The sequence below is a fragment of the Podarcis muralis genome, chromosome 9 (genome assembly GCF_964188315.1).
Source record: "Podarcis muralis chromosome 9, rPodMur119.hap1.1, whole genome shotgun sequence".
NCBI lineage: Eukaryota > Metazoa > Chordata > Lepidosauria > Squamata > Lacertidae > Podarcis > Podarcis muralis.
Window position 1 is genome coordinate 44,144,431 of NC_135663.1, and position 235,215 is coordinate 44,379,645.

The 235,215-nt window shown below is 42.5% G+C and overlaps 2 protein-coding genes and 1 long non-coding RNA gene across 24 annotated transcripts; all 3 read left to right on the plus strand.

Moving 5' to 3' along the window:
* Positions 1 to 11,983: 11,983 nt before the first annotated feature.
* On the plus strand, positions 11,984 to 21,974 carry LOC114604312 (methylsterol monooxygenase 1). 2 transcript variants are annotated; one of them, XM_077934143.1, is made up of 6 exons: positions 11,984 to 12,105; positions 15,355 to 15,653; positions 17,817 to 17,965; positions 18,353 to 18,479; positions 19,555 to 19,709; positions 21,010 to 21,974. In XM_077934143.1, the coding sequence occupies exons 2-6, from the start codon at positions 15,399 to 15,401 to the stop codon at positions 21,215 to 21,217; spliced, it is 894 nt and encodes a 297-aa protein (XP_077790269.1). In that variant the 5' UTR covers positions 11,984 to 12,105; positions 15,355 to 15,398; the 3' UTR covers positions 21,218 to 21,974. The 2 variants fall into 2 exon arrangements, with proteins under 2 accessions (XP_077790269.1, XP_077790270.1); XM_077934144.1 differs by lacking the exon at positions 11,984 to 12,105 and adding an exon at positions 14,798 to 14,936.
* A 7,098-nt stretch (positions 21,975 to 29,072) lies between these two features.
* CPE (carboxypeptidase E) lies at positions 29,073 to 98,561 on the plus strand. The gene is made up of 9 exons (XM_028744324.2): positions 29,073 to 29,609; positions 82,486 to 82,682; positions 85,152 to 85,319; positions 86,772 to 86,889; positions 90,649 to 90,831; positions 93,872 to 94,011; positions 96,524 to 96,623; positions 97,264 to 97,382; positions 97,805 to 98,561. Exons 1-9 carry the CDS (start codon positions 29,285 to 29,287, stop codon positions 97,901 to 97,903), a joined length of 1,449 nt encoding a protein of 482 aa, XP_028600157.2. The 5' UTR covers positions 29,073 to 29,284; the 3' UTR covers positions 97,904 to 98,561.
* Positions 98,562 to 106,213: 7,652 nt separating this feature from the next.
* Positions 106,214 to 216,803, plus strand: LOC114603819 (uncharacterized). Of its 21 annotated transcripts, XR_013394210.1 has the most exons (5): positions 106,214 to 106,570; positions 108,288 to 108,412; positions 148,349 to 148,404; positions 168,855 to 170,941; positions 171,061 to 172,203. It is a non-coding gene; the product is annotated as an uncharacterized LOC114603819 (long non-coding RNA). The 21 variants fall into 21 exon arrangements; XR_013394205.1 differs by lacking the exons at positions 108,288 to 108,412; positions 168,855 to 170,941; positions 171,061 to 172,203 and adding exons at positions 186,953 to 187,089; positions 216,591 to 216,803; XR_013394218.1 differs by lacking the exon at positions 108,288 to 108,412.
* Positions 216,804 to 235,215: the final 18,412 nt, after the last annotated feature.

Genomic DNA, 235,215 nt, shown 5'->3' on the forward strand with positions numbered 1-235,215 from the left:
CCTTCGGCCATTGCGGGGGGGGGGGGGGGGAGTGTTATGTGTTTGACTGATTCTGCTGAATATTTACTACAGCCCCTGCACACACTTTATCTGAGCCACATTAAACACTGTGGGAATTACTTTCGAATAAATGTGCACTGTTCATTTATCTTTCTGCTGTTTCAGTTATTTTTATTGCATTTGATTGTTTTGCATAATTAACTAATTAATTAATCACCCTTTACCCTAAGATCCCAGGGTGGGTTACAACAATTAAAACACAATGTTAAAAACACTGCCTTTTGTTGACCCGCTTTATATGTTTATTTAAAACAGAAAAGCAGTGTTTACAAGTTTTAAAAAATTAGTCCACACCGATGCTATATTTGTCATTCATTGAGCCCTTGCACAATGGGAAATTAGCCACAAAAAATGCAAAGAAAAGCAGGTGAAAGTTTGTGGGGATCTAAGATGTTCCCGCCATGCTCTCTGCTCCAAGCCACTATTGCTCTTAACCACCTTCAAATAACCTCCCATCACCACTGATTGACTGAATTTACATACCTCCTTTCTGCCAAGGCACCCAAAGCAGTTTACAATTAAAATACTAAAACGAGAACATTATATAAAATGAAGACTGACAGAGTCCACTACTGCCAACTGGGAGCTGATGTGCTCACTGGCCTGGCCTCCCTTGCCGCTGCTCTCCTTCAGGTCCTGCAGCAGCCCCATGCAAAAAGGTAAAGGGACCCCTGACCATTAGGTCCAGTTGTGACCAACCCTGGGGTTGCGGTGATCATCTCGCTTTATTGGCCAAGGGAGCCGGCATACAGCTTCTGGGTCATGTGGCCAGCATGACTAAGCCGCTTCTGGCGAACCAGAGCAGCGCACGGAAACGCCGTTTACCTTCCCGCCGGAGTGGTACCTATTTATCTACTTGCACTTTGATGTGCTTTCAAACTGCTAAGTTGGCAGGAGCAGGGACTGAGCAACGGGAGCTCACCCTGTCATGGGGATTCGAACCGCCGACCTTCTGATCGGCAAGTCCTAGGCCTAGCCCTGTGGTTTAACCAACAGCACCACCCGTGTCCCGCCCCATAGCAAAGGTCACTATTAATATGCCTAGCTCCTATATGCATCCCTGTTTCCCGCAAACTATGTACAGCCAGGGAAATGAGGTTCTAGTGCAAACTTCAAACTGACGATGTTCCTGGGTGCTTAAAAGACAAAGGAAACAAATTTTGCATGCATTTTTAAAAAGGTATAGAGATGCATTTAAGCCGTTGATAGCATTCACCCCACCATTGGGCAGAGTGAGGCAATTGGCTCAAGTGACAGATGTAGCCCATCAGCCATTCCTTCTGGCCCCCTGGACATTCCACTCTGTTGGAAATCAGAGCTATGGGTGGGCTACAAGCCTGTCAAGCACCCGCTAAGTGAGCACTAAAGGGCACTACCCTGTAAGTGCAAAAGTAAGATTCAGCTGCCAATCCAATTTCCTTTAGGTGGAAGTGGGTTGGATAGAGCGCCATCATGTTCTTTGCCTCAGGCAGCAAAATATATTGGAACTGGCAAAACAGCTAGATGAGGACAGAGCATGCTAAGAGGCCATGCACTGTTGACTGCCTGGGAAAGTGAGAAGACTGGAATGGAGTGGACTTTTGAGGAAGAGGGTATGGTTGTCTGACAAGAACAGTGAACAAGAACACACCACACAGCAATGTTTTGTTGCCTTGCAGCATAATAAGGTATGACTCTTCAGATGAATTACCTCCCACGGAGTAACAATAAGAGACAGTGAATGAACATTGAGCAAGGTTCTGGTGAAAAGAATTCTGCCCCTCCCCTGCCATGGCCTTAGGCAGTCTTCTTAATCCTTTGCCCAGAAGGAAAAAACAGCCGCACCCTCCTTCTCAGCAGGCCACAGTGGTTGGAGATTTCAGGGGAGGAGGGAGTCGTGACAATGAACAGGGGCCACAACTGCTGCTCGTATTTTGTTAGCTAAAAAGTGGAAAACCCAAGAATTACCAACAATAGAAGAAAGGCAGATGAAGATGATGGATTTTTCGGAGCTAGCCGACCTAACCGGAAGAGTCTGCGACCAGAAGGAGGAGGAGTATCAGGAAGAGTGGAATAAATTTAATGATTATTTAGTTAAATTTGTTAAGTTAAACTAACTGAAAATAGCTTGCAGATACTTAATGGGCTTAGGATTTTATTTATGTTAAGTGATGAATTAATATATTTAATTCCATAAGGTGAAGATCTAAGGATGCAATGTTTAAGTTAAATTTCATAAAAATTGGGATTTGGAAAACCGTTAAAAGGACATGCAATGAAGCGAGGAAGTCACTTAACAAAGTTAATAACAGTAATTTTCAATAAGGCTATGATTTATGTTTGTTTGTCTTGTGTGTTTGTTTGTTTGTTTATAATATTGTGAAAACTAATAAAAAAAATTGGGGGGGGAATTAAAACACACACACAGGAAAAACCAGAGAAAAATAAGGTTTGGAATGACTACAGGAAAATAAAACACAGACATGTGTCAATGTCAAAATTTAAACTTGGAAAATTACAACTTATGGTTAAACCAAATTACAACAAGCAGTTTCTCTCTACAGCAAAGGTACTAGCAGGAAAGTATGTTTTAGGGAGCTTAAATCTAAAGGTTCAAGAAGGTCTGGTGTACCTCATGTTCCAGAAGATGATTTGCTCTTGTGGCAGGTAGAAGTCTGGTAACTGCTTCAAGCAGCTGATCCGTTGTGGAGGCTGTGAATGCTGCGGGGCTGTACATCTCCTACCTGCTCCGTAGAATCCTGCTGTTTGTGAAATAAGTAGTGGCACCACTTCGCATAAGTGATGGCTTCATTCCATCTGAGTCATGGATGCCAGTTAAAGCTGAGTCTGTAAAACCTGAAAATCATTAGTTCCAATCTGAAATCAGGATGGGTGTGTGATCCTCTGCCTTGTTACAGTCCAGATATATTAAACCACTAAACACTACTGCATGTTGGAATAAATACTAGTGGTCATGGAAAACCAACACCGTGTGGCTGAAAGCAGGCATTTAGCTTCATCTCCTTTAAAAAAACCACTTCTAACTACAACACAAGCAATACTGCCTGCTTGTAGACTGGAGTGTGTGGTTTCTAACAGCTTGGTTGTGCTTTGCACACCTCAAATAGCCCTGTGTAAGTCAGGCTCTGTCATTTGAGAAGTCTGAAGGTTGTCATGAGGAACTAGTCCAGGGGTCTGCTACCTTTAAGACAAAAAGAGCCACTTGGACCCGTTTCAGAAGAAAAAAAAACTTGGAGCCGCAAAACTCGTCATTATAAAAATAACTTTTTTGTCACTTTTTTATTATTTCTTTGTTTGACCCCTCAGAATTACTCCTCCTCATAGAAATAAACGTTAAATTAAGAAGTTACCTTTTTGTGTGTGTGTGTTCTTCACTCCCCTTCAAAACAGTGACCAGCGTACATGCCCCCTTTCAATGCAGTGACCAGCGTACATGCCCCTTACAATGTAGCGGGCGGGCGGGCGGGCAGGTGACGTCGGGATGGTGCGTGACTAACGCACGCACTGCCCCCATGCGACGTCACAGCCAGTACAGCGCCCGCCACAGTGGGGAGTGTCGGGGCGCACAATGCGCCTCCTCCCCTCGCTAGTATCCTTCCCAGAGCTGCGGCAAAGGTGTAAAAGAGCCACATGCGGCTCCAGAGCCGCGGGTTGCTGACCCCTGAACTAGTCCATCGTCAGTGCTGGATTTACATATAAGCTAAATAAGCTATAGTTTAGGGCCCCACTCTGTTGGGAGCCCCCCCAAAAAATTAAAGGAAAAAAACCTGGATGTACATTTCCAAAATATAAGATAAACAAACAAACAAAATAAAACCTACATACAGCAACAGTGTTTTGTGTTGTGCAGGCTCCTATGATGTAAATAATGGGCTATGCCTGCTAGCCTGCTCCCTAAAATATCACTGGTTTACTTATTTCTATATCAATTACTTTGATAAAATACATATTTTGTTATGTGCAAATGGCGTTAGATACCTATTAGGTCCATAAATTACCATATAGCATAGATTCAACACAAAAAACAGTGACAATTTGTTGTTGTCAAAGGACAGCTGGACATATAAAGGGCCCCATTACCTTCAGGACCTTTGGGCCTTATCAAGCCTAAATCCGGCCCTGTCCATCATCCTGTTCTCACGCTGGCCAACCAGATGTCTGTGGGAAACCCGCAAGCAGGAAGCAAGCACAAGATTGCTCTCCCCTCCTGAGGTTTCCAGAAACTGGTTTTCAGAAGTATTACTGCCTCTGAAAGAAAGGCAAAGCAAGCATGAGGGGATTGTGGTCTCCATTTCATAACACAAGCACTGGAAAGACCCACAAATAGAAAAGAATATACTTTTAATGTCCGCAAGTAAACAAATAAAAAAGAGGCAATGAACAATATGCAAAGGACCTCTTTGTTCCTCTTTAATATGTTTTTAGAGTATTTTTCATACTTTCTGTGGTCTGTGGTCTGATACATGAGGGTCCCTCATTGCACATTGTGTGGCATTAAATGCTTTGCTTTAGCCACCTCAGGGTTTCTGTTTTTAATGAAAGCCAAGCACAGGAGCAGCCTAATCTAGATTAGGACCACAGTCCACAAGAAGGGGAAGTTTAGCTCTTCCTTCTCCCACTGCAATCCCTATACTGTATTAACCTTTTCGGTTGCAAACCTGTACCTGCTTACCAGGGAATAAGCACCATTAAACTCTGTGAAACTCATATGTATAGGATTGTGCTGTTTTTCAAGATTGTTGCTGCTTCACTGATATCTTACAATTATTTATTAAAATTGTGAACTGCTCTTCATATTTTATAGAAATAGAGTGATTGCCTGCCTTGCATGTAGAACGCTCCATATTCAATAGTTGTCATTGTGTAGGCAGTAATGAGATTGATGGACTAGTTTTTCCAGTCCATTAATATTTCTGGGTGGGAAATTCAGGTTGCTTTGTTACAGTTGCTTTGAAGCTCTTGCGCAACAAACCACCTTTCCCCGCAACATTGGATGTATGTATGTATGTGTGTGTGTGTGTATATATATTGTTGTTATTTAGTCATTTAGTCATGTCCGACTGTTCGTGACCCCATGGACCAGAGCACACCAGGCACCCCTGTCTTCCACTGCCTCCCACAGCTTGGTCAAACTCATGCTGGTAGCTTCGAGAACACTGTCCAACTATCTCGTCCTCTGTCGTCCCCTTCTCCTTGATCTTTCCCAACATCAGGGTCTTTTCCAGGGTGTCTTCTCTTCTCATGAGGTGGCCAAAGTATTGGAGCCTCAGCTTCAGGATCTGTCCTTCCAGTGAGCACTCAAGGCTGATTTCCTTAAGAATGGATAGGTTTGATCTTCTTGCAGTCCATAGGACTCTCAAGAGTCTCCTCCAGCACCATAATACATATATATGTATGTATACATACATACATATATACATACATACATACACACAGATACATGTATATGTATATGTATGCAATAAGGACGGGAAATTGCGGCAGAAAGGGCAGGATAATGCTTGAAGCAATGTCATCTCATTTGTTTTAACTGTTCGGAATATTGCATTTTAAAAATTGTTGTAACTTGCCCTGAAACTTCATGATGAAGGATGGGCAACAATTCAAATAAGTAATAACAAAGAACGTCCCTGCAAACTTCCTATGAACAAACCAGAATGCTCAGTAACCAGGTAGTCTGGAAGTGACCTTGGAGAGTAGGGCAGTTTCCTATGAGTGTAAATATAGGCTGAATCGACACATGTATAAAAAAACGCTGTGAACATGCTTGCTTTTCTGTTTTTTAAACAAAGGTTTAAACTACTGTATACAGTGGTACCTCAGGTTACAGATGCTTCAGGTTACAGATGCTTCAGGTTACAGGTTAACCTAGAAATAGTACCTCGGGTTAAGAACTTTGCTTCAGGATGAGAACAGAAATCGTGCTCCAGCGGCAGCAGCAGGAGGCCCCATTAGCTAAAGTGGTGCTTCAGGTTAAGAACAGTTTCAGGTTAAGAACAGACCTCCAGAACGAATTAAGTAGAGTACTTAACCAGAGGTACCACTGTGTATGTAATTTGGCATTAGCTTACCAGCGCCATCTAGTGTCACGTTTGTATAATGCACTTAAAACACACCTAAAACGTTTTATCGGCAGCTGTATAGCTGACTACTCAACAAACATGTGAAACGAAAAGTGACTTTTGAGCATGGGAAAACAGAAGAACCTTGTGGGATGTTAAAGCCCAGTCGCACCCTGATTGTGGCACGCATGGCCAACCTGAATAAAATATTGGGGGGGGGGTCCTGCATAATCGATCATATATTTTGTTGTAGGGGGTGGCGGCAAAGTGACCTCGGCCTCTAGGATATGGTTCCTAGGGTGGCACGCATTCTGGCAAGCAGGCATACATGCACTTCATCCTATGGAGAGGTTTGGGGCATGTGCAGAGTGTCTTGAGAGGCACACCCTCCCGCACCTCTTGGCGCGCGCGAGGAAGATTCTGGTGCCAAACCTGCAGGGCGCTTGGCCCTGGCCAATCGCGACGACTATGGGGGAAGCTAGCAAGGTTATGCTTAAAATTCTACAAGGAAGGCTCAAGCAGTATGTGGACCGAGAACTCCCAGAAGTGCAAGCTGGATTTAGAAGAGGCAGAGGAACCAGAGACCAAATTGCAAACATGCGCTGGATTATGGAGAAAGCTAGAGAGTTCCAGAAAGACATCTACTTCTGCTTCATTGACTATGCAAAAGCCTTTGACTGTGTCGACCACAGCAAACTATGGCAAGTTCTTAAAGAAATGGGAGTGCCTGATCACCTCATCTGTCTCCTGAGAAATCTCTATGTGGGACAAGAAGCTACAGTTAGAACTGGATATGGAACAACTGATTGGTTCAAAATTGGGAAAGGAGTATGGCAAGGCTGTATATTGTCTCCCTGCTTATTTAACTTATATGCAGAATTCATCATGCGAAAGGCTGGGCTAGATGAATCCGAAGCCGGAATAAAGATTGCCGGAAGAAATATCAACAGCCTCAGATATGCAGATGACACAACCCTGATGGCAGAAAGTGAGGAGGAATTAAAAAACCTTTTATTGAGGGTGAAAGAGGAGAGTGCAAAATATGGTCTGAAGCTCAACATCAAAAAAACGAAGATCATGGCCACTGGTCCCATCACCTCCTGGCAAATAGAAGGGGAAGAAATGGAGGCAGTAAGAGATTTCACTTTCTTGGGCTCCCTGATCACTGCAGATGGTGACAGCAGACACGAAATTAAAAGACGCCTGCTTCTTGGGAAAAAAGCAATGACAAACCTAGACAGCATCTTAAAAAGGAGAGAAATCACCTTGCCAACAAAGGTCTGTATAGTAAAAGCTATGGTTTTCCCAGTAGTGCTGTATGGAAGTGAGAGCTGGACCATAAAGAAGGCTGATCGCCGAAGAATTGATGCTTTTGAATTATGGTGCTGGAGGAGACTCTTGAGAGTCCCATGGACTGCAAGAAGATCAAACGTATCCATTCTTAAGGAAATCAGCCCTGAGTGCTCACTGGAAGGACAGATCGTGAAGCTGAGGCTCCAATACTTTGGTCACCTCATGAGAAGAGAAGACTCCCTGGAAAAGACCCTGATGTTGGGAAAGATGGAGGGCACAAGGAGAAGGGGGCGACAGAGGACGAGATGGCTGGATGGTGTTCTTGAAGCTACCAGCATGAATTTGATCAAACTGCGGGAGGCAGTGGAGGACAGAAGTGCCTGGCGCGCGTGCACACACACACACAATGTTAAAAGTGTAACACAGTTTCTCTTATTCAAAGAAATACTTCTCCACAGCAGCTGCTTGATGCAGTAACAGTAGAAGCTAAAATTTCTCTGAATGCATGAATCGGTCAAATAATACCCATGCTGGTGCTGCCAGGTTCCATAGTGGCACACAGTGGCCAACAATATTTACCGTACAGTCTGGCTGGTAAGGAAATAGGTTCACACAAAAAGTTATTTATTTGCTTAGTGATTTGTAGCCTGTTTTTCTGTCAAAACAATTCACAAAGTGGAACAAAGTGACAGAATTGTGACATCCTCCTGCCACTTCAAGATATTTACTTTTTTAGCGACAACCATACCCATTGAAATATTAACCTCTCTCTCCCATCTTCCAGTAGCCTGTGGGTGCCTTGAGACAGGAGGGAGAGTTATACATTGCCCTAGAATGAATGAGGAGCTCATTCATTCTAGGGCAATGTATAACCAGCAACAAAACTACTCCCATCTAGACTCCCACCCTCATAGGGTTGTAATCTATACTGGTTCAGTGTCTCACACTGAGTGGTACTGAACAACTTTGAAACGAACAAAAGCATTACAACTCAGATTCTCACTTCAGACAGCAAAAACTACCCAACAAGGCTGGCTCAAGACATTTTGGTGCCTGGGGCAAACCAGAAAAAGGTACCTCCCTCCCCACAAAGGAAGAAGTGGGGAGTAAAGATCTACATCCGAATCTGCTACCCTATGGGTCCTGCCACCTGAGGCAGTCACCTCACCTTGCCTCATGGGTGGGCCAGTCCTGCTACCCAATATTACATCACTTCTTTCTCCTACTTGGATAATACATTCCACAGCACAAACTTAAAGAGGTTGGTGCCCTCATGCAAACTCCAAAAGGTTTGCACTGTAGTGTGGCAGCAAGCCAGATAGCCATAGATGTTTTTACTATCCTCAATGAAGTGCTGGCTGGTTGGCATCTAGGAACAGAGTGGGCAAGCAGATGGAATGGCCCAGGAGCTCTCACTAGCAGCAGCAGCAGTAAAAAAAATAATCAGAGCAGGTCAGCATCCTATTAGTTGTTGAAAACAGAGATCCCTGCAAATATCAAAGCTGCATGAATCAACACATGGGGCAACAGGCATGATAAACAGGAAGCCAGTTTTTGTTTTAGGTGAATCTTGTAGTAATTCTCATTGATATAGCAATAGAAGTATAATGATGAGCTACCGTGTGAATGAAAACATTTCCATTCGCCTTTGGTGTCTATTACTGATTCTTAGAGGGAGATAAACTGTGTCTGGACTGTACCACTTACAAGCTCATGTTTGAATGTTTCTCCTTATCCACATGCAGGCCCACCCTTCAGAGAAAACTAGATGTCAGAGAAAAGGCTAGTCCCTTAAGAGCACTCCAAATGAGTGTGTTCTTTCCTTTTAAAATCAAGAAGCATTCTGTCACTGTCAAACTGGTTTCTCAAGTGAAATACCTCTGAGCTGTTTACCACATCACTGAACTGCATTATGAGGATGGGATGGTGTTAACTCTTCAGTGACAACACGCTTGGGACACGTTTCTGGCAGGGAGGCTTAAAAGTAGCCGTGGTCTGTCTAGTTTATGTCAATGAGTGCAAAATGTGGCTGCCAGAGTTTTGAGGATGCCAGAGGATGACACGCAAATTCGTGAAGCGTTCCATATTTTTAAGCTCATAAAGCATTTAAGAACCATATTGTCAGGAAAGCAGTGTTTAATGTCTGGACAAGATACAAAGATTTATTAGAAAATAAGACCCCAAGGTGGTTGTCACCAATGGAAGCTAAGGCTCAGAAAAGACTCAATATGGAGGCCAAGTGGCCAAAATATTGGGAGATATTAGAAAATGATGGAGACACATGGAGATTGCAGAGTTTTGAGAAACTAAAGGATAAAGTGCGAGATTGGTTGCATTATCGTCAAATTAGGGAGGTTTTTAATATGGACAAAAAAACAGGCTTCCAGGTGGAAAAATCGAAACTAGAAACAGAACTGTTAGAACCTAAAACTAAGGTACTTTCAAGAATGTATAACTTGCTGTTAAAATGGAACACTCAGGATGAAACGGTCAAATCAGCTATGATAAAGTGGGCCCAAGACATTGGTTATAATATAATGTTTGCTGACTGGGAACGGTTATGGACCACTGGTGTGAAATTCACGGCATGTAATGCCCTGAAAGAAAATATTATGAAAATGATATACAGGTGGTACATGACCCCAGTCAAGCTTGCAAAAATATACCACTTGCCAGATAATAAGTGTTGGAAATGTAAAGAAACTGAGGGAACATTCTTTCACCTTTGGTGGACGTGCCCAAAGGTTAAGGCTTTCTGGGAAATGATCTATAATGAATTGAAAAAGGTATTTAAATATACCTTCCCTAAGAAACCAGAGGCCTTCCTTTTGGGCATTGTTGGCCAAATGGTGCCAAAGAAGGATAGAACTTTTTTTATGTATGCAGTAACAGCAGCAAGAATACTCATCGCAAAACATTGGAAGACACAAGATTTGCCCACTCTGGAAGAATGGCAGATGCAACTGATAGACTATATGGAATTGGCAGAAATGACTGGCAGAATCCGAGACCTGGGAGAAGAGCTAGTGGAAGAGGACTGGAAGAAATTTAAAGACTACTTGCAAAAGCATTGTAAATTGTAGAATGTTAGAATGATGCAGGATATAAAGATAATATGGCATTAGTGACATAGCTGAAAGGAGTATGCAAAAACTGGTTTTTAAGAACAAAGGTGAAGTTAGAATAATGTTATGTCAAACTCAAATAACTGATAATAAAGGGAAAAATTGGAGACATAATAGTTGAAATGTATAATACAAAATAAGATTTGAAAGAGGGTGAAGTATTGCTGAATAAGATTTTGTAAAAGGGAACACAGAAAAGGGAGATGTGAGGAAGTCTGGAAGGAGGGTTATGAAAAGAATATCTAAGAAATTGGTTTTTTATGTTTTTTTTCATGTCTTTTTTCTTCTATTTTGTATGGGTTTTTTTTTTATTGTACTCTTTTTCTTTTTTGGCTTTTTTGATTGATTGTGATGGTGTTTTTTCTTTTTGGTTGTGAATGTGAAGTTTGTTTTATTGTCTAAAACTTTAATAAATATCTTTAAAAAAAAACAAAACAAAATGTGGCTGCCAGAGTTTTGACTTATACAACCAATATGAATCATAGTACAGTGGTACCTCTGGTTAAGTACTTACGGTAATTTGTTCTGGAAGTCCGTTCTTAACCTGAAGCACCACTTTAGCTAATGGGGCCTCCCGCTGCTGCCGCGCCATCGCGCAATTTCTGTTCTCACCCTGTAGCAAAGTTCTTAACCCGAGGTAATATTTCTGGGTTAGCGGAATCTGTAACCTGAAGCGTATGTAACCCGAGGTACCACTGTACATCAACCTTTAGACAACTGCATTGGTCATCTATTCATTTCCCAGCCTAAGTCAAGGCTGCACCTTTATAGCCTTAAATGGCTGTGCACCTTTACACACTTAAATAGCTTGCAACTCAAATATCTAAAACACTGCACCTTCTCTGACAGCTTGTGACTCAAATACATGAAATACTGAACCTATCTGTGTTCCAAGATCAGCAGAGGGAATCTTTTTATGTTATCTGTTAGAGACTAATTAAGTGGTGGTGCAAACTTCCCCAGCATGGATTCCTTGTTTGTGGAGTGCTTTCTCCCTACAACTATATAAGGGACAAACACTTCGTGAGAAGACTTTTTTTACCGACTTTTGTGGGTTTTAATGAGTGTTTCACCCGTCTGTTTTTAGTTCTCAGCCCGACAGTGTGTTGTTTATAAATTGATTTTTAAGATTGCAATATGTAACATCACACCCAATCCTGGCAATAATGAAGGGAGGCAGGGGAGCTAAGCTGCATCGGAAAGCTGCCGTCTTATGCCCAGCTTTCCTTGGAAGTAAACCCCGTGAGCAGAGGCTGCGATCCTTCGATATTAGGAGAAGCAGGTGAGCGTGCAGCCGCCGTGCGGTTCGCATAGCTACCTTCCGCCCCGCGTCCCCTCCATCCACCCATCTCGCTCCTCTCCCTTCTCTTCGTCAATGAACTGGCGCCTCGTCCCATTGGCCAGCCCACGAGATCTGACGATCTCACTCCATCCTTCCACCCAATGGGAGCCCGCCGAGACCTGCTCGGCCAATGGAGGAGGCGTATTTGAGGACCCGGCGCGGAGGCAGTCTGGCCCTTGTCGCGGAGCGTCGGTGGGCAGAGCTGCTGCATCCCTCGGCGCAGGTAAGAGGATGGAGAGCCGAGGCGCTTTGGGGGGCGGGTTGTTTTAGGGGGTACTCCTTTCATTGGTTGCATTTGAAGACCCCCCACCCGAAAAAGGCGACAAACGCAACCCCTTTACATTTTGTTTATGGGCTCCAAAATATTCATTTCTTGGCCGCTCAGTCCTGTTATTTTGTGACTTTCCGTTTTATTTCTCTCCCCCCTCACCGACTTCTCTCTCAGAGACAAAAGCTGAAGTTAAGGGTTCGGGAGATGCATTTTTATTTTTTATTAGTTGTTTTTATTAGTTGTTGTTATTAGTTGTGAGTTATAGGAGAAGGCCTTTCTTTCTCCTGGTGCCTGTTTTCGATTTTCGCTGTTTTGGTTCGCCTAGTGCTGCTGTTGTAAATAAAAATTTGCCCTTTTCCCTTATGGGGTATCCAAGAGCCCATATAGAGTCCTTACATAGGTTCCCTATTGGTAGGAGAAAATAACAGAGGCCAACCAGAGAATATTGAGAAGCAAAGCAGCTAGTAAGCCTGATCTTTATTGATCTGTTGCAACAGGGTGCTCCCCTCACACGCAGGAAAGGAGGAGGACCCAGAAAAATGGCATGCAAGGCCTTATAAAGACTTTTAAAATCCCCATTCTCTAGATCAAGACCACCCCCAGAAACATCTACATACATCACAGAAGGGGTGTAACCTAAGACCACCCCTCAGATACATCCCACCTACATCACAGAAATTTTAATCTTGTTTTTCTCCTGTTGTTGTTTATCTCCTGTCTAGCAGGTTACTTGATTGGATTTCCTGGGTAGAGGTACCAGTCTTTTGTAATGATAAATACTTAGTTACCGGCCAGGTCACAGGCTCACACCCTAAGGTTTCATCATTTTGCATGCTTAAGTCTTGCTTCACAGAGCTAGGGTGTATCTGCTTTCAGTCATAGTCTTGCGTTGCACAGGAACCAGTGGGTTGCATGCTCTGGCCTCTGTCACTAGCAGGGGTACACAGGGCAACTAGGAAGACCAAGAGGAAGACCAGCCTGGCCCCCTCAGTCTGGCAGTAAAGGAATAACTGCTCCAGTGCTTGCTTTTCATGCCTCCCCATTACTTTTCCCTATTGAGTTGCGCTGTTGGAAAGCAAACTTGCAGGCAGAGCTGTCTTATCTCTTTTAACTTGTAATAACAAAAAGGTAAAGGGCCCCTGGACAGTTAAGTCCAGTCAAAGGTGACTATGGGATTGTGGCACTCATCTTGCTTCAGGCTGAGGGAATCGGCATTTGTCCATAGACAGCTTTTCTGGGTCATATGGCCAGCATAACAAGACTGCTTCTGGTGCAATGGAACACTGTGACAGAAACCAGAACTCACAGAAATGCAGTTTACCTTCTTGCCACAGCAGTACCTATTTATTTATTTACTTGCACTGGCCTGCTTTTGAGCTGCTATGTTGGCAGAAGCTGGGACAGAGCAATGGGAGCTCACCCCATTGCAGGTATTCAAACCGCCGACCTTCCAATCGGCAAGCCCAAGAGCCTCAGTGGTTTAGACCACAGCACCACCTGCTCCCTTTAACTTGTAATATGGGTAGAAGAATAGATTACTGATACTGTTAGGAGGTTGAAATGTGCATAATTATAGCAGATAGTTTGGGTAAGTTATTTGATACATTGCAATTCACTTTGAGTTTACTTTTTATGTTAAAAAAAAGTGTGCAATAAATAAATAATAGACCTCAATCATTTCAGACTTGCCAGTCTGGTCTGTATATCTGATACCTGGCTGGACAAAGAGGGAGGTATAAACTTCCTCCAAATAGATTCACCTGAATATCAAGTGCAGCACAAAGTAAGGCTTAAGGTACAGAAAGGCAGAGTAGCCATGATAAGGATTTCACTCCCCTGGTCAGGTACCTTAGCCTGCAGTCACTCAGTTTGATTGCTGAGGTGGGATTGGGATTCTGTTGTTGTTGCACTCTTAATGTTAGTTGATTTTCACACATATTGGGGATGGCTAGCCTCTGGCTCTCTAAATGTTGCTGGACTACAACTCCTGTCATCTTTGACCATTGGCCACTCTGGAGGGTCAGGATTGTTCCATCTGGCAAGCCTAAATTCTTGCCCTGACTGAATAATTAGAAGAGCACAGCATTTAATTCCTCTTTATCAAGAGTTACTTTACTGCATCAGGTTAAGCAAACTTACACATATACATTTGAAAGCATGTATGTGAATGCTTGAGGGATGTGGGTGGCGCTGTGGGTTAAACCACAGAGCCTAGGACTTGCCAATCAGACGGGGTGAGCTCCCGTTGCTCGGTCCCTGCTCCTGCTAACCTAACAGTTTGAAAGCATGTCAAAGTGCAAGTAGATAAATAGGTACCGCTCCAGCAGGAAGGTAAACGGCATTTCCATGCGCTGCTCTGGTTTGCCAGAAGCGGCTTAGTCATGCTGGCCACATGACCCAGAAGCATGTAATTTGATCTTATACCTCCGATATTGAATGCTTATAAAAACTTTGTTCAATCTGATGCATTAGCAATGCCATATAGGTAAGAATTGGTTTGGGCTGAAATTGGTACATAAACATTGGCACCTGTCCTTTGTTCATATCAGGAAGGGAAAGATGATACACTGGTACCTTGTGTTACGTACTTAATCCGTTCCAGAGGTCCGTTTGTAACCCGAAACCGCTCGTAGCATGAGGCATACTTTCCCTAAGGGCACCTCCTGCTGCTGCTACTTCGCCAGAGTGCGACTTCCGCTTGCGTCCTGGGGCAAGGGTCGCACAAGGGAGATCTACTTCCGGGTTAGTGGAGCGCGTAACCCGCAGCATTCGTAAGGGGGACGGTACGTAACATGAGGTACCACTGTAATTGTTTTTGTAGTTAATCCTTGGGTGCTCTCTCGAGGTAAATCCTAGTAGTTTCATGCAGGGCTTTCAATTTACTTTTTATTATGTAAGAGATAACTAGCATGATCGATCAATTTATGGCCAAGGCATCCTAATTAAGCAGCAGCACATTTCCTTCTTGTCAGGCGGTAGAGCAGATTCTGTCAATGTATACAGCGCAAGCAGGTATGAATTAATCTCTTCTCCTACCGGACAAGGACAAAGGGCATGCAGCGACATCTGTTGTCTAGTATGGAAATGGATAGATCTTGTCCCCTACTATTTTTATGCAAGTCAACAGCTGCACACTGTGTTGCTGGCCGATGTCATTTTGGTTATGGTGTCTTTACCATGATGTCTGTTTACTGTTCCTAGAATCCTGCAGAGAAGCTACGGGTGTGATGTTCCAGAACTGAACGATGGCAACTAACGACAGTGTTGGCATACTGAATTCTGCCTACCTGGCTGTAGAATATATAGACTCTTTCTTGCCTGAGAATCCGCTACAACAGCCATTTAAAAATGCTTGGACATATATGCTGAATAACTACACCAAATACCAGATTGCAACCTGGGGATCACTTCTCGTGCATGAACTTTCCTACTTTTTAATATGTTTGCCTGGATTTATCTTTCAGTTTATACCTTACATGCAAAAGTATAAAATACAACAGGTAAGATGGAGTGTTGTCTAGTATGAAAAATTCCAGCTCTGGTGTCATACATGGCTCCAACAAGTGGCATAACTTTGGAGCCCCCCAGATCATGAGTTCACTTCCCATATTCTGCCAGCTTGCGACTGGTGACATTTTTGTGAGCAGCCTCTTTCAGAGGATAGAAAAAAACCAATCTTATGCTTTACTCTGCTTTTATAACAAACATGGAACAATTTACACTTATTTATGTGCTTGTATAATTATTATGTATATTTTGGTTAATTTCTTATATTTAGTCTATATTTATATTTATATATTTAGTTTATATTTAGTTTAGCTATCTGTGAGTACGTATTGCTGACTTCCAACCTGAATTCTGGGTGGTACTGTTGAAAAGCACGAGGCAAAGGGCCTTTGACAGTCTGGCCTCTAACTTGCAGGCTTTCAAGTAAATAGGGTGTTTGTGTATGTTTTGATATGTTATTGTAGAAAGTGGAACATCTGAACAAGTTTAACCACATATTATTTAAGTAACAGTATTATTTGCTAGATGTTTACTGTTATCCTGCACGCTACCCCAAAGGACAAGAGGTAATGTTAAAAATGTATTTAAGCTGGAACGCTACACAGACTTACCTGTGAGTAAGCCACAGTGACAATTGCTCAGATGTGATTGTCGCTGTGGCTTACTCACAGGTTAGTTGGTGTAGGATTCTATCTTAAGCAATGCATAGGATTGCATTGTTCAGCTAGTAAATGAAGAAAGGAGATAACATTGTACAGTTGATAGTTTCCCCCACTGAAGCTTGTAGAGTGGCTAGAACACAGGTGGGAACCAGTGGTCCCCCAAATTGTCCTGTCATCTCTGACCATTGGCAATGCTGGCAGGGGCTGATGGGAGTTGGAGCAGTCTGCAAAGCTTCAGGCTATCCATCACTAAGCTAGAACATGGCCCCTGTATATAGCATCAGTCCTGGGCACTCTTGTTTTTAATAGTAACCGTGTGTGAAATTCGCTTGAGTGATATACACCCTGATACCTGAATGGTATATATGTAATAACATAAAGCTTGGAGTATTGCAATACACTGGTACCTCGGGTAAGAACTTAATTCGTTCTGGAGGTCTGTTCTTAACCTGAAACTGTTCTTAACCTGAAGCATCACTTTAGCTAGGGCCTCCTGCTGCTGCCATGCTGCTGGAGCACGATTTTTGTTCCCATCCTGAAGCAAAGTTCTTAACCCAAGGTACTATTTCTGGGTTAGCGGAGTCTGTGACCTGATGCGTCTATAACCCGAGGTACCAATGTATTTAATAATAAGTCAGTGAAATTTGTATCGTATATAATTCTGGTGCCTTCTCAATCCAGTTTCTACTAAAAAGGTAGATAGATCATATTATCCTTCTTCCTAATGAGATCCGGAGCCCAGAAGTCTGTTATAAAACCATGATTACTTTACTGTGCTGATTTCCTGCAGCCTTCTTGAAACAAAGTACAGGCTCCAGGGGTGGGGAAACCTGTGGCCCTCCAGATATATGAGCTCTGCTCATTCCTGACCATGGGCTATGCCGGCTGGGGCTGACAGAATCTGGAGTTCAACAATGTTTGGAAGGTCACAGGTTACTCATCCCTGACCATGGGCTATGCCGGCTGGGGCTGACAGAATCTGGAGTTCAACAATGTTTGGAAGGTCACAGGTTACTCATCCCTGCTCTGATGCCATAGGTGCTGTGATCTATGCATACCATAACTGCTTCCTTTTGACTTGAAAATAGCATTTGTAATGTTGATTCATTAACAATAAATTCAGACCAAATGGCAGTACTGTTCCCGGGCTGAAAGACAAAAATCTAACACTACTTTAATATTTATCTCGCCTTACCCCAAGTACACCTGGAGTAGGATGATAATTGACAGGGAATCAACATTGAAATGTATATCTGATATTAATGGAAACACTGATAATCGCAGGCAGCAGTGTTGCTGCATTTTGGGGCAATATCAGTTGAAACAGTGTCAGATAAGACAAAGCTGATATTCCGTTACCTTTAATTTAGGTATTCTTCTATTATAGTATGAAGTACTATTAATTTAGTACTTATTCCCATGTATCATATCTTCAGTAATATCATTGGAATATTCTACTTCTATTTATAAAATACTTTTATTTTTTGTTTACAGGATAAGCCAGAAACCTGGGAAAGACAATGGAAGTGTTTCAAGGCACTTATGTTCAATCACTTTTTTATTCAGTTTCCTCTGATACTTGGTACCTATTACTTCACAGAATATTTTAATATTCCTTATGACTGGGAAAGCATGCCAAGATGGTAAGTAGATGGATTTCACTTAAACAGCTCTGTGCAGTTAAGTACTTCAATAAATGCAGTGTTTCTCAAATCCTGTTACGATCAAGCACTGCACTTCAGCATATGGAAGATTTCTAAAAGTTCTGCACAGAAAAATAATAATAAGTTTCTAGTAGTCAGTCATTTTCAAGCTGAACTTTCCCTATAAAGCGTTCCTATCATTACAAATTACAACTGATTTGCAAGAAAGAAAGATGTTAATGGATTAAGTAAATTTTATGTGAAATTAGTTTTAGAAAACTGCTACAATGATTTGTAAAAAGCAAAAATTGTCTTGGGAGACAGGGTGTCCTAATCTATGGTACTTGTCTTAACAAATGCTTCTCTTTCCCTGCCCCCCCCCCCCAGGTATGTGCTACTTTCTCAATGTTTTGGATGTGCTGTGATTGAGGATGCCTGGCATTATTTTCTGCATAGGCTGCTGCATCACAAGAGAATATATAAGTACATCCACAAAGTGCATCATGAGTTTGTGGTATGTATTGCCTTAAATTCTTGGTGAAGGTTACCTAGTTAATGCTGTAATGCTGTGAGCATATAAAAGCACTAGGCATACATTAGCTATTCTTTTTGTAAAAAGGGGAGAAGAGAAAACAGCACGCTTAGCAAACTGTTTTCATCAAGAGTTTAATATTGCTGTAGTTGGACAGACTTCGAAACTGATCGCTCAAAATAGTTTGCCATTTTAAATGCTGTGCTCTGAATATGTCTAACTTCTTACCCACCAATGACTGGCTATAAAATACAAAAATCCTTTCAGCTGGTTTCCCCTACAAATGATCTCTGTCTGTTATTCTGATAATGATTATGTAGGTTAGGAACATAACCCACTTTGACCTAGTATATTTGTAGTGAAGTCTGACCAGCACAATTCTCTAGTCTCCTGACTTACTGAGGTCCTATTAAACAGAGAGACCAGTGACTGAACTTTAGTCCTTCTGCATCACTGTGCTATACTACTGAGCTAAAGCCCACCTGTAACCTACATTGGGTGGTTTCCCTAACAACCACCCTCCAATTGCTTTTTTGAATAGCTAGCTTCTATTACTGAAATAACGCTCAGTAGGGAGCATAGACTAAAGACTCAGAAAAACCTTCAGGGGGATCTGAAGGTGAGGAAAGCATCACTGTAAAGTTTTCATATAAGCTATGATTTGCTTCCATTCTGAATATTTTACAAGGGGTTCTTATTCTGTTGTCTTAAGTAATCATGGTTCTATGCTACCAGCTGCAATTATAATGTTTCAGGGGCAGTCCAGAATTTGTAGTCATAAAGAGTTGGAGTGGAGCTAAACACAGTTCACTCATTCCTCTGTTACCTGTATGTAACAACTATACCTCAGGATGAGAACAGAAATCGTGCAGCAGCGGCAGCAGGCCCCATTAGCTAAAGTGGTACCTCAGGTTAAGAACGGTTTCAGGTTAAGTACGGACCTCCGGAACGAATTAAGTTCGTAACCCACTGTATACATTTCAGAATAGCCGTAAAGTATATTTATGTCTTGGCATACAAAAGAGCATTCTTTTTCCCCCTCTTCCTCCTTTCATAGGCTCCGTTTGGAATGCAAGCTGAATATGCACACCCTCTGGAAACCCTTATTCTTGGAACTGGGTTTTTCATTGGGATAATGGTGTTTTGCAATCATGTGATTCTTCTGTGGGCATGGGTGATCTGTCGCTTGCTGGAAACCATTGACGTCCACAGGTAATCTACTTTCGCTGTTCAGTCTGGTCATATTCATCAGAAATATAGAGGGTTGTATTCAACAAAGTGTTACTTGGGGTAGACATAGTAAAATTATTAGACCTAAATTAGTCATCTAGGTGTACTCTTAAGTCACACTTCATTGAATACCACCCAAGTCACCAGGTAAAATCTAGACAAGTGACCTTTTCTTAAAAAAAAAAAACTATTAACTATTCAGGATTTTCTCTAAATTTCCTAGAAGTGCATGAATTTAAGACTGAAATCCTGTGTATACCTACCTTAGAGTAAGTTTCAGTGACTTTAGTAGAGCTTGCATAAACATTCAGAGGATTCTACTGCACGTGATTCTTTAGATGACAAGCTTACAAACTAATTTGATACTCTTTGAGCAAGTAGGGTCACCTTAAGTTCCACATAAAAGCTGCTCTATTAAGTATGATTAAGATGTAACTAGAAATGATAAGATACAACTGGAAAATTTGCTACCTAAATGAGCCTTAGGCTCACATGCTCCCTCTTCCCCTCTATTTTCACAAGTCAAAGATAGATACAGAGTGGCTGGGGCAACCCAGCCAGATGGACAGGCTATGAATGTATGTATGTATGTATGTATGTATGTATGTATGTATTTATTTATTTATTTATTTATTTATGATAGAAAGCTTTTTAATGTTAAGCTAACTAGAATTCATTGTGATGTCTGAACAAGTGAAATTATTATAGTTAGAGAGAACATTTAACCATAATTTTTGGTTGATGGGAGCTGTTGCCCAACAACATTTGGAGAGCCATAGGTTGGCCACCCCGATTCATTGAATACTTTCCCAGCAAAATCTACTTATGAATCCAGACTGTGTGTGTGTGTGAGAGAGAGAGAGAGAGAGAGCCCACATTTTTCAACTATTTCATTCCTCTGCTTGGTATAGTGTTGTGGACGCTTTGTGCTAAGATATTTACATGACCTCCTTGCAGGGACTATATATAAAGCATGTATCATCAGTACAGAAGTAAGAAACACATTTTAAATACCACATGGCGGATGTTACTTCTACAGCTTCAGAAGTATGTTGTCCAGTTGCATAGTCCAGGAACTTCAGGGGTTTTACAACCAAGTTAACATGGAAACTGGTAAATGTCTATGGTTGTAGTCCTATACCCACTTACAAGAGAGTAAGCCCCATTAAACTCAGTGGGACTTGCTTCTGATTTTAGCAATGCTTCACTTGAATGGAAATGTGAGCAGTGTCTTCCGTACCTGTATTGTAAATTCTCCTCTCTCTTAATTCTCTCTCCTTAGCGGCTACGACATTCCTCTGAATCCATTGCATTTGGTGCCTTTCTATGCTGGGGCTCGATTCCATGACTTCCACCATATGAACTTCATTGGCAACTATGCTTCAACCTTCACGTGGTGGGATAAACTGTTTGGTACAGACTCGCAGTACAATTCTTACAGAGAGAAATTGGAGAAACAAGAGTGCATGGTGGAAAAGAAGACCAAATAAATTTCCCAGCAGAAATATAAGGAGGAGAACTTGACAAATGCACATAACTACCATAAACTTTTGGTTAAGCCTGGAAGATTTAACACCCGCTGGAAATTCAAAGCTATATGATGCTTTTAACTGGAGCCCAAGAACAAGCCTGCTGGGCCCTAGCTGTGTGCTAGAGGAAACGGCCATATCTTCCTAAAATGAATGCATTTTCTATTTTATACGCAAGTGAAGCATATATATTTAGGTAAAGGTTAAAGATGAAGGCCACAAATTTGAATGTTTGTAAAGAACAATGTATCCATTTAGAATTCAAAGTTTGTAAAAGAATAAAGTTTCCATTAGAGTTGGATAGAACTGTTTGTAAAGTATTTGGATATATGAAGTTAAGTTTCTTCTGCAGCATACCCATAAAAACTGGTTTAATGAGCTGCTGAGTAGAACTTCCTTGGGAGGAAAGAGGAGTATTTGCACATGTTAATAGTTGTTTCCTTTAAAAAACCTTTCTTAGTCTGGTGTTAGAAAAAATTTAGATTTGAGAGAGGAAGCTTTTTTTCTCCCCTTCTTAATCTGCTGGGATGAGCCTTTCTATTCTCTTTTACTAAATTAACTGTGTCAATGTAGTTAATGTTCATAAATAAATATTTGCAAACTACTGAATGATTGCTATATTTTGCACTTGTCGTTGGCAAAAAAAATATGTAAAGGTAGTCTGACATTTTCATGTTTACCATGCAACAAATAAATAGATATATATATTGGAATTTGAGCTATGTTTTCCTGTTCCTTTATAACATTCAGAAAACGAGGGTGTTGACCATAACTAGTGTCTGAGAATATACATCAGGGATGAGAAACCTTAGTCCTGGGGATCAAATGTGCCTCTGCAGACCTCTTTATTTGGCCCTCTTGGCCCTCTCCACTCCCCTGGCCAATACCCTTCACAGACCCTGCTCTGTACCCTCTTGAAGGGCCTTTGTCTGCCTGGATTGTGTTCTTGAACTGTCATAATGTTGTTTGCTTGTCTGAATGGAGGCTGGAGTGGGAGGGTATAAGCTTCTGACTTTGGTGCGGGTGGTATCCTGCTGTACAGAGGTAAGACACCCGTTTCTCCGCCCACCCATGAGCATGTTATTGCTTGAAGGTGGTCAATGAGCGAATGCAGCTCTTGTTTGACCACATCTCAGGTTTGTATGCAGGAGAGTGTTAAAAAACTACACAGGCATTTATTCAAACATCTTTGCTTTCCACTCTGCTGTTTCTAGAATTTTATTCTTCGGGGAAGAAAAAGTTTGCATGACAGTATTTCAGAAACAATCCTATATTCTCCGCTGCTCTTCTACTTTTTTGTATTAATAAAAGTAATAGATTTGTTTCCAGTTATTGTTCTCCATTATATTCATTATTTGTAATCAAAATCAATTTGCCTTACCGTACAACCTCCAGGTTTGGAAGTGACTCCTAACACTTAGTTTATTGCCCAAATTCCTTTAAACCTATGCAGTCTTTCTCGTGAACATTTGTGTTTACTAAACTAATATGTTTACTGTATCTACCCTGTCTTATTTGTCTCAGTTTTCAAACAAGTCTTAATACTAGATGTGTATTTGAACAAAGAACAAATTCACATTTGCATGTTCTGTGTTTTTTCTTCTCTGTGCTTGGTTTGGGGATTTCCTTGGTCTGTTATACTTCACTCTGACCAGAAGATGGTGCATAATACTTTTTGGCATCATTATGTATGTTCTAGTTTTTCTCTCTCCAGATTTTCAGTATTTCCCCCTCTGCAGTATTGTTCAATCAATCAAGCACCTTAGTGACATCTTTCACATACACACAAAGTGCCTAATTCTTCTACTGCAGAGAGAACTACTTCCCTTCAAAACAAATTATTTGATGATTTGTGCTCGCAATGTGCTCTGGCCACTCACACACAAATCTGTTTTCAGTCATGTTTGTGCTTGCAAACGTTTTGGAAGCAGTCACACCGTTTCATTTCCAATCAGTGCAAAGCCCATAACTTTCTGCTGAAATCCTGTAACTTTTTACGGCACAAATGTTCTTGCTTATCTTTCTGCCCAATGCACAAATGTAAGTGGTACATAGGCAAGGCAAAGATTAAATGCCCTGAGGGTGAGTTGCAAGGTTAAGTGCAAGCAGAGACATTGATCCAAGAAGCTTCCCAGCCATTAACTCTTCCTTTTGAAGAGTGGTGCAGGCACAAATCTCAGTGTGGTGAATAACAGGCATTTCTGCTCTGGGCAAGCAAATGGGCACTGCTATACAGTGGGCTGGGTCTGTGAGGTTCATTTATGTCAATGCTGGCATCTCCATGTCCTTGAGGACAGAGGTGCTGGCTCACGTCTCCAACTTCCTCTCAGGTGCCTCTGCTGGAGGGAGGCTCCTTCCTGTCAGGAGGGGCTGAGAGTGATGACAGCAGCCTTTTAGGAGACGCCTGACTAGAGGCGTCTGACGTCACAAGGTGGGACATCTCTCTGACAGCCTGCTTGTACCTTCTCCAGGATCCAGCTCCTGACTTTTTTAATCACAAGCCAGCTCCACCAGCTCTGACCTTTCTTGAGGCCTTGACCTTCCTCCATCCTGCTCAGGCACTTCCCTGGGTCACCCAGCTCTGACTGCCTGATCCATTCCCCCACCTCTTTGGGGGCTGAAGTTGAAAATACTGAAGTGTTGGATAATGGCAGATGAAGTTGATGGAATTGGCGGAAATGACTGGCAGAATCCGAGACCAGGGAGAAGAGTCGGTGGAAGAAGACTGTAAAAAGTTTAAAGACTATTTATAGAAATATTGTAAAATTAATGAATGTTAGAAGAATGTTGGAATGAAGTTATATGGCTTTACTAGAAATGTTATAAGGAATTAAGTATAAATAGATTAATAGAATATTAAAGGAAAAAATAAGGCTAGAATGTGTTAAGATAATTATAGGATAGAAAACAGGAAGATGGAAAGGAATTGCTGAAACAATTAACAGAAGTGGAATACAAAAAGGGAGGTGTGAGGAGGTCGTTGAAATAAGTGAATGAAAGATAAGATATTGAAAATGTTTGAGGTGTTTTAAACTGTTTTTGTTTGTTTTTGTTCTGTTTTGTTAGTTTAATGTGTTAGTGTTATGTGGTGTTTTTGTATTGTATTGTATTGTTCTTTTTCTTTTTGTAGTGTTTAAATGGTTGGAAAAGTAATAAATATTATTTTAAAAAAAGGGGGGGAGTGTGGCACTTACTGTAACTTCATGGTGAGTCCCGGCGCCTATTTTTCTAGAAAAAAGCACGTATTATTAATTCATTATATTATTATTGACCTGTGGTACTGCTGGGGCTTCAAGTCACACGTGAATTTGAACTAATAAGCCGGTTCTTTGGCGACAGGTTTCCAGCCTGAATGTACTTGGGTGGGCCAGTAAGAGCTAAAAAGAAATCAATAAAGACTCCGTCTCCCGCCTTCTCTCCAAAAAGAGAAATGTGCTCACACACATGCCAAAGAGATCCTAGGAGAGTTTGGCTCAGATAACTAGGAATTCAGTTCCATTCCTTTCCTTTTCAGTTCAGTGTGCGTGTGTGTTTTTATAGAAACCGCATTGTTGTTGCATAGGATGCCATGGGAATATGATTAGCTTGTATATTCTGGCACACAATATGCTATTCTAGTGATTCCCCAACCCCTCTCCCTTCTTAGGCTCTGGGGTGCATGACGAATATTTTTGGGGGCGTGGATGCTCTGTAATTGTATGTGTTTCTTTCATGAACCTTCGGCCGTTGCGGGGGGGGGGGGAGTGTTTGTTATATGTTTGACTGATTCTGCTGAATATTTACTATACCCCCTGCACACACTTTATCTGAGCCACATTAAACACTGTGGGAATTACTTTCGAATAAATGTGCACTGTTCATTTATCTTTCTGCTGTTTCAGTTATTTTTATTGCATTTGATTGTTTTGCACAATTAACTATTAATTAATCACCCTTTACCCTAAGATCCCAGGGTGGGTTACAACAATTAAAACACAATGTTAAAAACACCGCCTTTTGTTGATCTGCTTTATATGTTTATTTCAAACCAAAAAGCAGTGTTTACAAGTTTTAAAAAATTAGTCCACACCAATGCTATATTTGTCATTCATTGAGCCCTTGCACAACGGGAAATTAGCCACAAAAAAAATGCAAAGAAAAGCAGGTGAAAGTTTGTGGAGATCCAAGATGTTCCCGCCATGCTCTCTGCTCCAAGCCACTATTGCTCTTAACCACCTTCAGATAACCTCACATCACCACTGATTCACTGAATTTAGATACCTCCTTTCTGCCAAGGCACCCAAAGTAGTTTACAATTAAAATACTAAAACGAGAACATTATATAAAATGAAGACTGACAGAGTCCACTACTGCCAACTGGGAGCTGATGTGCTCACTGGCCTGGCCTCCCTTGCAGCTGCTCTCCTTCAGGTCCTGCAGCAGCCCCATGCAAAAAGGTAAAGATAAAGGGACCCCTGACCATTAGGTCCAGTTGTGACCGACTCTGGGGTTGCGGCGCTCATCTCGCTTTATTGGCCAAGGGAGCCGGCATACAGCTTCTGGGTCATGTGGCCAGCATGACTAAGCCGCTTCTGGCGAACCAGAGCAGCGCACGGAAATGCCGTTTACCTTCCCGCCAGAGCGGTACCTATTTATCTACTTGCACTTTGATGTGCTTTCGAACTGCTAAGTTGGCAGGAGCAGGGACTGAGCAACGGGAGCTCACCCTGTCGTGGGGATTCGAACCGCTGACCTTCTGATCGGCAAGTCCTAGGCCCTGTGGTTTAACCAACAGCGCCACCCGTGTCCCGCCCCATGCAAAGGTCACCATTAATATGCCTAGCTCCTATATACATCCCTGTTTCCCGCAAACTATGTACAGCCAGGGAAATGAGGTTCTAGTGCAAACTTCAAACTGACGATGTTCCTGGGTGCTTAAAAGACAAAGGAAACAAATTTTGCATGCATTTTTAAAAAGGTATAGAGATGCATTTAAGCTGTTGATAGCATTCACCCCACCATTGGGCAGAGTGAGGCAATTGGCTCAAGTGACAGTGGTAGCCCACCAGCCATTCCTTCTGGCCCCCTGGACATTCCACTCTGTTGGAAATCAGAGCTATGGGGGGGCTACAAGCCTGTCAAGCACCCGCTAAGTGAGCACTAAAGGGCACTACCCTGTAAGTGCAAAAGTTAGATTCAGCTGCCAATCCAATTTCCTTTAGGTGGAAGTGGGTTGGATAGAGTGCCATCATGTTTTTTGCCTCAGGCGGCAAAATATATTGGAACTGGCAAAACAGCTACAGTAGATGAGGACAGAGCATGCTAAGAGGCCATGCACTGTTGACTGCCTGGGAAAGTGAGAAGACTGGAATGGAGTGGACTTTTGAGGAAGAGGGTATGGTTGTCTGACAAGAACAGTGAACAAGAACACACCCCACAGCAATGTTTTGTTGCCTTGCAGCATAATAAGGTATGACTCTTCAGATGAATTACCTCCCACATAGTAACAATAAAAGATAGTGAATGAACAATGAGCAAGGTTCTGGTGAAAAGAATTCTGCCCCTCCCCTGCCATGGCCTTAGGCAGTCTTCTTAATCCTTTGCCCAGAAGGAAAAAGCAGCCACACCCTCCATCTCAGCAGGCCACAATGGCTGGAGAATTCAGGGGAGGAGGGAGTCGTGACAATGAACAGGGGTCTGCCACAGAGAATGGAAAGAAGGCACAGAAGAATCCGATGCTGAGGGCTGTATGATAACAGTAGGCAGGTTGGCCACTTCTGATTTAATGATCATAATCTTTAAAAACACACACACACAGGAAAAACAAGAGAAAAATAATGTTTGGAATGACAACAGGAAAATAAAACACAGACATGTGTCAATGTCAAAATTTAAACTTGGAAAATTACAACTTATGGTTAAACCAAATTACAATGAGCAGTTTCTCTCTACAGCAGAGGTACTAGCAGGAAAGTATGTTTTAGGGAGCTTAAATCTAAAGGTTCAAGAAGGTCTGGTGTACCTCATGTTCCAGAAGATGATTTGCTCTTGTGGCAGGTAGAAGTCTGGCAACTCCTTCAAGTAGCTGAACTGTTGTGGAGGCTGTGAATGCCGCGGGGCTGCGCATCTCCTACCTGCCCTGTAGAATCCTGCTGTTTGTGAAATGAGTAGTGGCACCACTTCGCATAAGTGATGGCTTCATTCCATCTGAGTCATGGATGCCAGTAAAAGCTGAGTCTGTAAAACATGAAAATCATTAGTTCCAATCTGAAATCAGGATGGGTGTGTGATCCTCTGCCTCGTTACAGTCCAGATATATTAAACCACTAAACGCTACTGCATGTTGGAATAAATACTAGTGGTCATGGAAAACCAGTACCATGTGGCTGAAAGCAGGCATTTAGCTACATCTCCTTAAAAAAAAAAACACTTCTAACTACAACACAAGCAATACTTCCTGCTTGTAGACTGGAGTGTGTGGTTTCTAACAGCTTGGTTATGCCTTGCACGCCGCAAATAGCCCTGTGTAAGTCAGGCTCTGACATTTGAGAAGTCTGAAGGTTGTCATGATGAACAACTAGTCCATCATCAGTGCTATAGTTTAGGGCTCCATTCTCTTGGAGCCCCCCAAAAAATGTAAAGGAAAAAAAACCCTGGATGTACATTTCCAAAATATAAGATAAAAAACAAATAAAATAAAACCTACATACAGCAACAGTGTTTTGTGTTGTGTAGGCTCCTATGATGTAAGTAATGGACTCCACCTACTAGCCTGCTCCCTAAAATATCACTGGTTTACTCATTTCTATATCAATTACTTTGATAAAATACATATTTTGTTATGTGCAAATGGCATTAGATACCTATTAGGTCCACAAATTAACATATAGCATATATTCAACACAAAAAAGAGTGACAATTTGTTGTTGTCAAAGGACAGCTGGACATATAAAGGGCCCCATTACCTTCAGTAGCTTAGGGCCTTATCAAGCCTAAATCTAGCCCTGTCCATCATCCTGTTCTCACGCTGGCCAACCAGATGTCTGTGGGAAACCCGCAAGCAGGAAGCAAGCACAAGATTGCTCTCCCCTCCTGAGGTTTCCAGAAACTGGTTTTCAGAAGTATTACTGCCTCTGAAAGAAAGGCAAAGCAAGCATGAGGGGATTGTGGTCTCCATTTCATAACACAAGCACTGGAAAGACCCACAAATAGAAAAGAATATACTTTTAATGTCCGCAAGTAAACAAATAAAAAAGAGGCAATGAACAATATGCAAAGGACCTCTTTGTTCCTCTTTAATATGTTTTTTAGAGTATTTTTCATACTTTCTGTGGCCTGTGTTCTGATACACGAGGGTCCCTTATTGCACATTGTGTGGCATTAAATGCTTTGCTTTAGCCACCTCAGCGCCACCCGCGTCCCACAGCTTGTTTAGCTTATACGTAAATCCAGCACTGGCAGGTCCCCTCAAATATTTGATTGTAGGGGGTGGAGGCGGCAAAGTGACCTCGGCCTCTAAGAGTTGGCTCCTAGGGTGGCACACGTTTTGGCAGGCAGGCATACATGCACTTCATCCTATGGAGAGGTTTGGGGCATGTGCAGAGTGTCCTGAGAGGCACACCTCCCGCACCTCTTGACGCGCGCGAGCAAGATTCTGGCGCCAAACCTGCAGGGCGCTTGGCCCTGGCCAATCGCGGCGCCTGTGCGCGAGGCGGCCCGGGCGCCCCCAGGGCGCTGCCAGGTGGACGGGGTGGCGCGCGCGCGCGTGGCGGCACGTCACACCTTCGCATCCCCCGCGCGCGGCAGTGGTACATCCTTGCGTCTCCCCCCGGCGGCTGCGGCGCGAGTAGTGCAGTCTGCGGCGCGAGCGCTCTTCCTGGACGGAGCAGGTTTCTCTGCCTGCGGGAGGTGGAGGCGAGCGCAGAGGGAGCGCAGCCCGCGTCGACGCAGCACGTCAAGGCAGCAGCTGAGCGAAGAAGCAGAAGCAGAAGCAGCAGAAGCCCGCATTGCCAGCCGCGCGCGCTCGCCCGTCCTCCTTCTCCGTCAGGCATGGCTCGGCGAGGTGGGCTCTGGGCGCTGCTGCTGGCGGCGCTCTGCGGCGCGCTGGGCGCCTTCGCCTTGAGGCAGCAGGGCTCCCAGGCGGAGCAGCCCGAAGCGGCGGCGGGCGGCGGCTCGGCGAACCGGCGTCGGCGCCTCAGCCAGGAGGACGGCATCTCCTTCGAGTACCACCGCTACCCGGAGATGCGCGAGGCGATGGTCTCGGTGTGGCTGCAGTGCTCGTCCATCAGCAGGATCTACACCGTGGGCCGCAGCTCCGAGGGCCGGGAGCTGCTGGTCATCGAGCTCTCCGACAACCCGGGCGAGCACGAGCCTGGTAAGGGAAGTCCCTGACGCAGCCCCCCCCCCAGGTAGTGCTGGGTTGGGGGTGTCCTGGGTGTCTCCTCTTTCCTCCACCCCACCGCCCCCGTTTTTTTCCTTTCTTTCTCAGGTGGAATAAACAACCTCTCTCCCTTGCAAATCCCTGCCTTGTTTCTCAGCACTGAGGTCACCGCGACCCCCTTGATGGCGGTGGGTCTATTTCGGGGATCATGAGCTCATGCAGGAAGGAGAGTTAGGAGACCTTTGAATTCCTGGCCATGGTGACCCCCTTTTATGGCAGAGAGGGTACAATGTGCTGTGTTCCCAGTATGGTACAATGTGCTGTGTTCCCAGTATGGTACAATGTGCTGTGTTCCCAGTACGGTTACGTGCGTACGCAGACCTGGAAACGCATGCAACGGATGCTATGGTGATAATGATAATCTTTCCTGGTAACCAGGCTTTGAGGATCTCTGCCTACACCTTCGCAGCCATGATTTTGACTCGGCTTAGTGGACTGGCTGAGCTGCTTGTGTGATGGCAGAGGCCACGTGCGACGCATTTCACCATGGAATGGCTTTGGATGGGCAGCTGAAATCTTCCTGGTTTAAGGGAATTAGTTGGGAAAAGGATTCATCTGTGCCAGCCTTATTGAAGGGGGAAGAGAAGCAGGTAGAGAGCCATTTGGTGGGATGGTTTCTTATAGACTTGAATCTCCAGATGCCATTGAAGCTGGCCCTCCCATAATCTTACACCACTGGCCATGCTAGTTGGGATTGATGGGAATTGGAGTCTTAACTACACCTAGAGAGCCACAGGTTTCCCATCCCTGTTATAGATCAAGGTACCAGCCACATGTCAGGTTGCATAGGTAGGCCTCTGTCTTCAATCTTTAAAGAGCCAGTAGCCATTAATGGAAAGAAAGCCGTATATGTATCATGACTTGGTGGAGACTAGCTCCATCTTTTTCTGTCTCTCTCTTCACACATGCTTGTGCATGCACGCACACACACACACACAAAATGTTAAAAGAGTAACACAGTTTCTCTTATTCAGAGAAATGCTTCTCCACAGCAGCTGCTTGATGCAGTAACAGTAGTAGCTAAAATTTCTCTGAATGCATGAATCGGTCAAATAATACCCATGCTGGTGCTGCCAGGTTCCATGGTGGCACACAGTGGCCAACAATATTTACCGTACAGTCTGGCTGGTAAGGAAATAGGTTCACACAAAAAGTTATTTATTTGCTTAGTGATTTGTTGCCTGTTTTTCTGTCAAAACAATTCACAAAGTGAAACAGAGTGACAGAATTGTGACATCCTCCTGCCACTTCAAGATATTTACTTTTTTAGCGACAACCATACGCACTGAAATAGTAACCTCTCTCTCCCATCTTCCAGTAGCCTGTGGGTGCCTTGAGACAGGAGGGAAACCTGCCTGCAGCCCGATGTGGCACTACATGCTTTTGTTTACTAGCTCAGTTCTTTATTATTTAAACACTTTCATTTAATTAAACAATTTCTATACACTTTTCATTAAAACACAAAAACAAATATCAAAGTGGTTTACAACCTAAGAAAACATTACGGATGAAGATCAAGTATAAAACACACGTTTTTTAAATCAGCATAATTAACAGGAAAGTATGATATTCTTTTAAACATCAGAACATTACAGATAAAATCAAATACAAAAACACAATAAACTCTCCAAAACAGCACCACTAGTAGCTAAACAAAATAACTGAGATAAGGAGCTGCACCCATCCACGGTGATGCCTCCCAAATGCATCCTTCGCAGTCTTCCAAATCAAAGCCTCACATTTGTGCATTCCAACCAAGCATACAGATAATTAATCCCCAGTCAAAAAGTTATTAAAAAGTGAACGTTTGGTCTACAAAAATACATGGCAGAATTAAGCATAATTTACAACCAGCTCATTCATTCTAAGGCAATGTAGTGTCATATAACTAGCAACAAAACTACTCCCATCTAGACTCCCACCCTCATAGGGTTGTATTCTATACCGGTTCAGTGTCTCACACTGAGTGGTACTGAACAACTTTGAAACGAACAAAAGCATTATAACTCAGATTCTCACTTTGGACAGCAAAAACTTCCCAACAAGGCTGGCTCAAGACATTTTGGTGCCTGGGGCAAACCACAAAATGGCACCTCCGTCCCCACGAAGGAAGAAGTGGGGAGTTAAGATCTACTGTACATCCAAATCTGCTACCCCTATGGGCCCTGCCACCTGAGGCAGTCACTTCACTTTGCCTCATGGGTGGGCCAGTCCTCCTACCCAATATTACATCACTTCTTTCTCCTACGTGGATAATACATTCCACAGCACAAACTTAAAGAGGTTGGTGCCCTCATGCAAACTCCAAAACGTTTGCACTGTAGTGTGGCAGCAAGCCAGATAGCCATGTTTTTACTATCCTCCTCCTAGAATCAGGAATGAAGTGCTGGCTGGTTGGCATCTAGGAACAGAGTGGGCAAGCAGATGGAATGGCCCAGGAGCTCTCACTAGCAGCAGCAGTAAAAAAAATCAAAAATCAAAATCAGAGCAGGTCAGCATCCTAATAGTTGTTGAAAACAGAGATCGCTGCAAATATCAAAGCTGCATGAATCAACACATGGGGCAACAGGCAATATAGCAATAGAAGTATAATGATGAGATACCATATGAATGAAAACATTTCCATTTGCCATAGCCTTTGCTGTCTATTACTGTCTGCCACGGTAGAATGTGGACTTTCTGACCACTTGATTGTTATTTATTGTATTTAATGTTTTCAGCGGCATTACATATTCTGCATTGTATTTTCTTATTTGCTTTGAGGTGCCAGCATAACAGGTGGGATATAATTATTTAATCAGTAAATAATGAACATACAATTTTCATAAGTCAGACCTGCCAAACGAATATCTAGACCTTTGACAGCATCAAAAGATTCTGATGATAGATGCATACACCAGGCAACAGTGATGATGAATTCTAGAATATCTCTCTTACTGCAAGATAGAGCAAATGATAGAATGACACTCAGGATTATACATTGACTGATGAGCACCAGCTGTATAAGAATAAATCGAGTTAATTAGGAAATCATTGTATAATAATGGATAACTTGCTCTGTTTTAAAAGCCCCAGGACACTGGGAAACCAGTGTGGACTTCTTCCTTGCTTGTACCCTTGAATTATGCCAAGGTTCTGGATTAGGTTCTATTCACTTCAAGGGGACTTCAGAGTTTATAGATGACCTTATTTGTTGGCCACACACAATGTCCTGGTTTGCAGCTTTCTTTTGAAAAGCTTGCTGAGCTCTTGGGGATGGGAAGCTTGAGGTTAATTGTTCTGCTCCTTTTATGATTTTTCATGACAGCAGTTCTGTGAGAGCCAGTGCTTAGAGTCTGTATGGAGCATGACATATGACAAGGCAGGGTTCGTCTTCTTGACTTCAGATCCTATTATCCCTCAGACTAGCATTTCAAAGGGAAGCTGCCCATTGGCTACTGTGTCGCTTTTAGGAGAGGACAGTTTTTATGATGTCCATAGATGGAAATGCTGGGTCATGTTAACAATATTTGTGAATGGTGAAAATTGTGTTAGGCTGCAGTCTTGTATCTATTTATTTGGAAATAAATCCTATCGAACTCCATGGGGCTTATTTTTGAGTAGACATGTACGGGATTGCACTGTTAATGCATATGTTAATGTGTGAAACTTATTATGTAGTAAGTCTGGGATGGGAGTTGGAATATCATTCTTGTTGAAGCAGTGCTCCTGCTGTCTTTGTCGTCAGCAAGTTGCCTGCTGACATACTGTAATTGTATTGTACTGAAGTACATGGACATATGGAGGCTGAAAAATCTTGGTTGTGATGGGTCTGGCATTAAAAAAGAAGAAGCACAACAGAATGTTTTATATTTAGCATTCCTGTTAAAGCAACCAAACATGTCCCATAATCTAAAAGATAAAAAGAGGTTCAGCACTTTCTAAAATTATTAAACAAGTGCTTTTAACTATAAACTAAGATTTAGGCTTGCAATATATCAGGAAATAGGAATAAAAAACAAAATAAAATGGATTATACAGCCTCCATGGTATCATCAATGGTACTGATGGACACTTCTCAAAGAACTAATACTATGGCACTAGTCTGCATAAATTAGAGCAAGACTCAGAAGCTTCTCTGCTGCTTTTTTGTGGTAAAGCTACAGAATGTACCAATTGTCCTTCATTGCCTGGAAAACCCAAGTCTTCAAAAGTTTTCTTTTGGTTCTTCCTAGGAAAACCTTGGCTCACCTTAAGATTCAGCCACATGTTCTGTCAAGCCAAAATAGTTCTTAGCTGCTAGCAGGGCTTAATCTTTGTTTGGTTGTGAGTGCCTTTGAAAATTCCCAAAGCTGTACCCCTTCTAAGCTGAGCAACAGAATGATTTGACTTTTTAATTTGCCAAAGCTTTATTTTTATTAGAAACTCAGTGTCTTTATACCAAGAGATCAGTGAATTAACCTTGGGTTTTGTGAATAGAGGCTTGATTGTGAGAACTCCCGAATCTATTGGGAGAACAGTGTAGGAGTGATGAATACTGCAAGTGTCAAGAGCTAAGGAAGACATTGAAGGGAAGGAAAAGATCAGGAAGAAAACCTGCTTGGGACCATATGTTTGTGAAACATGCACACCATGTAAGGATGAAGGGGGGGGGCTGTTTCAAGTATGTGTGTATGTGCACACACATATTTAAAGGGAAATATTCCACAAAACAGCTTATAACATGTTTAAAAATACAAATCCAGGCTTATAAAGCTGTTTAGAAACATACAGCAAAACAATAAAATCAAAGCTCAGCAACAGCAGCAATAACTTATCCACACTCCACTAAACAGCCTCCATTTAGGACCCTTCCCTGCCCATTTTATCCCCCCCCCCTTTGAATTTTTGTTAGTATTTCAAATATACATTCCAAAGTGTCACTGGTATCTAGTCTAGATGTTATACAAAACAGAAAAGGCAGTGGTCTGTGACTCATATTTCTGTTATTCCCATCCCTACTGAAATTATATGAACTTGTGGGTCTTGTCCCTGAGGAGTTCTATAGGGGTTGGATCCATGAAAGTTGGAGCCCCCCCCCAAAAAAGTGAAAAAGGTATCATAACAAGGCAGTACTTCATTACAGGCTGAATGCAGTTTATGCAGAAGACTTAGCTGCATTGAAATAATTTCTGTGCATTAAAGTGTTTCAGCTTGTCAATTAACCATCATACAATCATGTTAAAAACCTGTGTTGTTGTGGGTTCCTCGTTGTACTCAACATTTCCAGGTTACTTGTTCTACATGATTTTGCACTTTAGGGGCATCGCACCATATTTTGAAGCTTAGGAAGTGGCTGAGAATTATGTTGCATGTTAAGAGCCTAGCAATCCCTTTGCTAGCTCAAACCATGGCAGTTTCAAAAGATTTCTGCCAGCACAAGAATTGGGTCAGCCTAGGTCTCCATCAAAAACCATGGAAATGGCATTTGAACCTGAGGGGAGATTGCCACTTTGAAGGTCAGATTTGAACTTGGGACTGTCACTTACCAGAGAAGATAGCTTGTAGATGCAACTACAGTGGTACCTCGGGTTACCGACGCTTCAGGTTACAGACTCCGCTAACCCAGAAATAGTACCTTGGGTTAAGAACTTTGCTTCAGGATGAGAACAGAAATCGTGCTCTGGCAGCGTGGCGGCAGCAGGAGACCCCATTAGCGAAAGCGCACCTCAGGTTAAGAACAGTTTCAGGTTAAGAACGGACTTCCATAACGAATTAAGTTCGTAACCCGAGGTACCACTGTATGGATGTCTTTAGATTCTTGCACCCGGCTCAGCTATTTCAAGAGATGCTGAAGTCAGATTAGAAGGTCAGTTTCCACAAAACTTATTCTAGTTGCATTTTTAAAAGTGGTTTTAAAAAGTAGTTACATCCCACCTGGGACACAGGTGGCGCTGTGGGATAAACCACAGAGCCTAGGACTTGACGATCAGAAGGTCGGCGGTTTGAATCCCCGTGACGGGGTGCGCTCCCGTTGCTCGGTCCCTGCTCCTGCCAACCTAGCAGTTCAAAAGCATGTCAAAGTGCAAGTAGATAAATAGGTACTACTCCGGCGGGAAGGTAAACGGCGTTTCCGTGTGCTGCTCTGGTTTGCCAGAAGCGGCTTAGTCATGCTGGCCACATGACCCGGAAGCTGTACGCCGGCTCCCTTGGCCAATAAAGCGAGATGAGCACCGCAACCCCAGAGTCGGTCACAACTGGACCTAATGGTCAGGGGTCCTTTACCTTACATCCCACCTTGTTTCTAGAATAACAATAGGCACACTTAGAACATACATTTAAAGCATTGTGATACTACTTTAAATATTCATGGCTTCCCCCAAAGGATTCTGAGTGTTTGCTAAGGGTGCTGAGAATTGTTAGGAAACCATCTATTCCCTTACAGTTTCCTGTGAAGTGGGATTGGTCATTATACCACTCTGGGAATTGCATTTCTGGAAGGGGAACAGGGGTCTTCCACCAGCCCTCAGCACACTTACCAAACTAAAGCTCCCGTAATTCTTTGGGGGAACCAGAGACTATTTAAATGGTATCATAGTGCTTTCACTGTTTGATGAAAACGTGGCCAATAGGTTAAGTACTCTCTGGAAGGCCGGTAATTTTGTTAGACTGATAAGTTAACAAATCTGGTCAGCTGTTGCAGTCATATATAATGCACATGTCTTCTGTCTGAGTGCATACCTCAGGGAGCTTAGATTTCATAAACAAGCTATATATATATATATATATATATATATATATATATATATATACACAGTATGGGTTTATGTTGTTCTTAATCATCTTGCAAAACTTAGAAAGCACAAATTAATACAGTTGTTGAGAGCCAGTGTGGTGTAGTGGTTAAGAGCGGTAGTCTCATAATCTGGGGAACCGGGTTCGCGTCTCTGCTCCTCCACATGCAGCTGCCGGGTGACCTTGGGCCAGTCACACTTCTTTGAAGTCTCTCAGCCCCACTCACCTCACAGAGTGTTTGTTGTGGGGGAGGAAGGGAAAGGAGAATGTTAGCCGCTTTGAGACTCCTGAAGGGGAGTGAAAGGCGGGATATCAAATCCAAACTCTTCTTGTTGCTCTTCTGTTTGATTTATTGAATGACACTGAATAAGAATGCTGCTTGTTAAATATTGTGACCTATGCTGATTCTTGGAGGAGGTCTGGAAAAGGAAGAGGCTTAGCCTGCCTGCTAAAACTTATGTTGTATAGATCTATGCCTCACTTTGTGAATATGAGTATATTTTGTTTCATGTATATCAAGCTGAACTTTGAGACGATCATTTAGGCCATAAAGTGAGCCTCCAATTGTTCATTGGCAACAGAGGCTTGCTATCACCACCAAGCAGCTGACTGCGCTACAAAGTTCCCTAGTAGGGATTCCATTGTGCAGCGAACCCCCCACCAAAAGCAGGTCTTGAAGTTGGCATGAATCAGCTGATTGGCGGTGACTTCAAGCAACACTTGAATCAGCTTGGCTCATCCTTTCGTGCAAGGGAAAAATGAATCACCTGACATCATGGTGAAGTCAGGTGGTTGACAGGTGGGTGCCTACCCCCACTCCACCTGCAAGAGTGGCCCACTGTGGGTGAAGGAACCCAAGAACTCGGGAACCCATGATCTGGCTGCTGGATAGAAAAGGTTCGAATTATAGCGTGACCAAGAAATTGAACCCTGGATGAGGTTGTGCAAAAGAAAGGGCAGGACCATACATATAGGGCCATAGAGTAAATTTCAGTGATTGCAGTCACTAGCCGTGAAGAAAGCAGATGGAGAGAAACATGTTGAGGTATTGATTAGATTGCACAAGCAACTAATCTGATTTCCAGAAAGCATCCCAATCCCAGGAAAACAAGAAGTTACCTTATACAGACCATTGGTCTATCTAGCTCAGAGCTGTCAATAGTATACTAATTGTCAGCAGCTCTCAAGGGTTGCAGGCAGGAGTCTCTCTCAGCTACACCAAGAGATGCTGGGGATTGAACCTTGGACTTTATGCATGTAAAGCAGGTGCTCTGCTACTGAACCATGGCTCTTCCCTAAATATTTCTACCAGTGTTTTGTGTGCCAGCATAAAGTTACTTTAGGGTTGGCAAATTTGGACATATTGTCACACGGCTCTAGAATATTGCTGTTGAAACACCATGTCCTCCTGAGGACTAATGGACTGGTGTCATTCATAGATAGATAGATAGATAGATAGATAGATAGATAGATAGATAGATAGATAGTTTTAACATTTTCCATAACATCCATATTTTATATCTTTTTTTTACAACTTCATTTAACCTTCAGGCCTCCTCCCTTCCCTCCATGGATTTCTAAAATCATGGGGTCAAGTATGCTTCCCCACTTTAATTCTGACCACCCTTTTAATATACTCCAGGGTGGTCTTTTAACTCGCCACTGCTTGTTAGTTAATAGAGGTTTACTCAGCAGATATTAAAATATACAGTGTGTTCGCACTCTTTGTAGCTTGTAGAAAACTTCCTGTAGCTCACCACAGCCGAGATGGACCTAATGGACTGGTGTCTTGAATTAGTTGTAAGAAAAGTTTTTCTTTCTAAAAAAAAAAAAAACCTCAACAACATAAAACCCTTTATTTAAATACCCTACAAAGTATGCATTAGAGACAAGAATAGTTCTCCAGGAACAGATCTGGCTTATTGTGTCATTCTTTTAAAAGTATCTTGGCAAATCTTGAAAACCAATTACGCACTTAAAAAAAATACAGAGTGGCTTTTTTCCTAGACTCTTCTCCTAGAGCTGCTAAATGTTAAAAATGGGAGAATGCCAGCTTTTGCTTGGTCAAAAGTCTTTGATGGTTTATTGAATGCTAGCAAAGGATAATAGATTTTTTGTGTGTGAAAAATGTAACTGGACTACAGAGTTCCTATTTACTGTGCCCTTTCTCAGAGATAAGTAAAACAAAAACGTAGACCTCAGGAACAAGTTGCCCCACAACACCTTGTCTGAAGACCTTCCTTACATGATCACAGGCTGTATCTTGATTGGAATTTGCTAAATGTAGTTTTGATGCTGCAGCTCATTTTGACCAATGATATAAAGGGGTCATATAAGCTGTAGTTTGCATTGCCTCACAAAAAGTAATAAGTAATAAGCTGTCTTACTCCTCCGTATTGATGTTGCTTCTTTGTAATAAATGGTTTGTGTCTTCCTTTTGCTAATCGGATCAAAGCATGACTGATGACTTAAGTTATCTCATCTGGATTCTTCACAGCATTGCATTTCACACCAGCAACATGAATCACAGCAATTGAGGCAGATGATGTGGAAGAAAAGAGGAGAGTGACTTATCTATAGCATACTGCATTGCCTAGATAATGTAAGGCTCCTCATGGCAGAGGACCCAGAAATTGTAGGGATATGCATGTAGGGATATGTAGGGAGTTTCCATGTCCTAGTAGTTCAAAAGTCAAATGCTGCCTTAGTCTGGAGGGTTGTTACTTTTGGCAGTCTTCCCTGGGATGCCTGGATTAAGTTATGATTCTGAAAACCTACAACATAAAGTGGCTTGGGACTATGTTGTCTGAAACAATTGCATTTTCGTTGTGGCCTTTCCTTGGCATCATTCTCACATTCTGAAGTAATATGCTGAATTATATTAAGTTGTCATGCACAAGGCATGAGAGGCTCAAAGCAATTTATTTATTTTAAAATTATTTTTATTTGCCATTCTCTGGAGGTTTGTGGTACCGCTACATTTTCCATGTTGTTCATAATTGTTATCTCCGATTACTTTTTATTCTGACTTCCTCTGGTGGTAACCGACAAGAGCCCTGTTGGATCAGTCCAGCATTCTGTTTCATACTGTGGCCAACCAGAGGCCTTTGGGAAGCCCATATAAAACAGACCATGAAAGCAATAGCTCTTGTCTGGTGTTCCCAGCAAATAGTAATTTGTAGGCATACTGCCTAGGAATCAGAGGCAGGCAGTGACTTTAACTAGAGTTGTAGAATCTGATTACATTTTGGTCAGTCCTGGCCCTTGTACCATGGATGGTTTCCATGCTCAGTTGCTTTTCTTGGTGAGAAAATAGAGATGATGACTGTATACACATTCTCCTTCTTTTGACGGATTCTGCTGTAATCTACAGCCTTCTCTGTCTCCGAAGCCCAAGCGTGGGGGAATGGAACATAGCAGCAGTCAAACAGCATCATTCCTGATACAGCTGTTGCAGCTCAGATATTTCTTGGTACTTATAAATAGTGGCATTCAGTTGTATGTCATTTTTATTCACCTAGCTACAGAAATTCCATGTGCATACAACAATGTTTTGTTCTGCTGTAGTTATCTGGCTTGCACGTCAGTGAAAATTAAGCATGCCTGAATCTTGTGTGTGTTTTAAAAACTAGAATCTAGTTACTAGGTGTTGGCTTATTTAGCATTCTTCAGTGTTTGAAATGAGTTGATCTCACTTGGTGCAGAGCACAAGGGGTCGGCTTTCTATTAAATGTAGCGCTTAAGCATAGGGCTAAAATCCTGCCATTTGGCATAAATATAGGACAAATACGGTTTCAGTCAAAACTAGAACGCAAGTAAAATGCTTTGCAGCGTCTTCAGCAAAGGGGAACAAAAAAGATTCTGTAGGCTGAAAGCCACATGCTTTGCAATTGGTTGATCAACATGTCCACCAGTAGTTTTTCATCATCATATTCTACTTCTAACATGTTGGCACTGTCTGACTTCCCCATCATAATTCTGAGCACCTTACCTGACTTGCCTTTGTATTGCTCTACCTTTAGCTGAACCAATCACTGGAATGTGGCCCTCAAGCTGAAAAAGGTCCTCCCCCCTGGTATATGTGATGGAGGGCATTTGCATATCAACATATCTTCATTGTAAGGGAAGCTGCAGGCAAGGTATTTGAAATAAAGGATCTGTATGTGCTGTGGAGCTTTAATGCCAAAAGAGGCACTTAAAGTAAGGAACACTTGGCAACTCTCTTAGGAAGTAAGCTGGTGCAGGAGAACAAAGAACGAGTCCTTTGGGGATATCTTAAAATGTCTGAAAATTACATGTGAGTAAAATTTAAACATGACTCAAGAAGATATATTCCAAAGGTCTGTATGGGATGTTACAACAGCTATGGGGCTTGAATATTCATGTGCTATTATTGTGCTCTCCAATGTGGGGTTTGGGGCTGCACTTTGACCGTTTCTGCTACAATCAAAGCACTTAAGCAAACTCCCTTTCCCCCAAATCTCTTGTAATATCTAAATAATCTTTTACTCACTTAAACTCCCCAGCGATTCAAAGGGCCTTGTTGAGTTCAACTTACAGCAACATTTTTCTTTCTCGCTGGTGAAGCCATAAAAATGTGCACGCTGAGTACTTTTTAATGAAGGGTGTTTTTTTTAAGGGAATGGGCGTATTTCCTGCATTTGGCAATAAATGTCAGTTTAATTTACAAAAAGTTGTAAAATGTTTTGGAAGTGCACTGGAATCTCTACCTTTAAAGGGATGCCTTTTCAAAACAAAAAAGATGTTAGCAAATAATTGGCTCAAAGAAAAAGAAAGGCTGCCATTTTAAGAAAGTGCTTTAACATTAGATGCTTTAAAGATGCTTGTGGGTTCATCCAAAGGTTTTATCTTTTGCAGTTATTTTTTAAATTGATGGAAAACAGAGATACTTGGATCTGTGAAAATGCCAAGGATAAAGCATGTATACAGATGTTCACGCAAACATTTTCATTAAAGAAGACAAGCTATAGTGAACATATTTGTTGTTTATAGTGGCTTCAGAAATTGGTGCTTCAAATACGACCATGTTGCTATTTTACAGACTAACAGGTTAACAGAAGAGGTAAGCATGATTATATGCATCAATTTGAGTTGACTTCTGTGGCCTATTTATTTGCTATTGTAATTGTAGGAATGTTGATGCTACAGTGTAACATCTTGTTTTGGTGTGTTGCAATATGCTGGATTGTTCCTCCAATAGATAGTAAACTTAATAGAGGCTAATAAAAGAATCACTTTAAATTAAAGGAACTCTGTGCCAAAGAGAGATAAGTACCTTACTTGGAAAATTCCTCCTTGTGTGCTAAATACTACCCATGCAGAGCTACACTAGAACTATACAGAAAGTCATCATTTGTTCTCGTGAAGCAATTGGCTCTTAGGCTAATCTTGTTGCATGGGTTTTAACACTGAAGAGATTCTCTAGAGAAGTTTCTGACCTTGCCAGAAGGATTGGATTCAAAGACTTTATATACTCTTTTCATATTTCCTAGGATTTCCCCAAGCAGCATGTTGTAAAAACATTATTGAACCTCTTCAAACATTGCGAGCATCAGTGCTAGAAGGAAAAAGGGGTGGGAGTAAGAGAAGATGGAGACCAACATGAAGGGTTGTGTGTGTGTGTTTAGGTGAAGGTGAAAGAAGAGGACTGGAAATTTTCCTATTGAAATTTTGCACACTTTTTCAGGAATCCTGGAGCCTTTCTCCTTCAAACTGTTTGACAGTGAAATGAGAGCCTTGGAAGGTGGTAGATGACAAAGACTGGGTGGCCGCCTCTCAGGGGTGATGTAGTGGTGGATTTTGTCCTTTGGCACAGGTCTGAGTAGATTGGGTTTCCCACTCTATGGTCTCACATCAGTTACATTAAGTATTCACATATACTATATTTTTAACTGTATTTTTATTACTTTTTTGATTTATTATATTGTATTTTATTTTATTGCATTATAATTTGAATTGTATGGGATTGTGGTACAATAAAATACAATATGTAAGAAATAAAAGAAGCAATAAAACCATTAAAAATCATACAGGATATAGCACAGTACATTACAGTTTCCACAACAGGCAAAAAAATAAAATAAAAATTAAGTGGTCCACCAAGATCCTTGGCAATTTTCAAATGGTTCGCAGGAGAGAAAAAGTTTTAGAACCAATGAGTGTTTGCTACTCATGACTGCTGTGCAGATTATGTTCATTTCCCTGAGGCTTTCAAGGCTGCAGCTTAAAAAGATGTAAAAGAAGGTTTCATAATAATAGTTAAACTTGGTGGATTGTGTCCAGTGTTTACTCATTGACTTTTCACTTTCACAACTCCATTCCAGTTGGATTTAATAAAATCTGAGGCTCCGCTAATTTGGGAGAATGTGGTTGTACTTGTATACTTATGATATGTTGTGGGACTTTTGTCCAGCTAAGAAAGGTGAGTTATTTCCAGATGGATCTAGGGGCCAAATGAGACATGACATTACAGATTTGTGACTGGATCCTCTCATGATGTGAGCCTTTGTTTCTATAACTCCTAGTACAGTGGTACCTCAGGTTACATATGCTTCAGGTTACATACGCTTCAGGTTACAGACTCCGCTAACCCAGAAATAGTGCTTCAGGTTAAGAACTTTGCTTCAGGATGAGAACAGTAATCGTGCAGCAGTGGCACGGCAGCAGCAGGCCCCATTGGCTAAAGTGGTGCTTCAGGTTAAGAACAGTTTCAGGTTAAGAACGGACCTTTGGAACAAATTAAGTACTTAACCCGAGCTACCACTGTAATCTGAATGTGCACCCTTCCAAGTTTAATTTTTGTTTTAGCTTTTCTGTACCTCTGATGTGTTGCCGGAGAGCAATATTCTGCCACTATTTTATGTGTTCCCTCGCACCTTGACTCTAAAACAGGAGTGGGGACTCTGTAGCCCTCCAGATGTAGTTTGACTCTCAACTTCCATCTGCTGCAACCAGTATGACCAATAGTCAGGGTTGGGAGTTGTAGTCCGGCAGCGTATGAAGGGCCAGAGATTCACCACTCCTGCTGTAAAGGTTTCATTTTGCCTGAGAAAATGAGCAAGTGAGGATCAAGAGCTCAGGGCAGATCAGGTTGTAAGCATCTCACCAAAACTCTCTCTTGGAAATAGACACAGGAGTAGCCCTCGATCACTATTCAGCTGGCATGGGATCTTATATAAGCATGTAACCTTCCTCAGGCTCTCTATTCATCTGTATATATTGTGGATACTTTGTTTATCGTTAACGGCATTAGTTGCAAGATTTTCATACCTGAGAGTGGATGTTTTTGAAGCCAAGTCACTGAGCATTAGGAGCCTGATTTCTTTGTATGGTGTACTGTGTTGCTGGCTGCATTTCCCTCTGCAAACAGACCCTTTCTGTCTCTTTCTGATAGATAGAGCAAATACTTTTTTCCCTGTGGAAAATTTCTGGCACTTGCAGAATCCTTCTCTTCTTTCCCTGCCCTCCCAAGTTTGAGAATCCCCATTTAAGCCACGCAGAATGTTCCTGCCCTGATTTATGATTTTGCAACAGCTGATATCAGTTCAGCCTCATGTCACAAGGCGTGCCATATGGAAACTGATAACTGCATAAATCTGCATAGGAAAATCTCTTGAAATGTAGTTTCCTAACACAGGAGAAAATATACCTGGTTGCATTAGTAGTGTTGGAAAAGAGGTACTTGGACTCACGCAGGCCCATATGACTTGAAAATCGTGGAACTGTCTGAAATAGAAGTTGCTATGGTTACAGAGAGGATTAGCCGGCTGAGGCTGCTTCCATTGGTCTGCGACTAGCACAAGCTGCTTGTTTGAGTAGCATTAAAATGTTGTCTCCTGCTGCTTTTATGCCAAGACCATCTGGTGTAGGCAGTATTTAAAGGTGCAGCCCTGCTCTGAAAAACGCTGGGCAGCATGTTTGGTTTTTTTATTTGTTGTAAGTGGAGTTTATGAGGTTCACAGGTTTTCAAAGGGGACAATGACACCTTAAAAGATTCTCAGTACGTGTATAATAGCAAAACATGCTATAGGCACAGCAAGCTGCCATAGTGCCTATTATGTTGACTGCACACATATGTACTCCTGTTTATTTCTTGGAGGTGCCACCTGTTTAATCAACTAGTATTTAAAATGTCTTTACACGTAGGAAATCTCTGTATATGAATTATTCTGGTACGTGAAATTTGCTGACAGTTGAGGAGACAATTTTCACTGTTGGAGGCAGTATATCTCTGAATGCCAGATCTTGCTTGCGAGCTTCTCATGGGCAAATGGCTGGCCTCTGTGAACAGAACGCCAGAGCAGATGGGCTCTTCTTATAGTTTCAGGATTTTGCTTTAACTGATTCCTTTAGTGTGTGAGATGTTACCTCTTCATGTTTATTTATAAAGATCATACAATTCTTGAACTCTGATTTACATCAGGTGCTTTTGGATTTCCACAGATCCCCCCGCCCCGTTTGCTTTAGTGATTTATGCTATAGCAATTCATTATTCCCAAGAATGTAAAAATAGATTGGTTCCAGTAAATATCCCATTCTAAACAAAAGCAGATCCCATCAGATTGCACAGAAAAATGTGCTCTTGGGGCCAAACATTGTGTTATATATCTTGCACTAGGTGATTTTCAGGAGGTTAGCATGAGTGTAAGACAACAGAGAATTCAGCCCTCTGCATTGAAACTCAGCCAATTTAAATTCAAATCTTGATGAGAGCAGTACTAGGAAACAGTTATGTAGGGCAGCAGGAATGTGCTTCTTATTTTAATTTTGCTAATACTATACATTGCACATGCACACACGATTTTGTCCTAGGTGGTTCGAGTGCATTGCAGAATGTAAAGTGTTTTCCTGCAGAGGATGCTGCAGCATTGGACAATATTAGATAATGAGCTGGGGGGAGACATGTGTTTCTTGTGGGCACTTTTTCTCTTCTTCTTCATACCTACTTCATTTATATGTTTTCGTGGTTGCCAGGCCCATTTAGTTTTGTTAAACATTTTGTTTTTGCTTGGGCAGTTGTGCAACTGCAGAGGAAAGGGGGTAGCCCCTCCCACAAGGGCAACCCACTCTTTAACTGAATAATCCTGCCCAGTGTGAGTGGTGACCCATCCTAGGACCTGCTGTAAAGGTTTCATTTTGCCTGAGAAAATGAGCAAGTGAGGATCAAGAGCACAGGGCAGATCAGGTTGTAAGCATCTCACCAAAACTGTGTGACAGGGCAGTTGCGTAATGAAGAGGGGTTTTTATCTGCTTCACTAATCCACAGATTTCTAAGCCTTCCTATTAGAGCTTTGGCTTCAGTGCAGTTTTATTTTTAATTATTTAGAAACACAAGAGTTGCATTCAACACTGTATGAGCAGCATTCCACTCATGCAATGGAACTTCCTCTTCCTTACCCTTAACACCCCTAAGATCTGCTCCAGAGGCTGCAGAGGAGTGGAGGGGGGAGTTCTGTTGTGCAAGCAGAAGTCTATTGTGTGAGCAGAACAGCAGTGTTGGTGGTGGACACAACCCATGATTTTTAGTCTGCCCGTTGTCTTCATTGTGAAGATAATCATGAAGAAAATAAACTTGTTTGTATGTATACACTCTTTAGCAAGGAGCAGACCCTCTTGAACAAGTTGGCCCTGGACCCAATGGATTGCGACAACTATTGCCCATTTGAAATAACTGCAGACATTCCTGGGTAAAATTGAAAATCTGGATTCATTTCAGCCTTGGGACTCAGCTACATTAGTAAAGAAAAAGTGTTGTACAGTTATAACACTGTGACAACAGATGGCGCTGTGGAGCCCCGACTTTAGCCAGCGTGATTTCCCATTATGAAGTTTACAATGTGTTTTCCTGAAACACTTTTTTTGATGTGTCTAGATCCAGCCTTGGTCACCTTGATGGATGACCTTTATAGAGAGAAGCTCAGATAGAGTGCAGCTCTCCTCCTGCTGCTCAGTGTCTTAGTCACTTTTGGTCCCATTGGTCATGGTATCCTTCTGAACTGATTTTGCGGGATGGGTATTGGTGGCAATGTTTCTCAGTGGCTGTGTTCCTACCTGCTATCTCCAAATAACAGCATTGTGAGAGTGTTCTTCAGCTGCTTGACATTTGTGCCGCAGAGCATGAAGGGGCACTTTATTGTCCCTAGTGCTATACAACATCTATATGAACCTGTTGGGAGAAGTCATTGGAAGTTTTGAAGTGAGAAGACATCAGTTCACTGATGATACCAAATTCCATTTGCACATTACATCTGAGTCAGTGTATGTAAGCCCTGGACTGATACCTGGATACAGTGTATGTAATTCCTGTTTCTGTATGGGGTTGCAGGTCCTCTGAGCAGGTGTGCAGCTTAAAGATACCCCTTGATTCATCTTTGTTAGTAGAGGCCCAAATGACCTTTGTGGCTAAGAATACATTTTGCCAGCTTCTTCACCCACACCAGCTGCTCACTTCCATCTCTAGACTGGGATAGAGAGACCACAGTGGTCCATGCATTGGCAACTGCCCTGGGCTCATTTTGGAGGATGGGTGGGATAGAAATATAATTTTAAAAAATAAAATAATTTTCAAGACTTAATTACTGCAATGCCCTTCATATGAGACTGCTCTTGTATCTGGGCCAAAAGTTGTGGCTATTGGCAACAGGCTACTTCTTGGCCAAGAGAGCTGCTCTGATTACCAATTTGCTACTCAGCCAGGTTCAAGGTTATTGTGTTAATTCACAAACCTCAACACAACCTGGGCCCAAAGAACCGTAAGGACCTCATATTTAACCTCAGATCTTTTGGTAGGGCACTTTTTGCAGTCCCCAGTCTTCATGATGGACTAAGCCTTTAGTGTGAAGCTCTTTTCAAATATAATGAGTCACCCCTGGTTTCTTTTAGATAGCTTTCAGAAGCTGAATTGTTCAAATTGGTCTTTGTAATTTGAAGTTTTGCACCCACCAATGTATTGACATGCTGTTGATTTTTTTTAGATATTACAGTAGCCTTGTATTTTTTTGTCTGTTCTGTTCTGTACTCTTTTATGTTATGTACCACCTTGTTATATTTCTAATGAGAAGGCCGTCTATAAATATTTTAAGAAATAAAAATAAATATAAAGTATGCTGTTGTGCATCTGGCACTTTCTGTAGAAGTATATAAAGTGGGTGGGTGGGGTCTATGCAGGAATAAATGTAAGAACAGTACAGAGTTCATAGTGCTGTTTCTGTTTCAGGTGGCATCTTCACCTGCAGGCTATGAATTTGCTGTGGATGAAGGAAGAATGCCAGAGTGCTGTGTAAAAAAAAACCACCTTGATATTTGATTAAACCACATAATTGCATCAACTTGTCAACAAGTAAATTGGGCCAAGTGAACTGGAAAAGTAGGGACAGGAACTGCGGTTTGCCTGGAACTGTAGACAGAATTCACAGAGAATATCACTTCTGTGATTTAACAAGGCCATCTTTCTTTACTTTGTATGGGGTGGCTGTCTTTTAAGTTATGAAGATACAAGTGAAAATGTTTATATGCAAGTGCCTATTTAACCAGTATAACCCCCTTTCTCTCTCACACACATGCCTATCCCCCCTCCCATTTTGATCTGTCTGTATTGCCCAAGGGCTCTTAGTCTTGATGAGACTTGCCTTCCTGATGCTTTCAAGCAGCATGCTGGGACATGGTCCATCAACCACATATAGATGCTCCTTAAGCCCTTAAAATAAGCTCCTAGATAAGACTAAGGCTTCAGTTCTATATCCACTGCCTGTGAGTAAGTCCCATTGAGCTCAGTGGGATTTACTGCTGAGCAGACAATGTGGGCTTGTACTGTAAGTAGGATTTGAAGCCAGGCTTGATTGATTGAATGATTAAGCAGCACACTGCGTACTTGAGCAGGCTCAGTAAATCTAGCTGCACTACTTATGTCATGTCCTTATTTATAGACATAGATATATACAGACATAGATAAATAGACTCTATTTATTAATGAAGGCCCCAGTGGGGGATGAAGCCATGGCTCAGTGCTAGAGCCCATTGCTTTCATGTAGATTCAACCTGCAGTCCTACACACACATAGGAATACGTCCCATCAATCTCAAGTAAACATACATAGGGATGTACTGTAACTTTCTAGCATCTCCAAGTAGAGTTGTGGAAGACTCCAGTGTGACTTGCAGCATATCTCCAGCATTTCAGTATAAGTAATACCAAAGATCCAATGTCATACGTTCAAATAAATGTTCCAACAAATAACTTTGAGTCAAATATTGATTTCAATTTGCATCATTTTCTGTACAGGTAAAATCAATACAACTGAAGAAAGGAAGTATTGTCTTTGTTTTTAAATGATGCACAAATATGTCTATAAGAGGCGTCATCTTAGCAGAGACAATATTCCTGAGTGCAGCAGAAGAACAAAGGTATCTTTCAAGATGATGCTTACCCATCTGCAGCTTTTACAAGTCCTTGTATTAAAAAATAATATTTGAAAACAAAAATCAAGGACATCTCTATCATTGATTTGAAGAGGATTCCTATGGCCAAGAGATTCTGTAGTGGAGCAATAGCCATAGCAGAAGCCTTGCCAGCTGGCAGAAGGTTTGGTGGTGATGGAGAGTTTTGATTCCAACAGGAAGGAAATTATTCACCAGCTTCAGGGCTGACATTGTACTGTGCCCTTTTGGGATCATGTCCAGGCAATGAAGCTCCTTAGGATCCTATATATCCATGCCCTCCCCTGACATACCACTCCTCCCACCAATGTTTGGTGCAACATGTATGCCCACACAGCTTTCTGTGGGTATTCAGTGGTGCATGTTCTGGCATCATGAGTGCTTCCCACTGATAGGCTTCTCTCTCTGGCAGAGTGGCATTTATGCTGCAGTCAGAGGAAGCATATCAGTTCTGCAAACCACAAGAGAGTGTGTGGCTGTTTTGCTCAGATTCTCCTTGTATGCTTTCTCAAGGCATCTGGTTGGCCACTGTGAAAACAGATGCTGGACCAGATGGATCACTGGCATCCTCCTGGTTCTTATGCACCAACAGCCTCTCAGCTGCCCTTTGGTCAGCTTTAGGATTGCTCTGCCCAAAGTTTTTTTTGCAAAATAATTTCATACAGGTGTGGAGAACCTTTAACCCCTCCCAAGATGTTGCTGAAATACAATTCCTATAATCCCAGGCTATTCACCCTGCTTGCTACAGCTGATGGGAGCTGTAGTTCAACAACCTCTGGAGGCCCCACACCTCATTTAATGTAACCAACTAGTCAGTTAACTGTTGCAACTTTTATCTATAGCTATGTCTTTGGTAGGGACGCGGGTGGCGCTGTGGGTTAAACCACACACAGAGCCTAGGACTTGCCGATCAGAGGGTCGGCGGTTTGAATCCCTGTGGCAGGGTGAGCTCCCGCTGCTCAGTCCCAGCTCCTGCCAACCTAGCAGTTCGAAAGCATGTCAAAGTGCAAGTAGATCAATAGGTACCACTCCGGTGGGAAGGTAAACAGCATTTCCGTGTGCTGCTCTGGTTCGCCAGAAGCAGCTTAGTTATGCTGGCCACATGACCTGTATGCTGTATGCTGGCTAACTCGGCCAGTAAAGCGAGATGAGCACTGCAATCCCAGAGTAGGTCACGACTGGACCTAATGGTCAGGGGTCCCTTTACCTTTTTATGTCTTTGGTGCCAAGATCCAAAGAACTAAGCAATTTGTTTAGAGAGCTCAAGGGCAAGATGTGTTTTCTCTTTCCATAGCATTAGCCCTTCTCTGCCCTGCAGAAGTAAGGAGAATGACTTTTCTATGTGTGTGGTAAGACTACAGAACTGTCTACTGACAGAAACCCTCTTTTTCTACTGTGTATAGATGCTGAGTGAAGTCTGTTCTCTGATTCTTGTGTTTTGAGTTCTTGGCTGTTGTGATTATTTAATCTTCCGTCCTGATACTTTTATCTGCTGCTTTGGATTTTTATTACGACTGATTGTTAAGCTACCTCGAATGCCATTTATAGCAGAAAGGCAGCATGCTGCATTTTCAAAATCAATTGGTCACATCGCTTTTAACTGTTAGTATTGAATGATAATAAAGACATGACTTTCCTACTACTTTGCCAACTTCCCCTTCTTGGAGAAAGTCGCTTTAGGAGCTGTCTCTCTTTCCTGGATTCCTGCCAGTCTGGACAAATCCTAAGGGTAGTCCTGGGCTGCAGTCTTTTATGCAGGCCACTTAAACCCCATTAGTGTGTAGCGAAGTATTTGCATAGCAAAGCAAATTGTCATTTATTTTGATGGCTTCCTAAGTCTTGATTTTCAGTGCTGACAAGCATTTTTAATGTGCCACAGCACAACATCTTTGTGTAGAAATACCTGCCAGCATTTAATAAAACAGGGGATCTGAGGAAGGAACACAGTGACTGCACAAACTGTTTCCCTGTGCACCCAAGCAATTAACATGTCATCTTTCCTGTGGCAACGCCCCAAGAAAGGAGGCAGCGGTGTCTGGGCTCATTGCAGTTAAACTAGCTGAGTCTCAGTTCCAAGTGCACTGATTTGTCTTGGGACATCCTGCTAGAACTACTAAATCAGCAGCACTGCTGTGGTGTGGTAAAATACCAGTAGCAGGGTGAACCCAAAGGAGTGAAACTCGTTTAGGGAGCAATAAGGGTGTGGGTGCCATCCTTTGACATGTTGCAGAGAATGGGTCACTCACTCCTGAGTGAGAGACAGAACCACAGCAACCCATTCTGTTCATGATGTCAGAAAGATCCTGGTCAGGGATAGTTAGCCACTATGACTCATGCACTGGTAACCTGACATTTAGACTACTGCAATGTGCTTGATGTGAGGCTTCCTTTATGGATGGTCTGGAGGCTGTAGCTGGTGAAGAATCCTACAGCCTGGGCAGTGAGTGATGCCCTTTACTGGGTGCATATCACACCAGCAACCTTCTCTTGCTGAACAACCACCAGGAGTTTAAGTCTCACCATTGTTCCTTTGGAGCAATTCTATTTACTTGCCCTATACCTGATGCCACATACAACATCAGGTGTGGGGCAGGAGGACATTGTTTAGGGAAAACTTCTTCATGGGTGGGCCAAACTAGGACTCTTTTGGGCCTAATTTAGCCTGAAGGTAAAGGTAAAGGTACCCCTGCCCGTACGGGCCAGTCGTGTCCGACTCTAGGGTTGTGCGCCCATCTCACTTAAGAGGCCAGGGGCCAGCACTGTCCAGAGACACTTCCGGGTCACATGGCCAGCGTGACGAAGCTGCTCTGGCGAGCCGGCACCAGCGCAGCACACGGAAACGCCGTTTACCTTCCCGCTATAAAGCGGTACCTATTTATCTACTTGCACTTAGGGGTGCTTTCGAACTGCTAGGTGGGCAGGAGCTGGGACCGAAAGACGGGAGCTCACCCTGCCGCGGGGATTCGAACCACCAACCATGCGATCGGCAAGCCCTAGGCGCTGAGGTTTTACCCACAGCGCCACCCGCATCCTGAAGGTAGGAGGTTGGATTACACTTTTCATTGGGAAAGGAGCATGACAGAGTGGATACGGAAATTTCAAGCAGTTTGTTTCGTTTTGTAGGAACTGCAAAATAAGAAGAAGCAAAAAGCAAAAAACACCTGCATCTTCTCTTGACCTGAATATGAGGCATTCATAATGTGCAAGATAAAATGCACAAACTCTAAGGTGCAAATTGTGGAAGAAGGGACAGCCTAGTTACTATTGATTTAGCATTTTTAAATGTCAGTAAAATGACACTGATTTAAATGACACTGATTTGTGTGTGCCTGTTTGTGAATCTCAGAGGGAATGTGAAATGAGAGGGAACCGAATCACTTTGATCTTTTGTAAATGAGGAGCTGTGTGATGTTGTATATAGTGATCCTAGTCCAGGGGTCTGCAACCTTTAAGACAAAAAGAGCCACTTGGACCCGTTTCCGAAGGAAAAAAAACTGGGAGCCGCAAAACTCATCATTATAAAAATAACTTTTTTGTCACTTTTTTATTATTTCTTTGTTTGACCCCTCAGAATTACTCTTCCTCATAGAAATAAACGTTAAATTAACAAGTTACCTTTTTTGTGTGTGTGTTCTTCACTCCCCTTCAAAACAGTGACCAGCGTACATGCCCCCTTTCAATGCAGTGACCAGCGTACATGCCCCTTACAATGTAGCGGGCGGGCGGGCGGGCGGGAAAGTGACGTCGGGACGGTGCGTGACTAACGCACGCACCGCCCCCATGCGACGTCACAGCCAGTACAGTGCCCACTACAGTGGGGAATGTCGGGGCGCACAATGCGCCTCCTCCCCTCGCTAGTATCCGCCCCGGAGCCGCGGCAAAGGTGTAAAAGAGCCACATGTGGCTCCGGAGCCGTGGGTTGCAGACCCCTGTCCTAGTCCCTTTTTATCCTTCCTCATCTTTCAGTAGGGAATTTCTCCATCAGATCTAAAGTTAGACAGTCACAGAATCCTGAGATTCTTCCCCCCAGCCCTGCCTCTCAGTTCAGAACCAGGATTTTGGGGCTAAAGCAAAATTGGCAGGGGAGGAGGGAGAGAAAGGAAGTGAAGAAGGAAATCTAACAACTCTCCTGGGACTGCTCCACCCCAAAATGCATGCGAATGATCACATTTCATTTCTTCTCCCCTGCAAAAATCCCTGCATATGGAAAGCTAATGCATTAGGTAGACGCATAGGTATAGCCAGGATTTTTGTTAGGGGGGCAGGCCTTTTGGGGGGGCAGAACCTCTGTTACCTATGTATTTTTGTTGATTTGGGAGGGATGCTGCCCCTCCCTGCACCCCTTGACTACGCCCATGGGCAGAAGGCTTGGGTAGAACTCTTCTTCCTGAATTGTTAGCTTTCCACAGGCAAAAAGTTTAGACTGGATGCAGTCCCATTATCCTCTAACCTGCATTCTAAGGTAGCACAGTCCCATGAGGTCTGAGCCATATTTTTAACTTTCTCATGATGAAATGCTTAATTTCCACAGTAATCTTTAACCTGTTAAATTTGCTAATGAATTTCCAAATGGACTAAAATAAGAATTTTGCTCAAGATTGGAAGGAAAGCTAAACGATCATTTAGATGAGGGCAGAGGGCTGTCCTGGAATGATTAAAATTATTGATCGTGGGTGTGTGTGAATTGGATTGACATAGAGTGGTACTTACTAGAAATATTATGGGAGTCTTTATTCAAAGTAATGTAAGAATCTCTTCTCACATGAAGAGGACTTTCTGAGCAGATGGGTGGTTTTTAATTAGAGAAGAAAATGGAATGTTTTGTGCTAACCAAACTGAAGTTTGCCAAATAAATGGCTTGCCGACCTTGAGATACATCAAAACCTGATAAGGAGAAGGCATATCTGAGACTCTGCCAGTCAGAGTAGACAGTGATAGATCAATGTATATGGTAGCTTTGTATGTTCATACTGTGGGTGTGCTCAATACAATGTAGAAGATAGCGATATTTGGAAGAATTCTGAGAAGCACTTCAAAGTAGTGAAGTGAGGTGCTTACCTGAGTGACAGTAGAAGGATGACATTTATTGTATGATGCCTTGGGAAATGAGCTCATGCAAAAATATGCTCAGCAGATTGGCTGCATAAAACATGAAGAGCTTCTGATTCAGAGATATTGAAAGCGGCTATATAAATAAAAATCAGCATGTTTTCTACAACTTTAAGGCGTTTTTTTGAAACTGACAGAGTGGTTTAAATGTGAGAAGGCTTCTTTTTTATCTTGCTGAAAAGCGACATGCATTAAAGGCTTAGTAAAGTTTAAGGTTTCTGGAGTGAGTTTTTGATTCAAGATTGATTCTTTAGACTACGCTGCTAATCAAAATGCCACTGTGAATCATGATAACCTTCAGAAGCGCTATTATTCTGGGTCTGCACTTCTCAGCAGTTCATTTCGAATAAGCACAGAAAAAGCCAGACGCAACATTTCTCCCTCACGCCCTTCATTTCTCTATGTAATCTACAATATAAAGTTCTCAAATCACAAAGAGCAGGCACAAATGGCAATATCTGTAATACAATAGCAATAAAATAATAATAATGCATCCATTTCCTTATGCTGATTTAACTGATTTTAGCCTCAGAATTTTAAATTGCCTATAGCGGTATTCTTTTGAAAGCAATTATTCTAAAAATAAATTATTATTTCTTTTTTAAAAAATCTCATTGTACTAGTAACCCCTTCCCCTTCTTCAAGCAGAGCTTAGAATGTAAGGTAGGTCATATAAAGCACCTTCCCATTTATTTACCATCTCTGTTCAATATGAAGCAGTTAAGTAATTGGCCAATCCTGGCTTTTCACATGCCATTACATCCTTGATGTATCCTAAAAAAATCTTAATGATGACAGATCTGTAGTAATTTGTCTAATAATAATTACTTTACATTATGCTCAAATTTGTACACCTTATGCCCCCCAGCTTATGAAAGTCACCTGCTCTGAGTAAAGCTCATCTCCAACAATTATCTGTCATTGTCTTACCCATTTTGCTTAAATGTGAAGGGGTTAAGTATCAGTGATACAGAATGTTGAAGTGACATTCATTTAAAGCAGTAGCAATTGAGATTTACAAAAATACCTTCCCATATGTTTAACCACTGTGCTTAGTTTTTAAATCATGTTTTCTTCTTCCTTTGTTTACCTTATTAATCAAGCCCCAGCTGTTAAAAACCTGCTTTATTTTTAAAAAGAGAGGGTTGAATCCTGTGCAAGTTATTTTTGCTGTGGTCCTATTGAAATCAGTGGGACTTCGTTTAGTCGTGACTGATTTTTCCACTTTAATTTCCATGGGACCTAAGTCCATGTAACAGTCTGGTTCCAACCCATTTCTTTTTAATGATTTATGTTGTATCTTGAAACAACCTTAGTTTACAGCATTAATTAATGTTCTGCTCACACATATTATTGTGTAGTCTGTAACTCTGGTTTTCCACGCTACCTTGGGTGAGCAAACCATGTGAAGTCTGGTATTTACCACACCAGTCTCCCTTCCCCAGTGTTAGCCTATTTTGCTTTTAACCTGGGAGTAAGCCCTAGCAAATTAAATATGACTTACTTCTGAGAAGACACGGTTAGGCTTGTTCTGTTATTATCTGCCCTATTTTCTTCTTCTTTGTCATTCCTCTCTACAAACCGCCCTGAACCTGGCCATATTACATGGATGCTTGTAACATCATAAGTGTGATATCGAAAATGCTGATTTGCAACAACTTTTGTACTCCATGCAGTCTTTATAGAGTTCAATGGAACAGACTCTGTGAAAACCATTAGTTGTTAAACTGCATGAGAGCAAACTGCACAGGAAAAACATATAATGTATAATTCCAAATAAAACTAGAGGTGCCAAATGCTGAAGACAGTAATAGCAGATGTGAAAATTCATGTTAACTTTAACTTGTGCTTGCCTTTAATTTTAATTTTAAATTTTGAGTTCTAGGACTTTTGTTTTAGGATTTTTCCATCCCTTATGCCTTGACTTCCTGAGGCTCTGCCTTCTCTCCATGACAATAGTAGGCATGAACTCACAGGTACAATTCTCCAGGCACTATATAACTTGCAGCTCATTAGCTGCTCTTATCCAGAGAGTTTCAAATTTTTCTTTGAATGAACCTTTTTATCGATTGATTTGTATTTTTGGATTTTAGGGCACTGAGTGGTAGGAAAGCTGCTTCTGCCAATAATACTAATAGGATAATACAAATTAATAATAGCATTGTTATCTTGTTACCAACTTCACAGGGTTGTTGTGAAAATAAAATGTGTGTGTGTGTGTTTCTTGGGAGAAAAGTAGGATATAAATGTAATAAATTAGGGTTGCCCTATTTTGAAGAGCAAAAAAGAGAATGCATTTGCTGACTTCTACTTTTAACTATGGATCGCTATGCGGCGCTCATCTCGCTTTACTGGCCGAGCGAGCCAGTGTACAGCTTCCGTTTACCTTCCTGCCAGAGCGGTACCTATTTATCTACTTGCACTTTGATGTGCTTTCGAACTGCTAGGTTGGCAGGAGCAGGGACCAAGCAACAGGAGCTCACCCCGTCACGGGGATTCGAACTGCCAACCTTCTGATTGGCAAGCCCTAGGGTCTGTGGTTTAACCCACAGCACCACCCGTGTCCCAGATCTGAGTATAACGTACTAGAAAAAAATTCTTTGGTTACTGTAAACAAAAATAAAAATAAAAAATCCCAGACATTTTGCCAAATTTTAAAAATAGGCCTGGACATTTTAATTCAAAAAAGAGGGTGTGTCCTGGAAAAAAAGATGGCATATGGCAACCCTAAATAAATAGATAAAAATAGAATGCCTACTGTGAACCCCCTTTGTCTTGCAGAATATTATGGAGAATAGTCTAGGAGGCATTCTCAGTTCATATTTTTTATTATTTCATTAGATTTATTCCCGCCCCTTCTCCATGAGATCACAGAACAAATTAAACAATTCAACAATATGGGATCTGCTGGGCCACTGTGTATGGAGAGTGAGATCGTGCAGCGTACATTGCAGAAAAAGAAGCTTCATTGCCATTAGTGGTCTTACTTATGAATGAAGACACATTTCTTGTGAAGCAGGAAAATGTTACTATGGTTTGAAGAAGACTAGAGCTGTAAACTTAGGAACTGGGAGATATTGGGGCCAGGCAGATCACAGAGGCTGGGAATCTAGAGAAATCAATAAAACTGAAGTGATGCATCAATTTAATTACACCTAAAAAAAGAGAATGAACTGTTGCATATGAAAACAAAAAAATATTCCTTCCAGTAGCACCTTAAAGACCAACTAAGTTAGTTCTTGGTATGAGCTTTCGTGTGCATGCACACTTCTTCAGATACACATGTATATGATGTTGCATATGAAACAGGTATTAACTAAAGGTTTTGTAAGGCTCATATGCAAAATGAATTCTATCCTACACACAGCTTTTGTGTCTGATCTTTGTTAGGACTAGCGGAAAGAAGAACAAAAATGATCCAAATATTTCCACAGTAAAACAAACAAGCAACAAACAAACAAACAAACAAACAAACAAAAAGAAATAATAAATTGAATACTTCAGCAGGAGGATACGCACTTAGTTGATTTTCAAAGGAGAACTGTGACTAATTGCTGGAAAATAACAAAATAGTCACCTCTCTTGAGAAACAGAATACCAGATCTGTTTCTAAAGCTTTCTTGTATACTGAGACACAAAGTGTGGAAATCTTAAAGGCTTGCTGTGCATCTTAAATACGTCTTACTGCAAAATGAATGGCCACACAACTTTAGCTCTGTGAAAATCTCTTGGATTAAAATAAAAAAGAGAGGAGGGATTCTGAAAGGAGTGTTAATGTGTTGCTATGAGTACAATTGTAATTTAATTGATTGGAAGTGTTTACGAAGTACTTTCTATCATAATAGGTGTTTTCTGAAAGGAGGATCAGGGGACTCCAAATGTTTTCTGTCTGGGGAAAAGAGCTGCCTTCTGAAGAATATGTTGTCTAGCGTTTCCTTCAAAGGAAAAAAGAATGTGTGGATGCCCTTTAAACAGTCTTTCAGCTGTGTGGGTGCCATTTGCGTGCTGAGGTCCCCAAGACACCCTTCCCAATAACTCACACATCACACATTATTTTTGTTTAAGGTTTTTGGCATAATTTTGGCCACAACTTTATTATCATACAAAATGTGAGTGGTTGCTTAGGCATTGGTTATGACTAGCTGTCCCCCCCGCCTTGGGGGACAGCGCTGACTCCCGTGAGTCAGCGTGTGGAGGAACAAGACCAGGGACAGCTGGGACTGCGACACAGACCCTCAGCTATTTCCTGCTTGCTCCTTGGGAACTTACACGGCCCGCACCCTGCTCCAAGGGTTTGGACGAAGGGATGGTAAGCCCCAGAATTCCTTTAACGGAATTCCCAGCAGCAGCAGCATTGGAGGGGTAGGCACAGCCAATCCATACCCCTCCACCAACCAATTTAACCAATGCCTAACCGCCAACCTTACAAGTTGTGACGATTTGCTACGTAGTAGGCAAAACCCAATTGGCACACACTAATCAGCCAAAAGGAAAAATTCCTACTAGGCCCCCGCACCAATGCGGACGACCCCATGACAGGCAATAGCAAGGTCAGAGCGAAGCCCAATCAAGGGAGGGCGGGCGGGAGATCCGGTGTCCACAGCGAAAGAGAAAGGAACAAGCTGTGGCCCTAGCTTAAATAATCTCTGATCCCACCCCTAAAATTGGCAACATCAATTTTACCCCAGCAACTCCATCCACCAATCTAGTTCGAGCCCTTGAGCCTAACTTGCCTGACAACCCAGAGGGTGTCTTGCTCGGCCCCATCCGCAACCCGTGCTCTCCTTTAGTGAGAACACGCTTTGCGTGCTGAGGTCCCCAAGACACCCTTCCCAATAACTCACACATCACACATTATTTTTGTTTAAGGTTTTTGGCATAATTTTGGCCACAACTTTATTATCATACAAAATGTGAGTGGTTGCTTAGGCATTGGTTATGACTAGCTGTCCCCCCCGCCTTGGGGGACAGCGCTGACTCCCGTGAGTCAGCGTGTGGAGGAACAAGACCAGGGACAGCTGGGACTGCGACACAGACCCTCAGCTATTTCCTGCTTGCTCCTTGGGAACTTACACGGCCCGCACCCTGCTCCAAGGGTTTGGACGAAGGGATGGTAAGCCCCAGAATTCCTTTAACGGAATTCCCAGCAGCAGCAGCATTGGAGGGGTAGGCACAGCCAATCCATACCCCTCCACCAACCAATTTAACCAATGCCTAACCGCCACAGAGCCTTAGCTCACCGCCAAACCACTCACAAATGCAACCCTTCCTTCAATCCCCAAGCAACCATAGCCAACCAGGTGTCGTTCCCTATAGGGGAAAGATTCACCCTACAGCTGGCAGCAGCCTTGAAGGTAATCACAGGGTGCAAAATCACGGAACCACCTGAAGCAAGGACCTATTATACTTTATTATTATTATTTTATTTTATTTATTCTGTATTTTATTTTATTTTCCACTTCCTTATTAACATGCTTTCCGGCCTCTTTGGTGGTAGTTTGTCTAGGCATTGGTTCCCGACTAGCTGCACCTGACCTCAGCAGGGCAGCACTGACGACTGGCCCCCACCATATCGTCAGTACCAGCAACATTGTGGGGGAGCAATGAATCCCAAAGCAACCGCATCCAGCCAGGTGTCGTACCCCATAGGGGAAAGATGCACCCCCCATCTGCCCCAAAGAGGGGAACAGTCTTGAAGAAAATAGCAGGGTGTAATATCACAGAACCACCTAAAGCAAGGACCTATTTTATTTTATTTGTTATTTTATTTTATTTTATTTGATTTACTTTATTTACTTTATTTTATTTTCCACCGCCATATTAACATGCTTTCTGGCCTGCTCGGTGGTAGTTTGTCTAGGCATTGGTTCCCGACTAGCTGCACCTGACCTCAGCAGGGCAGCACTGACGACTGGGCCCCACCATATCGTCAGTACAAGTAAACAGCGTGGGGGAGCAATGAACCAGGATCAGACTCAAGCTCACCCCAAATGCTCCTAGGGACTCTTGCGTGGCCCTACCCCTCGAAAGGGTTGACAAAAGCATGGCAAATCCTTGGTTTCCTTTAATGGAATATCTTTGCTCATTGGAGGGGACAGGTGCTCCAACCCCCCCTCCAGACCACCTTGAACCAATGCCTTAAATTATTTTGAGTCCAGGGAGAGCTGCCATCAACTCAAACCAAGCACTCCTGCATGCAGGAATGCAAACTTATGCTGGAGGAAGACGGCAGATCATTCTCGCCTAGCTGTACCACTAGCACTGCGGGAGGACCTGCATAGGTCACACTCGACCGCACCAAAGGAAGGATCTCCTCCCAAAGCATTCCCCATCTAGACATCCAGTATAGGTTCACATGGGCAGGAAGACTGAGATGGCGCCCCAGTCCAGACTCGTCAGCGCGCTTGCCAGCCCAGTGTACAATGCTGTGGCCCAAATGTGCACCGCTGCTCCTATGAGAAAAGGAAATAACAGACAAGCATCAGCACAGACATCATTGTGACACTTCCTGATATAACCCTTGTCAGCGTCAGACTTCCAATGAACCGTATTCACAATCCTGTCTACTGACAGGCCCCCAGTGTGCAGCCGTTGCAGCAGCCCTATTCGGAAGGAATGAGGCGTGTTCAGTGGTAGGCAAGCTGCAGGCCGTAATAACTGGTGCACGACGTAAGCACATTAATGCCTGGCTAACAGGAACCCATTTTCATGCACTAGGAGCAGGCCAGCCCCCAGGGGAATGAAGAGCCAAATATTTCTGGTATCCATAACCAGGCAAAGGCCCTCCTCAGCTGTGAGGGGAAGCCTGATGGTGGCACTCCTGCCCACTAGGTCTGTTTTAGAGTTCCCAACTCTAATGACAAGCTCCAAGCAGATAAGGAAAAGAGTCGAGAACTGCCAGCTTAAGGCTAAGAAATCCATCCAGGCCTTCCCATAAGAGCTAAAGCAGAAGGGGAAATGGAAGCTGCTGCTCTCTGTAATTACTAATTTTTGACAAAATGCCACAGGTGGTCTGGAAAAGTCTGGCAATAGCTGAGTGTCTGGAGCCCAGGATCTGAAGCGCTCCATCTGAAACTGGGATAGAGTGTCAGTGACATCATTAGAGGATCCCGTAATCAGGAGAGCAGAAAGCTCAATATTAAACCTTAAGCGGTGCAGCTCAAAAGCGTGAGCGGAGGGGCGGAGACTCTGCTGGAGCGTGAAGACTGTTTAGCCAAGACGCTCACAACTACCTGGTTATCAGACCAAAAGCAGATCCGATGGTCACTGAACTCCTCGGGCCACATGTGAACTGTTACTACAAGGGGAAAACTCAAAGTTAGGTCACATGATTGCCTCACCATACCGGGCTTGAGGCCATGGCTTTGCACACCAGCAGCCCCTGAAATAAAAAACCAAAGGGCAAAGATCCAGCAGCATCAGCATGAACCTGAAAAATCCCTGTGCAAGTATCCTGCCATGGCCAACTACTATTGCATACATTTAGGAATTGCAACCATTGCATGAGATCCCATTGCATGAGAAAGGTAAGGGGACCTCAACATTTAGGAATTGCAACCATTGCATGAGATCCCATTGCATGAGAAAGGTAAGGGGACCTCAACATTTATGAATTGCAACCATTGCATGAGAAAGGTAAGGGGACCTCAGGCCGCAGGCAGCCTGGCCTAGTGGGAAGGGAAGGGGCGGCCTGGGGTAACCACTCTGCATGCAAGATTAATTAAGTGACCCAGCAAGATCGGATCTGATGAAGCATCACTTGCTACAGAGGAAGTATTACAAAATAACTTCCTTCAAGGCAGACAGCTTCTCCATAGGCAAGTGGTATATTTTAGCAACGATATCCAACTGGATCCCTAAATAAAATGGGAATATGGACAAAAGGTCTTGAGGTATTGCTTGCCAGCTTCCAGCCCCCGCTTGGGCAGGGGGCATCTTGTGCTGCCATCATAATACGTAAATTTACAGGGCCGACGCTGGCCAGAACCCCTAAAAATGTCCCGACAAAACTGTCGCCGAGCCAGCTTCCTTTTAAGACACACACTGTGCAATGCAAAAACACACTCCGTGCAGTGCTCACACAATCCATGCAATGCAACTATACTCCGTGCGATGCAACTACACACTCCGTTCAATGCAACTACACACTCAGTGCAATGCAAAAATGCACTCCGTGCAATGCAAAAACGCACTCCATGCAATGCAACTACACACTCTGTGCAATGCAACTACACACTCCATGCAATGCAACTACACACTCTGTGCAATGCAAAAATGCACTCCGTGCAATGCAAAAACGCACTCCATACAATGCAACTACCCTCCATGCAATGCAACTACACACTCCGTTCAATGCAACTACACACTTCATGCAATGCAACTCCACACTCCGTTCAATGCAGCTGCACACTCCGTGCAATGCAAAAAATGCACTCCGTGCAATGCAACTACCCTTCATGCAATGCAACTACACACTCCGTGCAATGCAACTACACACTCCGTGCACTGCACTCTCTGTGCAATGCAAAAAAAAGAAGAAGAAAGAAAACAACAACAACAACACACACTCTGTGCAATGCCACTACACCCTCCGTGCAATGCACACACTCTCTGTGCAATACACTCACGCTCCGTGCAATGCACACACACCCTCTGTGCAATGCACACACACCCTCTGTGCAATGCACACAACCTCTGTGCAATGCAAATGCAAATCTCTCACGCAATGCAATGCAAATGCAGCCCGTGCATCGCTGTGCCCTGCAACGCACAGAGCAAACTGCAGTGCGGGCACACAAAGATGCTTTCTCCCGCTTGCATATTGCAAACGTGGCACCTGTTACATCCCTCGCAGAGAGGGAACCACCAAAAGGCCCTCGACACTGGACCTAAGTGTCCAGGTAGAGCAATGGGGGAGCATGCAGCTGTCCCATATAGGGACTAATCCTGCAACCTAGGCATTACCGGCACTATGCGCTGACCAGCTGAGCTATCCAGGATGATCCCTAAAGACCCAGGACAGCCTCACCCTGACCCCTGTAGAGGTCCAAGGTGATGTCTGAATCATGATCCCTGCTCCTCTTTGCCCTCCTCCTGGATTGCAGCCTTCAAAGATGCTTCCTTCTGGAAGAAGGCACCTGGGGTGTCCGCAAGTCATCCCCTGCAGGAGAGGCAAGCTCTTGAGGCATTTGCAAAAGCCCAGTCATAGTCCGCAAAACTAAACAATGTAAGGAACCGGTGAAACCAATGCTTCATGGACCACATGGGGACACTATTCGGCCGGAAACGCTTCCAGGCCATCGAATTCTAGGGCAAAGCCCTAGGATCACCTGCTAGGCCAGGCGTAAATGTTTCCAGTGAAATAGCAGAGTTGAGACAGCCCACAGCTTGTCCAGGTACCCCTGCTTGCCCTTTTAGAGGGAAGCATCCCTTCAAGAAACCCAAAGTTCTTTTATCACAAATAGGCCGAACTACCCAGCAACAGAATAGCCCAAAAGGAGCAGTTTGTTTTGTTTTGTTATAACAATGGCTAAGAGGGGGATATGAACCCTGTCTCCCGGGTCCTAGTCCTACACTTTTGCCACTAAACCACAATGGCTCGTTTCTAAAATGGCAGTCGCCACTATCAGGGCAAAACAAACTTAAAGAAAATAAACTTGTTCAGAAACAGCATAGTTCAAGAGCATATACAGAGTGCTCATAGTCATTGGAGGCACAGAGAGCCTCTGCCGCCCTCTGTCTGCCTCAGATATACATTAGCAGCAACTGAGCCTGCAAGCAGGTACATTCTTATAGAGAGGTCAGAGACTTAACAATTAACTGCTACCTGTAGCAGACTTAGGCTTGGAAGTTATGTGCAGGCCGAATAGGCCTCCATGCCTCTGCTCTTGAGAATCTTAGTCTCATAGCAATATTAAAGGAACTCAAAATAGTGCTCCCGCCCAAGGCTAGATTAAAATTTGGCCATCAGTGCTGCACGCACTCAAATAAAGCCAACCTTCGGGGGGGTGCTATAAACGAAAGTGATTCCAGCTAAGCTGGAACAGCCCTGACTAGCCCCACAATTTACAACAGGAGAAATGGGGGAAACCTTTTTGCGAAAGAAAGGCAAGCCACAGATACAGGGAGAATCTTCCCACAGGGCAGGGTAAGGGGTGGGGTGGGAAATCGAACAGGAAAAAGGGGAATTAAATTATTTAAGGGACTAAAGAGGATTAAAAGAAGGGGGAAATTAAAAAAAAAAAAGTAACCAGACAATGAGAAGTTTGCATCACTGTCCTCCAGACAGTCCAAGTGCTCCATGTGATCCGGTGTCCACAGCGAAAGAGAAAGGAACAAGCTGTGGCCCTAGCTTAAATAATCTCTGATCCCACCCCTAAAATTGGCAACATCAATTTTACCCCAGCAACTCCATCCACCAATCTAGTTCGAGCCCTTGAGCCTAACTTGCCTGACAACCCAGAGGGTGTCTTGCTCGGCCCCATCCGCAACCCGTGCTCTCCTTTAGTGAGAACACGCTTTGTCCATGAACAGCTCCTGAGCCGCTGGGAGAACTTTAAAATGAACCCCCTCCCCAGGAGTTTGTAGGGCTTCACCAGTGTTGGCATTCTCTTCCTTAGTGCAGTGCTGATTTTGTAGGAAATACACCTTCATTCATTCAGTATCCCACCTTTATCCCTGACAAGGACTCCTGATCACTTGGTTGGGGAATTTATTTATTCTTTTATATTTATTTAATTAATTTTGATGCCATACATGACCCCCAAAAGGGCTCCCTCTCAGCTTAGGGTTCACTATATATATATATCCCTACCCTCAGATTTACAATGTAAAAAGACATGACACAAAAGGAGAATGGATTGGGACTGAGGAGGAAATAAGCAATCTTGGGCACCAGTTCTTAGTTGCAAATTCTTCTAACGACCAGCTGTGGAGGAAAATTTCAATGAGAGGAGGAGATAAATGTTGCTGGCCTCTCAGTTATGATGACTGAGTTTCCCTGCATCCCATCGGCTGCTACCAGGTGACATTTATTTGTTCTCCTAGCCATGCGGCAGGTACTGATGGTGCAGTGAGCATGACATCCAGGGTCCCTTCCAACCCATTATTCTGTGGTTCTAAATTTGAATTGATTTATTAAACTTGTATATCACTTTGTATGAAAGAAATCCCAAAGAGATTTGCAACATGTATTAGGCAACAAAACGCATCAAAACAATGACCAATATCTGTGCAGTAACAATGATAAGAAAAACATCCTGATGCCTGGGGAGGCTTATGACCAAATGGAGCTGGGCTTCTGTATCCATGTCTAACCACTACACCATACAACCTGCTGTCTTCTAGAAGGCATAGCCAAACAAAACACAAAAAACGTGTTGTGCAGATGGGAGACTTAGCTGAAGGTGATGATGTTTACCCACAATGACTGGAGTGTTGTCAGCCTTTAAAATTAATACTTTTATTTCATTACAGAGGAAAATTGCTAAAAGAGAGAACACAGTGGCAGCTAAAAGTTCACATCACCTTCATTTCCCCCAAGGAGCTAGAATTCAGAAGCTGCATTTGTACTTGATGCTCCAGGGAATAACACTTACCTGACAACCATATGTCAGGCGTGCTCTGATGGTGTTTCCTGCTTGGCAGGGGGTTGGACTCGATGGCCCTTGTGGTCTATTCCAACTCTATGATTCTATGATTCGACAAGCTGGTTTTATATGGTGCATTACTGAGTTTGCGGCTTATTGTTAGCCATTCTGCACTATGCCTAATACATCGGAATGTCCTGTAAATGTACCTCTTAGGCTAGAAGGAAACCAGCTTCTTTTTTTTGGGGGGGGGGGAGCAAATCTGAGAAATGTATTAATATAAACCAAGTTTATACATTCTGAAAGTTACGTTCCTTGGCCCCATGAACAAATGTGTGGAATCTTAACCTATATGAATGTGCAGCAAGGAGATGCAAATGATAGGAATAAGCTGAGGATTCTTTTGAGAGCCTCTTGGTGCTATAAAGTGCCATGTGTCCTCTAACACATTTCCCCACCTGGAATGTCTACATGCACAAATCTAGTTTACTAATAGAGGAAATGAGAGAATGTTCACCCTTGTACTGTAATAAGGCCCACTAATTTCAATGTGTAAATGTAAAATACGTTTCAAGGGTAACTTGTCCTGTTCATTATCATTTTGAAATATTAATGTAACTAGAGATGGGGAGCTTAGTTTTTCAATAAATTATTCATGTAGAAAACAGCATCTACGTTGTGTTAATTTTAGTACATTAGCAAACCAGCCTGAATTAGCATCGGTTTTCCCTTGGGCTATTACTTCACATTGCTCTTGTGGTATAATAGAAGGTAGGGTGAAATTTCTAGAATGAATGTAGCCCATACATTTTTTGCTACCAATGTCAAAGAATTGGAAATTGCCATTTTTGTTGGCTTCTTTTTTTACATTGTTCTGCTTTGCACTTTACACATTTGCACTGAAATGAATGGTGTGGAGGTAATAATCATCACGCTAAATTCGTAACTTGCATAAATAATGCTAAGTAGTGGACAGGAAACGTATAATGTGGTACTTGGGGGAAACCAAACTGCAGCAGAACAGAAACCATGCTGATTGTGACAAAGACATGTCGGAATATTGAATTCATTCTATGTTGATTGAATTGTTTATTGTCTTGTTGAATGTGAGCCATTTTGGACACAGTTCCCTGCAGAAAGGTGGCATATATATATAAACTAAACACATAAGAACATGGTTTGACTTTGCATTATGAACATAGGTACCATGAAAGGTACTGTGTATTGTGTGCAGCCGAGATCCCAATAAAACAAAGCAATCATGTTTCCTAGTTTAGCTTGAATGCAAATTATACTGCAATATTTTCAATTAATGGGTGCCCATTGCACGGAGCCTCAGCCAACTGGAAGTTTGCTGTAGCAGGTGCCAGTGTCAAATTAGTATCAAAAACATGTTTAAACCCACAAATTCAACATACTTAATGTTTAGCATATAGGCTTATGGTATAAATTATAAATACCACAATTGTGGTCCTCATTCTGTTACTTTTGATTGAAAGGCTTTATTTCTCACATTTCCTCTCCGGTGCCCTGGGGGTACAGTTGTGTGGCAATCCTAAAATAACCTCACTTGGGATAACACCTTTTGCTGTTTTCCTTACAGAGCATTGCTCTTTCAGTTTGGAACTGTAATTGCAAGTAACAAAGACGTACATGCTTTATATATATCTCACTCACCACCCCAGCTGGATAGCTCAATTGGTTAGAGCGTGGTGCTGGTAATGCCAAGGTTGTGAGTTCGACCCCCCAATAGGGACAGCTGCATATTCCTACATTGCAGGGGGTTGGACTTCATGATCCTCAGGGTCCCTTTCCACTCTATGATTCTATAAATCTATGTGAGCACCTGCACACTCTCTTTGCCCCAAAGAAGCAGCAACTGAATCATCATATGATATTTTTTCCCCCGCCCACCGTATTGGACCTATGTCTGTTATTCACAGAAAAAAATATTGCTATTGATTTTTGCAAATATGTAATGAACCTTTTGTCAATTACAATGTGGGCTGAGGGGGTTTAGTAGGTCTTGTACTTTCTGTGAGCATGACTAAATATCTCCCTGGGGTGCTTTAGGTTTTTGGTGATGACTTCTACCTTGCAGAGGAAAATGGGGGTGAGGTAGAAAGATCTTTTGCCAAAACTGCTCTGAGGAACTTGTGTATTTGCCAACTAGATATGTGAAGGCCCGGGGGCAGGAGGAAACCTGGGGAAAAAGTGTTTCCCCCCTGAAAATTTTGGATTATGATTTTTTTTTTGGGGGGGGGGAGAATGATGAGTGAAAGGTTTAAGACAAGGTGTTCATATATTTACTTCACCAAGATAATTTCTAAAACCTTTATGTTAGACTATGTACAGTATTAAAGGTAAAGGTAAAGGTACCCCTGCCCGTACGGGCCAGTCTTGCCAGACTCTAGGGTTGTGCGCCCATCTCACTCAAGAGGCCGGGGGCCAGCGCTGTCCGGAGACACTTCCGGGTCACGTCGCCAGCGTGACAAAGCTGCATCTGGCGAGCCAGCGCAGCACACGGAAACGCCGTTTACCTTCCCGCCTGTAAGCGGTCCCTATTTATCTACTTGCACCCGGGGGTGCTTTCGAGCTGCTAAGTTGGCAGGCACTGGGACCGAGCAACGGGAGCGCACCCCGCCGCGGGGATTCAAACCGCCGACCTTTCGATTGGCAAGCCCTAGGCGCTGAGGCTTTTACCCACAGCGCCACCTGCGTCCCTTCATGTACAGTATTAGATCATTACAATTACAGACCAAGTTATACTAAATCCACTTTATGTTTCTAAAGTAACAAAGTGGCTTTTGATCTGTAAAGGGTAGTAAAATAAATTGCCCATTTTTCACATTTCTCCATACTCATATATTGTTTTGGCAAGTGCAAATTAAACAGATTCAGCTTTAAATGCGTACTGGATCAAATTTATCCTCCATCTCTTGTCTGCACCCTCCCTAAGGCTCACATCAGAAAAATGAAATGCTGCCCCACCCAGTATGAGCCACTATGGAAAAAAAGAGAAGCTAGGCCAGTTTATAGGTGTAATTCAGAGGCACAATTCTCTTTCTCTTCCAGCCCATCAATTATTTCCTCCCTGCTCATTCACGTGCTGCTCCCATGTGGTAATGTACCTGCATGTGCCAGTTGTTCCAATATCTGAATAAAGAGCTTTGCAGGGGAAAGGCAGGTGTAGTGTGCCAGCTTTGTACTGCCTATGTAGGACACAGACTATGTACGAAAATGAAAATCTCAATTTACACAAGCCTTGCAAACCTCTCATATTCATACCGTGCTCCCAGTAATCTCTTTCTTTTACTTAGTCACAAAGCACAACAAAGGAGCAGCAATATACACTCCTTTTAAGTTAATAAGAAAAAAGAAATGTGAAATTTATGATTTCTGCCTTTGAAGCCAACCTAGGATTTGAACCAAACTTCTGCAGATAACATATTTCCTTAGATATGGGACATTAATCCCTAAAAGAGGCATTTTTGGAAACCTCTCCTCCTTGTTCTTTAATTGAATATGTACTTTCTGTGAAACCAACTCCCCCACCCCATATAATCTGACAGTCAGTGAGAAAGAAATCATACCCTTTTAAACATTATTTTTGGCAGCTGTTATAGAACAGACCATAAAATATAATCTTGAATTGTCATTCATTTAGCCTGTATGCCTGAACTGGGAAAGGTGTAAGGCCACATGAAGAATAGCATTCCGTTTTTGTTTGAAAACTAAAAATGTGTCACTCATTAAAACTGTAGCTTGATTTTAGTGTGGCCTCTATAGTCATCGCTTACAAAAATGCATCACCGAAAAGAGAACGGATGAGGACTTGCATATGCTGATGCAGATGTGCAGATGTAAATTGAGAAGTAATGACTCTAATTTCAACAGAAATATAAAACAGCTTACCAAAATGGGGAACAATGTGACCTGTGAGAGCCAGTGTGGTGTAGTGGTTAAGAGTGGTAGACTCGTAATATGGTGAACCGGGTTCACGTCTCCGCTCCTCCACATGCAGCTGCTAGTCACGCTTCTCTGAAGTCTCTCAGCCCCACTCACCTCACAGAGTGTTTGGTGTGGGGGAGGAAGGGAAAGGAGAATGTTAGCCACTTTGAGACTACTTAGAGTAGTGATAAAGCGGGATATCAAATCCAAACTCTTCTTCTTCTTCTTCTTCTTGTAACTTGCTCAGGTTGCTGTCCAGGTGCTGGCTTTTGACTGACAAATTCAGGGTCTCTCTTGCTCTCCCCCTTTGTGGTTCTTTAAACTGGACTTGGACCAGACAGGTAGAGGACTGTCCTCTGTAAAGTAGTCCACATATCCACATATCATGATTTTGAGATGTGTGTGTTTGGGAGGGGGTTGACTGCGTGTTTAGTAAAAATGTTTCTGGATCAGAAAGCATTGGAGCCTTGGCGAAGCTGATTTCTGTTGCTTCAATACCCTCTCCCCTCTGAACTAGTTTTCCTTTGGAATTTTTGAATCCTCGTCAGAATTCAGTGAATCCATTTAATTATTTGAGCATTTGTTGCCAGGGCATATTACAGCTGTAATTTGTAGTGTTCACAGGGCATAACCAATTGAACTATGGGGAGGGGGGGCGGTATTCATTTCATGTATTTCTGTGCAACATAGGATTTTTAGTTAGGAATGTAAATACGGCTTGATAAGAAAGGTGATATGAAGGGACTTAGTGAGACGATGGGATAGTTGTAAAATAGATTAAATATGACAAGAGCACAGATATCATGACACTGTATAGGTCCAAGGAAATTCCCCTCCAAAGTTTGGGAGAGAAAGGGATAGGCCCCAGAATGAACAAAAGGGAACTGAGCTTTTGGGACTATACTATTCAACCCCCCCCCCCCCCAAATGGGAATTTTTTATAACAAAACTAGTTCCACTTTATAAGTAAATAAAACAAATGAATGGCGGTTAATTGTTAGAGGCAAAAGCTCACAAGGTGAGTAGAAATAGGGCAGGTAGATCTCAGAGTTTGAAAGCCTTGGTACCATGACAGAAAAGGCCCACCCTTAGATGGTGAAGGGAACACAGACCAGAACTCAGTGTTTGGGTGGTTTTATATGATGCCAAAATGCTTCTGTACATTTCTGATAATGATGAACAGATGTGAAGGAAGAGAGAGAAAGTGCTTAATGCAGGAAGCAGACAATTAAAAAAGCAGGGGGATTTCAGAGGGAATAAGAAGAGGCAGGTGAGAAGTTCAGTAAACCTGAAGATGGATGTGACATGACATGTGAATGCATAAACAGCAGCTGACTTTTAGGCTCCAGGTTCCCTGAGCAACAAGTATGGGAGAAGGTAAACTAGGAATTCCTGTGCAATGTGGCTTCCTGACCGTGGGGGATGGAGATGCAGGGGTAAGGAAGGGGATTGGTTGAGACCCAAGTTCTTGAGTCTATGGGATTGATGAGGCACAGCTGTAAGACCAAAAATCCTTTGGGATCAGAAAGCTGGGGAGAGGAGGGGTGCCACTTTAATATTTCACTTAGTCATAGAGAAATGTCATTTGTGGCCTTTTATGATCTCTTTCAATTACCTTTGCCATGAACTTTGTTAGTTTGTTACTGAATTCAGCTGTTTGGTAAATAATGACTTGGGGTTGCTATTAATAATAATAATAATAATAATTTGGTTGTGGGTGGTTGTGTTGGACAACCTTCTAATCTTATAATTTGTCGTCTGCTGGTTATGTCTTCTGAATTGCTTGAGAAAACAGTAATAAAGTGTATGGAAACATACGTTACTAGTGAAAAAATGTATAATACCAATCAGATATTCACATATATAATCTTCCAACCCTTCAAACTGTTTCCTCCGGAATCTTTTTTGGGCAGCAACCATGTTACTTACAAAAAAGTTCAACATACACTGTTCTGCTCCTGTACATACACTTCTGTGGTCTTTGCCTTCTGGTCCTGTTTTCCACCCACACAGTCTCCGGAGATGAGTCACGCAGATTAGCTCTCTGCTTCTGTTCTGTGCTAAAGTGTAATCTACAAAATTCTGTTCAGAAGGGGCTGAACTTGGATGGATTTTTCTTCTCTAGCCATATAATGCGTCTTATTGATCTTGTTATATCTTCTAAATGTCTCTTTAAAATCAGGTGGGGTGGGGAACCTTTGACTGGAGGGCCTTCTTAGCACTTGCAAATACAGCTGCCTTTGCTGATGTCCCTCTTTCAGGTAAGGGCAAGAGAGTTTTTGTAGCCAAAGAAGGAGACGAAGAAGATGAGATGAGAGTGCACACTGAATGTGCACCGAGTGCAGCAGCTTCCACCTTCCCTTCTCCTTGCTCTGCTGTGCTTCTCCACCCAGAGAAAGCAGTTTTGCCAATTCCTACCCATGCCAGTCCCATCCCCCCCTCAATCCAGAATTCCCCTGTGGTGTAAGGACAACAGAATCTCTTTCCTGGGGGTTGGGGTATGGCTTCCAGCAAAGAATGGTATAAGCAGTAAGTCAAGAAAGACGGGGTGAAGGGAAAGGGGGGAGCTTTGTGTTAGTGCCAGTGGTGCAAGCACAGAAGTGGCATTTTGAAGGTCTTGGCCCCAAGAAGCTGGGAAAGCTGAGAGGTACTCAAGCAAGATCAATTTCACATAGCAATTGGAGCTTTATCAGCCAAATCTTTGGCTACAGGCCACTAGTTCTTAAGTCAACACACATCCTCCACGATTATGCTCCAGCCATGATGATGTTTGCTTTTGCTCTGACTACTTTTTTTGCACACTTAGCAACTCTGCATACTGGGTGGGGAATGTCATTTCATTTTTGCTCTTGTTAGTTAGGAATTACCAATTGTAAGAAAGATATCATGCTAGCTGACATGTACATTCCTGGCATTTCCTTCTTCTTCTTTTTAAAGGCAGGAGGTCCAGGACTTCTCGTTATCTTAAACATGCTTTCTCTGACATGGGTTAAAGTTAGCAAGCAATGGGTGAGGAAATACACTGAGTTGCACTTTCCCGCTTTTCTTCAGTAGATGTTTCCATCCTGAGTCCTAGCATCAGCATACTAAAAGGGTTTTGGGTCTGGACACGAAGCCTCCACAGCAGAGAGATTTTTGCAGTGTTTTGCTTCTGGTCTTCATGTTGGCTTCCCATGTTCTATCTGCTTCCTAGCTATCCATTCTTAACAGCTGCTATTTTGGGAGCTGTTCATTGGAAGCCAGTGTTTCACATTTCCTGAGGCTTTCTAGCACCCATCTTTCAAGCATCATAGCAGCCTACATAAAGGCTGTGAATGTTAACTGAAACCATCATGATGCAGCCGCAACTGAAGTGAAGAGGAAAAGGCAAGAACGTGACAACAGCCTGATGTTTAGAAGAGGGAGGGAGTGGCTTTTTGGGTGTTGGCTTAACTTTTTAATGTGTTCTCCTGCAGTTGGTTTCATTCCATCTACATATGGAAGACTGAATTACCATTTGCAAATGTCCTTTAGCATTTTAAAAGAGAAGCAGGGGGAGTGGCAGTGGGTTTGTTGTGAGGGGAAAGATGACAAAGCTGAAAATGCACTTACTAAAATGTTCGAAAGCTAGAAACTTGCTTAAGAGCAAGGGTTCCTTCCTCCACAATACACGTTTCCTGTTCCAGACTTGAACATGCCACATTGAGGTATAGCTAATCAGAAGTCCCCTGTAGAACAGAGACACCCAACTTTTGGGGACCAGTGGGAACATTTAGAATATTGAGAAAGGGTTATGGGTGCCAATAACAAAATGGCTGCCAACGGATGTGGCACACCACAAAATGGCTGCCTCATCTAAAAGAGCAGAAGAAGAGACAGGACCACAGAATGGTGCAGGTATATACACTCCCCATCAGCAGGAAAAAGGTACCAACATCAGCCACTAATGCACCCACCCTTCATAGCTTTGTTCAGAACAGAAGGAGGGGAGGGTGTCCACTTCTGGCATCCAGGGACAGGTCAGCATAAGTATGTGTCCAGTGTAGGAGAGACCAAACCAGCGCAGAGAGAAATTGAACAGGAAGAGCAAACAGCCTCATGTGGATTTTTGAGGGGATTTTTTCTCAGGCCTTATGCGGGCACATTAGCACATGCCTGAATCAGATACAAATGTGGTGTGCTCAAACATGTACAGTGCTACCTCAGGTTACAGACACTTAAGGATACAGACACTTCAGGTTACAGACTCTGCTAACCTAGAAATAGTATCTCAGGTTAAAAACTTTGCTTCAGGATGAGAACAGAAATCGCGTGGCGCGGTGGCAACGGGAGGCCCCATTAGCTAAAGTGGTACCTCAGGTTAAGAACAGTTTCAGGTTAAGAACGGACCTCCAGAATGGATTAAGTTCTTAACCTGAGGTACCACTGTATTTTGAAACTGTGCATTTAGCATGCAGAGTAAAATATGCAAAAGAGCATAATACATAGCAGCTCTAAGAACAGGATGTTCCAGAGAGAGACTACAACTCCTGTCATGTCCCAGCTGGCACATCCAATGGTCAGGGGTGATGGAAGTTGTAGTTTACAACATTTGACTATCCCAGGTAATACCAGCAATGGCATGCTACTTTGGGGTCACTGCTGTGCTGCCTGTTTTTTTGTTTTGTTTTAAAAATCTAGCTAAACTACACTCTTAAAAGATTTCCTCAACTTTCTTGCAGGCAGTGTTAAATAGTGCACCTTTTAATCTTCTCTCTCTTTGCCACTGTGATCATCAAATTGCATTTCATCCCCCTAACCTATTTATCTTCACCTGTTTATTTTGGCAAGACTGCATAAGGGGATAAAGTGATGCAACAGTGTTAATCTGCTGTGTTCTTCCTGTGTTTGTTTTTCCTTGAATCAATCAAACAAAAAGTCACATTTTACGTTATGGAAGCTTTCTGTGAGCACTGTGTTTAACCATAAAGGGCAATGGCTAAAGCTAATGAGCAATAGGTATTAGTCATTTTTATATAATGTTATTAAAAGAAAACATCACACCCTATTGAAAAAGGGAGGGCAGCTCATATTTAGCCTGCTTATACGAAGTTGTCTTCTGACTATAGTTCTGATACCAATCATATGCTTCTGGTGGTGTTCATTGCTGTCGGAACTACAGGCACTACAGTATTCATTCAAGATAGTTTTAAATGTCCTGTGGGTTTTCATGTAAGTATGCATGCATGCATACGTGGTGTGTGTTTATGCTACCCTTTAGTGCTTGGAGAATGCAGCTTCCATAGTCTGTACTTTAAAGCAGACAAACTTCAGCAATTCACCCAGTTATATGCATTTCCAAATATGACAAACCTGAACCATTTTAAGGGAAAATATTTGGATAGAGAAAGGAGAAATGAAACCAAGTTATGAAAGTAAAGCCACTATCATATTTTGCCTCTACATTGAGCTTATGTTTGTTCACCTAGTTCCTGATTGTTTCTGGGCACCTGCAGTCTTACTAGTGCCAAAGTGACATGTGGGCTTCCTCAGACATCCTTTTATTGTTCATTCATGATGATTTGTGCTCATGGTGATATTGGGCTGGTTATATGCAATCCTGCTTTCAATACTTTGCACCTGCAAATGTTTTGGGGCAGACATTTTCAGTAAGTGTGTTCCCTGTAACTTTCTCAGATTTTCTAACTTTTTTGGACCTGCTTTCGTTGCACTAAGGCACAAGGGCGCCCCTCCAGGTGGCAATAATGTGCTAACAGTAGAACGATGTCTGGATGTTCCATTATAAATCCACCACTAATATGCTATTTTTGTGTCAATAACATGTTGCAGAATACATCTGCAACAAACAAGCAAACAGACCCAAATCTGGACAGGCCCTGTATTCTTCTATATACTTAACAAGGAGGATTTTGTATAGTAACAGACTTCCATCAACTCAGTTGAGCATCACTATAAAGTGTTGAATGCATTTCTTATTGGGAGCATCTGCACTGTCATCCGCTATGTGCTGCTGGGTTTTCAATTTCCCATTTATTCATATAGTAAACAAAAAATGAAATGGAACTGTCAAACCGAATCCTGTTGACTTGATGGACAGTTGGCAGAAATGAAATGACACATCTTCTGCAGCCTGCAAAAGATATATTAAAAAATGTCAAATATACCTCACAATGCCTCACAATGAAGTATATTACACAGATCACAAATGTTGTTATTTAGTTTAGTCATGTCCGACTCTTCGTGACCCCATGGACCAGAGCACGCCAGGCACTCCTGTCTTCCACTGCCTCCCGCAGTTTAGTCAGACTCATGTTTGTAGCTTCGAGAACACTGTCCAACCATCTGGTCCTCTGTCGTCCCCTTCTCCTTGTGCCCTCCATCTTTCCCAACATCAGGGACTTTTCCAGGGAGTCTTCTCTTCTCATGAGGTGGCCAAAGTATTGGAGCCTCAGCTTCACGATCCGTCCTTCCAGTGAGAGATTACAAATAGTTTATAATTATTATCAAAACATACATATATGATATGCTAGCTGGTCAGAGAAATATATTTGCTCATAATGCACACAATAAACAGAGGAATCTAGTCAGCCTATTGCTGTATATGAATAACGCAACCATAACCAACCTGGTATCCTCCTGATGTTTTGAAATACAACTCCCATCAGCCCAGTTAGCATAGGCAATGGTCAGGGCTGATGAAAGTTGTAGTTCAGCAACATCAAAAGGGCACTAGATTGGGAAGGCTGAAATATCTAAGCCAGGCATAGGAGGCCACCTTGAACAACGATGAAAGTCACTTCCCCAGGATGACAGGGGCAAGAACAAAGATGCTGCTTTCTCTCCTGGAAGAGCACTTCTACTTTCAAATTGGTTTGTTTGCTGCATCTTTGGAGATAAGAAGTTCCATCTTCAGCTCTCATTGAGCCAAGTCTTGTGATACAAAAGGAGAAGAGCTAAAGAAGAGCAGTGAATATATGACCTCCCCCTATACCATGTGATAGTGGATGAGAAGGCTAGGCTTGTTGCAGAGGAGTTATGCCATTCTTTACACCCCCTTAAAAAAGAAATAAACCAATGCCTACGTCGGAGAAGTGAAATACATAGTTTCAAAGAATTAGATGGTCCTCAAAGGAAAGTTCCAAAAGTAACTCAGCCATATTGGGGTGGAGGGGTTATGTCACTGAATTGCATAAGAGACCCAATCAGTATATGTGACAATGGTGTGAATCCATTCCATGCTGTTGTATTCTTTCTGTATCTGGGAAAAGTATGAAATTATGTGCTTTAAATGCGTGGGAAATGCAATATCCTCACAATGGAAGGAAAGATATGTGCACTGTGTTCAAAATCCTCTGAAGCTTGGGATAAGCCATCTGGTATGAAATTTGTCCCACTTACTGGCCAAGAAATTGCAAGAGGGAAAACGATAACTGTTTATGGCCCATTATTTGGGAGAAAGCATTAACACTCACTTTGATCGCCGCTCCAACAGACTGAGTGAGTTCTGGCATGAATAGCTTTCCACAGAAACGCTTAAATCCTTCAGAGCCCCTGTAGCATCATTAACAAGACTGCTCCAGTAACAGCCAGCAAGTAAAGGAAAGTGAACAAAGGAGCCAAATAATTCTTAGGTCGAGGAAGATCTAATGGGGCAGGGAAGACCACTGTGAAAACTCACAGTGTTCCAAAAAAGTGCAATGGCAACATTCAGCCTAGAACGTCAGTGACCTTGACATTGAAGCCTAGCACTCTCTGTCTCCCTAGTTTGGCCATTAAATTTGTTGGTATCAGGTCTGGAAGCCTTCAAGCTGATCATGTTCATCAGATGGTTTTCTCCTTTCCCCCAACCCCAATGTAAACTTCACAGCTTTTAAGGAGCAGTTTGGTAGAGGAGTACAGAAAACGACTCTATTTGAATTCAAGACTGCTCCATGGTGGCAGTAACTTGTGCATCAGACAATAGTGTGAGTTAGACAGCTTTTAGGTCAAATAAATATATCTTATACGGGTTGCTTGTTGGTTCCCAGATGAAGAACTCAACACTTTGTAGCACTTATCTGACAAAGGACATGAACAAGGTGTTTAAGTATTAGGGAAGCAAGGCCTATGGTCTATTGTCTCAAATGGAAGAGGTATAGGACTGTGACTTTTTTGCTGTGTAGATTCTTGCAGCCCACCTTCATTCTTTTGTTCCTGGTGTTTTTGTCCTTGGAACATTTCCTTCCAGGATAGTACAAAGGTTTTGAGAGCCAGTGTGGTGTAGTGGTTAAGAGTGGTAGACTTATAATCTGGTGAACTGGGTTCGCGTCTCTGCTCCTCCACATGCAGCTGCTGGGTGACCTTGGGCTAGTCACACTTCTTTGAAGTCTCTCAGCCCCACTCACCTCACAGAGTGTTTGTTGTGGAGGAGGAAGGAAAGGAGAATGTTAGCCACTTTGAGACTCCTCAGGGGTAGTGTTAAAGCAGGATATCAAATCCAAACTCTTCTTCTCTTCTTTGAGGAATGAATTCCAAACAGCTCTCAAACCCACCTTCTGCCATTAAAGTAAATACTGATGTAATGCTCCAGTTAACATTAGTGGAAATAGCTCTGGGATTGTCCTGAATGCTTCTGGAAATTGTTGCATGGGATGCTAATATATAACCAGGTACATAGCTGATTAAACCTAATTTAACCCAGCAGATGTTGCTGAGACCACATTAGGCTTAAAGAGAAGCTGTTCTGTCTCACTTGATCGTAAACTAAGCTGTGTACAAGCTGCATGACTTCTCCTCCTACACATTTAGTATTAAAACTGCACAAATCACAGATTTCCTGTATGGCAGATAGTACTTTAAAAACCTGTTTCCCAGATGCCTTGAAAACAGACTGAGCTTTACTTTCCCCATAATTGTCATTTTCCTGTGAGCAGAATGTTCAATTTCTTTCTTGCAAAATTGTCTTTTAAAGTGATTTCTGGATAATTTCACTGTAATTGAAGGCAAAAACACGACAGAATTCTGACTTCAAATACATATAGGTTAATTAATTTCCTGTTTCTTATGGTGTTTATATTTGAAAAAAATGTATGGCTGCAAAAATTGTGTATATATTTTAATATTTAAAGCTGACAGGCAAATGGATAGAATCAGAAACACCAAGCTTAGTAACACACAAGTCACACTGGATTTTCCCTAATGTTTAGTAGAGAATAGAAATAACATTAGAAAGTACAATTTTATTCTAAGTTTCAGACAAAATGCTGCTCACAAAATGCTGCTCACAAAGAAGTCTAAGCCTTAAATTTTACTCTGTAGTCTGTGAGGTTCTATTTACATAAAATTGTTAGAAAAACTGTTCAGGATTTGTTTCTGATATTCAGACAACAAATAACCTTGTATCTTCCTCCATGCCCAGTATTTTTTGGACTTTCTATGAGTCCATTTATAATTTTCAACAATTAAAAGATCCAGGAATCTGGCAAATCTTATAGAAGATTCTCATGCTTCTTCCTTCACAAACATGCTTTCTATATAGCCATAATATAAGGCCCAAGTTTTGAAAAACAGATTCTAACCTTTGGCCGTATCAAAAACAAATGTAGATCAAAGAGCATTTTTCCAAGTAATTTGTCACTCTATTCTAGCCTTCTCCAACCAGATGATGTTGGACTCCCAATTCCAGTCAGACCCAAACAGCATGGCCCAATGATCAGGGAAGATGGGAATTGTGGACCAAAACATCTGGAGGGCACCAGGTTGGGGAAGGATGCTCTTCTTTACTATGAGGTTGCTAGTGTCATGGGGAACCCACAAATCAGAGGTATGTTGCTACCAGCCTTCTGTTGCCTCTAAGGTGAGGTGAGCTCAATTCCCATGGCTATGAGATAGCACTAGGCCCACTTCAGGACACTTCAGATACGAAGTACTTGCTATTATTACAGACACATATAGCTGACAGACGCCGAAGAATTGATGCTTTTGAATTATGGTGCTGGAGAAGACTCTTGAGAGTCCCATGGACTGCAAGAAGATCAAACGCATCCATTCTTAAGGAAATCAGCCCTGAGTGCTCACTGGAAGGACAGATCGTGAAGCTGAGGCTCCAGTACTTTGGCCACCTCATGAGAAGAGAAGACTCCCTGGAGAAGACACTGATGCTGGGAAAGATGGTGGGCACAAGGAGAAGGGGGCGACAGAGGACGAGATGGTTGGACAGTGTTTTTGAGGTTACCAGCATGAGTTTGACCAAACTGCGGGAGGTAGTGGAGGACAGAGGTGCCTGGCGTGCTCTGGTCCATGGGGTCACGAAGAGTCGGACACGACCAAACGACTAAACAACAACAACAATAGCTGACAGATTAATAGCACTTTCCCACATTAATTTATGGAGATTATGATCTTGTATCACCAAAATTATATTTTAGGGCACTTGTCAGATGAGATTTCTTCATTGCAGGAGGTTGGACTTGGCTTCCTTCCATGATTCCATTATTCTTTTTTCCCTTGTTCCAAATGTCAGCTAACTTACTATTTAACTTACTATTTATGGTACACAGAAAACTGCATTTCTTAATAGAATGAATGAAGGGGAAAGGCATTTGAAATGGGCAAAACAAAACATTACATTCTATTGTGGTTTGGGGGATTAGAGACAGATTGAAAAGCATTTTTATTTTATTTTTTAAATACACACTGATCATCACAACATAAAGCTCCTTTTTTGGAAAAAAGTGAAGCCTTGTTTACTAAAACTGTGACCACATAAATGCAACACAAACATTTTTCATATACTTAGCTATCTTTATTAGTTAATTCTTTAGCTATTTTAAAATGGGAGGCTGTACGCAGGGACCAGCCCTTAGAAATCTTGGTGTTAAGCAGTATATATATTGTTGAGATAAATATTAAGATGCTTCCAGTGAAGACTTTCTGATTAATCATTTCACTAAGAGCTGATTAATCAGCTCACTAAGAGCTACACCATCTCTGTAATGCACGTTTGATTGTCACCAGGAAGCAATGCAATCTCTATAGTGCCAGGGAAGGCCCAACTCACCTCACATTTCCACAGTGAAGCAAGAGCTTCAGCAGGAACACTTGCTCTATCCAATGGGAAATCCCCCAGAGCCATCAGAAAGACCTCAGAATCCATCAGCTTCTGATGGCGGACCATCCACCTTGGTCCCCCAATCCTGCAGACAGGAGTAGTTGATGCTAGATTAAACTTCACCAGAAAGTGGACCATAACAATGGGATAATATCTACCCTACTTCCAGACCACTCCCCTCCTCACAAGGAGCAAAGATCAAATCAAGGGTATGTCCTGCTCTGTGTGTCGGGCGAGTGACCACCTGAGACAGTCCCAATGGTCACCATGGAGACTACGAAATCCCAAGCTGGTCTCAAGGCATCCTCAGTATGGATGTTGAAGTCATCCAGAGAGGCTGTTGGGCAGCAGGGTGGATGGTACACCAACAGCATCCCTCGTCTGCTTCTTTGTTCCCAGCACCAGATGCAACCCCTCCCCCCAAGTCCTGTTCCAAGGAGGAGAGGGAACTTCATTGGCCTACCACAGTTCCCCCACCTTGTCCCTCCAGTTTGGCTTGGTACTTTACCAAATACCCAGGCAGGCAGAGCTGTGTTATGCCCGGCCCATCTTGCTCCCCCACTTAGGTTTTAATAATAAGTGCCTGGTCATACCATGTTTGTTTAAATATAACTCATATTACGGTTTTCTCATATGCCTAATGTATTTTGACTCTTGGTCTGAATTAACGTTTAGAATGATACTTTCTAGTGCAATCTTGAAGCGTATTTTAATATTGAAAATGGCTATCATCCAACTCTTTTGCCCTTTAGACAAAACAGCTTATATGAATCAGAGACTATATTATTATTTTGTTGCCAGACATTAAAAGAAAAGTCAGATTGTATTTCTCAGCACCAGCATTGCAGCAGCTGTAGATGTTGAAGAGACCCAGTATAGGGTTTTAGCTCTGCTTGCTGCTCCGGCAAAGTAATGTAATAAAATTGTTAATATTGGCAATTTGTTTATGTATATGTATAGTGTGTATAAATTATTGTACACTTATATATTCAAAGACTCTGGATTGGTTCTGCTGGATTGGTGGCACAGAGCCCCAACCCTGGTGCCACCTCATCCTTCTCCCTCCCAGTAAATGCCAGATATGTCTCTGGGAAGCTAGCATTGCACATCCCACCCCACCAGGTGAATCATTTTGAAGTATAGGATCCTGAACGCCTTGGTACTCAGACGTTTTGGCTCCTGAACGCCACAAACCCGGAAGTGAGTGTTCCGGTTTGTGAAAGTTCTTTGGAACCCAAACATCCGACGGGGCTTCTGTGGCTTCCGATTGGCTGCAGGAGCTTCCTGCAGCCAATCAGAAGCCACACTTTGGTTTCTGAATGTTTTGGAAGTCGAACGGACTTCCAGAATGGATTCTGTTTGTCTTACAAGGTACGACTTCCATGCCAGTTTCAGTTTTACAGAGTTCACTGGAAATTCTGTTACTGTAGACAAAGGCAAGCGCTTTTCCAAATAACTGCATTTTTAAAAATAAAAAGTCTGAATTGGAATCTTAGAAAATCAAATATGACAACAACAATAATGCAGAATGCAATTACACATGCTTGCATTATTATTTCAATTGGACATCACTCCTTTTTACACTGTACAGGACTTTAGCCCATCAGTGTGATCTGATACATGTTGGCTTGGATCCTAAGTTGTCATGATCTGGTGCGCATTAACATGAGTCCTGACTTTCCTTACATGAATACAAGAAGGGGAGCCTTAGATGTAGGTGGGAGGTGATAGAAATCACCCCCTGAACTGAGAAGCAAACTAGGATCTGGGTGATTTTATTATATGATTGCATGATCGCTCTCCGCATGTGATCTGATGCGTACATCATTCATTTTGATTATTGTTATGTGTATATGCCCAACACCACATTTTTCTTTGTGTTTTAGGGGAGCCAGAATTCAAATACGTTGGCAACATGCATGGAAATGAAGCCGTGGGAAGGGAGCTCCTCATCTTCTTAGCTCAGTACCTCTGCAACGAATATCAGAAAGGCAATGAGACTATCATCAACTTGATTCACAGCACACGGATCCACATCATGCCGTCACTGAATCCAGATGGCTTTGAGAAGGCAGCGTCACAGGTATGCAAGCAGTAGCCACATAAGCAAATATTTGCATTAATAGAATTTGTCAAATGCATTTACCAGTGGTATTATTGCTCAGTGCAGCAGGTTTGAAATGAGGAGTTTACAGTGGTGGGTAAAATCATCATTTATATTATGTCCTTGTGGATGATATACAGGATGGAGTGATGGCCACCAACATGGCCTCGCTCCAGTATACCTGAAGGAGTGTCTCCACCCCCATCGTTCAGCCAAGACACTGAGGCTCTAACGGCCTTCTGGTGGTTCCCTCACTGCAAGAAGCCAGGTTACAGGGAACCAAGTAGAGGGCCTTCTCGGTTGTGGTACACACCCTGTGGAATGTCAAGGAAATATACAACTATCTGACTTTTAGAAGACATCTGAAGGTAGCCCTGTTTAGGGAAGATTTTTATATTTTGTTGGAAGCCGCCCAGAGTGGCTGGGGAAACCCAGCCAGATGGGCAGGGTATAAATAAATTATTATTATTATTATTATTATTATTATTATTATTATTATTATTAAGGATTAGACAAATTCATGTAGGATGAGGCTGTCCATTGCTACTAGCCACATAGGCTATGTTCTAGCTTCACTGCCTGAGGCAATATGGTGTGGTTAAGGTTCCCAATCATGAGTACAGACCCAGAACAGCATGTACAGTTGTACATATGCAAAGTCATTTTTGTACGTTCCTCCCAGTGTGCAGAAATTGGGGTCACGGCCAGTGGATTGTCTTCTGATCTAATCCACACATTTATTGAGTGTGTGGATTGGGACGTAAGAAGAGGGCTTGTTTCACACCCTGACAATGACCACCCCAAGGGCCTTCTAGCTTTAGCAGTGTAACCATAACATATACACTTGGATTATTCTGTGTGTGTCATGAGTGAAAGGCCACTTACATGGCACTGTTCCTTAGTGGCTACAATGCCACAAACATTTGTTTATAAAAAATCATACCAATCTCTAAGTGGCTTACTTCTTCTTCTTTGGCAATTACTTGCAGCTGAGTAAGATAGTCTTCCATAAACATGGTTTTAACAGTGAGTCCGTAAGTGACTGTGGAGGCCAATTCTGGATCCACATGTCCTTCCACAGTGGGGACATAGGTTTCCGGGCGGGAGTTGATTATGGTGAGTGTTTGCCAAACGTGCCTTCCTCTTAGCACGTTTCTCCCTTTCGTCCTGAGTTTGAGTGTCTTCAAAGTCCATGATAGCTTTGTAAAGGCTGTTCTCCAATTGGAGCGCTCGCAGGCCAGTGTTTAATAAAATCTGTAAGTGGCGTAGCTTACATAATGTGTGTAAATAGGCATTCATCGTTGTCATCCATGCCTGGTGTTATCTCACTTCCTCTCACTGGCATCCTGCATGTAATAGTATCCATGGAGCATTTTGCAGATTTCACCTAGCTTCTTTCAGTTTCAGATACATTGTACATGCAGTTAGAGCTATCCCAAAGTTACTTGCTGATAAGTGAGTCATGGTTGCCTTGAAACACCAATAAATTATAGATTAGGGATGTTCAGTGTGGGAGCACCCTCTGGTGGCTCCATGTTACATTTTCTCATGAACACCTTGCATTTAAACACAAATTGGCCCAAAGGAAAGCTTTTCTTTTTCATATTTGTCCTGCATGTCTTATTCCAAGAACCAACATTGCTACTAATACTTAGATCAAGACATAGTAGATGTGTGCATTTATCTCACATTGACCCATTATTTCTAAATTTCAAGGACTCCTAATTTTATACACCTTTGAGGAAGTAGATATTAGAATGTCTACTCATTTTTTTAACCCATGTAATTTTAAATATCTACTATGTATTTTGGAAATGTGTTTGTTCACTGTACGTTTGGACACCTTAAGATATCATAACCAAATTTTGTATAATGGTTCCTGAGATTAAGTTGCAGGTTTCTCTCTCTCTCTCTGTGGATACCGTTAGACACCCTTTTGACTGGAGATGACTGGTGGAACTTTTCAAAACTCCACTGATTATAATCACTCTTTTCAAAACTGCAGTGATTATATATATATATATATATATATATATATATATATATATATATAAAATTTCTAAGCAGTGTCAGGTATGAGGCTGCTAGTTAGCTATATTTTTTGTTTAGTTTCGGTTAATTCACTGCGGCTAAGCACTACAGAACTTACATATCAACTCAAACACAATTCTGTCAACAGAGACAGTGAGTGTCAGTCATCAAGTGAAGAATATGCATATGTTAAATCAGCCACGAGAATCGGTATGCTTCTGAGGACTACATGCAGACACTGGCAAATGTTTCCAGAATGCTATGCTTTTGAATTTTTCTGAGAATCTTTCAAGTCACCACCAGACAACACAGTGATGAGCTAAATGGGCCATTTCTCATGGAAACTATGTTATACTATTAAATGATAGCATCGGTGCTATTTTCTAATAATCCCTCTTGGTTACTTCTTCTTTTTAGCCTGGTGAACTCAAAGACTGGTTTGTTGGCCGAAGTAATGCCCAGGGAATAGACCTAAACCGAAATTTCCCTGACCTGGATAGAATAGTTTATGTCCATGAGAAAGAAGGAGGTCCAAATAATCACTTACTGAAAAGCCTGAAGAAAGCTGTGGATCAGAACCCAAAGGTAAATAATTGTAGTTTACCATCAACGTTATAGACTGTCATCTGTTCCTCTTCAGAGAGTTCTATATGCCCTTTCAATCAGGGGACTCATCTACATTAATCAAAATATAGTGATTTGAATGCGTTATAAACATGCAACACCAGATGGAGCCAGATAGAACAAAAACCTTTCTATAATGATTTAATTTCTGACTTATTTATAGCGGTTTCTTTCCTGTGTGTAGATCCACCCAGGCATTAAAAAAAGAATCAATCCACGGGTGTTTGAAAATTTAATAAATAAAGCAGAATTGGGACGGAAAGTTGAATTGATTCAAATATTTCAGCACATGATAAACCTTTCTAGATTTCCATAGCATGTTTCTTTCAGATGACTAGTTTTACTCTACAGAGCAAAGACCTTTCCCCCCCTTTTGGTACTCCTCTCCTTTTGTCTATGTGGTTGCAGATGGATATAGACAAATGGCCAGAACCTATGTATAATATGGTTGAGAACAAGGTGAAAACCAAAGGTTGTGCAAAATCCAGAGGAGTATTTTTTTAGGTTTCAACTTGAGGTCTTCTCTGGACCAGGAATGCTGAAAAGGCAAGCAGACAGGATCAGAACTAGGAATTCAAGATAAGATGGACAAGGGCTTCAGGACAGGACATGTTAGTGTTTTTAAGAGCATGATGCTAGAACATCTTTTTAAAGGGCATCCTTTTTTCTTGCTAGTGTAGAGCAGAAGGGCATACTTGACCTCAAATGTATTCTCAACACTTCTTTGTTCATTTGTTTTAGTATTTACGGGCCATTTTGCCATTGGAAGGCCCTCAAAGTGCCTTATGGTACAAACAAATACAGCAAAAGTCCAATGATCGCAATAATAAAACATTAAAAACAGAGAATACAAAGGACAGTAAAGTTAGGTAACAAAGAATATCAAAGAGGCCATAACCAAGCATAAAATTCCTTAAGGCTAAAGGTCTGACAGAATAAAAGTCTAGGCCACCTGATGACATGCTTCTAGAGTGGCATATTTTCTCCCCTACAAATTCAAACTGCTGCTGCTTAGACATTCCCCGGAGATCCAGATCTCTCCTGAATATTCAGTTGGACCCAAGGCCAGAAATGGGTGAAGGCAGCAGGGGAGCTCTGTGGGCTTCTTCACATACACATATTGTGTGACTCTGAGGCAAAAATCCAACAGAGAGTTAAGATGGCTGAAGCCCATTAATGTGTCGTGTTTAGGCAACTTGTGTAATGCACATATTAGTAAACTTGTGTGTTTTAATCTTACATCAGCACCTTTTATTGGTACATCCTGAAGATATAATGTAATTCTAATTTTCAGAAGTCATGGAATTTCACAGGACTCTAAATAAAGCTTATGTGATAGCGCTTGTTATACAGTATTAACCTATTTACTGGCTTTGAAGTGCTGGTGAATAATACATGTTTCTTCTTCAATAGCTTGCACCTGAAACAAAAAGTGTAATTCACTGGATTATGGATATCCCCTTTGTGCTGTCTGCCAACCTCCATGGTGGGGACCTTGTAGCAAACTACCCTTATGATGAGACCCGAACTGGTATGTACAATACACTTGAATGTGCAATCTATTCATTTCAAAGGCATGTGAAATGTGCCATCATTTTGGAGCTATAGAAAGTTCAGTTCCCATAATTCTGCGGCAGTATGTAATGTCTTCAGAAAGTTACAGTATTTCTGCATGCCACTGGCAGCTGATAGAATTACTGATCGCTGCTACAGTGTAAGAGAGTAAGGTTTAGAACAGGGGTAGGCAACCTAAGACTTGGGGGCCGGAACCAGCCCAATCACCTTCTAAATCTGGCCCATGAATGGTCTGGGAATCAGCGTGTTTTTACATGTGTGCTTTTATTTAATATGCATCTCTGGGTTATTTGTGGGGCATAGGAATTTGTTCATTCCCCCCCCTCCAAAACATGGTCCAGCCCCCCTACAAGGTCTGAGGGACAATGGACTGGCCCTCTGCTGAAAAAGTTTGCTGACCCCTGGTTTAGAATTACTGTAGACACCAGAAGTCAGCAGTGTAGGAAAGGTGGCATTCAGCACCCTGCAAGGGTATGGTTGCTTACTAAAAATGAGCCAGTTTAAACTATGGTTTATAAAACTGGCTTGTTTCAACATTAACCACAGGTGAGAGTTTAGACATAATGCTAAACTATGGTTAATTTCTATCTTGGCCACTCTGGGGCACAAGCGAGAGGCTCATGCAAAAAATCATAGTTTATCATTATGGCCAAATCAGGTCTTCTAATAGTCACTCTTTAAACTTTCTGTTACCACAGGCATTGTTTCAGAAAACCTAGCTTTGTTTCTGGATCTATAATTAATAGGGAGCTGCAGCCAATGCTTGTTCTCCGGTGCATATATCTACAGATATATCACATTCACACCCTACATCTTAAGTATCTTTTAAAATATCTCATCTGTAATCTTTATAAAATGTAAATGTGTAAATGTGTCCCTAAATGTTAGTGGCTAAATGACATATGTGAGATGAATGCACTCTGCTTTTGCCCTGTAACTTGAAATGATATCCACAGTATGAAGACTACCCTGTGACCAACTGATCCATGCCATTTTGCATCAATTAAAAATCCTAAAATTAAAATAAAAGTTGTGGAAATAACAATCATCTTATTTCTCTTTGGTGATCATCAGGTAGTTGATCTCACCGTATTTTATTTTTCTTAAGAAATATTTGCAGATTAAAATGCATTATTCTTGCTCAGATAATTTTAACTGCAACGCGGCTGCCTGATTTTTATGTGTAATGTGTCTAGATTTAAATCAATACAAATAAGGACAGTTTTAGCTACCTTTGTTTTTGTATTCATGATTGTTTTATTGTTCTGAGCTCCTTTATTGAACTTGGATTTATTGTTTTAAATGGCTCTGATAATCTTTTAAAAATGGAAAATAGTCTAAAAATGATTTTAAATAAATAAATTAAGTGCATCCAGCCTTTTTCCTATGAGACTTCCCCCACCCCCAATAGTAAATACTTTGGGCAAAAGCAACAGACACAGAACAACATAGAAAAAAATAAGTCTATCTGTTCCTCTACATGTTTTTGGTTTTTTTTTTTTTTAGATATTCATTAAAGTTTCCAGAGTATTACAAAAAGAAAAAAAGAAAAAGAGAAAATACAAAATAAAAACAGTTAAAAACAATTCAATCTTTCCGTATCTTATCTTTCATTTGCTTGTTTCCCAAACCTCCTCACACCTCCCTTTTTTGTATTCCAGTTCAATTTATTGGTTCAGCAAATCCTTTCCCTCTTTGTTTTTATCCTGATCTTTAATCTTAATATATTATAGCTTTAGAATATCACCTGTTAACAATCAATTTTTACATATTCCTAACATTACTGCTAAAAACATGTTTTTGGAGGACTTCCGGGTTGACGCGATCGGCTAATGGCGGATTCCCTCTGAGCTCCGGAGGGAATCGGCTCTGCTGAAGACGGGTCTTGCCGTGCCGGCGACACGGGGACCCTCAGAAACCACAGGCGCAGATGCCTGTGGACTTGGTGACTCAGTGGGCACCTTAAGCGCCCTCCCTGACCCACGAAGAGCCTTTTTAAAGGCTACGGAGAGGGTACGGAGAGTGGCGTGGTGCTGGGAGTAGACCGCTACTTCAGTGGAGCGAAGCCGCGAGCCATGGCCAGAGAGCGTTAACTTTCTTCCCGAAATTTGGACTGGAAACAAAAACCTGTGAGTACAGGGAATTCGGACTTTAAAAATTCCTACCTTTAATTTGGTACGACCGGGGGGATGTGCTAAAGGGAAGTCCGCACCCCCCTATCTACAAACGATCTAAAGCAAGGATCGGAGAACTAAGGTTGAGAGAACAGTGTGTTTTTGATGTTTGATAAAAGCTATTCCAAGAATTTGATAGAAGAAGTTTTTTGTGCTGGAGAGAAGAGAGGAGCGTTAGAAAAATTTGTGTAACCCCCCCCCCCCCGAACCCGGGAGCGTCCTGCGTGTGAGTCCTACGAAAAAGAATAAGGAGTTTGACAGCTGTCAAAGGAGCTGTCAAACGGGTGGACAAAACTAAGAATTGAATTACTTAATATCTCTCTGGACTAAAGGAGTTACATTTTACTAGAAGTGGTTGGAAACAAAGTAATAATAAAAAAAAACAAAGTAACGGATTGTTGGAAAGGAAAATAACTTAACTGGAATCCCCCTAGGGGGGACTTAGTGACATTGCAATGGCTGCAGAGGGAAAATTACTGGCAGAAATTGAAAGAGCCTTTTTTCTCGTGGGAATTTTGCAAGAACAGAGTATGGCTATGAACAAAGAACTCACGACCTTGATCTCTAAAACAAACAACCCTACTGATGGAACAAAGGACTTGACTGGGGAAAAATCTGCAGCTGAATCAGAAGTGACATCTGTGGAATTGATGGAAAAGGAGGAAGGAAGGGAGAAGGTACTGGCAGAAAATGCCAAGCAGAAGTCTATGTTGTCAGAAAATGAAGCAGAAGATTTTTGGATTACAAATCTGGGAAAGGTGAGAAGGATGAGAAAAGCAAAGGAGGAAGTCTCTGGACTTTTTGGAATAATGGATCTGAAAAGAGCAAAGAAATATGATTGGGACTTCCTCTTCTTTTCTGAGTTTGAGTACGGGAGACCTATGGCAGATCTTTGGCAGCAAGTTCTTTTAACTACTTTGGACGCAAGAGAAGGAGATGCGGTTGTGACAGATCACCCTCGAAACCTGAGGTCCAACAAAAAGGACTACCAACAAAACCGACAGAGAGAGACGGACAGAGATTTAAAGGCCTCGGACGTGAGGAATCCGGGCTAGGAACTGTATGGGTGGATAATTATTTGGGAAGGGACGGAAACCGGGGTAGGGGGGGAGGGGGAGAGCAGAAGTTGAAAAATTTTATGACTTTTGTGTTTTGTTATTTTGATTTATATTTTAATATAAAAAAGGGGAAATTTGTGGATGAGAAATTAGGTCGACCTTAGGGAAAGAAAAAAGATTTGATATTAATAAGAGAATGGGATAAGTAAAATGTGACTTAGTTAAAAGAATTAAGTTCAAAAACAACAGATTAGGTTAAGGGAAGGGATAAAAACTTGCTGAACTAACTCTGGAAATTGGGATGTATGGGGGGGGGTGGGGGGAAGTCAGGGAAAGAGGGATAAGAAAGTAAGGATATGAAATTATACGTGTTTTGTCTTTGTCTTTTTTATGTGTGTGTTGTCTTTATAAAATTTGAAAACCCAATACAAATTTATACAAAACAACAACAACAACAACATGTTTTTGGTTTTCTTTCCTCAGGCAGTGCACATGAATACAGCTCCTGCCCAGATGACGCTATTTTCCAAAGCTTAGCTCGAAGCTATTCATCCTTCAATCCCGCCATGTCTGATCCAAACAGGCCACCGTGCCGCAAGAATGACGATGACAGCAGTTTCATAGATGGAACAACCAATGGCGGGGCTTGGTACAGTGTTCCAGGAGGTTTGTGTCAATGCATTATGATACTTCAGAGATTCGTTTATTGTAGAGAATAACAATTATAGTGTATACACAAACACCAACACACGTGAATGGACAGTGGGTCTCAGCAGCAAATCAACTGCTGGTTCCCTTCACTGTAGCTAAAACTTGCAACTTCTAAAAATTTGCCTTCACTTATGTAAGTCTAACTTGGCAAAATGTATTACTGTTCCGTCAACACCTTTGCACATCTCTATAGAGATAAATGTGTCTTCTGAAAGCTCATCTCTCAAATGTGATGAGAGAAGTGGCCCTCTAGGAATAAATGATTTGTGCTCACAACAATCAGTGACAGACATACTGCTATTTCTTGTATCTACTACAAAAGTATCCCAATATGGTAGAGGCTAACCACCAAGTAATTTGGAGGGATAATCCCTGCCACACAAAAAGCTTAATATGTGACCAGAGAGAGGATGTAAGAGGCAGATATAGAATACAGTGGAGGAGAGGGGGAAAACAGCTATGCATATATACCGTAAAACTTGAAAGCTTCTTTGTTCAGTTGTACAGGATGACAAGGTTAAGCAGAATGACAAATTTCAAGAAGAGCAACTTTTCTCAGCACTGCTTGCACCTGTTGAATAAACTATTGAAGACATAGAAGTACCTGGTCACCTTGCATGTATAGATGAATATGAGTGGAAACAGTCAATTTTTCCCTAAGACACATAATAGCCAGACATTGGAGGGTTTTCCTCTGCTTTTAAGCACCCCTGAGCATTGCTAGTCTGTATTCCTAAAAGGGCTCCCAAAGTGCAGGATTAAGGGACTCTAATCTGATTCTCCTGCACAGAAATAGCACCAGCAAGAAGATTACCTTGTCCTGCAGCCAGACTGCATTTTCAGTGCTGATGGATATATTCCTGTACATTAGCTGCTTAAGTCCTATTGAAGTCAATAGGAGCAAAGCAACTTTACAGGCTGCAGGACTGTGGCCTTTGCTTTTAAGGTGTTGTCAGCCTAGTCTGCAACTCTTGCAGCTGTTACTCATTTTAATGAAATTATTATTGTTGGACACACAACGAACATTCGTGGCATAGGTTCTACTATAGCAAATGGAGGCTTTGTATAGCAAATACAAAGGGGAACAAGATGTCCTGCATGCAATGCTGTGACACATTATGAAATTAGCAGACTTTTGTGATGTAGGGCTGACTTAAAAATGTGGAGTTGTAGTCAACTAAGTCCCACTCAGAGTAGATTCAGTAAAAGTAATGACTCTAAGTTAGTCATGTCCATCAGGGGGTCTACTCTAAGAAGGACTAGTCTAGAATACCACCCTCAATGTCTAAGGCTGTAATCCTAACCCTACTTACCTGGGAGTAAGCCCCACTGAAGCCCCCAATAAGTCTTAATTCTGAGTAGGCATGGTTAGGATTTCACTGTCATTTGCATTACACATTCATCTCAGCATTTATGCAAAATGTATTTACAGTGAATTGCATCAACACCATATTTTTCTTAAGCTTTATTTGTTTTTTAAATGGAGCACCATTGATTTGTTTGTTTGTTTGTTTATTTATTTATTTAATTTATTCACCCGGAGGTTTCAGGGCAGTTCACAGATAAGATCAACAAAAAAACCACAATATATATAATCAAAATAAAAGCAACAACCCAGTAACAGCGTTTAACAGTTTTTATTGTGAGAATAACCTTCTGGTACACTCCCTAGAATTTGCTGGAGATATCAATCTTAAAGTGTCACAGAGTATTTAGTTGCCACATTTAAAATATTTGGTATATATGAAAAACAAAATGTAGCCAAAATCTGGAGACTTGAATGCACGGTTGTCAAGTTGGACATCACTGACAATCTTTTCAAGGAAGCCCCGCCCCCTAAACTCAGGCTTACTTTCGTTTGTCTCCTGTTCTCAACCCTGATGATAAGAGAGTACCTACATTCAGGTCTACACCTCACCATTCAGGTGATCAGTGCTGACTATGGTGAGCTCTATGTAGGGCATTCCAACTATGTCGGCATTAGAACATTCTGTATATTTAGTTCTTGATCCAGAAGGAGATGCATGTACAGAAGCCTGCTCCTATTCATTCATTCATTCATTCATTCATTCATTCATTCATTCACTCACTCACTCACGCATCACCTCACTCCTTCCTTCCTTTTTCATTGGTGAGCATATGTCTTTGATTGGTTCATAATGTCTTAAACATGTGCAGCTGGTAATGTGTACTGTCGACACACATTTTAACATTGGCTCCAACATTTTAAAGTCTCCTCCACATCATTAGCACTGGTACATTGCCTTTGGTTTTTCTTTTTGGTGAATTGCAGGATTAGGAAGAAACCCCTGTTTCAAATTATTTCTTGAAGCTTCATTGACTGTGCCACTATCTGTCATTTGCATGTTTTATTGTACACATAATAACATGTTTCCTTGTTCATCTGGAATTAATTGAACTATACCTGGAAACTGTTTTTTTGGCTTCCGAAAATGGAACTTTTGGAGCCAAATGTATCCCAGTGGAATATACGCACCAGATGCAATATTAGGCTTCATACAATCATTACACAGAGCTGTGACTGCCAAGATATTCATTACACGAAGTTAGCCATTTCGGCGCATTATGTATCTGACTTGAGTTCAAGAATCACATATTGAGTGAATTGTTAGCTGCCCAGGGAGTTTTATATACTAAAGGGCAGTGTGAATACTTCAAGCAAATAAGAAATAAACGTTAGCCCTGATTCTCCTATATTATACATCTGCGTATCTCTGGGTGGCCTTTAGCTAATTTACATTAATTTGAGAGGACAACATTTCTGAAAACTTTGACGCCATGGAGAAAACCATTCTTAAAATTGAAAAAACAACAACAACAACCCTGAAATATATGTGTGAGACTTTTAAAAACAGATTATAGGGCTGGAGACCTGCTTTCGAGATTATACAGAGACATCTTTTAAGTCCTGTTTTCATTGCATAGAACTCAATGCTTGTCCAAATGTCAACCTGTCTGTATGCTTATAATGCAGGCATGCAGGACTTCAACTACCTCAGCAGCAATTGTTTTGAAATCACTGTGGAGCTTAGCTGTGAAAAATTCCCTCCAGAGGAAACACTGAAGAGTTACTGGGAGGACAACAAGAATTCACTTATCAATTATATTGAGCAGGTAAGAGAGAAGTAGGAAGGGCAAGTCATGGCATGAGTGGGGCAGGAACCAACCCCTGATTAGTTTTATCCAATTGTTCATCAATAGTTAAACCGTCTTCTGCTTAGTTGTACTCCATATGCTCAGACTGGGGATTTAATCACATATTGATTTATGTTCAAACCACTTCAAAACATGATTATGAACCTAACCACATGAGGCTACCTTTTTACATGAAAGCTTAACCCCACAGTAGAATGGCAAGGAAAGATTACCATGTGATCATGGTTTTCTCTCAGAAACAATTGCATAAATTCTCCCCCTGCTTGGGGATTTGAGAATAGAATGTGTTCTTGCACTGAAATGTCAGTCCTGTTTACAAAAGATTTATTAAAAGTTGGTAACTTTTAGCTGAGAGCACTAGTTTTCCGAATCACCACCACTGTATTACAGGTCACACAAAAGGCCCATTCAGGCTTTCTAATCCGTCACACAACTGCAATAGCAAGAGAGGGAATGAGTGTACATGCTCTTCCATAAGTTAGAGACAGGTATCTGAATTGGGGAGTCTGCTATACTCATGTATCCTCCCCAGGCAGTGAGAGTCCTTGGGAGATCCGGACTCCAAATTGTATGGGAGCTTAATCTGTTCAAAAGTTTACCTACTTCAGTAGCTATTCCTCTGCCTTGTGGAGGGAAGTGGGGTGAAGCTAGAGCTTTGGCCTTGTTGCATGAGGAATCTGAATGCCTGACCAGGTCTAATGCATCAGATCCCTCAGAATATCTGCTATTATTTCTAAAAAGTGCCTAATGGTTGTCAATTGTACTGTTCCCGAGTATGGTCATCTCACTGTGGTGGGAAAAGTATACAGGGTGGCATCTGACCAAGTCAGAGTAGTCTCATTTAAATTAATTGCCTTAGGGTCTACTCTGCATACTACTTAGATGCGGTCTATAAAGACTAACAACACAGTAAGGTAAAAAGGTAGAGGACCCCTGGACGGTTAAGTCCAGTCAAAGGCGACTATGGGGTTGCAGTGCTCATCTCGCTTCAGGCCAAAGGAGCCAGCGTTTGTCCATAGACAGCTTTCCAGGACATGTGGCCAGCATGACTAAACCACTTCTGGCACAATGGAACACCGTGACGGAAGCCAGAGTGCATGGAAACACCGTTTACTTTTCCGCCGCAGTGGTACCTATTTATCTACTTGCACTGGTGTGCTTTTGAACTGCTAGGTTGGCAGAAGCTGGGAAAGAGAAATGGGAGCTCACCCGGTCAGGGGGATTCGAACCACCGACCTTCTGATCGGCAAGCCCAAGAGGCTCAGTGGTTTAGACCACAGCTCCACCCGCAACACAGTGCCATGCAGGTGCACTCAGAAACAAATCTTGTTGCCCTGTGAGGCTTACTCACCAAGAGTATCTGCATAGGAATTGCAATTTAAATGTCTTATTGTTCTTGCAACAGGATATGCTTACTCGCTGTAACTATGAGAAGTAATAGATTGTAAAACTGCAAGGATGAACACTTCCCAGTATGGACATCATAATTGCATATTACAGGATTTGATTAGAGATCAATCACAGCACTGTAATCAGCACCCAGAAACCTTCTGTTTCGTAAATAGTTTCTCAAAGGGGAAAAAAAATCCATATAGAAAAATTATTGGTTTGTTACGCTTTGTCATTTAATCCCAAACTAGAGGAAATTCTGTAACTGGTACTATGATGCACTCAGTGTAGTTTACGAGTAAAACTAGAGACGAATAAAAACACATTTAAAACTAGTTTTTCTAGGGAGGAAATGCCCAGTTTGCCAAATAAAATATTCCCAAGGACTGACTCATTCAGTCATGCCTATTTAATTCTTTGTAAAATGTATACAGAGGGCATTGCAGGCTTTCACCCTTCACTACAAGATAACTTTGTTAACTGTTAGGCACTTACTGTTTCACATAGAATCATCTGCAAAGATTCTGCAAACCAGAATGGCCTTATGTAGACAATATGTTTTTATTTTGTTTTGCTGCTGCAAAGTTACCTTCTGTGTTTCTGGAGTTTATGAACTTCCAGCTAGTGGAGAAGGTGTCCCAACATAAGACGTGTCATGCCTGGACCCAAAGTCCTGCACTCTTTTGTTTGGAAGCCCCTGGTTAAAAGCCCAGCCATTAATGCACCAAATGGCCTTAGTCAAGCCACTGGCTGCATTCAGATAACCATATCTCAGCTTAATTGAGTAAGCCAAAGTATGAATGACCCTTTTGCTCGCACATACAGCCACTTCACTCAAGGACGTCTCTATTTAACCATAGTTTCCTGATTTGTCCATACCATAAAACAAGGATTAACCACTTTGGAACAAGCCAGGGTATAAACCTGCAGTTTTGAAGGGGTGTCTCTGACTGAATGCACCATATTTAACATGAGGGCAATATTGGCCTGCTTCACAGGGCTCAAAAGATTATTTAACAGATGTAACAGAGAGCACATAAGAAAATACAGACCATTGATAACAAAGAAATTTTTTTCCCAGATCCATCGTGGGGTGAAAGGATTTGTTAGAGATCTTCAGGGCAATCCCATTGCTAATGCCACCATTTCTGTAGAGGGACTAAACCATGATATTACTTCAGGTAAGTTATGTCATATGTGATACATTTAAACAGGTGATGGCAGGGGCTTATATAATGGGTGCATGTCAAGAATAGAATCACATTCTCTCTCCCCACCACTCCCAATCCCATATATACTATTAGTGAAACTCAGAACAGCTCCCACGGCTCCTGCCTCTTTCAAGACGTTGAGGCATCTGAGCTCCAACTCCGGCGCCAACAGGATGTTCGCCAGAACCCCGCCTTTTGCTTCCTTGATTGACGCCTTTCCCTGACCCTCGTTAACCTATGAGCACGGGGAGGTTCTGGCTGACGTCCTACCTCTTCCTCTGACAAATCATTCCCTGCCCCCCTGTGTTATTGTTAGAGACTGCTTATCAGCGACTCGGCCTCTCTCCAGCCTCCTTTCGCTTTCATAAGAATTTATCTCTTCTTCTCCTGCTAAGGAGGAAGGGGGCTGCTGGTGACTGGTTTCAAACTGCTGAGAAGGAAGCAAAACTACTTCTTCCTCCACTGACTCCCTGTTCCTCTCATCGTCGCGCTGGGGAGCCCTGTCCCTGACATGCAGTAAAGAAACCAAAGTAGACCCTGCATATCTGAAGGTTGCCCCTGCTGGTTCTAGAATCTTTCTGAAAGTGGTAACATACTGCTTTTTCCACAGCTAAGGATGGTGATTACTGGAGATTGCTCGTACCTGGAAACTATAAAGTGACTGGGTCTGCACCAGGTTATCTAGCAATAACTAAAAAAGTGGCTGTTCCCTTCAGTCCTGCCATTAGGGTAAGTACCGCCTCCTTGGCGTAGCCTTGTATTGCATGCCAGTGACTTCATATTGGTTACATGTATATTGTGCAATAATACGATGCCCACAAGGTAACCTCATAGGCTCTGTGTGTAATATTCAGGGCCTTTTAACATTCCTGAGCATAGAAGGTGAACATTTGACGTGTTATTATTTATTCAATTTATATCCCGTCATTCCTCTTAAATTGGAGAAAGCATCTTTATGTTTCTTCAGAAGTAAGACCCACTGTGTTCAGGGAAGTTTGCTTTCAAGTTAACAGGCATAAGACTGCAGCCCCTACCATGAAAGCCATTTCATCGATTTCTGAGGTCCTAAATTTCAGGATGTTACTTCAATTTAAAAGTCCAATGTTCATAAAAAATCTTGTTTTTTATTTTATTATTTTTCTCATGCCTAGGTTGATTTTGACCTGGAATCGCTGTCTGAAAGAAAAGAAGAAGAAAAGGAAGAGTTAATGGAATGGTGGAAGATGATGTCAGAAACTTTAAATTTCTAAGCAGAAGCTCTGAATTTACAGCTTTTAATCTATTACGTGTTGACTTAGTATACTGTACTGTGGAAAGTCCCTATATTTTAGATTTTGTGTAGCTCACAATATTTAACTTGAGTTTTTTGAGTATTTTTTTTAAAAAATCAGTAATCTGCTCTACATAAAAACAAATTGCTAGATATTTCCATGCCATTGTTTGCAATCCTACATATTCAACATAGGGGAAGAATATCTGAATGAATGTCTCATCTACCTAACTTGAATACAAATCCTGAATGTGTAGGGTAAGCACAATGATAATAATACTAAACACACTATAGTAATTAGCAGTCACTTACAACTTCTGCTGCTGATATGCGGCAGTGCAGGTGAGCAGATGATGTTTTCTAATGTCTCATGAAATAATGGCACTGCAAATGTATGCAGTAAAAGCTTGGTGTTGTAAGTAATGCTTTACTACAATTAAAGTTTGTTTATGTCTCTGTGGAAGAGCCATGTAAAATAAGTATAATGACTTGGGTTTCATCTACTCACATGGAAATAACTTTCATCATTCTTATTTAAAAGTGAAGAGGAATAGTACAACTTTTTCCCTTACTCTGTCCAATAATGTTCCCAAGTAACTTGGTAATCAGATTAAAATTTCTGGATGGATAAAGAATAACCCTATAGTGACTGCATGTTGTTTTCTCTGCTTGCAGTGTATTCTGCTATCCCATTTGTCAGCAGTTGTTTGTGTATTAAGTAGACATGAGTTGCATGAAATGATGTCTGTATAATTTGCAAAAAGAGCAAAATACTAACCCAAAAGCTGCCTGACCCACTGGACTGGAAATTCAGTACGTGGCATGTGCTCCTAAAAGCCCAACCCCAAACAAATTTACTCAAAAGCACCAAGTTTAGTGGGACATGCTTCTCATAAGCTGAAATGAATAGTTTGGATTCTAAGGGTGTGTCTACTCAAATGAGTTTGCAGATGATCAGTATTTTGCAGGTCAATGCTTGCAGTTCAGGGGAGCAATCCCTGTTTTGATCAGTGTTGGTCCACACAAACAAGCCAGATTGAGATATAACCCAAAGCCAACAACTTGCCATAACAGACTGGTAGGTCAGTATCTGCAACAGCAACCATAGCAACCATGATGGTTTCTGTGCTGCACTTCCCAGTATATCACATCTGAAGTGCTCTTAGTGAAACAGATGGCATTGTTAATGAGGAACATGGGGCGGGGGGCGCTATACATTGGACCATACTTCAAATCCTTGAAAACCTCTATCTGGCTAAAGAGACAACAATGAGCTTTCAGAGCTTCAATTAATATTTAAGAACTGTACTGCAACAAAGAAACACGCTGTGTGGGATCAAGCAATCATTTTGTTTCCCTAACAATGTGCCTCTATCAACATATCCCACTAGTTTGTATATAACTCACTATAAAACAACCCAAATATGAGAAACAATAAATGCAAATACATTTTAATCATGAAAATAAGCATATTGTGTTCAAACACAGCTGGAGAAATTATTTTGACATTTATTGCAAAAGATCTTGACACCTGGTGAGTGGTAATGAAGATGCTATGAATTTGAAGCTCGTTAGTCATTGTACTTAACTCTACTAATTTCCCCATTTTGAAGCAAAGCCAGAAAATGCAGCCATGCTCCTGTCGTGCAGCTGTATAGTAGACTCTGTGTCTAATGCTAGCACAGATGTTACATCCTGCTGAACCTCAAAATGGGTTTCTAGTCTAACTTATAACATGTGTATATAATATATTCTTTTCATGTTGAAGTAATGAAACATGACTGTCTTATAAATTGTCTCTTTGGTTTTCCTTTGGTACTAACTGTACCAAAAGATTTTTAAATGGCAGACCACTTTGCTATGAGAATCCATGGAGACAAAGAGGCAATAACTCAATGCTAAACAACTTTCTTTCCACGGAGTGGGTTCCAATTTCATTCCCTGTCGCCTCCTGTTATAGTATATCACCTAGCAAGGTGACCTCTTCCTGTGAACCTGGAGGGCCACTGTGAGTCATTGTCCCAGTTTGCTCAACTTCTGAAGCATGGTGACTTGGACAAAACATAGGTTCACTTTCCACAAAATGTGCCTTGTCATTATATATACACAACATCATGGTTTAAAGCAAACAACAGTTAAGCATGCCAGCTTCATAAACCCTGGTTTGAACTCTGATGAAAGTTTCTTTTAGAAACACAGGAATAGCTTGCTGGATGAGGCCAGTGGTCCACCTATTCCAGCATGCTGTTCTCACAGTTGCCAACCAAATGCTTATAGGAAACCTGGAAGCAAGACCCATGTTCAACAACCATCTCCCCTCCTGTAGTTTCTAGCAGCCGGTATTCAGAAGCTTATTGCCTCCAATAGTGAAGACAGTTTTAAACAATGACCTCTCATTTATACCTAATGCTGCTCCAGAATTCCTTGAAAGAAAAATTGAACTGAAAAGTTTTCTCCCAGCTGCATGGGAGGAGATGGGGTTAGGGAGTGCATAAAGTCAAAATTCAGTGGCTCATTCCTGCTTGTTTACATGGTACTGAACCATTGGTTGTGCATCATGTATGAATTTGGCCAGGGTGGACAGCACTGGTCTAGATGTGCCACTGGCCTTTGAGCCCTTCCAGAAGGCCTTTTTATTATTGTGCATTCATGATGATTTGTGTTCAAGATGGCATAGGGCTGGTTATACACAACCCCACTTTCAATGCTCTTTGCGCCCGCAAATGTTTCAGGACAGATGTACTGCTTCGTTTCCTGTCAGTGCGCAGCCCATAGCTTCCTGCTTAAATCTTGTTACAGATAGGTAGCCGTGTTGGTCTGCCATAGTCAAAACAAAAAAATTCCTTCCAGTAGCACCTTAAAGACCAACTAAGTTAGTTCTTGGTATGAGCTTTCGTGTGCATGCATGAAATGTATCCGAAGAAGTGTGCATGCACACGAAAGCTCATACCAAGAACTAACTTAGTTGGTCTTTAAGGTGCTACTGGAAGGAATTTTTTTGTTTTGCTTAAATCTTGTGACTTTTCATAGCACAAGAGTTCAGGTGAGTGGGTGTTGTCCCACTTTTGCTTATTTATTTATAAAAGCATTTCTTTATTGCCATATGAGGGGGGGAAATCAGGGCTGTGTACAATGGCAAAACATAAAACACCATCAAAACAATGCAAATGGTTGTGCTAAAGCTGGAGACTGCCCCTTCAAGATGGTAATAATGCCATATCATTGGGGGGCCACTGCAGAACAATCCATAATGCAGAATGATGTGTGAATGGTTCAGTATAAATCCTCCATTAATACACTATTATTGCATCAATGAAATGTTTCAGAATACACTGCAAAAAAAGAAAAAAAGAAAAACTAGAACCCACACCAGTCTATAGGGAGTCCATTCTTTTGCTTCCGGTCCTTGCACTCTTTTCAACAAGGTTGCCAAGGTAACAGGAGGAAGAGCTGAGCTGCTGCCATCATAAAGTGTGCTTGGGAGATGGTATCTCAAGAGTCCACAAGCAGCTGGGCTGATATGTGCAGGTCCCTGAAATATTGAGGGCATTTCTACATGGTGACCATGTCTAACAGGAACAAAAACCACAATGAGCATATATAACTGTACAAATATTGGATTGAATGAGGAATGATCCGCTGCAATCACTTGAAATTCTGGTTCAGTGCATTTCTTGCATGGTCTATTCAGGAAAATGCCACCGTTCCTCCTAACCCTACCTGCTTTTGAAGACCGGAGTGAGAATGAAGACAGCTGAAACAATAGTAGCCACATCAATGACTGGCACCGGTGCAGGCAGCATATGCAACCCTGCCCTGCCCTTCTCCTCTGATGCTTAGCATAGCCTGAGGCTTATAGTGAGTGAGCCACTATGTATTTCCTGAATGGCATCAGCTACAAACACAAGTTCCTTAATGAAAAACAAAGTTACGAAAAACAAAATAAAATGCAGAATTGGAGTGAAGGCCTTTGATCAGGCTTATTTTTCATTTCTCTAGTGTGGGGATGGGGAACCTGTGATCCTCCACTTATTGCTGGCCTATAACTCCCATGCTGGCCATGCTGGTCGAGGCTGATGGCAGCTGGAGTCTCAACAACATCTAGAAGACCTCAAGTTCCACACTTGAGAAACGCAGAAGCAATGGAAAATAAGCCTCTTCAAATGCTTGAACTCCAACTTTAGTGGCTAGAAACACAAGCAATGAAAAACAAGTCTCATCCAAGGCTAGCAGTAAAAAATAGAGCCTGTCATGTTGTCTTTTGCATGTGGACCAGCTATAATATACAGTAAAGCTTAGGCAATGAATAGTTTATAATACACTATCTTATTTTAGGACACCAGACATTTGCATAATGTTCTGATCAGTATTTATTTGTGCTTTTTGTTTTTAAAACCCACCACATGTAGCTTGAAATACTTTTTTCTGAGCTAAGGGAAAATAGAAATGTGGAAGGCATCTTGAACTAGGTCACTAGCTGTTTGTTTACTAGTGAGGTGGGTACTGTTAAAAGGTGCCAATGCAAATCCAAATTCACAAGGAAAGTATTCATTGCTTCATATTATCTAAATTCCTGGAACTGCACACTGCCAAATAGCTAGGTCTAGACAGAGAAATCCACGTACACACTAAGACTGGCCAATCTGGATATAAGCAGAATTTGATCTGACCAAGGAAGTACGTATGCAAGAAAATATGGGCATTTAGACATCTGAAATGAATTGGCACCAGAAAGTTGTACCAATGCAATCGAGATAGGAAATAAAAAGACTGCGCTTTCAACAACACCATTTCCCCACTAGCAGATATACACTCATATTTGCTGTGTGGCAAGACTCTTCCTCATGGTGAGATAGATCCTTTGCCAGTGCAGCAAGCATCTGAAAATGGGGACCATGGGACAGGGCCAAGTGTACGAGCCTTTCTTTTTTGGCTGGGTGACAACTGGGGAGCAGAGAGAGGCTTGGTTAATGCTTAGAAATAAATGTGAGAGCGCTGGGCTGCACCCAGTTATATTCTACTCAGAGTAGAGTGACTGAAATTAATGGATCCAAGTTAGTCATAAGTTTTAATGGGTCTGTTAGCATGACACAACTCACAGTTTGGCATTAATAACAACAGGTGGTTGAAATTAATGGACCTAACTTAGTCATGTTCATTAATTCCAGTCAGTCTACTAAGAGTAAAGCCTAGTTGACTATCACCCAATAAGGTTATTGCTTACTAGCCAATCAGGCCGTTCACATACACAAGGCAATAATAACTGCAAAACAGGAACATACGGAATGCATTAAGTCATGTTAAAATGTGATTAAAAATTATATCATTACAAATAGTTGGCATGTATTAGCATATATTATCATCCAAAATGGTAAGCATCTTCTCCTTTCCTAAAGCCAGTTTTACAAATTTCAGTGTCCTAGATGTCAGGTGGTGATCTGTTCTGGAAAATAGGAATAGAATTTTGCTTAAACAGAGAGTTATTACTAATCCTAACAATAAGGGGTTCAAAGCAACAGATCCAAATACAAAGTGCATTCTAATAAAAAGTGTATCAGAACCTCTACTTTGGGGCAGGACAACGTTTAGCCACCCCATACTGAGCAGTTTAATGTCCCATAACCTTCATCAACTGTAAAGAATTCAATCTGTATTTGTTCAAAAATAGGGATGGGTGAATATGTCAATTTTGGTTCTTCTCTGTTTCTCATTTTATTTATCCTAAGTTCGGTTCTCCACATTTCCACACAAGTTTCCAATTTTCTTTTTTAAAGTCCCCATGAAACTTCAACCAGATCTCTGGATGCTTGCAAAATACTCAGCTTCCTATCTTTTTCTTAACTTTTAAAAATGTCATCTGTTTCCTCCTTAGTATTCCTTTTCAGTGATGCATTTCCTCTTCCCTGGTACTTCTAGATTTTTGTTTAGAGGCTGGCTTTATTCTTAGTGATCACTAGGTGGAGACATATGTCTGCACACAAACGTATTGCTAGCGCAACCTACTGTCATTTCTTCTTTTGATAAACTTGTTGAATATATTAAGGCAGATTTACTAAGAGTGTGCACTGGATACAATATCCATCTCGTATTTGTGTCTATAGCATTGGGAAGCAAACTGATCTGTTTTGGATCCACTCTGTGTCTTCCCCATTTCCCATTCCTAAAACAGATCTGCTAGATTGAATGCTCTGTCTCTTCCCTATTGACTATAATAGTGAATCTAAAAAAATGTATCTAACCTTTTTCCTTTGCACAGAAGTGTATGAAATTTGCAGGTGCCCCTAAGTCTGTCAAACTGCAGGAAGATCCACCCAGGAGTTTTCACACAGGGAACCTTTTAGGTCTCTCTCTGTGTGTGCTTTAAGAAAACTACATATAACTTTTAAATTTTATCTCAGAATTGGATGCAATTTGCAGTCATGTTTGCCCCTTCTGAATGGATGAAATCTGCCAGCTTTAAGAATGATAAGTGCTGTAGTTCCTCTTTACTCTTTGCAGGAAGAGCATTAGATCACTTAACTTTCCCCACTAGTGTTTCGCTGGCAATCAGTCTGAAACTGGTGAAATGAGAGAGGAACCCCATGGTAAATGGGTAATAATACGCTGTCAATGAGCAAATTAACTGGGAGCTAAGTTAAGGGACAAGCAAGTTTAGGTGGTGGGGGAAGTACCAGGCCTAGAGAGCAAACCTTTCTCTCTATTCATAGTGGTCCACTGTCATGCTGTGATGAGATTCTGAGCCACTAGAGGGAATAAGAGGCACGTGGACCGAGCCAAGAACTGGAAGCTGGTCCTTGCAGAAATCAACTCCAGAGCCTCAATAGGTCACCCTGGGAGGAAGAGGAGGGCAGGAGAGGACAGGAAGGTGTCACCATGACATGCTGGTGGGACTCGCCTCTCTTTCTCACTGGCACCGAGGGAGACAGGTGAGGGGAGAAAGAAAGAAATCAAAATCAGGATGGGGGAGAGAGGAGATATTTTTTCCTTTTGATGGGAAGCTGGTTGTGGGGAGATGCTTGTCTGGAGTGGCTGGGTGCAGAAGATATTGTGACCCTTTTGTAGGTTTGGAAGCTGAGGAATAAAGAACACACTGTGGTCCTGTGGAAGGAAACAGAGGCATTGGGAGGGAATATGCTGTGGTCCTGGAGAAGGAAACAGAAGAGGGAAACTGATACAGGGAGATGGGGGTTGGTGACTGGAGTAAGCCGGGGGGTGGGGGTGGGAACAGGGCATGAAATTTCAAACCAGCAAACTGGGAGAAAAAAAGAAATGGAAGTGTGTAATAAGCAACAAATAAGCAAACATGTGCAGCAGGAGAAGATGGGTGGGAACGGCTGGAAGAGAAGTCTGCACAAACCTAATGAAAAATAAATTGAATATAAGAATAATCAAAGCAGATATTGTTTGATGGAAAACCGAAAAAGATTAGAATAATAATTTTAAAAATCATACAAAAAAGCCCTAGAACTGAACTGAGGGAGATGGAAAGTGGAACGGCCCTATAATGAGCTCTACTAAAAACCTGCAAACTTCTCTATTCAAATCAGTGTAGCTGGAGTGCCCTGGAAAATAATCTACTGTGATCAAAACCTAGATCTGTCCATAAAAATGAATGATCCACCCCCCTCCACCTGCTAACCTCTCAAGCTCAGGGCATTTCCCTACTCAGATTGGTTTTACCTTTGCAAATGAAATGAAGTGGTTGGTTTATTTTAAATGCTGAAATGCAGCTTTTGGGGGGCACTTGAGTCCACAGAGCAGCTCAGGATTTTGAGAATCTCTGATCCAACTCAGAACGCTTTATTGACAGTGCAATTCAGCTATAATAGGTGTAAACCTCACCTGAACCATCCTTATTTGTCTCATAATTCGGGCTGCAAACAGAGTTGATGCACATGTCTAATATCTTAGAGTGCTCAGGACCACACAAACCAAAGCTGACCTTGAAACTGTATGGCACATGTTTATTTATTACACCCGAAAGGTCAGTGTTGTCCTCTCACCACCGGCTACCCATGGCTCACTCTAGGACAATCTGTTAAGATGGAGAGCACCTATCAGATGCAATCAATTCAAAACTATTTACAAATTTACTTAATATTTGGCAGTATTATTTACAGTGTATATGCATGGAATGTTTCTGGGGGCAGGGTATATGAGGGTTGTTTGTTATATGTATTTTTAGAAACTGAAAAAGAAAGTTAAGAAGTGTGTGTGTGTGGGGGGGGGGAGTAATTCACCACAGTCATCAGTGAAATAACACATTTCTTTGCAGGGGTTAATTTAATCCAGTTCATTTACATTTATGAATATTCAGGACTGCTTGTGTAACTATCTTGGGAAATATTTACATCCCATTCAGCAAGGGCAGAGGACAGGGCAGCCACAGACTTCCTGTGCCCTCTCTAAATGTTCATTCGTCACCAATGTTCTCTTCTAGTTACCGTTTTTCTTCTGAACATTCATACTCTGCATCCCTCAGAACAGAATGCAGCCTGCCTACCATCACGGCCAGATACAAGTGCTTTGAAATGTTAGGCCAATCAATCATCCTGAGAGGCTTTTTATCCCAGCTATTCATTTATGGCATTGCATTCACATCTGCAAAAGGATGGGCCACGAACGTAGCACGTTGCGAGAAGAACAGGTGGGTGTGCTAGCAATGAAAGACGATTTAGACTTCATTATTTGGTTAGCAGGCAAGCACAAGACACTTCTCAGATAATATTTAGGTGTAGAGGTAATGAAAATTAATGGGACTAGAAATAGGTCACATCCTTCAGCCGATGCGTTCACTCACATCATGCTTAACTGTCATCGGTTCATTCGCAGGGCCCTTTATTTTGGGGAAGAGACGTGGATGTCTTGCCTTGAAGTTATTGGCATTGCTGTCTTCTAAATTCAGGGCTTGCTAATGTGGGAGCTTCTGGGGGCCTGTGTTCCCACCAGTACTTTCTGTGGCGACTGCGAAAGGTCTAATTAAATCCCCCCTAGAAGTTCACACTGCACGAGAGACTGTTTGCTATTCCTGTTACTGTTTGCAATGGGTTGGCCTCCTCTACATGCCGTCACAGCGGCCATTTTGTGAATGGCACCCACGGCACCTTTTCCAATTTCCAAATGTGCTCCCTGACTCCCCAAAAATCTGGCATCTGCCTTGCCTTAAGCATCTGGTTGGCCCCTGTGAGAACAGGATGCTGAACTAGAGGGACCTTTGTTAAAATCCAGCAGGGCTCTTCTTATGTTCTTCACCCTGTAAACTCAGACGCCCGCTTGGCAAATGCCACATTGGGGGCAGAGAACTCCTGCTTGGCAGGGGGTTGGACTCGATGGCCCTTGTGGTCTATTCCAACTCTATGATTCTATGATTCTAATTCTATGGAGAAACTGCAGCCCCTTTCTTTTCTTTTTTGGCTGTTATAAAACCCGGTGCATCTTAATTTCCTTTAGCACCTGTCCCTTCCTTAATAATAAAGCACTGCAGTGTGGCATAGCGGTTGGAGTGTTGGACTAAGATGAGGGAAAACAGGGTTCAAATCCCCACTCAGCTGCGAAGCTCATGGGCCAAGACCTGAGGTCAGCCAGTCATCTTCTCAGCCTAAGTTACCTCACAGGGTTTTTTTCTTTTCTTTTTTTGTGAGGATAAAGTGGGGATGAAGAGAACCATGTACAGTGGTACCTCGGGTTAAGTACTTAATTTGTTCTGGAGGTCCGTTCTTAACCTGAAACTGTTCTTAACTTGAAGCACCGCTTTAACTAATGGGGTCTCCTGCTGCTGCTGCGCCGCCGGAGCACGATTTCTGTTCTCATCCTGAAGCAAAGTTCTTAACCTGAAGCACCATTTCTGGGTTAGCGGAGTCTGTAACCTGAAGCATATGTAACCTGAGGAATATGTAACCTGAGGTATCACTGTATTGCCACCTTGAGCTCACTGGAAGAAAGATGGAATATAAATGTGGTAAACTGCTTTTTGGGGAACCGCTCCGAAGGGTTTGTTTTTGTTGTTTTCAACAATCCAGCAGTGTATAATTTTTTATTAATAAACAAAAGTCATAGATAAGAGTAAACTTCCACCCAGCTCGATGATGTCATCAGGAAGGGACAGCTCTGTTTGTGGTCAGTTGCAGAAGTCTGTCCCACTTCTGTCAAAAGCGGCCGATAAACCTGCTGCTAGCTCAACAGAACTAGGTCCTGCAAGTTAAAAGCAAGCCCCCAAAGGTCTCAAATCCCTCAGGTGCTCATAAAATGCCAGGAGGAGTACAGCAAGGGGAGCCTGAGGACAGTTTGAAGAAGGCGCTGTAAAAGAAACATCGCTGGAATGGAGAGAACAAACTGTGACATCGCAGTCACGTTTCCCTCCCCAGGCCACATTGGAAACAGTCAAGTCTGCACCAGCAGCGCAGTTTGATTCCCAGCCATCTGAAATGTGGATTAGGCCTTTCGAAAGCGGGAGAAGCCTCCATTTTACATGCAAAACCAGAATTGCCATGTGAGTACAGGAATCTATTCTGCGAGGGGGGCTCAAGCTGATTAAATATCTTGTGAATAACACAAAGCTCAGTATACTCTAAAGTGGTCGAAGCCTTCACAGACCATTTCATGATTTATGAAGGGGTTTAACTGAACCTCTGCCATGAATGTTGCTTGGGACCTGTCAGTGGTGCAGCTAGATAATTGTAGACCCTGGATTTAATTGTTTGCTCTGTGTGTATGTTTGTGTGAGTTAGATGGTAGTGTGCATTAAGCACAAATTGACTTTTATCTTCTTTCCCCGCCTCCCTTTACAACTGCTTCTATATTCTTGGGAAGGTAGAGAAAAACAAAACAAATTTGCCTAACTCTGATTTTGCATTTTGATTTATTAAGTGTGCTTATATGCCACTTTTTGCACCTTGAACATCAAAATACAGAAGCAATGGAAAATACAAATATACAGAATACAGAACATGTCAGTAAATTCAGAAATGACAAAAACCTACAGTTTTTTGATACTACAAACAACAACAGCAACAACCCAGGCTTAAGTAAATACATGCAAAACAAACAAATTTTAAACTCACTTAAATCTTAGCACTATTACGAGCACACTAAATTAAGTTTGCTTCTGCTTCCCAGATGCTGAACATATTGGGAAAAAGCACCAGTTATTGTAGAAAAGGATAATATATGTTTTAAGTAAAAATAATAAAATTAGCATCTATAAAAATGTGCATTCCTAGCCAGCTGCTGCTGACTATTATTTTTTGTTTTTGTTTTTGTTTAAAAAACAATAATGGAGTGGAGAAGAATGTTGCATCTGCCAGAGTCATCCCCTTTGGGCCAGCCTGGCATTCCCATGCAAGCCTAAGTGCTGACGCTGGGTCTGTGGGTTGGATTACTGTAATGCTTTCTGTGTGGGGCTTCCCTTGAGGTTGATCTGGAAGCTGGTGCAGAATGCTGCAGTGAGGTTACTCAGCGGAGTCTCCAGTTGCATACATATTACACTACTCCTAAACGGGCTGCAGTGGCTGCCAGTAAGCTATGAGGCCGATGCCAAGGTTTTTGGTTTTAGCCTATAAAAATACTGGATTATTTTACTTCTGAGCTAATACGCATTGGAGATTCAAACTGCCAGCGTACTTGGGATTGCCATCTAGAATTCTGTTAAGCATTCCTTCGTGGGGAATAATATCTGTACCTGGCCAGTCTCATCAGCTGGGGCTGATGAGAGTTGGCAGTCTGACAACAGTTTGAGGGTTTGAGGACCACAGGATTTCCATTTGCTGCTGTAGTTAAGTGGATTTTCCAATGTTGCACTACCATTTTGTCTTCTTTCTTTAATCAATGTTTTTAATTTCTGAATGGTTCTATACTGAAACTTTCTATTGCTACATATTTTTTTTCCAGTCCTCTTGTGTGCCTACTCAGAACACGGCCCTTTGAAGATAATTATATTGGGCTGTGTCCGATAAGTAGTTTGTAGTTTGTTATTGTTGCAAACCGATTTGGAAAAGTGGCTTGATAATACTTTAAAATTAAAATAAAGACACTTTCAAATGAACAAAAAGGGGTGGCAAAAAAGATTGTTAATAAAGATCTGGCTATAGATGGATTCTACAGTCTCCGATTAAAAGGACTGGATCATATTGCACATTTCACAGAACCAGGAGGATTAGTTTGTAACGCAGTAGAAACTTGAGTGTTGGCTCTTGAATAGGACAGAGTAAGTCAGAGTCCTTAGAAATCCATATTGCAAGGAAATGGTGTTGTAGTCACTCTTGAATGTCCAAGGGATTTTGCTTGCTGACACCAAGTTGATGTTTCTCCAGCACTAGAATTACAAATGTCCTTAAAGGGACATTCCCTTTTCTACACATTTTCACATCTGTACTGCTCTCTTTTTCCAGCACAGGAACTTCATATTTTATGAACATTAAGCCATACTTCAGAAAACTAAAACTTCTACAGCTCCAGCATCATTTCCTCCCCTTTCTTCCTCTTTGGTCTTACTGTTAAGGTTGCTTTGGCAAGTATCTCTCTATTACAAGGCCAATCCTTTGTCAAAGGTGACTGTGGCTAACTTGGAATGGGTTTGCTTTCCAAAGTTTTCTTCATAGGTAAAAGCAGCCCTGGGTCTGCACTGCATGCAGCCAACCTGGAACTGAAATGCTTTAGTTTTCCTGATGCATATCTTCCGAAGGGAAGGGCTCTTTGCATGTACTTGAAGGCACTTTGTCCATTTAAAAAGCAAAACAAGAGATGTTTCCCTTCAGAGGGGAAAGGTATTCTGTACATTCTCAGATGCACTCTGCTCTTGGTGAAAATTAAAATCAAATGTAAGGTGATTTGCTATAGAACAGCAAGGGAAGACTTTTGCCCACCCCCCACTTTCTGTAGAAAAGTGTTGGCGCAACCTGCTGCTAACACTTCTTTCCCCTGCCAGTTCTTAAAAGCAGACCAGAGAAAGAGTGTAAATAGTTTGCCTACAATCTCTAGTTTGATAAATGAGTGTTTCAGCTCATATCTGCAGTTCTCTGGCTTCCTTCCTGAGTCAGTGTCCCTTGGCTGAGCTGTAAGCGTGCTTAGAGGAAATGCCCCTCTCGACACTTGGGGAAGCTTCACACATAAAGTCCCCTCACCCCCATGCCAGGGGAAAATACTGTCCGCTATCATGTGTGAAAATTGCGTGACTCTGTTTTGCCACGTGAACACACATGTTCCAGAAGATTAAACGTGCTTAGTTGCAGTAAAATGGATGCTTACTCAGACAATTTTCACACACAGAAGTCTACCGAGATATAAGGAAGTTTTTCCCCCCTCCACTGAGGCTGTGATCCTAAGCATGGTTACTATGTTAGTTGGAGCCTGTGTCCAGGAAAGCATGCAAAAGCCTACTACTGCAATGCTAAACACACATATAGGGAAGTAAGTCCCACTGAACAGGTAAATCTTATTATTTTAAATCATTTATGAATTGCATTAAAAACCTATATATAAATCAATTACATATATCAAACAGTTAAAACTATTGCTTATCTAAAAATCATTTTTAAAAGGAAAACAAAATCTCATAAAACCATTAAAAAAGACCAATGATAAATATGCATAGGATTGCTCTGCACAGATCTCTCTGTGTGGCAAAAAATGTCATAACTTAAATAATGGCCTTTGTGGACTAACTATAAATTGTGATAGAAAAAAATAGAATAGGAAATGCTACTGAACACCATGTTTATTCAGTAACCATGCTCATTGGGTGCTCATTAATGGCACAGCGTCTGCCTGGAGGGAGTTCTCGAGTGGTGCCATGCCCACCGGGCTCTGTCTTGGGCCCTGTCCTGTTCAACATTCTTATAAATGACTTAGACAAAGGTACAGAGAAGATGACACAAAGCCAGGAGGGATAGGTAACACCATAGAACACAGAATCAAGATTTGAAATGATCTCAACTGGCCAGAACACTGGGCCAAAACTAACAAGATGAAATTCAGTAGAGGTACATGTAAAGCCCTGCATTTAGGTACCAATATATCAAGGGCACGGGACACGGGTGGCGCTGTGGGTAAAAGCCTCAGCACCTAGGGCTTGCCGATCGAAAGGTCGGCGGTTCGAATCCCCGCGGCGGGGTGCACTCCCGTTGCTCGGTCCCAGCGCCTGCCAACCTAGCAGTTCGAAAGCACCCCCGGGTGCAAGCAGATAAATAGGGACCGCTTACTAGCGGGAAGGTAAACGGTGTTCCGTGTGCTGCGCTGGCTCGCCAGATGCAGCTTGTCACGCTGGCCACGTGACCCGGAAATTTCTGCGGACAGCCCTGGCTCCCGGCCTATAGAGTGAGATGAGCGCACAACCCTAGAGTCTGGCAAGACTGGCCTGTACGGGGAGGGGTACCTTTACCTTTACCTTATATCAAGGGCACAAGGATAGGATGAGGGAGACCTGGCTTGGCAGCAGCACACATTTTAAAGGGATCTAGTTGATCACAGGCCGAACATGAGCTGGCAACGCGCTGCAAGTGCTAATAAGTGCAATCTTAAGATTCCTTAACAAGTGTCCAGTTCACAGGAAATAATAGTTCAGATCAATTCTGCACTCGTCAGGCAGCATCTGGAGCACCTGCCCACCAAAATGTGGCCCTCCAGGCTTCTCTATCAGGCCCTTGAGACTTTCCCCCAGGCAACAAACCCTCCTGAGCCATACCTTTCACCAGCGCTGGTATGCTGTTGGGTGTTTTGGACTTGCTGTGACGTGTCCTTGAACTCTGATAATGTTTCTTGCTTGCCTGAATGAAGGATTGAGAGCTGGCTGTGAAGATACTAGCCTACTTCACACATGTAAAAATTGCATTCATTGCCCTGACCACTTTTACCTTTGGCTTGGCCCACCACTGACATGAGGTCCCTGAAAGTAAATGTGGCCAGAAAAGGCTGCCCATCCCATCCTAGAAAAATATGAAGCAGGTATGAGAACACTCACGCTGGCTCCCTCCATCACCTTCCCCATAGTCAGTGTAGACAATACTGAGCTAGATGGGCGAATGATCTGACCTGGTTTAAGGCAGCTTCTTGTGTTTTCTCCACCAGCTGAAGGTAGACAGAAATAAGGATGTTCTTCAAGTTCAAATCAATGAGATTTGATTCCAAGGTTAAATAGTAACTGGTATACTTTTTTTCTAGGAGCTCTAGTTCTGAGACTCAAAACAAGCTGCCATGTTGATGAGCCTTTGCTTTCGTTTGAAAATGACTGCTGCTGTATGTTTAAGGTTTCAGCAAGCCTTGCTGCTGTTCATTTCCCCTTCATTCAGGTTTTTATCTTGTTTTCAAGGTTTGGCAGAGAACTTGATAAAAGCTGCCATAATATTTAATCCAACACAAACAGTGATTTGCCTAAGACTGTTCAGACAATCATCTTGTTCAAATGATTGATCATTATGGCATATTTCTTTAGGAAAAGGTGCCTTGCGAAGGCTCTGTGAGGCTCTTTAGCTCTTTAGCTTTCTGTGAATATGCCTTGCTTTTGCTCAATCAACTGAAAATAGAAGGATGTCCTCGGGTTTTGTGGACATGGTTCCAGACAGAAATCACAGTGCCAGTAGCAGAGGGACGTAGACATCCCACTCCCCCTACTCAAGAACATCAGAAGTGATCTGCTGGATTAGACCCATCAAATCCAGCTTCCTGTTCTTACAGTGGCCAACCAGATGCATGATGGGATGACCACAAGCAGGACACGAGCGCAACAACACTTTCCCCACTTGTGATTTCCAGCAACTGGAATTCAGGGGCATACTCTCTCTGACAGTAGAGGTAAGACCATAGCCATCTGTCAGGGAACTGCCATCGCAGCCAGGAGTGGAGGAGGGGCTCCCAAGCGATGCCGGAGAAGAGCCCAGCAGGGAGAGAGGGGACTTATCGGCCGGGGAAGGAAATCAGCGTTACACCAGGGAGAAAGGCGGGCAGAGGCAGGCTTCGGAGAGATGGCTCCAGGACTTTTCGCCAGAGACCAGCGGGGAGAGCACGGGTCCTCCACTGCCCACACCCACCCTGCACAGAAGACTTCCGCGCAGGGAGGCTAGGCGGAGACTATCCGTCAAGGAACTTTTATGTTGGAAGAAGTTCAGGAAACGCCCACTGACGGATTCTGCCAGTTACTGAGACAGACGCGGAATCAGGACTGTCCAGCCAGGGAAAGGTTTATCCAGGCAACCTCGCCGAGAGTGGCGGCAACTTACGCACGAGCAACCCCCAATTCCCATTACACCATCATAGAAATTTGGTAGGTGGCGCTGTGGGTTAAACCACTGAGCCTTGGGCTTGCCGATCAGAAGGTCGGCGGTTCGAATCCCTGTGGTGGGGTGAGCTCCTGTTGCTCGGTCCCAGCTCCTGCCAACTTAGCAGTTCGAAAGCACGTCAAAGTGCAAGTAGGTACCGCTCCAGCGGGAAGGTAAACGGCGTTTCCGTGCGCTGCTCTGGTTCTCCAGAAGTGGCTTAGTCATGCAGGCCACATGACCTGGAAGCTGTACACCGGCTCCCTTGGCTAGTAAAGTGAGATGAGCGATGCAACCCCAGAGTCTGCCACGACTGGACGTAATCGTCAGGTGTCCCTTTACCTTTGCCTTTTATCATCCATTAATGCTTCTACTTGGCCCCTCTGCTAGCGGTCTCAGAGGATGCTACTTGAGGAGACCGTAGGGTGGCTAGATGCAGAAGACTACAGGGCTCCTGCACCCTTCAAGAAGAGAGAATTTCAGAAGCTATAGCTTTCGAAGTGAGCTGCACCTGCTACAATTCCTTCTTCTGCACAACTATGAAAGATGCCGGAACCACATCCCCTTTTGTATCTGGCCACCTGAAGAGAGTTCTGGTTGGTTCCTCTGCTGGCTGCCTGCCACCAGTCCAACTGGGACAGGAAGTACCCCTGGTTAATGGGGCTAGTACAAAAGATTGAAACTTCCCAAGTGGGAGTGGTGGCCTGCCATGTTCACCTAGTGCTGCCTTTGGTAACGTTTTAAGTGCCAGGCAATATCTGTTCTGTTCTCCCTTGCTTTTAATGGAATCTGATGGCTTTTATTATAATTGGCTCCCTTTTGGCTTGACTGTTTATATGGATTTGTAGTTATTGGCTCATTATTACTGCTCACACAACCACAACCACACCCTGTTTTTAGTGTTTTATACCTTTTAATATTATAAGATTTTGTTAGCTGCCCCGATTAATATATGAAAAGTGGCATATACATTCATTGAATCAGCATATGCCCACCTCAGTGTCTTGGACTATGACTCTCATCGGCCCCAGCCAGCATAGTTTTCCTCCACTATCTTCTGCATTATTTTCTACATTTGTATCTCACCCTTTCTCCCAGGTGACAAGTACACAGGGGGAGTCAATGGAGCCTTTCATCCCCTTGCTACTCAGGTGCTGTCTAGGCTCACATTAGCTTAGCTTCAGGAATAGGTGTATATCAGGTGTATACCTTTAAATAAGTCATTGCCTGAGGGGTATAAAAACAAAAATAAGAGGTACTGAGTGTTGCTTTAACTCCAGTCATCGTATCCTGTGAAATATAAGAAGAATTTTAAGGAGCTCCCAACAACACAATTCATTAAAACCCACTGTGTAAGATGTGGTTTTGAATGTTTCCCTGATTGTGTTAGTTTTATCTTTACTGTTCAGCTATTGTTTTACTGTATTCTGTCTCCGATTAAGCCTTTCAATATCTTTACTAGTAGTGAAATTTCTTTCACTGTTTATTATTTCCGCCCCATCAACCCATCTGCTTATTTTAGCTACTTGTTCCTTCCTCTTTTCTGGCTTCTGCGTGGAACTCACCAAGGTCAGAGATTTACATTTCAGCTTTGTTTGTACAGTATAAGAATGCAGGCACGGGCTTTTAATTCATTTCTTCTTTATGGGTTTGCTGTAGCGTTTGAAGGCTTTAGGGGTAAGGACTGTTTCCTTCCTTGAGGTCTGTTTTGATGCAAGAGTGAGAGATACTTCCTTAAGTCAAGCATTTCACTTGACTGAACAATCAGTGTTTAATATTAATTGGAACCTTAGTTTAATTAGCACTGGGCTAATTCAGTTCGCTGTTCAGCATACCCCCAAAAGGCAATCACTGTTGCTGAGTCACAAACTTGAATACCTTCAACAGTGGTACTCCTCTGTCTCCATTATGCAGATGTTTCTAGCTGCCACCTTCCCAATTTTATTGTGCATTTTCTTTCATTGATGTGAAAACTTTTCATAGTCTGTTCCTCTTCTGCCCCAGCCATGCATTGTGTTAGTTGTTAGTGGTCATTATATTTAGAACTGCTTTTATTTCCCCTCTGTCAGCCTATCAGCAACGGCCGCTCACCCATCTCAGGTGGGCCATGGTTGCCGACCTTCATCCTATCTGCCATCCCCAGCAGCAGAAGCCCACGTGTTTGCCAGCCATTAGGGGAACCCCCTGCATGGCGGAAGTACCAAGCAGGATTCCTGCCAGAAGTAAATGGGCCAATCAGAGGCCCTGCTGGAGGGGCAGTGCCTTGCCACCTGGCTGAGCATTGGCTGTGGGCCATGCCCAGGAAGGCCAGCAACTGACCACGCCTTACTCTCTGTTATCATGTATTGTTCCTAGTTGGGAAGCATTTCTCTTCTTGCCCAAATGCTTCCCCTGGGGTTGTTGGCTGGCCTTGCATTTTCTGTCCATCTCATCCATCCTATCTCTTTCCCTTCAGTCTAGTTCAGCTTTCCTTTCACTTGCAACTGAGGATCCATCCACACTTCCATTCGTCCCGTGATGTCAAGTGATTTCAAGTCATGGGTCTGAGCGGTTTTTGTATTTTTCACCACTGTCCCTGAAAAAGCCCTCTGTTTACTGCTGAATTGGAAAAAAAGTCAATCTGGTTTTCTGTGGATTGATGTTTGTTCAGATTCATAAGTAAGCAATGGGTTTTCCCCAGGGAAAGTGGTGGGACAAAAAACCCCCACAACACCCCTTGGATCTGTGACTTGAAATCACAGGACAAACCAAAGTGTGGTTGGGCCTTAAATGTTTGATCTCCTGAATTTACTAGTTGTTGGATCTTCAAGTGGTGTTATCAATGAAGATTGATTTATAGGAAATGTATATTATATGGAGGGATATAGGACAGAATTGCAGCCTATCGTTTATTGAAAATGGAGTAGTGGTCCCAGTTTAGAGAACCAGGAAACTGCATTTTCTCTTATATTCGTTGGAACTACTACTGAATAGATGGTTAGAAATTGAATGGTTAGAAATTATTATACAAAAAAGGAAATGGAATGAAAAGCAATTTAAATGGAATAGGTTATGACTGAGACTAGTCTAATGAGTTCCATGGGATTAAGTCATGTGATGTGTGTGTGTGTAATATTTAAGTTCTCTTCAAGCATTCAGAACAAATGCCTGGAGAAGATATCAGGATCACACACACAAGCCCTGTCCCCAGCGTAACAGGAGACCATGTGTTGAGTATGAAGGCTTGAAAGGCACTTCTAACAATGTTCAGCTGAGTGCATTAGAGGTCCCCACGTGATCCAGAACATGACAGTATCAGAGTTCGCAATTGTGTGGAGACTTTTAAGCTCAGCTAAGCTATTGGGGTATGCTCAATGTGAGATCTGGGTGGCACATGGGGGCAAACTGATACTCCCACCCCACCCATTACACACCTTAAGAAAATATCTGCATTTGGGGGAGGGGTGCCTTTGATTTGCATGTGTTTTTGTTGTTGTTTTGCTGAAATCCATTCTCTGTTTGGGGGCAAGTTGTGTCAAGCTAGATGTCAGGAGACTACTCTGTGCACTATGAATGGAGTCTATAGAGATTGCATGTTCAGTCTGGCATAGATTCTGACTCCTAGACAGACAGCCGATGTGGGCACACCCTTACTGTATGGCTGAATAGCGGTAAGTGGGAGGAAGAAATTGATGTGCCAGTTATTCCTTTAGGAGGAAAAGAAACCTTCGCTCCCTCACAAAAGGGAGGAGGTGTTCTGGAATGTTATTTTATTTTAATATAATTGTTTAGCTAGGATAGAATATCGCTTTGTCATATAAATTCACTTCCACCCCTCTAATTGGTAGGTTGTCCAGAAAAATCTTTTGGTGGGGGGAGGAGGGGCATGGAAGGAGAATAACAACAAGAGAAAAATAATAATCATTGTGTTGAACATTTTTTCAAGGATGCTGTTAAGGATAAATTATGGGCTGGAACAAAAACAAGGATATTTGCTAGGCTTCACCACCATAATCTCTTGAATATAAATCCATTTGGGCAAGGTTGAAGAGTGAAAACATCTCTTTGCTTGGGAACTTAGGCCAACTTACTTCAATTAACAGAGCCTAAAGAAACCTCACCCATTACTCCTTTGTCCCCTGTGACTTCCGTCTGAAATTCTTGTGCTCAGTACATTATTTCCAGAATCTTATGCAAAGGGAGTCACACTTTGCGCTTTGTTTCTTGTGGCCTGTTTTTCTGTTCCCGTCATAGGATGACCTTTAAAGTAAGCGTACTTACTTTTGTTGGTGTACAATGTGGTGTGTTCGGCTGCTGATTTTGCATGAAGAAAAACTGACCGCAGGTCAGGAGCATAGTTTTGCAATGACGTAAATAGCTCTTTGGTACTGAAAATGCCTTTCGAATGATGGAGAGGTGAGTCATTCTGCATCTTGGGCCATTGGTAATTGTTTTGAGTAGCTGCTGCTAGTTGCTCTCAGTTGGAAATACTGATCTACAGTGGCTGCTTCCATTTGGGGAGCCATTGTAACTTTTGCCCCATCTCTGAGCCCAGCAGGACTTTATAGTAGGGCTGCTTCTACATCCACAGTTCTGCTGTGTATGGCATTCAGGTGGAGCCCTTCTCTCTAACCTTTGAGATTGGACCTACACATTGACATACCCAGAACTGCTCTCGTTTAGCTAACTTCTGGATACGTCTTTGTTCTTCACAAACAAGGATGGAAATGCCTAGTCTGCTGCAAGGTCTGCTGCAGGTGCCTAGCGTCAAAACTCTTCAGATATGTAAATACAGTACTGGAACAGTTCATAATTTGATACATATTGTGGATAGTTTGTGCAGGACATTGTGTGTCTTTTAGGGGAGGCATGTCCCTGGATATGTTTAATTCTTTTAGCAACCACAGCTGTTCAGATCTGAAAAAATAAGCATGCAACATCCTCAAAGCTAAAAGAGATTCCCCTCCCCCGCAACATGCGACAATTCTGGCCGTCTTGTGTTTGCAAGGTCAATGTTTCAGCGAAAAATATCTCTCAACTCAGCCAAACAGTTGCAAATAAAACGTTTTAGGTGTGTTGTAAGGTGCATTATACAAATGTGACACTAGATGGTGACGGTGAGCTATGGCAAATTCGATATTTCCCCCCCCCCCCAAATTGTTTTTTTAAAAAGCATTTTCACAACGTGTTTTAAATGTATCTAGATTCCACCTCCATTGTTTTCCACAGAGATCAACCAGAAGTAGCCACAATTTCTGGCTTGTCTCCACCTTGAAATTTCTGGAGGAAAGTTACCCCTTCAATATTCTGCTTGTGCAATTAGTGGGGGGAATGCATGTAAAGCATGGGGGAGGAAGGAGCAGGGGGGAAAAATTGGCTGCTCTGATGGGCTTCCATGGCAATGAGTAAAGCCTGCATGCTCAGGTGGAAAGATTGTTTCATGACTGTAGGATTGTCACTGATCCTAAAAGCATCACGCATGAGCAAAAGCCTAACAATAGAACTCCTAAAATTAGAACACACAAACAGTGACATTGAACAGGGTGACACTTCAGCTATTTTTGGTCTTTTGCATTTTGAAAGATAAGCAGACCTGGAGCTATTATGCCTTTGGAGTCTTCTAACTAGCATAAGGCCTGCCTGCTCTGCTTATTATACAGCTTTAGAACATGAATGTTTACTGGAATGGCTATTTATTTATTTGAACTTTGAGTTGGATGTCATGCAGATAATAAAATGAAAGCAATAGACAAATAATTCACAAATTAATTCGCCAACAATTTTTCTTTTATAGTGTTTTGGAGAATAAGAGAGCTTCCTGAAAGATGTTTGAAATACTTATTATTACATTTACCAGGCTAGTCCAAATGGTTGAAAGAATAGGTACAGAATTCAATGTATTAACAAATGTTTTGATGATGAATCAATATTTGATATTGTTGACCCTGCTTTTTTAGAAACAAGACTTGCATTCTTCTTCTCTCTGCATGGTGGCTATTAATTTACAGCTGAACTATACACTTTTCTCGGATAGCTTTGTCTGCTTTTGTAGACAACTTCAATAGACACAGCTTTAATTAAAGTTGTAAAGACTGTTTAAAAAATATATCCAACGGAGAGTTTGTCATCAGAAACGAATAATAGTTGGTGTTTGTACAGTGAAGCTTTTCTTCTTCTTCTTCTTCCAGAAAGAGTAGTGAGCATGTGCCTGTTTTAAAAATGCCTACCCTTATTTGTTGAGAAGCAGAAGGTCAGAGTTCAACAAATTTAATTGTCAAAGATTTAACACTCAGGTTTGAGAACAGTGAGAAATATATTCAGAGGTCATAATTCAAAGTGCATGGCCCAGTCTCAATGTAAAATGAGATCAAGATGCAAAAGAGAGCGAAAATGGTACCACATTCTGGGCTCCTGTTTCTGGAAGGCAGTGACATAATATTGGCAATAAAAAAGGAAAGTTAATTCACACCCCTCCTCCTAATCCAGCCATAGAAACTGGACAAACACAATTTACAACACAAGACCGATATGATAGATGGAGCACATAAATTAATAGGTGTTAGCAGAACAAGATGAGAATAAGCAATGAAACCGAGGGAGAAGCAGATGAGGTAAACAACAGGGAACAGAAGGGGTGTGAGAAGGAGTTCTCTGAGGAATTAGCTGCATTTGTGGGCATCTATGGCTGGTAGTGATAGGCATTCGTTTTTAAGACAGTTGCTAGAAGTGTGTTACAGGTCTTGTTAACTTTGGTGTACACACACACACACACACACACACACACACACACAGATCCCTTCTGTCCCACCATCATCTATGGTGAAGAAAGGTTTTTAAGCTGTTTTTGAAATGCTACAAAGTCCTGTTAATCAAAGCTGACAGTGGGATGAGTCAGGGTTGCCATATTTTGAAGAGCAAAAGAGAGGACACATTTGCCAACTTCTACTTTTAACTGTGGATTGCTATGACGACTCTACCCATGGAAAAGAGGACGTGTCCTGGAAAAAGAGGACATATGGCAACCATAGATGAGTGCACATACCGCAGGCAACAATGCCTCTATCATACCATCTCTGACAAAGGCGATTATCTGGCTCTAGCTCAAGCGGCATGATAGTCAACAGAAGAGGGATACCTTAGGATAGGCACAGAGTTGTACAGAGAAGATTGGGAGGGGTGTTTGATGCATATGTCTAGCAAGGCTTCTGAGTTATGTGCCTCCTTGACCAGTAGTAATAAGCTGGGGATACATGCAAGCCTTTTATATTCCTGGCATAGGGTTGTATCCAGTGGGGTTACTCAGGTGACGTTAAGGCTTCTGTCACCAAATAGGGAAGGGAGTCATTTTCAGGGATTCCTCCACCTTCCTCTCCCTGTATCCAGTGGCGTAGCGTGGGTTGTCAGCACCCGGGGCAAGGCAAGTAATTTGTGCCCCCTAACCCATGGATTTGCGCCCCCTAACCCGTGGATTTGCGCCCCCTAACCCATGGATTTGCCCTAACCCCAGATGTTGCGCCCGGTGCGGCCGGCCCCCCCTGCACCCCCCACGCTACGCCACTGCCTGTATCTGCTCCAGATGGCTGGGAGACCATCCTCCAGAGCAGATTTAGCAGGGCACAGTGAGGGGCTGAAAGGGGAGGAGAAATCACTGACAATTGCTTCCTTCTGCAATTGGCTGGTGGAAGACTTACTGTCAGCTGAGTGGCACAGTTGGTTCAGCCCCTAGTTTTCTGGATCATGCACCATGCCTATCTTTCTTTTCAGCCAATTTAAACAGGAGACTTTTAGCTATGTCTTTTCAGCTACAGCGCTGTGCCCACTTGAGTAAGTCTCATTGGGTCAGTGGAACTTGCTTCTGAATAAACTTGCAAAGGATTTCATTGTGAGACATCCAAATAATTAGTATCCAAAGACAAGTTTGTTGCAACCCTTGATTGCTTCATGTACTGCTTGCGGAAAAAATAAATATTTTTTAAAAAAACTTTTGATGGGAAGTATCTGACATGACTCAGTCAAGTAAATCTTCCTTGTGTGGAATAAAAATAGTCACTGTCCTTTTAATTTCACTACTGTAATCATACAGTGACATCAGCTTTGCTGAGGTGCATGGAAAGCTAGATGAGAATCTATGGCAGCACCATCTATCAACATGAAGTCTAAATCAATGTAGTTTTGGAGCATGGTACTCATAGTTCCAAATAGCAATGTCACTGGCTGGAAGGGTTTGCGTGGGCATTTTTGCTTGTTCTTAAATAACTGTGTAGTGACATACTTGTTTCCATCTTATTTTTCCTGGCTAAGAACTAGTTCACATGCCTATTTCTGTGGTGGAAGGCACACCTCACCATGACTACGGTTCACAGAATCGTACAATTTGATTAATGTAACCTTTGGGGCTTTGGATGTGCTTCCAGAACGGCAGCTTCCCATGCTGAATAAATGCATGAATAAATAAATTCACATTGAGAAGAATTTCATATGCACTTTATTATATGGCATGGGAGGATGCCATTCAAAGGAAAGTTGGAAGTCCCACTGGGTTCAGGCACGTTTAATGTAGCTTTCCGATTTGCTGACCACAGACTTTCCCCTCCCAACATCTACAGCAACAATAGGGCAAATCCCTCAGGTCTTTGGTTTTAAAAACTTAGTTCTATATAAGAGCTGTGTGGCCTACAATCAACATGTATGGAGCCATTCCTAAGACTAGGAAGTATGTATAGTATAAGATGTCTCAGAATATAAGAAAAGTCAACTTCTTTTAGAAAAATTGGCTGGTTGTTTTGTGAATCTACATCTACGCCCGTGAAGCTTCTATTATCAGTTAAAGGGAAAGTGTTCTGGGTAGAACTGCCATCAAGTACGTTCTTGCAATACACACACACACACACACACGTTGTATTTTTTGAGATTTGTGCCAGAAATGCCTATCACAGGCTTTCTGAAATATTAAAATTAGATTGCCTTTGCATTAGGCACTCAAAGGCACTTCTGAGCACCTCTCACCCAATTTGTGCCATATGTGAGTTGTGGGTTTTTAAAATTGGATTTTATTTATTGTAAGAAATCACATAAACAAAAAATAATAGCATATACGGAAATGAAATTGAGATAGTTGTTAATATTGATAGTGCATAGACGAGAAATTGAAACTGCGAGGGCTATCATGCAGTTTTTACATTTGAACTAAAGGATGATTTAATGAAAAGCCAATTCCAGCCTCACATCTGAAAATGTTCTAATTCCCAGTTTGTATCTTAGATTAAAAGGTCTTCATTCTTAATGGATATGTCAGAGCTTTACTCAAAGGAGAGAGATCTTGGCAGGTCATGACAATAATGTTATTATGCTTGCTGGAATATGAGACACACAGTTTGGTGATATGCTGATGAAGGGTTCTAAGACATTCTTGGTAGTTAAACATAGCATGGGGTTGGAAGGAAAGAGTCCAGTTTATTAGAGTAATAACTTGCAATTGCCCCATGTTGGCACAGAAATGAGACTATCATACATTAATATATATTATCATCTTGGTCTTGTAATACTTTTCAATCAAAGAAACACTCTTTCATTTCAGCCTGGTTGATTCTAAAGGTATTTTCTCCAGATGGTTGTTGGGCTTCAGCCCACATGGCCAATGGTTTGGGATTGGTTCATTTTTGCAATCTGGAGAAGTGCAGATTTCACAGGATGTCTGTCTGTGTTTCAGTTGACATATTGTTCTGGTAAGTACAAATTAGGTAGGTTCGCCTTTTTCTCCTTGTTGGCAGTTGTACTCCAATGACATCTGGAGGGCCTCAGGTGCCTCACTCCAGTCATACAAGGTACATTTTCACACTAAGGGCTCACCCACACTTACATTTTGCCCTACATTTTCTAGACACAGGTCCACGCTTTAAAGCTCCGTGTCTGGCTGTTTTTATTTCTTTGCTCTTCCGCTTTCCCCAGGACACCCTGCTCTCTAATGCTGAATTGGAACGAATGGCAATTTCTGTGGATTGTCGTCGGCTCTGATTCAGTCGGTAGAGCATGAGACTCTTAATCTCAGGGTCGTGGGTTTGAGCCCCACATTAGGCAAAAGATTCCTGCATTGCAGGGGGTTGGACTAGATGACCCTTGTGGTCTCTTCCAACTCTTTAAGATCTATAGGTGGTAATGAGTGGGCTTCTCTGGGGAAAGTGTCAGGGCAACCCCCCCCCCAAAAAAAAACCCCCAAGAAAAACAACAACATTCTGACAGAGTGCTTTAAAGAGCAGAACTGTGCCTAGAAATGCAAAAAGAAAGAAAGAAGGAAAAAAGGTCTGGGTAAGTCCTGAGAATAGTAAATCTTGCTTGCCCCTCTCTAAAGCAACTCTTTCCCTTTTTATTTTCTGAATGTATTATATATGCCCAAGCAGACTGTTTCCATACCGCATTTAGGCAGCTGCCTCAGCAAGCAGGTTATGAGCTAGATCTGCTTGACCCGGTTGCCATCTTCTCAATGACCCTTAACGGAATTGGAGTCTACTTATCGTGGTTCTGATCCTGCAAGGGCCTGCATCCTATCTAGGCATGGCATTAACAGCGAACGTTGCTGCTGTTCAATCTTGTTTTTAACCAGGAAGGCCAGAGGTTCAATCATCTGTAACATGTAGCCACTGACATAAAAGACAAAAACTGAGGTTGATAAGATAAAAATGGCCAAGCTGCACGAGAAAGTGGTGACTTTTCCCAACATAAACATTTCTGTAGCCAACACAGCACTTCTGGGGTTTTCTTTGTAAAATGTTCCACATCTCCTTAATCATCCCGAGACAGAAAAGACAGGGAAGATACAGAAGGCCTTTGTTTCCATTTAACAAATTATTATTGCTCTGTAATATTTTTATTTTTTTTAAAAAGGACCCTCCTTCTTTATTAGCAGCATCCTCTTTCCACAGATATGTCTTGGATATACATGGCATCGTGACAGTTCCTTTCTCCGTATGCAGCTGAGGAAGAGAAATATTAAATGCTTTGCCAATGTTTACTTGATATAGGTACTTTGGACATATCCTGTGTAGATAATGAACGATAAGGTAACATCCGCCATTGTTAAGGAATTTACTTCACAACGTGCTGATGGCAACGGTGACAGCCAGTCCCATAGACTCTATGATTTAAAAAAGTCTTGTTCAGTTACTTGGACTGGGTTGCCTTTCCACTCCTAAGTATACATTCCATTTCTCCTATGTGTGCTTTAGACTTCAATTTATTGCTCAAGCCCAGGGGCTGTCAGCTGGTGCCTGAACTGGCTGGTTTCTGGCACAGTACCTGCACGAAATGGTTCTCCTCCTATGAGTCAATCAAACGCTGAGGTAGCTTTGACCAAGAGTTGGTGAGTAGCCCAAGGATGCCCAGCTAACAATGAGTATGAAGGGGGATTTGATGCCGAATCTTCTCTTATTCCAATGTTCTAACCAATGCACCACAGTAATTAAGGCCAGGCTATGTTAAAATCTGAAAATTCTACATTGTTAATGCCAGTCACTGCCTTCGTGGGAGGCATTTAAAAAGCCTAAAAACAGGAGTTGGTTTAACTAGGCATTTTTTAAACCCATTCTTAGATTGAAATACATTTTTTAAAAAAATAAAAATAATTAAGTATATATGCTGTTTTCACTCTCCATAATTTCAGTTTTTAAAAGTACATCAACATTGTATTTAAGTTCGGGGTGTGGCTGCAAATAAAGGAGTGTTCCATGACAGAGGGAAAGGGATTGAGAGAGCTATCACCCACTGTGGTGACAAATAGGTACATGCAAGTAGAGTAGGTTTCTTCAATCTTGAGATACCTGGATAGAAACCAGTGTGTGTGTGTGTGTGTGTGTGTGTGTGTGTGTGTGTGTGTTTTAGGGATCATCGCAGGACAGATATTTATGTGCTTTTTGTTCTTTTCTTTTTTCCGATTTAATTTACGTCATAAGATTAAGAGATAGGTGTGGGTCCAGTAGCACTTTCTCTCCTAACCACAGAGTTTTTTGGGGAGCCCATCAAATTCATTTCAGTGCTGTCAGTAATGTGCTATTTTCCCTTGTCACCGAGGCCAGTTTGACGGTGACAGGTTTTTAAATTTAGTAACTGTGCTTGCTTGCTAAGAAACTGTCCATTTCCTAAAATGCCAGGAAAGAAGCAGCAGAAGCCCCTTTCACACCTTTTTAAAAAAACTGCGCAGGTGTGAAGTAGGAAACCAAGACTGGTCGCTGTGCCTCTCACTGAATTTGATGTGCCTGCATGCATATAACTTGTACATGTGTAGGTTCTGTATGCACAATTAGTAACTTCAGAATGCAGACTCCCCTCCTGAATGGGGAGAACCTCTGTGCATGCCATGCATAGGTTCTGTTTTCACATTTGGATCATATGCACTAAGATTGTGAGTGGGCAGACAGCAACAAAACTCCATTCTGTCCTCTAGCCACCTGCTTTTGAAGGTGTGGAAATGGGGAAATGAAAGCACCAGGGACCGCTCTGGACATTCTGTTTCCTGTTCACTTGTGTTCACAATGGCACCGGGGATATGCGATCCTATTTTCCATACTTGTTTGCGCCTGCAAAGTTTTGGGCTGGTCCTATTGCTTTGTTTCCCATCTGTATGTGTCACACCAACAGGTGAAGCTCGTCATGTAGGAACCTTGAGGAAGTCTTTCTCGGTAGTTGGGCTCCATTTTAAGGAACTGATTTCATCACACGATAAAGACTGTTTTCTAAAGCTTTTGAAGGCCATGCTTAGAATGTTTTTAGAGCTTTTGGTCTCCTTCCATGCCACAGAACTGATTATACAGGGGAATTTCCAACAAGAGAATGGGCTTTTTCTGTGGTGGCTCCTTGATTGTGGAATAGTCTTCCCAGAGAGGCTTGTCTGGCGCCATCATGACATGTATTTAGATGCCAGGCAAAAACATTTCTCTTTACTCAGGCCTATGATGATTAAATACAGTGGTACCTCGGGTTACAAATGCTTCAGGTTACAGACTCCGCTAACCAGAAATAGTACCTCGGGTTAAGAACTTTGCTTCAGGATGAGAACAGAAATCGCACGGTGGTGGCACAGCGTTAGTGGGAGACCCCATTAGCTAAAGTGGTGTCTCAGGTTAAGAACAGTTTCAGGTGAAGAACGGACCTCCAGAACGAATTAAGTTATCAACCCGAGGTACCACTGTAATCTATGGCCTGTAAAAGTATGGGGGAGAGAACTGTTATTAGGACGACTATTTTATGACCAGACTGTCTATCAGTATGCTTTTCATTATGTAGAAGAAGATGTTTTTATCACTGATGTTCTGTAATGTGTTTTTAATGTTGTACACTGCCCTGGGATCTTTTGATAAAAGGCCCTGTTCCGCCCCTGCCCCACCCCCTTTAGGCACCAAAAATGGCTTGTGTGTCAGCAGGATCCTGCACAAATGGGGAGGTGCCTGTAATTGTTTTATGGTTGATGTTTAATCTGTTTTATGCTTTGTGTCAATGTGGTTTGTTTGGACCACTTTGAGGTCACTGATGAGACAGCGGTATGCAAAAGCTCTCAAGGAAGAAGGTGTTTGTGTCTTGTCTGTATGGCTGGCCATCTTTAGCCAGGTAAGGGCAAGAAGAAACGTTGTCTGAGTGGAACTTAGAAGGAACACAAAGCTGTCTTATAGTTACAGCCCAGCTGGTGATGGTGCCAATTGGTGTATTGATTGCCTCTCTCTGTAACAAGAGCTTTTGCCTCCGTAGCTTGCTGTTGGTTTTTATCTTTTAATAGACTGGATGCTTTGATGCATAGATATCAATCCTTTTACTCATTATTGGCAAGAAGAACACTTTCTGAGCCTTATGCTGGCATGTCTGTTCCTAAATATTTTCTATATATAGCCTTTCAAACATTTCCCTATTCTCTGTAGTAGGCAGATTTGTTCTGTGTCCTTTAAAGAGCAGACCATTATTCACACTCCCAACACATCTCTCACATCTGCCCAATTGTATGCATGCTGAACATTGCCTGCAGTGTTTCAGGCAGCATTCTGGCCATCTGTGTCCCATTGCTTCAGCAACTTTCTTCCAAGTGCTGTCATTAATAATTTCTTCTATCTGGTTTCATTTTATATCTGGAACAGGCATGTTTGTGTAGCTCTTGTTTTCCACCCCCATTATTTATTTATTTATTCATCCATTCATTCATCCATTCAATTAAAACATTTTTACTCTGTTCTTCTACCGAAAAAGCTCCCAGGGTGGCATGCAGAAGCTCAGTACAAGCAAGGCATCCTTGCCCACAGGTTTACAATCTAAAAGACACAGCACAAAAGGAAAGAGGGCTGAGGAGGGAAGAGGAAAAGAGCAATCTCAGGCACAATTCCTTAATAAAGCTACTTTTAAGTTGTTCTTATAATGACCAGCCAGAATGGAAACAAGACACCCCTTTCTGTTCTCCATCCAGGCCAGCAAGAGGCATTATCAGAGTTCAAGGACAAATTCTGGACAGGCAGAAACATTTGTGGAAGGTGCCATGCAGGGAAGGGGGTGGCCAGGGGGAGGGCGTGTGGCTACTGAGGAGTTGTGGCTTGGGAAGAATCCTGAGGACCAGGTGGAGATAGTTGGAGGGCTGTACTTGGTTTCTGTGCAGGGGTGGGGCAGAGACCAATAAAACAAGAAAATGACCATGGAATCCTATACTCTTAGGGCAGTTAAAACAAAAAAGGAGAGCAATTATAAAGTGATTTGAATTAGAGTAGACTTTTTTAAAATGAAGAATTATGCAATATGAGGAAATTTACACATATTTCCTGTAACATTTAATAGAAAGGATTAGAAGAGAAAACAAATAAACAAATGTGTTAATGCAAAATTTTGGCAAATGCGCAATAAGAGCTAGCATAATCGAAAAGCAGTCATGTTGTGGCTTACTAAATACCAATGGACTGGCCTCTGTCAGGTCTTGTGTCACATTTATTGAGTTTTAAGGCCAGCAGGTTGATCTGTGATTAACCAATAATGATCTACTGCCTTAAAGAGACCTGGGGCAGTTCAAAACATGTACCTTTATTAACATGCAAACAAATAGTGTCTGCCTATAGTCATCCGTTATCCTTGGATCGATATGAGGAGCCTCTAGTATCCATGAAATGGTGATGTGGTCCCTGAATTCTCCAAATACTGTAATGTAATTGTTGTAACTCAGCATTGTTGAAAAATGCAGCAAGGGACAGCCCCACTGTGCAGATTAATTAATGAGCAGTGATGCACCTCATAAGGAAGACTTCTCCACTGCAAACATAAATACAACAGCATGCAAATACGCAGTCTGGATTATGCAGCGAAGCAGGGATCTTGAATTAGGGACTCTGGTGTCATCACTGTTTTTGAGTTTTTGTGCTGACTCAAAAGTTTTGCCCCTCTCTAATCTCCAGTCAAAGAAACAAAACTCTTATTGTACCATCTTTAGGTAAAGGTAAAGGTACCCTTGACCATTAGGTCCAGTCGCGGACGACTCTGGGGTTGCGGCGCTCATCTTGCTTTACTGGCCGAGGGGGCTGGCATACAGCTTCTGGGTCATGTGGCCAGCATGACTAGTGAACCAGAGCAGCGCACAGAAATGCCGTTTACCTTCCCACCAGAGCGGTACCTATTTATCTACTTGCACTTTGATGTGCTTTCAAACTGCTAGATGGGCAGGAGTTGGGACTGAACAATGGGAGCTCACCCCGTCACGGTGAGCTCTTGTCTCTCTGGACTTTTGGTTTAGTACAAAATCTATAGATTTAACCAATGAGAAAACATTCACGACATTTTGTGTGGCTTTTAAACCTTTCAGAAGTGCAATTTGTAACAGTGTCTATTAACCATAATTTGCAGTATGTTTTGCTAATAATAGCATCCCACTCCCTGGGGCACTTGATGACATAGTAGCCTTAAAGCCATCGATTTAATGTCTACTCTATATTGCAATAGCTCACATTAATACTGTTTAGGAACCAGCGGCCCATAATGAGTAAGTGATCCTTGAGCATTCAGAGTGTTGGCTGTCCTTGACATTCTGACAGTCCAAGACTTAGTGTGGAAGTGCAGATGGAGTTGTCTGCATTGGCCCCCTTAGACTTAATTTGTTTCAAATAGCAGGAAAATAACAAACAGTGCCAAAATCTGACAGCCTCATTTCATATAAAATTGGGGGGGGGGGGGAATCACAAATGAGAAAGGAGTGCCTTAGATACCAGCCACAATGAGGAATGTGTGAATGCATGTTCCATAAGCCACATATTTTCTTTATAACCTTTTCCCTCAAAGCAGAGCAATAGTTTTCCAGGAAATTGTGAGACTGATTTTTTTATTTATTAAAAAACCCCTTTAATTTGTCATCTTGCTTGAAATATTAGTAGGAATGGCTAAAAATGATTGGGGACTAAAGGGGATTAGAAATAAAACATTTTGGGTGGTACCCTTCCTCTCAAAATAATTACCACAAGACCAGTCCATCTCACCTTGAAACCAACTGGAGTTCTGCCATGGCTTTACCAGCAAAAGCATCCAGCATAATGGAAATGAAGCAAAAGTATAAACTAAGCCTTTATTAGTAAAGGGAAATGCATTGAACATAACAGTAATTAAATGCTGAAGAAATACTTAGCTACAGAGATTTTGGCACTGAAATATTTGCCAGACTTTGGACCAATGAAATAAGTTTGTAATGTATCAAATTGATCACCCAATATTTCTGCCTGTTAAAAATATTTTTATGTTTTATTTTTGCTGACTAAACTCATTAAGCGAATCCCAGCTAACATAAAATTTATAGCAACCTATTTGTATCACATTACCACGTGGGATGTATAAAGTCAACTAAAAGGAAGTATCAGAGTTCCAAAAGGAGAACAAAGTTATTCAGCACAAAACATCATTCAGTATTGCTCTAGTTTCATATTTGCTTTGTTCATGTTCAGCAGACATAATTCTCTCCACAGGCTGAGGCTCCATGATACAGGACTGTCATGCATCTTGTATGCTTTTATTTAGTGGTGACGATAGTTAAAATTTAAAACAATTTGCAGCCAGAAGAAAAGGATTGGTCCTAAAAATACCTTAGGTCAGGTGCCAAAGGCCAGGGTAAAGAAGTAGGTCTTCAGCCTATGATTAAAACCTGTACAGAGAGTGCCAGACACACCTCTGTTGGGAGGGAGTTCCACAGCTTGGGGGCTGCAATAAAGGATGCAATAGAGTGGGTCACCCCACTCCTTGCGCTTCTGAGGGTGCTGCCCCCCCTATCATCCCGTGGGCATGTCGACCGCTGCATTAAGTGGCTTCCTAGCCAGTTATTGGGTGTAGATCTCCCTCTTACTAAGCAGACCTTGCTTCCTTTTTGGAGAGTTTTAATGTTTTTATATGATTGTAAACCACTGTGATATATTTTTATGATACAGTGGTATATAAATATTTTTTATATACAAATAAATGTAGCCCTGACATCTCTACTCTGTGTTTCTCCAGAATCCCTCCTGTTCAAAAGACACCCTCATCTTTGTTTGCTAAAGCATTTCATTACTTTTTGACTTCGTTTGCGTTCAGTATCAGACCTGTTGGAGGACAGTTTGTCTGCCAGACACTTGGAACTCCTGGCTGGATGCCCATCTTTACATCCCATCATCCTATGTTTCTGATCAGTGAAAGCCCTATTGTTACCTGGGAAAGACTCTCCTCCCTGGAAGAGAGGGGAGTGGTTGTGGGCGGGAGCCCGAGCACCGCCCCTAGCAGGGGGCGTTAGCCCCCTGCCTCCTCCTCTCACCTGGCTGGCACCCACGCCCCTCGGCAGGCACCCAACCAGGTGCCTCCGAGGGGGCGTTTACAGCAGCCTTTTGCTGCAGCGCCAGCCTCTCCTCGGCCTCATTCTTCTCCGTCGTCTTGTCGCGAGTCACCCACCCTCCACTCCCTTTTAGCTCAGGGTCTTAGTTCATTGGCCTTGCTATGGACCTTAGGTTGGTCGCCCTGGTTGTCTAGGGGGCCTGGTAGGAATTTTTTCATTTGGCATTAGGCTTTTGGTTTTTTTGCCTACCTCGTAGCAATTGTCACAACTTTTGTGGTATTGGTGGGTAGTTTAGGCATTGGAATAATGTGTTGTGGTGTGTCGAAGGGCTAGGTGTGGCCATCGCCTATGCCTTCAATTTTTGGGTATTCCGTTAAAGGAATCTGGCGGTCGTGTACTCTGTCCAATGCCTGCTTGGCGGGAGGCCATGGCACGACCCTCGGTGACATCAGGGGAGAGCCTATAGTTGGATTAGCATCAACAGGCTCCACCTACTGGTGAATAAGCCTCCTTGTTTTAGACATCCAATGCCTAAGCCAATACCTTTTCACTGCTGTAATCAATAAAGTTGTGGCCTTTTCTTGCCCATTAACCTTATATCACGTGTCCTTGCGTATTCATTTCACATCGTGGGGGTCGGGTCCTCGAACCACAATGGCTAATTCTATTATGTCCTTGCACTTTTTGGTGGATGTCCTACCACGTGGCTAGGGAACACCTTATATCAAAAATACCACTGAGGTTTCCCTTAGCCCAACTTTGTTTCTTTCCTCAGCAGATGAAGAAAATGAGATAATCTAAAAGATCTCTTCTGCTCTGCTTGCTAGACAGTAAATAATAATTTTCTCTTTGGCGTGGGCATGGCATCCTGGAAAGGAGTTGAATGAGAGCATTGCCATTTTAAATAAGCATCCAGAAGTAGGTTTATATCAGAGGTTTTCAACATTTTTGAGTCCACGGCTCTCTTGACCAACTACACTCTTTCCGTGGCACCCCTGGGGACTCAGGAGCCCAGTTATGTCACCCCTTGCCTGCAGAGCTGGCAGACTCTCACCCTTTTTTGAACACCCTCCCTTTAGGGTGAAGCCTCCTCTTCTTTTCTCTCTCCTTGGGAGTCCTCTGGGCAGCCGCTGCTGCTGCCCCTGGTCTCGGAGCTGCCCCCTGCCCCAAAGAGACTTGCCTCCTCACTCTGACCCACAGGGGCTGGTACTTGTCTGTCCATTTCCAAGAGCAAGGGCTGGAGGACTGGCTGGCTGAGTTCTCTTGGCCGCTTGCTTGCTTACTCCAAGGCTGCCTCAGCTGCTGGCAACCAGCACCCCCTGACCAGCCCCAGAGGCACCATTCGCCTGGGGAGCTTGTAGGCAGGGTTGCTGCAACAAAAAGCCGCACAAGCCTTTGGGATGCAGAGACCCAAGAAGGCGTCAGAGGAGGGAGCGGGGACAGAGGTCAGTGTTGCTCACGGCACCCCTGACCATCATTCAAGGCACCCCAGGGTACCACGGCACACTGGTTGAAAACCACTGGTTTATATAATTTTATAACAAGGACAAGGTGGATGTTAATCCTTTAGCTCCTCGCTCAGGACCAGTGAAATGTGGAGGCCATCCAAAATGCTTTATCATGGTTGATGTTCCATGGCAGGACATAACATTTGTGTTATATTTACCACCGCATGAGTCAGCTCAATCATTTCATCAGTGATTACCACCCCATCAACAGTTTTTGCTAACTATTGAATCCTTTTGGAATGTGATATTCTCTCATTTCTCACAAGTTAAAAAACTGAGTTAAAGTACTTTATTATTGGCCAGTCATTTGCTGCTTACAGGAGACCATGCAGAACAGAATTAGCAAGAAAACCATTGGTTACTTATTCTTTTTTTAAAAAAAGTTAAAGCCCTCCTATGATTTCTACTGTTTTAAGTTCCCTTCCTGACTTTTTATTTATATTGACAGGTGGGTAACTCAGCAAAATCAGTTGTTATGCAACGTAACAAAAACTTTGTCATTTAGTACTTCACTAAGCAATTCATCTTTGCTTAGGAACTTCAGGCTTCTGAATATATTCATATTTAGAGTTTGGCTAGGAAGGAACGTGATGTGGAGCAGAGCAAACTTTAATTATTCACTTGTATAGGAATCAGTGCAAGCTCATGCATTATTTAATCTTAATGACACCCTTGACAAATGACACCCTTTAGCACTATTTGGCCTGACTTCAGAGGAGTTAAGTAGCTGAGGCTTCCATTATCTTTAGCACCTTGTATTGTATTTCCTATTCTGTGCTAATGCCTTGTTATTCTCAGATAAAATGACCACCTGAAGCTCCAAACCAAGTAGTTTGCCTTCAGGCAAAATGTGGCACTCACGCTATATCCATATAGTGACAACATTTTCATCCTATGTCTGCTCTTTAGATTTTTCATTGTCTGCACAATTATGGCACAGGATCACTATTTTAAAAGTGCAGCATAGCTTTTGCTAATATCTTTTGAAAAAGTCACAGGAATATCCCTTCTTCCCAATTTCTTAACCAAAGCTGTTAATGCAGGTAGCCAATCAACCAATGGGACCTTGGAGGCTGTAGATTAGAACCTCATAAAACCAAGGAATCAGTGGTTTTTGTGTGTGTGGTGATGATGAAATTATTTTCAAATATTGATTTGAAGCAGCCAGCCCAAACTTTCCTATACAGTAGCAGGTGTGAGGAACCTTTGGCATTCCAGATATTGCTGAACTGCAACTCATATCAGCCCTGGCCATTGGCCATGCTTGGGAGGACTGATGGGAGTTGTAGTTCAGCAGCATCTGGATGGCCAAAGGTTTCCCAAAGGCTTCTAGATTGGACTGGATTTTACAGCTCACCCATGGACACAGCTGGGCCTGAATTTCAATATTCAGAGCCTGACTTACGCAGAAAGTCATAGAATTTACACTGAATAGCATTGTATATTCAAATATTTTACAAACCTTCTCTGTATAAACAAGCAGCTGCCTTTAGAAAACAAAACAGACAATCTGATAGATCCTTTGGGCTTTTATTTGCAACAGTTTCTGTTTAACAAGTTGGTTCTTCTAGATGGCAAATTGAAGAGCATTTGAGCAGAACAGAATACCATCAGGGTTGTTCAGCATTAGTTTCTGCAAAATGAAACGTGTGATAGTGATCCTAGCTGTTGTATTATTTTTAGAAACCTGCCTGTTGGTAGCATATTCTGTAAAAATGACCTTTGAAGATGACTTTCCTCTCCTTAAGATAAGGTTTTAATGATTTCTCTCCCTTTCAAAGCAGATGCTCTTGCTTTTTTGATAACCCTGCATGCTACTTTTCAAAGAGAAGTCTGAATGGGTACTGTCTGTTTTGTTTCCCCCCCATCATTATTGAAAACATCACAGTTTTGAAAATTAAATGCTCCATTCAGTCACTCTTACAACTGCCAGATCTCTGTTTGCCTGGTAAAATCCCTGTTTCAGCTTCAGTTATGGCAGTACTGAAGCATTTCAAAGCATGTCAAAATAAGCATTTTAAATAAAATTGTAAATGAAAATGAATAATGGAGCAAAAAGTTAACAGACACCCTTCAAACAATGCATTAAATGTTCTCTCTTCATGTTTCTTCTTCTTAACCTTTACTTTCCAGTTACCCTTAAGGGGAGAAAATCAGTTGCCTTGTTCTCTGCTGTGGAAATCTCATACCCATGTACCCTCTCCCACCAAACCCCTTTCCCCCCTTTTTATTTATTCTGATTCTACTTACCTTAACTGTATGATACTGCACTACAAAATGCTATGATGTGTTGCTAATATCCCCACTTTTATTGTTTTTTATTCATTGTATTGTGAAGGGGGGGGGGAACCCAATAAAACATTTATAAAAGTCAGAAACAGGGTAAGAAATCCAAATGGATTACTCATGTGAGTTTTAAGTACCGGTAATCTAATCATTTAACTCCAATCTTCTCCCAAGGATGGCATGCTCCCCTTTTAACCTCATAGCAACCTGTGAGGTAGTTTAGGCTTAGAGACAGCGACTAGTCCGTAAACACATAGAGAATGCTCCAGGTGATTAAGATTTGAAGCCTGGGTTCCTTAAGCCCAAACCCAGTACTCTATACCCTGCATCACTTTGGATTCCAACTTAAATTATATAGGCACCACTTTCCTCATGAATAGCCATGTGTAGTCAAACTCCCCTTCATGGATCACTGCCCCTTCATGGATCACTGCCTTGCCGTGGCAAAGGGGCTTGAAGAACTCAGAGAAGCTATGAACTACGCCAAGCAGGGCACACAAGATGAACAGGTCATAGTGGAGAGTTTGGACCAAACGTGATCCACCTGGAGGAGGAACCGGCAAACCACTCCAGTATCCTTGCCAAGAAAACTCCATGGACAAATACAACAGGCATATAAAAGTTATGACGCTGGAAGATGAGCCCCTCAGGTCGGAAGGCGTCCAACATGCTACTGGGGAAGAGCGGAGGGCAAGTACAAGTAGATCCAGAGCTGATGAAGCGGCTGGGCCAAAGCCGAAAGGACGCTCAGTTGCGGATATGCCTGGAAGCGAAAGGAAAGTCCAATGCTGTAAAGAAAAATATTGCATAGGAACCTGGAATGTAAGAACCATGAACCTGGGTAAGTTGGAGGTGGTCAAAAATGAGATGGCAAGAATAAATATTGACATCCTGGGCATCAGTGAACTAAAATGGACGGGAATGGGTGAATTCAGTTCGGATGACCATCACATCTACTACTGTGGGCAAGAAACCTGTAAAAGAAATGGAGTGGCCCTCATAGTCAACAAAAGAGTGGCGAAAGCTGTACTGGGATGCAATCTCAAAAATGATAGAATGATCTCGATACGAATCCAAGGCAGACCTTTTAACATCACAGTAATCCAAGTGTATGCACCAACCACTGGTGCTGAAGAAACTGAAATTGACCAATTCTATGAAGACTTACAACACCTTATAGAAGTGACACCAAAGAAGGATGTTCTTCTCATTATAGGGGATTGGAATGCTAAAGTAGGGAGGCAAGAGATAAAAGGAACAACTGGCAAGTTTGGCCTTGGAGATCAAAACGAAGCAGGGCAAAGGCTAATAGAGTTCTGTCAAGAGAACAAGCTGGTCATCACAAACACGCTTTTCCAACAACACAAGAGACGACTCTACACATGGACATCACCAGATGGGCAGCATCGAAATCAGATTGATTATATTCTCTGCAGCCAAAGATGGAGAAGCTCTATACAGTCAGCAAAAACAAGACCTGGAGCTGACTGTGGCTCAGATCATCAGCTTCTTATAGCAAAATTCAAGCTTAAACTGAAGAAAGTAGGAAAAACCACTGGGCCGGTAAGATACAATCTAAGTCAAATCCCTTATGAATACACAGTGGAAGTGAGGAACAGGTTTAAGGATTTAGATTTGGTGGACAGAGTGCCTGAAGAACTATGGATGGAGGCTCGTAACATTGTACAGGAGGCAGCAACGAAAACCATCCCAATGAAAAGGAAATGCAAGAAAGCAAAGTGGCTGTCCAACGAGGCCTTACAAATAGCGGAGGAGAGAAGGCAAGCAAAATGCGAGGGAGATAGTGAAAGATACAGGAAACTGAATGCAGATTTCCAAAGAATAGCAAGGAGAGACAAGAAGGCCTTCTTAAACGAGCAATGCAAACAAATAGAGGAAAACAACAGAATGGGAAGAACCAGAGATCTGTTCAAGAAAATTGGAGATATGAAAGGAACATTTCGTACAAAGATTACCATAATAAAGGACAAAAGTGGTAAGGACCTAACAGAAGCAGAAGACATCAAGAAGAGGTGGCAAGAATACACAGAGGAATTATACCAGGAAGATATGGATGTCTCGTACACCCCAGGTAGTGTGGCTGCTGACCTTGAGCCAGACATCCTGGAAAGTGAAGTCAAATGGGCCTTAGAAAGCACTGCAAATAACAAGGTCAGTGGAAGTGATGGTATTCCAGCTGAACTATTTAAAATTTTAAAAGATGATGCTGTTAAGGTGCTACACTCAATATGCCAGCAAATTTGGAAAACTCAGCAGTGGCCAGAAGATTGGAGAAGATCAGTCTACATCCCAATCCCAAAGAAGGGCAGTGCCAAAGAATGCTCCAACTACCGCACAATTGCACTCATTTCACACGCTAGCAAGGTTATGCTTAAAATTCTACAAGGAAGGCTCAAGCAGTATGTGGATCGAGAACTCCCAGAAGTGCAAGCTGGATTTAGAAGAGGCAGAGGAACCAGAGACCAAATTGCAAACATGCGCTGGATTATGGAGAAAGCTAGAGAGTTCCAGAAAGACATCTACTTCTGCTTCATTGACTATACAAAAGCCTTTGACTGTGTCGACCACAGCAAACTATGGCAAGTTCTTAAAGAAATGGGAGTGCCTGATCACCTCATCTGTCTCCTGAGAAATCTCTATGTGGGACAAGAAGCTACAGTTAGAACTGGATATGGAACAACTGATTGGTTCAAAATTGGGAAAGGAGTACGACAAGGCTGTATTTTGTCTCCCTGCTTATTTAATTTATATGCAGAATACATAATGCGAAAGGCTGGGCTGGATGCATCCCAAGCTGGAATTAAGATTGCCGGAAGAAATATCAACAACCTCAGATATGCAGATGACACAACCTTGATGGCAGAAAGTGAGGAGGAATTAAAGAACCTTTTAGTGAGGGTGAAAGAGGAGAGCGCAAAATATGGTCTGAAGCTCAACATCAAAAAAACGAAGATCATGGCCACTGGTCCCATCACCTCCTGGCAAATAGAAGGGGAAGAAATGGAGGTAGTGAGAGATTTTACTTTCTTGGGCTCCATGATCACTGCAGATGGTGACAGCAGCCACGAAATTAAAAGACGCCTGCTTCTTGGGAGAAGGGCAATGACAGGCCTAGACAGCATCTTGAGAAGTAGAGATGTCACCTTGCCAACAAAGGTCCGTATAGTTAAAGCCATGGTTTTCCCAGTAGTGATGTATGGAAGTGAGAGCTGGACCATAAAGAAGGCTGATCGCCGAAGAATTGATGCTTTTGAATTATGGTGCTGGAGAAGACTCTTGAGAGTCCCATGGACTGCAAGAAGATCAAACGCATCCATTCTTAAGGAAATCAGCCCTGAGTGCTCACTGGAAGGACAGATCGTGAAGCTGAGGCTCCAGTACTTTGGCCACCTCATGAGAAGAGAAGACTCCCTGGAGAAGACACTGATGCTGGGAAAGATGGAGGGCACAAGGAGAAGGGGGCGACAGAGGACAAGATGGTTGGATAGTGTTTTCGAGGTTACTAGCATGGGTTTGACCAAACTGCGGGAGGTAGTGGAGGACAGGGGTGCCTGGCGTGTTCTGGTCCATGGGGTCACGAAGAGTCGGACACGACTAAACGACTAAACAACAACAACAACAACAAAGTCAAACTATCTGGGCAGAACAAGTGCGGAGCATAGAGGATAGATGTAAATATGGAGTTTGGGACAGGAACCCCCCTCATTAATTCTCCTAGAATATGGTATCGAGTAGTTCTGAAACAGGGTAGGGAAATATTTATTCTTTGATTATGGATGTGTCATAATAGGCACCATGTTAGACATTTTCTTCTGTATGTGAGAGAAATAGGAATAACTCTTCTAAGATGGCAGTCTGCCAACACAGTTTTTATAAGTACTTTTATTTAAAATGATGACCATGTTTTGCTTTTAATGAACATGCTTCTCAATTAATTGAGCACCCCTTTTAATTGATCGTCAGTTTTCAGATCAAGAAATCCAAGACAATTCTTGACTAAATAATGCAGCCCTACTGATTAGCTTTCCTAGGACTGGTTCACATGTCATTCTAAGCCAAAACATGGCTCAGCATGAACACACAAGTGTACAGACTCCAGGAGAGGAGATTGTGGCGTTTTTGCTTCCCCCCAGTTGCTCTGCTGCTGTTCTGAGCTATGGTTTGACTTAGTGTGTAATCTGAAACTGGGCTCATAGTTTTGCTCTCCTCGTCTTGACCTGTAACCAGGATTTGTCCTATGGTTTATGGCTTGTGGTTTGTCCAGGAGAGCTGAATCATGAGTCTGGGTTTGAACAACATGCTAAGCCAAACCAACCAGCGCAGTTCAGTGGCAGGAGGACCAAGAAGGACTCAAAGACGCCCCAGTTTTGAATTCGGGATCCCACACACTTGATCATTCATGCCAAACCATGACATGGCCTGCTGTGACTTGTGAACCAGGCCATTATGTGGAATGGAAGTGCACAAGAATGATTAGTGGTTGCTGTATAAACAGTATGTATTCTGTTACTACTATGAAGTGCAGCTCCCCAGACCTCTCTGAATGGCAGTTGTGCAAAGTCTAGTGAAAGTTATAGCTAGGCTAACTGTGTATGAACTTAACTGGGAGTAAATCCTGCTGAGTAAATTTACATAGGATTGTGCTGCCAGAGCCCAATGAACCATTAGGAATCTAACATGGCTGTTGATGCTGCAATTTGGTCCATGGCAAGAGTTAAAGGTAGTCTTGGAGCCAAAGTTCACAGTCAAGCATGCAATTCCCTAACGTAATGTGTGGAACAACCCTGTGCATCATTATAATTTATGCACTTTCCCCACCCAGCCTTCTGCAAACCATTTGGAAGAGAACCAAAATGTCGGCATAGAATAGCTTTTTAATATAGAAAATACTGTTGCAAGAAAACATTTATGTGATTGCACAGAATATATTTTGTTTCCACACATCGAAACATTGCTGCTGATTAACACAAATCTGTGTCATTGTAGCTGCTGAGAAATATGTTTTCCTTGGTTTAAACTACAGAACTCTCTCTATAGAGACACTCATCAATAGCAAAATTAATCACAACAAGAGATTTCAGTGCATGTTGTGGCTTGCTGTGCTAATGCAGTTTACTTGTTTCAGTCAGGTAGCTTCCTTATAACTGTTTTTATTTTCAGATTCACATCTTAAACATGTCACCCTTGTCCAGCCTTCTGGATTTCTTCTAAAATGTATTGGTACATTGCCAAGTGATGCTGCGTGAAATTAATAAAACATGTCCAGATCTTTGTCTTAGTGAGCCAAAATCTAACTCAAACCATTTGCCCTTGTAATAATAATATACAGATGCATGATAGGATTGGGAAATGCTTCCTTGTGATAACTTTGGCCCTTGTCCTGTGAGCTACCGAGTATCTCAAAAGTCATTGAGCATCTCAGGCTCCTTACCAGACTCCTCCAAGCTGGTGCCCTCCAGATGTTTTGCACTAATCTCCTATCAGCTTTGCAGCTCAATGTATGCTTGCGAGTACTCCTTATTTATGTAGTGGTTTGTCTCCTTCAAAGGTTGCTGTAGCAGAAGATTCATCAGCATCACATGCCATCCCTCTGCTCCACTCTGTTTTCCAGCCAAGACTAGGACTGGGAGAGCAGATGAAGGTGATGAATGGGCAGCAATAGTCTTGTGTCTGATCACTTGGCCACATTCTTCCAGCTTTCTGAGCTTCTATCTTATATAAAGGTAAAGGTAAAGGGACCCCTGGCCATTAGGTCCAGTCGTGACCGACTCGGGGGATGCGGCGCTCATCTTGCTTTATTGGCCGAGGGAGCCGGTGTACAGCTTCCGGGTCATGTGGCCAGCAGGACTAAGCCGCTTCTGGTGAACCAGAGCAGCGCACGGAAACGCCGTTTACTTTCCCGCCAGAGCGGTACCTATTTATCTACTTGCACTTTGACGTGCTTTCGAACTGCTAGGTTGGCAGCAGCAGGGACCGAGCAACGGGAGCTCACCCTGTCGTGGGGATTCGAACCACTGACCTTCTGATCAGCAAGCCCTAGGCTCTGTGGTTTAACCCACAGCGCCACCCGCATCCCTTCTATCTTATATAGTGGCTAGGAAATCTCCGTAAATATCAAGGTCATGCTCACAAGTGCACATGCCATGCACCTGTAACGTGCAGTGACTTGGGGGCAAGGCCTCATCCACTCCCAGTTTAGGAGGTGAGCTTCCACTCAGATCATGTGCACAGAGGATGAGAGTGAAGCCATGCAAGGCTCAAAATTGGAGCGAGGGGCTATGCATGTAAGAGCAAGCTCCCCAATTTAAACCATCCCCTGCAAAGTGTGGCCAGGAGCAGATGGGGGCATGACAGTGGAGGAGAGGCAGTGGGCATGACATCCCTCTTGTCTTCCAAGGGATTGCAACTGCATGGAGAAGAGTGCTTGAAGGAGGCTGAAGTGAGAAAACAATCCACATTCAAGTTACAGGACAGCATGAAGGGAACCTTCCCCTCTTTTCTGACACCTTCTTAGCTACTGTCTACCAGGGAAGCTGATGTGGCTAAGAAGGGGATAGGGCTGTGTGCATTTCATTAAAGCCCTGTTCTCTTTCCCCCTGACATTGTTTTGAATAATTTGTTTTTTGAAGTGCAGAGGAAACTTCCCCAAAGGGGCAGAAATTTGGCAAAGGATCTGTCCAACTGAGAAATATCTTACGTTAGCTTTTCCTGACACATATTCCCACACTGTCCTGTTCCGATTGTCTGAGAGGAGTTTGCTTAAGTCCCTGTCTGCTCTGGAGATAGAAGGTGCTCAGGACTACACAGCAGTCTTCTTATTTTCCAAAGTGTCACCAGCTGCCTTTTCTGACCTTGGGCAGTTGAAATGAAATGCAGCGTTTAGAAGCTATAAAACACTTAATCACAATCCAATCCAAGAAAAACATGACATAATAACAACAATAGTAGAAATAAAGCAGCAACTCTGATTCTGATTCCATGAAAGCAGTTCCCCAGAGAGGTCTACTGCTCGCCTTCCAGAAACAATGTAAGCTCCACCACCACCACCTCTTTAATGGAGATAGACCTTTAAAAATTTGTGTCTGTTGTGAATTGGTAATTGGGCGTTTTGTTAACCTACACCTTTTGTGCCTGGGGTGGGGGAAGCATGTTGGCTGCATAGCGTGTGTTAGTAAGGGATCTTAATAATACAAAATGCTGCTCTGTTACATTGATGAACAGAGACTTGTAGCTCTTTGCCTTATCATCAACATCTGCACAGTGATGACTAAACAAAGATCGACTTGAAAACAGTTTGCAAATAGTGTTCAAGTTTATGGCGAGAAGCCATAGGCCAAAGTAAACATGCTATATTCACATGCAACATCATTACTGAAAGAGGGGGGAATAAGGGGAATAAATCATTACTCCAATGTTTTTCTTCCTCTCTCTTAAAACTAGTTCAGGAAGCTGATTGGCAGGAGATTCAGGAGAGAAACAAGGAAGTGCTTTTTCACACAGCGTTTAGTAACCTATAGTGTCACAAGACATTGTGATGTCCACCACCTTCGATGGCTTGCAAAGGGTATTGGGCCAAGTCATGGAGGGCTGGGCTATCCATGACTACTCTTCATGTATATGCTGTGGTGAGGTTCAGAAGCAGCACCCATCCAAATACCTGTTGCTGGGAATCAGGAGTGGGAGAGCACTAATGCATTCATGGCCTCCTTGTGGGATTCCCATGGGCATTTGGTTAACAACAGTTGAGAAATAGGATGCTGGACTACGTAGGCCTTTGGACTGTTTCAGCAGAGCTCTTCTTATGTTCCAACAACCAGTATGGGCATCGGCATACATAAATATTTGTAAAACACTTTTCGAGTTGCATCATGACAGGAGGTCTGTTTCTTGATGTTTACTTGCCTTCATATAGCTTTCAAACATTACATGTCTTGCTTAGATTTAAAAGAGCATTGGTCCAACTGTTTCAACCTCTTTGCGTATTATTTCTTCTTGCAGATTTGGGGTTTGGCGTGAGCACTTAGCTCTGCTCAGGGTCAGCCCTGCTATTAGACAGTGAGGTAACTCTCTCAAGGCAGCTGATTTGGGGTGTTTGTTTGTTTAATATAATGAAAGGGCATAAAATTATTAGTTATACAATATTTTTATTATATTTTCACTTCCAGGGACGGGGAGTTTCCTGCCTCAGGTGCAAAAAAACAAATAGGTTTGCCTTGTCTCCTATTACCATGATTTAAGGGTAGAGGTGTGGTGGCAGCAGGGATATCAAATACTGCTTCAGCCCCGGCAGATAAATGTCTTCATCTGGCCCTGGTTCCACTGATCTTTTGTTAATCAGTCTATCCATGGCAGTAAGATATATAGAGACATAAAATAAATTATGAGATATGATTATGATATAGTACCAGTGTATAAAAAATTAATATTTTTTCTGCTGTTGATATGACCATGATGGTCAAAACAACAACAACAACAAACAAACAAACAAACAAACAAACAATAAAGATTACAGTATGGAGCTGTGCAAGTTTCTAGTCCCCAGTAGTGAAAGTGAAGATTGTATCTCCAGAATCCTGAGGGCATCTGGGCAGATTTCGTATTGGCTAGTGCACTGAGCTTCCTGCCTGAAGATTTCTCTGACCAGGGAGCCTAGTCCCTATCCTTATATTCTGTAAGTTCTACTCCTTCCTCTCTACTTCTCTAGTGATGTGGTGTTCAGCTTCCATGTGCAGCAGAAACTGTGTTACTGGAATGAGTTTTTCCCATTACGTGATTTATATTGCATAAAGTATTGTTTCTTAAACTGCATACTGCAAAGGACATTTTGTGTGACAAAAGAGGTACTGCTTCCTATTCTTCTCTGACAGGAGGGCTCCTGTGTTTTTAATGGCAGCCTGACATTGCTTCACCTGACATTGCTTAGCAGACAAAGCATTTTTCATAATTTTATTGCCATGCCAGGGAAAAGTTCCCTTGTTAAATAAATGCTCACCTGTTGGCCAACTGTCAAAAACACAGGAGTTCTGTAGGAGGAGAAAATTGACGGAGAAGCAGTTACACAGTCAACTGGTAGTAATAAGTAGAGGTCCATTTTTCTACCCTATCAAAGCTGGCTGTTGGATGCCAACCACTCGTTTTCTTGTTAGAAATGCTTACTGCAAGAGTTTCTCCCCCCCCCCTTTCTTCTTTTAAAATACGTTTCCTAAACAGTTATTACTGTTAAGGGACTGGTGTTTGGCAAAGCTCTACTCTTAAATTTGGCCTTACTACCTCTCTTGCTGCTGGAAATTTCTGTGATCCAATAAAGCAGAAGAGCAGCCTTCTGTACAGTTGTCTGGATGCCCTTCAAACTGTCAGAGCTAATAATGGCAGAAATGAACATAAAAATGGAGAAAAGCTCATTCCACAGAATTGCCAACTTTTCTCTGGCAAGGCTCCTCTGCCTTTTAAGAGAACCAGAACTGCCTAAGTAGATGCTGCAAGCCTCTGTGTCCATAACTAGAAATTCAAGAATAAGAAGCTCTTGGAAGCTTCCGGAGAGTATGTGGAGCTTCTGAAGACTTGCCAGAAGGTCTTTAAGGATCTTTATGAGCCCTTAAGAATTGAAAAATGTCCCTGCTATGTTATCTACATCATTTTAAGTAACAGCTGCCAAAATACAAGCTTGTAAATAAAAGTGATGGATCCTTTTTGCTGAAATCATCTCAAACATTAACTGAGCTTTAACTGCTAGCTTCTTTTGTGGTTATAGGCCAATACAAGAAAGTGTCACATTTATACTCATCATGTAATATATTAATGCATCTATTTCTTGAATTTAGATTCATATGAATGTTGTCAGTGTTTTTTTTTGAAGCAAAGCTAATTCATTCTACAGATGTCAAACATCTTGTGTAGGGCAACAAGCAGCAGCAGCAGTTCACACGCTTAGATGTTCTGTAGGAACAATTTACTGTTCAGAGCCAGCTTTTAATTGTGCTGAAAACATCAGTGGACAGTCCAAAAATACTTGACACTCTCCCATTTTCTGCTATGTTTTAAGAGGGTGTGTAGATGACATAAGAGAGTACATCAATGGGATCAAGATGTTGATTCTTTGCATCCAATCTTTTGCTGGACATTCTGAAAGGAGCCACACTTGGCTCTTCAGATTGAGCCTGTTTTAGATAGAACAACTACCTAGGTTAGGTTTCTGTTTTTTACTTCAGTGCCCACTGGGAAAGAATAAAACCTCACACAAACTACATAATGAGAATTGCTCTCATTAATTATATCTACATACTTTTTTTTCAGATTTTCTGTCCCGGTCCTCACTGGTGGATGCAATACTCATACTCCCAATGCAGTTTTTGAAAAAGGCTTTAATGTGTAGGTACAGAATTCGGCAGCCAGGTTGCTCACCGGAGCAAGACAATTTCAGCATTTTACACCAATCCTGGCCCGACTGCACTGGTTGCCAATTAGCTTCTGGGCCCAATTCAGAGTGTTGGTTTTGACCTATAAAGCCTTAAACAGCTTAGGACCACAATACCTCAAGAACTGCCTCTCTGCATATGAACCTCCTCAGACCCTGAGATCATCTTCTGAGGCCCTCCTTTGTGTGCCTCCTCCAAGAGAGGTCTGGAGGGTGTGATAACACAAGAACGGGCCTTTCTGCTGTGGCTCCCCCTTCATGGAATGCTCTCCCCAGGGAGGTTTGTCTGGCACATTCATTATATATCTTTGGATATATATATCCCGGTCTTTGGATGATTAATGTTCTAAGGCCTTTTAAATGTGCTTGTGGGACCTTATTGTTTTGCTGTTTTTGTTTTGACTATTTATTCGGGTTTTCATCTTGTGTATCCGTCTTGTGAACTGCCCTGAGATCTTTGGATGAAGGCGGGGGGGCGGAGGTATATAAACCTAATAAATAAATGATAATAAATAAATCTTGTTGCAAAGCATTCAGGTTAACAACAACAACAACAACAACAACAACAATTTATTATTTATACCCTGCCCATCTGGCTGAGTTTCCCCAGCAAGTGTTACCATGGTTGAAGCTCATGGTTTGGCGTAAGCTGGCATTGTCCCAACACTTGACATCTGTCCCCCCCTCTCGTTTCAAAGATCAGGGAAGGAGCAGTCATTCGGATGGCTGATTGCCATGGGACTGGGCAAGCCAGTGGGCACACTTCTGAGCAGACTAAGTTTGCCAAGTCTGTTTCAGCCAGTGCAGTTATCTTTGTCCTTGGCGATAGAGACTGAGTCGCTGACTGATCTATCTCAAGGCACCTCCCTTTCTTGTAATTACATGTTCACACTTTTCATCTTCAGATCTGCTCCGTGTTTACCCATATTTCTGCTTTCAGGCAATGCCTCTCCTATTCTTCCACTAGAACTTTTACTTGTCCCCTTATAGACCTTTTTTTTTTATTAGCCTTCATTCTTCCTGTTAATTCTTTTATCTTTCCTGTGCATTGCACAGTCCATTGTTCCATATTATATTCCATGCTTCCTCGTTCCTTCTTTCATATTCCTTTGCCCTTATTACCAGATTTGTTAAAAAAAAATGATCCCCTGGTGGTATTTGATCACCACTGGCAGCTATCTCTGCTGTGTCACTGCCGCCTCTGTGCTGATGCTTATCCCACAGATAGTCATACAATTATACAGAGATTATTAATGTAATCACCATGGCAACTGGCAAACTTATGAGAAGAGCCATTCAAAAGGATTCCAATTCTCCCCAATTCTTCATTTGAATTAAATGCTGAATTATGCCAGTTAAAAGATTGACAGCAACTTACAAACTTAATAAGTTGAAACAAAAGGAAAATCTAAATTAAAAAACCTCTTTATACTGATTGATATCTGTTCTGTATTGAAGCCTCCAAAAAAAAAAAAAAAGTGCCAAATTTAACAGCATCATAAGTTTTGCCTTTCTGTGCATATGTTAGGGGTTTTTGGGTGTGTTTTTTTAAAAAAAGACTTCATAGAAATGTAGCTGTTTAGCTAGAAAATGACTTCCTGGTTGTAAAATGCAATAATATGACATGGTGTTGAACATCAATATAAAACAAGCAGCTGCTCCATTTTAGGCTAGCAGATAATTTGGATTTAGTTTATTGGTTAGTGTGTGCTGCAAAAAATAAAGAAAGCAAGAAAACCCCCCTGACCAAACCACGTAAATGGATTTCCTAAAATATACAAGGGGCGGGGGTACTTTAAGTCCCATTAAAATAGCTGGGAGTTTTGCTATTGACTTCAGCGGGTTATGGATGGCACCCTATATCAGAACCTGTCAGTCTCAGCTGGACCTCTCTGACCTTTTCTGCAGCGTGCGAGTAATGAGATTGCCCTTTCCCTTCCTGACACAGTTGCATCGCTTGACTCGAGGAGCTAAGCATTTTCAACATGTCCGTATTCTCCAGAGGTGTCATTTTCTGATTAAAACAAATCAAAAAGCTTCAGACTTGGCATGGCAGTAGTAAAAATCCTTTCCAGATGTTTCATTTTAATTTTTTTTTAAAAAATAATGGCAATGTATATTTTCCCTCAGTCACAATAATTTTCTTTTTCTTTTCATCATCCATTTCCTACACATGAAGAAGACTGAAAGCAAAGTGGCTCTGCAGTCAAGCCAAACGATCATTATTCACAGAAGGTACCGTATTTTTCGCACCATTGGACGCACTTTTTTACTCTTAAAAAGTAAGGGGAAATGTCTGTGCGTCCTATGGAGCGAATGTGTGGTCCCTGGGGCCAAATCGTCGGAGTGCGGCACACTCTTGGACTGGTCTTTGGTAGTGGTGGTGGAGCCGCGCTCCCCTGCCGGCAGCCTCGGCTTCCCTCTGCCGCCCCAGGAAGCTTTGGAGCAAGGGGAGGGCTGTGCGCCCCTGCCCCACACTCCTGGGCTGCTGAATGGGGGGGGGGGAGAGCCGCGCTCCCCTGCTGGCAGCCTCGGCTTCCCCCTGCAGCCCCGGGAAGCTTTGGAGGAACGGGAGGGCTTTGCGCCCATCCCCCGCGCTTTTGGGCTGTTGAATGGGGGAGGTGGGGAGAGCCTCGCTTGTCTGCCGGCAGCCTCGGCTTCCCTCTGCAGCCCCGGGAAGCTTTGGAGCAAGGGGAGGGCTGTGCGCCCCTGCCCCACACTCCTGGGCTGCTGAATGGGGGCGGAGGGGAGAGCCGCGCTCATCTGCTGGCAGCCTCGGCTTTCCTCTGCAGCCCCAGGAAGCTTTGGAGCAAGGGGAGGGCTGTGCGCCCCTGCCCCACACTCCTGGGCTGCTGAATGGGGGCGGAGGGGAGAGCTGCGCTCATCTGCCGGCAGCCTCGGCTTCCCCCTGCAGCCCCGGGAAGCTTTGGAGGAACGGGAGGGCTGTGCGCCCATCCCCCGTGCTTCTGGGCTGTTGAATGGGGGAGGTGGGGAGAGCCTCGCTCGTCTGCCGGCAGCCTCGGCTTCCCTCTGCAGCTTTGGAGCAACGGGAAGGCTGTGCGCCCATGCCCCACGCTCCAGGGCTGCTGAATGGGGGTGGGGGGTGCTGCTCTGCCAGCAGCCTGCCCTTCCCCTCAAGGTTTGGAGCAGTGGGCAGGCTGTGCGCCCATGCCCCACACTCCAGGGCTGCTGAATGGGGGTGGGGGGTGCTGCTCTGCCAGCAGCCTGCCCTTCCCCTCAAGGTTTGGAGCAGTGGGCAGGCTGTGCGCCCATGCCCCACGCTCCAGGGCTGCTGAATGGGGGTGGGGGGGTGCTGCTCTGCCAGCAGCCTGCCCTTCCCCTCAAGGTTTGGAGCAGTGGGCAGGCTGTGCGCCCATGCCCCACGCTCCAGGGCTGCTGAATGGGGGTGGGGGGTGCTGCTCTGCCAGCAGCCTGCCCTTCCCCTCAAGGTTTGGAGCAGTGGGCAGGCTGTGCGCCCATGCCCCACACTCCAGGGCTGCTGAATGGGGGTGGGGGGTGCTGCTCTGCCAGCAGCCTGCCCTTTCCCTCAAGGTTTGGAGCAGTGGGCAGGCTGTGCGCCCATGCCCCACGCTCCAGGGCTGCTGAATGGGGGTGGGGGGTGCTGCTCTGCCAGCAGCCTGCCCTTTCCCTCAAGGTTTGGAGCAGTGGGCAGGCTGTGCGCCCATGCCCCACACTCCAGGGCTGCTGAATGGGGGTGGGGGGTGCTGCTCTGCCAGCAGCCTGCCCTTCCCCTCAAGGTTTGGAGCAGTGGGCAGGCTGTGCGCCCATGCCCCACGCTCCAGGGCTGCTGAATGGGGGTGGGGGGGTGCTGCTCTGCCAGCAGCCTGCCCTTCCCCTCAAGGTTTGGAGCAGTGGGCAGGCTGTGCGCCCATGCCCCACGCTCCAGGGCTGCTGAATGGGGGTGGGGGGTGCTGCTCTGCCAGCAGCCTGCCCTTCCCCTCAAGGTTTGGAGCAGTGGGCAGGCTGTGCGCCCATGCCCCACACTCCAGGGCTGCTGAATGGGGGTGGGGGGTGCTGCTCTGCCAGCAGCCTGCCCTTCCCCTCAAGGTTTGGAGCAGTGGGCAGGCTGTGCGCCCATGCCCCACACTCCAGGGCTGCTGAATGGGGGTGGGGGGGTGCTGCTCTGCCAGCAGCCTGCCCTTCCCCTCAAGGTTTGGAGCAGTGGGCAGGCTGTGCGCCCATGCCCCACACTCCAGGGCTGCTGAATGGGGGTGGGGGGTGCTGCTCTGCCAGCAGCCTGCCCTTCCCCTCAAGGTTTGGAGCAGTGGGCAGGCTGTGCGCCCATGCCCCACACTCCAGGGCTGCTGAATGGGGGTGGGGGGTGCTGCTCTGCCAGCAGCCTGCCCTTCCCCTCAAGGTTTGGAGCAGTGGGCAGGCTGTGCGCCCATGCCCCACACTCCAGGGCTGCTGAATGGGGGTGGGGGGTGCTGCTCTGCCAGCAGCCTGCCCTTCCCCTCAAGGTTTGGAGCAGTGGGCAGGCTGTTCACTGAGAGAGGGGAGGAGGAGGACGAAGAGGAAGGGGGACCAAGAAGCTGGGTGAAGGGAGATGAGGTACCATAGGTTGCCGTGAGTGGAGAGTCATGGTAGAGGGCAAAGGAGAGGGAGCAGTGAAGGGGAGAAATTGTAGACGTCACCTGAGGAGTTTGGGTGAAAGGGATGGAGTGGAGGAGGCTGGAAAAGGGGACTGTTCTGCTGGGGGGGGGGGGAGAAAAATGTGGGGAAAAGGAAAGCCTCCCAAGCCTGCTACTGAGAAGCTCTGCTTGGCTGTTTCTTGACTGTAATTCAAGTAAAGGGAATGTTTGCGAGCAGCTGGCAGGCTGTTCGCTGAGAGAGGGGAGGAAGAGGATTGAGAGGAAAAAATGTGGCATTAGCAATGCTTTGGATGGATACGAAGATGGTATTTTACATGAAGATAGCGAAGAAAGTGATGTCTCTGACTGTGAGCAACTGAGCTTCATAAATTCTGACTTTAGCAGTGATGAGTTCTTGGGATTCACAGAAGACTAGAAGAGTACTCAAACCTTAAAGTCTCTCTTCATTTGTTAATGACAGTGATGATGGTTCTTAATGCATTGTTGACTGCTGTTCACTTTACATGGCTGTAATGTGATTCTGATATACCAGTTGTTTATTAAATACAGTAGTTTATACAACATTTGATTCAGAATATTTTTTCCTTGTTTTCCTCCTCTAAAAACTAGATGCGCCCTATGGTCGGGTGCGTCCAATGGAGCGAAAAATACGGTATGTATTCCCCCCCATGTCTCTTGTCTCTCTTGATCCTTTGCTACTCTACTTCTGTTTCGTATCATTATTTATAACCTTCTAGCTAAAGTTCAAGGATGCAATCCAACCCCCTGTGCTTGCAAGCAGTAGGATACAGAATGGCTTCCACAAGGTCCTGTGAAAACCCCTCATCAGCTTCCTCCATACATGATGCAACTTGGCTGGGCCATCTGGTTGTGGACAACCAAAGTCCCTCCTGTACCTTTCCATTTAACACATCTTACCGTCCCGTCCCCCGCAAGGCCTCTGGGTGTCGCTCTACTCTTGACTTTGCTAGAAGTAGCCTGGGTGGGGTCCTGAGGAAAGGCGAGCTACTTAATGCTGATGATAAGACATGGGAGGTCCTCTGATGGAACAGGCCATGATGAGTAAAGTGCTTGGAAGAGCAGCAGCATGTTCAAGGCAGCTGATGAGAGATGGACACATTATTGTTGGGTCCTTAGGAGCCCCTCTGTTCCTGGCAAGAGCGGGGTGCACCCAAAAAAACCAGCCAGCAAATAAGCACACATTATGAACTTGTCCTGTTGATTTCAGTGGGTCCCCTATGAGTATGACTAAGGCTGCCATCCTAAACCCTCTTACCTAGTTTGTTGTTGTTTAGTCGTTTAGTCGTGTCCGACTCTTCGTGACCCCATGGACCAGTAGGAAGGCCTAAAAAGTCAATGGAATATGGTTAGGATGCTCTGTAAGTCTGGACGCAATCCATAGTTTTAAACTCACATAAAGGCCCAAATTCTCGCTTCCACCTTACCTTTAACATTGGTCAAGGTATCTCAGTCTAGGAAAATTGCCTTTTTATCTCGGAATGATTCTTTGTATTGTCCGATAAAAGTGCTCCACATTCCTAGGAACCCATTCCATCTTTTCTATCCTGGGCATTGACCCACCTCACAGGTAATGCTGAGTTTAACCAGGGATTAGTGCACATAATCAAATATGTGGGTTCCTGCCGTGATAATTGCAGCTGCCACACTGTTCAGGGCTAAGCCATTATTTGATTTAGCACTACATCCAAACCCAGGCTGGTGGCTTATCTTGCTCCAGATTAGGGATAGACTAGTTTGTAAAGTATGGTTTCTCTCCATTCCTCATTGTTTCACTCTTAAATTCAGTTTTCCACATTTCCGTAGCAGTTTGCAATTTTATTTTAATTTTTTTTTTAAAACTCATCAGAATTTGCTAGCATTTTAATGAGAATTTCTCCTAGCATATACATTGTTGATAAATATACACATTTCTGCCAACATTTTCCTATTATATAATGCATTTTTGTACACTTTGTTCACTTACATGTGTACTTTTAGGTTCACTTTATATGCTTTTCTATTACTATTTTATTGTTTAATGTTGCCTTTGGTTTAATTGTATTGTACACTACTTAGATATTTAAAAAATATTAAGGAGTTTATAAATGCTTCAAATTTAATAGAAAAAAATCTTCTGTCCAGGAACTTGTGTGTTTGCTAGTTCATGCTAAGGCACTATTTGGCTTAGTACTATGTGTGGTCATTCAATCAGTTAACCTTTTCCTTATGATTTCCAAGATGTTTAATGCATTGCTGTGTGACAGCCAACATTGTTGTTATCTTTATTTTTCATTTAAATCTTAAGTTTCAGTTATACAACCTAAATTAGGGGAAGTTTTAAATGTCTTAGTTGATTAGAGAATATACTCCTGCCAAGTATAAAATGATTCCTAAAATTTCAGATTTTCATGGAACCAACAAAGACATTTCACAGAAGAGCCTGCTAATTTATTTGTTGTCAATTTTGAGAGCAACAGAATATTTCAAAACACATTGCACAATGGAATTGTCCAAGGCAATGAACATTTGATCTGTAGCCAGTCTTGACGCAGCCAGTGTGACAGCATATATGCGTCAGAGTGACCTTACTTGCACATTCCAGTTCAGAAAAATAGCAAGAAACACAAAGACACTTTGATGCATTTTAGATAAACAAATGCCATCACATTTTCAGCAAAAAATGTATATAATACAGTTGACCCTGACCATTTCTGAAGTTCAAGGATACCAGGTTTTAATGGTTCCAGGCACAATGCCATCAACCATAAACCTTAGAAATGCCCTCTTTTGTAATACTGAATTCAATTTCTTTTGTACAGTTTCTTTTACCATATTTTTTAACCGAAACCATGTGCTCAACTAGTGAATACAATGCATTTTGTTCTCAAACTTGTATCAGCATCAATAGTTCTTCCTCTCTCTCTCCCCCCCCCCCCCCCGCAAAAGTCTGCACTCATAGGCAGTTGGCAATTTTCAAGGCAGTTCTAAATTGTGCTTTTAACTTTAAATAACAAATATTGAGGTAATTTGGCAGTTAAAATATTTACCCTGGATTTGACTGATTCTGCGTTGCGTTGCATAGTTGCATATTGTTTAAGTTGTAAATTTTCCACATATGCTGAGTTGAACCACCTGAGCCAGAGTTTCTATGTCATCCTCTCCACTGTTCACCCCCAACGTAACATATTTGTGCAGACTCCATGGGCCACCACAACCCCATTCCAGCTCATTCTACTCCTGTATAAAACTGGCATGAGATCGGAGATGAGCATGCTAAGCTGTGTGTCCTTGTCACTGTCTCCATCACCCTCCATGAGTTGGAGAGTGAACTTTTGAAGTGGGGGCACCTCCACAAGAACAGGAGATTCCCTGCTTCAGAGAGGGTTGGTAACCAGTTTGTGGAGGACTATGGGAGTCATGTGCTCATTCTTGCTCTCTCCACTGATGTGTTGGTTTTGCATGCAAGTAGGACGCGGGTGGCGCTGTGGGTAAAACCTCAGTGCCTAGGACTTGCCGATCGTCAGGTCGGCGGTTCGAATCCCCGCGGCGGGGTGCGCTCCTGCTGCTCAGTCCCAGCGCCTGCCAACCTAGCAGTTCGAAAGCACTCTTAAGTGCAAGTAGATAAATAGGGACCGCTTACTAGCGGGAAGGTAAACGGCGTTTCCGTGTGCTGCGCTGGCTCACCAGATGCAGCTTTGTCACGCTGGCCACGTGACCCGGAAGTGTCTTCGGAGAGCGCTGGCCCCCGGCCTCTTGAGTGAGATGGGCGCACAACCCCAGAGTCTGTCAAGACTGGCCCGTATGGGCAGGGGTACCTTTACCTTTACCTTTATGATACAGTGACTTTAGTATGAGGTATGTGTTTTGGCATGGATGTAGCATTGCTCCTCATTTATTAAAGAGTATTTGAAGTAGTTCATAGCATCTCTAGTGAGCTAGAGACCACAATATAGAAAACAGAATGGATATCATTAGAATTGTGGCAAAACTCTGGTTTCTTCTCCTGTCAGAAATGTCAACCGTGTAACTGTTTAAAAAAGAGAATAATCCTGCTGATGAGGCGCTCAACACCAAAGCTCTATTTGTTTGCAGAATAAAGGGCATCTTTGAATTGTTTCTTCACATGCATTTCTAACTTTCCATCCATTCTTAGAATAACACCAGATCAATATGCATCCAGTGCCCTTGATTGTGCCTCAAAAGGCACAAGCTAATGATGCCGACAGCTATTGAAAAGCTTTCCATTTGGCCCAATGTTGGATAAATTATCCTGAAGAAAATTGTAGAACCTTTTCCAGTAATGCTATTAATGCAAGGCATGCCATCAGCAATATATCTCAGTACTTAATAATACATTATAGGATTTGTTTAAAAAGGGGGGGATAATGGAGGAGCAATCTTTTTAACTACTGAAAAAAGTATTCCTGATATTTGTTTTGTACTTTCTTCAATTTTTCCTTTCAAAGAAAAGTTAAATTGGGTTTTTTTTGGGGGGGGGAGAGAAAAAAACCCCATTTTAAGAAAAGAGATAGATGCAGAATATCATTTTACTCTTTTTGGAATGTTAAATAACAACTGATCCTTCTGAAATAGTTATGCTAAAATAGCCTAAGAAACAGTGCTTTGGATGAGATGGGATGGGAGACACGAAGTATAATAGAAATAATACATTCCAGCTGCAGTCCTATACAGCAACTGTACCTGGTAGTAATTCTATTGAACTCAGTGTGGCTTGTCATTAACTTAAACAAAAAAAGGCAGATTTCCAATTATATGTAGGCATCTCATCAGCCTTTCCTTGTGGCTTGTTTGACCATTGTCAATAAACCATGAATAAGATACAGTGGTCTGGTCTACCAGAAATTTTAGGTTCTCTGAAGCAAGTGACTTCTGTTATGCTGATAACTTTTGTTGACAATCTACACTTTTTCTTAGGTTGCTGTATAATTTCTCTATCATTAACATTACTAAAAGCTAACCATCAGACTTTATAGGATAATTATTAGTTGGCAGGTTGCTAAAGTACATATGAGATGCTAGCACACTGACTCCAGCAACAAATAATAAAACTAATGTTATTTTAATAACGGCAGTAAGTGCAGCGCTATGCCGTTTTGACACCATATCCTCAGGGCATCAGCTTATCTAGCAAAACCATCAGATAACACTTTGTTTTACCAAGGAAGGTGCAGGCTTAAAGCGAGGTGTAGGCAAATGAATGGTCCGTCTCTTACAACAACATTTAGAGGAAAGCAGTCATTTTTTTAATCAACCAGTTTGAATTAATATATTAAACTACTTTTCTTCTTGGTCTTGAGGTGGTGAAAACACTGTTTAGAAAGTATACCATTTCAACCATTTGTATGAGTCATTCACTTCAGGGCTTATTCACACAAAAGGCGAACCCGAGAGCTGGTAAACACAAGAAACTCAATGTGGAAATGCCCCTATGAAATAACTTCCTGGTGGTGGGTGAGCCCATTGGGCCATCTTTCAAAAATATATATCACACTTACTAAGTAGTTGCTATAATCAACAGCAACAGCCAGTACTGATCATACTCACTAGATTGATTTCAATTCCAAATATGGGATAAATAAGTGAATGTAATGAATGTCTGTTTTCATCTTTGGTGTTTTTCTCCAATATCTCTAGTGGGAAAGGGCAGGTTATCCAGGACCAAGGGCAACAACTCCCTAACAATACTCCAGTTGGTGGCAACTGGTAAGGGACTATGAATAAGAGTATAAGAAGCTCTGTTGGATCAGGCCATCTCGTCCAGCATCCTGTTCTCACAGTGGCAAACCAGCTACCTATGGGATATAATACTTTCTGTGTGAAGTATGCTAAGCCAAGGACAGGGAACCTGTGGCCCTCCGGATATCCGTGGACACAATGTTTCTACATAGAATTCTACAATTCTATGATTCTATACGACATTTTCAAGGCACAAGCAATGCATACATTGGCCTTGAAGTGATCCCTGGGTTTTATAGCTTCAGATCATTCATACATTGCAGTTTTAGTGGATACATATTACAAATTTTGCATCTACCCACAATATAATATGGCATGTTAATTTAATACGGTATACACCACAAAACATGCTGTAGGGAAAGGGACACATTCAGTTGCCAAGAATTGTCTGTAATCTGAAGGAATCTTAGTGCCAATATTACATTTCAGCAGTTTCTCTCCTCTCCCCCTCCACATCTTCCTCCCCCCTCCTGTAAATTCATTTTAATATTTTCTAGACTATTATAGCTACATCATGGCATTGTTCTTGGAATAGCACTTGCACTTAACTATGTGTGTATATTGTGAATTTGTAATGTCTCCCTAATTTGACAGTCATTAATATCCTTTTATTTGTACAGTCATTAGTTTACCTCTGCTTTTGTGAGCTGAGCACACAATAAGCTAGCGTTCGGATTTATATGCTCTTTTACTTCTCCCCATCTCTGAACAGCTTGCTCACACACACAAAAACACTGACAAATCACAGCAGGGCAGGGTTGTGAGTCAGTAGGAAGGGTGAAAATATTGGACAATGCAGTGGTCCACGCCTATGGGAGCTGTTGCAGTGAGGAGATAATAAGGGTGGAAATGGGTCAAGGAGCATGGGATGGTCATGACTTCTGTCCTGGAAGAGGAAGGAAGAAACAAGGGAGAGTGCAGTTTGACAGAGGAGGGGGAATGAGAACTGGGCAAGCCACATGTGACCAGTCCCCAGTCCTCCTAACCTGAGAAAGACAATGAAATTGCTTCAAAAGTGCCTGGGGCCTGGGAAAATGTAGAAAAGAAAAGAGAAACAAATAAGAGGGGGACTCAGTACAGAAATAGGGAAGAAAATGAGACTACAGTACAGTAAAGGGAATCCTCTGGCTAATGAATATTTACTCATTATTTGTTCAAAAAGAAAATTATCCAGTTCTTCAGTAAAAAAAAAAAAGGCGACCAGCCCAGCCCACAAATCATTTAAAAAAGGAAGAGACACTCCCTGCTCTCAGGCTTACAATATAAAAATACATGACACCAAAGGAGAATGGATTGGGAGGGAGGAGGAAACAAGCAAGGTACAAGTTCTTAAGTGCAAATCATTCTAATGACCAACTAAGTTGGACAATAAAAAGTCACCCACATTGCTGATCTCACAGGTGTGCTGAGAGAGTGGCCCTGCATCCCTTTTATCCTGTGCTACAGCCTGATACAGTGACTGATCCTACGTGAAAGTTGATGGAGGAAGGAGTGTGGTTTTGATCAAAGCTACTGGTACCGCCACATCCCTCCCTCCCTCCCTCCCTCCCTCCCTCCTTCTGATACAGCCTGCTGTAATTGCAGGACTTTTTTGAGCCAGAACTCACCAGAACTCAGTTCCTGCACCTCTCAGGTGGGCTCCATTGCCATTATAAGAGAACAAGGGAGGTGTCCATGGTGAGTTCTGGCACCTCTTTTTCTAGAAAGAACAGCACTGTGTAATTGGATAAATAAGATTGCTTTGGACCCATTAAAAACAATCCAGGTGGTATGTCTCCCTCAGAGGCCACTTGCAAAATATAGCCCTCTGCCTCTCACCCACCTCCCCCTGCCGCCTCCTTTGCCCAATAAAGAGCAGCGATTGGAAACTACTACAATACTAGCATTTCAAGCTAGTAACACTTATGGATAGCTAAGTCAGCACGGACAAAGGTCTATGAATATGTTAGAGTTGCAGTGTTGCAAAACTAGTTATTCATCTTGGGTTGTTTTCTTCTGCAACATACTCCCTAATTTGTAGTACAGAAGGAAACAGAAAGCTAAGGAGTCTGTATTCCGAGTTTGTCTCAGACACTGGAAGAGTGAGTCATATGCAACTAAGTCTTGCAGGAAAAGTCTTGACACATCAGACTGGGATTGGAAAATAAATATTTGATTACAAACCCCTGCAATATTTTTTTTTTTGAAAGAAAAACCTGAGTAATGTTAAAGGTCAGAAGTTAATGTTTGTTTTTTCCGGGTAAAAATTTAGTTACGGAAACGTTGAGACATGTTCTGTGAATAACAGAGCTTTAGATTGCATCAAATTATAGTTTCAATGCACTACGGAGATTTATGAAAAGTTTTGCAAAGTGTCACTAGCCTGAAAGTGTTTGAAGAGAAAGGCAGACAGAGTGAAGGCCGCACTCAATAACATACAATTATATTAGATAGGTAACTCGCCCTTGAGTGCTGCCTCTTGTCTTCTGCTGTCTTGCCTACATCAAACAGCTAGTTACCTCTAGAAACTCATCAACAAGGTATAATGAACACAATCCCTTTTTGTGACTGCATGCCCAGGCACATAAGGCCCTCAGCACGGTGAGGGGCCAACCATAGAAATAAAACGTGGGACATTTTGAATTGGGTTGAAAATCAGCCACAGCTTTATTGATTACAGGTGTAAATAAGACGGTTTTGGCAAAGGCATTGGGTATGTATCCATCATAAAGCAGCCCGATTGCTGGTTGATAAGCAAGTGGGGGTTGACCCAGGGTTTGGGGGTCGTCCCTGACATTCCCCTTGTGATACAATCCCACTGGAGCCACCATTGTGAAGGGTTCTATGGCCCATCAGCTCCCACAAGGACTACCGGACAGAGACATCCCTTCCTGGAACCCTTTAACAGAATGTCAGCTAAGGCTCCAGCCTAATGCCTTATCTGCCAAAGTTGTGACATCCCCCCCCCCCCCCATGAAAGCTGTGTTATGTATAAATATATTTTTGTCTTGTACGCTTGTACGCTTAAGTTCAAGTCATTTCATTCCAGTTACTAAACATGTTTGTGAGGTATGCTAACTTTGCTAGCCAATCTGTGTGGGCTAAATTGCAACTCAAGCTTTTAGTTCAAAAGAAATGCATGCAATCCTTCTCTTAACTCAAATAGTCTCTGCAGCACATGGCCCCAGAGGCAACGATTATTTGTGTGAGGTAGAGGTTGTCACAGTCGATTTCTGAACTTAAGATATCAAACACTAATTGGAATATATAAAAAAATAAAAAAATTGTCCAGCAGCACCTTAGAGACCAACTAAGTTTGTTCTTGGTATAAGCTTTCGTGTGCATGCACACTTCTTCAGGTATTTGAAGAAGTGTGCATGCACACGAAAGCTTATACCAATAATTAAAAAATAAATAAATCTATATTTCGACTGTGTCAGACCAACACGGCTACCTACCTGAATCTAAAACACTAATTGGCTTTGAGAATCAAAAAAGAGCTATCATTTTGTCCATCCCTTTTGCTGTATTAGATAAGCACTTCATGGAATACTTCAGCTAGCTCTAGCCAAAGGCAGCACCTGTGCATCAGGTGAGCTGTAATAGTCACTCTAAACAAATCCCTGTATGAGCACCTTGTGGTGAACTGTTGCCGTATCTTCTGCTAGCCACCAGAGAGTAGTGTGGTTACAAATGTCAACACTGCATTATACTTATTGTTGGCATCCATCTATCTCATAAGATAATGGAGCACGCTTCTTGGGGGGGGGGGGGTGAAGTTGAACTGCAGCATTAGGAGCACTCCCCGGGGCTGCCCAGCCTCACTGATGTGGTCCAAAGAAAAGCGAGAGCAATACGTGTGGCACCAGCTTGACTGCAGGAGTTGCCAGAAGGAGGCGTACAAGGCTGGCAAAAGAAAGAAGTTGTCAGAGGTATTCATCATGCCAGTTAAGGATTACATGCAATAATTATTTTGGGTTTACTTATAAACCTAGCAACCCACTTGCACAGGCTTCATAACCTGCTTCTGGATCACGAGCCACTGGCTGGGAAATGCTGATTCAGTGGACAAACTTTTGTAGCTTCCTGTATTGTGGAGGCTACCTGTCTAATTCAGACCCCTGGAAGTACACCTTTGAGAATTTTGTTGATGGGGATGAGTGCAGTGGAAGACACTTGTCCCCATTCTAACTGCTCACATATTTGTTTTAAAGACAAGTAGAATACCCAAGTAGGATACCCAAAGAGGGCCCCTTTCTCTCTACTTCAGAGGTGGCGGACTTTTGTGGCTCCACTGGCCAGATCCTTATCTGGATCAGCCTCAAGGACCAAATTTCAAAGGTGGATGGGACCACCCTCCTGTCAATCATTTAACAACACAATGACATTGGGTGAGTGGTGCTTGGAATCCACAAAGTCATGGTTTGGGGGAAATGACCACCACTCCTCTATAGCCATTTCTATAGTCAAAGACTCCTAAAAGTTTGGTGACTTAAGACTGTCCTTTGTAAAAACTAGCATGCCTGCCCATCTATGTTTTTAAAAATTCTATGTTGAATTATGAATGTTACATGGCCCCGGCAAAAATTGGGACAGAAATAAGGCTTATGAACACCCAGATAGAGCAAAATGTGGCCAGCAGACAGGAGTTTCATATATTAAGTGGTTTGGGTACAATATTCAATGTATTGAATGTCTGTGAAACGACCCTTCGTATCATAGCCTACAACAACTTGTCAAAGCCCAATTTGTTCTGTAGATGCCTTGGACACAGCTTGGAGTCTTTTGCATGCCTAAACACTGCTGTCCTGGCAAGCTGAGATCTGAACTTGTCTCTGTTAAACATCTGTGCTTGAATTACCAGTGTTGTGTTCCTTTGACCTGCTTCATTTGAACTGTGCTGGAAGTAAGCATTGCAACCACTAAATCTAACTTCAGGGTGTGAACTGTTGCTGGGTGATGATAGCAAATTGGATAATGAGCTCTCCAAGGGGCCATGAGAGCACCGGAGATCCCATGTTCTCAAAGGAAAAAAACAAAACCCAAACTCTTCGAATCAGATTGGAAGGGAAAACAGAGAGCAGGGTGTACATTGTGTTTTCGGGCAGCTCTTTTTGTTTTTTTGTTTTTAATGACTCAGTGTGTATCTAAACGACCAGTTCAGAACTGTCAGGATAGTCCCCCAGTTCCTGGTTCAAAGGTACTACTCAGTCCACATGTAATGGAAGAAGGAGTGAGGCAGAATAGCCTTCCTTCTGGGATGGGAGCCATGCTGTTTTCATCTCTTCACCCCTTGCTTTCATCAGCTGTCCTAACCACTTGCTTTTTATCTTTAGCTGTGTACACATGTAGCCTTTGAAGCACACAGAGGTCACTTTTTCACAGTGCTCTTCTGTACGTAGTGGCTCGCAATTTGCACACCTTTGTGCAATAACCTCATCTAAAGCAGCAGCTACTACTCAAGTTGTCTGTGGGCATGTTTTCAAACCGGTGTTTTTGCCATAGACTCTATCTATCTATCTATCATCTATCTATCTATCATCTATCTATCTATCTATCTATCTATCTATCTATCTATCTATCTATCTACAGTGGTGCCTCGCAAGACGAAATTAATTCATTCTGTGAGTTTTGTCGTCTTGCAATTTTTTTCGTCTTGCGAAGCACGGTGTCAGAAAAGTTTTGGAAAAGCTTCAAAAATCACCAAAGTCTTCAAAAACCTCAAAAAAGGCTACCACACCGCGTGCTATGAGTTGCTCCTCGAAGTCAAGTCGCACCTGTATTAATGGTGTTAAGAAAAAGGAAACAAACTTGCAAGACGTTTCCGTCTTGCGAAGCAAGCCCATAGGGGAAATCGTCTTGCGAAGCAGCCCAAAAAACAAAAAACCCTTTTGTCTTGCGAGTTTTCTGTCTTGCGAGGCATTCGTCTTGCGAGGTACCACTCTATCTATCTATCTATCTATCTATCTATCTATCTATCTATCTATCTAGACACACACACATCACAGTCTTTTGAAAGAGAAGGGCTGGAAACTGGTGTGTTTATGTATTGATGTACAAAAGCTATATACTGGTATACAGAGGGGGCTGAGTTAGTGCTTCCTGTCTTGCCTATTTCATTCATAAACAAGTTAAACATGGCAAGGGACAGTGGCAGCATCTGTAGATCTGCCCCCACAGGAGATGAGCTGAGAAAGCCCTCTCTGTGTACACATGTATTCAGCAAGTACATGAGAAGTGCATTTTGGGACCTGATCAGATTATAACCGTTCCAGCAGAATGCACTTTAGAAAGACAAATAGTGTAAGACAGAGATGACATCATGTATACAGCACCTCCAAAAGGCGCCAGCATCCAGCACTGAATGCACATTATCATGCAGCGTGTACGCGCCCTAGGTCTTTTCCCTTGCTGGTCTCACTGTTCTGCACACCCTCCTTTCTCTATTCTCAGTCCAAGGGAGTTATTCTCAACAGACACTCCCCACCTGTTCCTCCACCCACCATTCCATCATGCTCCCCTGATGCTATTCATCCTCCCATTCATTCTTTCTTTTAGGTTGAGGTTATGATTATTTCCTGTTTGATGCCATTCCTAATGGATTGCTCTATGGGGAGAAGGATAGAGGAGGAGGAGAAGGTGGATCTTATTTTCATAATGAACGCATGCTAATAAGACTTAAGATGTAGGGGAGAAGGTCACTCTGGGATTTATTCAACAACATTTGTAACCCTGGCATTGATCCCAGAGCACCAGCAGCAAACTGAATAAAATAAACATCGGATTGCTGAATGGGGCTTTCTGAGGAAATTCACATGTGTTTCTGTGTTCCATAGTAAATATTTATGGATCTGTTCTTAGTTAATATTATTGACTCAGACTTAGGAGGAAAAAGGAGACTCAACCCGCACAAAAATTCAGAAGCTTTCCTAAACTATTAGATTATCCCATCTAATGCTCAATAATATCACTTCCCTGTGTATATATTTCTGGAGAAACACCAAGGAGTGTTTGATGTGCTTTCATTAATCCTTGTACATATAATATTACTCATATAAGAAGGGAATACAATTTAACTAACGCCATATTGTAGTCAAACGTCAGAGTTAAAACAGCAAACAAACGGACCCAACCCTGTAGGGCCTTGGCCAATCATCTCTTGCTGGAGACTTGCAACAAAGGATTGGCTGCTGAAGCCATATATTAATTTCCCACACACGCACAGACACCCTTGATCTTTGTCCCATTTTCTGTCTACTTATAAGGAGTCCATTGGACAAGCCACCCTCGCAGGATGCTAACTGTGTGAAGGGGAGAAGTGGGGTGGCAGTCACCGGCCTCGCCACCCACAGATTGGAGGTGGTGGTGGGGTCTGAAACAGGGAGCCTGCTCTATGTAGGATCCCCACATAGTTAAGAAACCTGCATGATCAGGTGTAGAACATTGTAGAACAGCTTCTCTGCATCAGGATTCCCCCCCCTACTGTGTGACTACGTAGGGTGTGGTGATGTGGGTGGGGCAGACACAGTCCCAGCAGACCCAGAACCCGCATGTGGTTCTAGTTGCATCTGAAGGGAGCACCGTGTAGGGTAGTTTTAAATGTTTGATTGTGTTTTTAATATTTTGTTGCGAGCTGCTCACAGTGGCTGGGGCTACCCCATATAAATATATATAAATAATAAAAGTATAAATAATAAATATAAATAAAGTATACATAGTAAGTATAAATAATAAAAGTATTAGTATTATCTTTATAAGCTGCCAATTTTGTTTCCAGGCTTGGTTTAAATGTGCTGGTATTGGCCTTCAAAGTTGCAAATCGGGGGTGGGAAACCTGTGTCCCTCCAGATGTTGCTTGACTACAGCTTCCATCATACCTGACCGTTGGACAAAGTGGCTGAGGCTGATGGGAGTTGTAGGCCCCACTGTCGGAAGGGCTGCAGGTTCCCCAGTCCTGCTTTAAGTGGCTTTGGTGCTCAGAGGTCTGCACTGGTGGCCAATCTGCTACTGGTTCAACGTTTTGTTTGCTATTGGTATGTAAAGCCCTTAACAACTTGGGAGCAGTTTACCTATGAGATTGCCTTACCCAGTACTTTTCTTCTAGAAAAACAGGTGCTGGTACTACGTGCCCTTGAGTACCCCCAGAAGAAAATAAGCACTGGCCTTACCCCGTAATTGGTTTACTGCTTTAATTGGTGGAATGGGCACATAATACCCAAACCGCATCTGTAAGAGCTCAACCATTTAGTGTGGCAGCACCAACACTCCTTGCCTATTGATATCAGGCAAGGACATTCTTAATTAGACAAGCCTACTCAGATGTTTAGAAAGTTCGTATGAGTTTTAATCTGTTTTAGTCTAATCTATTGCAGTTTCAATCTTATGCATGCTTTAAATTAAGGCTGTAATTATTTTAATGATATTTTTATTATTTTAGCTTTTTTTTGTAAACTGTTTTGAAGTCCCTACCTCCGTGCAATTTTATGAAATAAAATCAATCAATCAATCTGGAGGAGACATGTGAGGATCTTGGCTGTCACATGGAAGGGTGCATATGGATTGAAATCTTCTTGTAGTTACTTGGAACATTGAAGAGAAGGAGAGACGGCTGTGTCTTTCTCCATGTCAGAGACTGGCTAGATGAGGAGGAATGGTGGGAGGCTACAGCGGGGGAACCCCCCCCCCCCCAGGGAAGCATCAGAGTGGGAAGCCCCAGAGCCAGGAGAATGGTGGTGGGATGCTGGAAAAAGGTCAGAGGATGAAGGGGGTGCAGATGGGTTAGAGGCTGAGCAAGCAACAGGATTAAGTGAAACTGAGGCAGCTGAGGAGGAGGAGGAGACTGAGGCTGTGAGATTCCCAGCCACCTGCCAGTTCCATTGTTTCCTTATCCCTTCCTCCTCTGTCCCCAAGAATGAGGAGGGTGTTACCTGTAGCAAAACAAAAGGCACAGAGAGCCCCTCTTCAAAGGAGTTTGAGACGTTGAGAAGGCAGCTACCTGGGAAGGAGCCTTGGGAGGAAGTGGGAGGTTCAGATCCTCAGTTCTGGCAACTGCCACACCAGGCTAGTCCTGCCCGTGGAGTTCTCGGTTTTGTTTTGTCTCTCTGAATAAAGAATCAACCTTCCTGCTCATCTCTGAGTTCCTGGGCTAAACTGCAGCTGAACTGCAGCCCTGCCACTCCAACATTCAGAATAGTTTGTAAGGCAGGACAGAGAATGACATCTCAGTTTGCCTTGTCCTGTGGTCTTAAAAAGAAGAAGACGCCTAAGTGATGCCCCCAACCACACACCAAGTCAACCTTCTTAACAGAAGTATCTCAAGAGCATTAGTTTTTTGTTTGATGCAGCAGCACCTTCCTTTGCTAGGGATTAGCTAGGTAGCCAGGTGAAAAAGAGGACATGGCTCGTGCATCTTTCTGCAGAAGAGGTGCAGCTTGTCAGTCTCTCCCCTCCCCCCAAAACCCCACCATTCTAAATTAGCTGATGAGGTTTCAGCCTGCATTGGCTCTCCTATTTCCAGGGGTAACTGTTTGAGAATTCCCCAGTCATTTGTATTCAATGCCAAGACACCAGTGGAAAGGCAACTCTGCCTCCAGACATGGAGCTTTTATAATAGTAAATTTAGGGAAAGGTGGCAAGCCTACTGCTGTCAGTACTGCTTCTCCTAGACCCAAATGTGTATGTGTGTGTGTTTGCGGGGGGAGCTCAGAAAATCTAACTCATTGAGACAAATCTGACCAACTGTGCAATCTCCCAGATGTAATGAGTCATCACGCAGAAGTTAAAGCCTAAATTGTTCTAAAAATCTGCAAATCCTTATGTGACAGAAATAGCCCCTGCCTTCTGGGAGTTCCACTCTCCCTGCATGCAATGACAGGCCTCAGACATCCACTACTGGGGGGCAGGGAGAGGGGAAGGGTCAGCGATGAATGGTAACTGACGGTAGCTGAATAAGGTGAAGAGGGAAGCACACTTCCTCATTTTGACAAGCATAGAAATCATGATCTCATAAATGGCCAAGCTTTGCCTTTCCCGAGTCATTTTTTCACATTATTGCTCTCCCCAATTGTACTATTAAACTGTTTTCCTGATTATAATGCTGGTGCTTCTATCCCTGATTTAACGCTGTATATTACCTGTTGCATTATGGATCTGTGGCTTTTTAAATTTAAAAATGTCACATTAACTTTTAAATGGCGTGAAAGAACTATATGCTGGAAGACCGCCACAAATTTTATCATGGAAATTGCATCAGAAAACTCCCATTATTTTCTGGTTTAAAAAGGTTGCAAAAGAATGGTTTTTTTAAAAAAAACAATTAGCCTGGAAATTAGTGCTAAACATCCACTACATTCCATTAGTTTTATGCTGTGTGAAAGATCACACGAAATGTGGAAATTATCAAGTAAGGAAATGTTGGGTAAACAGAATAACGTATTTTCTGAATGCAGCCATATACAAAAAGGCACTGCATCTAAGAAGCTTCTTTCTAGGGCCTGTCAGCTGTACAGTGGGAACTTGATCTTTATGAAATTGCATATTTGTTAAAGTGTAAACCACTTAGAGGGATTTTACAATCCTGAGGTATATAAATGTTGACAAGTAAATTATATATTGAGAACTACATTCTCTCCAGGCAGATACATTAAAATGTGAACATTTTGGTCTTCTTACAGTCTATGTAAAGATCCAAGTTATGCATTGTGTTTTCATTTGGTATTTTAATGTTGTGAAAAGCCCGGTGATCTTCAGAAGAAGGGTGGTATACAAATAAATAATAAACTGTTTGCATACCAAGAAGGCATTGGCGGGTGTGGGTTTATGTACACACGTGTGTGTGTATAATACATGCAAACACAATAACCTTTCCAGAAGGGATATATCTTTGTAACATCGGTGACTATTTTGCATAGGGATTCCATTCCTGACCCCTGCGTACATCGGTGGAGTGTGCATAAGCCCACCCAATTCTGCTCCTGCCCCTTTTCAGACACCTTCAGACACCAATCGGACACATGTAAAATGTTCGCTGTGGTGAGCATCTCTCATGTGATTTATGTGTGTCTAAGTAATATCACTCTTTTATGGCAAACAATTACTGTAATGAAATCAAGCAAGCAAACAAACAAACAAATAAAATGAGTACTAGCACCCATGATTTTATATCTTCTCCCTTCCCCCTTTTGAAATTTAAACTTTGCTTTCCACGAATAAGAAATCCCACTGTGATTTTTTTCAGGAGTTAACTGAAAAGTAGGAGAGTTTGGTCTAGGCCTCCCTTGCATTGTAGTCAGTTCACTCCTCTCAATCCCCATCTGAAAGCAATTGAATAATTGCATAATGGGTTTAGGCTTTCAGCCGCTGAAATAATGCCATTATGAGTAACAGACGGAATGTCCAGGACGAGAGGACAACTTCTAACCCTACTGAAACGTCCACATTTCTTTGACTCTTATTTTCAGTTGAAAGTCCAAGTGCATGAACATGTTGAAAGAAGATCAAGTAAGGTAGAAAAAAATGTCATGAATGAGAGAGGCTGTTGCAAAATATTAGCAATCCTTTATGTCATTTTGAAATTCTCTTTGTCTTATCTCACAATCAGTGCACTTTGAACACTCTAAGCAAAGTTGAGGAAAGTACTGTTTTCTTGAAAACACTACATGTTAGGGCCACTGCTTCTCAGTGCTATTTTTCTCAGAAAAGAGGTGCGAGAACTCACCATTAACACCTCCCTTGTTCTTACGATGGCAATGCCACCCACCTGAGAGGTGCCAGAACTGAGTTCCGGTGAATTCCAGCTGAAGAAAAGCCCTGTTACTTCTATTTTTTTCTACCAATACCCTTCAGTCACTATATATGGTCATATATATGTCATATTTCAGTGAACAAAGGGCTGCTGTAACAACCGTGTGTGACATAGCTACAGATTTTATAAAAGCAGCAGATCAGGTACAATGCTTCAGAAACTCGCATAACATCTGAGTAGACAGTTGGGGCACAGAGGAGCAAAGGATAATGTACCTGTTCCTGGATCCTTGAAACATCAAGGACAATGTCAAGCCGAAGAGGTAGTACATATGCCAGCAGGAGGATCACTCGTAGAGGTTCTACCGGAGGGAGGAGCAGAAGATGCAAGTCAGGTGCAGAAATGCCAATTAAAAAAAGGAAAGGTAAATTTCAACTTTGACACGCAATTACAATCCGTTAGGTGGGGATCTTAAACTTGCCAATCTTTTGAATAGTATCCAACACCAATTTAATTTGATTGAGTGTTGTGCAGTATATTTCAAAGAACCATACTTTAATGTTTAATCATTGGATTTTGTTTTTATGTTGCAGGGTATGTCCGTGTCTGTGCAGTATACTATTACTGGAAAGGAAGAAAATGATTCCCAGTGATTCCCTTTCCATTGCTTAGAAATTCCATCTTCTGCATTGGTGAATCACAGTGACATCTCCCATAACATGGAAACCCTTCAGATAAGTCATCAATGAGCCAAGGAACGACCGCAGGATTCAGGAGTGCTCCTCATTACAGGAGCAGTGCTAGGCCTCTCTGTCAGTAAACTCATTAACAAAAACCGTTGTCTTTGGTGTCATCCTGAATATTCCATCACTTTGATCTCTGATGTTTCATTCCATTTTTTTGTTTTAATGGATCTATTAAAAATGAGATTTACTGAAAAGGAAAAGCAGAGTAATCAAATTGTGCAAGCCGTCTAAGCAAGCAAGATTAGACGACCACAAATTTACATTCCCCATATGCATCACTTTGGGGGCAAAACGGGAGGTGAAACACATGCAATTATTTCCTGACCTGATAAGAAAGAGTACAGTTTAAAGACCTGCACACGTTTTGCTTGATGCTCATATAAATCACATTGGATGTGATTCAAAGGATAAACACCAGTGTGATGGACAGAAAGGGGGTGGAATGGAAGCCCTTCCATGTAGGACAACTATGTGAAACAAAAGAAAGTTGGAGGTCCAACAGCTCACCCATCTGGATGCCCAGATTTTTTTTTTTATCAAAACATCGCTAAGTTTGAGGAGAAGTGACCAGAACGAGGACCAGTGCTTATCTTTTTAAAATATTGCCTGCAGTCCAAGTCAAATGTGCTCCCCTACTATGAGTTGCCTCTCAAAATCTATTCCCCAGAGCCACTTCTGCTCCCCTAAGTGTCTCAACCCTGCCCTACACAAGCCTCTAAAATCCAAAGTGTAGTTCAAATACTGACTGTTGTGATGTGGACCCTGCAGATTTTATTTCCATGCCTTGTCCTGATATTTATTAACTTATTCAAGTTATTTATTGGTTGCTTTTGGAACACATTTATTGATGCACACATTTCTGCAGTGTTTCACCCTAATACAATGAATTTTATATGTTACTTTCCCTAATACATGCATTGTAATGCACACACTACTGCATGAAAATTTGGGTAGACATTTTTTGGTTGAGAAATTGCATCTAGAGAAGCACAAATGCTTAAGAGCTGCTTTTTGGTTAATGTATCATTTTGGGAAGTGCAAAGTAATGAGGCTTGCATTAAATTTTCTCTCCCATCCATATTACCAAATAATGTGCAGTATTTGAAGGATGGGAAATAAACATCACCCCCTAAAACTGGTGTTCACAAACATGTTTTTTTAAAAAAATAAAATGGGTGAGGGTACAATATTTTAGATTTGTCATTAAAGATTGTTTTCATTTCTCTGTTTTCAAACCTTTCACCCAAACATGCATCTGGGGACACATTTATTAACCTTTTACCATATATTTGCATGGTGGTAGTGCTCCTGTTGTGACCACCACCCCCAACTGCCCTGAGGTTCATCTGTTACTCAGTTTTATGCAACAAGATATAAGACCTTTTGATTTGCCCGGGCCTATTTAAAGTTTTTAGCCAACTTCCCCTCCGCCCCCCGTTCCTCAGTTATTTTTTTACTGTCGGTGCCATTATTATTTCTGTCTGGTTTTATTTCATTTCTTAATTTGGGAAATGGCTTTAAATTGGGGCACATATTTGAAACCCATGCGTATGTAAATGTTTGAGGTGCAACCCTGCTTGCCTGCCTGCCCTTTCTTTTGCCCTGCCTTGAGATGAGTATACTGTTACACGGCAGTAAGGGTCACACACTGCGTTTCATCACAAAGGAGGGCATGACATCACAAGCCTTTGTGAGGTGCTGCGCTTGGCTTAATAAATGGGCAGAGACGCCCCCAGCAAATCACCAGCTCTGAAAGGCCCATCAAGGACAGGTGGTGCTCCAGCTGCCAAGAGCTCGGAAGGACAAGATCACCATCAGAATGGCCAGATTCAGACGCAGCCGGAGCCGGAGCCTAACTCGCCGAAGGAGGCGAAAGGCCAGCCAAGCGAGTGGATCTGGAAGGAGGCGGGGAAGGCGACGTGGGAGGAGGAGAGGTAAGAAAAAATCCCAAAACCCTACACCATACCCATTTAGGACGTTTAACATTATCACTATATACCACAGGTCTAATGGGTTACATTAAATAACTGGTGCTTGTTATGTTTATTTCCAGGAAGGGGGAAAGGTCGTCGCAGAAGAGGGAGAGGAAGAAGACACTAAATGACTCCCTTTCCTGTGTCCTCTGCCCTTGATTCCGGGTCATTCACCTCAGCAAAGCCTCCAGTGAAAAACAAAGTCAAACGAAACCACCCCTTGAAACAAAAACAAAAAAACGGAAGAATGTCCAAGAACCAGGGAGCCTGAAACAATTTGAAACTTGCCACCTGTCAATAAATGCTGACATTTCATTTTTTTGAGTCTGTGCTTTTTGTGGGGAAAGTTGTACGCAGCAAAGCAAAATGATAGATGTTGGCGTTACAGTAATGTTCTTAGAAAACAGCAGTGGGCAACTCAGGTTTTTCCATCCTGGGTGATCTGAAAGCTGTCAGCTTGGCTCCCCGTACACATTTAAAATTCTAATGGTATAAATGAGAAAGGGGTTGGGAGGTTTATCTTGTCATTTTCTTATTTACAAATATAATAGCACTTGGAAATCTCAAAAGCATTATCACATCAGTTAACCTCTCAGGGCACACATTCAAGGTATAAGGTGTACAGAAAACAAGCAACAAGCCAAACCCAAAGGTGATGGACAATGTGAATAATTTTGGCAAAGTGATCGGTGCCAGATTCTGCACAACAGAAGGGAGTTGCGAAGTCATTTATTTTGATTTCAATAAATTCTCAAATTTATTAATAGACAGGACCCTTACAAACCTTTCAAAGTTTGCATGAGTTTTAGTGGTATGAATTAATGTTCTTAGCTCTATTCAATTAGAGAACATGTGCTACTCAGATGACAAAGGCTCATAATAGAACCAATTTTACAAAAGACAATGAGCTAAGGATCCTTGGTAGTGCCTAACCGAAAAGACGCCGGGAACAAATGGAACAAGCTGAGGTTTTGGATGGGTTAGCGTGGTATGATGGGGCAAAGTGACCCAAGATAATACCACAACAGCTTGTGATTATTACCTTTAAAATATTAGATAAATGGAGGCATAGTCTCATTCCTGGTTTTTCATTATTAAGCTTAACCAAATATTACATAGCATTCAGAACCAACCCATGGGCTTAAAAATGGAGAAGGTGTGTTAATTAGTGTAGCTTCACTAATTCATGTATAAAGACAATTTTTTAAAAAAACATCCCAAATGTAAATAATCTTGGAAGCAATCATTTCCTAATCAGTCGAACAATTCCACACATCTACTTTGAGAAATCAGCTTTGTCTAATAAAAATGGCCAAACATGGTTTGACATCCCACATTCTTTTCATATGTGGCTGTTATGTAAGTGATAACACATTTCAAGTTATCTCCAATACATACTCATGGTGCCAGTAGGATTTCCTTTGCTGATTGAAAATCTACCTCAAGTGAAGCTTAAAAATGTTTGAACTTTCAGGCTAGAACATAAGTCTTATGAATATTCTGGGACCCAAATCTCAAGCTTCAGTATTACAATGCCATGGATTATTCCTTATGTTTGCTGAAAAGGAAAGAATAATTTGAGACTACCTATTTCAGTTAAAGTGAAAATTGATGCTCTTAGCCACTATCCTACAGCAGACTGCATGATAGATATCTTAGCAAGTAAAGCATTAATGCAAGGATGAGGAACATGTGGCCCTCCATACATATATTTTTGGACCACAACTCCCATCTCTGACCACTCATGTTAGCTGGAGCAGTTGGGAGTTAGAGCCGAATACCATCTCTACATTAAATAAACACCTCTCCAAGGCTCCAGACAGGGTTGTTCCCAGTCCTACCTTGAGATTCTAGGGATTAGATAATTTGGTTGCAAAGTGTGTGATCTACAATTGAGCTGAGGTCCTTCCCCCAAGAGATTGCCTTGGCTCATTTTTTAATCTTCCAAAGCATGGATTGGAGGGTTGCCTTAACTAGCCATAAGAAGACAACTTAGAATATATATGAATAAAAACATTTCTGAGCTACAAGTCTGTTCCATGTTAGTCCTAAAGTACTCACATGTAAAACTGTATTATATTAGAGCAATGTAGATGGAAATACAAAATGTAACAGGTATGGTAACGTTTAAACTGAGTTCCACAAGTAAAGTTTATGAACATTTATTTTTTGTGTTGGCAAAGTTTTCTTTCTACACAAATGGTCAGATCAGAGAGAGGTCTTCTGCTCGCAACATATATTCATCAATCACTGCATGCTTTTTGATGATTGGTCAAGACATCTCATACTTTTAAATGAAAACATAATTTAAATGAAAACAGTGAGCATAATTTGGGTGTATGCAGAGGTTTCAGTGGGCAACTGTAGAAAATAAGGATGAATTAATCTGTCAATGTTGGTTCCTCTCCATTTCTTATTTTTCCAGTTCTAAGTTCAGTTCTCCACATGTCCACATCAGTTTGTGAATTTTTTCTTAATCCGCACTCATAAAAATTCACCAGCATAGAGAAAATGTCTCCTAATATACACACATATATGCACTTTCTTTAATGGACACTCTTTTGCAATGTCCCTTAGTATAATTCAGTTTTACATGTTATTTTCAATTAGTATATGGATTTCTGTACGGAGTTTTTTGGCTGAAGATCTGCAGTGCAAAATTTGGAGAAGTGATCATTTCAAAATATGCTTGTGCTTTGGTCACACATTGTGAAGTGTGTGTTTGGACTTATCAAATGAAAACAGCATTGAATTTCTCTTTCATCACTAGAAAGTAGCATGTAATAAGGCATGCAGATCCTTTTGGGGATCAAGGAATATGGGATCAAGGACAGGTGAGTGGATGCTGAAACTCCCTTGCTGGATAAATTGGCCATATGTACAAACCTGGTTATTGGCTGGCTGCATGCAAAGGTCATCCATTGTATTACATCACAGTTGGGTAACGTGTCATTGGCCATTGTCTTCTGGCTATAAAAAAGCCAGTGATGGCCAGCTCAAGCCTTAAGCTCTCAAAGGCCCATCAAGAGCAGGTGGTGCTCCAGCTGCAAAGAGCTTGAAAGACAAAAGACACCATCTGAAATGGCAAGATTCAGACGCAGCCGGAGCAGAAGCCTCAGTCGCCGGCGCCGCCACCGGCGACATGGTGGTAAAGGTGGAAAGAAACGCGGACGGCGACGTGGCAGGAAAGGGAAAGGTAGGGAGCTGTTAAGTACACGTTTGGAAAAATATGTAATAATGGCTGTGTAGTAATGGCTGCTTTGTACCATAACTGAGGCATAGGAAGTGACAGTGTTTTTATTTTCTGTGTTTGTCTAGGTAAAAAGGGAGGTCACAGGAGGAGGAGGAGACGACACAAGAAGGTCTAAATAAAAGTCCCTCTTCATCGTCTCTGGCACCCCCTGATTCCCCACACTGCTTGCCTCTGGAGCACCTGCGAAACAGAACAAAAAAGACACAAACCTTCTCAGAAACACCCAGGATGAGTTCCCCACCATCAAGGAGGCTGAAACAATTTGAACAAACCACCTGTCAATAAAACATTGGACATTTTATTTGCCTCTTTGTTTCATTCATTAGGGCATACTGTGGGAAGGAATAGGGAAGGTATTCCCTATTCTACCTGTTTTAAAACGTGATCTTCAGCACAGAGGTCCAGTGGGGCAGTAGGTCTGCAATGCTCCCGAATACTGAATAAACAAGGTTGTATCCTAAAGCCACAGTTCTATACCTACTTGGCAGTAAGCTCCCATTGAACACTGTGGAATGTGACTACTGATTGGACACACATAGGATCATCTTTAATACTTTAAATATGGGCAAACTTTAAATATGGGCAAACTCACAACTGTTAAAACTTTGCTACACTTCCCCTCCCCTGAAAAAATTATCTGTAATAGAATGCAGGTAATACTTTTAAACTTTAGCACTGCCATTATCCTATGGAGCACAGGAGAGGTCACCAAAGCAGTTGAGACTGATGTGGGTGGAATCTACACACATATAAAAGAACACTGTAAAAATGTGTTTTAAAAAAAAGCTTTGAAAAAATAACTGAATTTGCCATAGCTCACTGTCACAACCTAGTGTCACATTTGTATATTGTATTTTACAACACACTTAAAGCGTTTCATTTGCAGCTGTATAGCTGAGTCTGTGCACTGTTGACTGGTAGGGCTGAGCTATGGCATAGAGAGGTTCCATTTGTATCCTGCATTCTGAAATGGAGTGATTTCAAGTTATTGAAGGAAGAGGCAGCAAGAGAGAAAAAGGAAATCACAATCTCGGAGAAAGGACACATTGCTAATGAACAGCCAGAAGAACATGGAAATCTCACCGAGAAAGAAAGTTCAGTTTTATTTTCATCATTGTCTTTGGATTTTGTCACTGGTGTATTTTAAGGTGGTGGTGACGGTGGGAAATGAAAGCACAAAACCTGGCTGGCACTAGAACAAATGTGCACATATTATTTGGGGGACCAGGAAATTTAGAATATGCATCTTGTCCATCAGTTGCTTCAGACATCTTGAAAAGACATGTTTTTACCCAAGCTTTCCCTGACCCATAAGAACAGTCTTTATTTCTCATAAATTTTCCCATATTTCCCATAATTCTTGCTTTTATATGCTTCTGGGCCACTGTTTTACTGGTTTTTGTGTTGTAATTTTGTTTTAATGACATTGTTTTAATGCTGTAGACATTTTTATTTTTAATTTTTAAAAATGTGGTTTATAAATTCTTTTAAATATGAGAGACAATTCACATTAGTAAGCCCCCTTATATAAAGAAATTCACTTTACTGAGGTTTCTGGAGTTTTGGTACAATATGAATTAAAATTGGTAAATATATCTGGTATCTGGCTACACTGTGTTTTCATAAAACTGTAACTCCAATTTCTTACTGTGTTAAAACATTTTTATCCTGCTTTCTAACAAGATACCCCAAGCATAATATTTTAGCTGAACCCCCACTGCATTGGGATAAGACATTGTATGAATTTTTCTGCTGTTTTGTGTAGTGTAGCAAAAGCCATTACAAAGCAAGACACACATAAAACAAAATACAATTAAAACTGGGTATTGGGTGAAATAAATATTTGCTCCCCTGAAGAAATTAACTTGTCATTCCCACAAACCTCTCTCTAGGTGCAACTCTAAAGGAAAAACATCAAGAAAGTCAAGAAGAAATTTTGTCTTGGGAAAGAAAGTGTATAGGACAATAAATGTTTTGGAATATTTTTGGAGATTTAATAACTAATGACACAAGGGCGAAACAAGCTACCTTTTCAGAAATGCTAAGGTGACCTGTCCCCTAATAAAAAAATATTCAGGTACCCCATTGATCTGTCACCTGAGAGATTTAAATATTTGGACAAGGCTGTTCATAAGTCCTCATAAATTGGGCAAACAAGTAAATAGTTGGGTAAATCTTCAGGCACATATGCCCGCATGGGCAGACACTCTCTTCAGGGGGAATCTGGCAATCAATGGACCCCCCTTTTTCTAATACTGGCACATAAAAGACAGAGAAATTTTACTTCATGGTTTCACACGTAGTTTTCATATAAAATTTGTGCTGTATTCTGTCACCCATGGGATGGCATTTTAAACAAAATCTCAACATTATTTTTACAACACCACCTTAATATACAATTCACATAAATTCACCTTAAATAGAAAAATGTAGAGTTTTCCCACCTATAAATGTTTCAACTACCTTTTGTATTAATATCCTTTCAAAACTCCAAAAAGTTGGAAAATTCCCTATTTTATGTCAGCTATTAAAATAAGTTATTTGTTCTTTCTATGATTTTCCTGGTGGCAGACAAAAACATAAGGAAGGGGCAATATGAGGATATCAAACCTTTGTGGGTTTTAATATAACATTTAGGATTTTTCCTAGAGGTTTTTGTGAAATCTACTGAGTTAATGACTCTTAAGTCAATGATAGTGCTACTGTAATTTCCCTTATATGGTCAATCATGTGGGCAGAATACAGATCTCCATATAAGGGTTCACCCATTGTATTTCATCACAACTGAGTTGACCTGATACATCATCAGCCTTTGTTAGACTTGGTCACTAGTTTCCAGGGGAGGGGCGTGGAAAGCCAAGTGGTGCCACTACAGTTCACAACCTCTGAAAGGCCCATCAAGGCGGGTGGTGCTCCAGTTGCTAAGAGCTCAAAGAAGCACAGTAACAGACATGGCAAAATTCAGACCAATCAGGAGCATGACCCGTTGCCACCGCAGAAAGCCACAAAAGAGACGTCATGGAGGTGGATCTGGAGGAAAAAGGAGACAGCCTGGGAAAACAAAGAGAGGTGAAGACTTTTGTGCATCACTTAAACTTAGGGGGGAGCTACAGTTTTGTAACAAATTTGGCAGGTGGCAGCCTCCACTCATAAAAATGTGATTTACTTCTGAAGGAGCATTCAGGTTATTAAGCGTACTAAGTATTGATGGTGTTTTCTGTCTCTTTTCCAGGTCACAGGTCCCATGGTCTCAAGAGGCAGAGGCAGAGGAGACACGACTAAATTCCCTCTTCATGGTCTTCTCTGTTCTTGATCTGAAAAGCTGACCTTTCTAAAACTTCCACCAAACATGAAATTGAAGCAAATTTTCCATCAAGAGACCCAGGATGTCTTCCCAGGAATCAAGGAACAGAAAAACATTTGAGCAAGGCCGCCTGTCAATAAATGCTAGCATTTAATTCCTGTTTCATGTCTCATTCAACTGTAGGAGGGTGATGGCTTGATCGAAAGATATTTACACAACTTTACACAACTGTTGGTTTTTGACATTCACACTAATAGGTCAACATTGAGTTATCACTTCACGTGCAATAAAAATGCTCATGTTCTCTTGTATGTTCTGCTCACATAGAAATATATCTACCATATGACAATATACTGCAACTTAAGCATTAGGGACCATGATGCACCATATATTTTATACTGCAACTTATCTGGGGACTATCTGGACAATAACTAAATAAGTGAATGTGACAAGTATCAGAGGATTTTGGGATGAACTTTCCTTTTCCATATTGACTGTTCACTATCTATGAAACAGCACCTTTTCTCCATTGCTTGATTCCCCTAACAGTCTCTAAGGAATATGAACATTCCTTTTGGGTGAATCTCAGAACACTGAGACGTTACTAGGATAACCAACTGCCACTGGCTATTTCCCAACAAGAGAAGAGAGAAACCTTATACTGCAATTCCCATCTCAAAGCCACATTTCTGATCCTTCATATATACCGTATATATAATGGTTCTATTGCTTTTTATGCAACTAAAATGCCATAATGGAAAGCAGCCACTGACAAATCAACAAAATGAGTTTTGTTCTTGGATTTTGCAGTAGTTGTGAATCAACAGCTTCATCCAGACAACTGCAAGCAAGGGTACAGTCACTTAGAACTGACCCGATATTTTGCTACTTGAAGCAAAGGTCAAGTTGGTGCCTCACCCTGTTCCATGTACAAAATCCAACCACATTGAAATTGTACTTTGACCCTGGGGGGCAGGTCAGAATTCTCCGTGGCTCCCGAAGACAGCAGACTATCTTGGTGGGTTATATGGCTAGGTGGCCACACGGCTGTGTCATAACAACATAAGAATCGGCTGAATCAGGTCAGAAGTTCTGCCTTATGTTCTTATAGCAGTCGCCCAGGTCTTGTTTGTTGAGAGAGGAGGGACTTGGGGACAATGTGGGCGGGACAGGTGTATGCCCCTGCCTCCACAGCCGCTTTGAGCCCCCAGATATTCTTTTGAAAGTATTTTCTGTCTACCCTCCTGTTCTCCAGTATTTTCTTTTGGAGCCAATTTGAAATCAGCACAAGTGTATTTTCTTACACGGGGGATTTTCTCTTATTAGCCTCTTTATTTTCTTCACAAGTTCATCTCTTTCCTGCTCATTTGTTTCTGACTAATATTCCTGCCTTCCTGCCTTATTCTGTGCAGCTCTTCATGCATGGAGTAACTCTCTCCACCCATATATATATATATATATATATATATACACACACACACACATATATATACACACACACACACACATATATATACACATACTTCAAAATATGCACAAATAAGACTTTGCACAAATAAATGTCTTTTGGGTCTTGTCAGGGAACTGACATCAGAGCGAGAAGCGGAGGCAGGGCTCCCGAACGATGCTGGAGAGTGGAGCAGCAGGGGGGAAGGAATTCAGTGTAACACCAATAGGGAAGAGAGGGAGATGGAGGAATTGGTGACAGGGCTCCCAGACCCTTCACCCGAATCTAGTGGAGAGAGCGCTGGCACGCCCCTGCCTTCCCCTTACTTGCGCAGACGCGTTCCGCGCAGGGAACATAGGAGGAGACTTGGGGTCAAACAGCTTTTATGCTGGAAGAGGTTCAAGAGACGCCCACTGACGGATTCTGCAAGTGACTAACAGGTCACGGAACGCGAGCTCTGACCCTAAGCATGGTGGAGCAAGCAATCTAACTAAACCTAAGGCAATTTACGCACAAGTAACCCCACATAACCATTACAGGTCTTACCTTTCAAAAATTTGCATTACAATAATTCGCAAATGCCCACCTCCCAACAAATTATAAAACATACCATTCCTCTTGTAAATCAAACCAGCCAATTGGTCCATTTCTGTTAATTGAAGACATTTCCATAGCCTTTCTCATCCAGCTGGAACCAGAGACTCTTTCCACTTCTTGAGCCCAAACTACTCTGGCTGCGATCAGCAAGATCTTAACCAAAGACTCTTGTTCTTCAGATACTTCTGCCTTGATTCAGTTGAAAATAATCAACATAGTAACTCTCACTTTAATTGTGCGTGAGTACTTTTATTCCTTCTATAAATTTGAAGTACAGTGTCAGTTCAGGCCATCTGAATTAAATTACAGGCACTAATTTGGTTACATACTTTAAAACTTTTGCAACTGTCTTCTCCAACTGTTAACAAAGCAAGTTATATTCTGTGACACCATTTTAATTACTGAAATGAAGTGCAGATGGCCTGGGTTTCAGTAGTGGCTTGTAGGTGGTGTGCAAGTCTGGAGAAACCAGAAGCTCCAGTCACCACCAGTCCACCAGCTCCATCATCGATTATTAGTGGTTACAATTAGGGTTGGAGGAGAAATTTGATTTGTATCACATGTAAAGGTGAATTTACCCAAATCACAGTTTCTCGAACAATCTGAGAACAGAAACACAGCCATCCTTCCAAAATGGCACTCCTCTGAATTTATCAATGCACTTCTCAAACGATGCATACAGATAAACATTTGATGGAGTAAAGTGAGCATAAAAATGGATTGGTGAAAATTACATGCAAAAATACATTATATTAGGGGAAACTGTATACAAAAATGTATATATTAGGAGCAGCTCACACTAAAATGCTGATGGAGTCCAAACTCCAGAAACAACGGAGGAAAGCTTTCATGTATCCAACAGAAGAGAAAAAGAACTCTATTGAGATATATACAGTCTAAAGACTATTGAGATACATACAGTCTATGGACTTGGTTACATCAATATGGACAATAGTAGACCAAATGTGCAAATGACTAACTGGGCATTCTAATTAAAAAGTGATGCTAAAAGGATCAGATTAGGTAAGGAAACCAAGTGACATTCATTGAGTGTCACAAACAACAAGGAAAATTAAGACTGCCCACTAGCATACATGTATGTAAATCCAGGTTGAGAGGTATCTGTGGCCCTTCAGATGTGAACATGAACTCCCATAAGGCCCAGTCAGCATAGCCAGTGGTTGGTGCTGATGGGAGGTGGAGTCAATCTATGTCTGGAGGACCAGAAGTTCCCCATGCCTAATGTAAAGAAATGATCAAGCTGCAGATATGTATATGTAAAAAAGGAACATCTGCGCTCATTTCTGAAGTCAGGATTTGTTTGTGCTCTAAAATTATCTGGGTACATTTTATTTACACAAGTCTATGGCAAGTTTTGAACTCGGAGTGCTTTGTGCTTTTCAGAAGCTCTGGGTTATTTTCAAACAGACAGTTTGTACAGATTAAAATGAATTTATCAGCCCAGTAAATTATGAATAAATCATTGCTCCCTCGCACTAACCAACAATACCAGCTTGTCATCTCTTGGTGTAAATGAAAAAAATCCAGAATATTGAAGGCAGAGGGAGAAAAGGAACGTTTTGTTTTTTAAAAATGCTTAACAATAAAAAGTAGAAAACTGTGTCCTGTTTTTGAAAGGATATCCCTTGTGCTGACAGTCTTCCATGGCTTGATCTTGCTGGTGTCAAGTCAAGAGAGAGGCAGACAGGCCAAAGAAAACTCTGCCGAGATTGTATTTTAAGCAGGTCACCAAGTTTTTTGATTAGAAGAAAAGCTGTGAAACTAATCCAGATGAGATACCGAATCTTTGTTTATGTTCCACAAAGATAAAACTAAAATCTAACTCTCAGCAATAAGAAAAAGCCAGGAAGGTAAAAACTTCTTTATATTTTTTTTAAAAAGTTTTTTTTGTAACAGCTCCCCCCCCTTTTTTTCCCTTTTTGACAGTTGCCTGTGGAAAGCTGACGGAAGTGATCCTAACCTTGAGGTAAACTCCCTGAGCAGGGTAGGATTGCTTTTAAAGCCTCTTGTCCTGTTGGGGCACCATGCTGCCGGTGAGGTAATAACCATGCGCCCATGGGAGGTCTGGACTCTGCTTGCCTAAGGAGGAACATGAAATGGTATGTGGGGGGGGGGGGAGGTTAAGCCAGAATTCTGTGCTCTCTCAGGGTACAGCCCTACACCTGATAGTGGTGGAACATTTCGCTACTAAAATAGGTGGTATTGGTGAAAACTGGGTTCAAAGGAAGTCCCAGACAACTGCTGTGTCCTTCCCATAGGAGACACAGCCCCTAGGGGCCGTGGAGGCTTCGGCCCCCATAATAAAATATTTGAGGGGGCCAGGCCCATGCAAAGTTGATGGGAATTCCCATTCAAATGGTGTGTGCGCACATTGTGTCATGTGATCGATTATGCAGGGCGGGTCTTACCTGGACCCCCCCCCCTGAAATATTTTATTCAAAATGGCACCCATGTTCCTTACTCTCTATTCCCACTGGCGAAATAGAGAATCGCATCCTGACCAGCTCTGCAGCCAGTTATAACACACCTTGAAAGGGATATAACGGCATCATCCCTATTGACTTTGGGGCATCTCTTAAAGACTTTTATGCCCCTAGGCCTGTGGAGCTGCTTTAAGTTAATGCTTAGCCAATCATTTTAGTGATTATTTTGTATTGTTCTTATGGTGTTGCATGTCTTATGTTATATCTTGCTGTGTACTGCCTTACTGTTTTATATGAATTAGTGGTATAGACACATTTTTAAAAAACAAACAAACAAACAAATGCCTTGGCCCGGGAAGTGTGCAGGGTCAGCTGTTGACATTTTCTGAGGCAAAGGACAAGATGGTGTCCCCTCCCCTCCCATGTACAGAAGTCAGTTCAACAGGTAGTTGGCTCTTAGGGCTTGTCCACTCCAGAACAAAATGTGGACTGCCCCCAGTCCAGTGATGTCTGGGACCTTTATATCTGTGGTTTTCCAAATTTGAAATTTCCAGCCATTGGGGGGTGGCACATTTAAATAGGAGTAAATCCAGGATAATGCTGAGATGGGAAGGGGCTTCATGTGGACCTGTCTACTTGAATGGGGAAACAGGCCACAATCACACATTTGTGCCAAGCCATGGTTGGTCTTAGTGTGATGTATAAGCCAGGCCAAAGTTTCTGTAACATGAGTGGCGGTCCCCAAAAACTACTTTACATTTTCTTAGATTTTTAATGATCATTGCAGGACCAAATTCACCGATCGGTTTAGAGATAATGCCAAACACAGCTGGAAAGAATTCTCTGCGCAATTGGCTTCAGATGAACTCCAAACAGGAGGACTGCAAGCAAGCAGTCTTGTGGGTAACACTCTGTCTACCAGGAAACTATAATTTTATGAGAGGAAGCAGTTTCCTTTTGGCTTAGCGTCAAATGACTTGTTCCATTCAAGATGCTAATGATGCCGCTTCCAAGGAAGAGTGTCGCCCGCCTGCCCTCCACCACAACACACCCATTCCTAAAAATTCCAGTACTAAGGACACTTCAATTGATCTAAGATATGTAAGCCACACATACGTAAGCCACAAAGGGCAAATCTGAGACTTCTGTGGGGCCTAGTGCAAGCAAGAAGGAGGAGCTTCCCAGTGTAGACATCTAGGCTGCTAGAAACCTGTGGCACCTATCATCTGGAAGGCTGGGCTCTTCTAGGCTGGGCTCTTCTCTTGCCTCCTTTGGTTTGGAGTTATATGAGGGCGGTGTGTCTGTGTGTGTGTATGTACAGAGACTAATATGGTGGTGTGGCTGATTGTTTGCTGCCTGGCAGGTTGCCAGTGGGAAGTGATGTCTGTGTCTGTGGGTGGTCGGCCTGAGCAGAGCAGGCAGCTTGGGGAAGAGCTGCGAAAGGTACAAAGGAGCTTATGGGAGCTCCCCTCCATCCTCACTTGTCAGTGCAATTGACAAGATGAGAGATAAGGAGACTGTGAGCCCAGTAGGAGCATACTTAAGGAGCATATCTCCCTAAGAGCACCTCTGAATAAACATCTCTGCAAGTCTCCCTCTGCTTTATGTTAAATGATATGCTGATTGCTTCTGTATACTTGCCAACCGTTATGGAAAAATATTTGGCAGGGCACCTGAGATTGGAATTATGTGTAAGATTTTCTAGCATTCACATTGGCCTAGTTCTCTGGTAAGGTCAGGCGGCATGCTTGGAGCTCAGGTGACTGCACACACACACACACACACACACACACACACACACAGTCACACTGCACATAGCAAACGTGTGAGGGGGCAATGAGAACAAGCCTAATTCAGCCAGCACCACTTGTTTTTCTCTTCAACCTCCATAGATTGGAGGGTGATTGAAGGTTTGTTCACACATTACTCTGAACACAAGCACAAGCTGTCTCTTCACAGGTACAAGTGTCTGTGTGGAAAAGTGTACACTTGTTGATTTGCATAGCTCAGCTACTACCTACACAGACTGTACCCTGATTGAATGCTACATGTGAGTAACTGTATGAGTGTACAGATCTACAACTTGTTTACACAGATGCCTTGATTGTACTCTCATGGACTGCAACATGTTAACACCCTTTATGTGAAGCAGGGAGCCTCCTGTATGCACCTTTCTGAATCTTTTTCCAGAGAGATTTTACCTGGGATTGGCCACTTTCCGCCATTCTTATTTTATAGCCCTGTTCAAGCAGGAACCCCCCGTGCAGTTTCAATTGTGTGCAGGAGAGACTGAGAGTGCATTCTCTGGCCCCTCCCTTTCAGTTGGATCCACCTGGTCCCACCTCTCACCTCCTTAGATCTCTATACAATTTAGATCGTGCTGGATACTGAAATGGCTTTTACTCTTGGGTGAATAAACTTTAGGGATTTCGAAGCCATTGTGTACTGATTCGTTTCCACAGCCTTGCCTGCCAAGTTAAAAAAGAAAGAAAGAACAGAACTACGAGGAAAGAGCATTGTTGAATTGCAATTATTAGGTTATGGTGGTTTGGGCTGGTCAGCATCTTCATAAAAAGAAGCTATGGGCAATTAAACAATTGTAAGACACAGCTGCAACATACGACTTTTAAAAAGGAGAGAGCTCTGCCTCAGATTCAGGAAGTCAGGCAGGCAGCTCAGAGAACTAAAGCCTAAATAGTAAAACATATATTGCCTATACAGATTATGTACAAAAACATTACAGAGATATCCATGATGTACAAACTCTGATAAGAAAAACAGCCTAGAAAAAGGTTGCACAAAATGAAAATGAAAATGCATGGAGAAGATTTATTGCTCTTTTGCAAATGGGTAGCTGATCACTTTCCCCATTTCTTTTGTAGGATTTCATTAGATGCCAAATGTCCTGTGCAACCTCAGCAGTTGACATCAAATGCCATATGAAGCCTGGGGATCTATCTATGAAAGTGCATGTGCTGATGTGCATCAGTGTTCGCCCTGCTCTTTCCCGGTACAGTACAGAACAAGTACTTCTTGCTCAGGAAGAATTTGTGTAGCACATTCTCTCTTGAACAAGATTATGATGCTATTACCCTGTTTATAAGCAGGGTTGATAGCTAGCAAATTAAGATACTTGAATAATCAGTAGGAAAGCTACAGTATTGGGCAGCTATGTGCTCAAATGCGCATATTCACCGTGATCCAACTGAGGCCGCATGAATAGCTATAAGGATTCACTGTGTGCAGAATTCCTGATTCCAGAAAGGCTCGTCCAGCAACCACAGCCTGGGTGTGCACAACAGTCGGATTACTGGCAATAACACAAACCATATATTCAGAGGTAGGAGGGTAGAATGTGGGGAGAGAAGATTGGATTAAAGTTATTTTCCTCCACCCAAACAATGGATTTATGTTACCAATAATCTGCCTTGCACTGCTAGACAGGGCTGCTGCTCAGGCATACGGTTGTAGTAGGACCATTATCTATCTTTCTGTTAAATAAAGCAGGCCCAAATTCCAGTAACTGCAAGTAATAAATGGCTACAGTTATTCTACATGTCTTATCTGGCCAGCTAAGTGGTGAACAGATGATCATGAGACAGTAAGACTAGAAATTATGACTTTTTAGTTCAATCAATAAAATATTCACTTTGACAGAGACCTATTTTGATTTAATAAATGATTGCTGTGAGGCTATATAAACTAGATATTTTGATGATGATGATGATGATACAGGGGGAATGTGACATAGTGCGTGGAGAACACTAGATTGGAATGCTCCATACACAGTTTGGCAAGGCTTTCAAAAGAGATCTATTTAAATTAAAAATTAAATTGTGTTGGCATGCCTTCAGATATTAGACAACATTTGAATGTACCTGGCTTCCATGTCAGTGCACTATACTAGGCGGTCTTATTCTGCATATTCTATTCTGCACAGTAAAACCAAGACAGATATTGTTAAAAATTATTTCAGCAGTTGTTCTTAATAGAAGTTCTTCCAGTCATTTTAGAAAGCAGCACACAGAAAGAGAAAGTTGTCATTCTTATTTTTCCTATTATTATTATTATTATTATTATTATTATTATTATTATTATTACTAAAGACATTATCTTTGCAATCCATGAGTGAAGATTAAGCAGCGAGAGGACTGACCCTGATCTTCTCTGTATGTTCGTTGCTTAAAGGACATTGGCAGGAAATGGTCAGCCTGAGGACACAATGAAAGGAAACAAACGCAGCAGAAAAAGTTTCACTGATAACATGTGATCGGAGCTGGTGAGCAGCTTCAGCCGGTCATCCAGCTATTCAGGCCAAAGTCTCAAAAGCACAGTGCTGACTCCAACAAGAATGTGTCAGAGAAGCATGTGCAGGGCTGGTGAATGACACCTGACACACGGCAGGTGGGCGGGGAGGGAGGGAAAATGCTTTTTGCAAATTACCATATTGTGCAATGCACTTCTTGTTTAATCAGTCAACGTCCATTTGAGAATGCTTCTTTTGGAATGAATTGAAAGGTGGCCGTGTTTCAAGAGTAATAATATATGCTTTATGAAAGACGGAATCATAGACATAGTGGGTGCTCAGTTAGCAAAAACAACCATTCATTCCATCTCTTTGTATCTTAGCAATTGAAAATACACAACGCTAGGAGTCAGCTGCTTGCTTCAAGATATCCATATAGACTTCTCACCTGTATAGGGTGTCCAGTTCTTGTAAGGCTTGCTGAGCCAATCGGAAGGGGTATTAGAATAGAACAAGCAATATTCTCAGTAGCGTGCTCAACCTGGGTCCTTTTCTACAGTGGAGGCCTCACAGAGAGAGGGGGAGAGAGAGATAGGAAGAGAGTGCACGATTGTATAGGGACCTCCAGACTAAGCATGAGGAAACTAAGTGGCTTTCTGGATGTTCTTTGACTCCCATCAGGCCCAGCCAGCAGCCAATGGTCAGAGATGATGGAAGCTGCAGTTCAAGAACTTCGGAAAGGCCACACCCCTGCTGTCCAACTTGTGGTTCAACAGACAGAAGTGCGCCACCACCTATGACCTGCTCGCTTGAGAAATGTAAGTCCCATATTTCTACTGGTAGTATCTTCTTAGCATAAGCAGAAGAGGCCAACATTAGTTTAAAGTATTTATACATCTCTCTTTAGCTGAAGAGACCCCTACAAACATCAGTCGTTGTCTAAGACTCACACTAGATCCCAGGGAAAGCACTGAAAAGCATTCGTGACTTGTATAATTACTATACAGTCATTCCTCGGGTTGCGAACGTGATCCGTGCAGGAGGCAGCCTGAAGCAGCCTGAAGTGCTGCCTCTACACACACGCATGATGCGATTCAGTGCTTCTGCGCATGCACATTATGTCATTTTGTGTTTCTGTGCATCCGCAAGCGCCGAAACCCGGAAGTAACTTGTTCCAGTACTTCCGGGTTCGGCGCAGTCTGCAACCTGAAAACGCGCAACCCATAGCGTTCGTAACCCGAGGTATGACTGTATAAAGAGCCATGTCAGGATATATGTACACAAATCAGGGAGCCAAAATATAAAGACTTTAAACAATGGGAACCAAAGGAGCTAAACGACAGCACGAATCTTCAAATTTTTCATAACAGACAGGGCCTATAAGGGAAAGGGACCTGTGTTACAATTTTTACCTGGCACAGATAAATGATGCTTTGCTAATGGGTATCTGGTTCGCCACTGAGACTAATAGGATGCTCAATGAAATGGATCCGACATCTGATCCAGCTTCCTATTCTTAGGCATGTTCACACATTACATTCAACTGGGTTAGGGAAGAAATTCAATTCACATTTAAAGGTGAACTTACTAATTTGCATTTTACAAAACAACACACAAACTGAAAGACGCAAAAAATTGTGCTGCTCTGAAGTTTGCAATGCACTTCTCCAGCCAAGTATTATTTACCAAAAAAAAAATCATACAGTGTGGCTGTAGATTCATATATTAGTGAAAATAACACACAAACCCCCATTGTATTATGGGGAAATGCTTTTCAAAAATGTATATATCAGAATAAATTCCATACGAGAATGTGTAAGGAGATTTGCACTAAAATGCTGATGAACAAAGCTTTAAAAAATGGATTGCAAATTAATGTGGAGAACCTCAGATTGGAAAAATGAGAAACTGTGAGAAGGCAAAATTGACTCCAACATATTCACTCAATCCTACATTCAAAGAATGTACAACACAGTAGATGAGCTATACAAATTAACAAGTATAATAATAATAATAATAATAATAATAATAATAATAATAATAATAATAATATTTATACCCCGCCCAGCCACTCTGGGCAGCTTACAGCTTACACATAAAAACATACAGTGGTGCCTCGCAAGACGAAAAGAATCCGTTTTTTCGTCTTGCGAAGCAAGCCCATTAGCGGCTTAGTGGCTTAGCGCTATTAGCGGCTTAGCGGATCAGCTGATAAGTGGCTCAGCGGCTTAGCGGATCAGCTGATAAGCGGCTTAGCGGATCAGCTGTTAAGCGGCTTAGCGGATCAGCTGATAAGCGGCTTAGCGATCAGCTGTTAAGCAGCTTAGGGGCTTAGGGGATCAGCTGTTAAGCGGCTTAGCAGATCAGCTGATAAGCGGCTTAGCGGCTTGGGGCAAAGGGGGGGGGAGGAAAAAAAACCTGCAGGAACTCGCAAGACATTTTCGTCTTGCGAAGCAAGCCCCTAGGAAATTTGTTTTGCAAAGCACCTCCAAAACGGAAAACCCTTTCGTCTAGTGGGTTTTCCGTCTTGCGAGGCATTCGTCTTGCGGGGCACCACTGTAGTAAAATGTCAAACTTTAAAAACTTCCCAATACACCGCTGCCTTCAGATGCCTTCTAAAAGTTGCACAGTTCTTTATCTCCTTGATATCTAATGGGAGGGCGTTCTACAGGGAGGGTGCCACTACTGAGAAGGCCCTCTGCCTAGTGTAAACTCTTTCAAACACCTTCACATGTGCAAAGACACTCTGTGTTCAGAGTAATGTGTGAACAAGCAATTTAAGAGACATTACATGAGTGAAAAACACCTTTTACATGTGGAAGAGCACTTTGGGGTCCAACAAATAGTTTTTTTTCTCTCATTGAGAGAGAGGGCGTCCAGTAATGATGTGAAATCACTACATATTATTCTTTAGAAGAGCTCTAACTTTTTCTGTTGTTTTTTTTCCCACCTTTCAAAATGCTGCCAGGGATAACATGCTTTCTAGTTAATACGTAATAAAAAGTACAATGCCTTTCATATAATCATCCAGGAAAAACAGGATTTGGGTCAGTTAATTTCAAACAGGCTTCAATGGCCTTTCCAGCTGGCAATGGCACCAGTATCAAAACGCCTGGCAGAGCTATCAGTCTTCAGATGTGATGGTACGATCAAATTATGAAGGAATGAGAGACAATACAGAGGAGAAGTCAGTACTTTATTGCATCCTTGTCATGGTTTGAAAGCTGGATTCGCACCAAAATGATTTCCGTATCTTGATCACAGTTCTGGCACTGCTCTTTTTGACTGCCAAACACTCAGGACTCCCCTGTCCTAAAATATTGGAATCGTGGAAGGCTGAGCTTCCCTTTCAAATATAAACTTAATGGGGCTTAGCCATCATCCTACATTGGGGGTACTAAAAAGCAGAGGGCAGTAGCTAGGATCCTCCCAAATTGAAGTAATGAATCTGGTCACTGCATTAAAGTAAAGGTACCCCTGCCCGTACGGGCCAGTCTTGACAGACTCTGGGGTTGTGCGCTCATCTCACTCTATAGGCCGGGAGCCAGCGCTGTCCGCAGACACTTCCGGGTCACATGGCCAGCGTGACGAAGCTGCTCTGGCGAGCCAGCGCAGCACACGGAAACGCCGTTTACCTTCCCGCTAGTAAGCGGTCCCTATTTATCTACTTGCACCCGGGGGTGCTTTCGAACTGCTAGGTTGACAGGCGCTGGGACCGAGCAATGGGAGCGCACCCCGCCACGGGGATTCGAACCGCCGACCATGCGATCGGCAAGCCCTAGGCGCTGAGGTTTTACCCACAGCGCCACCCGCGTCCCTGGTCACTGCATTAGTGGATCTAAAATCTACCTTTCCCTATGTGGTTGTGGCTAGTGTGTGTGTTTATTTGAAAGAACCCTGCATTTGCAAAACGCCACCTAAATATATTAGGAGTAAAGTGTTTTGCAAAATTTTGGCAAGGTCTGAAGCGTTAAAAGGGAAATCTGGCTTTGTGTACCACAGGGATAGATAATGTGATGCCCTGCAGAGGCTGTTTGGCTCCAACTCCCATCAGCCCCAGTCAGCATGGCCAGCAGCTAGGAATGCTGGGAGCTGGAGTCTACCAACATCTGCAGCACAGCTACCTTTGGCTTAGCAAAAGAAAAAGAAGGAAACAACACAAAAAGCAACGGAAATACTTCATTTTGGCTGTCAGACTTCGCAAGGAGGAGCGAATTTCCAAAACTGAGTCGACACTGGTGTTATAAAATTGGAGATGAAGCTCAAAGTTTATGTTCTAAGTGTGATAACTCTCAACATATCGAATGCCAGTTGCTTCTGCTTGGAGGCCAGCATGGGAGACTATAGCCGTATAAGGGCACCTCACATCTCCTGGCAACCACGTTGTTAAGGACAGATTACTTTTGTACAGTATGAAATTATGAAAGGAGAAAGAGTGAGAAAGCATATTTTTAAAAGGCAATTATAAATGAACAGAGGGCAGCGCTGTCATGTTGCACTTTCCTTGTGTACATTGCTTTTTTAGGCTGGGGAGTGCTTCTGACATTACAAAGTGAAATAACAAATTCCCTCTTTTATTGTTTATTGAAAAGAGTCTTGCCTTTCTTTCCCCCTCTGGAACAAAACTCCCACATTCCTTCAGGCACTAACAAGGACACCATGGGCATAGCCAGGATTTTTGTTATGGGGGGCAGGCCTTTTGTTGGTGGGGGCAGAACCTCAGTTAGCTATGTATTTTTATTGATTTTTATTGATTTAGGGGGGCAGCTGCCCCTCCCTGCCCCCCCGGGCTATGCCCATGAAGGACACTGCATTGTTCCACTTGTGGATGGGCTATAGCTCAGTGGCAAAGCATCAATCTGCATGCTAGAAGGTCCTAGGGAAGAGATGGTGCCCTGCACCACCTTTATATTTTAAAGAAGAACCATAGCTCACTGGTAGGGTATTGGCTTTGCATGCAGAAGGTCCCAGGAGGTTCGATTCCTACTACATCCAGGTAGGACTGGGAATATCCCCAGCCTGAATCCTGAAGATTCGGTGCCAGTCCATGTGGACAGTACTGAACTAGATTCACCAGTGGGCCTGACTCAGTTTAATGCAGTTTCCTATGTTCCCATGTTTCCTCTCAAAAGGATTTCTAGGAGACACTCACCTGTGTTGAAAGATGGGCTCAGTCATCTAGGACGTGTTTCATAGACCTCTAAACAGTCCATCTGTGTTTATTGAAAGTTTGTTGGGTGGGCAAGCTGCCTCTTCATGTTGAGGCAAAACCTCCTTGGCTTTCAACCCAGTATTCCCATTTACTCCGAAACCTACGAGTTACAACTGAGTAACTGGCTACTTTTCAATGAAGAATGAAGGGAAAGAGCTTCCAGGCTGAGTGTGACTTCGCCAGCCCAGCTTCCTTCTGGAATATTCGTTTTCCGTTAGGAATGCAGTTCTGTGGCACTGAAATTCACTCTTTCTCTCCCCCCTCTGTTGTAATTTTGGCTTTTTAAAAATAATGCAGAAAATAATATACATTTCAAGGGAGTTAACATTTGGTCCCCACCCTTTTTCTGCCAAGTCAACCAACCATCAGTAGTTTAGTTGGACTGACATGTGGAAAAAGAATGAAAAAGCTTTGAATTCCAAGCTTCGAGACACTCAAACACTGATTTATCAGTACTTCATGTAATGGATGAAGCCATACTGGACAAGGTGAATGAGGAAATAGGTAGTGATAGGTAAACTCCCTTTCTTACAGTATTGACTTTGTCAGTATGAGCTTTTTTAGAACATGTCGTTTGTGTGTGCACCTTTTCATCTTGCCGTCTTGCCTCTCTTCCCAAAACAACCATATCCAGGAACAAAAACCGCATCAAACATTTGTATGAAATAGACAGAAGTGACTCAAATAGAGTAGACATTTGCCAAAGAAAAGGCTTTAGATGGGTGGTCTGGACATGTCAATAACAGCAATCAGTGAACGTTCCACTGAGAAGAATATTAAAGAAATTCTGCAAGCGCACTTACTGGCATTGTAGTTCATATTTCATTTCACAACAATCAGTGAGATTATTGGTGAGGTTAAGGGGTTTAAACTTTTGCACATATGCCTACAAAGCAGCTGGCTTTGGGTGCCGATTGGCTGTATGCCAACTGCGCGTGCGCAGAATTGCATTCTGCTTTCTTTGCTGATGAAGAAACCTTGTAATTAAAAACATTCGCAGCATTGTTACAAATGAATGCTAGAAATAGTTATGAGCATACTTCACTTGCACTGCAATTGAATATACCCACTTACCAGGAATAAGCCCTATTGAATTTAACAGGACTCCTGATTAATATGTAGGATTTCTGTGTTAATACTTAAATTAGATGTTGATACTAAATTAGATGTTAATACTAAATTAGATGTTCATCTTACAAGACGCAGAGTCTTATAAGTTTAAGCTACAAGTTCAACAAACAATAGGTGGATCCAGTGCAGACCTTTTGTAAGTGGATTCCCAGGTAAGTGGGAATGCAGTTTTTGCTGATTCTCCTTCCTGAGATCTCCTCCTTCCCCTCCCATGCTATTCCACAGAATCCCTGAGCTACAGCAGAGGGCTGCAGAGAGAAATGGCATTGGAAACTCCCGTCTCCGCCTGCCCATCCTTCCATGAGTAGATCTCTGGTCCATCAGTAGATCTAGCCCAAGTGCATTTGATATAAAAACATCTAGTATGATAGACAATCCATGGAGGTCAAAATGCATTGCATTTCTTTCTCTTCTCAAATTGCCTATTTTCTGGTTTTACATCTGAAATTCAGATTTTCCTTTAATTCTTTAAGTTATAGCCACTGTCTCAGATCTTATGGGGTATGAGATCTTACTCAGCCCTCAGTGGAATAGAAGCAGACATTGACTTTATAACTTTTTACAAATGTTTAAAATCCCGTTGTCTTCCATACAATTCCCCCAAAACTAGTCAATTTCAAAGAAAGAGGAAGAGACATCATCTTCCTATGAGCAAAGATTTGGATCAGAGGACTTCCTTTTAATTTCTGACTATTGTCCTCATATTTCATTCCTTTTTGTCATGAAAACAACATCTTCCTAGATCCTTCTTTAGACAGAAAGGAAACATGCTGGAAACATTATTAATGTGACCTAACATAAACTCCTTATTTAAACAGAAAATCCAAATAAGATTTTACCATAGGGGGGAGAATTTTCTGATTTAATGTGTTTTTACAAGCACTTGAGAGGAAGAAAAAATAAAAATGATCAAGTAAACAAGATAAAAAGGCTGACCTTTGGGACATTATCTAAAGGCAGCAAGCAATGTAGAAGAAATGTTTGGAAAAATTATCAGAATTATGTTTTCTTTCTTTACTGGGGGGAGGGGGAATGCAGGGAAAATGAAAATGAAAAAGCACAACCCAGTAAAATGTACAGCCAAAATGAAGAATAGTTTAGAACTTGAAAGGAAAAGAAAATGAGATACAAAAATATATAACTATGTTCCATATGGTAAAATTAGGGTAGCATATGTAGTACCGTACTACTACAGCCTCCCTTCACTCAAAACGGATGCTATCTCAAGCAGTTTACAGTAAATAGGCCAGTTATAGATTAGGGCTAATTCAAACCAGAATCCCCAAAATTATCTGTGTTATGGAGAAGTTAAACAAACGGCATATATATTTGTGTATGTATGCATTAAAAACCTTGTCTATTGTAGATTCTGCTTAACAGTTTTCCATCACCTTGCACTGGGAGTCCCAGGATTCTCCTGCCCCATATGTTGTTTTTTTTTATTGTACAGGTCAGTCAAAATATAGTTAAACATAATTAATAAAAAAGGGGAGCAGATAATGTATACTGTAAATAGTTTATTAAGCATGTAATCGGTCAGTATTGCACAACACCTTCATTCTCATGATTTGCAAATCATAGCCAATTCTCATATATATATATATATATATATATATATATATATATGCACTTGGCTGTTAATGATAATTGTGGAATAGATTTATTTATATTATAGAACGCTCCTGTTGAGATGTCCATTCTATAATGTTTATGGATTACTTCCGCAAATATAATTATATACACGAAAAGTGTAATATATGATGGAGGGATTTTTTTTAGAAGTGCCAATCCCAAAGAGCCCATAGGAGATGCTGTCTCATGCATGTTGGCAAGATGACAAGCCACACATGTGAGGAAATGACTAATTAGCAAGGGGACATGGGGATCTGATATTGCCCCCATTGGTAGAGACATGTCATGGAAAGGCCTGGGTGTTCTTAATTACAGAGGAAATAGCGCCACCCGCCTGCCCCAGTGGTCAAGGGTCATGGAAAAATGAAGAGAGTTCCTCAGATACACCTTTATTTCACACATTGGTGGCAGTCCCTACAAAAAGAATGAAAAGACCCAAATCTAGAAACACCTGTTGTTCAAATTCTTACTTCAAAATAAATCAGTCAGTCCAGAGAGTGCTTGTTCTATTGCTTTACAAGGCGGAGGAAGTACACTGCTCAGCCGGAATGATTTTTGCTTTTGCATTTTTGTTGCCATGGTGGGAAGGAAGAGGCAGATACCAATAAATGGGATTTAAACAGGCAGCAGTAAATGGGATTCAAACGGGCTTCATTGAAGGGACACAGCATATATCAGGGGTCAGCAAACTTTTTCAGCAGGGGGCCGGTCCACTGTCCCTAAGACCTTGTGGGGGCCTGAACTATATTTTGAAAAAAATAATAATGAACACATTCCTATGCCCCACAAATAACCCAGAGATGCATTTTAAATAAAAGGACACATTCTACACGCTGATTCCTGGACCATCCGTGGACCAGATTTAGAAGCCGATTGGGCCGGATCCAGCCCCCGGGCCTTAGTTTGCCTACCCATGGCATATATGCATGGGCGTATGAGCATGAGCACATTGTTCTCACACTGACACTGATTCACAAAGCTTGACATTCTCTTAATAAGAACACTGCAGTGAAAACTGCTTATTCAAGTATGTTATCCATGCTATCTCTATTCATTGAAGCTGAATCCAGATTAAGACCCCAGTCCTGTACTTTACTTAGCTGGGAACAACACCGTTAAACTAAACAAAATTTGAATGGGATCGCACTGTCAGTCCTTTGAACTTGGTTCCCATTGAAATGAGTGGGGCGAGCTATTCATGCCTTAAGTCCCATTGGTTTCAGCATAAACTGGGTTCCACTAAGAGGCTGCAGGCCTAACCCTATTTACATGTAAGCTAGCCACAATGGCTATGTTCTGCCTCTACTGTCAGAGGCAACTTGCCTCTGAATAGCAGTTGCTGGGAACCACAGGCAGGGGGAATGCTATTGCAGTCAGGTTCTGCTTGTGATAGCTATGTGAACAGTGTGGGGGGCTAGACGGAACCTATTCTATTTTTTACCATTCCAATCACTTCTGGAGCAGATCTGGAAATCATTGGGGATTGAGGGTGTGTGTGTGTGTGCTTGAAGAGAGAAAGCCTTCCACTCAAAGAGCCACTGCTCTTGTTGTGCTTTCTTTATCCAAGGTCAGACAACCTGCTTGGAAACTTGAGCTTCCCCGCATTTATCTGACTCCTGCACATGTCAGCTTTATTTACATGTGTTATGGTTATAGCTGCCAAGCAGTGTAATTTTAATCATCCTTTACACTTGACAGAGAGCAGAAACATTATTCAAATATTCAGATAGAATATCATTTCATATAAATAAATGGCCTACAGATTCAGGAGGAATATATAGCTAACATATCCTAGAATGTAACAAAACAAAACAAAAAGCTGTGTGTTTATTTTGAATTCTTGATCTTGCTCTCTGGCTTTAGCCATTGCTTTTGGGGAAAAACCACCATAATATCACCTATCAAAAGTTTCGGTGCAAAGTGATGTTACAGAAAACGCAACTATATTGCCCACTTTCAGGCCACGGGAAAAGTGAAATGCTAATTATTTGACCTTTCCTTTGACAAAACAGAAAGGGTCAGAACTATGTGATCAATATACTTCTTTCTCTTCAAGCTTCTCTCTCCTGCAATATTACTTAATAGTGTATTCATTTCACACTTATATTTCCCCCTCTAGGGTAAAAATTAGGAATAAGTCTGAACTACACACCATTTTCAGGGAACATTTTATTCAGAGTTAACAAACTGTTGTTGCTGTTTTAGTTTTTGTTGTGATCGTTTCTTTGTCATCATCGTCTCATGAGAGACCAGGATGACTAACCATGAAAATCAGCTTTAAAAATGAAAGTGGAAAATGCTGTCCCCACTTTTTTGGATAATTTTTATTATGGCTGTAGAAACAGACCTGTTTCTTTAAAGGTATACTGGTGTTTCAAGCTCTTTTAAACAATTTCATTTGCTTTTAAACAATTTCATTTCATTATCTCACAGTCAGATATGATTGGTTGGCATAGTGATGTCTCCTAGATCGGTCCAAAAGCCTTGAATAGTTCAGACCACCCTTATGACTAATCCAGTAAGGATTGTCCTCATTCACAGTTGTCCGTTTGCCCTCAGGGATGTGCCTAAATGGCAGGTGTTGGGAAACAATGGTACTAAATCAGCTCAAAAAAGTTTGTTATTGAGGCAATTTGGGAAATTGTCAGTTATCTTTTCTCCCTGACATAAAAAGTATCCTAAACAGATTCAGAAGGGTAGAGTACTGACATAAATTCGTAATTAAATACCAGAATCTATATTCAGAAAAAATAGAGTTCTGAAAGTAGCATAATGTTAACAACACTTACATAAATATATGTTTGATCTAAACTGCATTACTTTTTTCTTAAGTAGCAGTCTGAAACAGCAGCAAACATTTCAATCCACCTGCCTCTGCGAGGTTAACAGTGTATTTGGATTTACTAATAGGAAGAGCAGCTTTTCATTTTCTGGATCAAAACCAATTTTTTGCGTTTCAGCAAAGAAGATTTTCCCCATGAGAAATGAAGAACTAATGCCATATATATTACAATCACTTTCAAGGATACCTATCCTCAGTTACAGTGCTGCAGAGAAGTACAAACACATGTAAGTCTCTCAGAATAAAACAGGAATAGAAATCCATCACATTGCTCTTTATAATCTCACAGAAATGAACATCCCTGCTTACTTATACAATAAAGCACACAAGATTACTGAGATGCATCACAGCGTAAAGGGTGATATATTTTATTTCAATGGCTTGGAGTTGTGCCTGCCCAAATGTCTGCCATGGGGCTTTCATAGGCAGCTCTATGTGTGGAACTGTGAGCCAACAATACGTGTAGAATTACACAAAGCAGAGCTTGAATTGAGCATTGAATTTAGAGTCCCGCAGCCCCATTTTCCTCCCCATCATGTTGGCACATAATCTACCATGAATCAGGACAGTACAATCTGAGTCTATTCAGATAGGGCATAAGAACCAGGATAGAGCAGGAACCAACAAAGTTAGTAGGAATTGATTGGACCAACAAAACATATAACACAGATTCAACTCTTTATGCTCCCCCCTTTCTCACACACACACACTCATGAAACACACAATATATTCAACCACAGAAGCATAAAATAACATTCTAGCTAATAACTTTCCCTATAGCAGATTTAAACAGGAGTGTCTACAATAACTTGCAGAAGTATTTCTCAGCAAAATTATTTTATTCCAAGGCTAGGCACAAATTCAGGAAGAAAGTAATAGGCACTTCTGTTCATAGAAAATAATATTCAGCAAACACCCAGCTGAAAACATCCAGCCAGTTGAAACTATTCCTTATGAAAATGTTTTTTTTACCCAGTGATGTCATAATCCTATGTGAGTGGGCCTGTGCATCATAGAAACAACTAATACATGAGGGGGAGGCCTACGGCAAATGGGTGAATGTGTGCAAAATCAGGGTAATTTTTGTAAAGAAATAAAAGAAGGCTTTTACAACGATGGAAGTCTTAGTAATGATGGGGAAGGGGAGCTTCATACGAGATTTGCCCAGGCTCACTCTGGGAAAAGTCTTGTCTCTTTTTAATAAGAACTTGATCCCCTTTTCTTTTTTTAAAAAAAGAAAGAAAGCAGTGGGTGGCAGAATAATTTCTTTGCCTGAAACAAGTCTTTGCCCCCAAGGTTCTTACGAATTTCTTCACCCCACTGAAGATTGTGGGGGTGTTTCTCGCCACTTTTCACATGCACACACCCAGCTCTGATGAATATGCTGGGAAATTTTCTATGGAACATACGACATAGCACAACCTCCAGACCTTGAGTATGTTGGTGGTTTGTGCACCCATTCCAGCTCCACAATATCATTGTTGAAATGCAGCAGCCAGAAATGTGCATAGTATTTTAAATGTGGTTTTTCACCATAATTTGTATACAGGCATTTCGATAATGGCAATTTCATTTGCGATCCCTTTCCTAGCGATCCTTAGCTTTTCCACAGCTGCTGCTGCTGCTGCACATTGAGTCTGCATTTCATTGATTCCACTGCAATGACCTCAATATCTCTTTCCTAGTAAGTCTGCTAGCTTAGTGGTTTGTTTCCCTTGATGTGCATCACTTTACACTGAAGTAGGGATGAAATTTTGTGAAAATATCTGTATTGAGCCCATCCACATATATTTTCTTGTTCCCATCTTGTTCCATGATCATGAGAAAGTTTTTCCTAACAAGTTTTGCTAAGAGGATTATTTATTCTTGCATATTATGGGCATTATAATACTACAACATAATATTATACACATGTACACTCCATATTTCTTATGGTAACCAGCACATAAACAAATACATACTACAACAATGGATATAATTGTATAAAAATACTGTATCGATGCTGATAGAATTATGCTGCACAAATATAGTACAGTATGGGGCTTGACTCTTTTCTATGCATTGTCTATATAATGTTGTAACCCGCCCTGGGACCTTGGGATGAAGGGTAGGTAAATAATAACTATTATTATTATTATTATTATTATTATTATTATTATTATTATTATTATTCTACCCGTTTTTGCATCTTAAGTAGTCAAACCAGCAAAACTAGCAATGCACAATTAGCTTGGACATACTGTAAGTGAAAGTTCAACACAAGAGGCTGTCTGATGTGAGCAAAGCTTGATCGGGTCAGAAGCATCAAATTCTGTCTCTAAATCTCTTTAAAACTGATTCCTCCCCAGTCCTTTTAGGGTTTCCATTCCCCACCACATCTGCTATTTTGTTGCCTTATCACCCATTTGGGATAGAACCTTTCAAAGTTCTTTGCAATTTATTTTCATTGCCCTGAATAATTTGGAATCATCTGAAAACTTGGCCACCTCACTGCTCTGCTCTTATAATCTACTAGTGTTGGTACACAAAGCTAGGAAGGGAAGTACTAGATATGATCAGTCAAGAGAGGAGTAGAGGTTGGATGGCCATCTGTCATGGATGCTTTAGCTGAGATTCCTGCATTGCAGGGGGTTGGACTAGATGAACCTTGGGTCCCTTCCAACTTCCAACTATTCTATGAGTAAGCAGTATGAGGCCTGAGCTACGTACTATTTCTAGGAGACAACTGCAAAAACAAGCTAGAGAAAACTTGCTGCCATTGTATTTTTTAAGACAACTGTTTGATGTGAGGCAGGCAGCCAGGGACTTGGTCCTCTGGTGTAGAGAGGAACCCAGTGGTTAGAGTCCTGCTTGCTTAATGGGAAAGAGGAGGCAGGTTGAACTGTGGGTCTGATCCCAGGCAGCAGAGACATTTGCCCATCCTGCGGGGATGACCAAGCTTCATGTGGTCCAAAGTTGTCCAAAATGAAAACAAAGGGTTGAAGGAAAACAAGGTGGAAAAGAGGACCCCACAACAGAAAACAGTCCACTGGAAAGAGAGGGACTACTTAAGGACTTTCATCATATTGAGGCTGGCAGGCCCTTCTCTTGGATCTTCCTTGAGCTTTGCTTTCGCCAGCTTTGCTATTCCTTCCTGGCCCAGACTTGCAACATTTTCTATGGGAAGGGTAGAGAGAAGTGCCTTCCCCTTGGCCATGGCTTGAGCCTTCCGGACTCTCATCCACTCAACTTTTCCTTCTTCTGCTCCTGTTCCTGCTCCTCCCTCTGCAGTGATTTCTGGTGTTTCCCCTTCTGCTCCAGTAGCTGATTCTGGTGTCTTGCTAATTCTTCTCCTGTCAGGGGAAAGGGAAGATCTATCAAAGAAAGAGATACTCACCATTGCGGACGTCACATCCACACCAGATATTGAGAGCACATTCACCACACATTTAAAGCACATAGCTTCACCCTCGCCCAATAACTGTAATATCCCCTCACAGAGCTTTAATTCCAAGCTCCCTTACCAAATTATGGCTCTCGGGATTCTTTGGGGGACGCCGAGTACTTTAAATGTGTGGTGAATTTTGCTTTCAGCGTATCGTGCGGGTGAATACTAAACTCTCACAAGAAGACACAACTTACGCAAGTTTCAGACAGCAGTTGCTCAGTAATCTCAAGAGCAGCTTTATGAAAAAAATCTTCAATCTCAAACACATCCTTTCTGCTGTCGGAAAGCAGCTCTCCTCAAAATACCAAACGCAGAGGGGAAATAATGCCTCCCCACCCCTCGGCTCGTCAGGTCAGGCAGCCATTTTCCAGGCAGATCCTCCTCCTAAGTGTCCTAGGCAGGGGAAGTGGGTGGACAGAGCAGGTGGACAAGCTCTTGCCCCCTCCCCTGGTTCTTTCCAAAGGCAGTCTCTCCCCTTGCAGCAATGCCTCTTCTCTACAGCATCTCCTTATAAGGGTCTCAGACAGTGGGGTGGATTGGGAAGAGAAGGGGTCAAAATTCAGCCCTGAGGGTTTCAAAACATAGGCTCTCCTTTGGAACCTTGGCTTTGGCATGAGCATGGAGAGCAGGGCTTTGCCAAGATGCCCCTGCTCTTCAGGAGAACAGGGAGCTTATCAGATCCTGGATTTAGCACTGATGTGCTGATTCGTTAGCTCAGCACTCACTAACAATGCTGCTGCCTGAGCAGAAATCTCTCTCTCTCTCTCTGGAGGTTGAACCACATGAGATGTGGCCAGTTCCATAGTTTTTGAGGGCCATCTTACATATATACAGGGCTTTTTTTCCAGCTGGAACTCACCAGAACTCAATTCCGGCACCTCTCAGCTGGGTGCCAATGCCATTCTAAGAGAACAAGGGAGTTCATGGTGTGCACCTCTTTCTCTAGAAAAATAGCACTCCATATCTAGTGAGTAGAGCGTACACACTGTTACTTCTAGAGTGCAGCATGAGTGTTCTGAATTTTCTGTGAATAGATAGGCTGGGAGGATGCGGCTGCTGAGGTACCTTAATCCACAGCACCGTAAAACATACACATACATGCACCAACCTTCCCCACTGTTTCTCTAAAATATATTTTAAAATCCTTTATATTATTTTTTATATATATAAAAAGCATATTTCAATTTAAATGAGTAATCTAGCCTATTTAAATCTCATAATACTGGAAAGCCTTTTGCCGAGTCACCAACAATGTACAGACACAAAGCTTCCTCAATTAATAATTTAATAAGCAACTTAATTTGTTTCATAAAAAAACCAATTTGTTTTTAAAAATTCCAGAGAAGGATAATTTAATCATTTAACAACTACTCCCATGAACCTGTTTCTTTACTCTTGTTCTTCCTACATTAACAGCAAATAATGATTTTAGGGCACAATCCCATACACATTTTCCTGAGAGTCAGCCCCACTGAACTCAGCAGAACTTATTTCTGAATAGACATGTATAGGATGGTGTTGTTAGAATCCTAAGTGTTATTTGTACATAATGTTCAAACCATAATGTCATCTTATTACCTAGGATGCAACTCATTGTCTTTGCTTGATTTGGCTTTGTGACATCATTATGTAGTCAAATCTGATTGGCCACAGGGTGGTGATATCATGATGCCTGTGTGACCCAGTTGACTGGGATTGCTTCAGAAAGAAGTGCATGTTTATTTGGTTATGCTTATTTACATGACTCTGAATGCAATCCTATGCACACTTATCAGTTGCTTTTTACTTCTGAGTGGTTATTAGGTGCATCCTTACTTGAGAGTAAGCCCCACTGGACTCAGTGGGAATTTCATCTGAGTAAACATGCATGATGGGACGCAGGTGGCGCTGTGGGTAAAAGCCTCAGCGCCTAGGGCTTGCCGATCGAAAGGTCGGCGGTTCGAATCCCCGCGGCGGGGTGCGCTCCCGTTGTTCGGTCCCAGCGCCTGCCAACCTAGCAGTTCGAAAGCACTCCCGGGTGCAAGTAGATAAATAGGGACCGCTTACTGGCGGGAAGGTAAACGGCGTTTCCGTGTGCGGCTCTGGCTCGCCAGAGCAGCGATGTCACGCTGGCCACGTGACCCGGAAGTGTCTGTGGACAGCGCTGGCCCCCGGCCTCTTGAGTGAGATGGGCGCACAACCCTAGAGTCTGTCAATACTGGCCTGTATGGGCAGGGGTACCTTTACCTTTACCTTAAACATGCATGGATTGGGCTGCATGACTGCAATCCTACATTTGCTGACCCTGGAATCAGCCCCATTGAATTCAGTGAGACTTATTTTACCATAAACATGCATAGCCGCAAGGTGAGATATCTACATTTCTGCAGGAAATGTTAAATATTCCACTCAGTAGATTATATAATGTATTATGCAGCAAGAGGAAAATCAAGGATCAATATCATTTCCCACAGATTTATAAGGATTTAAAAAGTAATAGCTCTTTTAGAGCTGGACTGGACCAACAGCTCAAAGGGAAAGGTTACCAGTTATTAGAAACCTCATATTGATTCTGCGCAAGTTTTGATATGTGCTGTTATGAATAATGTATATGTTACTATAGCTGAGAGCCACATCTTCTCATAAGTGAAAATAAATACACTTGTGAAATATGTTTAAAACATGGACATACTCAAGTCAAAGTGAAGCCTCAGTGGCATGAAATGCCAAAGGCATCCAACAAAACGTTTTGTTGCAGGCAAGAGCACATAGAAGAGTTGGAAGGGACCCCAAGGGTCATCAAGTCCAACCCCCTTCAATGCCGGAATCTTTCACCCAATGTGGGACTTGAACCCACAGCCTTGAGTTTAAGAGTTTCATGCTCTACTGACTGAGCAATCTGAGCTAAACTGGACAGAAAGTTCAGGTATACAAAAGAGATGAATAGAAAATGGGAGGAAAAAAGCACGGAAAGGTTCTTGTGCAAAGAGTGTGTGTGGAGTCAACAAGAAGGCAAGTCCGGCTTTGTTAAATGGCTACATCATTTACAGGACCACACACTAACCAACTGAGTTAACCATATAACCAAATGCTCCTCAATGTTCATGTATTAAATCCTGAAGTATTGGATAGTGCTTTTTGAAATTTAATTCTTATGTGATAGGAATTTGGATTCTATTATTTTAACCCCTCCCTCAAACTTCTGGTTTTTGAACTAGGTCTTAGTACTATGTGGAGTGTTTTTGCATTCACCGTGGAATTATTGCTGGCTTGAGACATACTTATTAGGGGAATTTACACAGTTTCATTGGTTGTGACATCACTTCTTTTAAAAATTTGTAAAAGGTATGAGCAGAATTTCTAAATAGATCTTCTGGCATGAAAATAATAAAAAAAACCTTATTTGTAAACTGTGAAATAAATTGTGAAATGTACTTAAAAGACTTTCTGTTTCAATCCTGTATATACACAGTGTGCATAATGGAAAATCAAGATTAAAGACAATCCGTTATGTCATTAAATGTTATCCAATTTTAAATACCCTCAAGCACCTTGTGTGAGTAGTCTCAGTTCAGAAAAACATTTTAAGACCAATATATAAACCCCTCACAAATACTTTGCAGTGGAAACTCTGACAGATTGCCATGTCCTCACCAATGAACTTTTCTCTGTGTACCACATACTAGTTACACCCATTGGCCGGAGCCATTACTGGCTTATTGCTGAAATTTCAGGCTGATTGAAGAAGGTGCCAATCATAACAGAATGGAGTGAAGGGGGAACACAGGAGGAAGGACTGCGTTTGTAACAATGGGCCATGTGTATATGGAACATTCAGAGAACAACACAAGAGAGCTTAAATCTCTTTGAAATCAATGGAAATGAAATCTATCCTGTGCACACAGTCGCCATTTATTTCAGTTAAACCTATCATGCATTTCAAAGGCAGGCACACTCGTCTTTGTCTTCCTTTACACATAACCATGCATCTGCAGATGGATTCATATATTCCTTACGTGAACTCTTTGCACAGTGTGGTGTTTTACAAAATGCTCGATGTTATCAGGAATGAATGACAAATCCAAAATATTTTGCCTTCAACCATTTTGCAAATGCTCCTATAGGTGCCTATACTTGGCAGTGGCTGGCATTTCCTATATCTCAAATATGGTACTACAAAATGGTTTTTATATGTCCTTTAGGTCAAGTATGGTACTACAAAATGGTTTTTATATGTCCTTTAGGTTTGCGCTTTTAGCTCACTTCGTTTGCCTGCTCATCTTCACCACAGCTCAGCAAATTAGGGGTCACTTGGCTGTGAGAAGACAGTGCAGAAGATGACAGAAGTTTGAACAAAGCTGCATATCCAACATTGTATATACTGGAAGACATGTTGGAAAACCAGAGCATTGCCAGAATCCATGGTGAAGTGAGATGCAAATCCTCATTTTCACATGATGCATTAGGGGAATGTGAATGTGTGTTTCTTGTGGCCTTCCTAGCTTACATGGCTGGCACACTTTTATTCCTCCACTTTTCCGTTTAAGCACATTTCATAATCATGTTTAACGGAGCCATTAAACCAAACATACAGAACAATACATCAGAGATCAAAGAGAGTGAAACCGAAGTGAACTGCATGTTCATGAATTTACTGACAAACAGGCAGGTCTAGCATTGCTGCTGTAATAGGCCGGCTCCTGAATCTTGAAGTCTTCCCTCAGCTCATTGGTGGCTCCTTTGAAGGACTTCCTTATCATGGAAGATGTCTGGTGGTGGGTCACTGGTGCCAAACATGGATTTTCTGAACAGGACAGTTGGGGAAGCACTAGAAATTACTTTTTCCCTCCTTTCCAGTAGTAGTATGTGGCACAGACCCGTACGTAACCTGTCCAAAATGAAACAAAAACCCATTCTTGTTTTTTAAAACATTTTATTGAGTTTTACAATTTAACAATCAACCCAACAACATAATGTGACCATTATCATATAAAGGGGGGGGGGAACCCTCCCCATGACTTCCCTCAGCTTCCCCTTCTGGTTCTTTAAATATTTACTACTTCTGCTTAAATTGTTATCTTTTGTGATCTTATACCTAAATGCTCTTTTCAAAAAACAACCCATTAGTCTTGTAAAGCCTAGGTCTTTCATATGGAGAGAATAACCTCCTTTTATCCTCCAACCATGTGGATGATTTGACAAACCTTAGATGCCCAGCCATACTAATATAAAACATAGTAAATGTTACGTTTACCTTTCTTCTTCTTTAGTGGAACATCATAGAGAACCCTGCACCTTTTGTTCCTTCTGCTTGGGGGAACTTTTGGTTGAGTCCCCTTGCAACAAGAAGATGAGCTTCTGCGTCTTGACATCTTACTCGTTCTTTCAAGATTCCAGGAGCACAGGCATGATCTCTTGGCTTGTACAGCCGAGATAATTGCTCTGGTGTTTTGTGAGTTTCTGAAGCAATTGTGCCTGAGCTCCTCCTTTTATAACGTCTGTAACAATACCACATAGTGACCCTTTGTCTGTTGAAATGTAACCATATATAGTAAGTACCAGGTACTGATGGGGAAACAATTGTAACTAGCCTTATTTTGTAGTTTTTCAATGAAAGAGCATTTCATCCATTTTTGTTTCAACAGTTCAAAGTCCAGTAATTATTAAATAGGGCAAAGATCAGTATGTGGAATTAGGATGGCAAACTAAAATTTTAAATTTTGACAGATGGTGCTGGAGAGTTTGTATTTAAGAGGCAAATACATCATTTTTCAAGGACAAAGATACTTGTGAGCCTATCAGCATCTGATTTCTTGAACGGTCAACTGAATGGCAAATTCAAAAAGAGTGTTGTGAATATGGTCGTTCTACTAAGGCTTTTGACACTGTAAATCATAATGCCCTGTGGACTGTCTGCTTTATTTACTAAAATGTATTCCATATTCCATTCCATAAATTCCATACAAAACATACTCATTCATACTGAAAACAGTGGCAGTGCTGTTTATAATGTTATGTAGTTGCAGAACCTATATCTGTGGCATTGACAGGTAGGCAATGGGCTGTAACAATAAATGACTTCCCTTGTTATGAAAATCCATTCCCCTCCCACCCTTTCTCTGTGATCGAGATTATTTTTGAAATTGGGACCAGAGGTTAAACTACCTGGGATTTCTTTTATGCTATATGTGAAAAATCTGCTTTGGGAATTCCTGATATACTGGATATCAATATAACTGATGATGCTGCAACTGAAATATGTTTTCATTTTTGAAATACTACTTGATTTTTGAAACATTTCATAGTTCTATTATTTCTTAAAATTCATTTTAAAAACCCTCAATGTGGTTACAATGTATATACTCTTGCCTGAGAGTAAGCCCCATTGAATTCAGTAGAACTTCTAAGTACACATGTGTAGCATGGCATTTCTGGACTGCAATCTTAGTCATGTGCAGTGAAATATAGAGTGCAATCCTCCTAAGCATGTTAAGCATGTTACTTGGAAGTAATTCCCAATGAATTCAGTGTGACTTACCCTCCTGTACGTGGGTTTAGGATTGCAGTCTGTCCCCCAAATTACTGTTTCTTCACATGTACATATATTCTATCATACACCCCCTCCTTAACGTGGGGATGTGTATTCCCATCCAAATAGTCTTTCTTCTTCAAAACACTTAAGAGTGATCTTAGATGACTTCATAATAAAACAAAGGGGGCAACCATTCTCCACCTTCTTCATCCCACTCTTCAGGAATATTAACGTTGTTTTGTTAAATTCCAGACTGCGATCAAACTTGGTTAAGGCAAAACTCATATTAATAAGAACTTAAGAAGCGCTATGAGGAATCAGACCAGAGATCAGTCTAGCATTCTGTCCCCAGTGGGCAGTCAGATGCCTACAGGAAGCCCACAAAGAAGACACGAGCACAATGGCACCATCCCATTCATGTTCCCCAGAAATTGGTATTTAGGAGCACACTGTCTCTGATACTGGAAGGCGTATATAACTATAATGACTAGAAGCCATTGTTAGCCTTATCCTCCATGACTTGGTCACTAATCTCCTTTCAAAGCCACCCACATTGGTGGTCATCACCATCTTGTAGTAGAAAATTCCATATTTAAACGGTGTGTTGTGCAAAGAAGTGTTTCCTTTTGTCCATCTGGAATTTCCCACCCTTCAGTTTAAGTGAACAACACCCAAGTTCTAATCTGAGATGGGGGGAATCTCTCTGTCCAGTTTCTCCACACACCATGCGTAATTTTATTATTCTGTCTCCCCGTTCCTTGCCCATATTTATAAACTCGGAAACCCCAGAAGCAGTAGTCTTTCCTCATGGAAAAAATTGATCCAGCACCCTTTTCTGCACCTTTCTCAACATCCCTTTGGATAGTCCCACCTGCATCTCACAAGAGTATGGTTCATAAGAAGACAAAAAGAAGCCCAAGTGCCATTCAAATGGTTTATTGAGTGCAGTGCATGCTTCCAGCAGCCTGGTGCTTCATCCTGGTTTCTGGCACGGTCCTTTTCCTTCCGTTTGCAGCAGTTGCCTCACTACAGAAAGTGACCTAGGCTAGACTGCAGCTGAGGCTCTCCGGTAATGGGACTGGCGTCTGCCTGTAGACAGAAAGAGGGAAAATAGAAAGAAATGTGGGCAAAGGGATCGAACAAAGCTCCAGATTATCTTTATTTCTCCCCATAAAATACTCGTGCCTCCACACCATCAGTTCATTTGATTTCATAATGATGATATTGTTGCTCCTCAAGTAGTGCCAGCTCAAGAATTGTGAGACTTGCTACGGCTTACAATGTGTCCAATAGAAATGATATGCTGTGGGCTGAATCACATGACCATTCACCAGCTAATGAAGAAGAGATCTATGTGGGTCTCATATTCTTACATATGGACTCCCCTGTCCTGTCACATGGTGCCAGGTCTGGAACGGAGCACCTCTTGTTTCCTCCTCGGATGATTAATCTTAGAGGTTTAGCAAGTCGTGTAAAATACCTTTGGAACGTTACAATGTGAGCGGTTTTTACAGGGAGGCTATTTTAGGGTTCAGTAGAGGAGTGATGGGTGCGGGGAAAGAAACGTCATCATGGCGGTCAAAAGCCTGCTCTTAGCAAAACTTAAGCCCTATTTTGGTATTCAGTCTCCTCATATGTAAGAAGACATGTGAGGACAAGTGGTGTGTGTGTGTTTGTAGCCCTCAAAGAAGTGGGAAGCCTCTCTACTCATGGAGCCACCCCACACAATTTAAAACTCTTGAGTGTGTGGTAGGGAAGCTTGGATGCTCAAATAGAATTTAATTTGTAAGAAAACTGGCATACTTTACAATTGTTTCTAATGGATACTTTTCATTCATATATATATCAATGTCCTGTCATAACTAATGACCTGTCATTACAAAAGTAGCTGGTTAATTTCAAAGGAGAGAAATTCAACTAACTTAGCTGAATTTGTTCTTTTTATTATATAGTGCTTTGTGCATAACTTGTAAGAAAAGGGTCTCTAAGGTGAATTTTTTTTTGGGGGGGGGGTGTCGGCATCAGATGAATAAAACAAATAAGTGACGTGCTTCTGAGAAATAATTGTGTTTAATGCAAAGTGGCCTAATTGCTTCCTCACAGTGCTACCTCTGGAGATTTTTAACCCTCAATGTTAATCTTACTGGATGCTTCACAAAACCCCAGTTTAGTAATGTTTTAAAAACCTGCTCTCATCTGCCTCGGGAGTCTTCGAGCAGCCAGTTTCCTGCTACGCTGTTGTCTCCTAAGGCGAAGCATTCTTCGCCTATTTCTTCTCTGCTGTTGCCGTGACATCTTGTCTTTTCAGGTTTTCAGCCTCAGGCAGAGCTGCGAATTCAGTTGGTCATCCTCTGTTATGGTGGTTGATGTCACTCTGGCCAAGCAAATGAAATTAATTTCAACAGGCCCTTGGGTGGGTGGTCATTCTGCCTTTACACTATTACTATAATGAATCACAATATATCACAATTTGATCATTGACATGTTCCAGGTAAAATACAGGTAATGGAATCAAGAACTCCCAATTAACTGCTGTGCTATAAAGAGTGCCTTATAATTTGATATCAGTGATATCCATCACAGGATTCAGAACCATTTCCCATTAAGTACAAAAATACAATCCAAACTGCCTAACACAGCAGGAAATGGGGGTTGTTTAATGCTTTCTCTCTGCATCATTCTTCTGATATTCATTTTATTTCTATTTGAAGCATTTATAAACCACTTATTAATAAGAAAAATATCTAAGCAGTGATATAAATTACCTATACAAACTGTTATTTACAGGGGTGGGGGAGGCACATAGGAAGCTGTTTTGCCTTGAAAACAAATGATTACATTCAACTAAAGTCCTACTAAAGCAGACCCACTGAATTTAATAAACCTGTCAGTAATGTCGCTTAACTTCAGTAGGTCTACTCTGAGTAGGACTAGCACCGAATGCCAATCAAACAAAATGGCAAGACAGCTGATCATAGCTTTCTCAGTGTCTGTTTTGACCCTCAGATATCTTTCAAAGATATTTGATACTTAAAGCGAGATGTTATTTGATAGAGCTTACCTGGACACCAGGTACTGCACAAAAGATAGTTGTGTGAGCATCCTGGTGACTGGTTATGCCAGGAAACCAGTGACATCACAAATGATGTACATTGTGACTTCAGTAATCCAGATACAAACCAATTCTCCTAAGAGTGATTTTTTTTAAAAAATTGCATTAACTTTTGTTTTTTTTGCGTGGGCGAAATGTGCTGTTACAACTGAGTTATTTTAGCGTTTCGAGACTGTATCCTCTAGCTCTCTCACAACACCCCAAGGGCAGTTCAGGAAATAAAAAAGGAAGTATGTATGTATGTATGTATGTATGTATGTATGTATTATTTAATTTCTACACCACCCTATACCCAAAGGTCTCAGGGTGGTTCACATAAAATATCAAATACATAAAATTAAAACAAAACCTACAACCCAATAAAAAACCCCAAAAGAGCCAGCATTTTTAAAAAGGGTATAGGATGTAAATCAAGTCAGACAAAGGCCTGGTTGAAAAGGAACATTTTTGGCCGGCGCCAAAGGTGTATAGTGAAGGCGCCAGGCAAACTTCCCAAACTTCCCTGGGGAGAGCATTCCACAGGTGGGGAGCCACTGCAGAGAAGGCCCGTTCTTGTGTTTCCACCCTCCTGACCTCTTGCGGAATGTAAACCGCCACAATGAAACAAGGCTTTAACAATTTAGGTGACAACTCACAACTGCACATAAAAACCCAACTATGTAAAGATACCCTAAATGACAGCTGTGGAAGGTAAATACCAAAATCCAAACTCCTTCAACCAGCATTGAATGCTTTTCTAATGGCTGTCACAATGGGAGAAAAACAGAGAGATGGAATACGAAGCCAGTGAAACCACTTTCCAGAGCATGGGTGTCACAGCAAAAAAGAGATTGTCTTCTCCTCTGTAGCAGGTAGGACTCGGGGCAACATCTCCCCTGCAGACTGGAGGAAATGAAATAAAGATATGGAAGAAGGCACCCTTATAAATCGAAAGCATAGTGAACCTGTGGCCATTCAGATGTTGTTGGACTTCCCTCATGCTGAACCTTTAGCGGTGTTGCATGGGGCTGTTGGGAGCTGGGGTCCAGCAGCATCAGAAGGGCCAAAGGTTTCCAATCTCTAGCCTATTCTTATAAGTAGCCTGTGTAATTGAGCCAAAAGTACAAATAATATTTTCCCTATAGTGCTCTTTTGCTGGAAGGCAAGCTTCTGAGTTGCCTTTGAAGGCTACCCAGTGCTCTTTTTAAAAAGGGGGCACTCAAGGGTACACAGTACTGGCACCTGAGGCCACCCCATATAGTATTACATATACAAGCTTAGCTAAGCATGAATAACCGAGGCCAATTCTCTACTGGAGAACAACAGGAGCAGTTGACTCACCATCCTAAACTAAGAAGAGGCATCCCTAGCTGCTGCTACCACCTGAGAATTCAGCAGCAAAGCAGGAGCCAGGAGAATCCCAGAATGGCGTACCTTGTCCCTTATGCAGAGCATAAACCCCATCCAGTACAGGTAATGCCAACAGCTTGCCAGATCTAGACTGGCCTAACATCTTAACCTCCATCTTGTCTAGATTAAACTTCAGTTACTGTTAATTAAACTTCAGCCCACAACAAGGCATTCATTCAAGGCATGAAGGACACATCTCACAGCCCTTCAGATTTGTTGAAAATGAAAATAGGACTTGTATCATCAGCGTATTGATGATACCACACTCCAAAGTGATGGCTCGTATTTTCCAGTAGTAGGGTCAAGTGAGTGAGGGAGCAGGAAGGGAAGAGGCTAACATATTGGACAATTTTCTGGTAAACTACTGACAGACGATATAAAAGGAAGGAGGTATGCAAACACAAATAATGAAGGATTCTTGGTGGAAAAAGCCAGCTTTCTGTGGTTGGCTCCCACTCATCTCCCCCCCCCCCCCACTTCCTGTTAACAATTCAGTTCAGGTCTGTATGTCAAAGCTTCTAGTAATGTCACATCCCCAAGGTGCTGATGTAAGAGATCAGGCCTGCTCTTCTTTGCTTCTGACCTTTGCAGTCCAAACAGGTGAGGTGTTTCATCCAAGCCAGGAGGATTATAAAGAATATGTAGTCTACACAGCTGGCTTATATTGTGAAACAGCATATTCTCTCGGGGCAGGGGGTGATTTTGCTGTAAGCACTTCCCATGCTTGAAGTTTTTCCATATAGCAGCAAACCAGGAGTTCAGGAAGTTGTTTTCTAAGCATGATTTAGAACTCCTCCAGATGACCTGTTTTATTAAGAATTCATCCTGATTTGCTTGCTCAAAGCTAACGCTGTGGCAAGTCTTTGAAACAAAATCCTGATTGGTTTGTGGGGCAGTCATGTGCCCAGACACTGCACCACCAACCACCCCATCACACACATAATAACCGGACAAAACAGGCTTTGACACAATCAACAACTCTCAAACTCAGAGTTCCTAAACTTTTTATTAAGTTCCTTTTTCTGAGCTTCTCCCACTCACAATATCCACTTATGGCAACCTAGCAATTCACCCACCAACTTCATTGAGGAGTTGCCACCTCTCCCCAGTTAAGAAATCACATGAGAAACCACAGGAATGAAATTTTAGCATTTTATTGACAGGTGGCATTGTTCAAATTGTTGCAGGCTCCTTGAATCTCAGGAAGTTATCCTGGGTATTCTCATGAAAGATTGTTGTGTTCATTTTGTTAGACAAAGGTTTTGGTGAGTCAGATGGTTGAAATCAAGGGCACAGAACACCATGAAGATGAAAAGAGTTTAGTGTCTTCTTCTTCGCGCCTTCTTGCGACCACGACCTTTACCGGAAAAGAACAAACACCACCACCAGTTATTAAATGTAACCAAGTTGAGCTGTAGTAAATAGCGATAAAATGCATTTACTTCCTACCAAATATGTTTGAAGGGTCACAGCCCAAGAGCATAATCTTATGTGAATATACATAGGAGTCATATGGCATAGAAGTCTTAAATGTAAGCATCTTACCTTTCCTTTTGCCCTGGCGTCTTTTTCGTCTCTTTCCAGAGCCACCCGCATGGCTGGCCTTTTGCCGCATTTGACGGAGGCGGGTCAGGCTTCGGCTCCGGCTGCGTTTGATTCGGGCCATTTGATGTTTCTTTCTTCTCTCAAGCTCTTAGCAGTGGTGGCATAACCTGCACTTGGGAGCCTGAGGTTCAGGGGGTGGGCTTTGCCTTTTTATAAGCAGCCTTAAAGCCACAACAAATGATGACCCTGCTTAACTCATCTGTGATGAAATACAGTGGGCAGCAGCCTTGCGCGACAAGGCTGCTATGCCTCAATTTGCTCATTTAAAACAATTTTAACTCAGCTTCCCAAGCTGCAGAAGAACTTCTAAAGCCAATACTGTACAATGGCAATGATATCAAAGGGTGGAAGGGGAAAACATCCCATAAAATCCGGAGTCAAGCAGCTAACCGCAAAAGTGTCATTGAAAAACACAACAGACCAGAAAGTGATTTTGAATAACTTCAAAATCAAGTAGCAAGAGGGTCACAATTAGAGCCCAAAGAGCTTCCTGAGAAGGAAGGTGTTAACACTCCGGTAAAAGACCTTCAGAGAGGGACTAAGGTCAGATGCCCTAAGCAGAGTCACCAAGAAGGATGCTTCCCTGGTCCAAGGATACAGGCTTCAGATATGAGTAGAACAGACAAGAGAGTGTGCACAGATTATCTTAATGAGCCGGTGGACTTATGTAGGAGGAGGTCCTAAAGCACAGAAGGCTTCAAAGGTCATAACCAGCACTTGAAATTGGGCCCAGAAGCAAAGCATAAGCCAGTGAAGGGGAGTCACATGTTCCCAATGTCCAGCTCCAGGTAACAATCTGTCCACCTCTTCTGAATCACCTGAAATTTCCCAGTGTTCTTCAAGGACTGAGTGAATCCAGACATGGTCACCAAGGCATATGATATACTTGGAGGGAAGGTAACATCCCACATTATATCCCAATACTATTTTTCAAATCCGGCAAAAAAAGAGTTTTCACCTTTTATAAATGATGGCTTTGTGAAATATAGAATATGAGTTTGCTTCTCCTCGTGGAATGAATTTTGCTAGGCTTCTTAGCTGGCTTACTAACATAAGTAGCTTTCTTCAGAAAACATTACTTGTCTCACAAACTTTAAGCCTTGTTATGTCAAAAGCTAATGGCTGGCGGTGTTCCTATAAATAGTGCACATGTAGAGCCTTCCATGATTTTACAAGAGGCTCACCCAATGCCATTATGCAAAGAAGGATGAACTGGTGATATTTGTTGAACTAAAACTGGAGATGAACTTTAAGGGCATAGGGTGATAGGAATCGGTCTAAATTTCCCCCCTCCTAGTAGGGTGTGTGCACACAGAGTACACTAGCTTCCCTTCACACACCCACACACCCCATGCATGGCATGATTACCACGATTAATATTCTGTGCAGAAATGTGTGGTGAAATGTTTTTTATCAGTTATGCCGGTGAAGTCTGCAAAGAATGGGCCTGCGCTGTGAATTTTCACTGCTTGTAGTTAGTACTCATTTGTATTCAAAGCGAGACACCCTACCTTAAAATGCTTACTTGAGTTGCAATTAAAAATGAGACATATTTTGCCCTGCTGATAAACACATTTTCCCATTCATCAGACTAGGCTGCTGCTGGTGCATATTCAGAACCCGAGTACTTAAACTTCTGTGGTTGCTTTCCAGTTAGCTGAATTTTAGTCTATGGGGGTCCACTAACAGTGATTTCCACAAAGTCCACTGGGCAGTGATATGAGGGATTGGGTGGTCCTTGAGGGATCCTGGACCCAAATTCTCAAGGCCTTGTAAGTTAATACAAGAACCTTGAACCTGGCTGTGTGTGTTGGCATCGCCAGGCAATTAGAGCAGCTGTAACTCACATTTTCTAGTTATACCCTAAAATAAAAATATTTTGGAAAAAGGTGATTATCTTTCAGCCAGAGGGCCAGATCCAAAAGTGGCCAACCCTCTGTGGATCACACTGGGCAGTCAGTTACCTGAGATCATATGATTTCAGGCACAGGAAAGGTAAAGCTGCAGCTGTAAAGAAACATTTGCAGAGTGTGCTGTTTGCGTTTGGCAGCTTTCTTTGCTGTGCTATTTTCAGGAGGGATCAGGTCAGAAGGATTGGGAGCTCCTGTATCTGGTCCCTGCCAAAAGCAGCATGGTGGGTTAAGGTGCCAGATTCAAGAAGTGCCAAAGGTACAGCCGTGGATGCAAATGAACCATCAGGAGTGCTCCTGACTACTCAGGACACAGAAAAAGAACAAGTGGAAGTTTGCCAAAAGCAGTGGCCCAAGGTAAGTCGTCAAATTCAAACAGTGCAAAATTCTAGCTGTGGCTGAATTTGTCGTTATTTGCACATGTAGCTTTATCAGTATTGCACTTGACATCCTGTGACATCAGGTGTTGGTCAGGTGAGTGTGGCTTAGCCTACCACAGACATTGAAGAAATAAATGGTTAGAGGCTTCCATTGGATTTCTCGGTGATCTTGTTTGGAAGTATGAAAGATAAAACCTTGAGGAACGACCAAGAAATTATTGTTTATTATCAGCTGCAACAACCAGTGTTAGTAATAACTGGAAGAAAAAGGGAAACACAAAAATGTTTCAGTGGTTACTAAGCACATGGGTTATATTCAGCATAATAAAACACTGGTTTTGTTATGATATGGAAGATTTTTGAAGAATTGAATTTCTCGCGTTCTGGAAAGTGAAACTTCATGTTAGAATGCCAGGCTTACGAGGTTTTGGGTGCAATTTAAGTACAATAAGATGGGTGTTTGTGATGAGAGAATGAATGCATGAGGTAAGGCGATGATGAACCAATAAATTATTATTATTATTATTATTATTATTATTATTATTATTATTATTATACATGCTGATGTTGGTTACTAGATGCTGAATTGTGTTATATGTTTGTTTTAAAGTTAGTCTATTAGCCTGTCCCATATATGGTGATTTCTTAAGGCACAGAGGTTGCCATATCAACTATATGAGCTCATAACCACCAGATCCTCCTATAAGTAAAAGTGCAGCAGGTAGCAACATTTCAGAAATTCAAGTACCATCTCCGGAGACAGATTGTGCTGGCTTCACGGAATGACATGCTCCTCTTGATCCTCTACTAGACTTTTAACATCACCAAAACCCCAGAAAAATGACGCGATGTGGCTGCAGGCCTCCCTATCGCAGAAGACGTAAAAGAGGGGGGTTGGCAGGTCAGAGAGGAGGAAGAAGGGGAAAGAAAGGGAGACGAGGTAAAGCAATGATCCTCATGGCATTGTTAACAAATGACAAAAAAAAAAAAAAAAAAAGGAGCAGCAATTCTTTGTGGTCTAGGGAAACATGCATTAGAATGAGGGCAGAGTGGCCAGTTTTGGGTCCTGTCAATGCCTTGCTTGAGTGCATGATGTAGATGTTTAAAAAGAAGTGTTTGCAGGTGGGGGGAGAAACTCAAACAATATTTTGCACTTTTGTTTCCGCAGTGTCGGTAGCGCACACAGTGTACTACTACAGGAAAGTCAGATAGAGCTCCGAAGCCCTTCCTTTCTACCATCCAGCATTTCCAGCAATGTCAGGCAATATCACCAAGATTCCTGCCTCATGAATGAACCACAGTTCCAGCAAAGCCAGGCCGACTGATGTTCTGAGATGCTGATGCCCTCCAAAGAGGAGCAATGTGTCATTAAACCTGAAGCTGCAACATCTTTCCTGCCTGGCCTGGTTCCTTTGCCCTTGTTGATGAATCTTTTCTTGGTGGTGGTAGGGTGGGGGGTGGGGCGCAGAGGAGAACTGGAAAGTGTGAATTTCATAATGACTAATCCTTGGGGAAAGGGTCTGCTGTGGTTTTTCATATAGCCTCCCAAAATTCGATGTCGGTGTTTATGGTAGCTGGTTAAAATTTACTCAGAGCAGACCTATTGAAATTAATGGATCTGCTCTGAGTATAACTACCATCGAATGCAACTCTATGTATTAATGTTTTAATAAGATCTCTATTTTTGTAATGGCAACTGGTATACATGATGGCTCGTCTAAACTATTAAACTTGAGAAGGGTCAGCTCAGTATGAGAAAACAGAAGGAACACATGGCATCTTTTCTTTTACCTGTATATTATTTATGAACAATAGGAATAACTCTTAGTACTGAAAATGTGACTGAATATGACACTGGGCACCCAACAAGCAACTTTCCCCCCCTCCCATAGCCTCTGAAGTGGCAACTTAAATTTACAAGACCCTGAGGTCCAGTGTTAGTGACCAAATGCCTCAAGAAAATGCCCTAGTGCTGTGATTTCATTAAGCTATTGTGTGACACAATGGGAGGTTGTCTGACTCTCTACCTGAGTGAGGGTCAAAATGACCATAATTTTTCTGCTGAAAATAATCACTGCTGAAAACTTTGGTAGACATTCTCCACAAGAAAATTGCGTGTGGTCGGGTTGGGGGGGGGGGTAGTAGATGGACTACACCATAGATTTGTAGTCTCCTGTGGCTGCTCTTCAAAAACAGATGTGGCTAGTTTTGCACAAAATATTTAAAATGTGATTAAAGTCACATCTGGTTTGATCCTTGGCCCTTTCTTCGTATTCTTTCCATGCTGCTTTATTGTTGTAATACAAATTAATCTATTATCGTTGCACTTGGTTTGCAGAGCAATGAAATGCTCTCTGTCTGTGCTGACAATACTGGTCTACATAGACCAATACGTAAGGTACTGCTGTGGTGGGAAGGTAAACGGTGTTTCCATGCGCTCTGGTTTCTGTCACGGTGTTCCATTGCACCAGAAGTGGTTCAGTCATGCTGGGCACATGACCCGGAAAGCTGTCTGTGGACAAACGCCTGCTCCCTCGACCTGAAAGCAAGATGAGCGTCGCAACACCATAGTCGCCTTTGTCTGGACTTAACCGTCCAGGGGTCCTTTACCCTTTTCCTTTTTACCCTTTACATAGACCAATGTCTGACTTTGGTTTTAGGCACTTTTTTATGCTTATGGATTCAGGAGGTGGAAATGCACTTCATTGCCTGCCTTTTCAGTGACCAGTTTTATTTTGTATGCGCTTGGCTATAAATATTCACTGGTTTTTTTCCCCCTACAGCCCAAGGGCAAGTCTGCGGTGCAGCCGCAGAGTTCGAGAAAGCTCAGCGTTCTCTTGTACCATTAATAGTCCCGAGTACTTTAGACGCAACCTAAAAATAAATCCATACAGATCTCAAAATGTTACAGATACTACATTTGTCGGTGAGAGAGGAGAGGAAGAAAGGTTTTTAAAAAGCACCATCATTTCAGATGAATTCAGATTTTCCCCAAACCAGTCATCATTTCAAGATGTTATTTTGGGGGATATCTGTGTGCTCAGCATCACAATCACATCAAATTCAAGTGTGAATTGAAATAGAGCTCGCTTGAATATATTGGCCTACAGCCAGAATCAGTGGATTCTCCCTAGCTTTACAACTACAGAATAAAGGATAACTCCAATGCAATCTTAGATCAGCACTGTGACGGACGCTTCAAATGCCTTCCTAGGAGTCTTCATTCTTTTTATTTACTCTCCACTATGAGGATAGTGTTTTCGAGGTTACCAGCATGAGTTTGACCAAACTGCGGGAGGTAGTGGAGGACAGAGGTGCCTGACGTGCTCTGGTCCATGGGGTCACGAAGAGTCGGACACGACTAAACGACTAAACAACAACAAAAATGAGATATAGCCAGGACAGGGTCTATCCTTGTTTCATTGTAACCTCACAATGACCTTTGTTACATTTGGCTGCTTTTTACAGTGCTACCTTCATGGGATCTGGAGCTTTGTCACATGGAAGATGGAGCAAGCTTGTTTTCTCCTGCTCCAGAGGGTAGGGTTCGATCCAATTCAGGTTACAAGAAAGGAAAATGTGGCCAAACATCCAGGAAGAACTTTCTGATAGTAAGAGCTGTTTGACAGTGGAATGGACTCCTTCGGGTGGTTCTGGACTCTCCTTCCTTGCAGGTTTTTCAGCAGAGGTTGGATGGCCACTTGTCATGGATTCTTTAGTTGAGAATCCCTCATTCAGGGGGTTGGACTAGATGACCCTCAGGACCCCTTCCAACTCTACTAATTCTATTATTCTATGTTACACAAGGAATTGGATAGCCGTAATGTGCCCTGTATGCAAAGTCTGGCCTCTTCTTTGAATTGAACTACACTGAAATAGAAATACAGCAATATATCCGGCCATATAAACATCCCAACAAAGAGCTTCTCAAAAAAGGTTTATACAACAGGGAGTGTAGGCAGTTACCAGTCACTTAGGGGAGAAATAGCAGGCTTTTGTCTGAAAATCACCACCTATGCAGCTTAGACATAACAGGGAAGGGTCATATTAAACAGGTGGAAGGAGATAATTGTAGGCTTGGTAGGTAAGCTAAGCAGCCGTCATCAAACCTTCCATAGTTCTATAACACAAACAGCTAAGCTGTCAGAAGGCCAAGTCATAAGCACTCGGGTTTCTATTTCATGGAGGGGATGGATGGAGAACAGGCAAGGTCAAGTTCTATGAAGCAGCCATCAAAGATCAGAATGACCAGCAACCAGTACTGTAATCCAAGGCAGACAGGAGGTCTGGTTTCAAAGGCAGCAACACAGGAGAAGGGAACAACAATGAGAGTGATTTAGAGCAAAATACGTGTGACAAATCCAACTGAGGACAGGCCAGAGAACATTCTACAACCCAATCCTTAGTGATGTTGCTGAGTAGTGACCAGGAAATCTTTCTTCTCCACCATCATTGCATCTGCTGAGTATCTGCCCATGGAGTATTTATGAAGGATGAAGAGCCTTTCACAGCAGGACAACCCTGAGGAGCCTGCTGTGATTAGTTTTCAATGCACTTTGCATTTGCCCCTGTCCAGTTGTGGACAGTGCTGGCTTAAAATATCTTACGTTATCTTTTGCTCCCCTTTATCAGTTTTTTATGGGTGACTTTCAGCTTGTTTAGCCTGAGGATGTGGACAGGATTCTTGGGGTGGCTGTGGCTGATCATGTGCTTGCTTGAGCATTGCTGTTCCTGGCTGATTATGTACCCATCCCACAGAGCAGATACAAAAGGATACCATGGTCAATGGTATCAAAAGCCTCCAAGAAATCAAGATGCATAAACATAGTCACACATTCCCTGTCCTGCTCTCAGTACAGTGGTACCTCAGGTTAAGTACTTAATTCATTCTGGAGGTCTGTACTTAACCTGAAACGGTTCTTAACCTGAAGCACCACTTTAGCTAATGGGGCCTCCTGCTGCTGTCGTGCCGCCGGAGCCCTATTTCTGTTCTCATCCTGAAGCAAAGTTCTTAACCTGAAGCACTATTTCTGGGTTATCGGAGTCTGTAACCTGAAGCGTATGTAACCCGAGGTACCACTGTACAGGTCAACCAACAGGGTGACCAAGGCTGATTCATTGCCAAAAATCTACCGTATTTTTCGCACCATTGGACGCACTTTTTTACTCTTAAAAAGTAAGGGGAAATGTCTGTGCGTCCTATGGAGCGAATGTGTGGTCCCTGGGGCCAAATCGTCGGAGTGCGGCACACTCTTGGACTGGTCTTTGGTAGTGGTGGTGGAGCCGCGCTCCCCTGCCGGCAGCCTCGGCTTCCCTCTGCCGCCCCAGGAAGCTTTGGAGCAAGGGGAGGGCTGTGCGCCCCTGCCCCACACTCCTGGGCTGCTGAATGGGGGGGGGGGAGAGCCGCGCTCCCCTGCTGGCAGCCTCGGCTTCCCCCTGCAGCCCCGGGAAGCTTTGGAGGAACGGGAGGGCTTTGCGCCCATCCCCCGCGCTTTTGGGCTGTTGAATGGGGGAGGTGGGGAGAGCCTCGCTTGTCTGCCGGCAGCCTCGGCTTCCCTCTGCAGCCCCGGGAAGCTTTGGAGCAAGGGGAGGGCTGTGCGCCCCTGCCCCACACTCCTGGGCTGCTGAATGGGGGCGGAGGGGAGAGCCGCGCTCATCTGCTGGCAGCCTCGGCTTTCCTCTGCAGCCCCAGGAAGCTTTGGAGCAAGGGGAGGGCTGTGCGCCCCTGCCCCACACTCCTGGGCTGCTGAATGGGGGCGGAGGGGAGAGCTGCGCTCATCTGCCGGCAGCCTCGGCTTCCCCCTGCAGCCCCGGGAAGCTTTGGAGGAACGGGAGGGCTGTGCGCCCATCCCCCGTGCTTCTGGGCTGTTGAATGGGGGAGGTGGGGAGAGCCTCGCTCGTCTGCCGGCAGCCTCGGCTTCCCTCTGCAGCTTTGGAGCAACGGGAAGGCTGTGCGCCCATGCCCCACGCTCCAGGGCTGCTGAATGGGGGTGGGGGGTGCTGCTCTGCCAGCAGCCTGCCCTTCCCCTCAAGGTTTGGAGCAGTGGGCAGGCTGTGCGCCCATGCCCCACACTCCAGGGCTGCTGAATGGGGGTGGGGGGTGCTGCTCTGCCAGCAGCCTGCCCTTCCCCTCAAGGTTTGGAGCAGTGGGCAGGCTGTGCGCCCATGCCCCACGCTCCAGGGCTGCTGAATGGGGGTGGGGGGGTGCTGCTCTGCCAGCAGCCTGCCCTTCCCCTCAAGGTTTGGAGCAGTGGGCAGGCTGTGCGCCCATGCCCCACGCTCCAGGGCTGCTGAATGGGGGTGGGGGGTGCTGCTCTGCCAGCAGCCTGCCCTTCCCCTCAAGGTTTGGAGCAGTGGGCAGGCTGTGCGCCCATGCCCCACACTCCAGGGCTGCTGAATGGGGGTGGGGGGTGCTGCTCTGCCAGCAGCCTGCCCTTTCCCTCAAGGTTTGGAGCAGTGGGCAGGCTGTGCGCCCATGCCCCACGCTCCAGGGCTGCTGAATGGGGGTGGGGGGTGCTGCTCTGCCAGCAGCCTGCCCTTTCCCTCAAGGTTTGGAGCAGTGGGCAGGCTGTGCGCCCATGCCCCACACTCCAGGGCTGCTGAATGGGGGTGGGGGGTGCTGCTCTGCCAGCAGCCTGCCCTTCCCCTCAAGGTTTGGAGCAGTGGGCAGGCTGTGCGCCCATGCCCCACGCTCCAGGGCTGCTGAATGGGGGTGGGGGGGTGCTGCTCTGCCAGCAGCCTGCCCTTCCCCTCAAGGTTTGGAGCAGTGGGCAGGCTGTGCGCCCATGCCCCACGCTCCAGGGCTGCTGAATGGGGGTGGGGGGTGCTGCTCTGCCAGCAGCCTGCCCTTCCCCTCAAGGTTTGGAGCAGTGGGCAGGCTGTGCGCCCATGCCCCACACTCCAGGGCTGCTGAATGGGGGTGGGGGGTGCTGCTCTGCCAGCAGCCTGCCCTTCCCCTCAAGGTTTGGAGCAGTGGGCAGGCTGTGCGCCCATGCCCCACACTCCAGGGCTGCTGAATGGGGGTGGGGGGGTGCTGCTCTGCCAGCAGCCTGCCCTTCCCCTCAAGGTTTGGAGCAGTGGGCAGGCTGTGCGCCCATGCCCCACACTCCAGGGCTGCTGAATGGGGGTGGGGGGTGCTGCTCTGCCAGCAGCCTGCCCTTCCCCTCAAGGTTTGGAGCAGTGGGCAGGCTGTGCGCCCATGCCCCACACTCCAGGGCTGCTGAATGGGGGTGGGGGGTGCTGCTCTGCCAGCAGCCTGCCCTTCCCCTCAAGGTTTGGAGCAGTGGGCAGGCTGTGCGCCCATGCCCCACACTCCAGGGCTGCTGAATGGGGGTGGGGGGTGCTGCTCTGCCAGCAGCCTGCCCTTCCCCTCAAGGTTTGGAGCAGTGGGCAGGCTGTTCACTGAGAGAGGGGAGGAGGAGGACGAAGAGGAAGGGGGACCAAGAAGCTGGGTGAAGGGAGATGAGGTACCATAGGTTGCCGTGAGTGGAGAGTCATGGTAGAGGGCAAAGGAGAGGGAGCAGTGAAGGGGAGAAATTGTAGACGTCACCTGAGGAGTTTGGGTGAAAGGGATGGAGTGGAGGAGGCTGGAAAAGGGGACTGTTCTGCTGGGGGGGGGGGGAGAAAAATGTGGGGAAAAGGAAAGCCTCCCAAGCCTGCTACTGAGAAGCTCTGCTTGGCTGTTTCTTGACTGTAATTCAAGTAAAGGGAATGTTTGCGAGCAGCTGGCAGGCTGTTCGCTGAGAGAGGGGAGGAAGAGGATTGAGAGGAAAAAATGTGGCATTAGCAATGCTTTGGATGGATACGAAGATGGTATTTTACATGAAGATAGCGAAGAAAGTGATGTCTCTGACTGTGAGCAACTGAGCTTCATAAATTCTGACTTTAGCAGTGATGAGTTCTTGGGATTCACAGAAGACTAGAAGAGTACTCAAACCTTAAAGTCTCTCTTCATTTGTTAATGACAGTGATGATGGTTCTTAATGCATTGTTGACTGCTGTTCACTTTACATGGCTGTAATGTGATTCTGATATACCAGTTGTTTATTAAATACAGTAGTTTATACAACATTTGATTCAGAATATTTTTTCCTTGTTTTCCTCCTCTAAAAACTAGATGCGCCCTATGGTCGGGTGCGTCCAATGGAGCGAAAAATACGGTACTTGATTTTTGCGAATGTTCTCAAACACCTGTGAACCTTCTTGTGCTAAGCTAACAAGGATTGTGTATAACATTTTATTTTTGGTGAGTAAAGACTGGCTTGTAAGTCTCCTTTTCTTAAGCCTGAAGCCTATAAAAAAATCACAACTTGTTTCATACTGTTACTTTCAAAATGACCATTACGTATTTTTATGTACACATTCCAAATAGTAACCACATGTATAAAAATAATCAGGGATATGTGTCTTCTAGGCAAGCATCTTTTGACATTGCTTGTTATGAAGGGGATTTTTTAGTTCTTTCCACTTTTCCCTACTGATTTACTTTCATTTTCAGATTATCCCTATCCCCTCCCTTTCCCTCTCAGTTACTGGAAATGATAATTTTCCTCTCTTTAACATGATGAATTATTTCTATGCATGCCTAAAACCTGAAGTCCTAACTCATGAAAATCAATGTTAGAACCTCAAAGTATGGCTGTTTCTTCTTAAGATTACTGAGGAACACAGAGAAATGATTTTCCGCATATCATCTACTGTGAATATTTCAAAACACCATTCATCCCAATAATTGCAATGCAAAAAAACCCCTATTAGTAAAAATTAGAAAATGCATATCGGTGACATGACTTGTTGACGGAAAAGTGAAATCCCATTTCTTGTTTTGACCTGAAAAAAATACGCACTGCTTAGCATTTCACTGTGTGTCTAAGAACTCACTGAAAAATCTACAGGAAGGTCTAAAAAGAGCAAGTCTGAACGGGAAGGGGTGCTGCTGCTGTGCTGGCAATTTCTGTTGCTCACTAGGGGTCGCAGGATGTCAAAAAATCAATCAGCCAGAATGAAGCTGCCAAACCCAATACATGAACCATTTGCGAACTCAAGAACACTTCCTTAATAAAGCACATGCATTGAGACAACAACTCTCATAAATATTACACACATTCATTCATGTTTTAATGCCAGCATCTTATTATGAAAAGGAAAGACCACACTCCATAATTCCCTCACACTGAAAGTGACCTACAATTCACTTTCGTTGAGAAAAATCAGATGGTCTTTGATGAACTTCCAAGATAGCATGAGAGATGTAGATGTTGATTATGATTCAGAGGTCTGTGCATAAAAGCTTAGGACTGATTCATGACTCACTACTTCCCTATGTTTATGCATCAGATTAAAAAAAGCTACATCAATGAAACCAGAGATTTCAAAGAATACTCTTCCATTTACTATTAATTAACTAAAATGCATTCATGGAGTAATTTGCAAAGAAAGTATCGTATTATATTTTTCAGAAACCTTCATCAATTTCACACCATATAATTAAAATCTGGCTTATTGTAAGCGTATAGCTAGCAAAAGGGAAAATATTGGCATCTGGAAACTAAAAAGCAACCACTGAGAGGTATCGAGATGAATCTTTGTTGACTGTTTGCCTATGTGTTTCACTTTTACTAATGTACTTATGAGACAATTCAGGCATTCATAAGTGGTTTAAATGACTGTGTGAGGTGGAGAGAGTTTGCATGAGTGCATTAGCACTGTCCCCTGTCCCTGTCACCTTTCATGAGTTGGAGGACAACTGACTGAAACATGGAGCCCTCTGTACTTGTGGAAGCTCCATGTACGCTCTAGAAGTCTGATTTCCCTGGTTTCTTTTTCCTTTATTAAATTAAAACATTTAAAAGTTGCAATACAGCTTTGTCCACAGAATGATCACTCCAATCCTCAATCCCAGATCACTGTCATGTTGACTCGCCAAATACCCTCAATAGGAACCAAACTACCAGTGGCGTAGCGTGGGGGGTGCAGGGGGGGCCGGCCGCACCGGGCACAACATCTGGGGTTAGGGCAAATCCACGGGTTAGGGGGCGCAAATCCACGGGTTAGGGGGCGCAAATCCACGGGTTAGGGGGCGCAAATTACTTGCCTTGCCCCGGGTGCTGACAACCCACGCTACGCCACTGCAAACTACCAATCTGGTTGGCTATACATTTCCCCGGTTTCTAAAGTGCACTGGGAATCTCTCCAAGTGCAGGAGACTTCAAGCACTTACCTTCCAAGTCATAGAGGCTGATGAGAACCTGACAAGGGATAGAGCTAGCACACTTGTGCCTACTCTCTGTCCTCTGTATGCTCATTTAAGCCTTAAATGAGCACCTGAATAGGGCTAGCGCTACAATGAAATTAAATATTTTAAATGAGCTATTTGACAGCAGCTAGGCACTGTTATCTGCAGACACAGGGCAGATCGAGACAAAGGATGAACTATGTGAATAGTGTTTGTTTGTTTGTTTTTTTGCACCATGTCTGTCCTTCTTCCAACCTTGGAACCAGGCTACCTAAATGTGCGACCACGTGAGTTTTCAACACCATGGTCAGAGGTGCCAAGTTGCCTCCAGGATTGAGGGGGCCTAGTGTGTGGTGCACAGTCTGCTGTCTGGAGGATGTTGTTTTGTCTGGAAGAGGTCAAGTGCTCTGGAAGAGCTGCCCACTGAAGCTGAACTATGTTCACCTCTGTGCCTGGCCTCCTCTGCCCCCTCAACCTTGAGAAGGTTCAGCCCCCTTCCAACAAATACTGAGGGGCCAAAGACACCTTGGCCCCCTAGAGTTGGCGCACCTGATCGTGGTTTTGTGCTCAACCCAGCCTTGCAAAGACTCCACATTATTCTTTTTGTAAAAAGCAACAATATGATGGAGGCAAAAATCCTCACTTGGTCATTTCCTCAGAGAGCCAACACTGAGAATGTAGGTTGCTGTTCTGCAAAATATGCAGTCAGAAGATAATTAATTAGCCCACATCTCGTCTGCATTGGAATCAAAGGGAACGGAAATGCAAAGAATTGCACAAAAGTGCAAGGTGGGAAGAAATGGAGATAATAATAAGAATGTAAGAAGAGCCCTGGTGGATTAGACATCTAGTCCAGCATCCTGCTCTCACAGCAGCCAACTAGATGCCTATGGGAAGCAGGACCTGAGCACAACAGCACTTGCCCCACTTGTTATTACAAGTGTGTATACAAGTGTGCCCATCCAGCAGACATTGAGACTGGCTCTGCCTATAGAAACATCCATTCATTGGATTGGTTGTCTGAAGAGAAGATGCTTTGATCCCTGCTCCCTCATAGAATCATAGATTTGTAAAGTTGGAAGGGACCACGAGGGGCATTAGCCCTGCAATGGAGGAATCTTTCACCAACATGAGGCTCAAACCTACGACCTTGAGAGTCTCATGCTTTACCTACAGAGCTATCCCGCGGGTCTCAGAAAACCTAGCTATAAAAATTGGTGTAGCACACCAGACAGAACTGTTGTAAAGCTGAGATCCCCTTGCCAACTAGTGTTCTATTTGTGAGTCGTTAAAACAAGAACAAAGGCTAGAATTGAAAATAATGTGAAACTCACCTGTGTTTCCTGGAGAAGCATTATAGCCATAGCTGTCAACTTACAGATTTGAAAATAAGGGACCAGCAGCCTTGAAAATCAGGGACCAGCAGCCAAAATAAGGGATTTTAGTCAACCAGCTCCTGAGCCAAAGGCAGAAAGCCCAGCCAGCCCAGCAGCCAAACGAAGCCTCAAGTGGTGGTTCCCACAGCGCAGCAAACCGGCAAAGGGGGTGCAGCGAGGAAAACCACTATCACCTCTCCGCTGGGAAGCGCTGAGCAAAGGCGAGACCCCAGGCAACGCGGCCAATTTGATCAGCATAAGGCATGCAAGCTCCACCCCCCAGTCGTTCTTAGACTCCTTATTGGGTGAGCAACGCAGCCAAGCAACACAGTTGGAGCCTCCCTCCTCCCTGGCTGGCAGGGAGGGAGGGAGAGGAGCTGCTTCCTTTGAAACCCAGGAAATTTAAGGGACATCATCAATAAGGGACAGCAGCGGGACACGGCGCTGGGATAAGGGACTTTCCCACCAAATAAGGGACGGTTGACAGCTATGATTATAGCTCTGCTTTGCAAACAGTCCAGGTAGGGCTGGGAGAAGTCTGGAATCCTAGGTAGTCACTGCTGGTCAGTATAGATGACACAGAGCTAGGTGGATCACTGGTCTGGTTCAGTATAAGACAGCTCCTAACAGTCCCAGTCAGCATGACAATAGGCAGGGATGAGGGGAGTTGCAGTTTAGTAACATCTGGTCTCCATCCGTGCAGAACCAAGGGAACTTTCATTTTGGAATTTTTTTAAAAAGCAGCATTGGGAACTAAGAGAAGCAGAGGAAACATATGGGCGCAGAAGCAGGGAACTTCAGAGAGCAGGGAGTGCATGCAAAAATGAAGGGGAAGGAAACACACTCATAGTGTAAGTATGAGTCCTATCCAAGAGAATGCTGCTAAACTAGACCACAAGTGCTGTATTGGCAGATATATTTTACGACTCCTTCCTACAGATCTGTCCAATTATCCTCCAATTAATCCATGGTGTTTAGACTGAGAATAAACACATCGCAAGTTGTTGGTCGGGGAGAGAACATATGACACTTTCATGTGCTCACCACAATGACTCACAGCACTTAGAAGCAGCATCCTTAGCACCTCTTTAGACCCAAGAGTAGAATTATTTCTGACATTCTCATCATGATGCATTTAGCTTCTGCCAACTGTGTAGGATTTGGGCTTTCACATTTGATTCTAATCTTCCTTTGGTGATGAGATGATGTCCCTTCCATTTCTGTCTGGTAAAGAGCTGCCAGCAACTCATGCCATTCACCGTGATAAAAACAGTATCCATGGATACATGAGTTGACTTTGAGCTCGATGGATTGGACATGAAGCAAGGTTTTTCCTCCTCTAAACGCTAACAAGTAAAGACAGGAATTTGAAAAATAATGATGCACTTCCATAAAGAATATATTTTTCTGCCATATAGACAAGATAAATAAAGAACTTTTTTTGTATCGGTAAGACCTCACAAAATGACAAAATCCACACATTGGAATTATGCCCTTTGGTGCAAATTCTCAGCTGTAAATGCTAAATATGTTGAGAGATGCATGACTGTGGCACTTATGGTGGTAGTAACAACCAGTAGCTGCTGAAGGAGTGTGTGGGTTGCATTGCTCTCCTGTCTTCCCAACACTTTGCACTGCTGTTGCTTTTTGGAAGAGGAGGGGCAAGGCAGTGGGGAGCTTGGCAGTGTGCAGGGTTGGCTGCAGCTGCGTTGGACTGGATCTGCTGAGCTCCCTGCTGCCTTGCTCTTCCTGCTCCTGGTCAGCAAGAGCGTGGTGTGGTGTTGGGAAGCCAGGAGAGCAATGCAGCCCCACTCATGGCACCCTGCTGGCCACTACTGGTAACAAACGGCAGAATGGATTCTAACTAGGACCAAAGGTCTGTCTAGTCCACCGTGCATTTATAAGATGATTCGGTCAAGTGCCTTTGGAAAACTCATATGCAGACCATGAAGGCAAAAGCCTCCCATGCTACATGGGAGCATTTACCTCATCTATTATACATTTTGAGAAGTTGTTTGTTCACTGTGCATTTGGAAACCTCTTCTGATATCTTAACCAAATTTTGCATGCTAGTTCCTGAGATCAAGGAGCAGAGTCTCTCTCTCTGTGTGTGTCTATGTTTAGACACCATTTTGAATCAAGATGGCAGGCTAAAACTTTCCAACCTGCACTGATTTTTTTGGTTTCTTAGAGTTCTCAAGCAATGCTGAGGACAAGGCTGCTTGCATTCTTCTATTAGAACAGCACACATTTCACACCGATTATTTCCAGAAACATTATAGTCTTCTTGATTCCTGCAAAAGAGTCCTGAATCTCTGTCAGTCCCAGGAGACCTGATGCTGACAGCCCACACCCCCTCTCCAAACTTCGCACCACACGTATTCATAGAAGCAGCCTCGGGGAATCCATCCTGTCAATGCTATTCAACATAAATAAGGCTTGAAGAATGTCTCCTAGTAAAGCAATGCAATCTTCTGCTTGCTATAAATCAATGGTTCTTAAACTTTTTAAAGTCATGGACTCCTGTGAGACTTTGATGAAAGCAATGGACCCTCCTTCCCCTCGCCTCAATGCACATAAAACACATACACACAAAATTTTGCCAACAATTTGTTGTTATTATTGCACTGGGGAAAATATATGTCCATCCATGGACTTTGTAGGAGTGTGTGGACCACAGGTTAAGAACCCTTGTTATAAATCAACATTTTTTATGACAAATATTGTCTGGGGTCTTTTGATGAAGAGGAGTATAAATATATAACAAAAACAACAACAACTGTTGTAATCTGTCTGTCTTGAGAGACAATGGAGTGCACCTCCAGGGGAGAAGTCAAAACACTGTATTGCAGCACCTAAGTGACCTCCCCGGGGCACAAGCCTGGGCAGTGTGTAGGGAGGTCCTGGCTGCCCAGATGACAAGACCGCTCCTCTCAGCCTTGCTGATGTGGTCCAAAGGAAAGCAGAGCAATACGCTTGGCACCAGCTTGCCTACAGAAGTTGCCAGAAGGAGGCAAACAAGACACCATTCAACCGTTTTAGGATTCCACACAAGATTTGTGTAGGGTTTATTCCTCAGCCTTTTCTTCTCCTGAAGATATCCTTCAAGGCAGTGGAGATTTAGGATCAGAGTTTTCCTTCTCTGAGATGGGCTACCTTCCTAGGTTGATGAGCCCCATATGGCCCTCACTTCCCTCTACAGCATGTGCAGAAACCAACTTCTTGACCATTGGACCCACTTATTGGTTTCATCTACTCAATTCGCTACAGCCTGTCTTCTCATGTGGGGGGTGGTCCCTAGCTCACTGAGGATTTGGGACCCATCGGCTACCCTCACCTAGTTTAGCCAGCCAGTTGAAGCCATTTCCTGGGGTATGACTGCTGTCAGGCAGCTTTTAGGAGTCACAAGTGAGAGCAGAGTATATCATAACTCTCCATTTCCTATTTCTGAAGCATCTGTTCCCAGCTCATTCATGGAAACTGGTGCTATTTATAATAGCTTAATTATGGCAGTAAAACATAATTCCATGGGCTTCAGGGAGAATAAAAGATCTCAAAGTAGCACTTCAGAATATCACATTTTGTGACACATTATTTTTTTATTTACATCTAGCCTTTCTGCAAGATGGTACCCAAGGAAGCATTTTATTGATTTGGATGTGCATGCTAATGCAAGGACTTTTGTGTTACTGCATACATTGACAGGCCAATGTCAGAGCAATGTCACATAGCATGATGTGATGTTGCCATTGCTATGGCATTAGGCTAAAGTCACTGACAGACACATTGGCACAAATATTTCAGATTAGATTGTCAGGGACGAACATATTACCCAGTAATAACTTGTTTGCGAATTGTAGTGACAACCCTCTTTTAAAGTACAGTGGTACCTCGGGTTAAGTACTTAATTCGTTCCGGAGGTCTGTACTTAACCTGAAACTGTTCTTAACCTGAAGCACCACTTTAGTTAATGGGGCCTCCTGCTGCTGCCGCACTGCCAGAGCCCGATTTCTGTTCTTATCTTGAAGCAAAGTTCTTAACCTGAAGCACTATTTCTGGGTTAGCAGAGTCTGCAACCTGAAGCGTATGTAACCCGAGGTACCACTGTACTACTTTGACTAGGGCTGTAAAAGCAGGCAATGGAAATAACTTCACTGTCACAGACATATTGTAGTTTTGGTCTTTGAGAGAAATAGCTGAGATAACCCCAGAGTCCACAGTCTACCCACCCCAATAGCTGGGGTGGGGGGGGGAGGTTCATGGAAATGTTAGTCTTCTGCCCACTGGCATTGATATGGGTGTTGTTGTTTTCTTCTTAAGTATGGTCAGTATCTGTAATCCAGGGATCCACTGGGTAATTATGCATTGAAACCATCATGCTTTCAGTTGAACTTCTTAGGTTCCTTCTTCAGAGAGCATCCTCCTTCCATTAGCAGACAAGTTGCTTCCCAAACTCAGGGGAACTTCATGGGTGGTCTTCAATGCAACAAGAAGAGTAGTGGTGTGACAAAAAAAGAAAGAAAAGAAAATGAGAAACCAAAACAGGGAAAGGATGCTTTGAAAGTGCCTCTATGTGCAAGACATCCTTGGGTCCCTAACTATGGAAGGCTGATAACCAGAACATACCTCACTTTATTTGGAAAGTTCACTTATGATCTCTCCCACTCAATAAATTATATTAATGGGGACTTAACTTTGGGTTTATTTGTGTTCTTAATGGTAAGAAAAAGCAAAAAATGGAAGGCATGTTAGTGATCAAGTTACTGTGTTTAAAACTAGCCACTGTTGTTAAACTCTTTTAATCCATTTAGCAAATATTTAGTTTTGAAGATTGGATGCTGTCCTCGTTTCACTCTGGCAATCAGGCTCCTCTTTGTAAGGCAGAAGACACAAATGAAACCAATATCTTTCAACAGAGATCAGGGGTTTATGCACCCTGTTTATTAACTAGAAGATGGCAAAATCTTGGTAGGAAGTAATGTGAATGTATAATTAACAGCATGATCTGACCTCTTTAACTTTGAATGAGGCTTCCCCAATTAAATTTTCCTGGCCCTCGTTTTAAATAGCTATTCACAGCTGTGGACATTTGATTTATTCCCTGATGAGAGGCAGGGATGCTGACCAGCACTAGAAAACAACCGTTTTTAATTTAGATGTCTGTGCTAGATTCTAACCATTGCATCTTTTTAATCATACATTTTAGTGATCATTTTTCTTTGCCTTTGCATTATTAAAAAAGCCTATTAAAGGATTGCGAGAGAGACTATCTGCGCATGGGAACAATATTTCACATTTGTTTATATTGTTTCAGACAAGGCATAAAATTTTCATGGGGACCAGAGGAACTGTTGGGTGCCCAACTCCCATATACCCTCAGCTGGAAGTAGGAAGCCTAAGGGCACATCTGCGCCTTCTGCTGCGGCTGCTTCATCCCAGCAGGGATCGGGAGACAGTGTGGTGCATGAGAAATTGTAGCAGCACCAGTGGGAACATTAGGAGTGCAGCACACAGGCATTACAGTGGTATCTTGGTTTAAGAACAGCTTAGTTTATGAACAACTTGGATTAAGAATGCTGCAAACCCAGAAGTAGGTGTTTAGGTTTGTGAACTTTGCCTTGGAAGCAGAACATGTTCTGCTTCCTGTTGAGTGTGTTCCTGTTGTAAATTGAGTCCCCCGCTGCTATGGAAAAGCACACCTTGGTTTAAGAATGCTTTGGTTTAAGAACGGACTTCTGGAATGGATTAAGTTCGTAAACCAAGGTACCACTGTATTCCTATACTTCTGCAAGGTTTTCAGTGATAATGCATGTACCTCTGTTGCTTTTATCTGCATTGCTAACAAAGTGGCCAGTGATGGCACCAATGCAGATTTAGGAACGGACTCGGTATAGTATGGGCTGGTATCGTTACCTGCACTTCTTGTCATTTCTTACCATTTTGCCTCCCTTTAGGAACCAGCCTTTTGCCAATCCGGTGACCTCCAGATGTGTTGGACTACAACTCCCATTAACCTCAGCTGGCAGGGCCATGCTGGCTGTGGCTGATGGGAGTTGTTGTTTGTAACATCTGGAAACAGCCAGGTTGGTGAAGGAAGGTTGGTCTTTCTTTGTCCCTTGTCACCCAGGAGTGCTTTGTTCTTTGCACATGCTTCGGTTTCAGCTGCTCTATGCATTGAAAGCACATGGCTTCCCCCAAAGAATCCTGGGAACTGTAGTTTGTTAAGGGTGCCAGGAACTGTAGCTCTGTGAGGTCCCTAGAATTCTTTGAAGTTTTTGTAAAGCTTTAGATGTGCTTTAAATGTATGGTGTGAGTGTGGTATTTCTCTTTGGAATTAGTAGGGTAGTGGCTGGATCCAGACTTTAGATGTAATATTATACACAGTGAATAGAAGGTACCTATGAGGTCATGCTTGTTACCTGTGTCTGATACATGATGAAATAGCCAGAGTTTCTTTCTTCAAAGGGAGGAAGGTCTTGGTGAAACAAGGGGGTGGTTAATAAATATAAAATCAGATTCATGTATTTTTTTATTTGGGGGGGGGGTTATAAACAAGAATAATGTTATACAAACAAGTATACCAAGTTTTCTCATGTCATTTGTATATCACAAAAACAGCATAATAAATGTGGGAAAATATCTACAACATATGTTTCATTATTAGTGGTCAATTTTTTTAAAAGGTAGAGGGCTCTACTTTGCATAGAAAGTAGGTGACAAAGGCAGAAGTGAGAGGGACTGAAAGATGTATATCCATGCAAATGAAAGGAATATCCCAGGAAGGCTCAGGCTACCACTTTCACACTGAGAAAGCCATAAAAGCAAATGCTAATTGGGACAGGTGAGGTGTGAACTGCTCTGGTATTTTCTTGGACAAATCAGGGCAAAAATGGCCTTGTAAACAGAGGGCTGAAAGGACTGGATGTGAATCTGAGCACACGTGAGGATGATATTGCACCCTTCCTCCAATTAAGCATTTATAAGAGAACCATTCCTAAAACACCTATGGCTAAGTTCAGTTTTGCCAGGTGAGAGGCAACAAAGTAAGACAATGGATCAAAAAATAAGCTGCTGAACTGGAGGATTCACAGGCATCATTTTTAAAGTTCCAGGTGGACACCAGTTTTAAAGGGAGGATTCTTCTGCTTCTTTTAAGTCTTAAGAAGGACAATATGGACTGTGTTCCTGCTACCCAGTGGCTCAACCCCCATGAACATCCTCATCAGTGAGCGGGCAGGAACTGCGCCTGTCTGCATGTTGCACACTCAAAAGGCCAGGAAGACAATGTCTTGTACCCAAACAGACCACTGATCCATCTGGCTCAGTATTCTCTACATGGACTGGCTGTGCTATTCAGAGTTTCAGCAGGGGGTATTCCCAATCCTGCCTGGAGATGCTGGGGACTGAACCAGAGACCTTATGCATGCAGAGCAGGCATGGGCGTAGCCAAGGAGGGACAGCTGCCCCCCCATCAATAAAAATACATAGCTGAGGTTCTTCGCCCCCCCAACAAACATCCCGTCCCACCCAGAAAAATCCTGGCTACTCCCATGAGAGCAGGCGTTCTCCCACCACGCTATTGGGAGTCTGCCATCTTGGGAGTGGAGTTGGAAAAGGGACAGATACTGGACTTGCTCCTTGTGAGAATCCAAAGCAATGGCTTTGGTGTCCCCTCCCAGAGCAGCAGGATCTATTGGAGAGGTGAAATGGACTGTTAATAATCCTGTGAGCCTTTCATTTTATGCTCAACCTATAGATCTTTTTTTTTTTTTTAATCTCTTCAGTGCTGGGGGAAGAAGGCTACAGAGAAAGAAAATGAAATATTTGATGCATACCACAAATTATTTCTTTGATTGCTTTGGGGTTGTTGTTTTTTATTCCACCCCCACATATTCAGCAGCAGTGCAAACATTTAGATGACGATGTAAATGTAATGAAGATGGGTTTCCCCCTCTTGTTGCCAGGTTGTTGTTGTTTTTCAAGGGGGGTGTCCTTCCAGTTATGCAGCCTGTCTCACTGTCTTTGTGTCTGTTTCTTGGAAATGGCTGTAGGACAGACTTTGGATGTCTGTGTTGACAGATGGATCCTCAGCATTATATAGAGCAGGTTGGTAGTAGACATTTATGTGTGAAGCAAGAAATAATAATTAAAAAAAAACACACCTCCTTGTCAGTATAGCAGCC

Excerpts from the sequence above, each read along its gene's own strand:
- CPE (XM_028744324.2), top strand. The coding sequence starts at position 29,285 with ATGGCTCGGCGAGGTGGGCTCTGGGCGCTGCTGCTGGCGGCGCTCTGC. Across the intron at positions 86,890-90,648 it reads TTATGATGAGACCCGAACTG|GCAGTGCACATGAATACAGC; the intron begins GTATGTACAATA and ends TTCTTTCCTCAG. Across the intron at positions 94,012-96,523 it reads TTATCAATTATATTGAGCAG|ATCCATCGTGGGGTGAAAGG; the intron begins GTAAGAGAGAAG and ends TTTTTTTCCCAG.
- LOC114604312 (XM_077934143.1), top strand. The coding sequence starts at position 15,399 with ATGGCAACTAACGACAGTGTTGGCATACTGAATTCTGCCTACCTGGCT. Across the intron at positions 15,654-17,816 it reads AAAAGTATAAAATACAACAG|GATAAGCCAGAAACCTGGGA; the intron begins GTAAGATGGAGT and ends TTTTGTTTACAG. Across the intron at positions 19,710-21,009 it reads GAAACCATTGACGTCCACAG|CGGCTACGACATTCCTCTGA; the intron begins GTAATCTACTTT and ends CTCTCTCCTTAG.